Source organism: Melozone crissalis, unplaced genomic scaffold (genome assembly GCF_028551555.1).
Source record: "Melozone crissalis strain CALT ecotype California unplaced genomic scaffold, PUWL_Pcris_2 ptg000009l_1, whole genome shotgun sequence".
Classification (NCBI taxonomy): domain Eukaryota; kingdom Metazoa; phylum Chordata; class Aves; order Passeriformes; family Passerellidae; genus Melozone; species Melozone crissalis.
The window spans coordinates 16,492,610-16,771,905 of NW_026535787.1; the positions used below are offsets into that span (position 1 = coordinate 16,492,610).

The 279,296-nt window shown below is 49.7% G+C and overlaps 14 protein-coding genes and 2 long non-coding RNA genes across 24 annotated transcripts; 9 read left to right on the top strand and 7 right to left on the bottom strand.

Annotated features, from left to right (window-relative positions):
* Positions 1-3,413: 3,413 nt before the first annotated feature.
* On the top strand, positions 3,414-7,000 carry PHOX2A (paired like homeobox 2A). The gene is made up of 3 exons (XM_054270412.1): positions 3,414-3,621; positions 5,378-5,565; positions 6,572-7,000. Exons 1-3 carry the CDS (start codon positions 3,414-3,416, stop codon positions 6,998-7,000), a joined length of 825 nt encoding a protein of 274 aa, XP_054126387.1.
* A 2,749-nt stretch (positions 7,001-9,749) lies between these two features.
* INPPL1 (inositol polyphosphate phosphatase like 1) lies at positions 9,750-24,271 on the bottom strand. The gene is made up of 29 exons (XM_054270234.1): positions 24,109-24,271; positions 23,376-24,015; positions 19,289-19,352; positions 18,263-18,413; positions 18,059-18,179; positions 17,833-17,970; positions 17,660-17,750; positions 17,343-17,432; positions 16,905-17,003; positions 16,577-16,727; positions 16,266-16,372; positions 15,912-16,014; positions 15,636-15,832; positions 15,160-15,277; positions 14,571-14,667; positions 14,349-14,487; positions 14,159-14,258; positions 13,988-14,076; positions 13,828-13,909; positions 13,649-13,738; positions 13,424-13,537; positions 13,223-13,311; positions 13,038-13,125; positions 12,801-12,956; positions 12,646-12,730; positions 12,109-12,258; positions 11,205-12,036; positions 10,996-11,114; positions 9,750-10,549 (listed from the first exon to the last, which is right to left on the bottom strand). The coding sequence occupies exons 1-29, from the start codon at positions 24,269-24,271 to the stop codon at positions 10,459-10,461; spliced, it is 4,554 nt and encodes a 1,517-aa protein (XP_054126209.1). The 3' UTR covers positions 9,750-10,458.
* A 45-nt stretch (positions 24,272-24,316) lies between these two features.
* On the bottom strand, positions 24,317-26,482 carry LOC128933428 (folate receptor gamma-like). Its single transcript, XM_054270418.1, has 4 exons — positions 26,072-26,482; positions 25,667-25,855; positions 25,457-25,592; positions 24,317-25,095 (listed from the first exon to the last, which is right to left on the bottom strand). The coding sequence occupies exons 1-4, from the start codon at positions 26,315-26,317 to the stop codon at positions 24,821-24,823; spliced, it is 846 nt and encodes a 281-aa protein (XP_054126393.1). The 5' UTR covers positions 26,318-26,482; the 3' UTR covers positions 24,317-24,820.
* A 990-nt stretch (positions 26,483-27,472) lies between these two features.
* ANAPC15 (anaphase promoting complex subunit 15) lies at positions 27,473-29,326 on the top strand. The gene is made up of 4 exons (XM_054270409.1): positions 27,473-27,680; positions 28,646-28,705; positions 28,785-28,922; positions 29,073-29,326. The coding sequence occupies exons 1-4, from the start codon at positions 27,561-27,563 to the stop codon at positions 29,118-29,120; spliced, it is 366 nt and encodes a 121-aa protein (XP_054126384.1). The 5' UTR covers positions 27,473-27,560; the 3' UTR covers positions 29,121-29,326.
* A 263-nt stretch (positions 29,327-29,589) lies between these two features.
* Positions 29,590-30,976, bottom strand: LOC128933491 (transmembrane O-methyltransferase homolog). Its single transcript, XM_054270483.1, has 3 exons — positions 30,731-30,976; positions 30,168-30,380; positions 29,590-29,910 (listed from the first exon to the last, which is right to left on the bottom strand). Exons 1-3 carry the CDS (start codon positions 30,974-30,976, stop codon positions 29,590-29,592), a joined length of 780 nt encoding a protein of 259 aa, XP_054126458.1.
* Positions 30,977-32,463: 1,487 nt separating this feature from the next.
* LOC128933490 (transmembrane O-methyltransferase homolog) lies at positions 32,464-33,850 on the top strand. Its single transcript, XM_054270482.1, has 3 exons — positions 32,464-32,709; positions 33,060-33,272; positions 33,530-33,850. Exons 1-3 carry the CDS (start codon positions 32,464-32,466, stop codon positions 33,848-33,850), a joined length of 780 nt encoding a protein of 259 aa, XP_054126457.1.
* A 263-nt stretch (positions 33,851-34,113) lies between these two features.
* On the bottom strand, positions 34,114-35,623 carry LOC128933306 (anaphase-promoting complex subunit 15-like). The gene is made up of 5 exons (XM_054270235.1): positions 35,614-35,623; positions 35,035-35,042; positions 34,735-34,794; positions 34,518-34,655; positions 34,114-34,367 (listed from the first exon to the last, which is right to left on the bottom strand). Exons 1-5 carry the CDS (start codon positions 35,621-35,623, stop codon positions 34,320-34,322), a joined length of 264 nt encoding a protein of 87 aa, XP_054126210.1. The 3' UTR covers positions 34,114-34,319.
* Positions 35,624-38,059: 2,436 nt separating this feature from the next.
* Positions 38,060-42,267, top strand: LAMTOR1 (late endosomal/lysosomal adaptor, MAPK and MTOR activator 1). The gene is made up of 5 exons (XM_054270192.1): positions 38,060-38,223; positions 39,894-40,039; positions 41,093-41,170; positions 41,610-41,736; positions 42,009-42,267. The coding sequence occupies exons 1-5, from the start codon at positions 38,182-38,184 to the stop codon at positions 42,099-42,101; spliced, it is 486 nt and encodes a 161-aa protein (XP_054126167.1). The 5' UTR covers positions 38,060-38,181; the 3' UTR covers positions 42,102-42,267.
* A 2,125-nt stretch (positions 42,268-44,392) lies between these two features.
* On the top strand, positions 44,393-155,833 carry NUMA1 (nuclear mitotic apparatus protein 1). 5 transcript variants are annotated; one of them, XM_054270189.1, is made up of 25 exons: positions 44,393-44,428; positions 47,102-47,174; positions 48,101-48,189; positions 49,860-49,939; positions 50,686-50,768; positions 50,857-50,937; positions 51,213-51,297; positions 51,697-51,820; positions 52,361-52,515; positions 52,861-52,978; positions 54,416-54,533; positions 54,875-55,015; positions 55,290-55,412; positions 56,470-58,359; positions 60,047-60,115; positions 60,218-60,328; positions 60,409-60,627; positions 60,728-60,852; positions 60,948-61,191; positions 61,878-62,121; positions 62,218-62,354; positions 62,465-62,665; positions 63,038-63,148; positions 63,236-63,397; positions 63,598-64,124. In XM_054270189.1, exons 2-25 carry the CDS (start codon positions 47,133-47,135, stop codon positions 63,631-63,633), a joined length of 4,788 nt encoding a protein of 1,595 aa, XP_054126164.1. In that variant the 5' UTR covers positions 44,393-44,428; positions 47,102-47,132; the 3' UTR covers positions 63,634-64,124. The 5 variants fall into 5 exon arrangements, with proteins under 5 accessions (XP_054126164.1, XP_054126165.1, XP_054126162.1 ...); XM_054270190.1 differs by lacking the exon at positions 44,393-44,428 and adding an exon at positions 44,509-44,527; XM_054270187.1 differs by lacking the exon at positions 44,393-44,428 and adding an exon at positions 44,798-44,890.
* On the bottom strand, positions 65,781-68,878 carry LOC128933275 (uncharacterized). Its single transcript, XR_008482772.1, has 4 exons — positions 68,722-68,878; positions 67,685-68,470; positions 65,955-66,163; positions 65,781-65,862 (listed from the first exon to the last, which is right to left on the bottom strand). It is a non-coding gene; the product is annotated as an uncharacterized LOC128933275 (long non-coding RNA).
* A 5,129-nt stretch (positions 155,834-160,962) lies between the features above and the next one.
* On the bottom strand, positions 160,963-163,148 carry LOC128933413 (uncharacterized). The gene is made up of 3 exons (XR_008482780.1): positions 162,805-163,148; positions 161,833-162,041; positions 160,963-161,740 (listed from the first exon to the last, which is right to left on the bottom strand). It is a non-coding gene; the product is annotated as an uncharacterized LOC128933413 (long non-coding RNA).
* Positions 163,149-164,568: 1,420 nt separating this feature from the next.
* Positions 164,569-180,708, top strand: RNF121 (ring finger protein 121). Of its 3 annotated transcripts, none has more exons than XM_054270311.1 (9): positions 164,569-164,661; positions 170,428-170,465; positions 172,239-172,380; positions 174,099-174,253; positions 174,733-174,840; positions 175,259-175,379; positions 177,286-177,435; positions 178,976-179,102; positions 179,395-180,708. In XM_054270311.1, the coding sequence occupies exons 1-9, from the start codon at positions 164,605-164,607 to the stop codon at positions 179,466-179,468; spliced, it is 972 nt and encodes a 323-aa protein (XP_054126286.1). In that variant the 5' UTR covers positions 164,569-164,604; the 3' UTR covers positions 179,469-180,708. The 3 variants fall into 3 exon arrangements, with proteins under 3 accessions (XP_054126286.1, XP_054126285.1, XP_054126287.1); XM_054270310.1 differs by having other exon boundaries at positions 177,286-177,419; positions 179,001-179,102; XM_054270312.1 differs by having other exon boundaries at positions 177,286-177,419; positions 179,001-179,099; positions 179,381-180,708.
* A 1,226-nt stretch (positions 180,709-181,934) lies between these two features.
* Positions 181,935-183,259, top strand: IL18BP (interleukin 18 binding protein). Its single transcript, XM_054270422.1, has 5 exons — positions 181,935-182,010; positions 182,211-182,273; positions 182,457-182,522; positions 182,741-182,870; positions 182,978-183,259. Exons 1-5 carry the CDS (start codon positions 182,001-182,003, stop codon positions 183,162-183,164), a joined length of 456 nt encoding a protein of 151 aa, XP_054126397.1. The 5' UTR covers positions 181,935-182,000; the 3' UTR covers positions 183,165-183,259.
* Positions 183,260-197,640: 14,381 nt separating this feature from the next.
* Positions 197,641-199,355, top strand: CUNH21orf62 (chromosome unknown C21orf62 homolog). Its single transcript, XM_054270236.1, is given in 4 exon segments — positions 197,641-197,883; positions 197,886-197,930; positions 197,933-197,963; positions 198,985-199,355. Coding segments are annotated over 4 exon segments (690 nt in total).
* Positions 199,356-201,982: 2,627 nt separating this feature from the next.
* PAXBP1 (PAX3 and PAX7 binding protein 1) lies at positions 201,983-224,810 on the top strand. The gene is made up of 18 exons (XM_054270481.1): positions 201,983-202,457; positions 203,235-203,363; positions 204,811-204,987; positions 206,062-206,283; positions 206,832-206,935; positions 207,287-207,507; positions 208,436-208,625; positions 212,560-212,683; positions 214,683-214,782; positions 215,328-215,443; positions 217,790-217,989; positions 219,414-219,558; positions 219,768-219,889; positions 220,462-220,538; positions 220,800-220,866; positions 222,371-222,517; positions 222,914-223,068; positions 224,232-224,810. Exons 1-18 carry the CDS (start codon positions 201,998-202,000, stop codon positions 224,347-224,349), a joined length of 2,874 nt encoding a protein of 957 aa, XP_054126456.1. The 5' UTR covers positions 201,983-201,997; the 3' UTR covers positions 224,350-224,810.
* A 12,393-nt stretch (positions 224,811-237,203) lies between these two features.
* Positions 237,204-260,815, bottom strand: BACH1 (BTB domain and CNC homolog 1). 3 transcript variants are annotated; one of them, XM_054270478.1, is made up of 5 exons: positions 260,774-260,815; positions 248,879-249,176; positions 245,686-247,071; positions 243,808-244,014; positions 237,204-237,767 (listed from the first exon to the last, which is right to left on the bottom strand). In XM_054270478.1, exons 2-5 carry the CDS (start codon positions 249,116-249,118, stop codon positions 237,306-237,308), a joined length of 2,295 nt encoding a protein of 764 aa, XP_054126453.1. In that variant the 5' UTR covers positions 249,119-249,176; positions 260,774-260,815; the 3' UTR covers positions 237,204-237,305. The 3 variants fall into 3 exon arrangements, with proteins under 3 accessions (XP_054126453.1, XP_054126451.1, XP_054126452.1); XM_054270476.1 differs by having other exon boundaries at positions 260,728-260,794; XM_054270477.1 differs by lacking the exon at positions 260,774-260,815 and having other exon boundaries at positions 248,879-249,212.
* Between the last annotated feature and the right edge of the window lie 18,481 nt (positions 260,816-279,296).

The following is a 279,296-nucleotide window of genomic DNA, read 5'->3' on the forward strand; positions in this document are numbered from 1 at the left end:
TCCCCATGTCCCATGGGGGCTCCTTCAGGGAGCTGCTCGTGGTGGAACAGCAGACATGGTCACTGCTGTGGCCACCCCAGACAGGGTTTCAAAGAGTAGAATGTGAAATACATATGGAACTTGAACCCTCCCAAGGATTAATGAGCCCCAGGCCACTGTCCTTGGGATGCAGATAGGATCCCCATCCCACTGTTACCCCTACCCTGATGTCCCCTGGAGAGTTTGGTTCTAGAGCTGGTTCCTGTCTTCCAGGGATACAAGGAGTTGGTGGGGGATTCCTTGAGCCCCCTTCTTATCCCAGTGGCTTTTTTTCCTGGCTTAATGCCAGGGGCTGGAGCAGGATCCCGTCCCTGGAGGGTTTGGGAGTGTCACCAGGCTCTGCTGGATCCTCCTAAGGTCAGATCCAGTTCCAGAGGTGCACACAGGTGTGCAGTGAGCTCTGCATGTGTGTGCATGGCAGCACAGAGGTGTAACATGTACCTGTGCATGGTGTGCACCTCTGGGCACAGCTGTTCTCTGGCTGTGCCCTCAGGTCTGCCCTGCCCTGCTGTGCTGTGTCACATCCTGTCACACCGTGCTGTGCCATCAGTCACACTGTGCCATGTCATGCTGTGCCAGGTGACACTGTGCCATGCCAAGTCACATCACCCTATTCCAGGCTGTGCCAGTACACACTGTGCCACCCTCCACCATGCCAAGCTGTGCCAGCCCCATGGATCGCAGCCCCACAGGCAGGAGCCACATGGGCCCTCCACAGCCCTTGAGGTGCTTTTCTTGGTGCCAATACAGTAAATGGGCTTCCACTGCCAGCAAAAGTGCCTGGAAACACGGGATCTGGGAGAAGAATCCTCTTTGGCTGTGCCAGACCCATTCAGTTCCCTACATCTGAACATCATGCTGGCACCCAATCTAGGCAGGGCACAGGGTGGGGGCTCAGGACACCCTGGAGCACCCCAGCTTTGTCCCCAGAACAGAGTAGCAGAGGGCAGAGGCCTCCAGCACCGCTGGGGGCAGCTGTGGGGCTGGGGGAGCCACCAGGATCTCCCAACACATCATCTGGGGCACTCCATGGGGCAATGAAGGCTGGAGAGTGTGGGGGGCAGTGATGAGGTGGGTGCTGTCATCCCAACCGAGCTGGGGCTAGAGCTGGGGGAGTTAGGGGTGTGACCAGAGGGGATCTTGTAGGGGGGGTCCCTTCAGAGAGGGTCCCATCGGCACAGGATCCATTGGAGGGGGTCCACCCATCAGAGGGGTGCCATTGGAAGGAGTCCCCCATCAGACAGGGGTCCCTTCAGGACAGTCCCTTTGGAGCCGTTCTATCATAAAGGATCCCATTGGAGAGGGTCCCATCAGCCCCCCTGACCAGCTCTGGAGGGACCCCGACCCACCAGGCACACGGACACGTCTCCAGGCCCACAGGCAGCTCCCAGCACACGATGGGATGGAGGGATGGGGGTCCCTGTCCCCATCCCCGCCACTGTGCTCGGCCCTTCCCTCTGCCAGTGCTGCCCCTTCGGGAGCAGGGGGCGCCAGCCTTTACCCACCCGCGCTGGGCAGCACCGGGGACACTGCCAGCACCCGTGTCCCTGCGTCCCCCACAGCCCGCAGGGATCCGCAGGGATCACCCCCATCCCACGGGAGCCGCGGGCTCTACCCCCGGCTGCGCCCCATCCCCTCCGTGTTCCACCGCCTCTGCTCTCCCCCTGCATCTGCCTCCTCCTCCTCCTCCTCCTCCTCGCCCTCCCGGCTCTGCCCGTCTCTGGGTAGCACCAGCAGCTCCTTGCGTGGCAGATTGCTGCCTAATTAGTTTAGAGGGAAAACTTAATTGAATTAACTTTTCACAGCTCCAGCAGCCCGACAGTGGGGCCTCGCTCCGCGCCAGCCCCACGCCCTGATCGAATTAACTTGTTTAGCAAGCTGCCCGCTCCGGCCGCGCAGCTGGGCAGGGCGCGGGGGGGCCCCGCCGGCACCCACCGGGGCCGGGGGCTCGGCCGGGGGAGCGGAGACCGAGAGGGACCGCGGGGGAAGCGGGGCTGTTCCCGGGGAACGGAATCCAGCAGGGAGCGGGACCCTTTGTGGCCTGAGATGGGGGCAGAGCGCAGGACGGGCATGGGGCAGGGCACGGGCCAGGAGACAGAGCGGGAGATGGGGCAAAACGTGGGGCAGGACACAAGATCGGATATGGGGCAAAACACAGGGCAAGAGACAGGGCGGGATGCGCGGCAGGAAAGGGGGAAGGACACGGGTTAGGACAGGAGATGGGACAAGAATATCGGGGAGAAGGTGGGACAGGATGCGGGGCTGGATACTGGGCAGGACATGGGGCAGGACAGATTCGGAGCGATCCCACAGGACTCGGCCAGAGTCCGTTCTTCCCCCACCCCCCCGCTCCCCTGGGGGACCCAAAGCCCTTCATTGGGCACAATTAGACTTTTAAATCCTCTTTAGTGAAAGTGTTTGTCTTGAAAATGTCCCAAATCCCGCCAAATCCTCCCGCATCCCCCCTCCCCACCCGCCCCTCCGGTGCCGCTGAAAGGGGCGAGAGCCTTTGCCTCGGTCCCGGCAGGGGGCCGGGGGGATGGGGGGCTTTGAAATTCATCCGGCTGAAAACTGGGGAGGGGGGTTGCAAAGGCCAGAGCCCCCCGAGGAGAGAGGGGTGGGGCTGAGGGCCCCTCCAAAGCCGCCGGCTCCCCCTGCACCCAGGGACGGCGGAGGGCACCCGGGGACAGGGCGTGGTGCCGTTGTTTGCCCTCCTGCCCCTGGGATGCTCAGCCCCACAGGCATGGCATGGCATGGCATGGCATGGCATGGCATGGCATGGCGACAAGGAGGGAGATGGGGATCAGGATGGAGACGCACACAGGATGGGATAGGGATGGGCACAGGGACAAGACCAAGGACCGGGATGAGATGGTATGGTATGGTATGGGATGGTATGGGATGGGATGGGATGGGATGGGATGGGATGGGGATAGGATGGGGATAGGATGGCGATGGCGCTGGGGACAGGGATGACACAGGAGGATGGGACACGGGGGGAAGGTCCAAGCGCTGGTCCCAGGGCAGGCCCGCCGAGCGCTGCTCCGGGGGTGCCCAGGGGCCGCTGTGCCCCCGCCCGCCCCCAGCCCCAGCAGCGGCCGCCGGAGCCGCTCCGAGGCGGGGGGTGCTGCGCCCACGAAGGGTTAAGGGGGGCGGGGGGCTGAGGGGAGGGGGGTGTCGGCTCCGCCCGCTCCCGCCGTCCCCGGGAGATATTGTCATGCAAAAGCCCCCGGCGAGCGCAGCCTTTGTCCGCGCTCCCCCCGCCGGTATATTAACGGGCCGGGGCGGCGGCGGTGGCGGGGGCGGGCGGGGGCCCGGCGGGCAGGAGGCGGCGGGGACGGGCGGGCGGCAGCCGGGGCCGCACCGGGCTCGCCATGGACTACTCCTACCTCAACTCCTACGAGTCCTGCGTGGCCGCCATGGAGGCGAGCTACGAGTTCAGCCCCTGCAGCCAGGCGGGCTCCTTCCAGTACAGCCCCATGCGGGGGGGCTTCGGGCCTGCGCCCGCCTGCGCCCCCCTCGCCTCCGCCAGCTGCGCCCTGGGCGCCCTCCGCGACCACCAGCCCTCGCCCTACTCGGCAGGTAAGGGACGGGGACCCGCCGGGAGCCACCGGGGGCAGCCCCGGGACGGGCGTCAGGGAGCGGCCGCGCCGTCGGGGCTGGCCGGGATCGGACCTGGCGGGGACCGGGGCCACCGGGGCTCGGACCGGCGGCTGCCGGGGATGTCGGGGCTCGGTGCCATCGCTTGCCGGAGCCGTCGGTCTCCTGTACCGTCAGTGTTCGATGCCGTCGGCGCCGGTGCTGGGGGCTCCCGGAGCCGCCGCTGCCCTGCGCTGTCAGAACTCGATGCCGACGGTGCCTGTTACCGCCGGTTCCCGGTAGCGCCCGTGCCCGATCCCGCCGATTCCCGCTCCCGTTGTTGCCCAGTACCGGCAGCGCTCGGTGCTGTCGGCGCCGATACCATCCACCGTTTATACTATCGGTTCCCGGTGCCGGCAGTGCCAGTTCCCGCCCGTTCCCGGTGCCGCTGGTGCCCGGCACTGTCAGGATTCGTAAGCATCGGTACCCGGCACTGCTGGCGACCGATATCATCGGTTCCCGGTGATCCCAGTGCCCAACACCGTTAGTGCCCAATGCCGCCGGTCCCGGGAACTGTCTGTTCCCGGTGCCGCCGGTGTCCGTTCCTGCGAGTTCCCGGTGCTGTCGGTTCTCGGTACCGCCAGTGCACGCTGCCGCTGGTGCCCGGTGCTGCCTGTCCCCGTTGCCGCCGGTGCTCGGCATTTCATGCTCGGTGCCGTCTGTAGCGGCTGCTGTCAGTCCTCGGTGCCGTCAGCTCCCCATGACATCGATTCCCGGTGCTGTGCATTCCCGGCACTGTTGGCGCTCGGTCCCACCGGTTCCCGGTGCTGCCGGTGCTCGAAGCCCGGGCTGGCCCTGCCCGGCTCGGTCCCTCCCGCCGCCCGTCCCGGCTCTCCCCGCTCGCCTCCGCCGCTGGGGATGAGCCCTCCCAAGCACGGCCGCGGGTCCGCGGGGGTCCCCGGGGCTGTGGCGGCCCCAGAGCGGGGCTGGGGAGGGTCCTCGCCTCTGCAAACCCCCTCCCCGCTCCGCATTCGTTGCACCGCGGAGGCGCTGAGTGTGGTTCCGCCGATAACGAAGGAGCTGCCGGCTGGCACCGGCCCCGCACTGCCCCGCCAGCCCTGCTCCCGCCCCGGGGCCCCGCGTCCCCCCGAACGAATGAACGAACAAACGGGACCGGGGGTGCAGCGGGGGCAGCGATCCAGCCCTGCCCTCGCCCTTCCCGCCCTGCCCGCGGGTCCTGCCCGGTTCATCGTGCCCGGTTCATCGTGCCCTGTTCATCGTGCCCGGTTCATCGTGCCCAGTTCACCGTGCCCGGTCCATGCCCTGAGTCATCCTGCCCGCTCTGCCCCTTCTCGGTTCACCACAGCCCAGTTTGTCCTTCCTGGTTCATCCTTTGCCGATTTCTCTGCCCACTGCATCCCCCTGCCCGTTTATGTATTCCCCGTCTATTTCTTCCTATGCGATCCTTGCCCAATCCTTCCCTTCCCTGTTCATCCCTACCCAGCTCATCCTTCCCGGCTCATTTATCCCTGGCCAGTGTCCCCTACCGAGTCCATTCCTTCCCGTCCATTCCTTCCCGGTTCATCCTTGCCCGGTTCATCCCTGTCTGATCCATCCCTGCCCAGTGTCTCCTGCCTGGTCCATCCCTTCTCGCTCCATCCCTTCTCGCTCCATCCGTGCCTGATGCCCCCTGCCCAGGTGTCCCCCCAGTGCCCACCACAGCCCTCCCGCCTCTATTGACTCCCCGTTTCTTCCCCAGTTCCCTACAAATTCTTCTCGGACCCGTCGGGGATCAACGAGAAGCGGAAGCAGCGGCGGATCCGCACGACGTTCACCAGCTCGCAGCTGAAGGAGCTGGAGCGGGTCTTTGCCGAGACTCACTACCCCGACATCTACACCCGCGAGGAGCTGGCGCTCAAGATCGACCTCACCGAGGCGCGGGTGCAGGTCAGCCCCGGGGAGGGGAGGGGGCTGGGGCTGGGGCTGGGGATGGGGATGAGGATGAGGATGGGGATGGGCGTGAGAGACTCCAATCCCACTGGAGCAGGGACCCCGACCGTGGGATGGTGCTGCTCTGCTCCCTGCATTGGCAGGGCGGCAGGCAGGGACTCGGCCTCGGCACTGCCGCAGTCGGGGACACCCTGCTGGACACGCTGCTACCACCTTGCTCTGCTGGAGCTCGGGGGCACAGCCTGACCCCCAGCAGAGTGTGGGCATTGGTGCCACAGCGCCGTCACTGTCATCAATGGTTTAGGGCTGTCCCAAACACCTTGGGGTTGGTGAGAGTCCCGGAGGACAGAGAGTGGCCCTTGTGGGTGCAGTGTCCCCTGTGTCAGTGCAGATTTCTCCTGGGGGAGTCGGGACAGACACAGAGTCCCCCTGTAGGTGCAGATCCCCCTCTGTGAGTGCAGACACACTCTGCGCACACACGTGCCAATGCAGACCCATCTTTGTGGGGTCCTCTGCGTGGAATCCCCCCGTGTCAGTGAATGCCCCACTGTGTGGCTTCAGAGCCCCTCGGGGAGCACAGAACATCTGTCCCCATAGGAATGCAGGGACCCGTAGGAGTGGGGGTCCTGGCCCCTCCCTCCAGGGGGATGTGGGAAGTGTGGACCCCCCTGTTGGCACCAGGGGGGGTCACCAGCCGGGGCCGTGGGCTGTGGGCTCTGGCCGCACAGGGGCAGGTGTGGGTGCGGTGTGGTGATGTCCCCTCCCCATGTCCCTCCCCTGCCAACACCGGAGCGCACGCCAGCTGCGCCTGGCGCCAGCCTCACAAATCTACATTATTGCGGATATATGGATCCCTCTGGCGATGTGGAAGACATTTTCCCCGAGGGAATGCAGGGTTGTGAACCCCACCCCCGAGCATGGGAGGGCTGCCTGCACCCACAGGCTCCCCGAAGCCCCAGGGACCGCGGCAAGGGGTGCTCCCATCCCCTCCATCCCCCTCCAGGTGTGGTTCCAGAACCGTCGAGCCAAATTCCGCAAGCAGGAGCGCGCCGCCAACGCCAAGGGTGCCAGCGGCACCGGCAGCAGCGGGAAGAAGTCGGAGCCACGCTCCTCCTCCGAAGACGACGAATCCAAGGAGTCCAACTGCAGCCCGACCCCCGACAGCACGGCCTCGCTGCCCGCCGCCGCCCTGGGCAGCCCCGGCGGCAGCCTGAGCCCCAGCCCCGGCGCGGGGGCGCCCCTGGGACCCGGCCATGCCCCCCAGCCCCTCAAGGCGCCGCTCTGGGCGGGGGTGGGGGGCGGCAGCGGAGCCCCCAACACGGCCGAGCTGCTGAAGGCCTGGCAGCCCACCGAGGCTGTGCCGGGACCCTTCTCCGGCGTCCTCTCCTCCTTCCATCGGAAACCGAACGGCATCAAGACAAACCTCTTCTGATCGCCGAGCCGCCGGATCCGCCTGCCCCCCGAACCCCCTCGGCCCCCGCCCTGCCCCCTGCACCCACCGCCCCCAGCACGGAGCCACCGCGCCGCTCCAGCGAGCGGGGACAGGGAGCGGGACCGGCCCTGCCCCTCCCGGACCCTGCGTGAGTGGGGACAGCTCCCGGCGACACCCGTGGGTGCTGCGGGACCGCGGGGGCGCCGGGCGGGGACACCAGCCCCGTGCTCAGCCAGCGCGGCCCTGGCAGAGCCTGCGGGTGGGGGCAGATGTGGGGCTCCCACAGCGCTGCGGGTGCTCCAGCAGAGCCCCCTCGATGGTCGGTGCCGCCGGGCTGGGGGCAGGATGCACTTTATGGGGGGCTCTGGGCTCACCGGGGTGGGCAGCGCCGGGCACCCCGCTAGGGAAACGCCCCTTGGTGCGGGGAGGAGCTGATCCCACCCAGATCCCGCCTGCTGGCATGGATAACCCCGGCAGGGAAGCGGTCACCCACCCCAGCCCCGAAGGCTGTGGGCAGTAAATGCGGGGCTGGGAGGTTCAGCGCTCTCCTGCATCGCTGCAGGCGCTGCCAGGGGGGACAGGGAGCCAGAACTGCCGGGGTGAGGTGCTCCCCTCGGGAGGGTGATGTGGGATGGAGCCCTGGCACAGCCAGTGGGATGTCTGGGAGCAGCCAGGACCCCTTGTCAGCAGCAGAGTGGGTGCTCCCACTGAAGCTGGCAGTGGGACACCCCGCACACTCCCATGACCTCCTCAAGGTTCCCGAAGCAGGGGTGGTGCTGGTGGTGCCCACTCACCCACTACACCCTGCTGCTGTGCTGGTGGGTTTCAAGGCATGGTGAGGATGCTGGCAGCCCATCCATGGATCCCTGTCCCCCCTGTATCCCTCCCAGCTCCCCCGAGGTGGGTTCCCCACTTTTCTTTCGTTTTTTTGGTTTGTTTTTTTTTTTTTTAACCATTCTGTAATTTATTACCCATGTTTGCAAATGCCACTAATCCAAATTAAACTTAATTTATTGACAGTGCTGCTGGCCCTCAGCCCCTGTTGCACCCCACTCCCACCAGGGGTTGCAGGGGTAGGGGGGCTGCACAGTCCCCACCCCTGGACCCTCTGAAACCCACCAGAACCCCCCAGGTGATGCCACGGACCCCCAGCACCTCAGGGATTATTTTGGGTGCCCCCACTCCAAGACTCCCAGCAGCTGTAGGACGCTGAAGGGGCACCCCATGGGAAGCCCCCCCAAGTGGGGTGAGGAGAGGGGTGCCCCACACAGCCCCCCTGGCCTCTAGGGGCCCTTTGGGGGGTGATGATGAAGAAGCTCTTGGGGGCATTGGGAAGGTGACAAGGAGCATGCCAGGCTGTTGGGGGAGGTCTGAGGTGCCCAAATGGGCAAGAAGGGGACAAGGGAGCTGGTCCCCACCTTGCTGGGGCCAGTACAGCCAGCTTGGAGGGGTCACAGATTATGCTGGGACACAGCTCGTCCCTCTGGGTCCCCACCTTGCCCCCCTCCCCACACTGAGAGCTCCAGCACACCCATTGCATGAACATGATAAAAACCACTCCAGGTTTACAAACACCTCCAAACACAGGAGCTGGGGTTTAGTGGGGGGAGTTCACCCCCCCAGTAACAGAGGGGGGAGGTTGGGGTACGCCAGGGGCACCTGGCCCATCCTTCATCTCAGCCGGAGTGAGGGGTGGGGGGTCTGGGGTAGCATCACCCCCACCCCTCCGAGGACAGGGAGAGCCTGGAGGGAGCATCCCAGAGGGGAAAGCACAATGGGAGCAGCCCTGCCCTGGGGCTCCCACCCTGGGGACCCTCCTGGAAGGACACTTGGCGAGGCTGGGGCTGAGCACCCACAAGGAGAGCCGGCTGCCAGCCCTGCTGTCCCCAAGGGTGACACAGACCCCCGTGGGGACAGACCCAGCCAGTGCCAATGGGCAAACGGGCTGGGATGGGGGATCTGCCCCGCAGGCACTGCTGGTGTGGGATGGGCTCTGGGGGAAGGCACTGAGCTGGCTCTGCTCTGACAGGATTCCCAGGCTGGGGATGGACTCCCAGCACGGGGACAGGCACTCCCAGAGAGGGGACAGGGACTCCGGGGGCAGGGACGGAATCCCCACAATGGGAACAACAGGACCCCTGGGAATGGAACCTCTGGGTGGGGTGGACCCTCAGGGTGGGGTGGGACCCCTGGGAATGAGGACAGCACCCCCAGGGTGGGAACAGCACCCCCAAGGTGGGAACAGGGACCACCATAGCGGGGATGGGACCCCCAGGAATGGTAACAGGGACACCTGGGTTGGAGATGGAACCCCCGGAGATGGGGACAGGGACCCATGGGGTGAGGACAGGAACCCCCAGGGGTGGGGACAGCACATCCAGAGCAGGGATAGGGATCAGAGTGGGGGTAGAGCCCCTGGTGTGCAGATATGAGGTCCAGGGTGGGGACAGGATGCTCTGGAGCTGGGAGAGGGACCTACAGCAAGGGGAGGGGGCCCCCAGGGATGGTGACAGGCACCTCCTGGGTGGGGATGGGGATCTTCCAGGGTGGGAATGGGACATCCATCTTGGGGACAGGGACCCTGAGGGGGACAGGTGCCTTGGGGTGGGAACAGGGATGCCCAGGGTGGAGACAGGAACCTTCAGAGTGGGGATGGGACCTTCAGGGTGGGGACAGGATCCTTAGAGTTGGGGACAGGGACCCTGAGCTGGGCCTAGTGTTGTGTGTGGGGGCTGGCTGAGGTATCCCATCCCAGGCATCATGAAGGCACTTGGGTCGAGACATGACTTTGCTCAGAGCCTCCTCCTAGCTGTGAGGGCTCATGGGGGGAGCCAGGGTCCCGACCAGGGAGCCAGGTTACCCCCAAACACCTCTTCCCCCATCCCTTCTCCCAATAAATAAAAAAATAACTTAAATGTGAGGACACCCCGTGGGTATCCTCATGTGAAATTATCTGACCAGGACCCACCACCCCCCTGTCCCCCACTCCCCCTTCCTGCCCCATTACCCTGCACGCAGGGTGGGGTGGGCTGTGGAGCTCATGGGGTTCCCACTTGCTGCTGGTGATGGTGGGATGCATGGATACAGGGTGTGGGGCTGTGGGATGAAGGATCCTCAGCTGCAGGATGCACAGCTGCAGGATCTGGGATGCACATCCATGGGACCCAGGATATGGGGTCACAGGATGCCGGGCTGCGGACACACGGCCGCAGGATCTGAGGGATCTGGGATGTGTGGCCGCAGGATCTGGGATGCTCAGCTGCAGGATGCAGGGCCACAGGCTCCAGGACACGTGGCAGCAGGATACAGAATGCACAGCCATGGGGTCCAGGATGTCCATCTGTGGGATGCAGGATGCTGGGCCACAGGACACACTACTGCAAGGTGTGAGACGCGGGGCTGCAGGATCTGGGATGCCGGGCCACGGGAAGCACGGGACGCTGGATGTGCGGTGGCAGCTACTTGCGGAGCTGGAGGCTCTCCAGAAGGACGCGCTTGTGGCCGGGCTCCAGCACTCCAGCCTCCTCCAGGTCCTCCTCTGTGATGTCACTGGGAATGAAACACAAATATGGGGCTCTCTCACCCTGAGGGGCACCCCACCCCACGTGGGAGTGCAAGAGCCCCCACTCAGGCTGCTGGGTGCACACCCAGGCTCCATCCTGTCCCTACCGTGGGGTTTTGTTACCCTCAGGGGGCACTGGGGATCCCAAGAGGCAAAGGGCACAGGGGAGCAGTGGGGACCCCTAAGGGCAGCACAGAACCTTTGGGGGCCCTCCGGGGACAGTGGGGATTCCCAGGGGAAGTGGAGACCTGCAGAAGGCAGTGGGGAACACCCAGGGATAGCAGGGACCATCAAGGGCAGCACCCCAAGAGACCTCCCCAGAACCCAGGCATCACTGTGACCCCCTGGGGAAGTCATGCACTCACTGGGGCTGGCCAGGCTGGGGGTGGGAGTGGGTGGGGGTCCCTGCCCACCATCCTGGGGGGCTGCTCACCTGAGGAACTCCAGGTCGTCCCAGCCGTTGCGCACCAGCCCCTCCTCGTACCGCTCCAGCCCCAGCGCCCGCAGCCACTCGCCCACGCCGGGCACGGTGCCCACGCCGCGGCCCAGCGCCTGCGCCCCAACAGCCTCAGCACCATTGGGCACCCCAAAGGGAGCCCCAGCCGAGGCGCCGAGGACCCCCACCCACCCTGCATCACCCACCTCCTCAGCCAGGTCCTCCTGGATGCTCTCCTGGATGGAGTGGGGAGGGAAGGCAAGGGGGCGGCCATAGTCAGGGTGCAGGCAGCGGGGAGGCAAGGCCCCCTTGGCCAGCAGCGGTGGTGGGGGGACCACCCTCCCCTTCCCACCCCCGTAGTCCACCTCACTCAGTGTCTTGGCCATCTGCAGCACCGAGCAGGAGCGGTCATCCAGCAGCCCTCCCGACAGGCCCCCAGGAGCGGGCAGTGCCCCAGGAGCGGGCAGTGCCCCAGGAGCAGGCAGTGCCCCGGGAATGGGCAGCGCCCCAGGAGCGGGCAGTGCCCCAGGAGCGGGCAGTGCCCCGGGAATGGGCAGCGCCCCAGGAGCGGGCAGTGCCCCGGGAACGGGCATCCCGCCAGCCCCCTCCATCCCAAATCCAGCCCTGGCGGCTGGGGGTGGCCGGGGGTGCAGCTTGGGCAGGGGAGCCTCTCCGAAGGCAGCAGGGTGGGATTTGGGGTCCTCACACCCGCTGGATGCCAGCAGCTCCTTGGGGGTGCCCAAGAAGGTGTTTTGGGGGAGCTCCAGCTCCCGGGGCAGCGGCGGCGGGGGGAAATCCGGCGGGGGCAGGTTCAGGGTGCCCAGCTCCTCCTCCTCATCGCTCTCGCCACCGCAGCATGCCGAGGGGCACTGGCAGCGCTCCGGCACTGCCACCTGCACCTTGGCCTTGGGGGGCTTGCCGGGGTCCCCCGGCACCAGCAGCTGGTGGGGGACCCCCTCCAGCACGTAGTACGCTGGGTTGTTGAAGCTGTTCTTCAGGGGACCCCCTGAGAGCTCCGGCACTGCCTCCACCTTGGACCTGTGGGGACAGGGTTGAGCGTGGCACCTCCACAGGAACCCCGCCTCCCTAGCCCTGCCCACGCTCCCTCACCGGCTCGGGGTGGCCTCGTCCCTGGGGGCGCTGCGGTGCGGGGCGGGGGGACGCGGCGCTGCTGTGGTGCTGCTCTTGTCGGGCTCCTCCGGCAGCTTGGCCAGGAGGGTGGTGGGGGGCTCAGCACCCGTGGGCTTCCGCCCCACAGACCTGGCAACAGGAGGGGTTGGGTGGCCCACGGGGCTTGAATGTCCCCAGCGGGGTTCAGACCCCCAGGAGAGGGCTCAGATCACCCAGGACAAGGTTCAGACCCCATGGGATGGGTCTCAGCAGCCCAGATCAGGGCTCAGATCCCCAGCATGGGGCTCTGCCCTCTAGGATGAGGTTCAGCCACCAAAACACAGCCAGAGCCACATTTGGAGGCTCAGAGCCCCATCCCTGCCCTGTGTGGCACAAAACTGGCATCAGGACTGTCCCCGGTTGCATCCCACACACCAGCCTAGAGGGATACTCTAAGCAATAGCTGTGCTCAGGTAAATCCCTCAGACCTCCCGACCCCCAGGTGCCCCCCACTCTGCCAAGCCCTGTCCCTCATACTTGGCATTGTCCTGGGTGGCCCTGGCACCTAGCAGCACCTTCCCTTTGCTGGCTGTCGTCTCATCCTTATCGATGCTGATCCACTCTGCCAGGGAACAGGGGCTCAGTGGCGGAGTCCTCTCCCCAGGGTGCCCCCCTGGGTGAGGGGTGCTCACCATAGAGCCTCTCACGGGTGCCCAGGCGCTCCGTGGGCACCCAGACCTTCATGGAGCCACGGATATTGCCGGTCTCCTCACCGCGGTGGGACAGGTAGGTGAGGAACTGCTGGGCTGTGCTGCCAATCATGGACTTCAGGGCAATGACACACTCCCCTGGGGGTGACAGTGGGAGAGGTTGGGGATCTGCAACCCACAGACCCCCGGGGCTAGTGTGGTGCTGGAGTGGACACTCACCATAGGACTCGTAGCCATCAAGGGATTTGACAGTGAGCAAGAGGTGCTGGTCCTGCAGGTACTCAATCTCAGAGAGGATGGGCTTCAGCTGTGCCAGAGGGAAGAGGGTGCTGGCACTGAGCACGGGTCTCCCTGTCTGCAGCTTCCCCCAGCACCCACCCTGCCAGCCCCCAGCCCCTCCTCACCGTGGGCAGCTGCCGGGATGACCACTGCACCTTGAGGAAGTTGATGTTGTCACTGCTCTGGCTGTCATTCTCGAAGCTCTTCTTGAACTCTGTGGTGGTAGCAGGACATGGCATCAATCTTTTAGCCTCCCAGGATGCTATGAGCTTCCTGGGACCTGTCTCAAGCCCTCTGGGACCCCCCACTGCCATTCCAGTCCTCACCTTCCAGGCAGGTAGAATAGAACTCGATGAAAAACTTGGTGCGACTGGAGGTCTTCACGATGGCTTCTATGCTCTCAAACTCGATGTACGCCTGCTCTGAGGACTTGGAGAGCCCTCCATGGAGAGGCAAGACATTGGAATCTCCCTGGGGCCTCTCCATTTAGAGGGAGAGGTTGGACCATGGAGGGGCAGGGGACAGCAAGGGATCCCCTAGGGCATAGGCACCTTTTTTGGAAACGAACTGCGATGTCACTCCCACTTCAAAGGAGCCGAAGACGGGTGAGTGGTCACTGGTGACAATGTCATCTGTGCACCCTGCAGCCAGTGGGAATGGAGAAGAAGTTAGAGTGGAGGGGAGGGGACCGTCCCCAGAACAGAGTGCTGGGGGTGGTTACAGTGCTCACCATAAGCGTTGCAGTTGACATGAGTCTCGGGGTAGGACTTCCAGAGGATGCGGTCACACCAGGACGGCACGTTGGTACGCACCTGGCAGGGGTGGGGAGTGGGTGGGGGTTCAGATTGGGGTGTCCTCCACTCCCCCAACTCCCCCTACCCAGCACCTACCCCTGTGGGCTTCTGCTTGTGCCAGACATAGGTGTCCCGGGAGCCCCGCTCATAGCGGTAGGTTGGGGGGAAGGTGATCTCCTCCTCACCTGCAGGGACAGCAGTGGGTCACGACAGTCCCCACAGCAGGGGCTGCAGCACCAGACCCTCTTGGAGCCCCCCAGTTCTCACCAAAGCGCAGGAACACCTTGTGCTTCTCCTTCTCCAGATTGAGCTGATCCACCTTCAGCAGCGGCTCCAGCTCCTTGCGGCTGATGTAGTTGAGGATCTCCTGTGGGGAGCAAGGCGTTGGCACTGGGCTGGGAGGGGGACCCTGACACTCCCAGCTGCCTTGCCACCCCCAGCCACCCCTTCCCCTGACCTGGATGTCCATGTCTAGGCGGTAATTGAGGTCCCCAAACCAGAAGAGGTGAGTGAAGCGAAGCGAAATGTCAAAGGAGCTCAGCTGCTTATCCCCCAGTGAGAGCAGGCGCAGGATGTCCAGGTAGTTCTGGTTCCTCCTGAAGCAGGGGATACAGGGACAGGGTGTCACAGATACAAGGACAGGGCCTGTCCCAGCCCAGCCCAGGGTGGGGGTGCTCACCGTGCAGTCTTCTCATTGCCAGAGGTGAGGTGGCAGTTGACAAAGCCAAAGGAGGTGCCATTGAACATGAAGGAGACACCCACAGCGCCCTTGTTCCCTGTGAGGAATTGGGGACAAGGGATGGGATCAGGCAACCCCTGATTCTGTCTCGGGGATGGACACCCAGCCAGCCCCAGGTCACGGTGATGGGGCACAGTCCCCACCTGGCACAGTCCCCACGCTGAGAGGCCTCCTCATGAAACACCCCCCAGAGTCCCTCTCATGCAAAGCACACCTATCCAGGCCTCCACATGCAACACAAACATTCCCAGAACCTTCCCTGTGCACTGCACACAGATCCCTCCTCGTGAAACACCTGTGCTCTGGGATCCCTCCCCAAGCACCAACAAGACCCCTCCACGTGCAACCCTGGGACCCCTCCCCATGCAATGCCCACACACCAGGCTCCTCATCATGCAAGGTACACATGCTGAGACTCCTCCTCATGCCACACATGCAACAACAGGACTCCCCCCCCAATGCAGACAGCCCAGGAGCCCCCCTGTGCAGTGCACAGCCCGTGTCCCTCTGTGCCCTGCTGTGGCCCTACCCAGGGTGTTGGCGATCCCTGTCTTGACGCTGGAGGTGCTGACGTGGCTGATGCGGTTCTCGTGCTCTGGCTTCACCAGCACCACCACCTTGATGTTCCACAGGGACTGCATGGCCACCTGTGGGTGCCAGCACCCTCAGCCCCCTGCCAGCAGGCCCTGGGGCCCCCTGGGGCCACGGGGGCCCCTCTGGTGTGTCCACAGGGAATGCTCATTGCTGCTTCACCAAGGGCTGTTGCCCATGGAATCCCACCACCATCAATCAGCATCCACAGCTACCCAGCACCAGGAGACCACCCCAAAATACCTTATGTCACCAGACCCGGAGCACCCACAGCCACCCAGCACCACGAGAGCACCTCAGAACAGCCGGTGTCACAGAGCCAGAGCACAGCCACCCCCGGGACACTGAGCATCACACACCTCCACCACCCACCAGTGCCTGCACCCTACAGCCCCAAGGTCCCCTGGTGCTTACCGGGCGGTACTCAACCTCGGTGAAGTCCTTGAGGACGGAGCGCAGGAAGTCCACCCACTCCTTGTCTCCCAGGGAATTCTCCTGGGTGCCAAAGACGTAGATGTCGTGTGGTATGGCCATCGTCACCTCGTCCAGGGTCTTGCCCAAGCCCTTGGAGGTGATCCATGAAGTGATGTTCTTGGGGGGGGGAACGCTGCCTGCAGGGGGGACAGCACGGTTAGGGGGCGACCCCAGGGCCCTGACACCCCACCAAGGGCTGCCCCTGGCCTTGCTCACCCATGTTCCAGGTGCCGATGAAGACAGAGATCATGTCAGGCTCGTCCTGGTGAGAGTGCTTGTTCTTCATCAGCTGCAGAAGCTGACAGAAGGCCTCACGTTTCTGCAGAAGGGGGCAGTGAGTGGGGGTAGAGGGGCTCCCTACAACCCTCTCCCACCCCCCTGCTTTGGCTCAGCCACAGCTGGCACCTTCTGGGCATGGGGATCACCCCACGGACATCACACAGCCATCAGGCACCGGTACCCAGCGCCTGTCCCTGAGCCCTACCAGGGCCCAGGGGTTAAATCCTGCCCCACCCCATCCCTACAAGGGACCCCTTGTCTCACACCCGCCCCCAGGTGAGCGTTACCCACCCGAGCACTGACAAAAACAAAGTCTTTCCGTTGCGTTTTATCCTTTTCCTTCTCAAAAACGATGCCCAGCTTGTTCTGTACCCGCTGTGACTTGATCAGCTGCCGAACTGAGGAGGAGAGGGAAGAGCTGGGAGAGTGCTGGCTGCTAGCTGGGTGCTGGAACCCCCCCAGTGCATGCTTTGGGGGACCCCCCAAGATGGGAACACCCCCAACATGAGGAATCTCCCAGCTTCCAGCTCACCACTGAGCCTCACAGGGATGCTGCCCAGCACAAAGGGTGCTGGGGCCCTCCCAGACACCTCCCCACTCACTCTTGTCATGGGTGAAGGTGTTCCAGTCCTCCTGGGAGTCCTTCTGCTTCTTCAGCACCACTAGTTTACCCCCCTCCACATCCACACTCAGTGTGTACTTCTGTGACTTCCCAATCTTGGTCAGGTCCCCCAGGGTGATATCCAGCTTCACCTGCCAGGGGACACTGGGATGAGGGAGGACACAGGGGACACCCCAGCACCCCGTCTGGCATCTGGCCTCCCCCAGAGACACCTAGGGGTGTGTGCCCTCAGTGTCACACTGGAGGTACTCAGCTGATGCCGAAATCCCCCCAAAAGGGGGCAGGGCAGGGGGTAGGGTTGGGCTCACCTCGAAGGTCTGCACTGGGATGCTCTTGGCCTTGCGGGAGAGGGGTTGAGGAGGGGTGGCTGGGGTGGCTGAGCTCATCTCCTGCAGGGCCTTCAGTGCCTGCCAGAGCCCCAGCAGGGTCAGCTGAGAGCCCACCAGTCCCCCAGCTCCAACAACCCATCCAGTCCCACCAATCTTCCAGTCCCCACCAGCCCTCACAGTCCACAAGGTCCCATCAGCCCCCTTAGCCCTACCAGTGCCAGCTCCATTGGCCCTTCCCAGTCCCACTAGTGCCTCAATCCCACAAGCCCATCCCCAGTCCCCCAGCTCCACCAGCCCAGCAAGCTCTGCCAGTTGCCCCAGTCCCACCAGTGCCCTCAGCCCCACAGTCTCTCTGGTTCACCCAGACCCCTCAGAACACCCCCATCAGGCCATCCAGCCTTGCATCTCCAGCCTTACCTTCTTCTCGATGGATGACAGGAAATCTTTCAGCACAGAGAGTTTCAGCACCAGGTTCTCCAGCTCCTGCTCTCCACTCTGCCCTGCTGTCTGGAACCCCCAGCAGGACACTCCAGCACTGGGATGTGAACCCCAGACCCACCCAAGAGCCTCCCCCACCCCAAGTGGCAGCGCCCACTGGCAGTCTGGGATGGGGTAGGATGGTTAGGTGTTTCTCCACAGTTTTTCCCACCACCTATGGATGGTACCATGTTTGGGTCTGTGGGTGCAGTTCATGGTGGAGGGCTGCCACTGCTCTGTCCCCATATTCCCTTTACCTGTTGCAGGATCTTGGAGACCATGGGGGAGCTCTGCTGGTCAAACACCTTGGAGAGGATCTCCAGCCCTGCCAGCACCTTGTCCACCTCACTGGAGAGGCAAGAGGAGCCGGCTCACCGGGTGGCACATACGTCCTTCCGTCTGTTTGTCTGTCCCAGCGTCTGGCACTCACCTGTGCAGCCGTTTGCAGGACGTGACGAGAGTCTTGTTGAGGTGGGGGAGGCTGTTGGCCCCTCCCTTCACTGCCTCCAGGTCCAGGCTGTAGCTGCCCTTCAGGTACTCATGAGAGATGCTGCTGAGCCCATTGGTGCTACAGAGAGAGCACCCAGGGGGTGAGAGCCAGCAGGGAGGAGCAGGGCACAGACAGGGGACAGACAGGGGGACAAGCAGACCCTCACCTCTCCACTGGCCTCTCTGGCACAGATGGTCCCAGGCCAGTGGGGCTGAGCCCCGCTGAGGTGCCAGAGCAACTGGTGGAGCCGGAGCGTGGCGGCAACGGCGGCTTCTCATCCTCTCCATCTGCAGTGGGGCATGAGGGGGCCAGTTACCCCCACCCCAGAGTCCCAGGACCCCCTTCACCCACCCACGTCACCCTGCCATACCCGAATAGTCCCTGTCCTCCACGGTCTCCTTCTCCTTCTCCCTCTCGACAGGGAAGAGCAGGGTGCAGACCAGCCCCTGGTTGGGCTGCAGGTACAGGGCAATCAGCTCGCTGAGCGTCTTGAAGCGCCGCACCTGCACGCCCTGTGACGTCTGTGGGGACATCGGGACACCGGCACCATCAGCACCTGCAGCCACCATCACTGCACACCCCCCAGGTGGAGACAACACCAAACAGGGAATGCCACCATCCAGGGATGCCACCATGCAGAGACAGGAATCTCCCCAGGCAGGGATACCACCATGCAGGGACCCCAGGCAGGGATAACACCATACAATGATCCCCTCGTGCGGAGGTGCCACCACACAGGGATGTTCCCATGAAGGGACCCCCATGCAGGGACCTCCATGCAGGGACCCCCATGAAGGGATCCTCCCATGCTGAGATGCCAATGTGCAGGGATGTTCCCATGAAGGGACCCCCATGCAGGGACCCCCATGAAGGGATCCTCCCATGCTGAGATGCCAATGTGCAGGGATGTTCCCATGAAGGGACCCCCATGCAGGGACCCCCATGAAGGGATCCTTCCATGCAGAGATGTCACTGTGCAGGAACCCCCCCCCCCATGCAGGGACCCCCATGCAGGATGAGGGGCTGACCCCACAGCCCCACGGTGGGGACCAGGGCCCGTTGCAATGAGGCCTGCAGGGCGGGTAGCTGGGCACACAGGGTGCAGGCAGCAGCCGTCCCTCAGCCTCCTCCCTCCCAGAGGCAGCTTTTCCTGCCAGCCTGGCCAGCACAAAGAGGGTTCTGTTGCTCTAAAAATACCCAGTGCCACAGCCGGCCAAGACAGGCACAGCCAAGCCATCCGGCACAGCCGGGCAGGCGCGTGGCACGGCGCCAGGGCTGAGCCCAGCACAGCCACAGGGACAGGTAAAGCCAGACCACGAGGCCAGCACTGAGCACTGCTGAGCCAGAGAGCCCCAGTGCCCACGAGCCAGGGGTGTCCCATGCCCGCGCTGCCCACCTGCACGGCCAGGAAATCCTCCTCGTCCGGCAGGATGCGGTAGGTGTGCACGTGTTTCTGGAACCTGTGGCAGCAGGGAGGGCATCAGGGGGTGCTGGGGGGTGGCTGGTGTCCCCCCACCTACCTGCACAGCCCCTGCCAGCCCCAAAGGGATGCCCTGTACTCATCTAGTCAGACCCAACTTCACCAGCAGCGACAGCGAGGAGCTCCAATACCACCATTCCCCATGGAATGCAGTGAACTGACAGGGAACCCGTGGAAAAGCCACGGGAAAATGCCTGCAGGGTGGGTGCTGGGAGCCCGAGAGTGACTCCCCTGCGTGCTCCGACCCCACAATTGACAGCACTATGTCCTTGGCAGTGCTGCTGCCCTGCTGCACTGCCTGTCTGTGCCAGAGGCACTGTCCCCAGCCCACGGCACAGGCAGGAGCTGGCAGGAGCAGGCAGGAGCTGGCAGCCAGGACACCAGGAAACAATTTATTTTCCTGTGGAAGCTGACAGGAACCAAGGACACGATCCCAGGGCAGGGGGTGATGGGCAGTGCTAAGAGATGGGGTGAAAACATCAGTGAGTGCAAGGAGCAGGACTGGAAGCTCTCCCCATTTCAGGGACTCCAGGAGACAGGGAGCCTCAGCACTGCCAGACCTCCCCACTCCAGGGCTGTCCGCAGGGACCGGGACTCCTGGCTGGCCTCTGGCCACAGAGGTCACCGTGAGCACTGAGGCTGCTGTCACCACACTGGGGCCACTCAGCTGCTGTGTCCCCTGCCCCAGTGGCAGCTCAATGCAGGGCTGGAGGACTGGGACAAGGCAGCATCCATCCCCCCATGCTGTGCTGTGTCCCTGGACACCCTGGGGACACCCCGGACAGGGTGCCGTGCTCCCATGTCCTATCCCCCTCTGTCAGGTCCCGTGGTGTCACCCTACAGTTCTGCCGTGCCAGCACCCCACAGCACCAGGTTCCCTGGTGCCACCATGTCCCCTGCAGTGCCAGGTACCCCATTTCTCCTGCCTCCTCTGGAGGTACGACCTGCCCCAGCATCGTTGGGGTCCTGCCAAGTGTCCCAGTGCCCAGTCAGGGTCATTGTGATGGTGGGGCCATGGAGAACTCTCCAAGTGGTAGGGGGGGCTGAATGGGACTCCACTATGGGGGGGCTGTATGGAAAACCCTGCTAGGGTGGGGGAAGGGACCAGGGCTTTCCAGACTCCAATGAGTCTGTGGGAGAATCCCAGCTGGTAGGATGGGGGGGCACAAAAAGACACCCCCAAACGAGGGCAGCATAAGGGGTCTCTGTGGGAAGTCCTAACTCACAATTGGGGTCTCCACAGCAGGAACACCACTGGAGGTGTGATGTGAGTGCAAGAAGAGCCCCAGCACAGCACCAGTATGTGGAACTTCAGATTGGAGGGGCAAGGACCCTCAGGAGGAACCTCAGCTGTGGGGGACACCAAGGGGTTCTCTGTGGATAACTGGCAGGGGCTGGAGGGACACCCGGCACAGGGGGTGGTGCTGTGGAGAGGGCCTGCAGGGCCCCCTGGCTGCCCAGCCCCGCACTGCTGTCTGTCTGTCTGTCGCTGGTATTTTGGTGAGCAGCGACGGGGAGGGGGGGCCAGAGAGCACCGGGCTGGCTACAAAGAGCCTTTATGCGGGAGCTGCGGGACTCCCCTGTCGCTCTGACGCACAGCACCCTGCCAGCACAGCGGGCACCCCACATCCCCGCTGCTCTGTGGCACACAGAGGGGCACCTACCACCCTGCTTCACCAAGAGCAGGATGTGGGCACCCTGGCAAGGGGGATACCGTGCGCCCACTGGCACCACCCTGGCACTGGTGTCCCCCATGAACTGGCAGTGAGCCAGGATGGAAGCTCCAAGCCCCCACGCTCCTGTGGGACACCACACCAGGACTGTCCCCACTAGCACTGCTCACCAACCAGCGATGTCAGCACACCTTGGGGTGCCACTGCTGTGTGCTACCACTTCCCAATATGCAACAGCGAGGCCACAAGTGTGACACCCTGGTGTGCCACGGTGGGACACCCCAGTGTGCCATGGCGAGGGCACAGTGAGATGTCCTGGTGTGCCACATCCAGCCCGGTGAGTCCATGGCACACCAGTGGGAGGGTTAAAGGAAGCCGATGCTGCCGGGATCCCGCTGCAGTTCCCTTTCCTCCTCCTGATTCTGCAGCTATTTTTAGGCCAATGGCTCCACAGCCCTGTCCACCCACTCACAGGCAGTGGGGGTGCCTGATGAGATCACAGCACCAGGGACTCCCAGTAGCCCTTGTTGGAGTGCAGCCTCCCAAACTGGCATCCCCATGATGGGCTTTGCCATGCCAGTGCCACAGGCCAGCCACGTGGCACCCATGGCCCCCTCACCAAGCAGTGAGAGACACCCATGACAGACCACCTTACCCAGGCGCCCGTGCCACAATGCTGTCTGCAGCCCCCTGTCACCCACACCACACAATGCCCTCTCTCCAGCCACATGGCACCATTAGGTGCTGGAATTGCAGGCTCTCCCAGTACTGTGCCCAGTGCTACTTGCCAGCCCAGCTCTGTGGTGGGGAGCCAGTGCCCAGAGCCACACTGTGTTTCCCACATGCCTGGGAAACTGCATTTGCCACTGTCCACGGGGCAGGACAACCACACCACCATGGAGGCTGCATGCCTGGCAATGCACGTGGCACCAGCACCCAGCAACCCCAGGCCAGGGCAGGCCAGCTCACAGAGCACTCCCAACTCTCCCACAGGCTCTCAGGGCACAGAAAAGCTTTGAGTTCAAGTGCCCTCACCACCACCCCACAACCACATCAAGGTCCAGGTGCTGGCACAGGTAGCCAGCCTTGAGCAGAGCCAGTGGCATGCCCCAGGAGCATCCAGCACAACGAGGTGCCAGAGACCCCAGGTATGGTGGGGTGCTGGGGTGTACCACTGGGCAAAGGCACTTCAGGACCCCCAGGGGTGTCAGCCCTCACCTGTGACCTGGCACAAGCTGGGAGCCATGGAGTTCCATGGCACTATTCAAGCTGTCCCCCCTTCCCAGGCTGGGGACCCCCAGACATGAGGGCAGGAGCTGGGGGACCTCCAGTGGCATGGGTAGGCTCAGGGACCCCAAAAGTGTGCGGCAGGTGCTAGGCCCCCATCTCATAGACCCCCATGGTAATAGGGGTGGGTGACACAGCCCCCCTGGAGCCAGCCCAATATCCCCCCACTGCCTAGAGACTCCCAGGTCTCCTGGGACACCCAGGCCACAGCAGGTGCCATTCCCCTGGTGCCGTGCGTCCCAGAAGTGCCGGTGTCCCTCTGAAAACCCACGTCCCCCCGTGTCCGTGCCCCCCCAGCACCCACTGACCGGAGCTCTCTCAGCCTCCCTGTGCCCAAATTCCGAGTAACCCGCGCAGTACTGGTAACCCCCGTGTTCACTGTATCCCTCTCTGTCTGTTGCCCTCTTAGTGTTCCCCCATCCCCACCAACGCTCCCTGCGTGCTCCCCTGGATCCTTCCAGTGATCCCCCTGCCTGTTCTTCCTTGGCGCCCCCTCCCCCTGCCGGTGCCTCTCCCACTGTTCTTCCCGGTGCTGTGCCAGTGCTTCCTTGGACACCCGCCCTGCGTAGCACGGTGCTCCCCCGGATCCCTGCAGTGACCCCACCATGACGCCCCAGCGCTCTCCCCGATGCCTCTGGCGCTCCCCCAGATCCTCTCCTCTGCTGGCCCAGGAGCCACCCCCGGCTGCCCTCCCGACCCCCTGCTCTCCCCGGACCATCCCCGAGGCCCCTCTGGTGCCGCCCTAAACACTTCCACTCCTACGCCCGACTCTGCCCCGGTACCCCCGCCCCGTTTCTCCCGGGATCCCCCCAAAGCTCTCGCCGGTGCCCCCTCAAGCTCCCCGCTGCAGCTCTGCCATGGTCGCCCCCGGTCCTCCCCCCGACTCCCTGCCCGTGCCTCCGCAGCTCCCCCGGCCCCGCGCCGGTCCCCTCCCGGTGCACCCCCTCCAGGAACCCCCGATGGCCGCTCCCGGGTGTCCCCCCACGCCCCGCCGGCACCGCGGGGGTGTCGCCCCGGCAGCCCCCCGCCTGTACCCCACTCACAGCAGGCAGAGCGCGTAGGCCCCCGCCACGCTTTCGCTGTCCCGCACCAGGAAGCTGCCGTCCCGCCCGGCCCGCGCCAGCTGCTCCTCGGCCGCCGCCCGGCTCAGGTCCCGGTGGTACCAGGGGGGCACCGGCACCGGGGCCGCTCCTCCCGCGCCCCCCGCGCCCGCCATGCTCCGCCGCCGGGGCCGCGCTGCGGGGCCGCGCTCTGAGGGGGAGGGGGAGCCGAGGGGCGGGCAGCGGGGCGGGGAAAGGTGGGGGACGGGGACATCCCGGGGACAGGCAGGGGCTTCGGGGGCTGGGGGCGCCGAGGGCCCCAGGGGGGCACCGATGAGGTACCCGGGGGCCCACGGGAGAGATCCGGGGGTGGCCACCGTGAGAGGAGGTCGCGGGAGGGGACCCGCGGGGATCCTGGGGGAGCAGCAGGGGGAGCTCGGGGGAGCACCGGGGGGGCACTGGTGGGGTCCTGGGGGCGCACCCCAGAGGCACCGGGGCAGATCAGGGGCCGTGAGCAGGATGTTCAGGGGGGCATCTGGGGGTCTGACCGAGGGGCAGCGGCACCGAGGGGCGGAGAGCAGCGGGTAGCGGCAGCAGCAGTGGGGAGCACCGGGAGGATGAAGAGCACCGGGGCGGGGAGCACCTGGGAGGGGGAAGCACCAGGGGAGCACCCGGAGCATACCGTAGGGAAGAGCGAGGGTACGGTGGTGTGAAGGAACCACAAGTGTGAAGGTACCGGGGAGCCGGGCATTGGGGAAAGGGGGGCCGCGGTGGAGCAGGGCTGGGGACTGGGGCTGAAGAAGTGGGAGGCGAGACCCGGTTTGGCCACCAAAACCGGGGACTTCTTCATGAGCCAGGGATCGGGAAGGTGCCACCCTGCAGCTGGGAACACGGAGCATGTTGGGGGGAAAGGGACAACTAGGGTGGGCTCCAGGCCGGCGGAACTCCCTTGACAACCATGCTCCCACCTCAGGGTCCCCGGGATATCCTCCCCTTTTTGCCCATAATTTTCCCAGTCTCATCCTGTGCACCCCAGCGTGTCAGTGACGCCCGGGGCCCTGGATCCGTGTCAGGTGCTAGGACACATTCAGCGATCCCATCCTCCTGGGCCCCAGTGGCAGGCAGCCGTGTGCCTGTACAGTGGTTTGGGGGAGGCAGTGCTGGGTAGCCAAGTTGGTCGGTACAAGTGAATAGGAGTGATGTCTGCCTCATCTCCCCACCAGAAGCAGGATGGGATAAGCAGACACCCTCAGGTCTCTCAACCATCCTATTGACCCCCACAACCATCACACAACACCCAAGACCAAGCAGGGCAGCAGCATTTATTCATGGGCCACATGCCTCGGGGTGGGGGGACACAGCTTGGGGACACCCCATGGGGAGGCACAAGGCAGCCTGGGGACTCCCCTGACAATCTACTGCCCGCTCCTGCCTGCAGCTCCTCCTGCTCAGAGCAGGGCCAGCAGGGTGAGGGGCAGCAGGGACAGCAGGATAGAGGGCAGGGAGTTTGGGGGAGCATTGCCATGGGCGTAATATTGGGCGACAGCAACATTGGGGTTCCCCTGCGCGGGGTCAAACCACATCTGGATGCAGCGGCCGCTGCCACGGTGGTGGGACGTGTAGCGGTAGGAGCCAGACCAGACCTGCTCGCAGAGCGCAGCCGCCGTGGGGAACACAAACTTGAACTTCTGGCACATGGCGCCCTTGGGACACTGGTTGGTGCCTAGGGGTGGGCAGGGGGTGAAGTGGGCGAAGGGCTTTGGGAAATGGGTGTTGTTCCCCTGTGCATGGGGTGCACATGGACCCCACTGGCATTGCTGGGGAAGAGAGAGCTGACCTCAAGGCGGCACAGGGTCTCACATTGCATTACCCCATGAGGACCCTCACACCCCCTGACCCACTCACATGCACAGGGGATCCCACCTGGCTGCCACTCCCACCCCGTGGGGACCCTCACACCCCCAGACCCACTCACAGCCACCAAGGAGGGTGGACACAAGCTCCCCTGCAGCAAGATGGAGGGTGAGTGGAGACCCACAGCGGGGTCGAGGCATGATGCGGGGTGCCCTGCAACCCCCACTCACCTGTAGTCCAGTTCCAGCCCTTGTGCCAGTTGACCTTGCAGGTGACAGCATCCTGGCAATCCTCCCACCACTGCTCACAGTCCTCCTGACACAGTGGCACATCCCGGATCCGCTCCTTCCGCCAGCTGGTGTCTGCCTGCAGGGCCCCCAGTTTCCCCCAGTTCACCCCAGGGATCCTGGTGGGTGGGTGAGGGCAAGATCTGCACCTACCTGGTCGATCCATGGCCCCAGGTTAGGGGAACATTCATAGAGACACGTGTCCTGGATGAAGTGGCGCTTGCACTTCTCTGGCATGGCCCCACAGTGGTCCCAGTTGAAGTTGTACAGGTAGGACTGGTCCTGGTGAGCTTCCAGACTGGTGTTGGCAGTGCAGCAGGCATTGTCCTTCCAGAGGACACACTGCACCGGGGCAGCCGGGGCTCAGCTGGGACCCATCAGGAGCCACCAGGGCTCAGCTGGGACCTGCTGCAGGTCCAGGGAAAGCACCAGTGCCCGTGGGTGGGTGACACTGGGTGCTGGAATTCATGTTGGGGCACAGAGCCCCCCAGCCTCCATCCTGGTGACCCCACAGCAAGTGACACCAGTGGGTGCTGGTGCAGTGCATGAGGACCGTACCTGCCCATAGAGCTGCCCCTCAGGGCCAGGCTCTGTTTTGTGGTGCTTGGCATCCATGCAGACATTCAGCAGCGAGTCCCGTGTCACCGTCACTGCTGCAGTGGCAGCTGGCCAGGCCACCAGCAGAGCCAACACCGCTGCCATTGCTCTGCCAGGGCGGCAGCAGGTCAGGACAGCAGCACTGAGAGACACGGTGACAGCAGGGACAAAGTCCCCCACCGTGCTTGTGGAAAAGCGGCAGCACATGGTCACTGCCCACAACCACCGACAGTGGGGTCTGGGATCTTACCTGGGGGTGCCAGGGCTCTTACCTGGGGGGCAGCTGGGCTCCAGATGCCGTGGGACGAGCACAGCTCATCTCAAAGGTCGTGGTGCAGAACAACCCGTGGCCACTGATCACGGGATGTGGGAATGCAGCGGATTGGGCAGCACTGAGGAGACAGTGCACCCCGCCCTGGCTCCCCACTGTGCCCTGGACTGACACTCGTGCCCATCCTGGCCCCTCATCAGCCCCACATGCAGCTGGGATTCATCCTCCTGGCGCCGGGCTGGGGCCAGCACCAGCCAAAATCCACTTATGGCTGTTTTTCCTTCCCTCCTGTGGGAGGTGGCCTGACTCCCTGACACCAGCACAAGGGGAGGACCTGGGCCCCCAACACCACAGGGTCCCTCTGAGTGACTGGGGGGGAACAGCACAGTGGGTAAGAGATGTTGCTGGCAGGGACAGGTACCCTGGCAGGGTCACATTTGGCCGCAGGGTAGAGGTAAATACCCCTCATTGAATTCCAGGTACTCAGGGGATCACAGATGTCCCATGGAGGGGGAGCAGATACCCGGGGTAGACCAGTCACTGTGGCTCGGGAGGGACAGAAACGCTGCAGAGTGAGACATGCCGGCTGGGGGAGGACTAGGAGGGAAGATATCCTGTAAGGGACAGATACTTCCAAGGTCACACGTAATGTGGGGGCCAGACGTGCCCCGGGGATCACAGATGCCCTGAGGAGGGGGGAAGATACCCTCCTCAGAGATGAGAGATACCCCCCTCACAGGTGACAGATACCCCCAGCCATGGATGACAGCTGCCCCCACAGGAGCAGATACCCCACCAGCATCACAGATACCTCCTCACTGGGGTCACTGGTCCCTGTGGGGCTCATATACCCACCATTAGTCACAAATATCCCACGGAGGGTACAGATACTCCGTGGGGATCACAAATACGCCCTGACGGGGGTCACAAATAACTCGGGGCTGCTCACCTATGCCCGGGCCAGCACAACGGCCCCACACTCACAGGGGCCCAGACCACGGCCTGTCAATCAAGCTGCGCCCCGCCCCCAGACGGCGCCATAGGCCACGCCCCCTCACCCCCCCTTGTGTGCCTGCACGCCCTCTGCGCATGTTCCATGCGCTGTAACTGGTTCCGGGTCGGCCTCCGCTTCCGGCAGGGCGGCTGGCGCCGGCCTGGCGCTGCTCCCGGTGCCCCACCATGTCCACGCTGTTTCCCTCACTCCTGCCCCGCCTCACCGAGTCCCTCTGGTTCAACCTCGACCGGCCGTGCGTTGACGAGACCGAGCTGCAGCAGCAGGAACAGCAGCACCAGGCCTGGGTGGGCACCGGGGCGGGGGGAGCCGTGAGGCGGCGGGGCCGGGTGTCAGAACCGGGAACGGGTTCGGGGCCGCCCCGGCCCCTGCTCCTGCAGCGGGCACGGCCGCGGTGCTCGCTGCAGCCCGGGTGTCCCGTGACACGGGGCTCCTCCGCTGCGTGGCTCTCCCCGGCTGTGCCCGTGTTTCAGCGTCCTGTGCCGGTGCTGCCGGCTCGGGCACCGCTGCTCTCGTATCCGTCACCCGTATGTCACACCGGCTCCGTGCGGGCTCTTACCGGGGCTCCCCGGTTACCGTGTGGGAGTTAATGAATAAGGTGCTGCTGAACCGAGGTTCCTGCACTAGCTCCCAATTAATTAATTAACTAATTTCCCGAGGGAGGCGAGGAGCGATTTCTGATCCTGGTAACTGACAACTGTTTGTGCTGTGAGCGTGGTTTGGTGCTGCAGTGCCCCTGAGTATGGGGGGGAAGAACATCTGTTTGATTAAAGTTTTTAAAAAATATCAGTAATTAAGTTTTTATAATTAAACAATAAAGTTTAAATCAATTAAAACCCCAGCATGTAAAAGAGGTTCCAAGTCCCTCTGGGTGGGAGGTGCTGAAGTAATTTAATTGAGCTTTAATTATCTGCTGTGGTTGTGTTTGTCTGGCTGATCAGATGTCCCATATTTGGTTATTTTTTGATAAAGAAATACATAAGCTTTGTGTTTGGGCTTCTGAAGGCACACATGGGGACACCTCAACCCCTCTGAGCACCAGAGTGTCACTGAGATCCCCCTGCTTGGTGCCAGGGTGTTGAGGCAGGGTGTTAAAGCTGCTCTTCCCTGCTTGGCTGGGGGATGCCAGGGAGGCAGCAGGACTCTGGGCACGGTCAGTCAGCCACACAAGCCAGCAGCTGAGCCAGGAGGGCCTGTTTGCTGGGCTGTCATGGAGCTGTTGGAGTGCTCACCCCCTCTCTCCCTTCCCCAGCTCCAGAGCATTGCTGAGAAGGACAACAACTTGGTGCCCATAGGAAAGCCAGCGTCCGAGGTGGGTGTGTGCCCAGGGAAGGGGGGGTGCCATAGGGCTTGAGGGGCAGATGGGGTTGCTGGAGCTGTTGTGTCCACAGCACTATGATGAGGAGGAGGAGGAGGACGATGAAGATGATGAAGACAGCGAAGAGGACTCAGAAGATGATGAGGACATGCAGGATATGGATGAGATGAATGATTATAATGAGTCTCCTGATGATGGGGAGATCAATGAGGTAAATAGTGTGAGACCCCAGAGCAGGGGATGTGAAGTGTGTGGGACCCTGAGCATGAGCTCCAGGGGCTGTCTTGTCTCCTTCACACCCTCTATTTTTTCTAATTAAGTTCTTGCTCTGGGGGACATCTCAAACCTCTTTCTTTCCCAGGTGGACATGGAGGGGACAGAGCAGGATCAGGACCAGTGGATGATCTGATTCTGCCACAACCACACCAGACCAGAGGCTGGGGGAGAGCCTTTGCCCCCACGGCTCTGGGGGACAGTTCAGTCAAGCTCCTCCTGCCACGGCTGCTGTGTGGGGCGGGAGATTCGGAGCAAAGCTCTCCAGGGGAGGGGACACTGCCACCTGGCATATTGGAACTCACACATCTTTTCTAATAAACTCAGTTTTCAAGAAAACAACCCCAAATCTGGTGTCTGAGGCCACCAGGGCAGGCAGGGGGTAGGGCTGCTCCCCACCATGCACTGGTGTGCCTGGCACAGCTCCCTGTGCCACGCAGGCAGGAGCTCTACGGGGAATGAGCCCCTCCCTCGTTACCCACCGCCCCCAGCACAGACCACAGCAGCCAGCGCGTTTCCTGCAGAGCCCTTGTTGAAGCCCAGGCCGGGTTGGGGACCTGGCACTGCCACGGTGGCCGTGGCACCACGGGGCAGGAGGTGCCCGCTCAGTGGGTGCCGGTGTAGCGGAGCTCGGCGATCCCGTCGGGAATGGCGCGGAAGTACTCCAGGCTGGCGCGGTGCACCTTGCAGTGGTATTTGCCGCAGGTCTTGGCATACTGCAGGAAGTGGGGTGCCCCGGGGAAGAGGACGTTATCAGCCAGGATGGTGGCCCCCTCAGCCAGCAGCTGGTGGCTCTCCAGCAGCCGTAGATCCCGCAGGTAGCTGCGCTTCCAGTGATCCATGAAGACGAAGTTGGCGTTCACCAGGCCGTGCTTCTCCCGCAGGCGGGGTATCACCTCCTCCGAGGGGCCCACGATCAGCTCCACCTGTGCTGCACCCCCTCGGTCACTGGGGCAGGGTGGCACGGTGCCCACCCACGCCCCTGCTTCACAGGGTGGTGAGAGATGCACATGGAGCAGGATCAGGGTGCCCACCCACGCCCCTGCTTCACATGGAGCAGGATCTTTCTCTTCCCACGTGCACTACCCAGCAGGTGCCTCAGTCCCTGCAGCAAAGGATCCCACCCCATCTCCTCCCTGGTTTCCCATGCAAAGCTGGGCTTTGTCCCAGTGCCAGTGCTCACCGTCTCCTCGCTGAAGCCGGCCAGGCGGATCACCTTCTCGGCCACGGCCGCGTGTCGGGGGTCGCCCTCGATGGTGTAGAGGCGGGCGCCTGGGGGCAGCCCCTGTGCCAGCAGCACGGTGCCATAGCCACAGTACGTGCCCAGCTCCAGCACCCGCAGCGGGGCCCGCTCCAGCAGCACCCGCTCCACGATCCGCCCTGGCGTGGCACGTGCCTCTCAGCACCACTCCGTGCCACCCCAGCCCTGGGCAGGGCAAGGGTGCCAAGCAGTTCCCAAGGCCCAGAGGCATGGAGGAGAGCCATGCCAAAAGTGCCACAGCCAGGTCAGTGATGCCACAGCCATACCAACAGTGCCATGGCTCACTGGTGCCACAATCATGCCAACAATACTACGGCTATATCAACAGTGCCACTGCCATGCTAATAGTGCTGTGATCAGTCCAACACTATCACAGCCATGCCAGTGGTGTCACAGCCATGTCAGTGGTGCCATGGCCATGCCCAGTGCCATGCCCTGTGTGGTGTGGACAAGCAAGGGTGGCACTCACCTTTGTCGGGCCCCACGCAGCTGAGGTGCTCACAGTGGTAGCACCACTGATCAAAGGTCTGGAGGATGTGGTGGGGGTCCCCAGGGATGGCGTGGGCCAGCACGTACTGGAAGGCGCGCTGCTCCCGCGAGGTGCCGGTGAACCGGTCCCGCAGCCAGGCCACCAGCACTGCCCGGTACAGCAGCACCAGGTAGTGCCGGTACCGGATCAGCAGGGTCACAATGAAGGGGAGGAAAGCCAGGGCAATCGCTGGAGACACCATCACAAGCGAGCGAGGCTGTGCTTTTTGTTAGTTGACTTTGTTAGTTTCGTACCTTTCTTGGGAATTCTGCCAAATGGGAAGTTTTGCACCCTTTGTGTCCACTATCAGTGGCATAACCTTGGGCCCAGGCTTTGAAAGTCTCCCCTGTGCAGAGATCATTGAAGCATTGTGAGCCCTTAAGTCATAACAAGGCAAATCTATCCTGTCATGGGATGCTGTGGTAGGGTATCCTTCCAGGGAACCTCACAGCTCCCACTCATGCCAGGAGTTGGCTGTGCTGTGCTGTGCTGTGCACCCCCTGGAACTGCCCCTCTCCCTGGGCTCCAGTGCTGCTGGGCCTGTAGGGCTGGGGCACCCCAGGATGCTGTGGAGATCCCTGTGCCAGGGCTGGGGAGTGCTGGGGACCCACCTGCCAGGGTCCAGATATTGGGTTTGGCTGGGCTGGCATCCCAGGGGACGGTGCTGCTGTGAGGGGCCTTGTTCAGCACAACCCTTTGCACCCCCCTTGGTCCAGCTTTGCTGCTTCCATCCCCCATATTCTGTACCTCACCCCCTGCTCCCCACACCCTGCTCCCCACACCAGTAGTGGGACTCCAGCCATGATACTGGTGCCCCAGGCCCCAGTATCAGCACCCCAGCTCCAGTATCTGTACCCCAGCCCCAGGCCCCCCTTGTGCAGCCCAGGACCACCTCCCCGCCCCAGCCTGGCCCCGTCTCAGTTGCCAGCCCCACTCAGCTGGTAACCGGAGCTCTGATAGCAGCTGCAGCTGTGATGACACCATCAATAATTGAGTGGCAGCAGGGCTCCACACAGGACTGCCTGCCTCTGCCTGCCTGGAGTGTGGGGACAGGTAGGTGCCACCCCCATTGCGCTACCCTGTTCCTGTGGCTGGGCACCCCCAAAAGCTCAGGGTGTGGGGAGCAGGGTGTGGGGAGCAGGGGGTGAGGTACAGAATATGGGGGATGGAAGCAGCAAAGCTGGACCAAGGGGGGTGCAAAGGGTTGTGCTGAACAAGGCCCCTCACAGCAGCACCGTCCCCTGGGATGCCAGCCCAGCCAAACCCAATATCTGGACCCTGGCAGGTGGGTCCCCAGCACTCCCCAGCCCTGGCACAGGGATCTCCACAGCATCCTGGGGTGCCCCAGCCCTACAGGCCCAGCAGCACTGGAGCCCAGGGAGAGGGGCAGTTCCAGGGGGTGCACAGCACAGCACAGCCAACTCCTGGCATGAGTGGGAGCTGTGAGGTTCCCTGGAAGGATACCCTACCACAGCATCCCATGACAGGATAGATTTGCCTTGTTATGACTTAAGGGCTCACAATGCTTCAATGATCTCTGCACAGGGGAGACTTTCAAAGCCTGGGCCCAAGGTTATGCCACTGATAGTGGACACAAAGGGTGCAAAACTTCCCATTTGGCAGAATTCCCAAGAAAGGTACGAAACTAACAAAGTCAACTAACAAAAAGCACAGCCTCGCTCGCTTGTGATGGTGTCTCCAGCGATTGCCCTGGCTTTCCTCCCCTTCATTGTGACCCTGCTGATCCGGTACCGGCACTACCTGGTGCTGCTGTACCGGGCAGTGCTGGTGGCCTGGCTGCGGGACCGGTTCACCGGCACCTCGCGGGAGCAGCGCGCCTTCCAGTACGTGCTGGCCCACGCCATCCCTGGGGACCCCCACCACATCCTCCAGACCTTTGATCAGTGGTGCTACCACTGTGAGCACCTCAGCTGCGTGGGGCCCGACAAAGGTGAGTGCCACCCTTGCTTGTCCACACCACACAGGGCATGGCACTGGGCATGGCCATGGCACCACTGACATGGCTGTGACACCACTGGCATGGCTGTGATAGTGTTGGACTGATCACAGCACTATTAGCATGGCAGTGGCACTGTTGATATAGCCGTAGTATTGTTGGCATGATTGTGGCACCAGTGAGCCATGGCACTGTTGGTATGGCTGTGGCATCACTGACCTGGCTGTGGCACTTTTGGCATGGCTCTCCTCCATGCCTCTGGGCCTTGGGAACTGCTTGGCACCCTTGCCCTGCCCAGGGCTGGGGTGGCACGGAGTGGTGCTGAGAGGCACGTGCCACGCCAGGGCGGATCGTGGAGCGGGTGCTGCTGGAGCGGGCCCCGCTGCGGGTGCTGGAGCTGGGCACGTACTGTGGCTATGGCACCGTGCTGCTGGCACAGGGGCTGCCCCCAGGCGCCCGCCTCTACACCATCGAGGGCGACCCCCGACACGCGGCCGTGGCCGAGAAGGTGATCCGCCTGGCCGGCTTCAGCGAGGAGACGGTGAGCACTGGCACTGGGACAAAGCCCAGCTTTGCATGGGAAACCAGGGAGGAGATGGGGTGGGATCCTTTGCTGCAGGGACTGAGGCACCTGCTGGGTAGTGCACGTGGGAAGAGAAAGATCCTGCTCCATGTGAAGCAGGGGCGTGGGTGGGCACCCTGATCCTGCTCCATGTGCATCTCTCACCACCCTGTGAAGCAGGGGCGTGGGTGGGCACCGTGCCACCCTGCCCCAGTGACCGAGGGGGTGCAGCACAGGTGGAGCTGATCGTGGGCCCCTCGGAGGAGGTGATACCCCGCCTGCGGGAGAAGCACGGCCTGGTGAACGCCAACTTCGTCTTCATGGATCACTGGAAGCGCAGCTACCTGCGGGATCTACGGCTGCTGGAGAGCCACCAGCTGCTGGCTGAGGGGGCCACCATCCTGGCTGATAACGTCCTCTTCCCCGGGGCACCCCACTTCCTGCAGTACGCCAAGACCTGCGGCAAATACCACTGCAAGGTGCACCGCGCCAGCCTGGAGTACTTCCGCGCCATTCCCGACGGGATCGCCGAGCTCCGCTACACCGGCACCCACTGAGCGGGCACCTCCTGCCCCGTGGTGCCACGGCCACCGTGGCAGTGCCAGGTCCCCAACCCGGCCTGGGCTTCAACAAGGGCTCTGCAGGAAACGCGCTGGCTGCTGTGGTCTGTGCTGGGGGCGGTGGGTAACGAGGGAGGGGCTCATTCCCCGTAGAGCTCCTGCCTGCGTGGCACAGGGAGCTGTGCCAGGCACACCAGTGCATGGTGGGGAGCAGCCCTACCCCCTGCCTGCCCTGGTGGCCTCAGACACCAGATTTGGGGTTGTTTTCTTGAAAACTGAGTTTATTAGAAAAGATGTGTGAGTTCCAATATGCCAGGTGGCAGTGTCCCCTCCCCTGGAGAGCTTTGCTCCGAATCTCCTGCCCCACACAGCAGCCGTGGCAGGAGGAGCTTGACTGAACTGTCCCCCAGAGCCGTGGGGGCAAAGGCTCTCCCCCAGCCTCTGGTCTGGTGTGGTTGTGGCAGAATCAGATCATCCACTGGTCCTGATCCTGCTCTGTCCCCTCCATGTCCACCTGGGAAAGAAAGAGGTTTGAGATGTCCCCCAGAGCAAGAACTTAATTAGAAAAAATAGAGGGTGTGAAGGAGACAAGACAGCCCCTGGAGCTCATGCTCAGGGTCCCACACACTTCACATCCCCTGCTCTGGGGTCTCACACTATTTACCTCATTGATCTCCCCATCATCAGGAGACTCATTATAATCATTCATCTCATCCATATCCTGCATGTCCTCATCATCTTCTGAGTCCTCTTCGCTGTCTTCATCATCTTCATCGTCCTCCTCCTCCTCCTCATCATAGTGCTGTGGACACAACAGCTCCAGCAACCCCATCTGCCCCTCAAGCCCTATGGCACCCCCCCTTCCCTGGGCACACACCCACCTCGGACGCTGGCTTTCCTATGGGCACCAAGTTGTTGTCTTTCTCAGCAATGCTCTGGAGCTGGGGAAGGGAGAGAGGGGGTGAGCACTCCAACAGCTCCATGACAGCCCAGCAAACAGGCCCTCCTGGCTCAGCTGCTGGCTTGTGTGGCTGACTGACCGTGCCCAGAGTCCTGCTGCCTCCCTGGCATCCCCCAGCCAAGCAGGGAACAGCAGTACTACACTGGTGTGTAGTACTAGGAGCTGTGGTCGTGATACTGGAGCTGGACTCCTGTCACTGTGCACTGGGAATACTGGGTACTGGAAGCACTGGGAAACAGGAGAATGGGGAGCCAGAAGCACCTGGGAGCCCTAATCAGTGGACACTGGGGACACTGTGGGCCCAGGGAGCATGCGGGCATTGGGAGCACTGGGGGTCTGGAGGGCTGGGGCACTGGGATCTGTTGTGGTTTAGGAATGGTACTCCCCTGTTCAGTGCCCCCACTGAGACCCTCCAAACCATGCCCATTCTCTTGCTCCCGTGCTTTCCTTTCTCCCTTCCCACAGGGGCAGGATGGAGAGGAGGCACAAAAGGTAAAGGTTGAGATAAGAATAATTTACTGGCTATAAGAAAATCAACAGCAACAGCAACAATATTAATGACAAAGGGAACAAGAAAAGATTCACATGGAAGACCCCTTTCCAACCAACAGACAATACCAGAAGCTCCCTCTGCCAATTGACTTGACAGTAAGCTGGTTTATGACAATGGCTCTGTACAAACTTGTGCCACAAGGACTGTGTACACCAGACATATGGGCCTAAAGGGGACTTTGTTATTTGAATCCCTGTAGTAGACTCAACCTCCAGCACCCCTAATTCTCTCCAAGATACTGGGTACCTTGCTCCATGGTTCCACATGCCTCCATGCACTACTTGATCATCCTTGGGACAGTGCCTTTCCCTCACACTTGGCAGGAGTTGCCTGCAGAGCCTGAGAGTTTTTGTGCTCTTCCCGATGCCCTTGTCAATGTTCACATCTCAGGACAAGGATCCCAGCTGCTTGGCTTCACTACCATCCCCTTCCATATGGGCCAGGATATCCCAGCACTGCAGTAGCCAGGTCACCAGGGGCTCACCTAACTGGTGGCTGGGCCTTCTCACACATCTTACAGCTCACCTGGGGACATGGACCAGGTGATTTTCTCTGGCCCTGCCTCCTGCCCCTGTTCTGAGGGCCCTGCTCTGCCATCCCTCACTAACTGAGCTGGTTTTCTCTTGGGTTCCTTGTTCCCTGCAGGGGTGGCTGCTCCCAGCACGGGCTGTTCCCTGGCTCAGCTGCAGCTGCCGTGGCCATGGTGCTGTTGCTGTTTCCTCCTCCTCCTCCTCCTCCCCTGAGGGTGCTCTCCACTGACCACTGGTGTGCAATGAAGAGTAGCCAGGGCCCAGCACACTGCAGTAAGCTGCTCATCTCTGCAGCTGACACAGCATCTCCTTGCAAACATTCTGTCACTTTATCAGAGGCTGCAGTTGTTCAGGGGTGAACTCCCAACCCACCGGAGCAGAGAATGTCTCAAAAAATTGGCCAATTTTCTGGCACATTCCCTGCCACTCATGACTATTCCCCTTCAGGACAGGTCCCTGAATGGCCTTCTTGGAAATCTCTGTTCTGCCTTCGAAGGTGACTCTGAACACAGTGAGGACTGCACTGAGACCAACAGGAGCAGGCTTTCTTACCATCCAGAGGGAATTAAAAATGCTCAAAAGCTGTTGTAACAGGCCTGAAGGAGGAAAAGGCGGGGGGGAAATGGAGAAAATCATCCTTCCCCTGTTCCCCCCCCCCAGACGAGGTCTGGTTATTAATGGACTTCAAAGGGCAGGGGAGCAGCACTGAATACACATCCCAGAGTCCCCTCATTGCCCTTGGTGTCATAAACTCACCTCCCACAGTACAGCAACAAAGAAATGCTGATCCCTGTCCCTGCTCTGTGAAAGGTCACCCTGAGGAGCACACACAGGAACAGAGCCAGGGTCAGGTACCAACCCACATGGACACACCAAGCACCACTGTGACCAGTGGCCCTGGACCCAATACAGCAAATGCTGAGATCAAATTTGTTTCCAACCTACTCTGTTGTTACCCCAACCCTTAGTGCCCCATGCTGGGTGACAAACAAGGACAGTCGTGGTTCAGCCAGCAACCAAGCCCAACCCATCCACTTGCCCACTCCCACATCAGAAAGATCAGGGAGAGAATTGGAACGGTAAAAACTGGAGATCTCGTGGGCCGAGATCAATATAGATTAATAACGAAAGCAAAGACCACACACACAAGCGAAACAAACCAAGAAATTAAGTCACCTATGAAAAATGCCAATCACTTGTTTTTAAAATTTTAAAAGTTTAATAGTAATAAAATGGTTATAAAAATAGTAATACAATTAGAGTAATAATTTGACAAATTGAATGAGGACAATATGAGACAATAGAGACAAAGAGTTATGGACGTCCAGGTACCTTTTTCTGGGCAGCACGAGCCTGAAAAGGGACCCCCATTAACAAAGGATTAACCCTTAAAAACAACAGCCTGTTGCATATTCATACACTTCATACATGATGCATAAATTCCATTCTAACACAGGATTCTGTCTGGTAATCATCAATTTCTCCCTCTTAATCCTAACAGCGTCTTCGAGGTGGGAAAAAATTTGTTTCTTCTGATAAGAGAGCAATCAATTATTTTTCTCTGAAAGATTTAGGTGTCCTGTGGCTGCTATCTCACTGCGAGTCCTTTCTTTAAAAAAAGTATCCTACATAGCATAGTTTCTATTTTAACATTTTTTATAATCTAAAACTATATTTAACACGCTACTTAAGATAATTAATACAGCATTACTTTCTAACACAACACATATAATATTCATTTTAATATTTGCGAAAAGCCATTCATAAAACACATGCATTTTTCACATCCCCCCTTCGCGTGGGCAAGCAGGTGTTCAGCTATTCCAGGCGAGCAGGGCCCCATCACACGTTACAGTTATTTGGGACAACACACACCATCACTCCAGGCATCCCCCCTCTCCCTCATTGTTGCCCCACTGTATATTCTGAGCGCCGGAACACCGGGGAACCCGGGGGCACCGGGAATGCCGGGATCCCTGCGGGCAGGCCGCCTGAGCGCGGGAGCGCGGACACACCGGGAGCGCGCCCGGGGGGGGCGGTGCCTTGGCAGCAGCCACGTGACCCCGCCCGCAGGGCCGCGTGACGTAGCCCACGTGCGAGCAGCGTTCCGGCCCACGTGACGGCCCCGCGCGCGCCCCCGGCGGCGGGCGCGGCTGTGTGTCTGTCTGTGCGTGCGTGTGTCCGTGTGTCCGGGTGTTCCCCGCCGCTCACGTGACCGGCGTGACTCGGCGCTCACGTGACCGCGCGGCGGCGGGGCCGTGCCGGAGCCGGGGCCGCGCTCGCCATGGGCTGCTGCTACAGCAGCGAGGCCGAGGCCTCCGACCAGGTGGGCCTGGCGCCGGGGGAGCACGAGGCCCGCGGCGGGGGTGGCGCCGGGAGGGACGCTCGGCCCCGCTCCCGGGGCTTCCCGGTGGCGGGGGGCAGGCGGCGCGCGTCCGCGGCGGGGCCCGGCCCTTCCCCGCTCCCGGGCAGGGTCTGAGCGCTGCTCCCGCCTGTCGCCGCCTTCGTGTCGCTCGTTTCGCGCGCGTCCCCCCGGTGCCGCGTGGGGGCTGGAGGCGGCGGCTCGGGGGTCGCGCCGGACCCTCCCGCCGTCCCGCTGCAGGTGTAAGCCCAAGGCCTCACACGGCAGCGGCGGGAGCAGCGCCAGGCTTTCCTTCTTGGGACAGCGGGACTGCCACGCAACTCGGGGGCCGGGACAGAACTGGGGCTGTCACCTGTCCCGCGAAACTTAATCCGGGTGCGGCGGGAGCTGGGCTGTGACAGCCCGTCCCAGGGGGAGCCCAGCCCGCTTCCACTTGTGTGGTGAGAAAGGGAGGAGAAGGGCCTAGGCTAGAGTATGGCAGCAGCGTTTCCCAGCAGGAGGAAGGGGAGAACAAGCTTCTGGCAGGGAAGAGCTGGAGATGCCACTGACAGCATGTGTGGAGAGGTGGTTGCACTCCCAGTTCACCGTGGGTCATAGGCTGAGCACCCTTTCAGGGCAAGACAGACATGGAAAGGCTTGAGCATGTCCAGAGAAGGAAATGGAGCTGGAGCACAAGGAGTGGCTGAGGGAGCCAAGGGGGCTCAGGCTGCTAGGAGGCTCAGGGATTGCTTCTCACTCTCCACAACTCCCTGACAGGAGGGTGGAGCCAGGTGGAAGTCTGTCTCTGCTCCCAGGGAACAAGCAACAGGACAGGAGGAAAGGGCCTCTGGTTGTGCTATAGAAGGTTTAGGTTGGATATTCGGGAGAATTTCCCTAAAAGTGTTGTACAGTTGTGACACAGGCTGCCCAGAACAGTGTTGCAGTCCCCAACCCTGGTGGGATTTAAAAGCAATGTAGACTTGGCACTTGGGTAGTTTGGTGGTGGGCTCAGCAGTGCTGGGAGAACAGTTGGGCTCAAGAGGGCTTTTTCAATTTTGCTGATTCTGTGGTCTTGTTCTCATGGGTGTTTGTGCCCATGATCTCCCTGCTGGGCTCTTCTCACTACCCCTGCAGCACCATTCAGCCAAGCCAGAGGATCGAGGGCTGGGCTCCAGCTCTGCACCTCCTGGAGTGAGTGGAGGAACACACCCTGTGGCTCTGGGAAGCCCCCACCCCAGTGCCTGGGCTTTGGCAGGTGGGGTTCACCTGGCTCAGGTGAGACCCCTGCTATGCCAGGGTGGGCTCTCTGTGTTGCCCAGGCAGGGGTGGGGCACAGTGGGTCCACATTAGCTGTGGGGTTTAATGCAGGTTGATGCTGGCTGCAGACTCCTGCCTGCAGGATTGGCCACTCCCAATGTGCTGCCTGATTTCAGCAACACTTGCTGCCTTTGTGGCTGGAGGGGCTTCATCTGGGAAAAACTGAAATAATTGGGTAAAGAGGTGCTTGGCAGAGCTGAGGCTGTTCTGGGTTACACTGGGATACACAGGGAGCCCTCCTGGCTGGTGAGGGAGAGGTGAGACTTGCCTCATCCCGTGGAGTTAATGCTGCTGGTGTGGGGAAGCCAGGGCTGATTTTCCTCTTGCCTTTCCCTCAGGAGGAAGAGACAAAGCGGCTGCTGGAGCCGGCAGCCAGCCCGCCCAACAAGGTGCTGAACGGAGCAGAGCAGAGCTACCACAACCTGCCGTCAGCACGCACCGATGAGCAGGCCATGCTGTCCTCCATCCTCGCCAAAACAGCCATGTAAGCCTTGGGCTGTGCCCTGGGGCAGGCAGCACCCTCAGGCCGTGTCCCTGGGGCAGGCAGCACCCTCAGGCCGTGTCCCTGGGGCAGGCAGCACCCTCAGGCCGTGCCCTGGGGCAGGCAGCACCCTCAGGCCGTGCCCTGGGGCAAGCAGCATATGTTGGGGACAGTGGTGACCCTGGCTGTGGCACACAGCTGGGGCTGCCTGGCTGTGGGCCCTGGTGGTCAGCCATAGGTGCTGAGGGGAAGGGAGGAGCTGGCAGAGCCCCCCATGTCCCTCTGCCCTCAGACAGCCCCTCCCTCAGCTTTGAGCCCCATGGGGACACAGAGAGAAGACCTGAGGTGTGAGGTAGCCCCTTGGGTGCTGGGCTGGAAGTAGGGGCAGGGTTTGGGTGAGAAAGTGAGTTCAGGGGGATGTGGAGAGGGTGGCTGGAGGGGCAGCAGCACTGCATCCCCTTCGGAGGAGGCTTTTCCTCAAATGCACAGGGGCACTGTGGGGAGAGGGCTGTGTCCAGCCTGGCTGGGAGGGCTTTGGGATGCTCGTAGGCCCCTCTGCTCCCCTGCCTGACACTGCAGAGCTAGTGGCCACTGTGTGTGTCCAGCATGCAGGGCCACAGCAGCTCTGAGCACTGCTCTGCTCTGGGGTGCACACAATGGGGCTCAGCAGGGCCCTGGGTAAGGGCCTAGCTCCTCTGTGAGCCCAGGGCCTGGTACAGGGGCTTTCAGGAAATCTGCCAAGGACATTGTCCTCCCAGTGGTTCCTTTTATCTCCAGGTAGCTGCATGCCAAACTCCCCAGAGCCCAGACCAGCCCCCAGCTTCCTGCAGCCTCTGCCTGCCTCCCTCTGCCCCAGGGCAGCTGTGGGCAAACAGTCCCTGGCATTTCCTTCCTGGCAAGCAGCCCGTCCAGCCTGGCACACTTGTGGCTGGGCGAGTTTGGCCTTGAGATGTTTGTCTTGGGGTGCTGGACTTCGTCTGCCTGGTCAGAGGATGCTCTGAGATGGGGAGGGAACTCGGGGGGAGCAATGGGAGCCACTGTCTTGTGTCTCTGCAGCAACATCATCGACGTGTCGGCAGCGGATTCCCAGGGCATGGAGCAGCATGAGTACATGGACAGAGCCAGGCAGTACAGGTGGGAGCTGCACTTCTCCCCTGGGGTCCCTGCAGTCCTTCACAGCTGTGTGTGTCCCTGGGCAGGTCCCAGGGGTTTTGGCCTGAGGGAGTGAACTCGGCATGAAGAAGGGCTGCCTCATCTCAGAGAGCAGGGTGCAACCTGCTCAGGGAAGGCTGATGGCAGTGCAGGCAGCAGAGCCCATGACAAAGGGCTCCTGTGTTCACCCAGCCCTTGGGGCAGATGGTGGGGGGCTGGATGTGACTGCTTCTGTTTGACAGGTGCCTATGTGGGAGAGCTGGAAGCTCCCTCACCCTCCTGCTGCAGGGAGTGAAGAGGGCTGGATGCTGAGAGTGCAGCACCACTGCTCTCTCTTTCTCCCTCTGGGGGTGCAGCACCCATCTTCTGGATGTACCCATGTCCTGGCATGGCACTCATGTTGGCTGCTCTCCCCTCACAGCACACGCCTGGCCATGCTCAGCAACAACCTGACGCACTGGAAGAAGCTCCCACTGCTGCCATCCCTGACTAACCAGCCGCACCAAGTGCTCGCCAGCGACCCTGTCCCCTTTGCAGACCTGCAGCAGGTGAGCAGGGCTGGGCTCACCTGAGCCCTTGGGATGCTCCCCAGGGACACATCCTCATCCTGGAGGAGCAGTAATGCCCAGAGCCCTGACACAACTTGTTAGAGCTGAGGGCAAAGCCTAGGTCAGGCTTAAGGCCTTGTTAGAGGTGGGGGCAAAGCCCAGGACAGGCTTAGGGACTTGTTAGGGCTGGAGGCTAACCTGCAGCAGTTTCTTTGGGATAACTGGGGGTTTCAGTAGCCACCAGTGACACAGCCATGTCTTTGTGCCTGCAGGTGTCCCGGATAGCTGCCTATGCCTTCAGTGCGCTCTCACAGATCCGTGTTGACGCCAAAGAAGAACTGGTTGTACAGTTTGGCATCCCCTGAACCTGCCCCCACCACTGCTGCTTCAGCGCTTTGGGTTGTTTTCGGTTTTTTCCTGATTTTTTTCTCTTTGTATCCCTTCCCTCCCCATGCTGCTGCCACAGAACTTGGACAGATACCCTGTTTCCTACTAAATGCCAAGGCGCCCATCATTGGCACGTTGAGCCCACCTGCATTGCTTGAGGCTTTCTCCTCCTCGTGGGTGGGTGGGTGGGTGTGTGTGCGTGGGGAAGAGGCTGTGTCAGCTGGATGCTGCCTTGCACAGGGACAAGCACAAAGGGAACAGCCGGTGCAAGGAGGCCCTGGTGTGGGTCAGCACCATATGCCAGGTCACCAGGATGGGTGGGCTGGAGCCAGGCAGATGTGATGCTCTGCATGGGGCCTGGTGGCTCCAACACCATCCCTTCTCCTTTTTACATGTTTAGACCTTTATTTCGGTTGTTTTTTGGTGGTTTTGTTCTTTTTTTTTTTTTAATTATTATTTTTTGCCACAGTAGATAAAGCCACGTTCATCCAGTGCCTGTCTCCACTGTTCTCTGTCGGACACAGCATGGACATGATGGGGGAGCCATGCCCTGGTGGGGGGGGTACACACATCTGTCTGACCCCTGTCTCCTCTTTGATCATGTCCCATGGGGACAGGGAATGTATGATAACCCACCTTTAAGGGGAAGGAAGCACCTGAGATTACTAAATGCTCAAGATCGAAAGGAATGTCAAAAGTCAGGGTTTGCAAATAATCAGAAAGTTTCATTAGTAAATGACACACTTGGCATGGAAATTGCAGGGTACCTTTTTATGGATAAGTTTCCGCAGCCTGAAGAGGATTTCTCATTTTCTATGCAAATAAGTTTTCATGCACAGTCAGTTCTTTCAGGTCTTCCTGGAAATAGATCCGACAGGTTTGGGGGTCATTGGTCATCTTAATCCTACCCACCTCCTGCCACTCATTCTTGTGCTGTTTTGTCTTGTGCTTATCAGCAGGAACTACAATGAGGATGTTTTTCCAGGGCTGTCCTATCTCACCTTGCCTCCCTTCTTCAGCCATATCTTTTTCTTTGTCATGGGGTGTTAATATCAACAGTGTTTATTACCAACAGTCCTTGGTTGATTCCACAGCCGTCCAATTATCTTTGTTTGAGACATATGCATTAGCTCTCCTATGTTCTGGGAAGAGAATGCTCAGTGATACTTACTTTGGACTGTGGTTTATAGGGTCATCAGAGAGTGGGCTTCAGTATGCATTAGCCCTTTATAATTGAGAGCTCAAAGGTCTCACTTTGGATTGCTGTCTAGGTCCCAAGAGAGTGGGCTTCAGTCATAGTAATTTTCCATCCTGGCCACGATTTGAGTTGGTTGAAGGTTCAACAGCAAAAATACTGTTTCACTTGGGTTGTTACTCAAGCAAGAAAAATAAGTTTCCAAGTCTGTTCATTAAAAAACAGATGCTCAATAAACATCTGTTAGTTCCTTGGTACAGATTATATCAAATAAGCTCAAGAGGGGCTTAGTCTGGGTGGTCTTTGTGAAGGCCAAGCCTAACAAGCATTTCTCAGGTCTTGGTGGGGCCTGGGCAGTGGTGGGGACATGTGCCACCACAGTCCAGTCCATGACTACACTTACCTGGGCCTCTACAGGATGAAACAGGGCTGTGGCCACAGGGACAAGTGCAGGACCCCCCCAGGTGAGAGCAGGCCCCACTAGTAGGTCAGGACAGGTTTGGGGGCTGCTGAGGACCCCTGTCTAGCTGGCACTGCAGGGCAGTGGGGTGTCTGCATGTGACACCCTGCTAGAGTCCCCCACGTGCCCCCTTGACTCACTGTGGGCTTCCAGTACTCCGTGTGGCCTCACACAACCCCCTGTCATGTGTCCACCTCTGACTGGGGGCTTGAGACCCACACTCCCACACACCTCGGTGGTCCCATCTGTGTCACTCTACCTTCACGGGTGGCCCCTGCCTGTGTTCTCCTTGCCCCCAGGCAGCCCTATAAGGCCCCCGACATAAGAGCTTCCCTCGCTTGGACTGCTGCACGTGTTCCCCAGGTAGCCCACGGTCCCGGGGACCGGCCAAGCGCTGTCCCCTCCGGTGCAAGGCGAGAGCCGAACGCCGCGATTCGCGGCCTGCCCGCCCGCGTGACGCCCCCGGCCCGGCGGTGCCCAATGGGCAGCAGCGGGGGCGGGCGCTGCCGTTCGAATAAGAGCGGCCTCGGCCCGGACCCTGGCGGCTCCGGCTCGGGAGTGGATCGTCATTACTGCTGGAGCCCCGGCGACTGCGACACCGACACCGACGCCGACGCCGACGCCGAAGACGATCCCCAGCCACGGTCACGGTACGGGGAAAGCTGAGGTGACCTGCGGTGGGGGGCCCGGTTGTTCCCTCGGCGGGCGCTCAGGGCCGCTGAGCGAGGCTGGGCTCGACCTGTGCTGAGGTGGGCAAGGTGCGGAACCCTCGGGCGAGCGGGGCATGCGTGTGGCACAGCCTCCGTCTCGGGCCAAGCTCAGCGGCATCCCCGTCCCTGAGGGACGGGGCAGTCGCGGCTGGAGCGCTGTGGCTCGGGCGTGTGGTTCTTCGTTTCTCGGGGCTTGGCAAAATCGGAACCTTCGCCAGCGGCACTCGGCGGCCGCGCTCCTTGCGAGTTCCTCTGCTGCCCCCAGCGCCGGTTCGAAAGAACCTTCTCCTTGCCCTTCCTGTGCCGTGCTTGGGACGGCCCCATCCTGCGGCCCTGAGCCTCCTGAGGCAGCCCGGGCGCTGCGGAGATGACTTCCGATTGTCTCCGGAACAGCAGCGAGGGGTGAGCGTCCCTTCCTCGCCTGACTTCTCCCTGGTCTAGCTGGCGACCCGTAGGGTCCGGTTTCCTTTCAATCTGTGGCCGCGGGGTGTGTGCGTATCGGGGGTAGATATTCAGGGGTCAGCTGGATGTGACTCCAGTCAGGTTAGAGGGAAACGTAGCATCGGGGGCCATTCTCTGCCGAGCCCCGGCTTCCCTGAGCTGCGCTGGGGCCGGGAGCGGGTCTGTGCCGGTCCCACCGGCTCAGCTCTCCGTCCTTCGGCCCGGGCTGGGTGACGGCAGTGAGCGCGTCCAGGCTCGGACGATTCCCCTCCCCGCGGCGAGGCGCCGGAGGTTTCTGTGCCGTGCGCCTTTAATGAGCGCGGCCCCGCCGCGGTGACGTGGGGTGGCGCAGGGCCAGGAAGGGGAACCGCCGCCTGCCAGCCCCGCCGAAGAGAAGCTCAACAACTTTCTTTTGTGCGTGGCCGCTGGCTCCCCGGCCCTTCCCGGCTTGCCAGCGCTCATGGCGGATTAACCCCAGCGAGCCGACGACGGCCGCGCGGCCCCGGTAAGGCCCCAACAAAGACTTTCTGCCTCTTCCTTGTTTTGTTTTCCACGGGGCTGGGGGGGAGCGAGGCGGGGGCGGCGAAGCTCAGCTCGCCCAGCTCCGCCGCCTCGCCGCAGCGTACGGCTCCCGGCCCGGCCCCTCGCCAGCCCCCGAGGGGTGCGGGTCCCCGGGGCCGCGGGTGCCGCGCCGGGCTCGCCAACATCCGGGCGCTCGGGCCGGCGGCTGCTCTCCCCCTCTGCCCCGCGCCTGCTGCGGGCCCGTCCGTGCCGGGGGCTGCCGTGGCTCGCTCACCCCGCCTGGGTGCTTCCCGCAGCCGGACCCTGGCCCGGGACAGCCCGGGGCCCGCGGGCTTTGCGTCCCCCGGAGCGTTGGCACGGCGGGAGCTCCGGAGCGCGGGCTTGCGTAACGCCGTGTTGTGACCGGAGCGGCGCGGGGAAGGAGGGGAAGGACAATGCCGCCGCCACCTCCGGAGCTCGTTCCCCGGTCCCCGTTGCGCCCCTGCAGCTGCTCTCGGCGGGGATGCAGCTGGAAGGCGCTCACGGCCGCTGGCGGGCTCCCGACCGCTTCCCGCCTGCCATCACGAATGGCACGTCCTCACGGAGGGTCATGGCGCTGTCTCAGCCGCTCAGGGTGGCCCGTGTCGCCAGTGACAGGCCAGGCTGGGAGCGCGGCAGGAGCCCTGCCTGCCCGTCCAGATCTCACGCCAGGCACCAGTGTGTTCGCAGACTGGTTCTGGTAAAACCCAGCTCGACGCTGGTGGGACACGGTTTTCACCCAGGATCTCTGCATCCAGCGCTGCACGAGTGCTTTGCCCGGTGCCTTTGGGTGGATTTTTAGGGAGAGGTCTTGGCTGTGCCACCGGGGGGAGGGACAGGAGTTGCTGAGTGACCCAGCCGCGGGACAGGGAGCTGGGTTTTAGCCAAATTGGAGGGAGGACCTGTCCTGCTGAGGATCCCATGTGTCCCAGCTGGACTGACGGCAGCGGGAGCTCGTGTTGTGCGGAGCAGCTGCAGATGCCAGCCAGGCTCCTGGCCCGTCACGGTGTGGGTGTCCAGGTGCAATACAGGCTGAGGAGCCCCCTCCTCATCTGGGTCACTTTTTGGCTCCCAGCAGTCCCCTCCCCTGGAAGACTGCCAGGGTGGCACCGGGGGCAGCCAGCGTGGAGGCAAAGGTCGCTGTGAAGGGGACCTGGCAGTGATCCCAGATCCCGTCAGGGCAGCTCATCCCTGCTCCCTCCCAATGCAGCTGTGAGCTCCCTGTGCCCCCAGCAGGTGGTTCTTTCACTAGCAGCAGTGGAAGGGGAGCTGGCAGAGCTTCAATGGCTTGGCCACTGCCTTGCTGGGCCAGAAATGTTAGTGACATTTGGAGGCGAGGGAGGGAGGAAGGCACAGCAGGAGAATGAGGAGCCTGAGCAGCAGTTTTCCACTGACCCCTTGTCAGCATCCTAATATGTGGGAGTGGACCAGGCTGCTGCTCATCATTGTTCCCCACTCTGAACCTGTGGGGAGGCAGGAGGATGCTGGCTGCTCCTGCACAGCTGGCCAGATGCAGGGACACATCCTTCCTTGTGGGCACAAATGCCTGGTGCTGGGTGCCAGTAATTTAGTAACATAGTTACTATAGTTTACCTTTTTTATCCCCTCCTCCCCCTTTGTTGATGTTTTTAGGTCTGTGCAGGAACCTGATAGGCTGGCCACAATGTCACTCCATGGTGAAAGAGTTGCTGCTCTCCTGGCTTGGGTAAGTCCCCCTCCTGTGCTGGAGCTTGCTGCATGGGTGGGACATACTGCTGCCAGCTCTGGCAGCTTCCAGGCTCGATGCTGGGGCTTGTCACAGGAGGGATTGTGGCTGGGGCAGGTCCTAGGGTAGTCCAGTTCCTACTGTTCCTGGGCAGGTGGGTGTTTGCAGGAGAAGCCTTGCTCACCCTTCCTGTTGAGCAACCAGAAATGCTGGAATGGCTTGGTCTGGTCATGGAGACTGCCTGGGAGATGGAGCTGAGCCTGAAGCAGGCAGCAGCTGTACTGTAAAGGTGTTGTTGGATCTGTCTCACAAAGCACTCCTGTGTCCAAGTGAAAACTCCTAGAATGGTTTGGGTTAGAAGGGGCTTTTAAGCTCATTCAGCTGGAATGCCCTGCCATGGGCAGGGAGACCTCCCACTAGACCAGCTTGCTCCAAACCACATCCAGCCTAGCCTTGAAAACCTCCAGCCAAACCATGGCTTCTCTGGACAACCCTCACAGGGAAGAATTTCTTCCCAATATCCCATCTAACCCTGCTCTCTTATCAGTGGGAAGCCATTTCCTCTTGTCCTGTCACTCCAGGCCTTTGTCCAAAGTCCCTTTCCTGCTCTTTTGAACCCCCTTTAGGCACTGGCAGGGGCTCTAAGGTCTCCCTGGAGCCTTCTTTTCTCCAGGCTGAACATCCCCAGGTCTCTCAGCCTCTCCAGGGAAGAGGGCTCCAGCAGTGTGATGAATGGGACCTGTGCCAGACTCCCAGATGTGGAGCTGTGGGGATCATGTTCATCTGTTCCCTGGGAAGGGGTGGTTTAAAGGGATGGACCTAATTCCACCTCCAGACCAGTCTTGCTGTCCCCTGCCAGGACTGGAGGTGGTGAGTGGCATAGCACAGTGTTGTGTTGGTTTCTGACTGTCCCACACCATTTCTAGGTGAACAGCACCAAGGTTTGTCCTGATCCCATCAATGATCTGTCCCAGCTCCAGGACTGCAGTGTCTTCATCAGAATTATCCACAAAATGTGAGTATGGGGAGCTGTGTACACATTTCAGACCACACAGCTGGGTCTGTGCTGTGCCTGGAGCCATGGCCTCAGCCCCCAGGAGCTAAGGGCTCCTGTCTTGGGCAGGGTGGGAGTCTTGGGGTATTTATTCCTCCTCTGGCCTATGAGATGCTGGGATCTCCATCTCCTCTGTGGCACTGCACAGCTGGGGTCTGCCTGCAGAGCTGTTGGGTCCCACAGAGCTGCCCAGGGAATGTTTTGGCCAGAGTTCCTGTCCTTTGAGACCTGTTATCACATCTGGCACTTAACATCTGGGTTCACTCCTGGCATTGTAGAGAAGACCTGAGTGCTGCTGCCAGTGGCACAAGGGTTCCTGCAGCTGCACAGGAGATTATCCATTTCTGTTGGTGCTGCTCTGGTGAGGGAACACCCAGCAAGTTTTCCTGAGTGGCAGCCTTGGGATCCTGAGGAAGCCTTGTATCTGGAAAGCAGTGTAAAGCATGACAATTTCTGCCTCATGAGGTGCTTCTGTTGCCTTGTCAGGCTGCTGCTGTGTATGGTGTGGTCAGGATGGAGCCTGTGTGCTCTGCCCTGGGACCTGAGGTGGCTGGGCAGGGGTGGGAGGAATGCCTCCTTCAGGAATTGTATTTGTTCCCTGGGAGCAAGGGCCAACTAAAATTTACAGGCCATAATGGGCATCAGAGGTGGGACAAAGCCTGGTGGTTGAGGAGTTGACAAAACAAATGGAGAGGGTGTGAAGCTGCCGTGAATTGCTTTCAAACCCTTCCGGTGGGAGGCTCACTGGGAGCCTGTCTCCTATAATTACCTCCTGCACAGGGTAAGGAGAGCCTGCCTGGAGCAGGGATCTGCCTGCAGTGGGTGGGGAGGAAGGAGCTGCCTGCACCACAGATATATTTAGTCAGACCTGGTTAATCTCCTGGCTCTGTGCTCCAGCTGGGATTAGTAGGGATCCTGGTGGCGTGTGCTCTCTAAAGAGGCCTGGCCATTGCTTGATAAAGTGGGGTGGCAGCAGGGCAGCTGCCACAGCAGCTGGCTGATCTGAGAGCTCCTGGTGGCACAAGAGGAAGTCTGTGAGGAGGAGCAAATCCTCGTGGCAGCCCCTGTCCCAGGCCAGGTTCTTGTTTTTGGCACGTTGGGAGTAAGTGACAGTACTCAAGCAGTGCTGGTCAAGCATGATTGGTGTGGGTTTTGGGCATGCCATTTCTGAGCAGCCATTTGGTTTAATAACCTTTGTAGGTCTCCTCCAACTCAGGATATTCCATGAACTGGTGGCTGCTCCGGAAGAGTGTAGTTGCAAATAAGTGCAAGAGGAAGCTTCAGCTTCCCAAAATCCAGCAAGAAAAGCCCAAGGCTGCATGCACGGACTGGCCCCTGTGGTGCTTCCCGGCCAGTGGGGCCACCACAAGCTCCCTGTGCTGTGCTGGATGCTGGGGCTGGCAGGCAGAATGGGAAGCAGTGCCAGGGGGTGTTGGCTGCCTGGCTCCAGCAGGGGGATTACGGGGGATTCCCCTCCTGTGGTGGGTCCTGGCTCTGCTGGCCCTGGTGTGGGGGCAGAAGGCAGAGCAGCGCCCCAGAGCCAGCCCTGGCTCAGCAAACCCTGCTGCACAAACCTCAGGATTGGTCTAATCCCTCCAGAAGGAGTTAATGCAAGCCTTGCACTCTTCCAGCCACGGGAGCAAGGAGGGGGAGTCTGTGCTGGAGCAGCCGCTGCCAGAGAGGATCTCCTTCATCCATGGTTTCCTGCAGAGTAAGACCCTCCGCTGGTGCTGGGGAAAGGGACTGCCCGTGCTCGGTGCCCCTGGCCTCTGAGAGAGTCTGGGCTGCTGTCTGCAGCTTCCCTCTCCACAAAGTGACCCCCTCACCCCACATCAGCATCTTTGTGAGGTGCCAGCAGCTTTCCTGCAGCAGCCTGTGGAAGGGGAAACTTCCAGACGGAAATCCTTATCAGACCCCGGGTTCAGAGCAAAAGAGGTTCTGGATGTGAAGGGCAGAGTGCCAGTGGCTGCTCTGGTGATGCTGCCTGGAGTAGTTTTCCTAGTTGGGTACCTGCTCTTCAAATCCCAGTTGAAAACCTTTACCCAAGCAGAAATCCTGGGAGGGGAAATGGGAAATATCTCACACTCTTGTTCAGTGTGTTATCACATCTGGCACATAACATCTGGGTTCACTCCTGGTTCACTCTTGTTCAGTCTTTCCTTGAGGGAAGACTCCATATCCCACCCAGAGATGGAGCTCTCTGTGCTGATGTTGGGGGGGAGATGCCAAGGTGGGGAGGCTGGGATTTAGGATGGGGTTCCAGGGAGGGGAATGAAAGTTGGTCAGAGCTAATGGCCAAGGCTGACCACAGGGATCTCAGCTCTGGAGCCCATCCTGCCCCATGTCCCTTCTCCCTGGGGATGCATTCCAGTGCCCTCCTGGCCATGAGTGCCACCTCAGGGGAGGCAGTGTGCCCAGTGGCTCCTGTGTGACTGGGAATTCTGCTTCGTGTTGCAGAGCACTGCCGGCACAAAGTGGCTGCAGAAAACCTTGTCTCTGCACAGAAACTCCTGGATGGAGAGGAGCTGGCCCTGGCCAAGGTAACTGTGTGGTGTGTTTTAGTCCCAGATGGCACCAATGTGCTTGTGACTGGCCTGGGGTTACTCATGCTTTTCCTGCCTTGCTCAGGTTGCCGTGCTGCTCCTGTATCACACCTCCATGAGTTCCAAGGATTCTGGGGACTGGAATGAACTTGACTACAAGACCCAGGTAATCCCTTTGAGGTTCCTCCTCTGGATCTGGGGTGCAGGGGGAAGCAGCAGTTCCTTTGGGGGAAGGTGCTCTGGGACTTGCACTCCTGGGTCTCACTGAAAGATGGTGTGGAGTGGGCACTGTGGTGCTCACTGGTGGTTTTGGACTATCAAAAGCTTGTGGCAGGCAAGTGTGGGCAGCAGCACAGGCAGGCAGGGAGCTGCCCCACGCCTGCTGTGGTGCTGCCTGTGACCTGCAGCAGAGCCACTAACTCTGCAGCTCCTCCAACACAGGTTGAACTGGCATCAATTGTCAAATTTGTGCTGGATAACGAGGAGTGCCTGAATGAGAATTTGGAGCCATTTCTGCAGAGGAAAGGTAAGTGCTGCCCTGGCTTTTCCTCCTGTTTATGCTGCTGTAGCTGCCCAGCTGTAAAGGCAGCTGCACAACCCAGATGTGCTCAGCTACAAAACAGTCCCCTGTAAACTCCCAAGAGTAGGGCTACCTCAGACCTGCTGGCTCTTCCTACTCAGCAGTACCTCAGCCTTTCCCTGGAGGAGAGGAGCAGGTGGGATGCTGACAGCCTTGTGGGAGTAGAGTTGCTGGGGAAGGCCTGTGGAGCAGGAGGGATGAGGATGTAGGGCAGGTTTTTGGCTTCCTCAGTTGGCTATTCCATCCTTACTGGAATCTGTGGTTCCTGTCCCCCTGAGATTTTTGCTGCTCAGCCTCTTAGATATTAAAGATGGCAGCCTTCTTCTCCCTTTTTATTTCCAGCAGAGGCGCCCTTGTCCAGTGTGTCCAGCAGCAGCTCTGAGGAACATTCCCCACCGTTCTCTCTCCCTTACAAGAGAGAGGTGCATTTCCTGGAGCTGCAGAAGATCGCCTCCTTCCCCAGCACCAAGTACGTGCCCTGCCTCCTGGCTGCCAGGGGAAATGGAGGAAGGGAGGGGTGGGTGGGGCAGCTTTTGGGACCCACAGGTGTAGCCAGGCTGCACGCTGACTCCCCGGAATGCCCTGTTCTGCCTTGGTGCTCTCCTGCTGCACCTTGCTCTGGCATGATGTGGGGATGGATGATGGAGGTGAGCTTGGGCTCCAGCTCCTTTTGGAATCATGGAATCATTCAGGTTGGAAAAGCCCTCTGAGACCATCGAGTCCAACTGTGCCCTCGGCTCTGCCAAGGCCACCACTGAACCATGTCTCCAGTGGAGGCATTTTTCCATATTTGCCCCTGGAGACCTCCAATGGAAGACCAGCTTTTATATTACCTCCATTATGGAAATGGCTTTGTATGTGTGTTGTTTTGTTCCTAGATTTTGAAGGCAGCAGTTCCTTGGGGATGCAGGCAGGAGAGCCTGCCCCAGAGATGGGGGTGCAGAGTGGGTCTGGCTGCATGGGGCCTGGGCTGGCTCAGGGTAATCAGCTTGTGTGTGTCTCTCTGCAGCCTCCCCAGCACTCCATCTTCGCCTATGGGGGACATCATGCAGACCCCCCAGTTCCAGCTGCGGAGGCTCAAGGTGCAGCTGGCCTTTGAGAGAAAGAAACAGGAAGAGCTGGAGGGGGAGGTGGTGGAGAATCACAAGCTCATCATGGAGAAGGGTCAGTACCAGCACATCCTGGGGTGCAGGGAGGGCTCTGGGGCAGAGATCTCCCCATGTTTCTCTGATTTTTCTTTTGTGACCCCATCACAACTCTGCTCATGCATGGTCCATCCTGCCATGCCACAAGTGAGACTCCAGGTTCCTTCTTCCATCTTGTATTGCCTTATATATCCTGGGCAACAAAAGCCATGACTGAAGCAACACCTATGCTGAGCAGCAGCACTGGTGGTCGCCTGGTTCTTTGATCTCCTGCTGCAGAGGGTTCCTGTGCAGAAATGCTGTTGTGGGGGCTTCAGGTGACATGAAAAGTTGGTAATGGGCCCTTTCTTGCCCCCTTTCCCAGATGCTCAGATCACCAAGATGCAGCAGCAGATTGATCGCTTGGTAAAGCTCAATGAGAAACAAGCTGAAGACCTGCTGGAGCCCAAAGAAATGGAGGAGCTGAGGGAGAAGAATGAGAGGTAATCCTCCAGGAACATCCACTCCTTCCTCCTAGGTGGGACCTTGTCACTTCCACATCCCCAGACTCTGTATGTTGTCTGCGTCTTCCCTAGCAGTGCATGAAACAGGGGAGAAAACAAACCTTCTGGTTCCTCTGCTGCTGGGGAGAGGACAGCAGGCACAGAATCAAGAAAGTGGCTGGGTTGGAAGGGAACTTAAAGCTCATTTAGCTGAAATACCCTGCCATGGGCAGGGTCATCTTCCACTAGACCAGGCTGCTCCAAGCCCCCTCCTACCTGGCCTTGAATCCCTTCCAGGGATGGGGCAGCCACAGCTTCTCTAGACAACCTGTGCCAGGGCTTCATCACCCTCTCAAGGAAGAGTTTCTGCCCAATATCCAATCTAACCCTGTCCTCTGTCAGTGGGAGACCATTCCCTCTTGTCCTGTCACTCCAGACTGGTGTCCAAAGTCCCTCTCTGGCTGTCTTGGAGCCCCTTTAGGTGCTGGAAGGTGCTCTGTGGTGTCCTCAGAGCCTTCTCAACTCCAGGCTGAACACCCCCAGGTCTCTCCAAGTCTGTCTCCAGAGCAGAGGGGCTCCAGCAGCCCTTGGAGCATCTCCTCTGGACTTGCCCCAGCAGCTCCACATCCTTGTGATACTGAGGACCTCAGAGCCAGAGGCAGCTCTGCAGATGGGGTCCCACCAGAGAGGAGCAGAATCCCCTCCCTTGTTGCCCACGCTGTGGGATCAGCCCCTGACACAGCTGTGCCACCATCGCGCCGCCCGTGCCCTCAGGGCAGTTATGGCCTGCAGCCCATTTTTATTGCAGTGGGCATGGATCCAGTCCCAAACCATGCAGCCTGTTCTAACAGCCCACTCTTAACCCAAACCCTGCATGGGAGCAGCTATTCCTATTATGTGAAAAGGGTGTGCTGCCCTTGTGGGTCTCACCTGCCCTGGAAAAGGGGAAGCTTTCAGGGTGATCCTGGAACTCCTGACGCCAGCCCATTTCCCAGGCCTTTACTTTGATCCCATGTACTGGGCTTTGTCACACACTTGAAATCACCTGTCACACTGCATCCTGGTCTTTGCTCTGTCCCTGTGCCATTGTTTACTCGGGAAGGCTGCCCAACCTCCACTGGAAGTGCCATGTCTTTTTTTGTCCTTTCCTCACTTATTTCCCTTTGCAGGGGGGATGGCTGGAGTCCCACAGCTGCCTCTGCTCTCAGTTTGGAGCAGTTGGGCTTCTGCAAAGCACAAAGATTGCTTATCTGTCCTCTGCTTTGCCAGCTGTTGGGACCCAGTTTTAGAGCTGGGTTGATGGTAGAGTCACAGCAGGGCATGGAGATCCCTTGGAACCTTTAGTTTCTGTGGCAATATCCAGCAGCAGCGATCCCTGGTGATATCCTTGCCTGCTGCCAGCACGCACCGCCTCCTTAAGCACCTCCTTTCCCACAGCTTGGTGGGGCGCCTGCACGAGGCCTTCAGGCAGTGCCAGGACCTGAAGACTGAAAAAGCCCAGATGGACCGGAAAATCAACCAGCTCTCCGAGGAGAATGGGGATCTTTCCTTCAAGGTACGGGGTGCAGTGTCCTCTGCGTATCCCCACAGCCCAGCTGGTTGTGATGGAGCCCGGGGGGAGGATTTGATGGCAGTGCTGGATGCTGGGATGTTTATGGTTCTGCTAATGCAATCTTTGACCCAGTGAGCAAGCCTGCCTTGGGCTCTGGATCCTGATGCAAATAGGAACTCTGGTGGGAGAATGGCAGCTGGGTGGAGCTGCCTGCATCTGGTGAACACCCAGAACCCAGGATGCCCATGTGTGCTGCAGCTCTTGGGAAGGGGGAGTGGGCAGAGCCTTGAACAGCAAAGGCACACTCTGCCTCTCTTCTGGACTGGGTGGATTTTCATTGGCAGCTGCGGGAGATCGCCAGCAATATGGTCCAGCTGCAACGAGCCCTGAATGAGCTCTCAGAGGAGCACAACAGTGCCATGGCACAGTCGCAGGAAAAGCAGCGGCAGCTGGAGAAGGACCTGCATGCAGCTATGCAGGATAAGGTCAGGGGGCCTGGGGGGTGGTAGGTGCCCCCCTGTAGCTTCCCCATGGTCCCCCCCAGCTGGGGGACACGCCAACTGCAAGCAGGGTGCAGCAGCCAGGAGCCCTCCTGCCCATTTTTGCCAGCACACAGGGAGAAGCTGTGTACCTGTCAGCTCCTGTGGGAAGCCTCTCCCTGAAACTAAGGAAGGGTTCCCCAGGGTGGGACGGGCTGCTGCCCTTGGTTGGTTGGCTCTTCGGTCTTTCCCCCATGCTCAGTCCCATCTCTGTCACCAGAAATGCTCAGAAGAGAAAATCGAGATTCTACAGGGAAAGATTTCGATGCTGGAAGAGCAGTTGGCCAAGCTGGAGGAATGCAGCACCCAGGAGAAGGGAGAAGTCATGGGAGACATTTTGAAGGTACATTGGGGCTCCTGCAGCTTCAAGGGCTTGAATGGTAGATGACTCCAGTTGGAGAGAGCAGCAGGTGCCAGGAGATGCATGGTAAAGCCATGTGGGGCAGAGCCTACTGCTCTGTGCTGCTGGATAGGGGATGTGGGGCTGAGCACTCTGGGAGAGCTCCTTTTGGGCTGAATTTGCAAATCCTGCTGCCAGGGAGCTGGTGGCTTCCCCAGCTTGCCACAATATGAACTGGTTGTGAAGAGAGCATCTCCTGCACGGTGAAAAGAAGGTGTTTGGTCCAAGGGAGCAGAGTGGCACAAGACTGAGGGAAAAGCAAGAGGTGCCCTTGGGGTGTGATGAGAGGGAAGGCAGGCACTGGGCAGCTCCCAGTGGGATGCAGCACGTGGGGCTCTGGTGAGCATGTTGGCTACAACTTGAGTAACACCTAGGGAGTGCATGTTTTGTCCCTGTAGTCTGACCTTGGCTGGGCACCAGGCACCCACCAAGCTCTGCTTGTGGGTGCACTCCCTTATCTCAGCCTACTAGTTATTTTCCATCTTATTTTTCTCTCCCCTAGCAGGATAGGGGAGAGAAAAATAAGATGGAAAATAACTAGTAGGCTGAGATAAGGCAATTTACTAAAGCAAAAAGAGTGAAAGCTTGTGTGTGTTTAAGCAAAGAGAAAAGCAAATCTCTAGTTCCCATCAGCGAGTGATGTTTAGACACTTCCTGAGAAGCAGGGTTTCAGCTTGTGTAGTGTCTGCTCCAGAAGGCAAACACTAAAATAATGAGTGCCCTCCATTCCTCCCACATCCCTTATCTTTTATATCTGAGCTGACATCATATGGTGTGGAATATCCCTTTGGTTAATTTGTGTCACTTGGCCTCATTGTGCCCAGTCCCAGACCCTTGCTGGGGGTGGGGGTTAAGAGTTCATTTTCCCTTGGAAGCTTTCACAGTGCTGTGCTTTGCATGGGTAGCTGGAAGGTGTTGATATGACAGCAGTGTTTTGGGTACTGCTGAGCAGCACTATCTGAGTCAGACCCAACAGTCTCCCTGCTCTTCTGTTTGCCAGCTGGAGGAGCTGAAGCAGGAGGTGTCCAGCCTCACGGCCAAAGGACTGCAGCTGGAGGAGGCGAAGCAGCAGCTGGAGGAGGCGAAGCAGCAGCTGGAGAAGGAGAAGCAGCAGCTGGACAGCCTTGTCACCAGCCTCCAGAGCTCCCTCTCTGAGAGCCAGCGGGCCCAGGAGAGGCTGAAGCGGGACCTGCAGGCACGGGCTGCCGAGGAGCAGGCTGAGCGGCTGGCTGCCCTGAGCGCCCAGCATGAGCAGGCCCTGCGGGAAAGGGACTCTGCCCTGCAGCAGCTCCAGCAGGCCAACACATCCCTCAGCAGCCAGCTGCAGGCCAGGGATGAGGAGAAGGCTATACTGAGCCGCAAGGTGGGCGAACTGGAAGCCCAGATCCTGGAGCTGGGTGCCCAACGGCAGCAGGGAGTGGCAGCAGAGGCACTGAAAGCCCAGCTGCAGGAGCTGGAGGGCAGGCTGAAGGAGAGCCAGCAGAGGCTGGCTGAGAGGGACAGGCTGGCCCGGGAGAACAGCCGCCTGCAGGAGCAGCTGCTCTTCCTGGAGGAATCGCTGCGGAACACTGAGGGAATATTGGAGGACGAGAAGAGACGGGCAGCTGAGTGCCTGGAAGGCAACCTGGCCAGGATCGCTGAGCTGGAGGCAGAGAGACAGCAGCTGGTTCAGGGCCGGGAGCCAGCCCTGCCGGAGCAGGGTGAGGAGCTGGCCACACGCCAGGTGTCACAGGAGAGCCGGGAGCAGCCCGTGGGAGCCTCTCCTGCTGCCCGAGGGGAGGATGAAGAGTGCAGGCGGCTGAAGGAGGAAATGCAGGCGCTGAGCCGGGAGCACAGCCGGACCTGTCAGCAGCTGCAGGCTGAGCAGGAGAAGGTGGCTGTGCTGGAGGCCCAGGCAGAGCGGCTGGCTGGCCTCCAGGCTGACTTGTCCAGCGCTCAGTCATGGGCAAAGGAGAAGGAGAAAGAGGAGCAGAAGCTGAGGGCCGAGATGTCATCCCTTCAGGAGAAGATGGCTGTGGCAGAGCAAGCAGCAGCCCAGCGTGTGGCCAAGCTGGAGGCAGATGCCCAGAGAGCTGCTGAGGCACTGGAGGGAGTCTCCCAGCAGCTGTCCCAGGAGAAGCTCAAGTCCAAGGAGTTGGAAGGCACCATGGATCAGCTGCGGATTGCAGAGAAGGAGCTGGTGTCCCTCCGCTCTGCCGTGCAAGAGAAGGAGAGCTGGAAAGAACAAGTGTCCCAGTGTGTCCAGGAGATGGAGAGGAAGAACACCCTGATCAGCAGCCTGGAGCAGGAGGTCTCCATCCTCCATCACCAGGTGAAAGAGAAGGAAGGGGAGAGCAAGGAGCTGAAACGCCTGATCCTGGCTGAGTCGGAGAAGAGCAAGAAGCTGGAGGAGAGGCTGCGGGTGCTGCAGACAGAGATGGCCACCGCAGCCTCCCGTGCAGCCGAGAGGTGCTCACTGATGAAGGTGGAGGTGCAGCGGTGCCAGGACGAGATGGAGAAGCAGCGGATGACCATTGAGGCACTGAAGAGGGACCGCCACAGCCAGAGCGAGCGGGAGGATGAGCTGAGGCAGGAGGCAAAGGTCTGCCAGGACAAGTGCCTGCAGAAGGAGCAGCTCCTGGCCGCTCTGCAGCAGGAGCTCGACAGTGCTCGGGCCAGACATGCCTCCCTAGAAAGCCAGCAGCGCCAGGACCTGGAGCAGAGAGCAAAAGCCGTGTCCACGCTGCAAGGCGAGCTAGCGCAGACCAAGCTGGAGGCGGCCAAGGTGCCATCGCTGCGGGAGCAGCTGGCAGAAAAGGAGCGGGCCCTGCAGGAGTATGAGAGCAGCAAGGGGGCAGCCTTGGAAGAGAGGAAGAAGCTCCTGGAAGAGAGGCAGAGACTGACAAGTCAGGTAGGAATTTCACTCCCAGCAGGAGGGATGTGGATGGGGGTGCCCTCCTGGAAAAGGGATGTGTTCACCCTTCTGCACAGCCCTGAATCCATGTCCTGCTCAGCACAGGGACTAGGGGTGTGGGACACATTTCTAGGTGTGAAAGGGACTGTCACATTCAGGTGCTGGAGTGTTTCCAGAGAAGAGCAGCAATGCTGAGGAATGCTCTGGAGCAGCAGTGTGATGAGCAACAGCTAAGGGAGTTGGGAGGGGGGCTAAACCTGGAGAAAAGGAGGCTGGGGGGGACTGTCTCTGCCCTGAAAGGGTGAAACAGCTCCCTGACAAGAGGATGCAGCCAGATGGGGATCTCCCAGGTAACTTGTTCTGCCAGTTAACAAGTGGCATGACAATAGGAAATAGTTTCAAGTTGTGTCTGGGGAGGCTTTAGGTTGGCTATTAAGAAAAAATTCCTTCCCTGAAAGGGTTGTCCAGTCCTGGCACAGTCTGCCCACGGCAGTGGTAGAGTCCCTATCCCTTAAGGGATTTAACAGACATGTGGACATGGATTAGTGGTGGTCTTGGCAGTGCACTCAGTCTCAGAGGGCTTTTCCAACCTAAATGATTCCATGATTGTATGAAAAACCACCTATGTCTCAGCGGTGTACTCACCTCTACTTTTTGTGCTTGTGGGTGGAGCAGTTGGAGATAATCCAGAAGGACCAAACTAAGCAGGTAACACACACCAAGAGCTGGCTGCTCAGTGACAGTGCACAGCCCTCCTTGTTTGTCACTTCCTGCTGGAGCCACCCTCTCCTCTGTACTGTACTGTGAACTGTGGACTGTACAGTACTGTGAACTGTTCACAGCATGGACCCAGCCATGGGGCACTTGGCTCCAAGTCTCTGGGCACCTTCACCTCCAGGGGGCAGTAACTGGGCTCCCATCCTGCCACCTGCTCCCTCACATTAGTGCCTGCAACTTGGCCTGGCTTCTCACATGCCCCATGGCAGGACATGCAGTAAGTGGCTGCCAGGAGCATGCAGGGCTCCTCAGCATAGGACTGTCTCAGTGCTGGGATGGCTTCTCCCCCCACCTTTAACCAAGCCCAGCTCTTGGCACAACGGATAGGAACAGCTGTGCTCAGCCAGCGTGGCCCAGATGTGGCTAGAACAGCATTGATCTCAGGTGTGGTAGGAGTTAGCACTTGGGAAACAATGCTGGAAAAGCCACATTTCCCTGTCCAGTCCCGGCCAGAGCTGCCCAGGACTCTGCAGAGACCTTGTGGCTATGAGCAGGGGGCTGAGGGCTCCTCAAGCATCCCCTGGAGCAGAGAGAGCATGGCCAGGCCAGAACTTGCAGCAGCCAGCTACCTGTGTCAAAGTGCTGGACGACCTGTGGGACTCCAGGTTGCAAGTGCTTGGGCACTGGGAACTTAACATGGGCTTTGCTTCCAGCCCGTGACTGCTCCTTATGCTTGGGTAGTTGCAGCCAGCCTTGCTGTAAGGATTAACATGGGGTGGGTGACTGTCACCTTGCCATGTCCTGGGATCTTCCTTGGCAGTGGGTGGTGCTCAGGAGTCACCGTGTGGCAGGAAATTTCCTCATTGTGCCCTAGAGCTGGCTAGAGAGGAAGGGCTGTGCTCCTTCACAGGAAGATTGTAGTTTTGTGCCTGGAGCTGGTCTCAGCAAGCCATGTTCTTTCTTCCAGGTGGACGAGCTGAATAAAAAGCTGACTCAGCATGAGAAGGCCACCTGGACCCAGCAGCAGAGAGTTAAGGTAAAGAGGGACCAAAAGCCTGGGGGCTGAGCCCTGGAGCTGTTGGTGCTGCCAGGGGGCTCACCTAGGTTGTCTCTAAGCCAGTCTCTTCCCTGTCCACAGGCACTGGAAGGGGAGCTGCAGACAGCAGTCAGAAGCCATCAGGAGAAGATGGCAGAGCTGCAGGTGCAGCTCACCCAGAAGGAGCAGGCAGCTGAGCACTACAAAGGGCAGGTATGCTGGGGGCTAGTATGGCCTTGCTGTCCCTGACACTGCTGGGAAGCTTGACAGGATTCCTCTGCTTTATATCCTAGATGGAGAAGGCAAAAAGAGATTATGATGCCAAGAAGCAGCAGAACCAGGAGCTATCAGAGAAGCTGAAGGCCATGGAGAACCTGCAGAAAGAGAACACAGAGCTTCAGAGCAAATCAGAGAGGCTGGCCAAGGAGCTACAGCAGAGCATCCTGCAGGCCAAGGAGTCTGAGATGAGCTGCAAGAATCTTACCAGCCAGATCTGCAGCCTGGAAGCTCAGGTGGGTATGGCATAGTTGAGCTTCACCCTCCTTGTCCTCGCTTCCATCACCACCTCGCTTGGAGGACAGATCCATCCATTCCTCCCTGTTTCCCATTCAGGTGCAGGAACTCAGCAAGTTCCAGGGGAAGACTGCCACAGTAAAGGGACATGAGGCTTCCTTTGAGAGTGTGGCTGACCAGAGCACTGATAGCCTCGATGAGGCACAGCAGCTCAGCTCCTCCAGGTACCAGATCAATCTGTTTCCAGCACCCCAAAAATCCACCATTCCCGATGGCCTGGTCAGCCTGCTGGTGCTACCCTCATCCCCTGTCTCTGCAGGAAGGCTACCAGCTCTCAGCTGGAAGTCTCAATGGTGCCGTCAGACAGTGAAGAGTCATTGCTGTCTCAGCGGCTGCCCCAGACCAAGTCATCCCTGGAGAGTCTCTACTTTACTCCCATCCTCTCTGAGACGCGCTCACAGCTCCAGAGCAGCGCCAACTTCCCGGCAGACTTCTCGCTGGACTCCGGCTGCAAGACCCGCTCTGCCCGGCGCCGCACCACCATCAACATCACCATGACAGATGTGAGCAGGGGGCCCCTGCTGGGGAATGCAGGGATCAGGAGCAGCACTGCAGAGGGACGCAGCAGGCTGGGAACTGAAAAGCTGAACATGACCTGTTAATGTGCACTGGCAGCCTAAAGTCCAGCCATGTCCTCAGCTGATCCCCACCCCCAGCACAGTGGGTAGCAGTGCAATGTGGGGATTTTGCCCCTCTGATCCACTCTGCATGTGAAACCCCACCTGCAGAGCTGCTTCCAGCTCTGGGGCCCCAAGATCAGAATGACATGGAGCTGCTGGAGCAAGGACAGAGGAAGTCACAGAAGCTCTCCAAGGGCTGAAGTCCCTCTACTTTGGAGATAGGTTGAGAAAGTAGGGGGTGTTCAGCCTGGAGAAGGCTCCAGGAAGACCTTAGAGCCACTGCCAGTGTCTAGAGAGGCTCCAAGAGACCTGGAGAGGGACTTTGGACATAGGCTTGGAGTGACAGGACAAGGGAGTGTGGCTTCCCATTGACAGAAGGCAGGGTTTGATGGGATATTGGGAAGAAATTCTTCCCTGTGAGGCTGCCTAGAGAAGCTGTGCCTGCCCATGCAGCTTAGAGCAATATGGTCTAGTGGAAGGTGTCCCAGCCAAGGGAAGGAGGAGGTGGAAGGAGATGAGCTTTAAGGTCTGTTCAACCTAAACCCTATCTATGGATTTTTCTCTCCCAGAAACAGGGAGAGCCTGAGGAACTGGCGCAGTCCACAAAAACATCTTCCCCTGCTAAGGGCCGTCTGCGCTCAGGTGCCTCCACCCGCTCCCTCACCAGCTTCCCCTCCCAGGAAACCCTTGCAAAGCTGGAAGCCTCCTCCCCAGAGAAGAGCCCTGGCCATTCAGTACTGCTGGGCCTCCCTGGGTACCGACCGGTCACGCGTAGCTCCCTGCGCTTGCAGCGGACCAGCAGCTCCAGCCTCGGTGTGTATGGGCGGGGAAGGCACGGGGACTGCTGGCTGTGGGGTTCTGCCCTGTCTTACCTGGAAGCCCCCTGACCCTTCCTTGCTTTGGATTTAGGCCAGAGCACCATGCAGCTGGGCATGTGCCAGGATGAGCCGGAGCAGCTGGATGACTGGAACCGCATTGCAGAGCTGCAGCGGCGGAACCAGGCCCGCCCTCCCCACCTGAAAACCAGCTACCCCCTAGAGAGCATGGTAAGGGCCGGGAGGGGGAGGTCAGGCAGCCCTTTGTCCAGAACTGGGGTTTGGGAGGGAGTCTGGGAAAGGACAGTGCCCTCAGCAACATCCCCACATCCTCTCCCCAGCCCTCCACCTCCTTGGGAACCATCACGGATGAGGACGTGAAGATGGGAGACCCGGAAGAGACGCTGCAGCGTGGCAGAAGGCAGTCCTCCCAGCCCATGGCCGCCAGCAGCCAGTGCAGCAGCCAGGCCGGCAGCATCACCACCCGGCAGCGGAGGAAGCGCCTCTCGGAGGAGACCCACCAGGGCCCTGACACCCCCCCGGTGAGCTCAGCCCAGTCCCCCAGCACAGCACCCTACTGGGAACAAGGAGCTCATCACAGCTCCCACTGGGAACAAGATGGGTTCCAGGGTTTGAGGGAGCTGCTGTGGCCCCCATTCACCACATTTTCCCACTCATCCTGGATTCCAGTGCCCAGTATTCCCAGCATTCAGTGGTGTGTCTGGTACTCGTGATGCTCCCAGTGCTGGCAAGGAGGCCATTCCAGAGGCGAAGGGCTGAGCCTTCTGCCTTCCCTGGGCACAGCAACCCTCAATCACATCCCCTCCCTGTGTCCCCTCAGTTCCCTCATTGCTGCCAGCCCCACAGCAGGCTGACCCCCGGATGGCAGTACTAGCTGGTCCCCTGTTTTCCAGTCCAAGAAGCCAACCAGCTGCTTCCCACGGCCCCAGAGCTCCCAGGACCGCGGTGCACAGAGTGGCTCCCAGGCCAGTCAAGACAGCGAGCAGCGAGCCCCAGCCACACCAGTAAGTTTCAGAGGGAAAAAGAAGGATCAGGAGGGACCCCTGTATCCTGCCCCATGCTGAGCTAATGGTCCTGCCCCTCTTTTGCAGGCTCGGAGGCGCCAGTCGATGGCGTTCAGCATCCTCAACACCCCCAGGGAGCTGGGGAGGCGCCTGCTGCGCCGGGCCATCGCCCAGAGGGGCACTCCCACATCCTCCAGCGGCACCCGCCGCTCGTCCCGCATCGCCACCGCCAAGTCCCCAAAGGGCAAGGTAGGCACTGCCTGACCCCCTGGGCACGCTGCTGAGCTCAGGCTCAGTGCCCCCAGCTCCTGCCTTGGCTTCATACGGGCCATGGGGACAAGGGGCACAGTCCTGCTGGCCCTGGGGTGCTATGGCAGCAGCAGGTCCCAGCATGGGGCTCGGTCACATTCATGGTCCCTAACCTCCCATCTTCGCTCTGTCCTTTCCAGGCCAGTCGCCAGTCGCGCACGGACAAGCGATCCTGAAGTTTCCCCAGTCCCTGCGTGCTGGCTCTGCCCTGGCCTCCCACCTGCACCCTCTCTTCCTGCCCCTCCAGGGCCCAGGAGCACTGAGGATGAACAGGTGGGGCCACCCACACGACTGCCATGCATATCCCAGTGAAAACTGTGAGGTGCCCTGGGCACGGCAAGGCCCCCTTGCCCTTCCTGTAGCCATTGTCATCCTAAACCCTTCCGGGACCCAAGGCAGGGGGATGCACAGAGGTTGAGGGCTGGAAACACACAGGGGTGCAGGGGCTGGCACCAGGCTGCAGCTGGAGGGGCTGAGCTCTCCCCAGAGATATTCTGCAGCCTCAGGTACAGGGACAGAGGTGAAACTTAGCATCCCTCGGGCCACCACCTTTGCTCCCTGTGTGTGGGACCCTCCCAACCTGCCCGGTCCTCCTGCTCCTCCCAGGGAAGCTGAGGCAGCATTTTTAAATGTTTCTACTTGTAAATAAAGTGTATTTTTCACCTGCTCTGGGGGTCCTGGCTTCCTCCTCCTACAGTCCACATGCACTGGAACCCTTATCAGGGCTTGAGGGGAGGAAAAGCGTGAGCTTCTCCTTGCCCTATCACTGAACTACACAGGTAGTCCCAAGGCAGGATGCTCACCCACGGACCCTGCAGCACCACCAAGCAGTCATTGTGCAGATTTCTCTTTCTTATTTTTCTCTTTGAACTTACTCTTCGGCATAGCAACCCCTGCAATTACAGTGCTTCAACCCCCACCAAACCTGGCCATGGGGCTGGAAGCACCTTCTCCATCCTCACACCAGCCTTGCCACAGATGTTCAAGGGGCTGCAGTGTCTCTGCCCCTTGGGGTACTGCAGGTTCAGCCCTCAGGGGTGGTGACACAGGGTTTGTCCCCAGCTCTGTCCTACTGCAGGCACTGGGCTGAGGACAGGGCCCCTGGTGTCTCCCTGCAGTTGCGGGCATGCTGCTCCATCTCTGCCACGCCAAAGGGCAGCTGGCAAATGGGGCAGGGCACCCAGGCATCAGGGGACAAGCAAGGCCAGGCCACAGTAGGTTCTTCTCCACACTGGGAGGCGTGTGGGGAGCAGATTCAGCAGGAAGTGGCCTGTGGAAAAGGGAAGGTGCTATGGTTGTCACAGGCCCCCTAGTGTTGGGATGATGTGGGGTTTGGGCTGACACCCTCCCTGATGGTTCTCATGGCAGCCTGGGAATACACTGTGATGCCCCTCCAGTGCCAAGGCACCAGCAGGAGTGATGTGTCCCAGCTACAGAACTGCCACCACTATGCCCATTTACTGGCCACAGAGGACACCCCTGCCAAGCAGCCACCTGAGCAGATGGGGCAGACACCGTCTCCCCATCACTGCTGGCCTGTCCTCTATCATTTCTCCTGACTTGTCTCTCTTGGGAACCACAGGCTTGGGCTGTTCCTTTCCCCCTGGGTGTCCTTGAGGTGGCAGCTGGAGCCCTGCACAGGGGTAACATGCTGGAGGTACCCTATGCCACATCCTGCCAGCCCAAAAGAGTGAAGGGCAGTGCCCAGAACTGTCTGGGAAAGGCTGAGAGCAATAAACAGCCAGGTGAGGGCAGGAGAAGGCAGTGACCCATAGGATTACCTGCCAACAGGACTGTGAGCACAGTGCCTGTCCAACTGCCTGCAGGTACTCAAGGGAGCTGCAGGCACATCTCCAGTGCAGAGCCTGGGGAAAAGCAGGAATGACAGAGGCAGAGGGCAGTTTGGGTTGGAGGAGATTTTAAAGCTCATCTTCTCCTAAGCCCTCCCCATACCATAGGTAGGGACACCTTCCACTAGACCAGGTTGCTCCAAGCCCCATCCAACCCAGCCTTGGAACACTTCCAGGGATGGGACAGCCACAGCTGCTCTGGACAACCTGTGCTGGTGTCTTACCACCCTCACAGGGAAGAATTTCTTTGTAATATCCCATATAACCCTGTCTTCTGTCAATTTGAAGCCACTACCCCTTGTCTTGTCCTCCCAGGCCATTGTCCCTCTCCAGTTCTTTTGGAGCCCCTTTAGGCAGTGGAAGGGGCTCCAAGTTCTCAGAACCTTCTCATCTCCAGGCTAAACAGTCCTGGATGTCCCAGCCTCTCTCCACAGTAGAGGGGCTATAGCCCTCAAGAGGATCTCCACAGCTTCCTCTGGACTCATACCCGTTGCTCCACACTCTTCTGATGTTGGGGGTCCCAGAGCTGGAGCAGCTCTGCAGGTGGGCTCTCACCTGAGCAGAGCAGAGGGGCAGAATTCCCCCTTGCCCTGCTGCCCACAGTGGCTGGGAGCCAGCCCAGGACACAGCTGTGCAGATTCACTCACCTGGCACTGCAGGACCTCCCACATCCTTGGCCAGCAGCTCCAGGTGATGCCCCACGGTGCTCGTGCCAGCTCTGGGCCTCAGGGCCTGGTTCTGGTTCTGTGCTCTCAACAGCTCCATCCAGGCAGAGTGGCTGAGGTGGGCTGGGCTCCAGGCAGCCCCATCCAGCTTCCACAGGCGGCTCCTCACTTGGTTCTCCTCCCTGGATCTCCTGGGGATAGGGAGGGGCAGCCTTGCAGGAGGGTGTCACTATCGGACAGGAAAGAACACAAGCGCACACCGCTGTTCTCAACGTGGAGAAAAAAGGGAAGTTTATTTTCTGACTCCAACATTTATAGTTTTCCAAGAGTGACAGTGGATTGGAGGGTGACAGCGCCACCTCTCCAATGACACTGGACAGACAACAGTCTATCAACTCTCTCCTCCTCCATAAAGGAATGCAAAACAATGAGTTATTTACAGAAAGTGTATGAGAAAGTTTGCTACAAGAATGTCAACATCAGAAGGCTTAGAAAATCTTAAAAAACCAGTGTCACAGGAGGACAAGGCTGGTGGGAGCTGGGGCTCTGGGCTCCAAGGAAGCACCTCAAGGGGCTCCAGGCCACACTGTGCAGGGACAGGATGGGGTGGACAATGTCAGGCCATATAAAAGCATGATTCAGAAAAGAAAGACCTGTGAAAGGCAGGGCTGGAGCACCAGGGTCTGTCAGAGCTCAGCATCCTCCTGTGGTACAAGGAGAGGCCCCAGGCAATCGAGAGAGGTTCCTTGTGCCCACCACTCTGGGCACAGCCCCTAGCTCAGCACACCAAGCACCTCCTGGGCTTTCCATGGGGCACAAATGATGTCTGTGGAGAATCAGCCCCTTCATATTGCCTCCCCACAGAGAGGGACACATGGAAGTGTGAGAGACACCTACTGTGTCCAGGGGTGGCGGTGGGGGGTCAGGCTCCTGCCCCTGTGGTTTGTGCAGGCGGATGAAGCAGAGCTCAAAACAGCTTCATGGACTGAAGGGCTGGCTGCAGGTGAGCTGCAGTTCTGGAGACATGCACAGGACTGAACACACTGAGTTCCTGCAACAAGAGCCGAAGTTTATTGGTGGGCACCCCCTTTTATAGGGGCTTCAGAATTCCTGCACTTGAACATTTGATTGGCTGGGGTCTCAACCCCACCCAGCTCACTGGCCAGCTGGTGCCTGCATTCAGGATTGAATGGGACTGGCTGGGCTCCCCTGCTGGAGTTCAAACCCTACTTATCACTGTCTTACCCAGGGACTTGTTTACCTCTACTCTTTAATGTACCAGGCTGGTCAAGTTGGGGTCTGTTATGGCCAATTTTAACTGTGCAGCTCCAGACCAGCTGCAGCTGTCACAGCACATGGTCCCATGTCTGCCCCACCGTCAGCTCTGAGCTCTGCTGTGGGGAAGGGCACTGGCCACTGGCCCAACAGCACTCCTGCCTCTGCTTGTTGCTCTGCTGCTGTGCCACCCAGAACATCTGGGGGATTATGGGCACAAGAGAGGGCAGGGAAGCAGAGCTGGCACAGTTTTCCTGAGCCCATAAACAACCCTAACTCCTGGTCTACCTGTCCTCTTCCCTACCTGTCCTTCTACCCTCCTATCAGCCTCATCCTACTGCCAGCCCCATTCTATCACCATCCTCCCAAATCACCTCCATCCCACGACCAGGCCCACAGCTCTTCCCCATGCCTTTTTCCTTTGGGTCAATTCTTACCTTCCTAAAACATCTGAACCCTGCAGCGATTCTGGTCCAGCTTTGAGTCAGCTGGTGTCATCAGTGGGCACCAAGGTGTGACAGGGCTGGTCACAGGGCCACGAGGAGCATCCCACCTCAGCCTGCAGAAAGGCACAGCTGTAGTTCCCTGGGGAGCAGCGAGAAGGACAGGGGCAAGGGGCTCAGAGCTGCTGACCCCACTGTGGGGCATGGCCCTGGCTCCTGCACGGGAGTGGGGAACAGGGAGGTGTCAACATCAACACAGCCAATGGGACTGGCTCTCTCCAGTCACAGCCCCACTCTCAGCTGCCTGCTGTGACCCTTGGGGCAGCCAAGCCAGGGCTGTACGCTGTCCTCACTCAGCAGGTTCTCTGCCTTGGGGTACTTGGGGTCCTGCACACACACCAGGGACACAGCATCAGGTACCAACCAACCCCTCCCTAAACACCCTCCCCTCCAGCTCTAGCTTGTTCTGGACATGGGGAGAAGCATGGAATTCTCTGGTAACCTACAGGAACAACATTCCATTTTGAGAGAGCAAGAATGATGTGAATCCTTGCCCTTCTGCTTAACAAGGTGAGGTAGTACTGCACCCTGTCATGGCCTGACCCACCTCTTCCAAGACCCCAACAGCTCAGAGGGATCAGCCCCACACCCAGCCCCCCAGAGGGAGCCCCCAGGCACCTGGGAGAAGGACAGCACACAGCTGATTTTAACCGGAGCCATTCCGGAGCCTTTGGAGACAGCACTGGCAGAGCGCAACTTCCCTTCGGATGCCTCCGGTGCCTGGTGGGGAGAGAGGAGAGTCTGACGAGTTTGGACATCTCCTGGCTTTGGTACCATCCAGCAGCTCCCCAGTCCCATCCCACCGCCTCGGTGCCCCCCAGAGCTGCCCCAGCACCCCTCAGGTTCCCGTCCCAGCAGTAACCCCCAGATCTGAGTCACAATCCCCCAGCTCAGCCCACAACGCCCCATTCTGCCACCCGGGTACCACCCACACGCCCCAGCCCTGTTCCCCAGTGCCCTCAAGTGCTCACCCGCAGCTCCAGGGCCCGTGTTCCCAGACGCACGAACACCGCCTCAGCGCCATTCCGCTATCGCTGTAGCTCCCCAGTCGTTCTCCGCTTTCCCAGCCCTGTTAAAGCCCTGGCTGTGCCCCACAGCCTCTCCACGCCGTTACCCAACCCAGTTGGGGGGCCCACAGCTCCCGCCCAGCCCCATCGGCGCCGATCTCGGCCGCCCAAATGACGCGAGCCCCGATCCCCGCCGCTCCCGCCTCCCTTCAGCGCCGCTCCCGAGCGCGCTCCGGTTCGGGCCGCGGACGGGCCCGCCGCGGGGCCTGACGGGACACGCAGCCCGCGGGGTCCGGGAGAACGGGGTGGGGATGTGCCCTGAGGGGCTCGGAGGGTCCGTGGAATGGGACAGCGGCGACTTTGGGTCACTTTGATCTTGCAGAGCTTTGGGGCAATGGGTGTGGGGAGTGTTAGGGCGGGGGAGATCCTGGTGTGGGAGGACAGGGCAGGGTGGCACTGGCAGCTTCGGGGGGCCCATGGGGCAGGGACAGTGCGGGCTCTGGGGGCAGGAGGGCGGCCATGGGGGCACAGCTGTTTTTCCCATGCAGGCTTTTAATGTTTCTGGGGATGAAAAATTACAAAACTGGAAAAAAATCTGTCTGGAAAGGTGGAATTGTAAGCAGGGTGGGTGCGCTGTCACAGGTTCGTGCCACTTTCCGGCACTGCTGCCCGGGCTTTGCAGTGGCTTTCACCTTCCCCTGTGCTTCGTGCTTGGGAGGTTTTTTCCTAGTTGTAGAGAACCAGGAGAACTTGGTTCCATCCTGTCTGCACTGTGGGAGCAGCTGCACAGGGGTCATAAATTTGCTTAGCTTGTGCAGTCAGGTAAATTTTTGGTGCCTTTCCTCAAGAATTGGTGGTGTGGCTTAAAAATTGTCAGATGCTGGTGGTTGTTTTGGAGAAGATTGCTGGCAGGGCCCAGTTGTGGAGATGCCCTAGTGCATGGCTGAGCTGTGGGAGCTTGTACCTCTGCCCTGTGCCTTGTGTTGCTGCTGGAGAGCGGTGCAGTGGGGTGATGGGAGGATTGAATCCCAGATCAGTCACTCTTGAGTTGCTGCTGGTTATATTTTAAGATACTCCTTGGTGACTTTGTATGTAAAAATGTGGAAGATCCAAATCACTGATCCTCAGAAGTGAAATTCCCACTTTTCATTCCATTAGGGCCTGGCAGTGAGGGCATCACAAGGAGGGAGCGAATGAGGAGGTGCATATAGGACTGCTTATCCCTGTGATTCCACACATGGTTGGGGCAAAACCTATCTGCTTGTGCTGTCCTGAGGTCTTGGCAGCTCTTTGGGCAGAGCAGTTTGCTGACGAGCCACTCATGGTGGGGACCAGAATAAAGCCAAGTGTCCCATGGCCCTGGCTCTGCCAAGACCACCACTAAACCATGTCTCTAGGGGAGGCATTTTTCCATATTTGCCCCTGGAGGCCTCCAATGAAAGACCAGCTTTTATATTACCTCCTTTATGGAAATGGTTTTGCATGTGTGTTGTTTTGTTCCTAGATTTTGAAGGCAGCAGTTCCTTGGGGATGCAGGCAGGAGAGCCTGCCCCAGAGATGGGGGTAGCAGAGTGGGTCTGGCTGCATGGGGCCTGGGCTGGCTCAGGATAATCCAGCTTGTGTGTGTGTCACGATCCGTCCTTACGAACAGGGTTCATGATGGTTCGTGGATTGATCTCAGGGTGCAAAAGAACCGACACGGCACAGGGGATTTGCAGTAATATTCAAAACAAATGCACCTTTATTGAATGACCACAGCAAAATGCGATAGAGGGATTAAGGGAGAGAAAAAGACAGAGAAAGAGAGAAAAGAGAGAGAGAAAGAGGGGCGTGTAGCTACCAAACGTAGAGACGAAGTCCTTTGGTCCAGTCCCGTCGAGGATCCGCCTGCTACATTGGGGAGATCTCAAAATCTCTAGCTAACTCAGAGGTTTTTATTATGATAACTCTATTGAAAATTGTGAGAGGGGGGAGAAACAGGTACAATAAGGAATAGATGTACCAGGTAGTCCATGTTCTCAGCAGTAAATGAGAGCCATTGTTTTCATGGTCCAGTGGTTACATCCTGCAGGCAAACATCTCACTTTGGTCAGCTTGCCTTCCCCCACACACCTCCGCCAGGTTGGGGGTTTCAGTCCCAGTCCTTGGAAGGAGCAGAGGGGCCTTTTCACACAGAGGTTTCATGTCTCGGTCTTTGATGGAGAGGCTTCTTACATCCCAGTCTGTCTGTCACGGTGGTTGTAAAACAGGTGAGGGTCTTCTGTGGGAGACCACCTGAAATCAGGAGAAGTCAGCCAGGCCGAGAGGTGGGACAGCTTCCAAGGCAATTGTTGCAAACAGGGCACGGTGCCCCCTTCTCATTGGGCTCAGTGTATCATACAGCAAACAAGACCTGTGAAAACAATAACTTAGCACTGTGCTCTCAGGTCTCGGGGCCTTTGGCCTGTGTAACTTTCTCCTACAAAGCCAGGGATTTTCAGACGGGGGGGGTGGTCTTCTCTTTGGTGGTCGCCCCAATGAGGGTCATGAGGCAGATGAGGATATTTCGTACAGACTCATACATGATTCTGTGACTCACGATTGTCTTGAAGGGATCTTCATCAGCAGGGCTCTGAAATCTCGCTGATAGGATTCGCCGTACGTTGGTAGCATAACCCGGAAAAAATAGAGACAGTTTGACAGAGAGAGAGAGAGAGAGAGAGAAAGGAGGAAAAGAAAGGATAGGAAAAAGAAGGGGAAAAGGGAGACAATAAACACAATTAATATTGATTATCATAACAATTTTCACAAATGGTTGAATAATTAAAATAATATTATTTTTGTAACAATTTTCAAAATGATTGATTAATTAAAACAATATAATTTTTATAACAATTTTTAAATGGTTGAAACAAATCACAAATAATCAAAAGCAAAAAGCAATAAACAAATCATAATACAAGTAATAATTTAAAAATTATTTTCTAAAACAATTCACTAAAAATTGAAAGTAATTCTCACAAAATCATAAACAGGAATCAGGATTTACTCTAAAACACATATGCCTAATTCATAATTGCTTTGTGTCAAATGTCTTGGGGATGTTCACAGTGTAGGGGACATCAGCCAAGTTGTGTGCATTAACTATAGACGTCAATCTTGTCAGCTGTCTTTTCACCGTCTTCTAATTCATAACAACTAGGACTGCTGATAAAATAAAACCAAACAGAATTAAAATCAAAAGGATAACAATGGGATGACACACACTGTTCAAGGCATTAATGGCAGTAGGAGACCACCCAAAAAAGAGTATCCCACCACTTGTGCTCAGCATCTTCCTCCACTCTTTCCATGACACGGTGTATCTGTCTCACATTGTGATGAACAGTTACCAGAGTTTTCTGTCCAATTTTCTTAATCTTCTCAAGGATTTCAACTAAGTCTCCATAGAGCAGCAGTTGTCTTACCAAAGTGAGATTCATCTCAATAGGAGTAGGCATCAGTTTGTGAATCAGTGTGTAGTTAGATTGCAATAGGTAGTGAGAGGTAACTGGAGCTTCATAAGAGAAATCACATCCTGTAATCTTGGGAAAGTTACAAGCACAAAAATTTGAATGATTTTTAGTATCTACTACAACATTTTCTACAAATACAAAATCACAAAGGGTTCTAAAGCATGCACATCTATTGCCTATGTATATAAGAACTGTTTCAGAAGTCTCGTTAGGACGAATTTCAAAATTACAGATATTTTGCTCTGTGTCTAAACAAATGTCTTGAGCTATGATTGCATTGCTTTCACAGATGAGCCCTTGTTGTTCTCGGGCAATACTTAACAGTTTGCCATTTCTTACCAATTTGATGGGCCCATTCTCTATGTTCAGAAAGATAGAGAATAGCTCCGTCGTAATTCAGTTCTAATGCTCTACCAGGGAAAATCAAGTGCACTGAGGCATTGCATATGGTTAACACAAAAGTTGTGTCGGTGCTTCAAATGGGGTCATAGGTCAAAATTCACTAGGTTCTACCAGGATTGGAATTCTCTTTCAAAGTCAATGGCACTGTCCCAAATTAATTTCCAAATTTCAGAGGGAAAAGTGCCTTCTTCACCTTCTCTTATAGTTGAAGCAGAAACTGACTGCATCCACAATTGCGCCTGGATACAGCTGAGAGCCAAAGAAACCTTGTTTTGTGTAGCACTGAGTGCATCAATTACCAATTTGTGATCATTTACATTTACCTTCTCCCAATTTGGTAATATGTTTGATAGCAGCCACTGGTGTGTTCACAAAAGCCAATAAGAACGACTGCAGTGGTTGCTGTAATGTGATCAAATCTCTAATTGTGACAGCCAATTTATTCAAGTTCAATTAATTTACATGTCATGTGTAATATCATCCCCTGGTGTTACCATAAAGGGAAGGGAAAACATGATTTCTGTTGTCCATCACTAGTGTTATCATGGTTTTTCAGGTCTTCGTGTCCCTCGGAGTTCTTCTGTAAAAGTAAACACAACAGACTCTGCCACAAAGAGGCAGAAAAAGTTAGAACAATGGAATTGTCAGAGAGGTTTTGAACAGCAGTGGTACTTCCCCTCCTGCAGCGGGGGGTCGACCAAAAGCAGGTTGCCCAGGGTAATGTGCTGGGTTCTTGAAATCATCTGGTCTCTATAGTGAAGGAATGATGCTTGGAGCTGTCGGGTAAAAAGCAGTGATTTTGGAACACTCATTTAGCCCCCCCCATCTATAGTAAGAGGTGTGAGAAGTCTATTTAATCTTTTCACCTTCTGCCCAATCCTGCACATGTTTGACAGTAAAGTGAGAAATATTAGGAGATTAAATTTCCTGTGGTTTTAGGAAAATTCCAAAGCATCCTTGCATTGCTTTAACAGTATTATCTCCTGTAGCTCTTTTAAAAGCGTCAGCCAGGAGCAACCCATATATAAACATAGCATAGGACTTGGTGTAAATACAGACAAGAAAATAATTTTGTCCCTCACTTTGGAAAATACACCAAACAGTTAACTCCTGACGCCAGCCCATTTCCCAGACCTTTACTTTGATCCCATGTACTGGGCTTTGTCACACACTTGAAATCACCTGTCACTCTGCGTCCTGGTCTTTGCTCTGTCCCTGTGCCATTGTTTACTCGGGAAGGCTGCCCAACCTCCACTGGAAGTGCCATGTCTTTTTTTGTCCTTTCCTCACTTATTTCCCTTTGCAGGGGGGTGGCTGGAATCCCACATCTGCCTCTGCTCTCAGTTTGGAGCAGTTGGGCTTCTGCAAAGCACAAAGATTGCTTATCTGTCCTCTGCTTTGCCAGCTGTTGGGACCCAGTTTTAGAGCTGGGTTGATGGTAGAGTCACAGCAGGGCATGGAGATCCCTTGGAACCTTTAGTTTCTGTGGCAATATGTGGGAACTCAGCACATCCCTCCGGATGTCCAGAGTTACCGAGAACCCCGTTGGGGGGCTTGACGACCCTGGCATTCTGCCCAGAACACCTGGTGGCTTGATTTTGATCCTTCCAACAAATTGCCAGCTTGGCATGGGGATGTGAAAGACACACAGGTTTGAATGGTGCAGTAACAGGGTGGAAATATAGATTTTAGAATTTTTGGTATAGGGGTTATGGAGACAAGATGGAGGAATCAGGGCGTGTCTAGTTCTTCTTCTTTCTTCTTCCTGTTCTCCATTTTCTGCTGTGATGTTGGCACTTGGGGATTGGTTTAGAATAGAAGTGCACTGTCTAACATAGGTGATAGGTATTGGAAATTAAAAGTAAATATGATATACCTAGTTTGTAGTATAAAAGGACGACACCGCCTCGGGGGCGGTCAGAGTGCTTGTGGCTGCCTTGCTGTGCAGACCTCGGCTGGGCAAAAAGAAAATTTTGTAGATAAGAAATAATAAACAACCTGAAGACCAAAAAAGCGAAGAGTCCAGACTCATTCTTCAGAGCGTGGGCTGCTGCAGAACCATCCCACGCATCTCGGGGCAGAGAACAGACAGCTGACCCAAGATATTGGCATCCCTGGGTGGGCCCGAAGCGGGCAGCTCCCAGGCTGGACTCGCTCCCAGGAGGGCACTGATAAGCCTCCTTGGGAAGCAGCCAGAACAGCCCTGAATAATAGGCCAAAGAAGCAGTAGCCACTCTTGAGGTCATCGCACTCCACTTCTGCCGAATAGACTCATAGCAGAACAGTCTGGGGCAGAGCCAGAAGGCGCCCTGGATCCTCTCTCCTGAGAACTGCTGGCTGGTGACTAGAAATCTTCGGACTGCCCTGATGATTCAAATTTGGTAAGAAGGTCAAAATCAAGAACATGGGGGGCACATATTCCCAAGAACAGTTAAAGATTTTGTCCGCCTTACAGGGCGTGGCAGAGGCACATCCCATTGTTATTTCAAAGAAAGAACTTAAGGATCTTTTGTTATGGGTATGCTGTAATTATCTGTACTCAGAGACACGTGTGTTGTTTGAGGTGGGATTTTTGCAGGAAATTAATAGGCATCTTTATCACTCAGCTACTAGAAAGGATGAAATGGCCATGAAACTATTATCACCAGCAAGGGTGATGTTGGAGGCAACCTCAGCAAAAGCTAGGAGGGTTGCCAAACAGCAGCTTGTTAAAACTCCCACAGGGGCAGAGGGAGGGGAGCAAAGCCAGAGAAGGAGGTTGGCTCTAGTCCCAGTTGTCCCGGGGGAGACAGCTCCTGTAGAAGGGAAGCAGGAGGAAATTTCATCACCTCCAGTTCCACCACCCCAAAAGTCCACGGGACCTCCAAAACACCAAGAAACCCCAGATATTTCAGGGTTTTCAGGCTCCAACTCAGACACCATCTCACTCCTGGGAGAGCTCAGGGTAGAAACTTCCCCAAGCGAAATCGAGGAGTCGGACTGTGCCATTATCGGGGTGCATCCTCCCGATTCGCAGGAACCAAAGGGACACAGGAGAGGGAAAACAGTAGTTGGGAAGGGGGGTTGAAGTGGGACCAGAGGGGGAGGGGGAAAAGCTCTCTCGTGGCAGGCGTGGTTGTGCAGCGATAGGCAGCTGGCAGCGGCAGCGATTTTTCCCAACAACATACAAAAAAAGAAAGCTACATCGAAGAAGGCAACAACAACACAACAAATGGAGTATTCTTCAGCTTCAGAATTTTATGAAGCTCAAGACACTTCAGATGAAGCATAACCACAAGAAGACATAGTGCACGTCACTGCGTCAGGAATAATTCCAGCATGGATGTGTTCAGCAGCGGAAGCAGCAAAACATTTTCTGTGATCTTTTGATACAGCCAAGAAAGCGCGATCACAAGAATTTCAGATTCCGGATTTGGGCGCAAGACCAAAGACTTCATCATGGCAAAGGATGTGGACTTTGGAGACACCAATGACTTCTACAACTCCACTGTGCATGCAAATACCAATGGAGTTTCCAGAAGAAGAGGAAGAGAAGCCAGTGAAGACAATGGATTGGAAACACATCAGAAAAGAGTTATCAAAAGAAAAAGACCTATTGCAAGGTTCAGGAGATCTCACAATGCCAGTGGCATACGATGCACAGGGTCAGAATCCAAGGTGGGACAGAATGGATCACGATGTGATCAATGAATTAGCAAAGGCCATCAGAGAAAATGGGCTGAATTCACCATATTTTAAGCAGCTCTTGAAGGGGACTTTCAGTATATACGATTTTACACCTTATGACATCCGATGCCTGGTGTCAATGATTCTCACCGACACGCAAAATCTCATATGGGACAGAAGGTGGAGAAGGTATCTCACAGAGCTGAGGAATAGATACCAAGGCAGCCAAACGCAAACCTCACAGTGCCACAGTTATCAGGGGATCCTCCAGATGACAATCCAGCAGAGCAAGCAGTGAGATTGCCAAGGCGAGTGTTGAATGACATCAAAGAAGCAGCACGAAGAGCGATTCTGCAGATTGCTCCAGCAGGAGTTCCAGATGTTCCATTCTCAAGCATCAGACAAGGTCCCACAGAACCATATTCATCATTCATAGACTGGCTCACACAAGCTGTGGTTCGACAGGTGACTGATGAGGTGGTGAAGAGACCTCTCCTGGAAAGTCTAGCCTTTGGCAATGCCAACCTGGATTGTCAGCGGGTCATCAGCACAACCCTTGGATGGCCATCCTTGGCAGAGTTGGTGCAGGCATGCAGCAAAGTGGGAACACCTCAGCATGTTACATCCATCGTGAAGGGAAGAATTGCAAGGAGAATGGGAAGACAAAGTGAAAGGACAGTCGGAAGACAAAGTGCTGGAAAAAATGCTTCAACAGCAGAATGAGAAGATGGACAAAGTTCTTCCAAGCATTCAAAAGAAGAACAACTCATTAGGAGGACAATGCTACAAGTGTGGGGTATTTGGACACATGAAGAAGAACTGCCCACAAGCGCACGCACAAGTGCATGCGCAAACGCATATGCCAAAGACGGAAAGGCCACTCTGTCCATGATGCGGGAGAGGAAGAAATCGTGCGAAGGAATGTTATTCTCAGACGGATGTGGAAGGAAATCCTTTGCCGTGTCCGGGAAATGTCAGAAAGAGCGCGCAGCATCGTCAGCGTGCGTCGACATAAGTGATGGCAATGACACAAGAGCAGGCAGGACAGTCATTGGACAACGTCAAGCAGACGCCCTCCGCAAAGTCCTCAGCAGACTTCCCAGTGATCCAGAACTCCTCCCACCAGGAGCGCAGTGCACATTGGCAGCTTCCAAGTTAATGTGCTTCTTGAATGGAAGTCACGCAGTGATACCAACAGGTGTCAACGGGGCTTCACCCAAGAGACAAGTGTTCTTAATAATAGGTCAAGACAGAAATAGTATCCTTGGAGTTGTTGTTTATCCTTCAGTCATCTCAGTAGACAAGAATGAAGAGTTGACAGTTTTAGCCAGACCTCTTTGACCACCATTGACTGTGGCAGAAAATACTCTGGTAGCAAGAGCTTTCGCCTTGCCACCACACGCCATAGAACAGGTCATGCCGGTGTTTGACGAAGAAGAGTTTCCTTTGAAGGAACATGTTGCATGGGTGAAACATATAGGCCAAGATCGACCCACTCTCACTTGTCAGTTGATTTGTGGAGACAGAACAATAGCGGTCAGAGGAATGCTTGACACAGGGGCAAGTGTCACAGTAATATCTTACATTTTTTGGCTTCGTGATTGGAGCTTGATTGCGCCCTTGGGATCTCTCTCAGGCATAGAGGAAGTTTCTCAGTGTCAGCAGAGGGAGAATTCTATCGTTGTCACAAGATCAGGAAACAAGATGGCGATCATTCGTCCTTTTGTTGTGCAGAAGACCATCACAGTATGAGGATGAGATCTTTTGGCACAATGGGGAATGAAGCTTGAGGTGGATTTTTAGTGGGGGTCACTGTGGCACTTGCCACACTGAAGTTGACCTGGAAAACAGATGATCCAGTTTGGGTGGATCAGTGGCCCCTGGAGCGAAAAAAGTTGAGTGCACTGAAAAATCTTGTCCAAGAACAATTGCAGAAGGGACACATCAAGCCAACAGACAGTCCTTGGAACTCTCCAGTGTTCGTCATCAAGAAGAAACTATCAGGCACATGGAGACTGTTGCACGACCTCAGGAAGATCAACGAAGTCCTCGAAGACATGGGACCACTTCATCTGGGGCTTCCATCTGTCTTGATGATTCCCAGAGATTGGCTGCTTGTGATCATTGCCCTGTTTCTTCAATATTCCGCTTCATCCAGATGATGCTCCAAGATTTGCCTTCTCAGTTCCAAGTATCAACAAGGAAACACCTCTGCAGCGGTACCATTGGGTTGATTTGCCACAGGGATTGAAAAACTCTCCTACTATTTGCCAATGGTACGTGGCACGAGTGTTGTCACCAGCGTGGAAGAAATTCCCGAAGGTGAAAATCATTCATTGCATGGATGATTTGCTCATTGTGGCATCAACACAACAGGAGCTGCAAGAAACTCGTGACTGTGTGATTGAAGAAGTGCAGAAGGCAGGTTTGGAAATCAGTGTTCCAAAGACACAGGAGGTCGCACCATGGAAATATCTAGAGTGGAAAATCTCAGAAAAAACAATCAGGCCTCAGAAGATGGAGGTCAGCACGAAAGTCAGCAATTTACACAATCTACAACTATAGTAGGAGTCTTAGTAAAATATCTGTATTGTGTATTGAATATCTGTATATAGGCCTTGCCCTGATAAGCCCTGGTTGTTTTTGATAGGCTGCAGCTGCGATGTCCTTAATTGGGCTGCAGCTGTAGCTAGTGAAGATAACTAGGATAAAAGGGGCTGGGCTTGGCCAGTCGAGCTGAGCTGACAAGGCTGTGAAGAACTGCCCCCAAGAAATATCACCGAGAAGGTACGAGACTTTAGAAATATGATTGCGACAGTATGGGACTTTAGAAATGCAACAACAAGATTACAACATACAACAACTCCTAGGAGAAATCAACTGGATGAGACCAATTTTGGGAATCACAAACAGTGACATTCCAGCATTACTCGATCTTCTGAGAGGGGACACAGACACCAAATCTCCCAGGACACTCACGCCAGAAGCAAGGAAACAACTGGAGAAAGTTACAGATGCCATTCAGAAAAGACAGGCACACCGATTCGTAGAATCATTGCCCTTTGAGTTGGCAGTGCTGGGAGAAAAAGTGCAATTCCATGGTTTGATCTTTCAATGGGATTCCTCTCAAAGAGACGCTCTATTAATCATAGAGTGGATTTTTCTACCATACAGGCCTTCAAAGACGATTCTCACAGATCTGGAGGTGGCAGCACAGATCATCATAAAAGCAAGGACAAGGTTGCTAACAATGGCAGGAAGGGAATTCTCAACCATCCATTTACCACTGAAAAAAGATTATTTCGATTGGGCGATGCAGAAATCAAAAGACTTGTTAATTGCATTGTTAGACTTTCCAGGAATCTGCATGATCCATTTCCCGCAGCACAGAGTGTTGCAGTCACATCTATGCTACAGGAAAAAGCCAAGAATAAGTGAAGAACCACTGGACAGGATCACAGTGTTCACTGATGGTTCAGGAAAAACACACAAGTCAGTGATCACTTGGATGAACTCAACAACAGGGGAATGGGGCTCAAACGTGAAGACGGTTCAAGGCTCTCCACAAGTTGTGGAATTGGCAGCTGTTGTCTGAGCATTTCAGTTGTTCAAACAACCTCTCAATCTGGTCACAGATTCTGCATATGTCATGGGTGTGGTCAAACAATTGGAAGGTTCACTTTTGAAAGAGACCAGCAATGAAGTTTTATATTCATACCTGGCATGCATGAAAACATTGCTAGAAAGCAGAGAACATAAATACTTCATCACTCACATCAGAGCACACACATCGCTTCCAGGATTTCTAGCAGAAGGGAACGCTCAGGCAGACAGGTTGACAATGCCCATTCCACAAACCATTCCGGACATTTTTGAGCAGGCAAGATTAAGCCATGCATTTTTTCATTAGAATGCACAGGCACTGATGGAATCTTTTCATCTCACAAAGAGTCAGGCGAGGTGTTGTAGTGCACTAGATATTTAGTTGGTTGCACTGGGTGGAAAAAATGTTATTGGGTCACGTGGATGGTATATTCCCCCTCACATGGTTCCTCCCTCACACCCCTGGTCTCTGTATCCCTGGTGGTCTGTCCCACGGGTGGTCCCTCCCTTCACCCCTCCCCAGTGTTATCCCATTGACCATGGTCCTCTTTCCCCGCCCCCACCACCTGGGGCATAAAACCCCAGCACAGGTGAGGCTCCGCCTCTTTGCTGCCTGGGTGGTCACCACACCAGAGGTGATCTGTCCCACATGAATAAACTGGACACTTTGACCCACGTGGCAGGGAGCGCTTCTCATCTTTTATCTCGTTCATGCGGTTCTGTGTGGGCTTCGGTCCTGAGTGAGCCGGGTTTGGAATCATATAAGCCCAGAGACCACGGATACTGCAGGTGGTGCCCACGTGTTCGTCTCCCACAATGGCCACAAAGTAGCTGGTAATTTCATGCATGGATTACAGTAGCTATTGGACTTCCACCTTCCCCTGTCTTCTTCGTCGCGTTTTTGCAGGCAAAGAAGGCATGGGGGCAGAGTTGGGACCCCGCTGCACCCAACAGCGGGCCGATTCCAGGACAGGGACTTCGTTTCAGCTGTTCCAGCCAGTCACGTCACCATGCAGGATGAATATTACCTGCGCGGCTTAGTGGGACCCCGGGGGGGCCCTCACAGGGTGGGGGGTGCAGGGAAAAATCCGGCCCTGAAGGGATTGTGTTTCTCCGTGCGGCAGCCTGGGTGGGGCGGCTCCGGCCCTCTGCCGGTCCCTGTGCGCTGTTTGAGGGATAGTATGTTTCCGGCGGCGCGCTTCCATGCCGCGGGGCTCCCAGGAGCTGTGGTACCATTGCGGGTGGCAGCAGAGTGTCTGTGGCTGGCATTTTTATCCGGTAGCGGCAGACCCCGCCGAGCGGCGCGGACCCGCTCCAGCCCCCACGTGGCGGCCACGTGTTGGTGGGGGTGCAGCAGCTGTTCTTCGCCATTTTAAAACCCGCACGGTCTCTTACGCAAGCAGTTTCGTCTCTCCCCGGAACGGGGCGGGAGGAGGCTGCCCGGTTTTTCCCGGATTAGCTGTGGACTCAGTGCTTTCAGTTTTGTTTGTACTGGCTGTAATGGAAGGTAGATTTGAGTGCTGCAGAGAGCAGACATGGGTGCTAAGTTTTCTGCGGCACAGAGAAACATTTATAACCTAATTTTAGAAACCCTAAGTAGTGGAAACGTTACGGTCTCCAAAGCAGTCTTAAAATGGTTTGTTCACTGGATATCCATTCACTTCCCTCAGTTTACCCAGCAGAATGTTAACTCTGTCTCTGCCTGGAATAAAATAGGGCCCTTACTAACAGCTAAAGCTGAGCAGGAAGATAGGACAGTTTCTCAATTTTTCCCTGTGTTCCTGGTAATTCAGAAAGAAGTCATGAAAAGGGATTTGAAAGGACAGCCAGATGAATTCTCCCCTCCTGTAGCTTCCCCAACCTCTCCTCCCAAACCCTCTGCCCCTGAACCGAGAGAGACGAGCAAGATTTCTCGGCAATCCCAGGGTACCTGGAACTGCCAATGCTCTCCTGAGCCTCCGCCTCTCTCCCAGTACCCTGGCCCGGCAGCTGTGCACTGGCTGACAGAGCATCTTCCCTGCACCCCTCTAACCTAATCCCTGTTACTCCTTTTCCATGTTCTAACCCCCCTCCATGCCCAAAATGGCGGCAGCCACGTGTTTCAACCTTCCACTTACCCTTCTTCTCCCCACAATCCTTTTGGCACATCTGTCCCCTCCCCCAACCCCTTCCGGTCCCACAACTCCTTCCTTCCCTTGGACGCTCCTCCCCCTCCCTTCGTGTCCCTGCTCCCCATTGCATCATCCTGTGACCCCGCCCCTGGTTCCCACGGTTGCCTCGCCCCCCTGCCTGCTCTCCACGCCCCCTTGCCCAGGACCCACGAGGGTGGGGCCGAGGGTTGGGGGGATGGGGCCAAGGCCTGGGGGGGTGGGCCCATGCCCGGTTATGGGGGAGGGGCAGGAGGCGGGCACATCCCTCCTCCCAGGTACCAAGCCACTGGGTGGAAGGCGCAGAGGGAGGGGGTGGTCCCCTTCCCAGTTCCCAAGGCAGTGGGGCTGGGGGAGGGGGTGGTCCCCCTGCCGGGTCCCACGGGGGTGGGGCTGAAGGGAGAAAGCCTAGGGTCCAAATCAGGGAGGAAGAAATCATCCCCATGGTGGCTCCTGTTCAGTACACTGGGGGTAGAACTGGTCCTAGAACTTACCAGCCCTTCTCATATCATTCAAAGCATGAGTTATGTAAAAGTCAGTTGGAATTTGGGAGAAATAGTGAAATTTTTAGAAGCATGATGAAAGCTACATTAACATCCCTTGAATTTGTCCCTACTGACATCGTAGATCTTTTCCAGTGCCTGCTTACCCAGTCAGAGTTTGATCTATGGGAAAGCTCCTGGAAGAGATCTCTCAGTGATCTTGTGGATGAACTTAAACAAACCCCTCAAGGTGCCAAAGATTTAGAAAATAATAACATTACTTACGAACATCTGTGCGGCGAAGGGCAGTGGGCTAAGCCTGAGGACCAAGCTCGGGTGTTATCAAAATTCATTCTAGATAAGGTTTCAAACGCTGCAAATAAGGCTTTTAACCAGTTACCAACTGCTGAAGCTAGTGGTAGTTTCTTTGACATTAAACAGTCTCCTTCAGAAAGTTTCTTGCAGTTTGTTGACCGGCTCCGTGCACAGGTTGAGAGACAATTACGGGACCCCAAGACACAGATGGAGATAGTGAAAGAGATGGCCCAGAGGAACACCAATGAAGTCTGCAGCAGGGTGCTCCTGGGACTGCCTCTCAACCCCCCGCCTACACTGGCAGAGATGATGGAAGCCTGTGCTAGGAAGCCGGAACTTTTTGCTGCACGGGAGGTGTGGTCAAGGCCGACAGACCCAGAGACAGTGGCAGCTGTATCTCCAGGAGTAAGGAGGCCACAGATGTCACCAGAACAACTTCAACATGTCATTTGCTTCATATGCAAAAAACCAGGACACTTTGCACAGGACTGCCCCCAAAACCAGCAACTAAAGACACCCTTCACCAAGGGTCACCCGCCCGGCGCCACGACATAAATGCAGCAGGCTTCCCTGAAGGGGAAACCTCCCTCAAAACAGAAAAGGGGGAGGAAGGGAAGCAGGGTGCGGGAACACAAAATAACCATTTACAGGATAAAATCTGGTGGTCTCACAAGCGTTTCAAGCTTGTGACCGCCAAAGCTTTTGCTTTCAGGTCTACCCAGTGGACAGTCATTGGAGTGGATCTGCCAGAGGACTTGCAGAACTTGACAAAAGATCGCACAAGATTGGACAGTGAGTACTTTGTTATTGGGGACACTGCACACACACCCATGGAGACTGAGGTGGCTCCCATGACCATCAAAGGGGACATACCTAACCTCATTCTCCTGGCGCGCTGTCCACAGCCACCCTTCTATTTGGCCAAGGGGCAAATCATTGCCCAGGCCATTCCTGTTCCAGCAGAAATTTCCGTAGATGACAAGGCACCAGGTGTATACTGGGCAGAAGTGGTTGGCGAGGACAAACCCATTATGGGATGCAACCTAATGCCTGGAACAGAACACCTCCACGTGGAAGGGTTGCTTGACACAGGGGCAGATGTGACAATCATACCTGAAAGGTTGTGGTTGTCACATTGGGATTTGCAACCCGTGACTGGTCAAATCCAAGGTGTAGGAGGAGTCACATTGGCAAAGATATCAAAGAGCATTGTGCAAATTGAGGGACCAGATGGAAAATTGGCCAGTGTCTGTCCATTTGTTACTAATTACAAAGCTCCCTTGCGGGATAGAGACACCATGTCCCAGTAAGGGGGTCAAATTGGTCATCCCTAAAACACCCCAGGATTTTTAATAGTGGCCACTGTAGAGCGTCCCGCCCGCAAGTTAACATGGCTGAAAGATGACCCAGTCTGGGTTAAACAGTGACCCCTCAGTAATGAAAAGATTGCGGCGCTCAAGGAGCTTGTAGCAGAACAATTGGCTAAAGGACGCATTGAAGAGACATCTAGCTGCTGGAATTCCCTGGTCTTTGTACTAAAAAAGCCAGGGAAGGATAAGTGGCGGCTCCTTCATGATTTAAGAGAAATAAACAAAAGAATTGTGGCCATGGGGTCTCTCCAACCAGGGATGCCCTCCCCAACAATGCTCCCCCAAAATTGGCAATTGGCTGTCCTAGACATCAAGAACTGTTTCTTCCATATACCACTACACCCGGAGGATGCACCACGGTTTGCCTTCTCGGTTCACACCACCAACCGAAAAGCCCCAATGAAGCGCTACCACTGGAGAGTATTACCTCAGGGAATGAAATGCAGTCCATCCATCTGCCAGGGGTATGTGGCTTCATTGCTGTCCCCGGTGCGCGCCCAGAAAAAGGAGGCAATCATCCTACACTACATGGATGATGTGCTTGTGTGTGCCCCCGATGACATAATACTCCAAGACACACTTGACCTAGTGGTTAAAGTTTTAACCTCTGCTGGATTCCAGCTGCAGGAAGACAAAGTTCAGAGAATGCCACCTTGGAATTACCTGGGCTTGCAAATTGTGGGAACTCAGCACATCACTCCTGATGTCCAGAGTTGCCAAGATAACCCTTGAATGTTGCCAGAAGTGCTTGGTGGTTAGACTTTGACCCTGCACGGGATGTGACGCCTGTATGAGGATGAGAGGATCACTTGGGGATAAGTGGTGAAGGATTGATTAATTACAGGATGAAAACACAGGTTTTGGAATCTTGGTACAGGGGGGTTTTAGGAGACAAGATGGAGGAATTAGGGCGTGTCCTGTCTTTCTTATTCTCCTTCTTGTCACCCATCTTTGATGGTGATGGTGGCACTTTGGGATTGGTTCACACTAAATCTGCACTTGTCAATAAGAGTAAAAGGTATTGGAAGGTAAAGGTAAATATCTTATACGTAGTTCTTAGTATAAAAATAGACGACCACCCAGAGGGAGGTCAGTGTGCCCATGGCTGTCTTGCTGTGTGGACCTCTGTTGGGCCAGGAGACAACTTTGTAGATAAGAACTAATAAACAATGTTGAAGACCGAAAAATCTGAAGACTGCTTTCATCTTTTGGAGCGCGGGTTGCCTCAAGGCCATCCTAAGCCTAACCAGGCAGAGAGAACAGGCCGAGAATGGAGACTTGGCGTCTCTGTCTGGGCGACTCCCACCAAAGGGGGGGTATCCCTACAGCCCTGAAGAGCCTAGAGAGCAGCTCCCGACTTGGACGAATTCCCAGGAGAGCACTGATAACTCCTTGGGAGAGAAGCCAGAAAGCAGCCGAGAGAGTCTGAAAAAAGCAGCAGCCACTGAGAAGATCATCACTCAGCTTCTGCCAAAGAAGGTTCGCAGCAAAACAGCCCGGACCGGAACCAGAAAGGTGCCTCTGGATCCATCTCCTGTGACCTGCTGGACGGAGATCGGGAGCCTTCAGACTGCTCTGACGACAGAGATTCGGTGAGAAGGTCAAAATTAAGAACATGAGGGGCACACTCTTCCAAGAACAGTTGGGAATTTTGTCCACCTTACAAGGCGTGGCAGACACACATACAGTAGGGATCGCAAAGAAGGAGCTTAAAGACCTTCTGTTGTGGGTGAGACTCAATTACCCGTATTCGGAGACGTGTCTGCTGTTTGAAGTGGGTTTTTGGCAAGAAATTAATAGACATCTTTATCTTTTAGCCACGAAAAAAGATGAGACAGCCTTGAAATTGCTGTCTCCGGCAAGAATTATGTTAGAAGGTATCTCAGTGCAGTGAAAAAGGCTAGCTAGGCAACAACTTGTTGCGGGTCCCTCAGAGGCAGTGGGAGGAGAGCAAGGCTTGAGACAGAGATTGGCTCTGACCCCAGCTAGCCAGGGGGAAAAGGCTCTCGAGGAACGGGAGCAGGGAGCAATATCATTGCCTCCAGTCCCACCACCCAGAAAGCCCAAGAGATCCCTAAAACGCCCTGAAACCCCAGAGAGTACAGGGGCTTCAGGCTCCGACTCAGGCTTAGAAGATACCATCCTACTCCCAGAAGAGTCGAGGTTTTCTCCTCATGAGCCAGAGGGAGAAGGGATGGGAAAAGCGGCGGAGTCGGAAGGGGGGGGTCCGAGGAGGAGAGAAGGGGCTGGGGGAAGCGCGTCCTCGCGGCGAGCACGGCGGCGCAACAACGATGGTGCAGGCTGGCGGGGGAAGCGCGCGTGAGGAGGTGATGGGAGACATGGGTTCTGGTGCGGCTTTTGCGAGCGCAACGCCGGGAGCAGCGGCTGCCACGGCCGGCACGGTGCCAAAAACGCGCGCAAGGGGCAAGGCTCGCGGGACTCCGGGAGAGGGTTCTCAGACCGACGCGGCAGCGTCAGACATGGGCAGCGAATTGGGCGCGGCTACACAGCCCCAGTCGGCTACCGTAGGGAGACGCAGAGGACGCGCGGTTGTGTGGTCAAACCCGGAAGTCGGGATGCGGAGATCAGCTCAAATTGCGGAGTGGGCCCAGATGCCGGCGGGGGGCGGGCTGCATGCACCGGTGGGAGGCGTGGATACTGCGTCAGAGGAGGAGGAGAGAGAGTCAGGGACAGATCATAGGGAGGAGACTTCAGAGGCGGAACGGGAGGGAGACAGTGACGTCAGCTCGGGAGAGACAGGGGGCAGTTCTGAAAGCACGCATGCGCAGAAAGCAGAGCGCGGTTGTAGGCGGGTCCGGTCCCCTGTGACGTCTCGGACGAGGAGGTGCCGTGCTCGGGGTTCCACATCCCGGGGCTCCACCAGTGCCTTCAGTCCAAACCCTTGGGGCCCAAGCCTCTTCCCTCCAAGGGAGACATTCACGTATTCAAGCTCCATTGTTAGCTCAGTCAAAAGCCATGCAGACTCGGTCTCAAACATAATCGCGGACATGGCAGTCTGCCGAACGAGAAGCAGTCGAGTTCACGCCGTCATCAAGGCTGTCCAGTCCGATGACAGCGCCACCTCGTAGAGGGATGACTGAAGTGCCCGACTTGCCGGATCTGTTCGGGGAGCCACAGCGCCATCTCGTGGCGAGACTGCAACAATGCAGCGATTTTTTTCCAACGACATATAAAAAGAAAAGTACATCTAAGAAAACAATGACAACGCAGCAAATGGATTATCCTTCAACTTCGGGATTTCGCGAAGATGAAGAAATTTTAGATGAAGCACAGCAACAAGGAGAGGACATCATACAGATCACAACATCGGAAGGTGTTCCGGCGTGGATGCTGTCGGCAGCAGAAGCAGCAAAAAGCTTCTTGCATTCTTTTGACACAGCCAAAAAGATATATCAACAGGATCCTCAAGTTTCTTTTTCGGATTTGAGAGCGAGGCCAAAAACCTCAAAGCAAAGAATGTGGTACAAAGAATCACCGATGACCTCCATGACTCCACTGTTCATGCAGATACTGATGGAGTTTCCAGAGGAGGAATTTCAACAGCCGGTGAAGACGATGGACTGGAAGTGCATCCGAAAAGAGTTAGCAAAGGACAAGGATTTATTTCCGGGTTCAGAAGATTTGACAATGCCAATGACGTATGACACCCAGGGACAAAATCCAAAATGGGAAAGGATGGGTCATGAAACAATCAAAGATTTAGCGAAGGCTGCTCAAACTTTTGGGCTGAGTTCACAATATTTAAAGCAACTATTAAGGGGGACATTCACCATGTACGACCTTACACCATATGATATTCGGAGCCTTGTGTCAATGATTCTCACAGACACAAAGAATCTCGTCTGGGAAAAGAGATGGAGAAAGTATCTTTCAGAGTTGTGAAACAAATATCAAGGTGGGCCAAACGCAAATCTCACAGAAGCACAGTTAGCAGGAGATGCTCCAGGTGACAACCCAGGGGAACAAGCAGTGTGGCTTCCACAAAGAGTGTTAAATGACATCAAAGAGGCAGCGCGAATGGCAATCCTGCAGATTGTGCCAGCAGGAACTCAGGATGTTCCGTTCTCATGCATCAGACAAAGTCCCACAGAACTATACACGTCATTCACCGATCGACTCTCGCAAGCTGTGGATCAACAGGTGACAATCAAAGAAGCGAAGAAGCCTCTCTTGGAAAGTCTGGCCTTCGGCAATGCCAACCCGGATTGTCAACAGGTCATTAGTGCCATGCCAGGACGACCATCCTTGGCAGAGATGGTGGAGGCATGCCGCAAGGTGGGGACACCTCAGCATGTCGCATCGATTGTGAGGAACGAGTTGAGAGAGGAATGGGAAGAACAGATAAAGGGACACTCAGAGAGACAATCGGAAGACAAGGCATTGGAAAAGATGCTGGAAAAAATACATCAACAGAACGAGAACACAATCAAAGTTCTTGCAACAATGCAGAAGAAGTTCAATCCCCCAGGAGGACAGTGTTGCAAATGTGGGGTGTTTGGACACATGAAAAAAAATTGTCCACGGACACATACATCAGCGCCAGCGCAAAAATCGGAAAAGCCAATTTGTGCACAGTGCGGAAGAGGAAGACACGCTGTGAAAGAATGTTATTCTCAGACAGACATGAAAGGAAATCCTTTACAGTATCCGGGAAATGAGAAAAGGAGCGCGCCCTTAAATCACCAGCGCGCGCAGACACAAGTGATGGCGGTGACACAAGAGCAGACAGGACAATCATCAGTGAGCGACAAGCAGACACCCTCAGCAAAACCCTCAGCCGATTACATAGCGACCCAGACCTCCTCCCACCAGGGGCACAGTGCGCATTGGCAGCCTCTAAATTAGTATGCTTCCTAGATGAAAATCATGCAGAGATACCAACGGGTGTCCGTGGAGATTCATACAAAAAGCAGGATTTTTTGATAGTTGGACAAGACAAATGCAGCATCCTCGGACTCATTGTTTATCCTACAGTTGTTTCTGCAGACAAGAATACAGAATTGATGGTTCTATCAAGAGCGCTTCGTCCACCATTGATTGTGCCGGAGAACACTGTGGTTGCAAGAGCTTTTGCCTTGCCGCCATAAGCCATTGGAGAAGTCATGTCAATCTTCAATGAAGAAGGGCTTCCTATGAAGGAGCATGTTGAGATACATACTACATGGATGAAGCACATAGGTCGAGATCGACCCGCACTAACATGTCAGTTGACTTGTGGAGACAGAACAATAGCGGTCAGAGGAATGCTCGACAAAGGGGCGTATGTCATGGTAATATTGTACATCTTTTGGCCACGCAATTGGAGCTTGGTCGCGCCCTTGGGTTCTCTCTCAGGGATAGGGGGAGTTTCTCTGTGTCTGCAGAGCGAGAATTCCATCGTTGTCACGGGACCAGGAGACAAGACGGCGATCATTCGTCATTTTGTTGTCCATTCGTCATTTTGTTGTCCAAAAGCCAATCACAGTCTGGGGACAGGACCTTTTGGCACAATGGGGTGCGAAGATCGAGTTGGATTTTTAGTCGGGGTCACTGCGGCGCTCGCCACATTGAAGTTGACTTGGAGAACAAATGATCCAGTTTGGGTGGATCAGTGGCCCCTTGAGCGGAAAAAGTTGAGTGCTTTGAAAAACCTGGTCCAAGAACAATTGCAGAAGGGACACATCAAGCCAACAGACCGTCCTTGGAACTCTCCAGTGTTCGTCATCAAGAAAAAGCTGTAAGGCAAATGGAGGCTGTTGCATGATCTCAGGAGGATCAATGAAGTCATAGAAGACATGGGACCGCTTCAGCTGGGACTTCCATCTGTCTCGATGATTCCCAGAGATTGGCCGCTTGTGGTCATCGACCTCAAGGATTGTTTCTTCAGTATTCCGCTCCATCCAGATGATGCTCCGAGCTTTGCCTTCTCACTTCCAAGTATCAACAAGGAAATGCCTCTGCAACAGTACCATTGGGTGGTCCTTCCTCAAGGTCTGAAGAATTCTCCGACGATCTGTCATTGGTACATGGCACGAGCTTTGGCAGCAGTGTGGAAGAAATTTCCGAAGGTGAAGATCATTCATTACATGGATGATTTGCTCATTGCAGCATCAACACAACAGGAGCTGCAAGAAGCTCGTGACTGTGTGATCGCAGAAGTGCAAAAGGCAGGTCTGGAAATCAGCATTTCAAAAATTCAAGAGGTCACGCCTTGGAAATATCTAGGGTGGAAGATTTCAGAGAAAACAATAAAACCTCAGAAGATGGAGGTCAGCAAGAAGATCAGCAATTTACATGATTTACAACAGCTTTTGGGAGAGATCAACTGGATGAGGCCGATTTTGGGAATCACAAACAGCGACATTCCAGCGTTGCTTGATCTTTTGAGAGGAGACACAGACATTCGATCTCCCAGGACACTCACGCAAGAAGTGAAGAAAGAATTGGAGAAAGTCACAGATGCTATATAGAAAAGGCAGGCACATCGATTTGTTCCGACGTTGCCTTTTCAGTTGGCAGTGCTGGGGAAGAAAGTGCTGCGAGCCACGGTCCGGTGCAGTATTTCGGTGCCAGTTCCAACACAGCCCAGGAGGCACAAAATGCGAGCCCCTGCCTCAGGTGACCCTATATAGGAGACCTGGGGAAAGGCAAAAGGGCAGGCTTCGGTGCCCTGGCGACCTCATAGGAGAGTCCAGCTGACTGAACGTCGCCAACATCCTGGAAAGGCTGCAGCGTGCTGAATATCAGGTTAAAAGGTAATACAGAGACAAGCGGCATATAATCCTTTTAAATGCTTTTCAGAAAAGCGGGGACTATAGACTGTTGACTTGGGAAAAGAATTCCCGAGATTGCTGCATATAGACTTGCAAAAACGTGCATTGTGGTGCTGGCGCTGCAAGTACACGCACAATAAATCAGCGGCTGTGCTGTGATGGCGGCAGCAGTCACGGCTCGGGGCGCCTGCGGGGCTGTGCCACTCCAAATTCAACGTGGACGCTGCGCCATGGGGAGCAGCCGCGGCGAGCGTCTCGCCTGAGGCGGCAGCGGTGGGGGGAGCAGAGCCCCGCTGCGGGGGGAGCGACCTGCCCTGCTGCGGATGCTGCACTGGGTCCGGCACATGCAGTGATTCAACCTGCCGGTGCGTCTTATGAAACAAGAAACCCAGCGCGGGGGGGTCACCCCGCTCCGACACAAGCGGAGCGCGGACTGGAGCGCTTTTCCAGCGCGAGCGCTTCTCCCTCCACCCCGCGGCTAGCGGGGCCCTTACTTTCGACTTGGCAACCTAAATAGACTATACCCTAACAGACTGCAAGTATAGCTGCGTGGCTCAGCCAGCGCCGCCACGGACAGTGTCTCCGGCGCACAAAACTCGGTGCTGCCGGCTGGTGCTCAGCGGCGGGGACAACTCGAGAGTCCACGCGAGCCCAGCCTTTCCAGCGCATGAAGCAGTTAAGAGACCAGTGATGATAAATAAGCAACTGTGGGAACTCAGCACAGCAGTCCTGATGTGCAGAGTCACCAAGACCACCCTTGGGGGGCTCGGAGGTCCTGGAACGTTGCCAGAAGTGTTTGGTAGTTGGACTTTGATCCTGCACGCGAGACAACACCTGTATGAGGATGGGAGGATCACACGGAGATAAATGGTGAAGAGGTAGATTAATTATAGTGTGAAACACAGGTTTTAGAATCTCGGTACCGGGGGGCTCTAGAGAGACAAGATGGAGGAATTAGGGCGTGTCCTGTCCTTCTTCTTCTTCTTCTTGTCCTCCATCTTCGGTGGTGGTGGTGGCATTTTGAGATTGGTTCTTACTGAATGTGCACTTGTCAATAAGGGTGAAAGGTATTGGGGAGAAAAGGTAAATATCTTATACGTAGTTTTCGGTATAAAGATAAGTGACCGCCCCAAGGGCAGTCAGTGTGCTCATGGCTGACTTGCTGTGCAAACCTCTGTCGGGCCGAGAGAAAATATTGTAGATAAGAATTAATAAACAACACTGAAGACCGAAAAACTTGAAGACTCCTTTCGTCCTTTGGAGCACAGGCTGCCCAAGGCCATCCCGAGCCTTTCCAGGCCATTAAAACAGCCGAGAACGGGACAAGCAACACCAAGGAGCATTACTATCAAGATGCTCCTCACCTAACTTAAAAAGACTTTTTGTTCTTCCTGGCAGAGACTGTGAAGAAGAAATCAGCGAGGTGAATGTGTTGGGTCAAATCTCGGCCGATATTGCTTAGCATCCATTATGCTGCCTTAAAACCACCTGTATTAACATAGACTTTAAACATCAGAAGCCCAGATAACTCAATCGGTGGAACATCAAATTCTGAAATTGTATTTTGAAAACTTTAAAAATGTTAAAGATGTGTTAAAGCGATTGTATAAGTAAGATGTAATAAGTGTGCTTTTTGTATTCTTTGGCCTTGCCTAGATGTAGTAGATGTAAAAAGCAAGCACTGAATTCAAAAGAATTTTTCCACAGGTATACCTTGAGCAAACTCCTTATGTTTAGGTGCATTCAAGTGTAAAAATGCTGTAGCAAACACACAAAGAAAGTTGTTTTAGCTTAGTATTTTAGAGTTAGGCCTGTAAGTAAGTTATAGTAAATTCTATATTCTATTCTATTTCTATAGTAAGTTCTATCTGTTGCTACGTAGTTTAGGTTAAATTGTTTATTAAATGTCATTAAATGTTAAATACTGTTAAAGTTAAGTGTTTTTAAGTTTCATTTCTTTTAAGTTTAAGTGTTATTAAGTTTAAGTGAAGTTAGATTCTGTTACATTTAAATTATATTAGGTTTAAGTTATGTAGAATTTAAAGTCGGTTGAGTTATGTTAAGTTCTGGTAAATTTAAGTGATTTTACATATAAGTTCTGTTGATTTGAAAATCTGTGAAGTTTAAGTTCTGTTAAGGGTAAGTTTTGTTAAGGTTAAAGTCTGTTAAACTTCAGTTCTGCTAAGTTAAAGTTGAGTTTAATTTCTGTTAAGTTTAAGTAAAGATAAGTTTAAGTGATGTTAAGTTCTGTTAAGTTTAAATATTTTAAGTTTAGGTGTTTTAAGTTTAAGTGCTCTTAGGTTTAAGTGATGTCAGATTTATGCTAGACATTTATTTTATGACTTGTGTGCAAAGTGTTGTCGTGAACATCAGAGAAACTCTAGTTAGAAGAGACAATCAGAGGCATTTGTGAGTAGAGCCATTCCTGTTTGAAGTATATCTGCTGTTTGAGAATGGAAAGCAAACTTACCAGACAATCGACGCAGATGAAACCTGCGCACATGTTGGTCCTTTAGCTTATTTTTGTAGGTTGTATTAGCACACCTGAGTTTTGTTTGAGCCTTGTAGCAGCATAGAAACCTTTTGGTATCTGTTGTATGGCATATCCTATAAATAGTGATAGCCTTTTCGGTTTGTCTCCCTGGCTTAGATCCCTTGTAAGAGAGAAACCTTGCTAGTTGAGAATACTGCTTGTAATGTAATACTTGTTGGAATTGCCTATTCTTGTATTGCAAAGAGTGCGACGCAGTTAGCCCATAGAACTTTGCTTGTTCCAAAAGAAAACGGGGGAAATGTTGGGATTTTAGCTGACTAGAGACTGGAAAAGTACTGGACTCAGCCTAATTTGAGCTATTGCACCTGCAAGATAGCGTGTCCCTGGGCCTAGCTGGGTGTGATAACAAGTAGACAGAGAGACATGGGAAAAGGGAATGTAGGCCCAAAAGAATGAGGAAGAGTTGATGGTGTAGTTTAACCAATAGACTGCTTGGCTTGCAGAATATTCATGAGCTTATTACTTGCTGTATAAGTGTCTGATGCTTTCTTCAATAAACGGAACTTGTTGATGACTCATATTGAGCCCCGAGGTTTCCCTGCACCAGACAAATGGCTGGAAAACCGCAACAAGGTAAAATTAACAATAGAAATGATCCCGCATTGAATTAGAACATTTAGTCCAAAAAACTTCCCAGGGCAACATCTGAACCCCAAGAATTAGAAATCCTTGGTTCTTTAGCAATGGATTTTTGCTTTACTGTGGGAACTCAGCACATCACTCCAGATGCCCAGAGTTGCCGAGACAACCCTTGGGGGGCTCGGAAATCCTGGAATGTTGCCAGAAGCCCCTGGTGGTTTGACTTTGACCCTTCTAGGGATGTGCCACCTGTTTGAGATCATGAAAGTCACTTGGGAATGAATGGTGTAAGAATGAAGTATTTACAGGGTGAAATATACATTTTAGGATTTTGGTACAGGGGGATTATGGAGACAAGATGGAGGGATCAGGGTGTGTCTTGTCCTTCTTTCTTCTTCTTGTCATCCATTTTCTGTGGTGATGTTGGCACTTTGGGATTGGTCTTTGGTGAAGGTGCACTTGCTAAGATGGGTGACAGGTATTGGGAAATAAAGGTAAATATGATGTACGCAGTTTTTAGTATAAAAATAGATGATCACCCAGTGGGAGGTCAGAGTGCCCTTGGCTGCCTTGCTGGTCAGACCTCTGTCGGGCTGGAAGAAAATTTTATAGATTAGAAATAATAAACAATTTGAAGACTGAAAATCTGAAGAGTCCAGACTTGTCCTTTGAAGCGCAGGCTGTCCCAGGGCCATCCTACGCCTGTCTGTGCAGAGACAAACAGCCGGAATGGGCACCTGGCGTCTCTGGGTGGGCTTCTCCCACCAAGGGGGGCAACCCTGAAGCCCTGAAGCGCTGAGCGGGCAGGTCCCGAGCTGGATGTGTTCCCAGGAGAGCACTGGCAACTCCTTGGGAAAGCAGCCAGAAAGCAGCCAGAAGAGTCCGAAGAAGCAGAAGCCAGAGAACATCATACTCCGCTTCTGCCGAAGAAGGTTCGTAGCAGAACAGCCCGGATTGGATTCAGAAAGATGCCTCTGAATCCATCTCCTGTGACCTGCTGGATGGCAATCGGGAGCCTTCGGACTGCTCTGACGACACAAATTCGGTGAGAAGGTCAAAATTAGGAACATGAGGGGCACACTCTCCTAGGAACAATTAGGGATTTTATCTGCCTTACAAGGCGTTGCAGACACACATACGGTAGGGATCTCAAAGAAAGAGCTTGAAGATCTTTTGTTGTGGGTGAGTGTCACCCTGGTTTTTAAAGATTTTCTAAGCCTTCTGATGTTGACATTCTTGTAGTGAACTTTCTCACACACTCTCCTTTCTCACACACTCTCTGTAAATAACTCATTGTTTTGCATTCCTTTATGGAGGAGGAGAGAGTTGATGGACTGTTGGTTTGACCAGTGTCATTGCAGAGGTGTCACTGTCACCTTCCAATCTGCTGTCACTTTTGTAAAACTATAAATATTGGAGTCAGAGAATAAAACTTCCCTTTTTTCCTTCACCTTGAGAGCGGTGGTGTGCTTGTGTTCTTTTGTGTCCTTCAGCGACATCTGGTGACCGCCGAAGTGTATTGCAGCCTAGGCTGAGACACGGACAGCGGATTGCGGTGAGGTTTTCTCCCCCTCTTTTTGGTGGTGCTTTGCCTGCTGTTCTTGGGGCAATGGAAACCTCTGTGGTTTTCCAGGATGATTCCCTAATTTTGGATCTCTGGAGGGGGGGGTCCTGGAGTGGAAACAGGTGTCTGTTTCCTGGGATGATTTGGAGAGATTGATTCTGTGGGCCCAAGAGCGAGGTTTTTTTTTCGGACCCTGCGAAGGTGTTCTCTAAGGAGGAGTGGTCTCTCCTGGGGGTCCACCTCATGGACGCCCTCTTTGATGATTGCACTGTAGACATGGGGCCCCTGCTGGTGCAGTGGAAGAAATGTGAGGAGCTTTGGCAGGGGTCTGGTTCTTGTACCCCTCAGAGTTCCCAGGGAAGCCCTTCTATCTCGGATGTGGATGAGGAGGAGATTGAGCTCCTCTGCGATGAGGAGTTCCCTTCCCTGTCCCAGAACGGTGTGCTGGGGAGTGGCCATTGTTCGCCCGGGGTGGATTGGGCTCACAGCCAGCTGGTCCTGGATCCGGGGGGCTCTCTGGATTCGGCGGGCCGTCCTTGCCCTGCGGGTGGCGGGGCAAGGGACGGGTTGCCCTCTCTTTGTGCCTTCCTGGCCTTTGAGGGTCAACCTCCGCCTCGACTTGAGGCTGCTTCGGTGACAACCTTTTGTCCGAATTGCGGTGTGTCCACCACGTTCGCCCTGAGCACGGTGGGGGTGGGCTCTCCCATGGTTTGGGGTCTGCTGAGGTTATGCACATTCTTCGGAGGCTTGATCAGGATGTGCTGACACCTCACGATGTCCGTTGTGTGGCACATTCTCTTTTTGACCCTGTGCAATTTGGTGTTTTTGAGACCAAGTGGGCTCGTCTGGCGGCCCAAGTGGTGAGGCGGAATGCTGCGCTGGCGCCGCAGGACCCCAGGCGTGGAGTTGTTGTTGACATGCTGATGGGGACAGGGCGTTATGAGAATGTTCAGGGGCAGGTTGGATACTATCCCCTTGTGCTTCAGCAATGCAACACGCTGGGCATGGGAGCAATTGTGCAGACCCTGGAAATGGCTGCTCCGAAGCAGCCATTTTCAACCGTTGTCCAGGGGGATGACGAGCCTTTTATAGTTTTTTTTTTTCGGGTTTTTTTTGTTTTTTGTTTTTTGTTTTTTTTAAGATGGCGGAATTAAGAAGCCTTATGTGACGGACAAGACCGTGTCCCTGCACTGAGCTGTGCCGCGGAGCTGTGCCGCGGAGCTGGGCCGCGGAGCTGTGCCGCGGAGCTGGGCCTCGGAGCTAGGCCATGGAGCTGTGCCACGGAGCTGTGCCTCGGAGCTGTGCCGCGGAACTGTGCTGTGGAGCTGTGCCGCCGAGCTGTGCTTTGCTCCTCCCTACCCCGCATTCTGCATCCCTCGCAGAGCCTCTGCTACCTCCTTAGTAGCCCTGCGGCACTGACCTGCTGCTGGAGAATTCCTGGAACTCTGAAACCCTGGATTTCCAAATCCCGGAATTTCCAAATCTCCGCATTCTTGAACCCCTGGATTCCTGTAACCCCAGATTTTGGAATCCTTGGATTTCTAAACCCTCGGATTTCTTGAATCCCCAGATTCCTGAACCTCTGGATTTTGAATCCCCTGCTCTCTGGTTGTTTCTGAGGTGTTTGTTAATAATGGTTTCTACACGGTCAAAAGCTGTGGCTGGTACAAGTGACCAAGTTGGGCCCTCCAAAAAGGACGTGAGTGTACAGACCCACCCATGCCCAGAGTGTTTGAGCTTATTGGTGGCATCAGGGAGTGTTGTGGAGGAAACCTGCCTGCGCTGTGAACAAGTGAATGACCTCCTTTCACTGGTGGCTGAGCTTAGGGAGGAAGTTGAAAGGTTAAGGAGTATTAGGGAAAGTGAAAGGGAAATAGACTGGTGGAGTTCAGCCCTACCATCTTTAAGGGAGGTTACTAATCAAGAGACTGAGGACTTATATGCCTCCCACTCTCAGGCAACAGAAGGGCAATTGGTGGATGAAGAGGAGTGGAAACAGGTCCCTGTGCGGGGTGGTAAAAATGAAAAGACCTCCCCCCCCCCCATTATCCAGCCAAGTACCACTTCAGAATAGGTATGACATTCTGGATCTAGAGATACAATTAGATGATTTAGGAGTGAATTGTCTGCCTAGTGAACGCCCCAATTATGATTCATCTGCAACACGAATCACTACCTCTAGCACCAAGAAGAAAAGAAGGGTAATCGTAGTAGGTGATTCCCTCTTGAAGGGAACTGAAGACCCTATATGTCGACCAGACCCATCCCACAGGGAAGTCTGTTGCCTCCCTGGGGCCCGGGTACAAAATATCACTGAGAGACTTGCTGGACTGATACAGCCCTCTGGTTATTACCCACTGCTGATACTCCAGGCTGGTAGTGATGAGATTGAGAAGAGGAGTGTCAAGGCAATTAGAAAGGACTTTAAGGTACTGGGTCAGGTAATTGACAGGGCAGGAGCACAGGTGGTGTTCTGTTCAGTCCCATTGGTGGCGGAGGAAAATGATGAAAGAAACAGAAGAATCCGTATCATCAACAAGTGGCTTAAGGGCTGGTGCCACGGGCAAAATTTTGGATTCTTTGATCATGGCGAAACTTTTACAGCATCTTCTCTGTTGGAACCAGATGGGGTACACCTCTCTGTTAAGGGCAAAAGGATTTTAGCTCACGAACTGGCGGACCTCATTGAGAGAGCTTTAAACTAAGTTTGAAGCGGGAAGGGGAACCAGCTGAGCTATCTGGAAACAGGCCCAAGAATTGCAAGGCTAAGATAGGGGTGAACTCAGTTGCCCAGATGAGGTGCATGTATACCAATGCACGCAGTTTGGGCAATAAACAAGAAGAGCTGGAGGCCATGGTGCAACTGCAAAGCTATGATGTAGTTGCCATCACGGAAACGAGGTGGGATGACTCACATAACTGGAGTACTACACTGGATGGATGCAAACTTTTCAGAAGAGATAGGAAAGGAAGAAGAGGAGGTGGGGTAGCCCTTTATATTAAGCAAACTTTTGACGTCATCGAAATTGAAACAAAGGAAGAAGGAGTTGAATGTTTATGGATAAGAATTAAGGGGAAGGCCAACAAGGCCGACACCATATTGGGAGTCTGTTATCGTCGACCCGATCAGGAAGAAGAAGTAGATGAATTATTTTATAAGCAGTTAGGCAATGTTTCAAGATCATCAACCCTTGTTCTTGTGGGTGACTTCAACCTACCAGATATCTGCTGGGAACTTAATACAGCAGTAAAGAGGCAGTCCAGGAAATTCTTAGAATGTATGGAGGACAATTTTTTGTTGCAGCTGGTGGATGAACCCACCAGGGGAGGGACTATGTTAGATCTGCTATTTACAAATAGAGATGGGCTGGTGGGAGATGTGGTGGTTGGAGGTCGTTTGGGGCAGAGTGATCATGAAATAATAGAGTTCTCAATACTTGGTGAAGTCAGGAAGAGCACCAGTAAAACTCTTGCACTGGACTTCCGGAGGGCGGACTTTGGCCTGTTCAGGAGACTCATTCAGAGCGTCCCTTGGGAAGCAGCCCTTAAAAACAAAGGAGTTCAGGAAGGGTGGGCTTACTTTAAAACAGAGATCTTGAGGGCGCAGGAACAGACCATCCCTGTATCCCGAAAGATCAGTCAACGGGGTAAACGTCCAGTCTGGTTGGGAAAGGAGGTCTTGGAAGAACTCAAGAATAAAAAGAGGATGTATCAGCATTGGAAGAAGGGTCAGGTCTCTAAGGAGGTATTCAAGAGGGCTGCTAGAGTATGCAGAAAAAAAATTAGGGAGGCCAAAGCTCAGTTTGAACTCAGAATGGCGACTACTGTTAAGGATAATAAAAAATGTTTTTATAAATATATTAATGGTAGGAAGAAAGGTAAGACCAGCCTCTGTTCTTTATTGGACAAAGGTGGGAAGTTAGTATTTGCAGATGAGGAGAAGGCAGAAGTGTTTAATGCCTATTTTGCTTTAGTTTTTAATGGGAAGATGACTTGCCCTCAAGACACCCGCCCGCCTGGGCTGGTTGATGGTTTTAGGGAGCAGAATGTTCCCCACATTATCCAAGAGGAGGCTGTCATAGAACTATTGAAATGCTTGGATATTCACAAATCTATGGGACCAGACAGGATCCACCCCAGGGTAATGAGAGAGCTGGCAAATGAATTTGCAAAGCCACTCTCCATCATTTACCAACAGTCATGGCTTACTGGTGAGGTTCCAGATGACTGGAAGCTGGCCAATGTGATACCCATTCACAAAAAAGGTGTAAAGGAAGATCCTGGCAATTATAGACCAGTCAGCCTGACCTCTATACCTGGCAAAATAATGGAACAGTTTATATTATGCACCATCATGCAAAATTTGCAGGATGGCCAGGGTATCAGACCCAGCCAGCATGGATTTAGGAGGGGTAGATCATGTCTGACTAACCTGGTCACCCTTTATGACCAGGTAACCCGGCTGGTGGATGCAGGGAAGGCTGTAGATGTTGTTTACTTGGATTTCAGCAAGGCCTTTGACACTGTCTCCCACTGCATACTCCTAGACAAACTCCCAGGCCGTGGTCTGGATAGGAATACCCTTTGCTGGATTCAGAACTGGCTGGATGGCTGGGCCCAGAGAGTGGTGGTGAATGGTGTTGCATCCAGCTGGCGACCAGTCACCAGTGGTGTCCCTCAGGGGTCTGTGTTGGGGCCAGTTCTGTTCAATATTTTTATTGACGATATGGATGAGGGCTTAGAGTCTTTTATTAGTAAATTTGCTGATGATACTAAGTTGAGAACGTGTGTAGATCTGCTAGAGGGACGTAGGGCTCTGCAGAAAGATTTGGAACGGTTGGATGCATGGGCAGAATCAAACGAGATGAACTTCAATAAGTCCAAGTGCCGAGTACTGCACTTCGGCCACAATAATCCCCTGCACCGATATAAGCTGGGGACGGTGTGGCTGGACAGTGCTCAGATGGAAAGGGACCTGGGGGTGCTGGTTGACAGTTGATTGAATATGAGCCAGCAGTGTGCCCAGGTGGCCAAGAGGGCCAATGGCATCCTGGCCAGTATCAGGAATGGTGTGGCTAGCAGGAGCAGGGAGGTCATTCTTCCCCTGTACTCGGCACTGGTGAGGCCTCACTTGGAGTATTGCATCCAGTTCTGGGCCCCTCACTTTAGGAGGGATGTTGAGTTGCTTGAGCGTGTCCAGAGGAGAGCAACGAGACTGGTAAGGGGCTTGGAGCACAAGCCATATGAAGAACGACTGAGGGAGCTGGGGTTGTTTAGCCTGGAGAAAAGGAGACTAAGGGGCGACCTCATCACTCTCTACAACTTCCTGAAGGGTGGCTGTGGTGAGTTGGGGGTCGGTCTCTTTCTCCGGGCAACAACAGATAGAACAAGAGGACACAGTCTCAAGCTGCGTCAAGGGAGATGCAAGTTAGAATTAGGAAGGAAGTATTTTACAGAAAGAGTGGTCAAATACTGGAATCATCTACCCAGTAAGGTGGTGGAGTCATCATCCCTCGAGGAGTTCAAAAAAAGACTGGATGTGGCACTTGCTGCCATGATCTAGTTGAATAGTTAGAACATGGGTTGGACTTGATGATCTTATAGGTCTCTTCCAACCTTGAATTTTTGTGATTCTGTGATAAGGGAGATCAGGAGCTGATAAGTGTGGCTAGTGAGCTGGCTTGTCCGGTTATCTTCACTCCTCCAGACGGGGGGGGCATACAAGCGACAATCACTGCTCTTGACTGGAAAATATTATCTCAATTGCGAGCTACTGTTAGTCAGTTTGGAATTAAAAGCGAACCAGCCAAACAAATGCTCGACTATATTTTTGACACTAGCATTCTTCTCGTTAATGATTGTCGTGGCTTAGTCAAATTAATTTTTACCCAACATCAGCAATTGCTGTTAAATGCTCATTGGCAAGCGCTTGTTAGCGAGTGTGTGGCAGTTCAAAGGCAGCCGGGTGACCCCCTCCATGGCGTCACTGTTAATGAGCTTATGGGTCTGGGACCTTTCCTTCGTACTGAGGCACAAGCCTTAATAGGCCAGGAGAAGTGCCGGGAGGTTATGAGGTTAGTAAGACTCGCAATAGAAAGGGCAAAGGAACCAGGAGGGATACCGGTATATATGGGAATCAAGCAAGACAGAGAGGAATCATTTGGCGCTTTTATTGATAAAGCTGCTGCTGCAATTGAGTGAGCTGGGGGACCTGAATATATGCGCGGAGCCCTACTTAAGCAGTGCGATCTTCAAAAGTGTAACTCTGTTACTAGGAGCGTACTTAATACCTTAGGTGCGAATTGGACTATAGAGGAGGCATTAGAGAGGATGGCTCTCGTACCTACCGGACAGCAGGCTTTTGTGGTAGATGCGATCAAACAGATAGGAATAGGTTTGCAAGAACAGGCAAAGTCCTCTCAGAGTCAGGTGTTAGCCGCTCTTGCACCTCTCCAAGCGTCAGCTGCATTTGCAACATCAAATAAAGGGGGCCACATGAAATGCTACCGATGCGGAGGCATGGGCTACTTGCGTCGGGAATGCCAGGCTGTCGGAATCTGGTGCCAGAAATGCCGTATGGACACTCATAATACGGGCGCTTGTAGACGGAAGTCGGGAAACTTCCCCAGGAGCGCGCATCGCAGCGGCTGCGCCCAGACACAGTCGCTGCTGCAGCAACAACAGCACCCCCTTCCTGCCTCCAACCCTCCGCAGCGGGGAGCCTCCAACCCGCCACAGCAGGGAGCCTCGGCATGGACCTGGCAGCCACAGTAGACGTGACACTGATGACTCCGCACCCGCAGAAAATCCCAACACGGGTCCGAGGACCTATTATTATACAGGACAAAGCGTGGGTGCTCTGCTCTTCGGAAGATCTTCTGCATCTATGTTGGGACTGTTTGTTTTGCCTGGTGTTATTGACGCGGATTACACGGGAGAGATTATGGTGATGGCATACACCCCTTTTCCTCCTCTTCAAATTAATAAGGGACAAAGGATTGCTCAGTTGGTACCACTTCAGCAAATTACTAAAGGAATGCAACCTATAAAAGGTCAAGAGAGGGGAGAAAGTGCTTTTGGCTCTACAGGAGGCCTTACTTTGTTGACTTTAAATCTTGCTGAGAGACCCAAGAAAAAGGTAGAAGTAGAGTTCAAAGGACAAAAAAGGTCATTTTCAGGTCTGCTGGATACTGGAGCAGATTCCAGCATTATTAGTCCTAACTGCTGGCCTCAACACTGGCCTTTGCAGCCAGCAGCCACTGCAGTATCTGGGGTCGGAGGATTTACCCTGGCTAGCCGTTCACCTCCCCTCCGAGTTTACATCGACGAGAAACAGCTTACAGCAATTTTTTCAGTGGTTCAGCTACCACCTACTGTTCAATGCATTATAGGTCGGGACATTATGGCTCAGCTAGGGGTGGTCTTGACAAACGAACACCCTTTGGAGTAAAAGCCATTGCTTGGACTTTCCCAATTCCCATTACCTGGATTGTTGACACCGCGGTATGGGTTAAGCAATGGCCTTTGAAAGGCGAAAGTCTTCAACACGCACATCAGCTTGTCTCAGAACAATTTCAACAGGGACACTTGCGTTTATCTACCAGCCCCTGGAATACTCCAATTTTTGTAATTAAAAAGAAGTCAGGAAAATACAGGCTGCTCCACGATTTGCGTGCTGTTAATGGGCAGATGGAACCTATGGGCTCATTACAACCTGGATTACCTAACCCGGCCATGATTCCAATGGATTGGCCTTTGCTGATTATTGATCTAAAGGATTGCTTTTTTACTATCGCCCTCCACCCACAGGATATGCGACGGTTTGCTTTCACATTACCTGCAATTAACAAAGAAGCACCTGATCAGAGGTTTGAATGGACCGTTCTTCCGCAGGGCATGCGCAACAGCCCCACCTTGTGTCAGCTTTATGTCAGTGCAGCTTTGCAATCACACAGGAAACAATGGCCTAGTACAGTGATATATCATTATACGGATGATGTATTATTTGCTCAGCCTATGCCTTTCACACAACAACAAGTCCAGGAAATAAGAACCACACTGGCACAAAACTCTCTAGTAGTAGCTCCTGAGAAGATCCAAACAACTGCTCCCTGGAAATACCTGGGATGGTCTATGACAGAACAAACTGTCAAACCTCAAAAGCTGCAATTAAAAACAAAAATAACCACTTTAAATGATGCTCAAAAATTCCTGGGTGATTTACAGTGGTTAAAACCAATGGTGGGAATACCCAATGAACTGCTCGATGAGTTGCGTCCACTGTTAAAAGGAACTGACCCAACTCATCCGGTGTGTATTACTGACAAGCAACAGCGGGTCATTTAGCAAATTATGGACTGTGTTACGCATGGGCATGTTTATTGAAGGGATCCAGACTTACCCATAGATTTAACCATTTGGAATGGCCCACAATATCTTTTGGGAGCACTTATGCAATGCAAACAAGAAACGGGGGAAACACGGATATTAGAATGGATCTCCCCCCCACTGCAGCAAACTAAGACTCTTTTTCAAAAAATTGAAATGTTAGCGGATCTGATAAAGAAGGGCAGAGAAAGGATGTTGCAGGTGGCTGGGGCAGAACCAGCTGCCATCAAGATACCAATGAAAAAGGATACCTTGGACTGGTATTTGACTAATTCAGAGGAACTGCAGGAAGCTCTCTTAGGTGCATGTTGCCCCATTGAAACACATCAGCTTCGACCAGCTTTGATTCAATGGATAGGGGACTGGGACTGGATAACTCGTCCAAAGCGAGAGAATTCCCCTATCTCAGGTGCCATTACTGCATTTACAGACGCTGGCAGGAAATCAAGAACTGCTGCAATAACCTGGCAAGAAAAGGGAGTATGGAAGCATCACATTCTGCAAGCGGAAGCAGTGGACAGCCTACAAATCATGGAACTGTTAGCAGTGGTATGGGCAATAGCACAGCTTAAGGAACCTTTGAATGTTGTTACAGACTCTCTGTATGTAGCAGGAGTTGTAGCAAGAATTGAAGACGCTTCCATAAAAGAGGTGCAAAATCAAAGACTATATGAACTATTATTGCAGTTAAAGAGAGCTACAAGATCCAGGGAACATGCTTATGCTGTAATTCATATTAGAAGTCACAAATGGGATGTTGGTTTAGGAGAAGGGAATGATAGGGCAGATAGATTTGTCACCATTACCCAAAGCACACCTCTGTCAAGTCACCAATTGGCTCGAGAAGCCCACTCAGTGTTTCACCAAAATGCAAAAGGCTTAAGCAGAGAATTTAAGATAACACTCTCAGAAGCAAAAGCTATTGTGAGGGCTTGCCTGACTTGTAGTCACCATAATGGGGGAAGTGGTTTAGGCCTAGGAGTAAACCCACGAGGCCTGCAAACAAACGAATTATGGCAAATGGACGTTACACACGTCCCTAGTTTTGGCAGGCTAAAGTATGTACATGTGTCTATCGATACTTATAGCAAATATATATGGGCAACAGCTCAGACAGGAGAAAGAGCTATACACATGGAAAGGCATCTGTACAGTTGCTTTGCAGTGATGGGTACACCAAAAAGAATTAAAACGGATAATGGTTCTGCCTATATCAGTCAAAGGATAGGGAAATTCTTAAGAAGTTGGGGAATTGAACATATTACAGGTATCCCAAATTCCCCAACAGGGCAGGCTATTATCGAAAGGGCACATGGTACCTTGAAGAAGTATTTAGCCAAGCATGAGAAAGTAACTGACCCCCAGGCAAGATTATTAAAAAGTCTATTTGTGATTAATCATTTGTGTGTATTTGGAGATGTAGGGCAACCCCTAGCAGAGCTGCACTATAAGCCACAAGAGATTGGTGAACAGAAAAAAGAAGTATGGGTAAAATACCGAGATCCCAAGACAGGGTTATGGAAGGATCCTGCTAAGGTCCTGTTCTGGGGAAGGGGATATCTTTGTATTTCTACCCCTGCAGGAGCATTGTGGGTACCTGCCAAGTGGACTAAACCTGTTCTTGATGCAGCGATTGGTGGGCCAACTCACGGAAGAGGACAAGGACCGTCTGGAGAAGAAGCTGCTCCTGATCCTGCGACTGATCCTGCGACCACTACTGCTACAGCTGAAGGGACACTCGAAAGCGATCGACAGGGCCATAACACGCCGTTGCCGGACGGCCAGGGAACTGATTGACATTATTGAATCATTATCATCTTTCCACATTAAAGGACCGGCAAAAGAGAACTGCCTTGAATGCCACAGCCCGAATTGTGCTGCTTGGGTTGCACTGTGTTGTGGGGGTTGTGATAGGACCTTTTGGGTGGATCAGTTGTCACTTCTACATTTATGGTGTAACACCTGTAATTATAGACATACCTGGGAACATAATTGGGAGTGGGCACTACGGAATCAGACAGGGCTTAACACTGCCTCAGCTTTAGACCTTTATGAATCTCATGAGCAGAAAATCTTGGCCTATTATCGGTGGGAGGTACAGTGTATTTTGAAAAGGGTTAAAGCCCAAAGTGCATCATATATAGCCTCTGTAAGGTGTAGAAAACTGGTACCCTTAACACAACATTCCGTTGTAGGGCCTATAAAAGGAGATCTGTGGTAGACAGGGAAAGGCACTGCGGAAGATCTCGCGATGTCACGGAAAGCCAGGACCCTCTGGTCCCCTTAGATAAGACCATCTGCTTCCCGTAGATAAGAAACTAACATAGGAAGGTAGCCTCCCTTAACCAAATTCCAGTAACTTTCCATCCCCTGCCCAGTAACAGTCCACCTCTTACTAACCATAGATGGTAAAGACAGACCCATGCTGACGTAGAGACCCCTTAGACTATAAAAACCTAAGAGATGAGATAATAAACGCCTTTTGACCGTCCATCACACTGATGTCTGCGTGTGTCATTGGCCCGAGTGGCCCTGGTGAGTGGGCCGCCGTGCTGTTCGTCTGAACCAGGTCGCCTGCCTTGCTCCAGAAGGCAACAAACTGGTGCCGAAACCCGGGACTGCTGCAGCGCCCGAGGTTCGGGAATTCTCCTGGCCAGAGATCAGCGGCTGCTGGCAGCAGGTCTGACCACAGCGAGAGGGACGCCTCCGGACCAGCGTGGACCATGGAAGCCATTGCAAAGGTTGTAACAGAGATGCATGCACAATGGGGTATAGAATGTAAACTTAGGGATTTATCTCTCGCATTGCTGAGACTGATTAAGCTTGGGGCTATTGAAAGCCCCGTGGACGTCCTACATTCGGACGTGTGGGATAATTGTACAAAAGCCCTGGCGGAGGACACCATGTCCTCGGGCTCAGGGAAAGCCCTAAAATCGTGGGGCAGGGTTGTCCAGGCTCTGCAAAAGGCTCGACAAGAGCAAGAAACCTGGATAGCCACGCGAACTTGTTTATTAGCCGTGCCGCAATTGGGGGTGGGCGCGGCGACACAAACCGCGGAGGGGCCTGACCCAGGCGGGCGCGCGGAGGCGCGAACGCCAGACCCCCCTCAGCGAGCGGATTCACCATCGGAGGGGGGGAACACCCGCGGACGTTCTGGCGGGGGCTCGCAGAGGAGGTGTGGAACGCGGCCGAATCGGCGGACCCCGTAGGGACCGATAAAAACGCCCCCCCACCATATGCGTTTGAAAATGGCGCCGAACCGCATGGTCAGGGCGGAAAGGAGGAGGCGGGGGGCGGAAGCGCGGTCAGCCCGCTTAACAACGCATGCGCGGGCGAGCGGGGGGACGGGGCGGCCCCCGCCGAGACGCGTAAGACCAATCAGAGCCCTCAGTTCAAATTAGGTCCTTATAGGGCAAGGACCTCCACCAGCAGGAGGCGGGGGGACCCCAGGGGGAAGGAACGGCCCGACCCCCGCAGGAGGGGGCGGGGTCGGAGTCCGGGGAAAAGGCAGAGCAGCCCGGAAGCGTCTCCTTATTCAACTTCCGGCTCGGACTCGGGCTCGAGCTCCGAGCCCGAGATAATATCGGAGGATTCCGATCTGGATTACGGCTTTAACAGAGAGAGAGAAGCGGCATGTAAGGTTACTAGCCACAGCGCTCCCGCTTGGGTGAAGGGGTTACCAGAAAAAAACCAAACCCCACTTACAAACTGGCGGAAAATAAAAATGGCTTGCGCGGAATGGGCTCCGTCTGCCACTTTAGTGTTCCCGGTCTGTGGGGGGGGGCAGGCGTAAACCAAAGGACTTATTCACCAGTCAATCCGAAAGATGTGCAGGCAATTGTTAAAGCGATTGCGGATAAGGGAATTAATTCTGCCATGGTTTGCACACTTATTGACGGCCTTTTTGGTGGGGACGATATGCTTCCCTTTGATATTAAGCAGACGTGTAGAATGATATTCGATGGTGCAGGGATGATCGTTTTCAAACAAGAATGGGAGGATAATTGCATGAAACAGCTAGCCTTGGTAACAGGGGCAGACCATCCACTGCACGGCTCCAGCATACAGAGGCTAATGGGCACAGACCCCACTATGATCAACCCCCAGCTACAGGCTGAGGGCTTGTGAGCCCATGAGGTCATGACAACGACCCGAGCTGCCCGAGAAGCCATCCGTGACGCTTCTAAAGTGGTAGCCAAACCCTCTCCATGGTCTTCCATAAAACAGGGTGAGAGTGAGAGTTTCACTCAATTTGTGGACAAGCTCCAGGCCGCATTAGATTCCTCTACGTTACCCTCAGAGGCGAAGGGTCCCGTGCTGGCAGAGTGCTTACGCCAGCAATGCAACTCAGCCACTAAGGACATTTTAAGATCACTGCCACAGAGGTCTATTATAGCTGCCATGATCAGACACGTTGCAAAGGAGGAACACCTAGCTCCCATCCAAGCAGCAGTTCAAACTGCAATAACCAGCGTGATGGCGTGCCTTAAGTGTGGCCAGGCAGGCCACTTGGCAGTAAACTGCCCCCAGCCAAGGCGCCTATCAGCAGCTGCTCCACCACGCCAAGCGGGAGGCAGGGGACCGTGCTGGGGGTGTGGAAGGAAGGGGCACTTAGCTAAGGAATGCAGATCCAGGCCCCAGGGAAACGGGAGAGGGAGGGGGTGGCCAGGCCGTGTTCAGCCCCCTCCCACCTGGAATATGCAGCGGCCCAGCTACAGCAACCCCCAGTGGGGCAGGGGACCCTCATACCCTATGCCCCCACAGGGAGCAGTCAACTTTGCATCCCCCCCAGCAATTCAATGGCAGTTGTGCAGCACCCTCAATACCTTCGCACCCCCCACCGCCACAACCCGTGCTGGAGTCACAGGAACAGCAGGGGACGCCCCAGAGCGGGATCCCTGGGTGGCCTTGGTCATGAAAATAGGGAAGGAGCCCTCGATGGTGTGGGGGACATGCCGCCTTTACGGCAGCCAGGATCCTCACGTCATAGGGCTTCAGTTCTGGGCGGACACGGGATCAGACTGCACAATTATTCCCCAAACACATTGGCCCGGACATTGGCAATTCAAAGAAGTCCCCCCAGTGAACGGAGTGGGGGGGCAGTCCCGGGCATGGAAAAGCACCCAGCCGGTGGCTATAACACTTCACACGAAAAAGGGACCAGAACAGACAGTAGCAATCTACCCCTACATTTTGCAGAATTCTCCACCCCTGTTAGGAAGGGATGTTCTCTCCTTGCTAGGATTTCGGATCACAAATTTATCCTAAGGGCCACTGCCGTACACCCTCCGCTGCCAATCAAATTGACTTGGAAATCATCAGACCCTGTATGGGTTGAGCAGTGGCCCCTGACAGAGCCTCGAATGGCAGCCTTGCTGGAACTGGTCGATCGAGAACTGCAAAAGGGTCACATAGAACCCTCCACCAGCCCATGGAACACCCCGGTATTCGTGGTCCCCAAAAGGTCCGGACAAGGCTATCGTCTCGTCCATGACCTGAGAGAAGTGAACAAGACTATCAGACCCATGGGTCCAGTCCAGACACTGCTTCCCGCGAACTCAGCCATCCCCACAGGACAGCCATGTGCAGTACTGGACATCAAGGACTGCTTCTTTTCAATACCTCTGCACCCTGAGGACAGAGAGCGATTCGCCTTTTCCGTGGCATTTCGGAACAGCGAGCGGCCCAACCTTCGCTTCCAATGGAGAGTACTTCCGCAAGGCCTGGTCGACAGCCCGACCATATGCCAAATCACCGTGGACAAAGCACTGACGCCAGTCCGACACTCCTACCCCACCGCAACCATCATCCAGTACATGGACGACATCCTGGTCGCAGCACCATTGACAAGCCAAGTGGATCACCTGGTGACCACAGTCACAGAAACCCTTCAAGCCAACGGCTTCGAGATCGCGAGCGCAAAGATCAAGAGAGGACCCTGCGTGACCTTCCTGGGAGTAGGCATCACAAGCTCCCACGTGACACCCCCCGAGATGAAGATCAACCGAGACATCGAGACGCTCCACGACGTGCAACGCCTGGTGGGATCGCTGCAGTGGCTTCGCAACATCGTCCTGATTCCTCCCGAGGTCATGGACCCTCTGTACGACCTCCTGAAAGGAAAGAACCCCTGGGATCCCAAGGAGCTGACACCGCAAGCAACGAGCTCCCTCGACTTCATCGAAAACCAAATGGCCACTGGCACGCTTGCCAGGTGGAACCCAGCCATGCCACTGGACCTGTACGTCCACTTTACACCGAAGGGGGGAGTGGGAGCACTGGCCCAAGGACTTGCAGAAAAGGCCCGACCGATCCAATGGGTGGTCCTCGGAAGACCCGCTCGTGCATTTTCCCCAGGAATCGAGTGCATCGCCAACCTCATCATGAAAGGCAGGAGACTCGCCTTGAAACACCTAGGGACAGAGCCGACAAGCATCCACCTTCCGTTTCGCAAGCAACCAACCACAGAGTCAGCCGCAATATCGGAGTACCTGGCCCTTGCTCTCTCCGGCTTCAGAGGAGAAATCTCCTACTCCTCCAAGCCACCCTGGATTAAGCTGCTGACCATAGTCGACATGGACATGCCACTGAAGGTCAAGGACAGACGGCAGCCGGGACCAACGGTCTTCACAGACGCTTCCTCCACGACTTCAACTGCAGCAGCAGCGTGGCAGGCAGGAGAGCAATGGCACTGCGTCAAAGCGAGGGACCCCACACTGTCAGTGCAACAACTGGAAGCAGCAGCAGTGGTTTTGGCGTGCGGACTCTTCCAAGACGAACACCTCAACATCGTAACGGACTCCATATTCGTGGCAAGGCTCAGCCTAGCCATGGCAGGACCAGGAGTGTCAACATCAGCAGCAGCCCTAATGCTGGAAGAAGCACTCTCCTCGCGACAGGGCACTGTGTCAGTCATCCACATCAACAGCCATGACCCAGTCAAAGGTTACTTCCAGATCGGCAACGACAAAGCGGACGCCGCAGCGAAAAGCGTTTGGACCTTGCAAAGAGCCCGTCAACTGCACGAGTCGCTCCACATCGGAGTCAAAGCACTGGCGAAGAGATGCGGAATCTCGACGGCGGACGCCAAACATGTGGTAGCCACCTGCCCTCATTGCCAGAAGTCACCCCTTTGGTCCTACGGAGTCAACCCGAGAGGTCTCAAGCCCTCAGAAATCTGGCAGTCGGACTTCACCTGGTGTGAAATACTGAAGCCCCGAGCATGGCTTGCAGTGACAGTAGACACTTATAGCGGAACGATCGTAGCCACACAGCACCCCAAAACCAACTCCAAAACCACAATTCAGCACTGGCTGACAGCCATGGCTTGGCTAGGTATCCCCAAGCAGATCAAAACGGACAACGGCTCCAACTTCAAATCCAAACAAGTACAGGAATTCGCCTCAAAATGGGGTATCACGCTAGTGCATGGCATCCCACATAACAGTACCAGACAGGCCATAGTAGAGAGAGCAAACCAGACCCTGAAAACCAAGATAGAAGTGTTGGCAAAGCAGAGGGCTTTGCCAATGCCATTCCCCCAGGAGATCAGGCACATATGCTGGCAACCGCCTTGCTGGCACTGAATCAATTCCCTAGGGGAGATGAAACAAACAGTCCCGTTCAAAAACACTGGGTCACTCGAATGCTAGAAGAAGGCCCACAGGTGGTAATCAGAAACAAGCTAGGCGAGTGGGAACGGGGTTGGAGGCTGATGCTCACGGGGCGAGGGTACGCAGCGGTCAAAAAGGACGGCAAAATCAGGTGGTGTCCACTTAAGTCGATTAAACCGGACCTTCAGGGCGAGCAGAATGAGACTGATGAGAATTGCAAGTATTTGTTTACAGGACCTGCTCGTGGGACGCCCTCGTGATGCGTACTTCCCGGTTCCGGACGAAAGCGACAGACCACCAAGCCGCCAAGCAGCACCCGAGAGACCCGCACGGGTGAGACCCAAGCACCAAGGGTGTTTCTGTGTGATTTTGCTGTTGGGGCTTGTTGCCAGGGGGCAAGCCGGGGGGCTTGTTGCCAGGGGGCAAGCCAGCCCAGACCACTACCCCCATCAGCCCTTCAGGTGGGTCATGCGACACCTTAGTAGTGGCAAAGCGCTCAGACAAATCACCACACCGAACACCCCATCCTTCGTGCTCCACATCACCGACCTGTTTCCAGGACAGCCAAAGGTACACCCCTATTCCCTACACGTCACACACTCGTACCTATCCTACTGGTGCCCAGCTTCAAACCCTGGGAAAAGCTACTGCAATCACCCAGGGTGGGGATACTGTGGGCACTGGGGCTGCGAAACCATAGTTACAGATGCCAGACCATCGGGGCCTGGGTGGGATCCACAAGAGCCAGACAAATTCTTACAGTTCACCTGGGCACCCATCGGTTGCAAAATACCCCTCTTCTTTCACGGAAACTTCCATCGGAACCAACATAAAGTCCCTAGATTTCGGGCATGCACTGAGTACAACATGATGGTCTTGCAGCCAGATCACCCTAGCTGGGCCACAGGCAGAACGTGGACAGTGGTCCTTCAAGGGTCAAAAGAGAGGGCGAACGTGCAAATTATCAGGCTCCAACCGTCAGCACCCCGAGCAGTCGGACCCAACAAAGCGATTAAAAGCATGCCGAAAGGGAGAAACGTAACCTACCCCAAAACCTTACCCACAGGGGTCAGCAAAGTCCTGACCGGTCAAGCGGAAACCTTTCAGATGAGCCGCTTAACCGAGTCAGACTCAGACCCAATCCCTCGCATGTTAGAAGCTACCTTTGTATCCCTGAACGAATCCAACCCTAACCTAACTGAATCCTGCTGGCTTTGTTACGATGTCAAACCCCCCTTTTTCAAAGGAGTCGCCTTAAACACTCCCTTCAGTTATTCCACAGCTGACGCCCCTCACCAGTGCAGATGGATCACCCCTCGCAAGGGAATCACCCTGAGTCAAGTCACAGGCCGAGGCAGATGCTTTGGCAATGCAACCCTAGCTAAGCGGGGAGGCAACATCTGCACCAAAATCGTCAAGCCTAACAGGAAAAACAATAAGTGGGCAGTCCCATCCGCGTCGGGGATGTGGGTTTGCCAGCGATCCAGAGTAAGTCCTTGTGTGTTCCTTCCCAAATTCAATGACTCTAACGACTTCTGTGTCCAAGTTCTGATTGTTCCTAGGGTCCTGTACCACTCAGACGAAGAAATGTACCATCTTCTTCAGGGACACAGCCGGATCCACAAAAGAGAAATATTGACAGGTAAAACTATCGCAATGCTGCTCGGCCTGGGAGCAGCCGGAACGGCCACAGGAGTCTCAGCCCTAGCGACCCAGCACCAAGGACTGTCCCAGCTGCAAGCAACGATTGACGAGGACCTGCAAAGGATCGAGAAATCCATCTCCTTTCTAGAGAAGTCGGTCTCCTCACTCTCGGAAGTGGTCTTGCAGAACAGGCGAGGCCTGGACCTCCTGTTCATGCAGCAAGGGGGCCTGTGTGCCGCCTTGAAGGAGGAGTGCTGTTTCTACGCAGACCACACGGGAGTCGTGAGAGACTCCATGGCAGAACTCCGGAACTGACTGGCTCAGAGACAGAAAGACAGGGAGGCCCAACAGGGCTGGTACGAGTCCTGGTTCAATCAATCACCTTGGCTAACCACTCTGATTTCTGTCCTGATAGGTCCTTTAGCGATGCTGTTTCTAACAGTCACCTTTGGACCATGCCTGCTGAACAAGCTAGTCTCGTTCGTTCAGACCCGCCTGGAACAGACCAACATCCTGTTCTTAGGCCGACGACAATTGCTGTGAATTCAACCGGAGAATTCAACCAGAGAATTCAACCAGGGAACACTGTCAGTCACAAGATCCTCCGAGCTTGTCTGGCAAAAGCTTACTCAGGACTCCCAAGACCCTTTTCCCTTGTCAAGTTACAACCTTATACCTCATTTAAGTACCTATGTGCATGACTACCTCATTCATTTGTGAAAAAGGGGGGGGAGATGTGGTAGACAGGGAAAGGCGCTGCGGAAGATCTCGCGATGTCACAGAAAGCCAGGACCCTCTGATCCCCTTAGATAAGACCATCTGCTTCCTGTAGATAAGAAACTAACATAGGAAGGTAGCCTCCCTTAACCAAATTCCAGTAACTTTCCATCCCCTGCCCAGTAACAGTCCACCTCTTACTAACCATAGATGGTAAAGACAGACCCATGCTGACGTAGAGACCCCTTAGACTATAAAAACCCAAGAGATGAGATAATAAACGCCTTTTGACTGTCCATCACATTGATGTCTGCGTGTGTCATTGGCCCGAGTGGCCCTGGTGAGTGGGCCGCCGTGCTATTCGTCTGAAGCAGGTCACCTGCCTTGCTCCAGAAGGCAACAGAGATCCCAATCAGGCATTAGATCACTACATTAGAAGGTTACAAAGGTGTGGTCTTCAGGTATCAGGAACAGTAAGGTTAAAAACTGATAAGAAAAAGAAGGTAAAAGTAAAAACAGAAAAATGAGGTTTGCTTTTGTTATATTGCTTGGGGTAGTGGTGGCTGAAGAACTAAGGGTAACACACTTTAGTCAACCTAGAGATAATGTATGGATAACACTTGCTAGACAGATTAACCAGTCATCGCTTTGTCTCAGCCTTGGAGGAGTTACTAACCCATTTCGAACGTGTTTGGTAGGACTTCCAGTATGGTCTCCTCAAGAAATTTGCAGTTTTATTAATAACCGTGCCTTTGCATATTGCATGGGCAATATGATAAATATTAAATTGCCCGCACAAAAAGGGTATACTGCCAGTCAGAGTGACAGCTACCGCCAATGCCTGCTAATTCAATCACTTAAGACTCCTTTGCATTCCCCACCTGAGGAGTTAGATCTTTTCGGAAGTGCAAATGCTAGTATGACCAGCACTTCCAACGGTGGGTGGTTCAGCTTTGATTACTCTAATTTTCAAAAGGTGAATCAGCATAAGCGGACATGGGCTACTCTGGATTCATCTCTAAGCCTGAACATAGTGTCCAAGCAGCTTTATAACCAATGTAAAGGCTCTAGTATCATGACGCCTAAGAAATTACCCACAGGGATATTTCTAATTTGCGGAAATAGAGCCTGGAATGGCATACCAGCCCAGCCGCAGGGTGGACCTTGTTACTTAGGCAAGTTATCATTATTCCACCCCAATATATCTGTGTTAATGCAACTAAGTCATAATACAAGCAGGCAGAGGCGCAGCTTACATAACTTAGACTGTAGTCAAATAGGAAACCCATGGTTCTTGAGTACACCGAAACAAGTGGTGGTTTCAACTATCCTACCAGGAGGTGCTGCAAACAAAGCGATGAACTTAGCAAAACAAATAGGGTGCTGGGCTAAGGGTGAATTAAATAAGACATCACAGATATTAGATATGTTAACTGCAGATGTACAAAGTGTTAATCACGCTGTTTTACAAAATAGAGCTGCCATAGATTTTTTACTTCTAGCACAAGGCCATGTGTCGCAGACATTTTTACACAGAAATCCTTTCTTTCAGATTTCTGTATCTTCCGGGAAGCAAAGGGCCCCAGAAGATGAATGTAAACAATTGTTATCAGCTGCTGTGGAATGTAACAGGGACACCTTGATTGGCTCATGTTTGTATGTTTATAATTGAGGGCCAATCACAAGAGCAAGCCAGGGGACCGAGCCCCTGGGCACAACTTTGTTTTAGATTCTTTCTTTTCTATTCTTAGCTTAGCAGCATCTGCAAACTTCTCTCTTTATTCTATTTAGTATAGTCATAATGTATTTTATATCTTATATCAATAAATCCAGCCTTCTGATCAAGAAACAAGATTCATCGTCTCTCTCACCAGCAGTGACCCCACACAGGGCGCTGTAACATCTGGTGACCCCTCGTGTCAGAGCAAAAATTAATTTGATAAGACCAGAGGAGCAAAATTGCTGCGCTGGGTAAAAATCCTGTATGTGTAGCATGTGATGGTTGCTTTGAAGCGACCACAGAAGTGGATTCAAGCCAGGAGCTGAAGAACTGAAGATCCTGATTTGGACAGAGTTCACAGCCAAGGCTGACCACAACAGAACCTTCTTCTGGAAAACCATCAGGAAAGATGATGGAAAAGAGCAGCAGACCTGTGGAGCTGGCCAGAGCAAGCTGGACTCTTTCAAAAGGTACTGTGGGCTTTTCTATCCCTGATGAACCAGCCCTTCGTAGTCTGTGGCTGTTTGTATGGCAGACACATGCCTTGCCAGAAGAGATTCAATTCTCCCCTTCAGAGGAGAAACTTATAGCCCTCTGGAACCATTGGTCTAGAGAAGATGGTTGTTTTTGTCAGAAACAGATCTCTATAAATTCTTTAGATGGGCAAAGCTTTTTGGGTTCTTTACCAATATCCTGTATGCTTTAGATGCTTTTGTCTGGGAGTGCATGGACTCCATTTTCCAGTTCGTCTGGAGCCAGGGACGTGTCCTGCCTTCTATCTACCCAGCATTTATACAGCTTTTCCCACTTCTGAAACGCAGAGCAGCTTGTTTTCAATGGATTTCTAACTGTTATGGCCAGGCACCGTTTCCCCCCCCCTTGGCAGAAGATCCGGTGGGTGATGACTTTGGGCTTTTCCCCCCGCCCTGCTTCGTGGCGGGGGGGGCTGAAACTTCGCTGGGCGAAGAAGTTTTTTTTACTCTTGCTCCGGAGCATGCTCAGATGGAGTTTTCTCCTTCCCCCCCTTCTCTCTCTCCGGGGGGATGGGAGTGGCCGCTCAAGCCAGCGCCGGCCTCTCAGACTCCGCCTTCAGACATGGGGGCGGCACCGGTCACTGAGGTTTCTCCAGTCCTGCCAGAGCCGTCACTCCAGGAGATCCCGTCTCCGCCTCTCCAGGCTGTCCCGCCCGCGGTTTCACCGGCCTCCCCGCCCCCTGAGCTGTTGCTAGGCAACGACGAGGATGCGTCTCCAGCTTCCGGCTCAGCGTCGGAGAAGGCAGAAGAGACAGCACTTCCTGTGCTTGAGCTGTTGCTAAGCAACAGCGATGCTCCGCCGCTTCTCCCGGCTCCGCTGCTGCCTGTGCCGTGCCTGCCGCCGCTTTCAGAGCCAAGGGACGCAGCAACAGCGTGTTCCCGCGCATCCCCCCCGCCTCAAGGCGAGACAGTTCCTGTTCAGGATGGGGCTGAAAACGGCGCTGAACCTGCAGGACCCTCGGAGCAGCCCGCGGCTGATCCCACTCTCAGCGCGGTTCCCTCCCCAGTTCCGGCCCCCCCCTCGCCGCTCGGACTGGCCGCTCCAGTGGCTCTGGCGTTGTCGGAGGCTCTGTCCTCCGTGTCGGCATCAGAGACTGCCATGGCACCGGCGGCTGGTTCGAGCCCGGACTGTCCCGGACCGGCTGCCCCAGCAGCCGCCCCGGCGGGGGTCTCTCCTTCAGTGGAGCGGGGGCTGCCCGCCAGCTGACTCTTGCGGCAGCCCGGCTGCCGGCTTTCAAGCTCGGCGGTTTGGGGGGTGGTGTTTCGGTTGCTGTCCCATGGAGGCTGCCGCCTCTCCTGCGTCCTAGTGGCATGGGGGGGCAGGTGCATCCCGAGAGCCTTGCCTCTGATCCCCAGCCCGAAGGGGATGGGGATGGTGATGCCACGGGGCAGATGAGAGACAAACCCGATGCAGTGCAGGGGAAGATGGCACAGCTGGAGGAGACCATAGCTGGTTTGCTGTGGGAAACAAACATCTCCAGACCCCAGATGGGATTGCTGGGGAAGGCTTCTATTTCCTCACTGCTGGCATGCCTCAGTGGTTTTGGGGAAAGGAAGCGTCTCACTACCCGTGCTGCCCTTGTACTGGCAGCAGGGTTCAGGCCTGCGGGAATGCAGAGCCTCTGTCATGGGTTTGGCCTGGGCCATTGGGCTGAGAAAGTTTCTGGGCCAGGGCCAGCATTTGGCCTCTTGATGTTTCTGGGGATTGAGGTTCCTCCTACTGGACCTGGTCCCCCTTTGTGAGCCAGTTTTGGGGTTCCTGGTCCAGCATGGGCCAGGGCCCCCAGGGCCTTTCCTTCTCTGGCACTGCTCTGCTCGGCTTCTGCTCTTTTGCTCTTTGATCAAAAAAAAAAAAAAAAAAAAAAAAAAAAAAAAAAAATTTAATTTAAATAAAAAAGATTGAAAATAGCGGGCAGCAGCTCTGAAGCATTGAAGGGCCAGAAAGGACATTCCACAAAGTGTTTAAAATTGTGTTATGACTGTCAATGGTTTTTTGGTAACTATTGATGGGATTCCTTTTGCAGCAAGTTGTTTTCAGGACCAAAAAGGACTCTCAGATATTCCAAGGGAAACAACTTCGGCTCTTGGACTGTTCCTGAAACTCAGCTGCATGGACTCAAATTCTCTTTGCATTGTATTTTGCATTTTTCTTATATTGTAGCATTGTTTTAGTGATTTGTTAGTTATTGTATATTCTACAGGTGAAGAAATTTCCTGTTCATTCCACATCAGCATTTTTTTTTATTTTATACAATTTAGAAAGGTGAGATGTCGCAGACATTTTTACACAGAAATCCTTTCTTTCAGATTTCTGTATCTTCCGGGAAGCAAAGGGCCCCAGAAGATGAATGTAAACAATTGTTATCAGCTGCTGTGGAATGTAACAGGGACACCTTGATTGGCTCATGTTTGTATGTTTATAATTGAGGGCCAATCACAAGAGCAAGCCAGGGGACCGAGCCCCTGGGCACAACTTTGTTTTAGATTCTTTCTTTTCTATTCTTAGCTTAGCAGCATCTGCAAACTTCTCTCTTTATTCTATTTAGTATAGTCATAATGTATTTTATATCATATATCAATAAATCCAGCCTTCTGATCAAGAAACAAGATTCATCGTCTCTCTCACCAGCAGTGACCCCACACAGGGCGCTGTAACAGCCATGGGTGTGAAGAGTTTGAAGGGATGTGTTGCATGAATTTATCTGATCATTATGTATCTATTCATGCTAAGATAAAAGAGCTACAGCAAGGGCTTAACAACCTTAAGGAAGAAGAAGGATTGGGAATTGATGAGTGGCTCAAAAGTTTAGGATTGGGACCATGGTTAAGAAACCTTGTGATATATGCTATAGTGATATTAGGTGTACTTTTAGTGCTTTTAATTATTGTACCTTGTTTCTGTAGTTGTATCCAAAATATGGTTGGTAGGATGATAGAGAAAACCTGGCAAACTAACCTCCTTTTGTTGGAAAAGAAATGAAATTTAGCAAAATGTGTAATTATAGTTTAGTTATGAGTTGTGTGTGAATTGGTTTGTTAAAAGCAGTTTTGCAGTTTTGCAGCCGTTGATAGTGTGTGTGTTTGGTTTGTGTGTAACTTAGCAGGTAGTCTTAGGAATTTAGTAAATAATTAAACTAGTGCAGGAGAGTAAGAATGCTAACCTGTCTGAAGGCAGCATACAATGCTCTTAGAATAAGATAAGCAGAAGATTTATGATCTTGCCTGTGAACTAAGGAATGTATCACAAGGGAACTGTTTCTTGGAGACTTTGTTGTGAATCGCATGTATAAGAGGGAAGCACCCATATGTGAAATGGGGGGGCTTGGGTTTTTGGGACGTGAGTCCCCCAGTTCCCCCGGGCCCGTAATAAAGCACCCACAAAACTTATCTGAGTTTTGAGTCATTTATCAATCGGGCAACAGTTTTTCTGGCGACCGCGGCAGGACTCCAAAGGCAGCTGGGGCATTTCCGCGTCCCGATCCACTCCAAGCCGGCACCGAGCACTTCTCGGGGAGACATCGGGCGTGCCCGACCCCGCGCCTGTTGGACAACTGCCAGGGTAAGCCCGAAGGTGCTTTATATTGGAAAAAGGTGATAATTGGATTTGGATTTGGTGGTTGGTAAAAAGCCTAGGCTCCGGCCATAGGACGTCTAAGGACGCAGGACCGGAACTCGCCTCCTGTTTTTGTTTGGGAAGGACGGCGAGAAGGTGTATTGGTTTAAGGTGTATTGGTTTACTGGAACTAAAGGTGGAATTAAAGGCTGTAATATGATGTCTTTTAAAACTTTTAAAACCTTAGTGCAAGTCAATGGTAAAATACCTGGAAATACGCCATTAGGTTGTATATTGAAACGGTGGAAAAGTGAGGGGTATTATCAAGAATTGGATAAAAGTAAAATGATAGATTATTGTAATCATTGTTGGCCTGAATATGAGATTGGGCAAGCGGGATGGCCGGTGAATGGTACACTGGAATTGGAGATAATGGAATCTTTGATGCAATTTTTAAGGAGAAATGAGAAATGGGATGAAATACCATATTTGGATTTGTTTTTCGTTTTGTACCGGAAAGATGAATGGCAAAAGGAGTGTGGTATTTTGGTTTTAGAAGTGAATGATGAAAGGGAGTGTGTGGGATGTAAAGAAAGAAAGGAGCGTAATTTGTATCCTTCAGTCGAGGAAGATTTGTCTTATTGTATAGCACGCCCGAGTGCTCCGGTTGCTCCTAATGTGCCCCCTGCTCCCCCTGCGGATATAGCTATAAAAACGGGATCTAGTGAGAGTGATAGTGATGGTGGTGATGGTGAAAGGAATGAGAGTGTTAAAAGAACTCCGTTAGCAGGGCGGACTCGCAAGGGGAGGAAGGGGCAGAAGGGGCCACAGTTAATTGCGCCGTTAAGGGAAGCTGTAGGACCACAGGGAGAAAGGATACTTATAAAGGTGCCTTTCTCCCCCGGGGATTTGGTAATATGGAAGCAATCAGCGGGGAGTTATCGGGAGGATCCTGAAAGGGTGGCAAGGGTGGTTAAAATGGTAATAAAGACTCAGAATCCAGACTGGAATGATTTACAGGTATTATTAGATACTATAATGGATTCCACAGAAAAGGAAATGGTTATTAAAGCCACTAGAGAAAAGGCTCGTGAGGAGATACGGTTGAGACAACTAAATGAGACAGTTGATGAATTGGTACCTAGTGAGGAACCAAGGTGGGACCCAAACTCTACGGGAGGAATAAGGGCTGTAAAACGATATCAGGAATTGTTGGTGGAAGGAATTAGGACAGGAATACCTAAGACTATGAACTGGTCTAAGCTGTATTCGGTCAAGCAGGACAAGAATGAGTCACCGTCTGCCTTTTTAGAACGATTAAAAGACATGGCTCGGAAGTTTACTAATTTAGATGTAGAGGATCAATCAGGAAAACTTCAATTGGCATTGTTGTTTATGGGGCAATCACAAGAGGATATTAGGAAAAAGTTACAAAAGTTGGAAGGAGAGGACACTCGAAGTTTGGATAAAATGTTGGAGGTAGCGTGGAAGGTATACAACAACAGGGAAAAAGAAACTGCAAAAAGACAACAAGCTAGTATTCTGGCTGTAATGCAACAGACAGGGGTAGGAGGAAGACCCATTAGGGGTCGAGGTCGGGGAGGAGCTAATCACGGACAAAGGGGGCTGGCAAGAGGTCGGGGAGGATTTGGGTTTGCACCTAACATGGGGAGGTTGGATCCAAACCAGTGTGCATTTTGCCGACAATTGGGACACTGGAAAAATGAATGCCCGGTTAGAGGAGGTATGGGCATGGGAAACATAGGATTAAGGACAGGTCCAATGGGGAATGCTCCTGTGGGAGGATTCACGGGAGGACCAGCAGAAGTCGCTCAAGCACTAGTCTTGGGAAACTATCAGAATCAAAGCTGACTAGAAAAGGATCTTAGGGTAGTTTTAGAGATAGATGGAAAGGATCAAGAATTTATGGTAGACACTGGAGCAACCTATTCTGTACTTAATAGACTATTGGGACCTTTGAGTGACACAACAGTACAGGTGGTGGGGGCAACAGGGAAGCTAGAGGAACAACCATTTTTACAACCTTTAAATCTTAGGTTTGGGGGGAAGGAATTAGATCACCAATTCTTGTATATGCCAAACTGCCCCACACCCCTTCTTAGCAGAGACCTGTTGTCCCGACTTAATGTGAAAATAATATTTGAAAGGGGAAGGGTGAAATTGGAAATACCTGAGGAACAAATAGCAGGCATTTTTGTGATCAAGCAAGTGGATGCCTCTCCTATTCCAGAAGAAATTGAGCAGGCTGTAGTACCCTGGGTATGGGAGTCAGGGGTTCCCGGAAAATCTAAAGCTGCACAGCCAGTAAAGGTGGAACTAAAGGAAGGGGCCCAACCAGTGAGGGTAAAGCAATACCCCTTGAAGCTTGAGGCAAGGAGGGGAGTAGCCCCATTAATTAAACAATTTTTGGCTCAAAGAATATTACAGGAATGTGAATCGGAGTATAATACTCCAATTTTTCCAGTAAAGAAACCTAATGGTAAGTACCGTTTGGTACAGGACTTAAGGGCTATTAATGAAATAGTGAAAGACATACATCCAGTTGTTGCTAATCCTTATACCTTGTTAAAATCTGTATCGGAGGAGTTTAAATGGTTCTCAGTGATTGACCTTAAAGATGCCTTCTTCTGCATCCCACTGGCAGTAGAGAGTAGGAAATATTTTGCCTTCGAGTGGGAGAGTCCTGATTCTGGGAGAAAGAAGCAGCTTACATGGACCAGAATCCCACAAGGATTTAAATGGTCCCCCACTATTTTTGGAAATCAACTGGCCAAGGAGCTGGAAGAATAGAAGATAACCCAGGTAACAATATCCCCATCCTTGTATGTAGTCCTGCAGTACGTGGACGACATCTTTCTGGCTACTAAGGAAAGGGAAATGTGTGTAGAATTAACAATTAAATTACTCAACATGCTGAGCCAAGCAGGGTATTGAGTTTCTAAGGAAAAAGCTCAACTGGCCAAAAATAGCGTTATTTATCTCGGTTGTGAGATCACACAAGGGCAGAGACGTTTGGGAGTAAACCGAATAGAGGCAATATGTGCTATTCCTTTGCCTCGTAACCATCAGGAATTGAGATCTTTTCTAGGAATGGTGGGATGGTGTTGACTGTGGATCATGAATTTCGGTCTCCTAGCCAAGCCACTGTATGAGGCCTTGAAGCAGCATCGGCTGGAGTGGACAACACAGCAAAAGAAGGCCTTCCAGGAATTGAAGCAGGCACTAAAGGAGGCCCCAGCCCTAGGACTCCCTGACCTGACCAAGGAATTCCAGTTGTACGTGAATGAGAGGCAAAAACTGGCATTGGGGGTCCTCACCCAGAAGGTGGGATCCTGGAAGAGGCCAGTGGGATACTTCTCTAAACAACTGGATTCGGTAAGTTCCGGGTGGCCCTCGTATTTATGAGCTGTGGCGGCAACAATAATTCTTATTCAAGAGGCCCGGAAATTGACTTTGGGGGCAAAAATGAAAGTGTTTGTTCCCCATATGGTCATGGCTGTTTTGGAGCAAAAGGGGGGTCACTGGTTATCATCCAGTCGAATGTTGCAATACCAGGCTACCCTGAGAGAACAGGATGATATTGAAATAAAGACTACTAATCATGTTAATCCAGCAGAATTTTTACGCAGTGACCAGGAGGCTGGGGGACTGGTGCACGATTGCGTAGAGGTAATTGAACAAGTATATGCCAGCAGACCCGACTTAAAGGATGAACCATTGGAAGACCCTGAATGGGAACTATACACTGATGGATCCAGTTTTGTCGAGAATGGGACTCGCTATGCCGGGTATGCAGTGGTAACATTAGATCAGGTAATAGAGGCAAAGGCTTTGTTACCTGGAACTTCGGCCCAGAAGGCAGAGGTGATTGGACTCACCAGAGCCCTGTATTTGAGCAAGGACAAAAGGGTTAATATCTGGACAGATTCTAAATATGCCTTTGGTGTGGTTCATGTACATGGGGCGTTATGGAAGGAAAGGGGGCTTTTGAATTCACAGGGAACCGACATCAAGCACTGGGAAGAAGTGCTACAGCTACTGGATGCGGTACATAGTCCCAAAGCAGTTGTAGTTATGCATGTTAGAGGACATCAGACTGTGGAAGGAGACGTTTACAGAGGAAACCGATTTGCTGATGTTACAGCACGGCAAGTGGCACGGGAAATATGGACTCAAATGGCATTGGTAACGGTAAGAACGAATCCGGCTACCCCTTACCTGAATCAGGAGCCCAAATATTCAATAGAAGATGGAAAACTAATAAACTTGCTAGGGGCACAGAGGAATCAACTTGGGTGGTATGTTACACCAATGGGACAAATAGTGGTACCTACTCGCATAATGAAATTTATTTTGGAATCAGAACATAACAAATGTCACTGGGGGGCAGAAGTATTGGTAAAATTTTTGAAAAATGAGATAATCTCTAATCAGATGTTAACAATGGCAAAAAGAGTTAATGCAATGTGCCCGGTATGTTTGAAAAATAATCCAGTAGTTAGGAGACAAATACAAATGGGAAAGCTGCAAGTCGGGCCACAACCGGGAGATTACTGGCAAGTTGATTTTTCCGAATTGCCTAGGGCACAGGGATACAGATACTTGTTAGTGTATGTATGTACGTTTTCAGGGTGGCCAGAAGCTTTTCCATGTAGAACTAATCAGGCTAAGGAGGTGGTAAAAACCTTGTTAAAAGAAATAATACCAAGATTTGGAGTACCTTTAGGATTGTCATCAGGTAGGGGTCCGCATTTTATAGCCGGGGTAGTACAGGAATTAGCACGACTGTTAGATATAACATGGAATTTGCATACCCCCTGGAGACCTCAGTCTAGTGGGCAGGTGGAAAGGATGAATCAAACCCTGAAAGTACAAATTAAAAAGATTTGCCAGGAAGCTAAACTGCACTGGCCTCAAGCTTTGCCTTTGGCCCTACTCAAGATTCGAATTAAGCCAAGAGAAAAGGTAGGCGTAAGTCCATATGAGATACTATATGGCAAACCATATCATGCAACTGTATTAAAAGGAGAGGTACATGTGAGTGGAGACCAGGCAATTGCAGAGTATGTTATGTCACTTAATAAGATCTTGAATTCTTTAAGAAATACTTTACAGTGGAATAGACCGCTCACGCTAGAGAATTCGGTCCACGACATTCAGCCTGGGGACCAGGTGTACGTCAAGAAGTGGATCATGGATCCGCTACGGGAATCATGGAGTGGACCCCACCAGGTGATGATGATGACCTACACGGTGGTGAAGGTCCAGGGGATGGATGCTTGGATCCATTACACCAGGGTAAAGAAGGCACCGTTCCAATGGAAAACCCAGATAGTGTCTCCAACCCGGATGATCTTCCGCGCAAAGCCGCCTTCTTAATTATATTACTGCTAGTGATCATGAGACTATTACCCGTTCAAGGGTCTACTCTAGTACAGGTTGAAGAAACAAAGGTTACAGTCATGGAAGGGATGGATGTTCAATTAACTTGTGTTATATTTGACAGCCAGAGAGTTGAGGCCGGTGAAGTTATTGCAATATGGCAATGGGGGGCTGAAAGAAGCCGAGGCAAGATCGGAGTCGGTTGGGATCAGGATAAACAACAAGGAAACACGGTACTGAATCTTACTAAGGTAACCACAAACGATACGGGAGAATATACATGTTTGGTCAAGATACGGGATAGTTTTGATTACAAAAGAGTGAGTATGAGGGTTTTGCCATGGACAGGGGATCGTGCTGAAAACATAAAGGTTGATCCAGTATCAATGGCAGCGGACATGTGGGATGGGTCACCCCTTAGAATAAATTGTTCCTTCCTAGTAAGATCAAGATATCAAAGGAACCTATGGGTCAAAAGGTGGAGGCAAAATAGGGAACTGACCTGGGACAGAATAGAGGACAGGACCAGTTGGTGGGAGAAGGAAGGCAAAGGTTGTGGGTGGTTGAATGTCACTAATCGTAGAATAGGAAATGCATAGTGGAGGCATGACAGAATGATGTTATCCTTACAGAGACACGGTAGAAGGGGTAGACGGGAGGCTAATGATACAATAGAACGGAATACTGAGCAGGAAAACTTAGTGGTAGGATTAATTAGAGATTTTGGGATCATGCAGAACGTGACTAAAATAACAGCTTGCCTACCATTACCACAGGCTGCAGGTGAACCAATTCCCTGGGGAATAATACCGGTAACCAAAATGCCTGAAACATTTAAGAATGTTTCATGGTCCTGCCAGTCAGTTCCCAAACCAGTGGATGTATGGAGGGATTTGTGTATGACCATTCGGGCTATGACTAGAGAGGAATGTGAAAAGAAACCAAATCATTATGGTTGGATTCAAAATACCAGGAGGTGTTTAATTGCAACCCCAATAGATGAGCCATGCAATACAGTACGAATAAGAACGAAATCCCACCGACATGAGATGAGTTGTCAGAATGTCACACAGAATTTTGACACCTGGAATAGTTGGAAGACATTATGGGGACCTAGTGTTTTGGAACACTATAATTACCTTGGGGAAGTACAATGGTGCATCCAATGGTCAGGAGTAAAGAATCAGTCACATTATAGGGCCCTCATCACATCTACATCTTCCCGAGAGTTCAGACCGCAGAAAGAGGATTGGAATTGTACTGAGGTTTTTACATGTGATACACCGGAAGACCGAATTGGATTGGTACCGGTGAAAATGGCATTAAAGTGGGGATGCGAGTGTAGGGGATATGATCATACGGTTAGCAAAGAGTCCATGGAGGGACCTATAGATTGCAGATATACTACTGTGCATAGCCCTGGAAATCTAGTCTGGGTGTTGGGACATGGACAGTGGACCACACATTTACCTCTAGATGGATCAGTAACACAAACCACCCTAGGGGTTCCCACATTGTGTCCATACTGGAAACAGAATAGATTGATCCAAAGGAAAGGACTCAGAAAGAGGGAAGAATCCCTAGAGGAGCAGTGGCATGAACCTGGCTCAGGAGTACACTTTGGATGGATATTAGAATCATTATTCCCTCCGGTAGCGACATATCGAAATAGGGAAATGCTGAACAACTTGTTAGGACAGACAGAAAGGTTGGCAGCAGCTACTAAGAAGGGATTTAAAGATCTAAATTTGCAATTGCAAGCTACATCAAGAATGACCCTACAAAACAGAATGGCATTGGATTTGCTACTGTTAAAAGAACATGGAGTTTGTGGTTACCTGAGTAGGAGAATAGATTATTGCTGTGTACACATTCCAAATGTTACACTTGAAGTTGAGAAAGATATTTCTCAACTGGCAGAAGTGGAAACAAAAACCAAGGAAATTGAAAAGGAAGCACAGCATAACTGGATAGGAGCAGTATTTGATTCTTTGGGGCTTCACCTGTCTGGCTGGATTACATCTGCTATACAGTATGCACTAATGTTTTTAGTATTTTTAGTGACTATATGGATTGTATATAGATGCCTCTTAGGAGTGATCGAAAAGGAAAAGAAGCGATCTCTCCGGTTGCTGAAGGCGATGACCCGCGGGCGGCAGAATGAAGAACACTCCCCACCTCGTTATGAAGATGTTACTGTCAATACTGTTGATTGAGCATCCTTGCAGTAGGACTGAAGGATGCTCAAAAGGGGGGAAATGTTGGAAAAGAAATGAAATTTAGCAAAATGTGTAATTATAGTTTAGTTATGAGTTGTGTGTGAATTGGTTTGTTAAAAGCAGTTTTGCAGTTTTGCAGCCGTTGATAGTGTGTGTGTTTGGTTTGTGTGTAACTTAGCAGGTAGTCTTAGGAATTTAGTAAATAATTAAACTAGTGCAGGAGAGTAAGAATGCTAACCTGTCTGAAGGCAGCATACAATGCTCTTAGAATAAGATAAGCAGAAGATTTATGATCTTGCCTGTGAACTAAGGAATGTATCACAAGGGAACTGTTTCTTGGAGACTTTGTTGTGAATCGCATGTATAAGAGGGAAGCACCCATATGTGAAATGGGGGGGCTTGGGTTTTTGGGACGTGAGTCCCCCAGTTCCCCCGGGCCCATAATAAAGCACCCACAAAACTTATCCGAGTTTTGTGTCATTTATCAATCGGGCAACACTTTCTCAAAAAGAAAAAGACGGGGGAAGTGTGGAGAGTTTGGTTCAAGCATGGCTTAAAGAAAAAGGCCATGAAGGCATACAGTTGAGAGAAAAGTAAAAAGTAGTCGTAAACCAGTTCCCAGGCTTGATTCTATAAACAATTAGGCTCTCTCAAGCATCACTTTATAAACAATAAGGTTCTCAGACAGTCTTCCCATAACAAGCAAAAACTCTGTCCCTGGGCTCTCTGGGAAAAGATAGCTCCCTGGGAACAGATATGGAGGTTTTGGGAACTTTTCATATCACAGTGGGAACGCTGATTCTGTTTTCAATAAACAAATCATAGGTATTGTAAAACAAAAGGAGTGGTTAGAGCTTTCTCTGTTAACCTATCGTGAGCTTGGATTTTGCAATATGCATGAAGTTAATTAACACTGTTATATAAAGTGGCTGATTGATCAATAAATCGGAGTTCAATGCATCAATCGGATGGTCGTCTCCCTTCACTTCAATAGACAAGAGAACCATTTTTACAGTTTGCAGAAAAACTTGCTGCGGCTAATGAGAAACAGGTAGATGATGAAACTTTGCGAGACAAATTTTGCGTACAATTGGCTAGAGAAAATGCAAACCCAGACTGCAGAAAGATTATTGACACTTTACCTGGGGAACCCACCTTGTCCGAAATGGTTACTGCTTGCTCAAAAGTTGGTTCAGTTGAGCATAAAATGGCAGCTCTTGCTGCAGTGCTAAGACCTTCAGCGAAGTGTTATAATTGTAGAAAACAGAGGCATGTAAAGTCACAGTGTACTGTCCGGAAAACAACATTTAGGCCAAGTGCAAGCAGCGATGTTGTATGCAATCATTGTGCTAAATCTGGGCACTATGCTAAACAATGCAGGAGTAAATATCATGCAAATGGTCAGCCATTGCTGGGAAACCCAAAGAGGAACGCGAGGGGGCGCATGGGGAAACAAATACCCCAACAACAACAACCACCACAACAGCAAATGCGGGCCTTCCCAGCCCTGCAAAGCTACCCATTTGCAAACAATACTCAGGGGTAACAAGCGGGTCCGCAGGCATCACTTCCTCTACTGATGAGAGGCAATTGACCTAAGCAGCAAAAAAGACCCTAGAAGAAGTTGAATTAGCCCTAGCACACAAATTTGTTAACAGGATAGATCCCTCTGTTGGTGTTCAATTGTTTATTTTGAAAGACCATGAAATACCATGTGGAATACTATGTCAATGGAATGATAATTGGGAAGATCAACTATATATTCTGGAATAGATATTTTTATCTTTCAGATCTCAGAAAACAGCTCCAGGACTTTATAAGCTTTTTGCAGATATTATCATCAAGGGCCACAGGCTTTGTCATGAGATTTTGGGACAGGACCCTGTGACTATTGTGATACTTGTACAACAGTGGTATTTTGAATGGTGCTTTCAAAATAATCATGACTTGCAATCTGCCTTATCTTGTTTTACAGGCCAAATCTCATATCATTTGCCTTCTCATCCTGTTCTAACACTGACTAAAGAGATTCCTTTTGAAGGCAAGCAAATTTATTCTCCTGTTCCAGTGGAAGGTATAACGGTTTTTACAGATGGGTCTGGGAAAACCAGAAAAGCAGCTGTGGCTTAGAGAAAGAATAATCACTGGGAATATCAGACAGTGATTCAGGAGGGATCTCCTCAACTGGTTGAACTTTCTGCTGTTCTTTTGGCTTTTACTTTGTTTCCTGGTTCTGTAAATATAGTTACTGATTCAGTTTATGTTGCCAATTTGGTTAAGCATTTAGATCAAGCAGTGTTGTATAATATTCAAGAGAAACCATTGTTTACCATGTTAGTGAAATTATGGACAGTTATTGGTGCTCGAAAACATCCTTACTTCATCATGCACATTCGCAGCCATACATCATTACCAAGATTTTTTGCTGAAGGCAATGCCTATGTAGATTCTTTAGTAGCTGCTGCTGCAATCAAAACTGTACCCAATGTGTTGCAGCAGGCAATTTTATCCCATCAATTTTTCATCAGAGTGCTCAAGCTTTACAGCAGCAATTCAGCTTGTCTACTGCCAAAGCAAAATCTATTCTTTCCTCTTGTCCTGACTGTCATATGACTCATGTCACTCAGTATTATGGTACCAACCCTAGAGGTATTTCTGCGTTAGAAGAATGGCAAACTGATGTTACAAAAATGCCAGAATTTGGTCGCTTTAAGTATGTTCATGTTACAGTTGATACTTTTTCTCATGCAATGGTTGCTTCAGCCTTCACAGGAAAAAAAACTCGAGATGCTATTCATCACTTTTATCATGCCTTTTCTATTCTAGGTGCTCCGTGTCACGTAAAAACAGATAATGGCCCAGCATATGCTTCGCAGAAAATGCAAGCATTCTTTTGTGCTTGGGGCATTGAGCATTCAACAGGTATTCCACATGTCCCCACAGGCCAAGCAATTATTGAAAGAGCTCATGGACTTCTTAAACGTCAGATTCAAAAACAAAAAGGGGGAATGCAACAGGAGTCACCTCAAGTGAGATTAGATAAAGCTGTTTATGTGTTAAACTTCTTGCGCCCCCTACCTGACTCACAGTTACCTCCAATCTTTTGCCATTTTTCTTCTTTGAATTCTAAGCAACCAAATTTCCATAGAAATGTCAAGATATGGGTCTAGGATTTGATTACTGGTATATGGTCCAGTCCAGTGGAACTAATAACCTGGGGGAGGGGTTATGCTTGAGTTTTGACAGATAATGGTCCTCGATGGGTTCCTGCTCGCTGTGTCAAACCTTACCTAGAGCGTGCGGGAAAGGACAGGATCGATGGTTCTGCAGCTGAAGTAGAACATGCGGATGACACTGGCTAAAACCATATATCAGTACTTAAAGATGGATGAAGGACAGGAACGATTGTATTAAGAATGGGAATTTTGTTGATGGTTGTGATTGTGGTTTTGTGTGTCCCTTCTCTGCTTGGGTTTTTGCAAAGGGCCCTGCAAAAATCCAGAGCAGCTGTATTTACAGTTCAGAAACAAAAAGGGGGAATTGTGGAAGAGGCTAACAGCGGGCCTGTTAGCTAAAGGAGCAAGAAGAAGCCGAGAAGTAAGAAGAAGCTGATAAGGAGCTTTCTCCAAGGCTGTAACCAAGGAGATTGAGAGAAGAAAGATAAGAGCACTTTGCAGCTGGACGAAGCATTTTTAGAAAGTTAGGTGAAGCCACTATAACTTTTCACCAGTAGCATGGTATTGACTTATTGTGGCCAAGAGTTAAGGTAGAAGGGTAAACAATTGGAAAGTGTATAAAAGATCAGCCATGTTCACTAATAAAGTGTTGCCAACTGGCACTGCTTGTGGTCTCTGCTTTGTGTCGTGACCGCCTCGACTGTGACACAAATGGGATTCATTTCAAAGAGATTCTCTAATAATCATAGAGTGGATTTTCTTACCGTACAGGCCTCCAAAGACGATTCTCACAGATTTAGAAATGGCAGCACAGATCATCATAAAGGCAAGAACAAGGTTGCTGACGATGGCAGGACGGGAATTCTCAGTCATCCAATTGCCTTTGAAAAAAGATAATTTCGACTGGGCGATGCAGAAATCGAAAGACTTGTTAATTGCATTGTTAGCTTTTCCAGGAATTTGCACGATCAATTTTCCACAGCACAGGGTGTTGCAATCACAAATATGCTATAGAGCAAAGCCAAGAATAAGCAAAGAACCTCTGGACGGGATCACAGTGTTCACTGATGGTTCAGGGAAGACACACAAGTCAGTGATCACGTGGATGAACTCAACAACAGGGGAATGGGACTCAGATGTGAAGACGGTTCAAGGCTCTCCACAAATTGTGGAATTGGCAGCTGCTGTCTGAGCATTTCAGTTTTTCGAACAACCTCTCAATTTGGTCACAGATTCTGCATATGTTGCGGGTGTGGTCAAACGATTGGAAGGTTCACTCTTGAAAGAATTCAGCAACGAAGTTTTATATTCATATCTGGCTGTGGAGAGCTTTGTGCAGACGTGGCTTGAGGGGAAAGGCCATGATCATATACAGCTGGTTAAGCAGTAAAAATGCAGCTGTAAGCAGTAAGTTCTCAACCTTCTGATTACAAGGCAAGGACACTGTGCCCTTGATCAAGTAACTGTAAGACAACAACAACAGAATGGAAAAACAAGAACTAGTCTCAACAGAAAACCACAAGCATCCTGAGAATGTAGCCACCAAGGAGGAGCTGACATTTAATCTGTAGCCAATGATGAGCCTAGCTTTTGCAATATATATGAGCTTGATTAACGCTATTATAAAAGCATGTAAGCCGGATCAATAAATTGGAGACTTGTTGATCATCATTGGATGTGCTTGTCTCCCTTCGCTCTGTCAAATGGTGACCCCGACGTGATATGGCAATAGACCACGGACAGGTGAAGACCGGGTCTGGTCCCGAAGCAGCCGGGACGGCAGATAAGTGGGGAGTAAAAGGGAGCTGAGGCACGCCGTACCCTAGGTGTCCGTATAGACAAGCCTGGCTGATACGTGCTGCCGAGACCTTAATGAGCTGCAACAGCGATGATGATTTAGGTATGGAAAGGCAAGCAGCATATGATTTATTTACTGCCTTTTTACAAAAATGGCAGGTTAAGGGAATAGATTTACAAAAGGAGTTATCAGGGCTCTTAGCCTACGGGTATGCTAAGGGAGTTTTTATTAACCCCCATACTGTTAATGAACTAACAGAGAGGCGTAAGCTTTGAGATTTGTTGTGGGAGGCTACTTTAGAGGATGATAAAACCGCGAAGAAGTTAGGCAAGTTATGGAGGGTGGTTCATAATGAGCTTTTGCAACATCAAGCCGAAAGAAAAGCTGCCGAACAGGCAACAGCTGCACATGGCCGTAATAAGAGTTACAATCAGGACGTGGGTACTCCCCTAGTCCCTGCGGTTAGGACGGTGTTTTTGCCTGCCTCACCGTCCTCCTCTGCTTCGGCAGGACTGGGTATAGAGCATGCTTGTGAGCCTTCTGCACCCCCTGAAGAACAGGAATCGTGGCCAACACCACCCGATGCGGAGCTCCCGCAAAGTAATCAGCCAATCCCTGGGGCAGAAAGCCACCTAGTGGAGGCTATTGCGAGGGAGCGAAGGGAAGCTTGGGCTGCATTGGCAAAAGACAGCCTGGAGAAGGGGGATGACGGGGTTATTAGCACTGCTACCCAGCTGGCTTGTCCTGTTGTATTCAATCCGCAGCAGGGAGGGGGCATGCAGGCTACCATTACAGCCCTCGATTGGAAATTGCTATCTCAGCTGAGGTCTACTGTTAGTCAATTTGGAGTGAAGAGTGAGCCAGCCAAACAAATGTTAGACTACATTTTTGATACCAACCTTCTCTTAGTAAATGATTGTCGGGGATTAGTTAAATTGATATTTACTCAACATCAGAAACTGTTATTTAATGCTCATTGCCAAGGGCTTGTAAATGAATGCGTAGCGGTTCAGCGACAGCAGGGAGATCCTCTCCATGGGATAATGGTGAATGAGCTTATGGGCTTGGGACCTTTTCTTCGCACAGAAGCACAAGCTTTGCTGGGGCAAGAGAAGTGCCAGGAAGCTATGAGGTTGGTCAGGCTTGCTATAGAGAGGGTAAAAGAGCCGGGAGGGGTACCTGTGTAAATGGGAATTAAGCAAGGACGAGAAGAGTCATTCGGGTCATTTATTGATAAAGCTGCTGCCGCAATCGAAAGGGCTGGAGTACCAGAATATATGAGGGGAGCATTACTCAAGCAGTGTGCCCTCCAAAATTGTAATTCCACTACTAGGAGCGTGCTTAATACTTTGGGTGCCAATTGGACTATAGAGGAGGCATTAGAGAGAATGGCTTTGATGCCAACAGGACCACAAGCCTTTTTGGTAGATGCAATCAAACAATTAGGGCTAGGCTTACAAGAACAAGCAAAGACCTCTCAAAATCAGGTGTTAGCTGCTCTTGCACCACTTCAAGCGTCAGCTGCACTGGCTCCAACAGCTAGAGGGAACCGTATGAAATGTTATCGATGTGGAGGCATGGGTCATATGTGCCGGGAATGCTAAGCCACAGGAGTTTGGTGCCAGAAATGCCGCTCGGACACCCACAATACAGGCGCCTGCAGACGGAGGTCGGGAAACTTTAACAGGAGCGCGAGCCGCAGTGACCGCGCGCCGACACAAGTCATCGCTGCAGCATCAGTACCCCCTCCTGTCTCCAACCTGCCACAACAAGGAGCCTCAGCTTGGACCTGGCAGCTGCAGTAGAAGTTATGCTGATGACCCCGCACCTACAAAAAATCCCGACAGGGATTCAGGGACCTATTGTTTTACAGGATAAAGCGGTGGGTGGTCTGCTTTTGGGAAGATCCTCTGCACCTATGTTGAGACTATTTGTTTTACCTGGCGTCATTGATGCAGATTATACAGGAGAAATTATGGTCATGGTACATACCCCTTTCCCACCACTCCAAATTAATAAAGGACAGAGAATTGCTCAGCTGGTGCCACTTGAGCAAATGACTAAGGGATTACACGCTATAAGAGGACAAGAGATGCGAGAAAAGGTTTTGGATTCACTGGAGGGCTTACCTTTCTGAATTTGAACCTTTCGGAGAGACCCAAGAAAAGGGTGGAAGTGGAATTTCAAGGACAGAAAAGATCATTTTCAGGCTTGCTGGACACTGGAGCAGATTCCAGCATTATTAGCCCTAGCTGTTGGCCTCAACACTGGCCTTTGCAGCCAGCAGCCACCACAGTGACTGGGGTTGGAGGCTTAACCCTGGCTAGCCGTTCTCCTCCTCTCCGGGTTCGCATAGATGGACAACAGCTAACAGCTATTTTTTCAATAGTCCAATTACCACCTACTGTGCAATGCCTTATAGGGCAGGACATTATGGCTCAGTTGGGGGTGGTTTTAACCAATGAACACCCTTTGGGGTAAAAGCCATTGCTTGGACTTTCCCAATCCCCATTACCTGGACTGTTAACACCCCGGTATGGGTTAAGCAATGGCCCTTAAAAGAGGAAAGTCTTCAACATGCACATCAACTGGTATCAGAACAATTTGAACAGGGACACCTGCGGTTATCTGCCAGTCCCTGGAATACTCCAATCTTTGTGATAAAGAAAAAATCTGGGAAGTACAGGTTGCTCCACGATTTACGTGCTGTTAATGATCAAATGGAGCCAATTGATCATTGGGGGAACTCCAACCAGGATTACCTAATCCTGCAATGATTCCAAAGGATTGGCCATTACTAGCCATTGACTTAAAAGATTGTTTGTTCACTATTGCACTTCATCCACAGGATATGAAAAGCTTTGCCTTTACGCTGCCCGCGATTAATAGAGAAGGGCCAGATCAAAGGTTCGAGTGGACTGTACTCCCGCAAGGCATGCGCAACAGCCCCACCTTGTGTCAACTTTACGTTAATGCAGCATTGCAACCATTAAGAAAACAACGGCCGAGCACTGTGATCTATCACTACATGGATGATGTCTTGTTTGCTCAGCCCGCACCTTTTACAGCGCAACAAATCCAGAAAATAAGGACCACGCTGGCACAGTATTCTTTGGTGATAGCTCCTGAGAAAATTCAAACAACAGCCCCCTGGAAATATTTGGGATGGTCCATGTCAGACCAAACAGTAAAACCTCAAAAATTTGAGTTAAAACCAAAGATGGCAACTTTAAATGATGCTCAAAAACATTTGGGTGATTTGCAGTGGCTAAAGCCAATAGTGGGAATACCCAACGAATTACTGGATGAGTTGCGTCCCCTACTAAAAGGAACTGACCCAACCTGCCTGGTGCGAATGACTGACAAACAACAGCGGATGGTTCAGCAAATTGTGGACTGTGTTACACATGGGCAGGTTTACCGAAGGGATCCAGAATTACCCATAGACTTGACCATTTGGAATGGTCCAAAATATCTTCTTGGAGCGCTAAGGCAATTCAAAAAGAAAACGGGGGAGACATGGATACTAGAATGGCTTTCCCCTCCATTACAACAAACTAAAACTCTTTTTCAAAAAATTGAAATGTTAGCAGATTTAATAAAGAAAGGCAGAGAGAGGATGTTACAGGTGGCAGGGGCGGAACCAGCTATCATCAGGATGCCAATGAAAAAGGACGCTTTGGATTGGTACCTGAATAATTCAGAAGAACTGCAGGAAGCTCTTCTAGGTGCATATTGTCCTATTGAAACGGACAGGCTTCGACCAGCTCTGGTTCAGTGGATAGGGGACGGGGACTGGATAACTCGCCCGAAGCGAGAAAACTCCCCTATAACAGATGCTATTACTGCATTCACAGATGCTGGTAGGAAGTCAAGAACTGCTGCAATAACTTGGCAAGAAAAGGGATTATGGAGACATCAGATTTTGCAATCAGAGGCAGTGGCCAGCTTACAAACCATGGAACTGTTAGCAGTGGTATGGGCAATGTCACAGCTTAAGGGACCATTGAACATTGTTACAGACTCTTTGTATGTTGCAGGAGTTGTAGCGAGAATTGAAGATGCCTCCATAAAGGAGGTACAGAATCAGAGACTGCACGAACTGTTAATGCAGCTGAAGAAGGCTACAAGAGCAAGGGAACACGCTTATGCTGTAATTCATGTCAGGAGCCACAAATGGAATGTTAGTTTAGGAGAAGGGAATGATAGGGCGGATAAATTGGTTACTATAACCCAGAACACACCCCTGTCAAATCACCAATTGGCACGAGAAACCCACTCAATGTTTCACCAAAATGCAAAAGGCTTAAGTAGAGAATTTAAGGTAACACTCGCAGAAGCAAAAGCCATCGTGAGGGCCTGTCCAACTTGTAGTCACCATAATGGGGGCAGCGGTTTAGGCTTAGGAGTAAACCCGCGAGGCCTGCAATCAAATGAGTTATGGCAAATGGATGTCACACGTCCCTAGTTTTGGCAGGCTGAAATACGTACATGTGTCTATTGATACCTATAGCAAATATATTTGGGCAACAGCTCAGACAGGAGAAAAAGCAATACATGTGGAAAGGCATTTGTAGAGTTTCTTTGCAGTAATGGGTACATCAAAAAGAATTAAAACAGATAATGGTTCTGCCTATATCAGTCAGAGGATAGGGAAATTTTTAAGGAATTGGGGAATTGAACATGTTACAGGCATTCCAAACTCCCCGACAGGGCAAGCCATCATTGAAAGGGCAAATGGTACTTTGAAAAGGTATTTAGCCAAACACGAGGGAGTAACTGACCCCCAGGCAAGGTTGTTAAAAAGTTTGTTTGTGATCAATCACTTGTGTGTATTTGGGGATGCAGGGCAACCCCCGGCAGAACTGCATTATAAGCCAAAAGAGGTTACTGAGCAGAAAAAGGAAATGTGGGTAAGATACAGGGACCCCAAGACAGGGTTGTGGAAGGATCCTGCTAAGGTCCTTTTCTGGGGAATGGGATATCTCTGTGTTTCCACCCCTACAGGAGCGCTGTGGGTACCTGCCAAGAGGACTAAACCTGTTCTTAATGCAGCGATTGGTGGACAACCTTGCGGAAGGGGACAAGGAACGCCTGGAGGAGAAACTGCCCCTGATCCTGCGACCACTACTGCTACAGCTGAAGGGACACTTGAAAGCGGTCGACAGGGCCGTGAAACGCTGCCACCAGACGGCCAAGGAACTGATTAACACCATTGAATCATTATCGTCTTTCCACATAAGGGGACGGGCAAGGGAGAACTGCCTTGAGTGCCGCAGCCTGGGTTGTGCCACTTGGGTAGCACTATATTGGTGGGGGTTGTGGTAGGACCTTTTGGGTAGAACAGTCGTTGCTTTGGCGCTTGTGGTGCAACACCTGTGATCATGAACACACATGGGGCGATGACTGGCAAAGGGAACTAAGGAGACAGACAGGGCGAGATACAGCTTCGGCTTTAGATCTTTACGAGTCTCCTGAACAGAAAATTTTGGCTTACTATCAGTGGGAGGTGCAGTATATTCTAAGAAGGGTTAATGCTCAAAGTAGGTCGTACATAGCCTCGGTAAGGTGTAGAAAATTGGTGCCCTTAACACAGCATTCTGTTGTAGGACCCGTTAAAGGAGATCCTGATAAAGCATTAGACCAATGCATTAAGGAACTACAGGAGTGGAGACTACAAGGGCCAGGAGGGGTAAAGTTAAAGGTTGATAAGAAAAAGAAAGCGAGAAAGAAAACAGAAAAATGAGGCTTATTTTTGTTATACTGCTTAGTGCTGTGATGGCTGGAGCAGTAGGAGTGACGCGCTTTAATCAACCAAGAGATAATATATGGATAACACTTGCTAATCAAACTGACCAATCATCGCTTTGTCTTAGCCTTGGAGGGATTACTAACCCATTTTGAACATGCTTGGTGGGACTCCCAGTGTGGTCTCCTCGGGAATTTTGCAGTCTGATTGATAACCAAACTCTATGCATGCACAATATGACAAACATTAGGTTACCCGCGCAACAAGGGTACACTGCAAGTCAAAGTGACGGTTACTGCCAATGCTTAATAATCTTATCACTTAATACTAGCTTGTACTCTCCTCCAGAGGAGTTGGATCTCTTCGGAAGTGCGAACGCATGTATGACTAACACCTCAAATGGTGGTTGGTTCAGTTTCGATCTCTTAGATCCCCAGAATTTAAATCAGCATAGAGGAACATGGGCTACCCTAGATTCATCCCGGGATTCGGGTACAGTGTCTCAGCAGCTTTACAGCCAATGTAACGGCACTGACATCACGGCACCGATGAAATTACCCACAGGGATATTTTTAATTTGTGGAGACAGAGCTTGGAATGGTATACCAGCCAGGCCACAGGGCGGACCTTGTTATTTGGGAAACATTGTTTCACCCCAATGTGTCTTTATTAATGCAATTGAGTCAAAATTCAAGCAGGGAGAGACGCAGCCTGCATGACTTAGACTGCAGCCAGATAGGAAACCCACAGTTTTGGAGTGAGTTAAAACAAGTGATAGTTTCAACTATCTTGCCAGGAGGAGCTGCAAATAAAGCTATGAACTTAGCAAAGCAATTGGGATGCTGGGCCAAGGATGAGTTAAACAAGACGTCACAAATTTTAGATATGCTAACCGCAGATGTGCAAAGTGTTAATCATGCTGTGTTGCAAAATAGAGCCGCTATAGATTTTTTGCTTTTAGCACAAGGGCATGGGTGTGAAGAATTTGAGGGAATGTGCTGCATGAATTTGTCCGATCATTCTGTATCTATTCATGCTAAGATAAAAGAATTGCTGCAGGGACTTCACAATCTCAAAGAAGAGGAAGGACTGGGAATTGATGAATGGCTTAAAAGTTTGGGACTTAGACCGTGGCTGAGGAACCTTGTGACATATGCTATAGGGATACTGGGTGTGATTTTGATGCTTTTGCTTATTTTGCCTTGTATTTTTAATTGTATTCAAAACATGGTCAGCCGAATGATAGAAAAAACCTGGCAGACTAACTTTCTTGCACAAAAAGAAAACGGGAGAAGTGTGGAGAGCTTTGTGCAGACGTGGCTTGAGGGGAAAGGCCATGATCATATACGGCTGGTTAAGCAGTAAAAATGCAGCTGTAAGCAGTAAATTCTCAGCCTTCTGATTACAAGTCAAGGACACTGTGCCCTTGAGCGAGTAAATGTAAGACAACAACAACAGAATGGAAAAACAAGAACTAGTCTCAACAGAAAACCACAAGCATCCTAAGAATGTAAATGTAGCCACAAAGGAAGAGCTGACATTTAATCTGCAGCCAATGATGAGCTTAGGTTTTGCAATATGTATGAGCTTGATTAACGCTATTATAAAAGCATGTAAGCCGGATCAGTAAATTGGAGACTTGTTGATCATCATTGGATGTGCTTGTCTCCCTTCGCTCCGTCAAGAAAACACCGAGAGAAGGTGTGGGACCCCCGACATGATAGAAGATAGGACAGCTGAGAGCTGTGGCAGCCTGACAGCTGGGACAGATATGTAGAAGAAAGAAGCAGGAGCTTTGAATCAAGGAGCTGTGACAGCAGAGAGCTGTGAGTAGCATGGCCTTTGAGGAAAGGAGCCTGAGAACATCTAGGGATATGTATGTATTCAATGTATTCAAGACAGCCGAGAGCTGTGGCAGCCTGACAGCTGGGACAGATGTGTGTATTGTAACTATTGTAATTGAAAAATGTGTTAAAAGAAAAGGGGGAAATATAGGGGCCTGAGTAAATATATGTATTGCAGTAAAAGATCTCTGTATTGTATAAGTGACCCTGCCCCGATTCTAGTTATTGTAAATGGGCTGCAGCTGTGATGTCCTTGATTGGGCAGCAGCTGTAGCCTGTGGAGATAGCCGGGATAAAAGGAGGTAGGGCATTCAGGGAGAGCCTTGGAGTGGAGACCTGGCTTAGAAACAATAACAACACTGCTGTGAAGAGCTGCTGTGAGAAAACCACCCAGAAGGTATGAGCCTCTAGAAATAACAACATCTGGTGACCCTGGCGTTATAGAAGATCTGCAGCCATAAGAAAACACTGAGAGAAGCTATGGGACCCCCCGATGTGATAGACGATAAGACAGCCGAGAGCTGTGGCAGCCTGAGAGCTGGGACTCTAGAAATATAATATGGCCTTTGAATCAAGGAGCTGTAACAGCAGAGAGCTGTGAGAAGTATGGCCTTTGAGGAAAGGAGCCTGAGAACATCTAAGGAAATGTATGTATTCAAGACAGCTGAGAGCTGTGGCAGCCTGAGAGCTGGGACAGATATGTAGAAGAAGCAGGAGCTTTGAATCAAGGAGCTGTGAGAAGCATGGCCTTTGAGGAAAGGAGCCTGAGAACATCTAGGGAAATGTATGTATTCAAGACAGCCGAGAGCTGTGGCAGCCTGACAGCTGGGACAGATATGTGTATTTTAACTGTGTAATTGAAAATGTGTTAAAAGAAAAGGGGGAAATATAGGAGCCTGAGTAAATATATGTATTGCAGTAAAAGATCTCTGTATTGTATAAGTGACCCTGCCCCAATTCTAGTTATTGTAAATGGGCTGCAGCTGTGATGTCCTTAATTGGGCAGCAGCTGTAGCCCCTGGAGGTAGCTGGGATAAAAGGGGGTAGGGCATTCAGGGAGAGCCGGAGAGGAGTCCTGACTGAGAAGACAACAACACTGCTGTGAAGAGCAGCTGTGAGAAAACCACCTATAGAAGGTATGGACCCTAGAAATATGATATACAAAAATATGAATAACAACAATCCATGACTGTGAGACGTGTGCTGCGATCAAGCAGGCCAAGCGAGGGAAGCCCCTCTGGTATGGTGGGCGGTGGTCCAAGTACAAGTATGGGGAGGCCTGGCAGATTGACTACATCACACTGCCCCAGACATGCCAGGGCAAGCGCTACGTGCTACGACCATGGTGGAAGCCACCACTGGATGGTTGGAAACCTACCCTGTGTCTCATGCTACAGCCCGGAACACCATCCTGGGCCTTGAAAAACAAGTTCTGTGGAGACATGGTACCCCTGAGAGGATTGAGTCAGACAACGGGACTCATTTCAAGAACAGCCTTATCAACACCTGGGCTAGGGAACTTGGCATTGTGTGGGTGTACCATATTCCCTACCATGCACCAGCTGCAGGAAAAGTAGAGAGGTACAATGGACTGCTAAAAGCCCAGTTGAAAGCTTTGGGTGGGGGATCTTTCAAAAATTGGGAGCAGCATTTAGCAAAGGCCACCTGGTTAGTTAACACCTGAGGTTCCACCAACTGAGCAGGTCCTGCCCAGTCTGAGTCCCTGAATATAATAGATGGAGATAAAGTCCCAGTGGTACATGTCAGAGGTTTGTTAAGGAAGACTGTGTGGATCAATTCTGCCTCGAGTACAGACAAACCCATTCGTGGGGTTGTCTTTGCTCAGGGACCAGGTTGCACATGGTGGATCATGCAAAGAGATGGAACAACAGGATGTGTACCTCAGGGAGATCTGATTGTGTGGTGAGAATGGTATGCAATATCACTGTTCGTTGGATGTTACTGCCATTGTCTGTACATTAAACCATAGACATGAGACAGAAGAAAATGTGTAAGTGTTGAAGGTCTGGGCAAGTGGAAGATGGAGAAGGAAATGTGCAAGCGTCGGAAGTCTGAGCAAGTGATAAATGGAGTGTGGTGGTTTGACATTGACAGGAAACAGGTTTTCTGGGAGGTTGTAGTCAAACCAATGGGTGCTCAGATTTTGGTATTGGCACTTGGATTGACCACTGATATTTGGATACGCTTCTGAGAACACACAGGGGTTAGAAGCAGAGCTGCTCCTCTGGGAGGCTCTTTTTGGATTTCTGGTGGGAGAGAGTTTGATCTCTCCCCCAGCCCAGCTCCTGGCTGGGTGGGGGGAGGGGAAAGCCATGCAGCCTGGGAGAGGTGGGCCTGACCCTGAGGGGCCGGAGGGTGGAAACATCAAAGAACTACTGAGAGGTATTCCCCCTTCTGGGAGACAGAGACAGAGACAGAGCCATGCCTGGGAGTTACCCTGAAACTTGATAAACATGTATGGCAGCAGGCAGCATGGCTGAGAAGGAGGAAAAGAGGGGGAAGGAGGCAGCGATGTGTCCAGCCACTTGTGGGAGCTTTTAACCCCTTTGTGGATAATGAAAACTTTACAGAACGTTAACCCTTCCTAGAAGAGAGGTAAGAGTAGAGGATGAAGAAGGAAATGGGCAAGTGATGGAGGTCTGGGCCGGAGAGAAAGAGATGTTGGAGGAATGGAGAAGACGGAGTGGCATTTTTTGCTGGACTCTTTTTTGTATAGCCATGGACAGAGCCATGTTTCCTTGTGATACAGAGACTGCGTCCAGGGTGGGTAATGCCCCAGAGCCAGGAGTGTTCAGTGTGGGTACCCCTCGGCCCCAGGGGGTGCAAAAATATGGGTGGGACAGATGTCCCAAAGTTGAGACTGTGCCTTTTTTGGAGTGGGACAAGGCATCCTTAAAAGAGGAAACCCTGGAAGCAGCCCTGGTCCATGTGCAGTGGTGAGAGCACTGGGGCATGGAAGGAAGATGTCACGATGGCAAATGATCTCCGGGCGGTGCCACGTGTGACAGGAAGCCCATGGTACAAAGAAGGACTCCTTCTCCTCTTGATGAACTAAGGATTGAGTATTCTAAAAGGTGATGACGGACCAAGAGTTGGTGATTTGAGAGATGTATTGTATTGGAATTTGGTGAGGGGGAGGAGGAAAATGCTTTTGTAAGGTTTTCATTTTCCTTGTGTGTTTTTTTTTTCTTTCCTTGTAGTTTAAGTATTTTCTTGTAGTTTAGTTAATAAAGTTTTCTTTATTTCTAAGTAGGAGCCTGCTTTGCTTATTCCTGGTCACATCTCACAGCCGACACCAGGGAGAGGGCATTCTCATGGGGGCACTGGCATTGTGCCAGTGTCAAACCATGACATGGAGCTACAAGTGAGTAAAGTGAAAGGGGGGAATCCTGCAGCTCTGTAGTATAGGGCTTGGATTCAGTGGTCCAGTGTGGGGATGTGATGAGGGAATGATGGGTATTGCTTGTAAATTTTGGGGGAACAGATGGAAATTTTGTATGAATAAATGCATGATGTGTGGGAGTTGATGTGATGTTGATAATATGGCGATAAGAGGTGGAATGTCCTAGGGTGATGTTATGATGCTTGTATCCCCATTCATATGTTCTGTGCCTTTAAGCCTGGCTCTGAAGAGTGAAAGTTTTGTTTGGGTTTTTCTTATCAGGGACAAAGAGACGGGCAGTACATAGGGCTGCTCTTGCTTTTTTGCTTTTGCTTTTTGCTTTGCTCTTTCTCTCACTCTGGCTCTTCTGCTTGCTTTTGCTTCTGTTCATTAGCTAGTTTAGCTAAACAGTCCAAATTTCTTCCTGGACTATTTCTCCTCTCCTTTTTTTCGACCATCTCGAACCTGCTTCACTGGGACCTGGGAACACCGAGAGTTTATACCTTGTGGCCTGCAGCAGCTGCTCCAGCGTCGGAGGGACTGATAACAGAGCGACCACCCCCGAGAGAGACTTTCTGAATTTGTCATCTTTTTTTAGAGTGGTGCCATCTGGTATTGTTGATTTTGTGTGCTAGGGGGTGCTGTGCCTGTTAAATAAACAGGTTCTTTCCACTTCTCTCTGAGGAATTCTTCCTGAACTGGTTGAGGGGAGGGGCTGTGTGGGTTTGCTTTCTGGAGGGGCCCTCCTTTGGAATTTCTCTACCAAATTTGCCCTAAACCCGGACACTCCTGCAAGAGAGGGAGAGCTGGAAGGAACAAGTGTCCCAGTGTGTCCAGGAGATGGAGAGGAAGAACACTCTGATCAGCAGCCTGGAGCAGGAGGTCTCCATCCTCCATCACCAGGTGAAAGAGAAGGGAGAGCAAGGAGCTGAAACGCCTGATCCTGGCTGAGTCGGAGAAGAGCAAGAAGCTGGAGGAGAGGCTGCGGGTGCTGCAGACAGAGATGGCCACCGCAGCCTCCCGTGCAGCCAAGAGGTGCTCACTGATGAAGGTGGAGGTGCAGCGGTGCCAGGACGAGATGGAGAAGCAGCGGATGACCATTGAGGCACTGAAGAGGGACCGCCACAGCCAGAGTGAGCGGGAGGATGAGCTGAGGCAGGAGGCAAAGGTCTGCCAGGACAAGTGCCTGCAGAAGGAGCAGCTCCTGGCCGCTCTGCAGCAGGAGCTCGACAGTGCTCGGGCCAGACATGCCTCCCTAGAAAGCCAGCAGCGCCAGGACCTGGAGCAGAGAGCAAAAGCCGTGTCCACGCTGCAAGATGAGCTAGCGCAGGCCAAGCTGGAGGCGGCCAAGGTGCCATCGCTGCGGGAGCAGCTGGCAGAAAAGGAGCGGGCCCTGCAGGAGTATGAGAGCAGCAAGGGGGCAGCCTTGGAAGAGAGGAAGAAGCTCCTGGAAGAGATGAAGAGACTGACAAGTCAGGTAGGAATTCCACTCCCAGCAGGAGGGATGTGGATGGGGGTGCCCTCCTGGAAAAGGGATGTGTTCACCCTTCTGCACAGCCCTGAATCCATGTCCTGCTCAGCACAGGGACTAGGGGTGTGGGACACATTTCTAGGTGTGAAAGGGACTGTCACATTCAGGTGCTGGAGTGTTTCCAGAGAAGGGCAGCAATGCTGAGGAATGATCTGGAGCAGCAGTCTGATGAGCAGCAGCTAAGGGAATTGGGAGGGGGGCTAAGTCTGGAGAAAAGGAGGCTGGGGAGGACTGTCTCTGCCCTGAAAGGGTGAAACAGCTCCCTGAGAAGAGAATGCAGCCAGATGGGGGTCTCCCAGGTAACTTGTTCTGCCAGTTAACAAGTGGCATGACAATAGGAAATAGTTTCAAGTTGTGCCTGCAAGGCTTAGGTTGGCTGTTAGGAAAAAATTCCTTCCCTGAAAGGGTTGTCCAGTCCTGGCACAGTCTGCCCATTGCAGTGGTAGAGTCTCTATCCCTGGAGGGATTTAAGAGGCATGTGGATGTGGATTAGTGGTGGTCTTGGCAGTGCACTCAGTCTCAGAGGGCTTTTCCAACCTAAATGATTCCATGATTGTATGAAAAACAGCCTGTGTCTCAGCTGTGTACTCACCTCTGCTTTTTGTGCTTGTGGGTGGAGCAGTTGGAGATAATCCAGAAGGACCAAACTAAGCGGGTAACACACACCAAGAGCTGGCTGCTCAGTGACAGTGCACAGCCCTCCTTGTTTGTCACTTCCTGCTGGAGCCACCCTCTCCTCTGTACTGTACTGTGAAATGCCATGTCCTCAGCTGATCCCTCCCAGCACAGTGGAAAGTGCTGCAATATAGGGATTTTGCCCCTCTGATCCACTCTGCAGGTGAGACCCCACCTGCAGAGCTGCTTCCAGCTCTGGGACCCCAAGGTCAGAATGACATGGAGTTGCTGGAGCAAGGACAGAGGAGGTCACAGAAGCTCTCCAAGGGCTGAAGTCCCTCTGCTTTGGAGATAGGTTGAGAAAGTGGGGAGAAGAAGGCTCCGGGAAGACCTTATAGCCCCTGCCAGGGTCTAAAGAGGCTCCAAGAGACCTGGATAGGGACTTTGGACATAGGCCTGGAGTGACAGGACAAGGGGCAATGGCTTCCCATTGAAAGAGGGCAGGGTTTGATGGGATATTGGGAAGAAATTCTTCTCTGTGAGGGTGGCAAGGCCCTGGCACAGGTTGCCCAGAGAAGCTGTGACTGCCCTGTGCTTGGAAGTGTTCAAGGCCAGATTGGATGCAGCTTAGAGCTACCTGGTCTAGTGGAAGGTGTCCCAGCCAAGGGAAGGAGGAGGTGGAAGGAGATGAGCTTTAAGCTCTGTTCAACCTAAACCCTATCTATGGATTTTTCTCTCCCAGAAACAGGGAGAGCCTGAGGAACTGGTCTGCATCAAGAACATCCCATTGGCTCAGTCCACAAAAACATCTTCCCCTGCTAAGGGCCGTCTGCGCTCAGGTGCCTCCACCCGCTCCCTCACCAGCTTCCCCTCCCAGGAAACCCTTGCAAAGCTGGAAGCCTCCTCCCCAGAGAAGAGCCCTGGCCATTCAGTACTGCTGGGCCTCCCTGGGTACCGACCGGTCACGCGTAGCTCCCTGCGCTTGCAGCGGACCAGCAGCTCCAGCCTCGGTGTGTATGGGCGGGGAAGGCACTGGGACTGCTGGCTGTGGGGTTCTGCCCTGTCTTACCTGGAAGCCCCCTGACCCTTCCTTGCTTTGGATTTAGGCCAGAGCACCATGCAGCTGGGCATGTGCCAGGATGAGCCGGAGCAGCTGGATGACTGGAAGCGCATTGCAGAGCTGCAGCGGTGGAACCAGGCCTGCTCCCCCCACCTGAAAACCAGCTACCCCCTAGAGAGCATGGTAAGGGCCGGGAGGGGGAGGTCAGGCAGCCCTTTGTCCAGAACTGGGGTTTGGGAGGGGGTCTGGGAACGGACAGTGCCCCTCAGCAACATCCCCACATCCTCTCCCCAGCCCTCCACCTCCTTGGGAACCATCACAGATGAGGATGTGAAGATGGGGGACCCAGAAGAGACGCTGCAGCGTGGCAGAAGGCAGTCCTCCCAGCCCATGGCCGCCAGCAGGCAGTGCAGCAGCCAGGCCGGCAGCATCACCACCCGGCAGCGGAGGAAGCGCCTCTCGGAGGAGACCCACCAGGGCCCTGACACCCCCCCAGTGAGCTCAGCCCAGTCCCCCAGCACAGCACCCTACTGGGAACAAGGAGCTCATCACAGTTCCCACTGGGAACAAGATGGGTTCCAGGGTTTGAGGGAGCTGCTGTGGCCCCCATTCACCACATGTTCCCACTGATCCTGGATTCCAGTGCCCAGTATTCCCAGCATCCAGTGGTGTGTCTGGTACTCGTGATGCTCCCAGTGCTGGCAAGGAGGCCATTCCAGAGGCGAAGGGCTGAGCCTTCTGCCTTCCCTGGGCACAGCAACCCTCAATCACATCCCCTCCCTGTGTCCCCTCAGTTCCCTCATTGCTGCCAGCCCCACAGCAGGCTGACCCCTGGATGGCAGTACTAGCTGGTCCCCTGTTTTCCAGTCCAAGAAGCCAACCAGCTGCTTCCCACGGCCCCAGAGCTCCCAGGACCGCGGTGCACAGAGTGGCTCCCAGGCCAGTCAAGACAGCGAGCAGCGAGCCCCAGCCACACCAGTAAGTTTCAGAGGGAAAAAGAAGGATCAGGAGGGACCCCTGTATCCTGCCCCATGCTGAGGTAATGGTCCTGCCTCTCTTTTGCAGGCTCGGAGGCGCCAGTCGATGGCGTTCAGCATCCTCAACACCCCCAGGGAGTTGGGGAGGTGCCTGCTGCGCCGGGCCATCGCCCAGAGGAGCACTCCCACATCCTCCAGTGGCACCCAGAAGCATATGCAGGCATGAAAAATCCTGAGTGGTGTGGACAATGGGAAAATATAGGCCAAACCCTGAAGGGATTTTCTGATCCTGTAGACTGGGATTTTCCACAGGAACAAATTCAGAACCCAACTGAAGTGGGGAAACACCTAAAAGAGAAGTGCCATGACGATTGTAAGGAGAAAGGTTCCGGATGACTGGAAGCTGGCCAATGTGACACCTATTTACAAAAAAGGTGCAAAGGAGGATCCTGGTAATTATAGACCAGTTAGCCTGACCTCAGTACCTGGCAGAATAATGGAACAGTTTATACTATGCGCCATCACGCAAAATTTACAGAATGGCCAGGGTATCAGACCCAGCCAGCATGGATTTAGGAGGGGTAGATCATGTTTGACCAACCTGGTCACCTTTTATGACCAGGTAACCCGCCTAGTGGATGCAGGGAAAGCTGTAGATGTTGTTTATTTGGATTTCAGCAAGGCCTTTGACACTGTCTCCCACTGCATACTCCTAGACAAACTCGCAGGCCGTGGCTTGGACAGGAATACTCTTTGCTGGATTCAGAACTGGCTGGATGGCCGGGCCCAGAGAGTGATGGTGAATGGTGCTGCAACCAGCTGGCGACCAGTCACCAGTGGTGACCCTCAGGGGTCTGTGCTGGGGCCAGTTCTGTTTAATATTTTTATTGATGACATGGATGAGGGTTTAGAGTCCTTTATCAGCAAATTTGCGGACGACACTAAGCTGGGAATGTGTGTTGATACGTTAGAGGGACGTAGGGCTTTGCAGAGGGACTTGGAACAGTTGGATGGATGGGCAGAATCTAATGGGATGAATTTCAATAAGTCCAAGTGCCGAGTCCTGCACTTTGGCCACAATAACCTCCTGTAATGATACAAGCTAGGGACGGTGTGGCTGGACAGTGTTCAGGTGGAAAGGGACCGGGGGGTGCTGGTTGACAGTCAGCTGAACATGAGCCAGCAGTGTGCCCAGGTGGCCAAGAAGGCCAATGGCATCCTGGCCAGTATCAGGAACAGTGTGGCCAGCAGGAGCAGGGAGGTCATTCTTCCCCTGTACTCAGCACTGGTGAGGCCTCACCTGGAGTATTGTGTCCAGTTCTGGGCCCCTCACTTTAGGAGGGACATTGAGATGCTTGAGCGTGTCCAAAGGAGAGCAACGAGGCTGGTAAGGGGCTTGGAGCACAAGCCATATGAAGAATGACTGAGGGAGCTGGGGTTGTTCAGCCTGGAGAAAAGGAGACTCAGGGGTGACCTTATCACTCCAACTTCCTGAAGGGTGGCTGTGATGAGCTGGGGGTCGGTCTCTTTCTCCGGGCAACAACAGATAGAACAAGAGGACACAGTCTCAAGCTGCGCCAAGGGAGATGCAAGCTAGAATTAAGGAGGAAGTATTTTACAGAAAGAGTGGTCAAATACTGGAATCATCTACCCAGGGAGGTGGTGGAGTCACCATCCCTCGAAGAGTTTAAAAAAAAGACTGGATGTGGCACTTGGTACCATGATCCAGTTGAGGTGTTAGAACATGGGTTGGACTCGATGATCTTACAGGTCTCTTCCAGCCTAGAATTTTTGTGATTCTATGATCCTGTAAAAAGGCTAATTGCAATAAGCTGGGCCTTGGCCTATGCTTATTGCCCTTTGTTAGATAGTGTAGGGCAGCAGACAGAGGCAGGGGGGCAGAGAGATAAATCAGCTATCCCAGACACTCAAGCTGTAGCCAACAGCCCAGGCTCGAAGCCAGCAGCCAAACCAGATAGTGAGCCTAAGCCAGCATCTAAACCCATGGCTGTTGCTACCAGTACTAGAAGTGGGAAATGCACGGAAAAAACTAATCGAACAGTGGATGATGATGATGATGGTGATGCAGGAGAAGGAACCTCAATGCACCCTGACCTAAAATCAGGAGTCAAAGCAGCTGGTGCAAGATCAGATGCAAATATTGAGTCCTTTTCCCTAAAGGACCTTCGTGGCTTACGGAAGGATTACACCCGACGACCTCATGAATCCATAATTAGTTGGTTAGTTTGGCTCTGGGATGCTGCAGGCGAGGCTACAATTCTGGACGGCACTGAAGCGAGGCATTTGGGATCCCTGTCACAGGATCCTGTCATCGACCAAGAAATGATGAGGGGGGCTAATTCACACAGCCTCTGGGCACGGGTCTTGGACAGTGTTGCACAAAGACACCTGTGTGCAGATATCTTTATATGAAACAAACTCAGTGGAAGACCACAGAGCAAGGGATCCAACGCCTGAGAGAAATGGCAGTGGCAGAGATTATCTTCTCAGATAATGTGACAACTAAGAACCTAGACTTAGTACCATGCACACCTGTGATGTGGCGAAAACTTGTGTGACTTGGGCCACATGAATATGCTTCTGCCTTAGCCTTAATGAAGAGGGATGACAGGGATGAGACTCTACTTGACATGGCAAGGAAGTTCCGAGCATATGCAGATGCTGTGCACAGCCCAACACATGCCAGAATTGCAGCAGTAGAAACACATCTGCAGAATTTAGCGGATAAGATAGAGGAGAATCATAAGAAGCTCAGAGAGGAGATTAAAGAAGACCTTCTCCAAATCTCGGCAGTACAGATCAGAGGTTCTGGTATCCAAGGCAGACGACTCCCAGATGGTGAGAGAAGGTACACCCCACAAAATGAGCTATGGTTCTACCTGCGTGATTGTGGAGAAAACATGAGGAGGTGGCATGGAAAACCTACTGCTGTTCTGGCACGACGGGTGTGTGAATTGAAGGAAGCCACCAGAAGGAAAGCAGCTCCAGTTGCCCCTAGCTGAGCTGCCAGGTATGATGATGATGACATGTCCGATCCCCTTGAAGGAATATCCAAGACATATGCCCAGGGAAAGAAGGATAACCAGGCTTAGAGCGGCCCTGCCTCTAGCCAGGTAGAGGCCAAGGAAAATCGTGTTTTCTGGTCTTTGTGGATTCGTTGGCCTGGCACATCAGAACCACAAGAATACAAAGCTTTGCTTGACACTGGTGCGCAATGTACATTAATCCCATCAAGACATGTGGGGACAGAGTCTGTTTCTATTGCTGGTGTGACAGGGGGATCCCAGGATTTTACTTTGGTGGAAGCTGATGTGAGCCTGACTGGGAATGAGTGGAAGAAGCATCCTATCGTGACTGGCCCAGAGGCCCCATTTATTTTGGGCATAGACTACCTTCGAAGTGGTTACTTCAAAGACCTAAAAGGACTCAAGTGGGCATTTGGGATAGCAGCTGTAGTGGCAGAGGACATCCAGCAATTGAACACCTTGCCTGGGTTGTCTGAGAATCCATCTGCAGTAGGATGCCTGACAGGAGAAGAGCAACAGGTGCCAATTGCCACTTCCATAGTGCATCGACGACAGTATAGAACCACTCGAGGGGCTGTGATCCCCATCTATAAGATGATCTGAGAGCTGGAGAGCCAAGGGGTGGTCAGCAAGACCCACTTACCCTTCAACAGCCCCTTTTGGCCTGTGTGAAAATCTGAAGGAGAATAGAGATTGACTGTGGACCACCGTGCACTGAATGAAGTGACTTCACCACTGAGTGCTGCTGTGCCAGACATATTAGAGCTCCAGTACGAGCTTGAGTCCAAGGCAGCGAGGTGGTACGCCACTATAGACATTGCCAATGCATTTTTCTCCATTCCTCTGGCAGCAGAATGCAGGCCTCAGTTTGCTTTCACTTGGAGGGGAGTGCAGTACACCTGGAACCGACTGCCCCAGGGGTGGAAGACAGCCCCACCATCTGCCATGGACTGATCCAGGCTGCACTGGAAAAGGGTGAGGCTCCAGAACATCTGCAATATATTGATGACATCATTGTGTGGGGGAAGACAGCAGCAGAGGTGTTCGAGAAAGGGGAGAAAATCATCCAGATACTCCTAAAAGCTGGCTTCGCCATCAAGAAGAGCAAAGTCAAGGGACCTGCTCAAGAGATCCAGTTTCTGGGAGTGAAGTGACAAGACGGACAGCATCAGATTCCCACCAATGTCATCAACAAGATCACAGCAATGTCTCCACCATCCAGCAAGAAAGAAACACAAGCTTTCCTAGGCGCCATAGGTTTTTGGAGAATGCATAGTCCCAAATACAGTCAGATCGTGAGCCCTCTCTACCTGGTCACCCGTAAGAAGAACACTTTCCACTGGGGCCCTGAGCAGCAACAAGTCTTTGCACAGATCAAGCAGGAGATTGCTCATGCAGTAGCTCTTGGTCTGGTCAGGACAGGACCAGAGGTGAAGAACGTGCTCTACTCTGCAGCCGGGAACCATGGCTTGTCCTGGAGCCTTTGGCAGAAGGTGCCTGGGGAGACTCAAGGCCAACCACTAGGATTTTGGAGTCGTAGCTACAGAGGGTCTGAAGCCAACTATACTCCAACAGAGAAGGAAATCTTGGCTGCCTATGAAGGAGTCCAAGCTGTCTCAGAGGTAATAGGCACTGAAGCACAACTCCTCCTGGCACCCTGACTACCAGTATTGGGGTGGATGTTCAAAGCAAAAGTTCCCTCTACCCACCATGCCACCAATGCCACATGGAGCAAATGGATTGCTGTTATGACACAGCATGCCCATATTGGAAAACTGAATCTCCCTGGGATTCTGGAAACAATTACAAACTGGCCGGAAGGTGAAAACTTTGGTCTCGCTGATGAAAGGGAACAAGAAGTGACACGGGCTGAAGAAGCTCCACCATACCATGCCAGCAGAAGATAACACGATACGCTCTCTTTACTGATGGTTCTTGCCGCATTGTGGGAATGAGCCAGAAGTGGAAAGCAGCCGTATGGAGCCCCACACGACAGGTCACAGAGGCCACTGAAGGAGAAGGTGGATCAAGCCAACTTGCTGAAATCAAAGCTGTTCAACTGGCCCTGGACATTGCTGAGAGAGAGAAGTGGCCAAAGCTCTACCTTTATACTGATTCATGGATGGTAGCCAATGCTCTGTGGGGATGGCTGGAGAGGTGGAGAGAGGCTAACTGGCTGTTGCAGTGTGTTATAATAGCCTGTTTTAAACTTCCGGGTCCCTTCCCAGGTGTGCCTATACCTCTCTCCCTTTCCCCTCGCCCCCTTGCTGAGTGAGTCCTGTCAATCAGGCTTAACATTCCAGGAAGGTTGTCGTGTGGTTGGTCAAGTTCAAAAGATGCCCCTATGCCCAGAGGTCATTGGCCTATCTCGGTGTCATCCTCCCCTGAGACCCTGCCCCTCCCACCTGGTTGGTAGCTCACCTGCCCCTTTCCTCCCCCTCCCCCAGGAGCTTAAAAGGTGAATCAAGCCATGCGGCCTGCATTCTGTTGGAGCTGTTACCATGATTCAGACTTCTGTGACCATGGAATAAAGCTCTGGATATGACCCCCCGGCAGAATCCGTCTCCTTCTTCCTCACCATTAGCCTAAAGCCTTCCCTCCTGAGGTAAACGGAGTTCCTAACAAGCCTAGACTTGTTCAGCTGCCCAGCTGCAACCACCAGCAAGCTAAAGGTGTCTCTGGGGTGATACACCACAGTTGCCGCCTTTGGCCTAGCAGCAAGGGTCAGACTGGCCCAGGCACAATCTACCTGGTAATATTGGGATTCATATTCCAATAACTGACAGCATAGAGGAAAACCAATTTGGGCTGCTGATGAGTGGAAAGACATTGCTACCAGGGTAGGGAAGCTGCCTGTGAAGGTCCACCATGTGGATGCTCATGTTCCCAAGAGCAGAGCTAATGAGGAGCACCAAAACAATGAGCAAGTAGGCCAGGCTGCAAAGATAGAGGTGTCAAAGATGGACTTGAGTTGTAACACAAGGGAGAGTTATTCCTAGCTCGATGGGCCCATGATGCCTCAGGCCATCAGGGCGGGGATGCCACCTATAAGTGGGCACGAGACTGAGGGGTGGATTTAACCACGGACAGTATTTCTCAGCTTATCCATGACTGTGAGACATGTGCTGCCATCAAGCAGGCCAAGCAAATGAAGCCCCTCTGGTATGGTGGGTGGTGGTCCAAGTACAAGTATGGGGAGGCCTGGCAGATTGACTACATCACACTGCCCCAGACATGCCAGGGCGAGCGCTACGTGCTACGACCATGGTGGAAGCCACCACTGGATGGTTGGAAACCTACCCTGTGTCTCATGCTACAGCCCGGAACACCATCCTGGGCCTTGAAAAACAAGTTCTGTGGAGACATGGTATCCCTGAGAGGATTGAGTCAGACAATGGGACTCATTTCAAGAACCTTATCAAGCCTTATCAAGAACCTTCAAGCCTTATCAACACCTGGGCCAGGGAACATGGCATTGTGTGGGTGTATCATATTCCCTACCATGCACCAGCTGCAGGAAAAGTAGAGAGGTACAAAGGGCTGTTAAAAACCACATTGAAAGCTTTGGGTGGGGGATCTTTCAAAAATTGGGAGCAGCATTTAGCAAAAGCCACCTGGTTATTTAACACCCGAGGCTCTACTAACCTAGTGGGCCCTGCCCAATCTGAGCCTTTGCAGAGAATAGATGGAGACAAAGTCCCAGTGATACATGTCAGAGGTTTATTAGGGAAGACAGTTTGGATTAATCCTGCCTCGAATACAGACAAACCCATTCGTGGGGTTGTTTTTGCTCAGGCACCAGGTTGCACATGGTGCAAAAAAGATGGAACAACAGGATGTGTACCTCAGGGAGATCTAATTGTTGGATAAAACCTGTGTAAATATCACTGTTTGCTGAATGTTATTACCATTGTCTGTGTATAGCTGTATAATGGATGTATCATATATGTACTTGTAGAGTTAGAATTTATATTAGTTTTAGTAGTAAGCAGACAATATGGGGATAAGGGGTGGAATGTCCTGGGTTGACTATATGATGCTTTTATCCCCAATTGTCTCATTCTGTTTATGTTGAATAATAAGTTTTGTACCTTTAAGAGTGTTCCAGAGAGTGAAGGGGGAGAGAAGAAGGGCGCAGTTTGTTTTCAGACACTGCACTCACTCCTCCACATTCCTTCTCCTGACTGTGTTGTCTGTGGACAGACAGCGGGACAGAGCTCTTCTTTTGCTTTTTAGTTAGTGTTAGCCAGCTGAGGCAAAGAAGTTCCCTGGACTGTTTTTTTTCCCTTTTCTTTGGACCGCTTGAAACTGCTCTGGACTGAACACCCAGGAGAGCACCGGCAGATGCAGCTGCGGCCCACCGGGCCAGGCCTGGCCTGCGACAATTCCAGCACCGGAGGGACGGATCAAAGACTGAGTGAGCTGCAACCCAAGGATGGGATTTTCTCAGTTTGTCATCTCGTTTAGAGTGGCAAGGGGTCTCATTGTTTGATATTGTTTTGGTTTTATTGTTTAATAAACAGCTTTTTTCCACCTTTCTCCAAGGGGGTATTTTTTCCTCCCAGACCAGTTGGGGGGAGGGGCCGATTGGATCTGCTTTTCCCACCGGAACTCCTTTGGGGGACTCTTCCCCAAATTTGCTCTAAACCTGGACACCCAGAACCAGGGAGAGTCTGAGGAACTGGTCTGCATCAAGAACATCCCATTGGCTCAGTCCACAAAAACATCTTCCCCTGCTAACGGCCGTCTGCGCTCAGGTGCCTCCACCCGCTCCCTCACCAGCTTCCCCTCCCAGGAAACCCTTGCAAAGCTGGAAGCCTCCTCCCCAGAGAAGAGCCCTGGCCATTCAGTACTGCTGGGCCTCCCTGGGTACCGACCGGTCACGCGTAGCTCCCTGCGTTTGCAGCGGACCAGCAGCTCCAGCCTCGGTGTGTATGGGCGGGGAAGGCACTGGGACTGCTGGCTGTGGGGTTCTGCCCTGTCTTACCTGGAAGCCCCGTGACCCTTCCTTGCTTTGGATTTAGGCCAGAGCACCATGAAGCTGGGCATGTGCCAGGATGAGCCAGAGCAGCTGGATGACTAGAACCGCATTGCAGAGCTGCAGCGGCAGAACCAGGCCCGCCCTCCCCACCTGAAAATCAGCTACCCCCTGTAATGGGTTAAAACTTTAAGTTTGTTCATCAAAGCATACGAAGTTGGACCACCTCAATTTGTTTGCTTAAGTAAATTTCCAGACTTAAAAGGATAAGGAAGGTGAAACCAAAGACAATGGGTTTCACAAACATTTGCTTATCTGTTTAGTAAACTGTTAATATGGGTGGGGGATTTGCTATGATTGATAGCACAGTATCAGCTTATCTGCTCAGTAAACCTAAGATTCCAGGAACTCAGCAGATTGAGCCTAAAATTCCAGGAATCAGACAAAGGAAAATACCAATCTTCATCTTCAGACCTCCGGGGGGGTGGACTATGACCACCTAGACACAAAAGAAGAATACGCAGAGTACTACACATCAAGCCGGAAGCAGGACTGTATAAGAACTCCATGAAATATCAGAAGAGTGCGGCAGTGGTAGAGAGGGGACTCTCCTGTCACCCAGCATGCCGGGGGCACTGACTTTGCCTATTATCGCTTGCTGTATCAATTAATAAATTTCATTTTATTTGGACTTATTAGTCGGTGATTAATTCCCCACCACAACTAACCTATAACACCCCCTAGAGAGCATGGTAAGGGCCGGGAGGGGGAGGTCAGGCAGCCCTTTGTCCAGAACTGGGGTTTGGGAGGGAGTCTGGGAACGGACAGTGCCCCTCAGCAACATCCCCACATCCTCTCCCCAGCCCTCCACCTCCTTGGGAACCATCACGGATGAGGATGTGAAGATGGGGGACCCAGAAGAGACGCTGCAGCGTGGCAGAAGGCAGTCCTCCCAGCCCGTGGCCGCCAGCAGCCAGTGCAGCAGCCAGGCCGGCAGCATCACCACCCGGCAGCGGAGGAAGCGCCTCTCGGAGGAGACCCACCAGGGCCCTGACACCCCCCCGGTGAGCTCAGCCCAGTCCCCCAGCACAGCACCCTACTGGGAACAAGGAGCTCATCACAGCTCCCACTGGGAACAAGATGGGTTCCAGGGTTTGAGGGAGCTGCTGTGGCCCCCATTCACCACATGTTCCCACTGATCCTGGATTCCAGTGCCCAGTATTCCCAGCATCCAGTGGTGTGTCTGGTACTCGTGATGCTCCCAGTGCTGGCAAGGAGGCCATTCCAGAGGCGAAGGGCTGAGCCTTCTGCCTTCCCTGGGCACAGCAACCCTCAATCACATCCCCTCCCTGTGTCCCCTCAGTTCCCTCATTGCTGCCAGCCCCACAGCAGGCTGACCCCTGGATGGCAGTACTGCCTGGTGTCTCCCTGCAGTTGCCGGCATGCTGCTCTGTGGAAGGGGCTAACAGCAGGCCTGTTAGCTAAAGGAGTGAGAAGAAGCCAAGAAGTACGACGAAGCTGATAAGGAGCTCTCTCCAAGGCTGTAACCAAGTAGACCAAGAGAAGAAAGACAAGAGAACCTTGCAGCTAGATGAAGTATTTTTAGAAAGTTAGTTGAAGTCACTATAACTTCTCACTAATAGTATTATGTTGACTTATTGTGGCCAATAGTTAGGGTAGAAGCAGCATAAACAACTGGAAAGTGTATAAATTCAGCCATGTTCAATAATAAAGAGTTGCCAACTGAGACTGCTTGTGGTCTCTGCTTTTTGTCGTGACCGCCTCGACAGCGACACTGCTCCATCCCTGCCACGCCAAAGGGCAATGCCAATGGCAAATGGGGCAGGGCACCCAAGCATCAGGGGACAAGCAAGGCCAGGCCACAGTAGGTTCTTCTCCACACTGGGAGGCGTGTGGGGAGCAGATTCAGCAGGAAGTGGCCTGTGGAAAGGGAAGGTGCTATGGTTGTCACAAGCTCACTAGTGTTGTGATGATGTGGGGTTTGGGCTGACACCCTCCCTGATGGTTCTCATGGCAGCCTGGGAATACACTGTGATGCCCCTCCAGTGCCAAGGCACCAGCAGGAGTGATGTGTCCCAGCTACAGAACTGCCACCACTATGCCCATTTACTGGCCACAGAGGACACCCCTGCCAAGCAGCCACCTGAGCAGATGGGGCAGACACCGTCTCCCCATCACTGCTGGCCTGTCCTCTGTCATTTCTCCTGACTTGTCTCTCTTGGGAACCACAGGCTTGGGCTGTTCCTTTCCCCCTGGGTGTCCTTGAGGTGGCAGCTGGAGCCCTGCACAGGGGTAACATGCTGGAGGCACCCTATGCCACATCCTGCCAGCCCAAAAGAGTGAAGGGCAGTGCCCAGAACTGTCTGGGAAAGGCTGAGAGCAGTAAACAGCCAGGTGAGGGCAGGAGAAGGCAGTGACCCATGGGATTACCTGCCAACAGGACTGTGAGCACAGTGCCTGTCCAACTGCCTGCAGGTACTCAAGGGAGCTGCAGGCACATCCAGTGCAGAGCCTGGGGAAAAGCAGGAATGACAGAGGCAGAGGGCAGTTTGGGTTGGAGGAGATTTTAAAGCTCATCTTCTCCTAAGCCCTCCCCATACCATAGCTAGGGACACCTTCCACTAGACCAGGTAGCTCCAAGCCCCATCCAACCCAGCCTTGGAACACTTCCAGGGATGGGACAGCCACAGATGCTCTGGACAACCTGTGCTGGTGTCTTACCACCCTCACAGGGAAGAATTTCTTTGTAATATCCCATATAACCCTGTCTTCTGTCAATTTGAAGCCACTACCCCTTGTCTTGTCCTCCCAGGCTACTGTCCCTCTCCAGTTCTTTTGGAGTCCCTTTAGGCAGTGGAAGGGGCTTCCAGTTCTCTGAACCTTCTCATCTCCAGGCTGAACAGCCCTGGATGTCCCAGCCTGTCTCCACAGTAGAGGGGCTCCAGCAGTGAAGAGCATCTTCAAAGCTTCCTCTGTGTCAGAACTCAGTACATCCCTCTGGGTGTCCAGAGTTACAGAGGACCCCGCCGGGGGGCTTGGAGACCTTGGCATGCTGCCCAGAACAGCCGGGGATTTGATTTTGACCCTGTGCTTCGTATGTCACTGGCATTGTGATGTCTCCCCAACCTTGTAATAAGTCTCTTTCTTTTCCTAGTTCTTTTCTAATATCTGTCCAATCCATTGTTCAACTTCGTCTTCTTCTGGAACCCGCATCTCCATGGGTATCTGCATGTACAGTGGAGTTGTAGAAGTCATTGGTGTCTCTGGAATCCTCGTTTTGTTGAGGTCTTTGGCCTTGCTCCTAAATCCGGAACAGGAATCTGAAATTCTCGTGCTTGTGTTCCCATGGCCGTGCTTAAATATTGTAGAAGGTATTTGGCTTCCTGCCTGAAGAACTGGCTGCTGTTGCTGCTGAAAACATCCCTGCTGGAACACCCTCTGAGGCAGCAATGCCTATTGTATCATCCTGTTGTTGTGCCTCATCAGAAATGTCTTGAGCTTCATGAGATTCAGAAGCTGATGAATACTCTACTTGCTGTGTTGTACTTGTCTTTGATTTAGATTTCCTTTTCTACGTAGTTGGAAAAAAGTGTTGCAATGCTGCAGTCCCGCCACCAGACGGCGCTGTGGCTCGGTCGGGCAGGTCTGGCATGTCCTGCAATGTGGTGACCCCACCACAAGGGGGCGCTGTCGCCCGCCTGGCTGACCGCGATGGCGGCGCGACCGCGATCGGCTCCGGTTAGGCTGACTGCAGCGTTCGCGATTTTGAGTGAGACCGAGACTGTGCGATTTTTGACTGAGCCAGCAGTTGAGATTGGACACGTGTGTGTCTCCCTGGGACTGGAGAGGTCGGGATCGAAGGGACTGGGACTGCAGGGACGGGAAACGGAGAGGGGGCGGAGCCCCGGGATGTGACCGAGCCCCGAGCACGCCCCTTCCCTGCCCGTGCCGTCACAGGGGAGCGGACCCGCCTCCAACTGCGCTCCGCCCGCGGCTTCTACGCACGCGCGATCTCGGGCACGCCTCCTGCCTCCCTAGACTGACGTCACTCTCTCCTTCCCGTTCCGCCTCCGATGTTTCTCCCCCGGTTTGATCCGTTCCTGAATCCCCTCCTCTTCCCCCTGCACTGTATCCGCACCCCCGCCGGCGCGCGCAATTCCCGCTCGGCTCCTGCCCGCGCTGCGATTCGGGCAGATCTCCGCGTCCCGAATCCGGGTACGGCGTCATCACCGCGCGCCTGCCTACGGGTGCCGGCTGGGACTGTGCAGCTGCCCCGCCGGGCTCGTCCCCGGACGCTGTCCCCGGGTGGCTGCGCCACATTTGCCTCGCGATTTCTGCCCCTCGCTCGCGTTTTTTGCACCGCGCCGGTCGAAGCTGCCGCCGGCACCGCCCCCGCGCAAACCGCGTCAGCTCCCGAGTCTCCCACCGGGTCCTTCCGCCCTCGCCACTGCCCCAGCCGCCGCCTGAGGCCGCCGCCCGCGGGACCGCGCCCGCCGCTAGAGAGCTTTGCTCCCTCTGGTCCCACTTCGGCCCTCCGTCCCGACTCTGCTGTTTTCCCTCTCCTGTGTCCCTTTGGCTCCTGCGAATCGGGAGGACGTGCCCCGATAATGGCACAGTCCCGATTCCTCGATTTCACTTGGGGAAATTTCAGCCCTGAGCTGTCCCGGGAATGAGAGGGTGTCTGAGTCTGAGCCCGAAAACCCTGAAGTATCTGGGGATTCTGGGCGTTTTGGAGGTCCCGTGGGCTTTCGGGGTGATGAGGGAATCGGAGGTGAAGAAGTTCCCTCCTGCTCCCCTTCTATGGGAGCTATTTCTGTTTCCCTGGGACAATTGGAACAAGAGCCGCCCCCCGCTTCTGCCTCTGCTCCCCTCCCTCTGCCCCGTGGGAGTTTCAGCAACCTGCTGTTTGGCAACCTGCCCACATCTTGCTGAGGTTGCTTCCAGCATCACCCGTGCAGGTGGTACAGATAATTACAGCATACCCATAGCAAAAGATCTCTGAGTTCTTTCTTTGAAATTTCCATCGGGTGTGCCTCTGCCATGCCTTGTAAGGCTGACAAAATCCTTAACTGTTCCTGGGAGCATGTCCCCCCATGTTCTTTAATTTTGATCTTCTTACCAAATCCAAGTCATCAGGTCAGTCTGAAGGTCCAGCTGGAAACGCCAGCAGTTCACAGGAGAGAGGATCCAGGGCACCTTCTGGCTCCGCTCCGGACTGTTCTGCTATGAGTCCCTTCGTCAGCAGCTCTCTGGATGGCCTTGAGAGTGGCTGCTGCTTCCCAGGCTGTTCTGGCTGCTTCCCAAGAGGTTTATCAGTGCCCCCTTGGAACGTGCCCAGCCAGGGATGCCAAATCTTGGGTTGCTGTTGGTAATTGCTGCCCCAAGATGCGTAGGATGTCTCTGCACAACTGAAGAATGAGTCTGGACTCTTCACTTTTTGGTCTTGAGGTTGTTTATTAATTCTTATCTATAAAATTTTCTTTCTGCCCAGTGGAGATCCGCTCTGCAGGGCAGCCATGAGCACTCTGACCGCCCCCAAGGCGGTGCTGTCCTTTTATACTACAAACTACGTATTTCCTATTTACACTTAATTCCCAATACCTATCACCTATGTTGGACAGTGCACTTCTTCTCTAAACCAATCCCAAAGTACCAACATCACAGCAGAAAATGGAGAACAAGAAGAAGAAGAAGGAAGGCTAGACACGCCCTGATTCCTCCATCTTGTCCCCATAACCCCTATACCAAAAATCCTAAAATCTACATTTTCACCCTAGGATCATTTTGTTATTACACTGTTCAAACCTGTGTGACCTTCATGTCCTCATACAAAGTTGGCAACTTGCTCCAAGGGTCAAAATCAAATCCCCAGGTGTTCTGGGCAGCAAGCCAAGGTCTCCGAGCCCCCCAGTGGGGTCCTCGGCAACTCTGGACACCCGGAGGGATGTACTGAGTTCTGACACCTCTGGACTCATACCCGTTGCTCCACACTCTTCTGATGTTGGAGGTCCCAGAGCTGGAGCAGCTCTGCAGGTGCGCTCTCACCTGAGCAGAGCAGAGGGGCAGAATTCCCCCTTGCCCTGCTGCCCACAGTGGCTGGGGGCCAGCCCAGGACACAGCTGTGCAGATTCACTCACCTGGCACTGCAGGACCTCCCACATCCTTGGCCAGCAGCTCCAGGTGATGCCCCACGGTGCTCGTGCCAGCTCTGGGCCTCAGGGCCTGGTTCTGGTTCTGTGCTCTCAACAGCTCCATCCAGGCAGAGTGGCTGAGGTGGGCTGGGCTCCAGGCAGCCCCATCCAGCTTCCACAGGCGGCTCCTCACTTGGTTCTCCTCCCTGGATCTCCTGGGGATAGGGAGGGGCAGCCTTGCAGGAGGGTGTCACTATCGGATACCAAAGAACACAAGCAAACGCCGAACACACTGAGTTCCTGCCAAAGTTTAAGTTCCTGCCAAAGAGCCAAAGTTAATTGGTGGGCACCCCCTTTTATAGGGGCTTCAGAACTCCTGCACTTGAACACCTGATTGGCTGGGGTCTCAACCCCACCCAGCTCACTGGCCAGCTGGTGCCTGCATTCAGGATTGAATGGGACTGGCTGGGCTCCCCTGCTGGAGTTCAAACCCTACTTATCACTGTCTTACCCAGGGACTTGTTTACCTCTACTCTTTAATGTACCAGGCTGGTCAAGTTGGGGTCTGTTATGGCCAGTTTTAACTGTGCAGCTCCAGACCAGCTGCAGCTGTCACAGCACATGGTCCCATGTCTGCCCCACCGTCAGCTCTGAGCTCTGCTGTGGGGAAGGGCACTGGCCACTGGCCCAACAGCACTCCTGCCTCTGCTTGTTGCTCTGCTGCTGTGCCACCCAGAACATCTGGGGGATTATGGGCACAAGAAAGGGCAGGGAAGCAGAGCTGGCACAGCTTTCCTGAGCCCATAAACAACCCTAACTCCTGGTCTATCTGTCCTCTTCCCTACCTGTCCTTCTACCTTCCTATCAGCCTCATCCTACTGCCAGCCCCATTCCATCACTATCCCCCCAAATCAGCTCCATCCCACGACCAGGCCCACAGCTCTTCCCCATGCCTTTTTCCTTTGGGTCAGTCCTTACCTTCCTAAAACATCTGAACTCTGCAGCGATTCTGGTCCAGCTTTGAGTCAGCTGGTGTCATCAGTGGGCACCAAGGTGTGACAGGGCTGGTCACAGGGCCACGAGGAGCATCCCACCTCAACCTGCAGAAAGGCACAGCTGTAGTTCCCTGGGGAGCAGCGAGAAGGACAGGGGCAAGGGGCTCAGAGCTGCTGACCCCACTGTGGGGCATGGCCCTGGCTCCTGCACGGGAGTGGGGAACAGGGAGGTGTCAACATCAACACAGCCAATGGGACTGGCTCTCTCCAGTCACAGCCCCACACTCAGCTGCCTGCTGTGACCCTTGGGGCAGCCAAGCCAGGGCTGTACGCTCAGCAGGTTCTCTGCCTTGGGGTACTTGGGGTCCTGCACACACACCAGGGACACAGCATCAGGTACCAACCAACCCCTCCCTAAACACCCTCCCCTCCAGCTCTAGCTTGTTCTGGACATGGGGAGAAGCATGAAATTCTCTGGTAACCTACAGGAAGGAACAACATTCCATTTTGAGAGAGCAAGAATGATGTGAATCCTTGCCCTTCTGCTTAACAAGGTGAGGTAGTACTGCACCCTGTCATGGCCTGACCCACCTCTTCCAAGACCCCAACAGCTCAGAGGGATCAGCCCCACACCCAGCCCCCCAGAGGGAGCCCCCAGGCACCTGGGAGAAGGACAGCACACAGCTGATTTTAACCGGAGCCATTCCAGAGCCTTTGGAGACAGCACTGGCAGAGCGCAACTTCCCTTCGGATGCCTCCGGTGCCTGGTGGGGAGAGAGGAGAGTCTGACGAGTTTGGACATCTCCTGGCTTTGGTACCATCCAGCAGCTCCCCAGTCCCATCCCACCGCCTCGGTGCCCCCCAGAGCTGCCCCAGCACCCCTCAGGTTCCCGTCCCAGCAGTAACCCCCAGATCTGAGTCACAATCCCCCAGCTCAGCCCACAACGCCCCATTCTGCCACCCGGGTACCACCCACACGCCCCAGCCCTGTTCCCCAGTGCCCTCAAGTGCTCACCCGCAGCTCCAGGGCCCGTGTTCCCAGACGCACGAACACCGCCTCAGCGCCATTCCGCTATCGCTGTAGCTCCCCAGTCGTTCTCCGCTTTCCCAGCCCTGTTAAAGCCCTGGCTGTGCCCCACAGCCTCTCCACGCCGTTACCCAACCCAGTTGGGGGGCCCACAGCTCCCGCCCAGCCCCATCGGCGCCGATCTCGGCCGCCCAAATGACGCGAGCCCCGATCCCCGCCGCTCCCGCCTCCCTTCAGCGCCTCTCCCCGCCGCGGGACCTAACGGGACACGCAGCCCGCGGGGACATTACACGCACTCAGCCTGCGGGGACGGGACACGCGCACAGCCCGCGGGGGACGTTACACAGACGCAGCCCGCGGGGACACACAGGCGGCGAGACACGACACGCAGCCCGCGGGCGGAGCTCAGGAGCTATCTGCGCCCTGTGCGGAACAGCGTGCGGCGGTGGCGGAGAGTGGCGGGCGTGGGCAGGGCAGCAGCGGCACCGCCGGCACGGCGGTGCGAGGCGCTTTGTGCTGCCCACGGGAGCCACGCGTCCCGCTGCGGGCCCACACCCCGGAGCCAGCGGCCGGCGGTGACAGCTCACCGCTATGATGCGCCCGGAGGGGCGTGCCCGGCAGCCGTTCCACTCCTCCCCTCGCCTCATTGGTGGCCGGAGCAGCGCCGCGCCCAGAGATTGGCTCAAGGTGCGGCAGCGTGCCCGGTGATTGGCGGACGGCGGCGGAACAGGCTGGCTACTAGGGGGGCGGGGCAAGATGGCGGCTGTGCTGGAGGTGGAGGTTGGCGGCCCCGTTGAGCGTGAGGCGGAGGAGGTGCGGGGACGGGGCCGGCGGGGCGCGGTTTGCGCCGAACCGGGTCGGGCAGGGGAGGCGAGGCGCGGACGGACTGCTTCAGCGCCGTGGGGTGCTCTGTGAAGGGCATACACAGCGGACGTGGGGCCTGGGGGACGCGGGGTCCGGGAGAACGGGTAGGGATGTGCTCTGAGGGGCTCGGAGGGTCCGTGGAATGGGACAGCGGCGACTTTGGGTCACTTTGATCTTGTAGAACTTTGGGGAAATGGGTGTGGGGAGTGTTAGGGCGGGGGAGATCCTGGTGTGGGAGGACAGGGCAGGGTGGCACTGGCAGCTTCGGGGGGCCCATGGGGCAGGGACAGTGCGGGCTCTGGGGGCAGGAGGGCGGCCATGGGGCCACAGCTGTTTTTCCCATGCAGGCTTTTAATGTTTCTGGGGATGAAAAATTACAGAACTGGAAAAAAATCTGTCTGGAAAGATGGAATTGTAAGCAGGGTGGGTGCGCTGTCACAGGTTCGTGCCACTTTCAGGCACTGCTGCCCGGGCTTTGCAGTGGCTTTTCACCTTCCCCTGTGCTTCGTGCTTGGGAGGTTTTTTCCCAGTTGTAGAGAACCAGGAGAACTTGGTTCCATCCTGTCTGCACTGTGGGAGCAGCTGCACAGGGGTCATAAGTTCACTTAGCTTGTGCAGTCAGGTAATCTTTTGGTGCCTTTTCTCAAGAATTGGTGGTATGGCTTAACAATTGTCAGATGCTGGTGGTTGTTTTGGAGAAGATTGCTGGCAGGGCCCAGTTGTGGAGATGCCCTAGTGCATGGCTGAGCTGTGGGAGCTTGTACCTCTGCCCTGTGCCTTGTGTTGCTGCTGGAGAGCGGTGCAGTGGGGTGATGGGAGGATTGAATCCCAGATCAGTCACTCTTGAGTTGCTGCTGGTTATATTTTAAGATACTCCTTGGTGACTTTGTATGTAAAAATGTGGAAGATCCAAATCACTGATCCTCAGAAGTGAAATTCCCACTTTTCATTTCATCATCAGGACCTGGCAGAGAGGGCATCAGAAGGAGGCAGCAAATGAGGAGGTGCATATAGGACTGCTTATCCCTGTGATTCAACAAATTGTTATGGCAAAACCTATCTGCTTGTGCTGTCCTGAGGTCTTGGCAGCTCTTTGGGCAGAGCAGTTTGCTGATGAGCCACTCATGGTGGGGACCAGAATAAAGCCAAGTGTCCCATGGCCCTGGCTCTGCCTGTGCAGAGGCAAAGGTTTAATTTCCAGTTATCCAAATGTTTGATCAGTTGGGAGATTTCTGCTCCCTGCTTCTTATTCCTGCGTCTTATAAGCAGAAAAATTGCAGAATTGAGATTCCAGAATCTCTTCAGACTTTCACTAAAGAGTATGCCTCATCCACACCTGCCTTGGTTGCACTTACAGCACTGTGGAGATTTGTATTCCTCTTATTTCAGGCTGTTCCTGGTAGGTGCTGGGAGACAGAGACTGAAGTTGGGGCAGTGGGAAAGTGAGATCAGGGCTGTTGATTGCTCTGGAGCTTTGAGCTGAAATCAGCAGCTGTTTATTCTCCATCCTCAAGGCATTCTTCTTGCCTCCTTTGGAGATTTAGAGCATAAGTGGATTACAGTCAGCTCACAGCAGCGTGTGTTTGCCCAGAGATCCTCCCAGCTCCCTGGGCTGTGGGGAATGTGTGCTCCAGCTTTGCTATTATCCATATCAACAGTCCTTGTGGTTTTCTCGAGGAGGTTATTCTATGACTGTCCCAGTGGTGGGGATCACAGGTTTGTGGAGGCTTTGGGGCAACAGCTCCTGCAGGAAACCAGGGAGTGGCACAAGGTTCTTCCAAAGGCCATGATGCCACGTCCAAGGAGAGGATTAGACTTTAGTCCTAGATATCCAGTTTCTCCTAGTCATCACCTGGAGGAGGCTGAGGTTTTTGAGAGGATCATGAATTACAGAGGAGACAGAGAGCAGAAGAATTGTTCTTAAATCCTTTTCTTAAAAACAAAAAGTTTGTCTGAGAGCTGTAGTTGGTATGCTGGGTCCAGTGTTGATGTGGCAGCTGAAGGATGCTGAAACAGGAGTAGGCTGGTGTTGAACACTTGGTAGAGCTGATCTTCAGCTGCTTCAGGCACCCTAAATGTTCTTGCCAAACTCCTCTGTGGGGGTGTTCAGAGGGGTCCCTGCATGAGACCACCAGAGGGGTCAGCATGAGGGAAGAGACAAGAATCTTGACTCCATGTTTCAGAAGGCTGATTTATTATTTTATGAGACATATTATATTAAAAGAAAATGATATATTAAAACTATACTAAAAGAATAGAAGAAAGGATTTAATCAGAAGGCTTGAAGGAAAGAAAGTGGAATGATAAGAAAAGCTTGGGACTCCCAGAGAGTCCGAGACATCTGGACTGTGATTGGCCATTAATTAAAAACAACCACATGAGACCAATCAAAGATGCACCTGTTGCATTCCACAGCAGCAGGTAATTATTGTTTTTCATTTCCTCTGAGGCTTCTTAGCTTCTCAGGAAAAAAATCCTGGCAAAGGGATTTTTCAGAAAATATCATGGCTACACCCCTCTTGGTAAAGGGAAATTTAGGAGTAGAGGTTCTTCTACCTAGCTGTTGGGGTTAGAAAGAGACCCAAAAGACTCAAAACCTGCATGTTAAAATCAGACAACCCCAAACTAGGAGTGGAATGAATGCTTGCTGGCAAGAGCAGGTGTTTCCTTCACCATTCCTGTGCATTTTTAGCTCTAATCCAAAACTTTTGTGCTAAGAGAGTGTGCAGATCAAGGAGGGGTTAACTGGAAGGTCTGGCTCAGGGTGGCTGCTCTGCCAAGTCCTGTCTGACAGTCATCAGATCCCTCTCACATCCCCTCTGTCATGTCCTGGCCCCCCCTTAATAAAGTTATTTCAGGAGCTTTGAGCTCTGGGGAATCTGGTGAAACTCACTCCTTGTACTTGAGAGAAAATTGTGTCCAGGGCCTTGGATCCCTGATTGGCTTGGGAGCACAGCTCAGGAGAAGCCTGCTCTGAGCAATGCCAGCAGTGTTTCTGCAGGATTTGGAGCTGAGGCATCTTGAATGCATTTGCTGGGAGAATTTGGAGATTCAGGGAAGATGCCAAAGGAAAGAGGCTGGTAAATATCCCAGTCTCTAAGATGGCACCAACACTGTGGAGTGGCTGCTGGTGTGGTACAAAGGAGCAAGCTGAGCCACTGTATAGAAATGTAAATTATTGCTGTGGTTGGAAGGTGCTTGTCAAACATCTTCATCCAGCAAGGGTGGGGCAGAGCCTGGGAGGAGGGGGGGTCTCGTGGGGGGAGGCAGTGAGAGCACCCAGGTCTCTCTCAGAGCTTGCAGAGGGATTGACCTGTGCTGGAGCCAGCAAGCACTAGGGGATTCTGAGTCTCCTGTGTGCAGTCACCAGCAAACATTTCAAAATCTTTTTTCCTGTTTGTTTGGATCAGTTGTTGCTCCAAATTACCTTGCAACTACTGATGGATCTGGATGTGGCTGCTTTAGGAGCAGAGGTGCTGGGGAATTTGGTTGACACAAACACCCTTCTTGGTGTCAGGTCGTCACCACCTTCCCTTGGCTTCTGACACAGTTCAGCGAGCTCCAACAAGGATTTTCATAGCTTTAGATTTTGCATCTAAGTCCTGGAGTGTTTCTTCAGGCCTTGGTTCTCAAGGGCTGAATTTCTCACAGGTGTTGCTCTGGGGTGAAGCTCAGCAGATGTTCCACATCAGGCAGATGGATTGCTGCGCTGTGTTTTTCCCTGCCTCCTCACCCTGGGGTAAATTAGGTGCCACAGAGGAAACGAGGCAGCTGTGCACCCTCAGCTGAGCCTGGCTGTGATCAGAGCTGCTGCCTGCAGACCCCTGTGTGCTGGTGATGGTGAGCAGGCAGGTGAGGTGACTGCTGTGCCAGCCTATGGAGAGCCCCAGCATAAAGGTTGGATCCAAGCCTGTGACCCTGTACCCAGTGGGGTGAGGTGGAGCTCGTTCCTGTGTACACATCTCTGGTATGTGCAGGGAAGAGTGATAACAGTCTGTGTTTGTGGAAACAAGTCCATGGCTTGTTTCCAGCCTTCATCTCCAGTGCCTCAGCAATACTGGAGTATCTCCAGTAAACCCCACATGTATGTTCCCAGCCCAGATGAGCTGCTCTTGATTTAATCTGAGTTTGTGTCTCACCAAGAAAAGGTGATGGGAAGAGCTGTGGGATTCCCTCCCCAGTGCCATGGTCAGGGTGTGCTGCCTGCTCAGTGACCCTGGTGGGGACATGAGGGATGCTGGAGGCTCCTCAGCAGTCAGGTGAAGATATTGTGAAAAACGCCAATCACTTGTTTTTAAAATTTTAAAAGTTTAATAATAATAAAATGGTTATAAAAATAGTAATGCAGTTAGAGTAATAATAATTTGACAAATTGAATTAGGACAATATGAGAGAATAGAGACAAAGTGTTATGGATGTCAGGGTACCTTTTTCTGGGCAGCACAAGCCCGAAAAAGGACACCCGTTAACAGAGGATTAACCCTTAAAAACAACAGCCTGTTGCATATTCATACACCTCATACATGATGTATAAATTCCATTCAAATACAGGATTCTGGTCTGGTCAGTGTCAACTTCTTCCTCTGAATCCTAACAGCGCCTTAGAGGCAGGAAGAAGTTTGTTTCTTTTGATAAGAGAACCATGAAATTTTTTTCTCTGAAAGATTCAGGTCCTGTGGCTGCTATCTGGTGTGAGTGCCTCATTATTTTCTTAAAAAAATATCCCACTTACATAGTTCTTATTTTAACTACAAAAGTTAACCTTTTAACTACAAGACTACATTTATCATATTATTAAAATGTTAATACAGCACTAGTAATCAATACATCAAAATACATATAATAAATATCTGCATAGAGCCAGATAATATGCACTTTTCACAATATCAAAGGAAGGTTTTGCCCAGGGAAGCTGTGAACTCCCCATCCCTGGAGGTGTTCAAGAGCAGGTTGGATGGTGCTTGGAGCAACCTGGTCTAGAGGAGGTGTCCCCATGGGAGGAGGGTTGGAGTAAAATGAGCTTTAAGGTCTCTCCAACTCAAAGCATTCTGTGGTTGTATGATTCTATATAAAGCTCCAGGTGAAAGCAGAAATGTGGTGTTGAAACTCCCCTTGCTCCTCCCCTGTCCAAAAGTGAGAATATTCACACTTTTTGTGAATCTTACTGGAGAAGATGGGATACAAGTATCCATTGTCAATCATCACTAATAACAGCAGCTCCCCTTGCTCTCTGTAGCTCCTGCATGTGAACTTTGGGAGGAATTTCCAATTATCTCAGCAAAGCAAGGCCTAAATACTTATTTTACTGTGATTTTGAAATCTCTTTGGCATTGATTTGTTGCTGGTGTGTGACATGCTGTCCCCTGTCCTGCAGCCTAGTGGGATTTTGGACTCCTACCACTGGTGGGAGCACTGGCTTCACTGGGATCACCACTCTGTGCCCTGAGACACCTGGCTGGGTTGTGAATGTGGGATTTAAGCCAGTCCTTTTGTTCTGGTCACATGGGATGTTGGTCAGAGCTTTGGCTCCAATAAAATATGGGAGTGTAAGTAAGGTGGAGGAGCAGGGAGAGTGGCTCCTCTTCCTGGGAAGGTGAAGGACAGCTCTGGGCTGTGCTGGCACTGTGGGCATTTGGAGGTTTCTTATTTAAAGCATCTGAATCCAGAGTTTCCCAGCAGCTGATTTCATGGCCTTTTTTTTTTTTTTCTCCCTAGATTGATCTTTCACACTTGTCCCCAGAGGAGAGATGGAGGTGAGTTTTGGGAGCTGATTTGGAGCACACAGCTCAACTGATGAGTAGAGCAAGCAGCAGCACAGCCTGTGATCACAGTGGGGCAGAAAAGAATCACCATTTTTTGATGGGGGGAAGTATGGACTGTCTTAGAAGGCAATAGTTTGTTTTTTTTTAAACTGCTGCTTAATATAGAATCACAAAATAGTTAAGGTTGCAAAAACCCTCTGAGATCATAGAATCCAACCATTCAGCACTGCTGAGGTCACCACTAAACCATGTCCCCAGGTGCCACATCTACATGTCTGTAAATCCCTCCAGGGATGGGGCCTCCACCACTGCCCTGAGCAGCCTGTGCTTGGGCTGGACAACCCTTTCTGTGCACAAATTTTCCCAATATCCGTCCTAAACCTCCCCTGGCACAACCTGAGGCCATTTTCTCTTGTCCCCTCACTTGTTAGCTGGAAGAAGAGCCCAGCCCCCACCTAGGCCCACCCGCCTGTCAGGGCCTTGTAGAGAGCAAGAAGATCCTCCCAAGCCTCCTTTGGTCCAGGCTGAGCCTTCCCAGCTCCCTCAGCCATTCCTCACCAGACTTGTGCTCTTGGCCCTTCTCAAGCTCTTTTACCCTTCTCTGGACACCCTCCAGCCCTTCAATATCTGCCTTAATAAGAGGCTTGAAAAATTCCTCTTTTTTCCTTAGCAAAACCAATTTAATCCAGATGCTTATTGAAAATGACAGTCAGACTGGACTCTCAGTATTGCACCAGCACAGGCTGACTTGCTGGAGCAGCTGTGTGGAGAAGGGCCTTGGGGTCTTGGTGGAGAACAAACTGTCCCTGAGCCAGCAGTGCCCTGTGTGCCAAGGAGGCCAGTGGGATTCTGGGGTGCATTGGGAATAACATGGCAGGCAAGTCAAAGGAGGTGATCCTGCCCCTCTACTCAGCCCTGCTGAGGCACCTCTGGGAGTGCTGTGTCCAGTTCTGAGCTCCTCAGGACAAGAGAGACAGGGAGCTCCTGGAGTGGGTCCTGTGGAGGCTGCAGAGATGGTGAGGGGACTGGAGTGTCTCCCTTAAGGGGAAAGGCTGAGGGATCTGGGGCTGTTCAGCCTCAAGAGGAGATGACTGACAGGGGACCTCATCAATGTCTGTCAGCTCTTAATTCCACCTTGGTTTTTGGTCAAAAGCACAAGCTGGGCAAAGAAACTCCAGGTGTCTGGCAAGTATCAGGCTGGAAATCACTTGTTCCAGAATGCTCAGGGCAGAGAGAAGCAATTTGCTGGGGTTTTGCCAGATGTCAGTTGTTCCCCCCACTCTCTCCCCTGACCCTTCCAGCCTTTCCCTTGTTGGACAAGAGGGAGAACAGTGTTAGTGGTTCCAAAACTGGGCTGAGGGTTTGGAATTGAGAATTAGCATACACTCTGGGTCAAACAGTTGCAGCGTGCTCCAGGAAGGCACTGCTTGATCAGGAAGGTTGAGAGACATGACCCCACTGGTGGTCCCTTCCAACCTTGCCCATTCTGGGATTGCAAGTTATGCCAACTGTGCACTCCATGTTCATTAGGTCAGGTCACCTCCTTCACACTCAGATGGGCAAGGTGGCGTTCTTGGCTTTCACAGCGTAGAAGTGAGCTGGTCTCAGAGCAGCCTTTTGTCCCTTCCCCTCTGGATTGTTCACAAACACAATTCTTCATAGTGCTGCTTATCCATCTGACCTTCTGGCTCTCCTGAGGTGTTTGCAGCCCAGCATGCAGCCGGCACCAGCGTGCTCTTCAGCTCCTTCTCCTGGTTGTTGCAGGGTGGAGCACGTGCGGATGCACGCCAAGCACCGCGGGCACGAGGCCATGCACGCCGAGATGGTGCTCATCCTCATCGCCACCCTCGTGGTGGCACAGCTCCTCCTGGTGCAGTGGAAGCAGCGGCACCCTCGCTCCTACAATGTGAGTTACCCCCCAGCCAGTCTGCCTGGCATGCTGCATGGGAGTGCTGAGCAGTGCCCTCCTTTTGCTGATGAGGAAAGTGTTCCTGGTTTTCCTGTTGTTTCTCCCAGCACGTGTGGGATTCCAGCGGGGGATGAGGGGGATGAGGATGGATGACTCGGAAGGCCTCAGGTTTCTGTTGGAAGTGACGCAGATAACTCAGTGTGACGTAGTGCTTTCAGTCAGGGATGGACAAGCAGATCTTGGGGGTTGTCCTGAGGGAAGCTGCATTTTGTGGGTGCTCCCTTGGAAGCAATGGGGGCTTCTTGCTGCTGGCAGCCTGGGCTTGATGGTTCCTGTGATGTTTATAGAGCATGACACAGCACAAAGCACCAAGACTCCATCAGAAGGTGCATAAGAGCAATTTATTATAGCAACATGTTGCCTTTATAGTTTTTCAAGGTGTTTGCATTTACTTAACAGACACATTCACTGCCCATTGGTCATAAGAAAGAAACAAAACTCTAAATAGGTGAAAAGGAGCCACACAATTCTGTGAGCCAGCTCAAGTCCATATCTCTTTCTCTTCTTCATCACGTCACCATGGTGACAGCCTTGGTGTCTTCCTGGAGAGAGATACAGGGCTTTCCTTATCTTCAGGAAGCCTTCCCTGGCTCACAAGAACAGCACAAAATGCCTTTCCTACACTGCAGCACTCTGCTGAGCAGACCTGCCACTTGCTGATGCCACCAGCTTGTCTGGGTCTGTTAGTTGCCTGAAGCAGCTTCATGGTCACAGTAATAATATTGATTAATGTTTCCAGGTAGTACCTGTAGTCCTCTGTGAACTTTAAACCAAACTTTTTTGCCTGTGTTCCTCCAGCAGCACTGTGGGAGCTCAGCTGCACAGCTGTAGATCCTTTTAGGAATAGGCTGTAGTGCAGAGGCAAGCCAAAATCTTCTTGCCTTGTGTAATTCCTGTCTGAGATGTCTGTGGTTGCAGCGTTGGGATCCTGGGAAGGTGAAGGTTTATGTAGCTGCCTTACAACAACTAGTTGTGTGTATCATCTCCCATACATTCCTCTGGAGATGATTCCTCTGTATTCTCCTGCCAGCTGTACCCTTTGCTCCCAAAAGCCATGTGGCTGCTGCCTCTGACTCCCTCACAAAACCACGGAACTGTGTGAGTTGGAAAAGCCCTCTGAGATCATTGAGTCCAGCTGTTATTCCTGCACCGCCAAGCCCTGCACTAAACCTTGTCCTCCAGTGCCACATCCACACGGCTTTTAAATCCCTCCAGGGATGGTGACTCCATCACTGTCATAGGCAGCCTGTGCCAGGGTTTCACCACCCTTTCTGGGAAGAAATTTTCCCAATATGCAACCTTAACCTTCTCTAGCAAAACTTGAGGCCTTTTCCTAGTGTCCTGTCACTTGTTTCCTGGGAGGACAGACCGAGCCCCACTTGGCTATAACCTTTTTCCAGGTAGATGCAGAGAGCAGGATGGTCCTCTCTGAGCTTTCTTTTCTTCAGGCTGAGACTCCCAGCTCCCTCAGATGCTCCCTGTCTGACTCATGTTCTGAGCTTTGAGCTCTTCTCTAGGTGCCACAGGTCAAACCTCCCCAGGTTCTTGGTGCAATCCAGGGCCATTTGATGCAGGCAGGAGAATGGCTGACAGTGTGTTTCTGGTGTCTGAGGAGCAGAGAACGAGTTCCAAATGCCTTTCCTCTATTCCTGCAGATGGTGACCCTCTTCCAGATGTGGGTAGTACCTCTGTATTTCACTATCAAGCTGAACTGGTGGCGGTTCCTGGTGATCTGGGTGCTCTTCTCAGCAGTCACAGCTTTTGTCACCTTCCGGGCAACTCGAAAGCCTCTGGTACAGACAACACCCAGGTTTGTCTGCTGTTCCTGGGAAACTCCTCAGCCCCAGGGTAACCATTACAAGGATCTCTTTCCAGTTTCCCTGAACAGATGTGAATTAAGCTTTGCATCCTGGCAGTGTGAGAGCCCTGCACATGTGAAAGGGTGTGAAGCCCTTAGCTGGCAGCCAGCCCAATATACCTGGTACCTGGGTGGGGGGTGGAAAGGTGGGGAGTCCATGTGGGGTGGTGTCCTCACCCAAGGCATTCCCAGCATGCAGCACGCTTCATTATGGCCTTTGGGGAGCATGAGGTTTCTAGTTTGGAAGTCAAGACTCTGAGCAGCCCATGACAGGTTGATTTAGGAATGTAAAGCTCTTATCCGTGTGCAGGGGTAGGTGAAGTGTCTGCAAAAACACAACAGGTGTGAAAAATAAAACTCTTCAGATGATTGGCATGCTTTCATTCAGGGAAAAATGAAGTAATGAAATTCTTTGTTTTAATGCTTTACAGACTGGTTTATAAATGGTTTCTACTAATATACAAGATCAGCTATGCCACTGGGATCGTGGGGTACATGGCTGTCATGTTCACACTTTTTGGACTTAACCTATTATTCAGGTGAGTGCATCCTTCAGCTCCCACTCCTGGGGCGATGGGGTGGAACACACTTTTGGCTATTACTCTGGAAAATCAGTTTACTTGGCAATCTAATTAATGGGACCAAAGAGACTATTGGGGTGTTCTTTCAATCCTGGGAGGATGACAGAATGCTGGTACCTGAACTGGTCTGGGTTGCTGGAGAGCCCTTCTTCCAGCTCACTTGTTGGAAGCTCTCCCAGCTCTGGGGGCAGCAGTGGCATTTTATTTTTTTTGCTACGCTGCAAGAAGCAGCCAGTCCATAGGTGGTGGCAGAGGACTCTAGCCCAAACTAGCTTCATCGTTAGAGAGTTTGCTTCCCTGGAGTAATACATTCTCTAGAATATGGTTTCAGTAGCTTTGCCCTCAAAAAACCCTGTTGCTGGTTTTCCTGCTGTAGAATCAAACCAGAAGATGCGATGGACTTTGGCATCTCCCTCCTGTTCTATGGTCTTTACTATGGAGTGCTGGAGCGGGACTTTGCAGAGATGTGTGCGGATTACATGGCCTCAACCATCGGGGTGAGTTCATGGTGGATTGTACCCCAGGCCAGAGCTGTGCCCCATATCAGGAGGCCTGAAACATGTTGGGCTCTGCAGCAGCTTTGGCTTCCCTCAAAAGGGAATTCCCCCCCTCGAGGAAGGGTCCCTGGATCTAATATAATAAGAGTTTCTCTGAGATCCTTCCTGAAGAGCGCAGTCTCTGCAGGGTTTCATCTCCGGGACAAGAAGGTCTTTCCTCTGAGGGTGGTGAGACACTGGCAGAGATTCCCCAGAGAAACTGTGGCTGCCCCATCCCCTGGAAGTGTACCAGGCCTGATTGGATGAAGTTTGTAACAACCTGGCTTAGTGGAAGGTGTCCCTGCCCATGGAGGAGATTGAACTGGGTGACCTTCAAGGCCCCTTCCAACCCAAGCCATTTTCTGATTCTATGGAGAAGTGGAATGATCTGTTTAGCCCTGCTGAACTGACAAATATTTCTTTTCCTGGGCATTTAAAATCTCCAATGAACACTCCCATTTCTGACACCGCTGTGCTTGCATTAACTTGTGACCTGCAGCCACCAGGGAAGGATTCACACTGTGGGCTTCCTTCCTTGTACCTGCTGCAACTTTTGCTGTCCCTGTGGACAGAGGATGCACTGGCCTAAAATCTGACCTAGGACACCTGTGGAGTAGGTCATGTTTCTTCTTTTCAGCAGCTGTTTAGGGTCTTGGACTTTGTGTTTCCATCTTTCTGAGCTTTCTGCTGCTGCTCCTTGAGGTTCTGCTCCAGCCCCTGGCCTGCCACACTAGGACACCTTGGCACAAGGTGTCTCTTAGATTCTCAGGGCTCTGTTGGATGTTCAGAGCAAAGCTGTGCCAGGGCTCTGCCAGAGGCATGTTTTGCTGAGGGTACTAAACCAGGAGGAGCTGAGACCTCCTTGGAGAGATAGCTGGGCAAGCTCCAGCTGTGTGAAATTTAACAGGGGCCAGATTCCCTGCCTGGGGTGGTGTAATCCTGGTTATAGGTTCAAATTTGGGAACAAGAGTCCAGAGAGAGTTCTTTGGAAAGGATTAGGGTTGACACCAAGTTGAATATGAGCCAGTAGTGTGTCCTGACAGCTAAAAGGGGCCAGCTGTGTCCTGAAGTGCATCAGGCACAGCATCAATGTGTGGCCAGGGGAGGTGATTGTCCAGCCATGAGGAAAGGGAGTGAAGCTGAATTGGGAGGGTGCAGATTGGACATGGGGTAAAAGGTATTTATCCAGAGAGAACACGCTCCCCAGAGACATGATCATGTCATCAAGTCTGCCAGAGTTCAGAAAGTCCCTTAGTCATATGGTTTAGTTTTAGGTAGTGCAGTGGAACAGGGAGTTTGACTTAATGATCCTGGGGGGTCCCTTGCAGCTGGAGTGTGTGGGACCTGGTTTTGTGACTGCACTCTCTGTGGTATGTCAGCCCTGTACTGAGCCGTGAGGCTGGGAAATGGAGAGGGGTGGTTGCTCTCTCTGTGCTTTGCTGAATGAGAGTCAGGGACCTGCAGGGCTGGAGGTGGGGGCTGTATCTGACTGGCAGCCCAAGGTTGTTATTTTGGGTCAAAGCTGTGACCTCCAGCTTCTCCTGCCAGTCTCTGCCCTGGGTGCATGGCCCTGGCAAGCAGCTGAAAACCCCCCTGGCTGTTGGGGAGCAAAGAGGGCTGGCCCCTTGACACAGGGAGGGAGTGCATGGGGCTGGGGTGTGACAGGCCACTGCATCACTGAGCAGCTGTCCTGTTGTAGTTGTTTCCCACAGCCGGACCTGTAACAAGGTTTTTAAGCCCCAAAGGCCAAGGCTGGACTCCTGGGGTGCTGAGCCCAGCCCTCCTTAGAGCTTAGCTGTGCCAGCGCGGGTGTGGGACACGTGGCGTGCCACTGTCACTGCTCTCCCTCTGCTCTGCCCTCGCTCAGTTCTACAGCGCCTCAGGGATGCCCACCAAGCACCTCTCTGACAGCGTCTGCGCCGTCTGCGGCCAGCAGATCTTCGTGGATGTCAACGAGGAAGGGATCATTGAGAACACCTACCGCCTCTCCTGCAACCACGTGTATCCTTCTCTGCAGGTGCCAGCCCCCTGCCTCACTGGCCCCACGCTGGGGTGGGCAGCAGGGAGCTCCTGCCCCGTGGCTTCTCCTGTGCTGAGTGGAGAAATGCCTGTTCTGGGAAGCGGGGCTGTCCGGCTGACTTTGCATGTGATCTGTGCCTGTGTCATCACTGACTTGGCATGGGAAGAAGGGTCCCTGAAATTACTTCGTTGCCACTCCCAAGTGGTTGTTTTCTCTTCCTTCACATCCCAGCTCCCTCTGCTGAGTCATGGAGCTGCACCTCAGTTTTTACCTGCTTTTGACAAATCTGCTGTGACTCATCCGCCTGGCAGTGCCCTCAGCAGATATTCTGGTGGAGCTGATGGTGTGAGGTCAGGACATGAGGCATCCCTGCTCCATGCCACCCTGGCCCCTCAGAGATGCATTGCAGTGGGTCCCGAGTGTCTATAAGGAAGAACTGTGGGGAAACACTGCTGGCCCCCTCTGAAAACAGCCCCCTGGTCCAGCACTGCTGATTGCTACCTGCTCTGGCCACAGCCCAGCAGCTTCCTCCTTCTCCAGAACTCCTCCAGGGTTTCCAGCACGCTGGACTCACTCAGCCCTTCCTGTCAGCTGATTGATGAGAAGTGGGTTTTGGAACTGGAAGTCCTAGTTGGTGCTCAGTCCCAGCTGAGGTGGCACGCTGGGGTTTTTTCCGTGTGGTGACTCAGTGTACACATGGGATGTCCTCTGGCACTGTGTGTGTTGCTGCCTGCGAGGTGGTTTCCAAACTGGGCTTGAGCAAAGGTCATGCTGGCAGAACAGGAGCTTAAATTTAACTCTTGGGAGCTGTTAAGATTTATGGCTGACACTGTGCAAGGGCCTGGGACTGCAGCAGCTTGGGGTGGCGTGGCTGCCAGAGGAGCTGGTTGGTGCTCCTGGTGGTCCTCAAGGGTGACGGCTCGCTGGGCACTCCTGCATCTATGGCTCCAGGGCTGACAAGGAAGTGACTCCTGTTGCTGCTGCCTGGCATTCTTCCATGTTTTGAGCAGCAGAGATATTCTGGGAAAAGTCTGTTTGCTCTGTGACACCCCTGTACGTGGCAGAATCATCTGCAGCCACCTCATGTTTTCCTGTAACTTCTTCAGGCTGTGCTCAGGTTGTGCAAATCCTTTTGACAGAGCATAGCAAGCACTTGTAAGTCACACCCGTACTGACAGAGAAATTCCTTAAATGTTAATTCCAGGAAGCCTTTGAAGAAGGCTTCCAAAATGCATGCAGTTCACAGAGCTCTCCCAGGCTGTCCAAACCTTCTCAGTGCTTGGGCACCATCACCGAAGAGTTTCAGTCTCCCTGGTGCCCATGCATGGGTCAGGGCCTTCATGCTGCCACCCTGGCTCTGTTCTGCTGCCCCATGAGCTCCTGCCGCTGTCCTGGAGCTGCTGCACCTTCTAGGAAAGGGCTGTGGTTGTGCAATGCACCATCCTCACATGGGGGGATGTTTCCATGGCTCTGGGGGGACTTCCTTGGCCTTGGTGGTTTCCTCCACACTGAGCCATGTATCCCCCTCTTCTTCCAGTTCCCCTTAACGTGCCACTCCCCAGGTTCCATGAGTTCTGCATCCGGGGCTGGTGCATTGTCGGGAAGAAGCAGACGTGTCCATACTGCAAAGAGAAGGTGGATCTCAAGAGGATGTTCAGTAATCCGTATCCTTTCTCCTGCTGGGAGCCAGCACTTTGGGAAGGGAAGCAGTGGGTAGAGCACACAAGGGGTGAGAGGCTTGCCTGGCACCCTCAGTAGGTCTCTGCAGCACGTGGCTCTGGCAGAGACCCTGCAAAGCCCAGGGCAAGCCTCATGTCTGTCCTTCCTGGGTGCTTGTCCATCCCTTTGGGCACCTGTGTTCTCTGTCCCTGCTTTGGGGCACCTTTGGGTGACTTCTGGGTGGGTTATGCTTCTCTCATCCATTTCCCCACGACTCTTTAACTCCTTCCTGCCCAGCTGGGAGAGGCCTCACGTCATGTACGGGCAGCTGCTGGACTGGCTGCGCTACTTGGTGGCCTGGCAGCCGGTGATCATCGGACTGGTCCAGGGAATCAACTACATCCTGGGGCTGGAGTAAGGGCAGGCGGTGGGGAGCCGCGGAACCACGAGAGGACATTGCCACCAGGGATGCTGGCTTTGCTCCGTCACCTCTCAGGACCTTGGCCACCACCAAGGACAGCAACATCAGGGCCCCTCCTGCTGGGGCTAGGGGAGGATTTTTTTAAAAAGCAATTATTTTAATGAGCATATTTAAAACTTTCTATTGCAGCCAAAAAGAGACGCTTGTCCCCTTTCCCTGTCCCTGTCCAGCCCTTTGCAGTGCCCTGCTGGGCTGAGCTTTGGGCTGGGGGCTGTTCTCCAGCTCCTTCCTGCCACTCTGTCAGGGGAGGCCACGACAGAGAAGGGCCAAGGCTTTGTCAGCCCCCAATGCCAGCACCCTGGAGCAGCCTTGCTGGCAGCGAGGATGGGATATGGGGGCTGCAGAGGACAGGCTGGAGCCCAGTGCCCTGAAAGAGGGGATGAAGGTCACCTGGCTATCCCTGGCTGCCAGGTCCGCTCTGGGCACCCCGGGTATGCCAGCAGGAACCAGGCTGCTCTCTAGCATGGTGATGGTGGGCTCTGCCTCGGGAAACCCTTTTATATGCTCCCAAATTTTCTGTGTTCCTCCCTGGAGTCCAGCAGTGTCCCCTGACTGCTCAGGGGGTGTCAGCCAAGGCATGGGGTGGGGCCAGTGCTGCTCCTCTCTGTGCCCTTGTGGGTGATGGTGACAGTACTTCAGGAGCAGCCAAGAGCAGGTGCCCCTGGCCCGGGCGCAGGTCCGCCCTCACTGCGTATTGCTCTTGGCACTGGAATAAAAGGGATGGAGTGAAGATTGGGCTGGTGCTGGCGTTTCCCTGCCCCAGCATTACTCCATGACATCCTCCTGGCCTTGCTGGTAGGAGCCATGCCAAAGTTCTGCTGGGGCAAGTGGGCTTGGGCTCAGTTTCTGGTAGTGGGTAGGGTAAAGTCCCCAATCCCAGGGCCAGCAGTGGTATTTTGGCATGTGGAAACTTGAGTCATATTCCCTGAGGGCCCTGGGGTCTGGTGGAGAGCTACAAGGCAGCTCCTGGCTCAGGGGATTTAGGAAGTGGCCACAGTGCTGTCATGTCTGTGTGGGCTGTGTTCCCCCTGGGGAACCCCAGCATCGTTCTGAATCCTCTGAGTTTTCTTTTAAGTGAAACCACATTGCAGTGTTGTGCCAAACACCAAAATAAGAGCCCTGGAAACGGAGACGTGGTCCTGGGTTTTTCTTGTTTGTCTTCCTTGCTGCAGGGCATGGAAGGTTTCTCCTTTCATCTCTCCTAGGGGACGGATATTGGGTGGATGATGACCAAGCACCCATCTGCATTCTGTGCTCACCTCTTTCACCCTGTAGCATCCAGAGCTAAGCTGCTTGGTATTGGTGGGAGCAGGAAGGTGGCAGAGGAGCTGGGTGCTGCCCTGGGAGCTGCCTCTGATCCATCACTGCCCATTTGACACCCGTGGTTGCTGTGAGGAGGATGCAGCCACTGGCTGTATCCCAGCAGGAGGCTGGGAATGTATTGCACTTGCCAGGTCTCCAAGATAACCCTCCTGTTCCTGTCACCCTCCTCCTCTGCTGGGAATGGATAACAAAACTCACTGGGAGTTCAGGGACTATTTTCCAGGACTTGCCAGGGCCTGTGACTCAGGTGGCTGCTTCTGCCCTGTTGCTGTACCTGCACTGGCTCCCAGCCTTGATGCTGCTGGGGTGTGGGGTGTGGGGCCTGGGCCCTGGTTTTGTAACCAGTGGGTTGTCAAAACCACATCTGCTGTCAAGGGGCTGGCTCTGGGGTAGGGGACTGCTGTGGGACACAGGAGATGACTTCTAGCAGCCAAGAACTAAAGCCCTGGGGGTTTCTATCTGCTAAGCAATTGTCCTACCCCAGCTGGGACACCCAGAGGCCAACACCCAGGCTCTGCCAGCCACTGTTGTACTCATCTCCTGGGGGCTTCACCACCTTCCTCCTGTGCAGACCCTGCCTTGTCCTTGATCCCAAAGCATCGGGGAGCAAACCAGCCTGTTCAGAATCCTGTGATACTCAGCCAGCGCCCCGTGTGCTGGACACTGGGGGGCCCAGCTGGGGCCCACATCCCTGTCGAGCCCATGGATGCTCCTCCAGGGGTATGGGGGAGGTAATGGGATGCGATCACGGGAGTGCCCGCGGGATGTGGGATGTGTATCCCCAGGTGCAGGCGACACAGAGCACGGGGCGCATGGAGTGCTGGGGGCACAAGGCATGTTCGGGGGGCTCGGGGACATGGACATCGACACACAGCAGCGTCCAGGTGCGGGTCCCCGTGCGGCGCCGGGGCCGGGGCCGAGGGCGGCTCCCGGTGAGTCACGGCTGCCTCTCGCCCCTCCCCGCTCCGCCTCATAAAGCGCCGCCGTGCCGAGCCGAGCCGAGCGCCGTGCCCGACCGCGGACTGTCCGTATGTACCGGAGCGCTGGGCCGACAGCCTTGGGGGGCACCGGCCGCCACCTGAGTGACCGCGGGAGGAGGATGCTGGGGGGTACGGGATATCCCACACTCGGGGGGTGCTGGACGGATGCGAGGGTACGGGATCGTCGCCTTGCGGAGTCCTGGGGGGTTACCATGGCCAGCTGGGAGGATGCTGAGAGTACGGACCGTCCCAGGCTCAGGGAGTGCTAGGGGAACCATCCCAAGCTCATGAGGATCATGCCCAGCACTGAGGTCCGTTTTTGTCTGCAGAGCCCCTGGGAAGCCCTGCCTGGGTCCTCCTGCTCTGCTGGAGCCTGGCTGCTTGCTGCACAGGTAAGTGGGGGATACTGGGGAGCCTAAGGTCAGCCCTGGGCTCTGTGCCCCTTAAGAGACCTGTTCAGGGGTCTGGGGATGAGCAGCGCCTCCGTCCCTTTGTGGGACCCTGCCTCCTCACCCACTACAAAAGTGTCTCGGGGTCACTCTCAACCTCCCAGCTCACCCCTTTGTGCTCCCCAGGTGCCATGGCCTTGCAGCCACCCAGCATCACCGCCCTGCAGATGCCAGCAGAGCTTCCTCGCCCAGGTGAGAGACCCTCGGGGCCGTGGCAGGGCCTGAGGGTGAGGAGGCTGCAGTGGGGTTCAGCTCCTGTGCCGGCCTCCAGCAGACACAAGGTGAATCCTCCAGCCACAGCCAAGATTTCGGGGTGCTGATGAGGTGGGGGAACGTTCCCCTTAATTAGGGAGGGGGGCTGTGGCTGTGCCCGGGAGCCCCCCTGACCTTCACACCCCCTCTGGCTGCAGGTGAGAGTGTGACTGTGTCATGTGAAGCACTGAGTGAGCTTCCAGAGATGACGCTGCTCTACTGGCTGGAGAATGGCTCCTTCGTGGAGAGCCTGCACCCGGACGGGGCTGTGCGTGAGGGGACAGTGCAGTGAGTATGAGGACAGGGCAGTGACAGAAGGGCAGCCCAGGCTGGGACAAGGCCCCTGGGTCTGCCCATCCAGAGTGGGCACTGACTGCTGCCCGCTGGCTTCACAGAGAGGAGCTGCAGGGCTCGGGGTGGGCCCTGCGCCGTGACCTGCACTTCAGCTCCTTCAACAAGCAGCACCTGCACACCAACTTCACCTGCGTGGTGCTCAGTCCCCTCGGTGCCGACACCAGGGAGGTGCAATGGCTGTCCCAAGCACCGGCCCCTGTCACTGGGAACAGCGGGGGCCTGGGCTGAGCCAGGGAGCAGCTCCCATGCTGGGTGAGCACCCTGCAGTGCAGCTCCCTGCTCTGACAGCCCCACACTACTGCATGCACCTGTGATACCCCCAGGCAGGCCCGTCTCTGTGACCTCCTTTGGGGACTGCAGGACCCCCCACATGTGCTGGCCCACTGTGAGTGGGGCTCCTGGTGCCCCAAGCTGAGTCAGGAGCGCTGCCTGGGCTGGAACCAGCTCTGCCCATAGCTGGCCTGGGACCCCAGAGTTTATTAAAGTACATCAAGGCTGCCCAGTGTCACCTGCATCCTGGGGATGGTGCTGCCCAAGGGTGTAGAGGGCACCCATGGGATGAGGAGGGAGGGAGAGGAGGTAGCCCTGGTGCCTGTGAAGGGCAGGATCCATTCCTCACCCCCTTCCTGCCTGGCAAAGGGCTAGAGAGCCACAGGGAATTCCTGGCACGATGGTTGTGCCCTGCCCTGGAGGAGAGGGTGGGTGGAGAAGCCCTGGGTTGCAGGCACTGTGGAAGATGAAGCCATCACATCTCTCTCTGCACTTGGTGGGGTTGGGGCTGTTCCTCAGCATGGCATTGCCAAGTTCCATCTGCTGCTCCATGGGGCATTCCCCATAACCATCCTGTGCTGGCAGGGCCCCTGCTCTTGTGTCCCAGTCCCCTTCTTGCTCCCCCAAGTGCTTGTGGGGGCTGCAACCCCTCTGGGCTGTGGGACAGGCTGGGGAACAGATCCCAGACCCCTTGAGCAACCCCTGGGCTCTGGGCATCACACTTCAGATGCTCAGAATGTGGGAAGGATAGAGATAGGGGGGATGGAGAAGCCTCCAGATGCAGCCCCCATGAGCTGCCCTGAGCCCAGGGAGCCACAGGAGTCCCCTGGGGACACCCCAGTCCCACAGTGACTCTTGGGAGCCAGGAGAAGGCAAGCACTGGAGCAGCCACTGGGCAGGGACCTGCCCAAGGCAGCCCTGCTGCACCCCCTAGCCTGGTTAATTCCAGCCTCCATCCCCTCTCACAGACCCCCCACACAGCTGCCACTCAGCAGAGGCCCCTGCCAAGCTCAGCCAATGTCCTGGGGACAGTGGCACTGTGGCCAGGCTGAGCTGGGCACAGATACCTGCCATGCAGGACCCTATGTGGGTGTCTCTGTGTCCCCCATTCTGTCCTACCGTCCCAGGGATGCTGGTGGCTCCATCTCTGACCCCTTCTCCTTGCCTGGTGTGATGGCAGTAGCACACTCCTCACTGCACAGCATGGCACCCAGCCCTGCCATGCTGTGCCATCTTGTGCCATGCTGTGTCACACTGTGTCATGCTGTGTCACTCTTGCCATGCTGTGTCACACTGTGTCATGCTATGTCACACTGCCATGCTGTGTCACACTGTGCCATGCTGTGTCACACTGTGTCACACTGTGTCACACTGTGCCATGCTGTGTCACACTGTGTCACACTGTGCTGCCCAGTCACAGCAGCTCGGAGATGTGCAAAGCCCTGTGCCCATGGCACACCCCCCACCATGACCAAGATCGAGACCTCCCTGTCCGGGCAGAGCTGGTGGGACAGGACCATTCCCTGGCACATGTCCCCATGGCCCAGTGGCAGGAGAGACTGTCCTGCAGGGACATCAACTCTCACAAAATCGCAGTTGTAGGTGCTGAGCACAGTTGGAAACAGAGCTGGATGAGGGTGATGTCAGCTACCTCAAACATCTGGAAAAGTGGGATGAGGACCTCCTTGTCCTCATGGAGCAAGTCCTTGGTAGGGACTTGTAGCAGGTTTCCATCATGAAGATGACATCCTAGTTGAAGGGCAACTGCCGTTTTCCTGAGGGAGGTGGAGCAGCTAACATGGATAGGTTGGTGGCACTGGAATTCTCCCATAGACACAGTAGTAGCTAAGAAGGTGGGAGCCATGTCCAGCACCATCTCCTTGATGAAGTCTTGCTGATGTGGGGGTCTACCAATGGCCAGAGTCTTGGACAGCAGATGCTCCATGCTGGGCAGAGCCACCCTGAGGGAAGCCCCCAGATGCTGCTGTAGACAGGGAAGCTGTTTGCTCCACAAGTGGCTGGGGAGGTGTGGCAGCAGGAGCAAGGTCAGGTCAGGGAGGGTGGTGGGACCTGGGAGGGGCTGCTGAGAGATGCAGGCAGGCTGGGGAAAGCACTCCAGCTACATCAGAGGGCAAAGCCCCTCCTCTACACACGTTCTGCCACTGACCCAGACACTGATGCCAGCACCAGCTGAGACCTGCCCTGCTGTGTCACCCACCAGGAACAACCCCACAGCAGCATGTCCTTGGGGAGACATGCTGGTGCATGGGTGCAGGGTGCTCCTGACCCAGGAGGATGTGGTGCTTGCCCCAGTCCCCTCATGCTGCTGAGGAGAGCGTAGGCTGTGGCTCAGGTCAGCAGCAATACCTCTCCCTGGGTGCCCAGGTCTGCACAGCAGGGCACAGCACACTTGGATGGTCAGAGACAAAGCAGGGGGACCATGGGGACAATGTTCATGACACTGGGATGGCAGCCTACAGCTAGGCCCCCAGGCTCACTTCCAAGCCAAAGTGAACCCCCAAGGCTTTATCACTCGTGCTCAGCCACCTCTGACTCCTCCTTTGCTGGCAGCAGTGACTTGGCCATGCTCAGCCATCACCCCCACATACCAGCAGGGTTCATGTCCATCAAAGCAGGGTCCTCCCCAGATGAGGGGCACCATCAGCCAGCAGGGAGATGGACAACAGCCAGATACAGGGGGATATCCATGGCTGATGGGGGGGCAGGGGCTTGAGAGTTGGAGGTGCTGGGGACACCAAGGAGGAGGGGTCCTGGGGATTGCTGGGATGGCACACAAAGGATTTGCTATAGTGGGGGAAGTGCAAGCAGCACTATCCCTGGCTGAGGGCAGGAACCCAGCTGGGGGAGGAGGAGACACTGTCCCCTTGGGGCACCTGGGATGAGGACTAAGATCTGCTGTGAGGAGAGCCTGGCCAGGCAGCCCTGGAGGCCAGGGAGAAAGGGAAAGTAAAACGACAGGACTCTTGTGCTCAATTACTGTAAATTAGTCTGGTTATTGTTAGTGGCTGCTGCTGCCTACTGTGACCTGTGGATGTGTCCATGTGGAAGCAGGATACCCCAAAGCATTGGTGACTGTGGGTATGTCCACAGTGCAGCAGGAGCACCTCTGAAGGGAATGTGGTCCAAGGATAAGAAGACCATGCCAGAGAAAGTACACCTTGAAGCATCTGTGGCTGTGCTGGAGGTCATGCTGGAACGCCTCAAAGTGTGTGGCCATGCATAACAGAGCAGGTACACTCCTGGAGGCACTGCAGCCATCCAGAAGGCCAAACTAGAGCAAGTATATGCTCCATCCCCAGAAATGTTCAGTGGTGGATGGGGCCTGCAGAGCAACCTGGTCCAGTGGAAGGTGTCCCTGCTTATGGCAGGGGATTGTAACAAGATGAGCTTTAAGGTCCCTCCCAACCCAAACCATTTTGCAATTCTGTGACTTTGTGAACGTTTGTGGACATTTTATGGGCATTTAATGGACACTTCATAGGAATGGTCTATAGACTAAGGGAATTATATCTGTGCATGATAGCTTAGAGTGGGAAGGGGCTGGTGGGTATTGGATACCACAAGACCTGAGCAGGATGTACATAATTTAGAATGAGGGATTGAGAACATACTGTTTTGGGCAGAGAATAGGTTCCATTTCTTCCCTGGGGCTGTGGGTTGGGTTTTTGCTGGAGGGAGGATTGATAAACCAGGGATGTTCAGTCAATGCTGAGTGTCAAGGCCTCTGCTGCTCCTCATGCAGCCTCACCAGCAAGTAAGGTGGGGGTGTAAAAGGAATTGGAAAGGGACATGGCCAGGACATTGGACCCCAGCTGACATATTCCCAACCACAGGTTGTCATGGTCAGCAGTAGAACTGGGGGAGGTTGGTCTGGGGGGGGTCCACTGTTCAGGGGAGAAACAGGAAAGTTGTACAGACAAATCCCTGGCTTTAAGCCAACAGAATTTTGAGGTTTTTGATCATAGAATGGTTTAGATGACAAGTCTACTGGTGACAAGCCTACTGGGTACACCTGTCTCAGAGGGAAAAGAATCTTTGTGCAAGAGTTAGCAGGGCATGTTGAGTGAGCCTTAAATTGGATTTGGAGGGGGAAGGGGATAAAAACCAGGTCACTTGAGATAAGCCTGGGAGTGGCTTGACACTGTTTGAAGGATGGTGTGTTAGTGAGGTCGTTCGGGCTACCATCTCAGTAGACATAGGAAATGTCTACTTCATTGCCATGGAGCAGCAAGAGTGCAAGTGTTGTTGATGTGCTAGAAACCATGGAAGCTCCTAAGAATGGTCACTCAGGAACTCTCCCCAAAAAGGCATTGGGATTGATAACCCAACTGAAGTGCATCTGCCCCAGTGCCTGCAACGTGGGCAGCAAACAGGAGATCCTGGAAGACATGTTGCAGGAGGAAAACCATGGCATAGTGCCATCACAAAGACATGGTGGGATGACTGACACCACTGAAATGGTGCAATGGTTGGTGGTGAACTCTTCAGAAGGGACAGGCAAGGAATGAAAGGTGATGGGGTAGTCCTGTATGTGAGGGAGTGTTTTGACTGTCTAGAGCTTGACAGTGATGATGCAAGTGTTGAAGGTTGGTGGGTAAGAATTGTGGGGAATGCCAACAGGGCAGATATCCAGGCGGGAGCTGGGTACAGATCACTCAACCAAGGACCAAGAGGCAGACAAGAAGTCTCATGATGGCCAGCCCTTGTCTTCATGGGGGCTTCAACATACTAGACGTCTGCTGAAAATACAACCAGCACAGAGGAGAGAGTTCAGGAGGTTCCTGGATGTTACTGTACAAGCTGATTTGTACTGGGCAATTAATTCAGCTATAAATAAGATACCCAGCTGGCTCCATAAAACCAGCCCTTGAGTTGAGTGATAGGAACCTCAGCCAATTACGTTCTGTCCTAAGCCGCAGACATCTCACTGGTCCAGGAGCTGGGCAGTGTAAAAGATCAGACCAATGAGTTATCCAGATCGCCTTTATAAAGAGGAGTTTGAAGAATGAACTTGCTCTTTTGCCACATGGACATTGGGGTGTGTTTTGTCCCTGTCTCTGGATGTGGCCACCTCTCTCACAGTAACCATAAGTACCTCAAAGGTACATAAGGTCCCTCTCAAGGCTCAGGTGCCTATCAGGAAAGGATTGAGTGCATTGTTAATTGGAAGGTCCAGTACCACAATGCAAGGTATCATTGTGCACCCTGATGTTGTTGATGCAGATTTTACTGGACAAATACATGCAATGGTTTCCACCTCTACTCCACCCATGACTATACCTGAAAAAACCCAGAACTGCTCAGCTTATCCTTTTTTAATCTTCTGTCCCCAAAACAGATTCTAGGGAGTGCGGAGACCAAGGCTTCGGATCAACAGGACAGCCTCAGGTGAGCTGGACACGTGTCATAGGAGATCAAAGACCTAACATGGTTTGTGCTGTTACGATGCCTAAGGCAAAGCCTTTGCAGATAAAGGTCAGTGTTTGCAACTGAATGCCAGAGATCCTTCACAATTTATTATTCCTACAACACAAGAGCAGTTTGAATGGTGTTTTGCTAACTGTACAGCCTTGCAAAGTGCTTTGCAAAATTTTTCTGACACCTCGGGAGGCTGTCCTGAAGGGCAAAGGAGCCCAGGAAGGCTGGATGTGCTGTAAGAAGGAATCTTCAGGGCACAGAAGCAGGCTACACTGAAAGAAGAGCCAGAGGGAGGGGAACTTTGTCTGGAACTCAGAGTAAAAAGGAGAGTTTATAATATTTGAAAGAAGGGGCAGCAAATCAGGAAATCAACAAGGATGTGATGAGGCAGAGAGAAAACAAGAAGAATGGAAGCTCATGTGGCCACTGCTGTAAAAGACAATAAAACAAATGTGTCTATAAATACAATAACCATAAAATGAGGGCTAAGGAGAATCTCCTTTACTGGATGGCTGGGGAAATCTAGAGACAAATAATGAAGAAAAGTCTCAGGTACCTTGAAAGGTGGTGGAGCAGACCATGTAATGTTTAACTTGAACTTTTCTCCAGGTCACGTTAGAAAGGGTACTGAGTGCCATAATTTGGCACGTGCAGAACAACCAGGAATCAGGCCCAGCCAACATGGGTCTGTGAAAGACAAGTCCTGCTTGACCAACCTGGCTTCTGTGACAAGATGACCTGCTTGGTGGATGAGTGAAAGGCTGTGGATGTTGCCTACCTGGAGTTTAGTAAAGCTGTTGACACCATTTCCCACAGCATTCTTGAGGAAAACCTTTCAGCTCATGGCTTGGACAGGTGTGCTGTTTGCTTGGAAAAAGAAAATGCCTGGGTGTCCAGGCCCCAAATGGCACCCTAATTCCTCCTGACTTTGGCCAAACTTTCTTACCATGTGTCTCGGTTTGGAAAGACAGGAGTCTGCTAGGGAAGGCAGGAGCTTCTTCTGAAATGGAGAATATAAACTCTCCCCACCCTTGTGAATTGCTATAAATTTTAAATTAAGGGGCTCTCAGGCAAAAATATGGGAGTAGGAAATAACAGGTCTTTAATAGGCAAGAAAATAAAAGGATAAAATAAAACAATGCAGTACACTAGAACAACACTGACAGAGTCAGAACTCAACCTGACACCCTGTTGGTCAGGGTGTTGGTAGCAGTCCAATTGGAAATGTGGTTGCAGTGCTCCTGGAGTGTCAGGTGTGGTTCTGCTGGAGCAGAGATCTTGTAGAAAAGGGTGTAGTCCTCCTCCAAAGATCTAGTGGAAGAAGAGGCAGCTGCTGTTCCTCTGGGAAATCCAGTGGAGAAGCCGTGCTGGTGTTCCAGTACCTCCAGATTATATCTGGGTAGGAATGCTTGGCTCCTCCCTCTGGGCAGAGCACCTCACAATGGGATATTATAGTTCTTATCAGTGATGCAGTGACATTCATTAGCTTATCAGCAGATGTCCCCTCCTGAGGGAGGAGCGGTTGTGATCATTCAGAGAGAGATAAGGAAAACTGCCCACTTCACAAAAGACAACTGCCACACAGATGGCAATAGAGTACGTCTTGCCTTGCACTGTGGAGCACCAGTATTCGCTGTTCCCAGAGGGACCTGGAGCATGTAAAGGCCAGGCATTATTTTTGGAAAAGCAGCAAATATCTTTTCATTTGAATCACAGCAAATCTTAGTCTTTGTTCCTTACATGTGCCCTACTAGATTGCATTTGTTCCACAGCACTTTGCCTTATGATTTTTTTACTGTAGTCCTACTGCATTTCTTTATGAAACTGCTTATAAATTTTTGCAAATAATCTCACTGCTTATTCAGGACAGTTAGTCCCAGGCTAGCAGCAGAAATTCTAGCATTCAGTAGGTACTCTGCTGTGAAAACAGGAATGTAAAACATGCCACAAAGATGATGTTTTCCATGTGGATTGGGGAGAAGCCTACACAGTGTTTGAACAGCTGAGAGCCAGTTGTGCCTCTGCTAAGCTGTGACTGAAAATTTCATAGAGTCACAGAATATCCTGAGTTGGAAGGGACCCACAAGGATCATTGTTTCCAGTTCCTGGTCCTTCACAGAACACTCCAACAATCCTACCCTGTGCCTGAGAGCATTGTCCAAACGCTTGTTAAGCTCTGGCAGCCTTGAGGCCATGACCACTGCCCTGGGGAGCCTGCTCACTGCCCAACCACCCTCTGGGGGAAAAACCTTTTCCTAATATCCAGCCTAAACCTCCCCTGATACATCTTCAGGCCATTCCCTCAGGTCCCGTCCCTGATCACAGAGAGCAGAGAGCAGTGCCTGCTGCTCTGCTCCCTCTTGTGAGGAAGCTGCAGACTGCTATGAAATTTTCCTTCACAGTCTCCTCCAGGCTGAACAAGCCAGGTGACCTCAGCCATTCCTCTTACGGCTTTCCAGTTACTCCCTCCAGTTGGATGGATAAACCCATCTGCTGACATCCAGAGAAAGAGTAACTCACTGTTTTGGCTCTAAAGGAGGGGGGTAAATAAGAGAGAAACATTTAATAGCTTGTGTTTTTTTTATGAATGAGGCTGTCTCTCTCCCTTTCCAGTCACTCTTCCTAGCAGGTATTTGTGTTTCAAATTTGTTGCTTTGTAATGGAGGTGAAGTAACAGATACTGCAAAGTTTGCCTTTCATGTGTTGCCATTGTTTATACACTGTATCTGTATGTCTAAGGTAATAATTAATAGTTCTATGTATTATAACCACAAGGAATGGTGGAGTGATTTTGCTCCATTTTGCAAAGACTCCATTAGGTAAAAATCGTAAAAGGGGACAGGAATTTTCATGGGAATTATTCCAGCTGACAGGATTTGAGACATTTTATTTAGTTAAAACTACCTTGAGAAGAGCATTGGAAAAGAAGGCTCAAGGAAAGAGCATCTAGGACTAAACAAAGTCAGTGATACAGTAAGGACAAACTAAAGTAAATATACTATTCCTATATAGCTCTGGAGTCTCAATGGCAATGACAACATTCACTATCTGAGTGAACAGAGCTGAGATTTTCTGCCCCAAGGTGCCCTGCTCCAGAGTTTTATTCTCCATCTGCTTAGTGACCACTAATATTTCATACCAGTTTTTTGATCATGCAACTTTCTGATCTTTTTTTTCTTAATTTAGGATCTGAACAATAGAAAATTAAGTGCTGCTATAGACTGTAATTTTCAGCATTATGTTTTGGGATTAGGTAATATTTAGTTTCATGTAATGTTTAACTTGAACTTTTCTCCAGGTCACATTAGAAAGGGTACTGGGAAATAACCAAAATTGCTGTCAAACTTTATTTCCTAACATTCACTCAGTGTAAGTGCCCTTGTTCCAGGGAGTAGTTGGTTTGACATACAAAAAAGAACATTTAAAAAGGTCTTTAAAAAATAAATGTAAGTACTTTAGTGTTGAAGTACTCAGCTTGATCCACCAAAGGTAGCTCTGGTTTTTGGACAGTGCTGATCACCCATCTGTGGGACACCTGGCTTCCCAGAAGTTTGTCCCTTTCTCAGGACACATGAATAAACAGGGCTTTGACTGTGCATACCTTACAATTACAAAAGCACTTCTTGTATGAAAATACAATTGTGTATTTGTGAGCCTGCACCTTCATGCTTTATGCATGGATATAGACTTGAGGGTTTTTTCTGAATACTTGGACTTTAAATCCCAGGGAGCACAACTCCACCAATCATTCTACCTTACATCTGTGCAAAACAGTTCTCTCCTCACATGCTGGTAAAGTTTTACAACACTTCCTTCTCACTTTTCATTTATGTAAATGCTTATCCTGATGCAATTCAAGTGTGAATACCCAGGTCAGTGTGTGTCTGCCTTCCCAGACAGCATGCACTGCACACGTCCAAGCTGGAATAGCTCCAGGTGTGTTCTGGCAAAGCAAATCCTGCCACTCATCCTGGCCCCCTACTCTTTATTAGGAAAAGCGCAAGCTGCATGTATGAAACACAGCATGAAAACGAAATTCTTGCACATGTCTCCTTTTTGCTCTCTCAGGGTTGGGAATAACCAGGCTGTGACCTTCATCTGGCGGAAGAAGGGAGATATCACCACTCCCAGTTCTTTGGGAGGAGAAGGTTTCCTCCTTTCCCTTGAGTTTTCTCCTGCTATTCAGCCTCCCTGCAGTTCCATGTCACAGCCTTTCCTGCTGTAACATTTGCCTCTGCTGTGGACAGAGGCTCTACAGAGGATAGACAGGCTTGAGGATTTTACAGAGGTGTTTATACATGAATTGCCTCTCCTGGAGTCTGTGTACACCTGAAAATCAAAATACCCATATAGTAAACATTTCAAGGGTCAGAGTGTTGTTCAAGTTCAGTGCTACAGTATTGCCTATTTTATCTTGCATTTTTATCTTGCTGGGAAGGAATTTGTTCCACTACCCTTGAGCACTCCACCTCTACAACCTAATGCCAGTAGCCCAGGCTTCAGCTGCACAAGCAGACACAAATATCATTTTCAAGCTATTGACAACAAGAATGAACCATGCTGCAGCCTGAAAGGCTGTAGAACTTCAGCTTTGATCACAAACTTATTTGCCTCAATTTATTTATGGACGAACTAAATAAGTAGAGTATTTGTTTAAGCAAAGAGACTGAAAACAAAATTCCTCTCAGACATCAGCCCACTTAGGGAATTCCTAAAATTCCCGTGGAGTAAAACCAGCAAATCCAGCATTTTGTTTTCCTTAAGACCATGGTATCCCTAGGGCTTTCTGATCAGATTATGTAGTTAGTCAGATTAGGTTTATTCAGGGACTGACTCATTGCATTTTCCTGTAATCCTGTATTTTAACACCTGCTCAGTTTAAAATGCCATTTTAATCTAAATTAGATGGGTTTTCTATTCATCCTGTGTACATTACTCAAAATTTAAACTCCTCTTTGCTTAATACACCACTTTCAGATAGACATATGTTAGCACAAGTGATGAATAAGGGGTTTAATTATTTTTTTTCTGAATTTTCTATCAAGTTTATAGGCTTGGAACTTCCACTGATTAGGATAAACTTTCCTTGTGACAGTAGCATTCTCACACACAATAGTCAAAGGCTTTTTATTGCTTTTTTGCAGTTTTCTTAATACACAGACCTGCAATTAGAGGGGGGAAAGAAGTGGAATTATCAAAGCAGATTAAAAAACCCTGAAATGATGCTACTGCTAAATAAACACTGAAAATCTCCTTTAGCAGTCAAAACCCGTGAAGCAAAAGGAGCAGGGATGGAATCTTGTGCTAGAAAACTTTTGGGATAACACGTAATAAACCATGGGTTTCCATGCTGGATGGAGGACACACATCTAAAACTGTGCATGGCTGAAACAATCAAACAAATAATTTTCTGCTGCTCTTTATATCTAGTCTGATTTTGCTTGAGAGGCCCCCCACTCAGGACAAAAAATGAAAAAATCATTTACTACATTTAGATCACTCAAAATAGTTTTTTTCAGAAGCAGGTTTTTGCTACCAGAAGTAAGTATTTCCCTAAAATAATTGGTATTTTTGCTTGTTGCTAAGCAGAGGATGCAGCTTCCCTTCTCCCCTCTCTATTGCAGAGATTCCAGCTGCAAAGCAGCAGTGGCCTTACCGCTCCCAGGCCAGCACTGCAGGCTGCAGGCAGCTTCTGGGATCCAGTTTTCAATCACTTTTGGTGTGCAAATGTGCCACCAATTTTATTACTCCAGCCACTTTCAAGCATTGATGAACACTGGGTATAAGGTTGGACAAAATAATGGTCTAAACCAGCTGTCTTGGACAATTATATAGAAATAAAATAAAAACCAGCTCCCTCTTAGCTTGAGCTTCTGTAGACAAAGGAGTTATTATTTTCATCAGAATAGATGCATAAAAGCAGGTAGGTTTTGGTTATCTATCAGTGAGTGAAGAGCATCCAGATAATTTGCCAAGTTCAGATTTGAAATCCTATTCTTGTTTCCTGAGTTCCTGAGTTCAAAAGTCTTCTAAGATAAACTAGAAAGCTGAAAAAGGCTTCTATGATTTTTACAGAACTTCTATACCTGCTGCATTACATAAAGACATGTCAAATAGCTTATGGAAGCCAGTTGTAAAATCCATTGTTTCAGGTGGATGGGACTTTGAATGGTTGTACTGATCATACTGGAAGTCTAGCTAAATTTTACTGAAAAATTAAGGAAGAGAAGAAAGTATACCCACCAGTTTTCTGAGAAAACTGCATAGAAAATCTTGACATTTAGCATAATCTGCTGCATTCTTTGCATTTCTATAGGTAATGCCTAAAACTATTTTGGTGAGTTGAAGAGATAAATTATCTCTGTTAAGGGAAGTGGGTAATGCTCAGAGAACGACCATGGTGGAAAGATGCACCATACACACCATATTCTCCAGTTTTCTGAAATACTTCATTTTTAAATTTTGGAGATGATGGAGAACAGAACTACAACAGGCAAGAAAATCATTCCATATTTTATTTCATCTTAATGGTAATATTACAAAAAAGGGCTCTGTGTATCTCCAAGAGCCTTGCTGAAGGCAGTTCTCCCATTCCTAAAAATTAAAGCAATAATTTTCAAGTCTTAAGCAATGGAAACAGCAATGTGGTTTGATTAAGACCCATATAATGCATATTTTTCTGCAGATAGTTGTTAGCTTAAGAAAAGATGCATTGCAGGTGACTTTGACACTTCACAGATGTACAACTCTGAATATATATTTAACTTCTTGCATATCCCTCACCAAAGCCACACAGAAACTAAATCCTGAGAACTGGATAGAAATGTTTCTGATTTGCAGGGAACAGAGAAGAACAGATGTATTTCTGGAGTTTAAATTTCCTGGAATGCCAGAATTTAGACTTTTGTTTGGATTCAGATTGATGGAGCCCAAATGTTATCAGCTAAGCTAAACTTGATTGGTTGGCTGCAAACCAGTAGAGAACTTTAAAGGTTCTCCACTCTTCAGGTACTGAGAAAAAAGAGTTAAAACTAATGAGGATGTATCAAAGCATTTTAGTCTAATGTTTGATGAATATTAATCCCTCAAATGTTAAGTGGAAAAAGCAGTATCACTCCTTTTGACACAGGTGGGAGTTTGAATCTCTTTTACCTAGTCCAAAGTCATGTTGTCAACATTGTCTAGGATTTTTTGCAAATAGTGCCTCCAACACAGAAAAATCCAAAGAATTTAATTTAGCTGTGAAACTGTTGACATTACAGATTTCTGGTCTATCACAACTGTTAGCCACTGTTAAGGATTGAGAAAATGAACAGTGTGGAGGTCTAGAAATAGGATTTCCAGATTTTCATTGTGATTAAATGCTTAGTGGAAACATTTCTAGCAATAATAATACTGCTACAGCTTGTGTGAGTCTGACCTTTGAAGTTAAACATCAGCCAGCAGCTGGACTGGAATTTCTGGTATGTTCCACAACATAGATTAAATATTTGATTTTAAAACTTAAATATCTGCATCCTTTTGTCATGGTTTGGGAATGGTATTCTCCACTTCAGTACTCCCACTGAAAAAGCCTCCCATGCTCCCTTTCCCCCACCTCCAACTGGAGGCACAAAAAGCAAAGCTCATGGATTGAGATAAGAACAGTTTACTGTTTACTTATCTTTACTGGAATAGGACAAACAGGAACAAGAATATTAATAACAGAAGTCTAAAAAACTAGGTGTATTGCCATGTTTTCTGAAGTGCTGCAAACAAACATTATGGATGTGAATCAATCTTTTTACATTATAAGGACCAAATTCTATATCCATCATGTGCTCTACTGCTGCTTTCACTAGAACCTGTCATCTTTGATCAAAATTTGTCTCTAATGCTTCTTGGTGCTTCAAATCAGTTACATCAAATTAGACAAACTTTCCAACATTTTTATAATTTCTGTTAAGAAACTGCACTGTACTTCATTGGCTGTACCATCATATAATAATATGTCAGGAAAACACAGATGCTCCTGGTAAAATTCAACTCCAGTCTGAGAACCAAAGGGCTGGCAACTGAGAATCCAAGAATCCCACCAAACATGCTCCCAGCTATTTGAGGTGGCCCATACCTGGGATGGGAACTTGCTCCATTGTCATAGGTATGTGTGGAGCTGCTATTTTGCTTTGCAAGAGTAAATTAAGTGGAGGCAGAGCAACTGACAGAGCCTGGATCTATCCTATTGTAGTTGTTGTGCAAGACAGAATGAGAGGTGGTCCCTGGTCCTCAAAACTTACAGACTAAGGCTGGAGCAGATGTAGCTTGACATGGATCAAAATCAGGTTTTATCAGCATTTCTCATAGCTCAGAAGGATATTTGCTGTGCCCAACAACACTTCTGCCCTTAACTGCCCTCCCTCCCTCCCTCCCTCCCTCCCTTCTCCCAGTATATCCCACACCAGTTTAAGGGAAAGGTTATCACAATGTTACTTAGCAATTCAGGTGTAAAACAAAACTATCACTTCCAGGTCTTCTCAGACTGCCTCACTCAGGGAAGTGGAGAACAGGGTCCTTTGTCACCCCTGTCTGGTTGGAAGCAAAGAAAGCAGAAAGGAGAAACAAGCAGGAATTGTCCTGCACAACTCCTGGTCCTGTCCTTACCTCTGCACAGGCCAGGCCAAAAAGCTGCCATGGAAAAGAATGTGTCCAAGCTATCTTATAAGCAGATGAAACAACAGATGAAACAGCAGATGAAAATTTAGAACAAAAGAAGAATGAAAAAAGAATCCCAAACTTTAGTCATAATCTGTTTTCTAAATCAGTGTAGTTGTGCTTTCTCCTTACTGCAGAACTGAGAAATGGCTCTAAATAGATGTGACAGATAATGAGTGGAAAAGCAAAGTAATATTAACCATTGAGAGATCTTTAGTATTATAAAGAAATTGCTTTTCCTCACTAGGTAAAGCTAAGTGGTCTAAATCAGTAAAAGGAGGAGACAATTGGCAGCTTGGCACCAATGCTAAGGAAGCCAATAGCCTACCCTGCTTTCTCCATTTGTCTGGCTCTCATTTTGGCTGGATTCCTTGGCATACACATCAGTTTTGTGAGAAGTCAGAAGAACCACACGCTAATTTTCACTAAGGAAAACACAAATCACAACTGCAGCTGTTCCGTGCCTACCCGTGACTGCAATTACTGCCTGGCAAACTTGGTGTGCAACTGCAAAACAGTGCTGCTTTCTACCATGGAAAAAAATACCATGGAAAAAAATACAACAGCCACCTGACCATCTGGTTCACACACACCTCTCTGTGCTGGAGATGGTCCTCAACTTCACAAGCTGAGGTGTGGGATTGTCACGATCCGTCCTTACAAACAGGTTTCATAATGGTTAGTTAATTGATCTCAGAGTGCAAATACTGACATGGTAAGGGGATTTGCAGTAATAATCAAAAACAAATGCACCTTTATTGAATGGCTACAGCAAAATGTGTTGGGGAGGAATTGGGGAAAAAGGAAAAAATAGGGAAAAGAGAGGGAGGGAGAGAAAGGAAGCTACATAACTCCCAAATGTAGAATGATGAAGTCCTTCGAAGTCCAGCTAACAGAGTTCATCTGGTCATGTCGGGGGAGATCTTGGAGATACTGGTCAACTCAAGCTTCTGTTATAGTCCTGTTTTGATGGGGTAAGGGGACAAGTATTGAAATCTAATCAAATGTAATAAAGAATAGTCTATTGTAATTGCTGATGGAAAAAAAAAAGAAGGCATTGAAGAAGGATACAAACAGTCCATATTCTCAGCAGTAGGCGAGAACCATTGTCTTCTTGGTCCAATGGTCACAACTGCAGGCATCCATCTGACTTTGGTCAGCTCGCCTTCCCCACACACCTCCCCCGGGTTAGGGGTTTCAGTCTCAGTCCTTGGGAGGAGGGGGAGCTTTTCCATATAGTGGTTTCATGTCTCAGTCCTTGAGGGAGAGGCTTCTCCCATCTCAGTCCATCCGTCACGGTGGTTGTAAAACAGATGAAGGGTCTTCTGTGGGCACCACCAAAGGCTACCTCAGAAAAGTCCAGCCAAGCTGACAGCTGGGGAAATTCCAGGGCTATTGTTGTGAAGAGCGGGCGCAGGTGAAGAAAGGGCAGAATGCCCCTTCTCCTTTCACTGGGCTCAGTGTTGCGTATAGCAAACACACCTGAAAACAATAGCTTGGCAGGCCAGAAGCTCCGCTCAGGCCTCAGGATCTTGGCAAGCAACCATCTCCAACAAGACCAGGATTCCAAACAGGGTCTTTCTCAGTGGTCCCAGTTTCTGTCCTTTTTCACAATGATCGTGAGGCAGATGAGAGAAACTTTGGACAGAGACTTACAGGGATTTGAAGCTGTCCTTCTGTAGCACCACTCCTCTCCCAGTGGAATATTTGGGCGTTTGGGGACTTCGAAAGCTCCATGTAAACAAGGTCAAGGGACAGTTTCCAGAGCAGAGCGTACCTATCTCCAGTAGCAGCATCAATGACAAAGAAGACTTACTTGAGGTGCCCAACAAAGACAGGCAAGTGCTTGCACATATTTTTTTTTCTGGATATCTCTCACTTTTCAATGGATATTCATTGCTGAAGTCATGCAGTGTGGAAAATGTCTCTAGTATTATTAAGCACTTTCCCAGCCTGCTGTACTCTGATGTTTTCTCAACTTCAGACAATGAAAGCTATGTTGTAACATTCATTTACTGAGTTACTTAACACAGTCAGTAGTGAGAGGCATGGGAAGCTGCTAAGAGTGATGGGATGCCTTTAAGTTCGTCTGGTTTGTCCAGGAGGATGTAGTGTTAGGGGACTGTGAGAGAATTCCACAAGGAGGTGTTTGAAGTAAGAGACTCATCAGATTAATTCAGCAAAGTTTTTCTTAAAGAACAAAATAAATGTGAAACAGCTGTTTTCCAAAGCATTGTTATTTTTATTTTTTTGTTCATATATTCTAGGTTGACAATTAAAATCTGCAGATAAATTTTGTTTTCAGGTTTTGCCTTGACGAAAAAGGCATATCCATGTAGCTCCCATTGCAGAAGATTCCAAGCCAATGAGAAAAAATATATGAAAACTTCTGTCCAGAGAAGCTGTGGCTGCCCCATCCCTGTGAGTGCCCAAGGCCAGGCTGGATGGAGTTTGGAGCAACCTGCTCTAATGGAAGGTGTCCTTGCCCATGGCAGGGGGATTGAACTGGGTGGTCTTTAAGGGCCCTTGCAACCCAAACCAATCAGGAATTCCATGATTCTCTGTGCACTTAGGGGAATGGCTATCAAGATTCTGAGGAACCAGTGAAGATTTCTATTTTAAATAGTCATATTGATGTAACTGTAATCAATGATGGAGCAGTTTTGCTAGGAAGCAAAATTTAATTTTTCAGAAGACTTAAATACATGTCCAACATCCATTACTGTGAGCTTTCCCACTGAAATCAGCAATGTGATAACAGTGGAAGTAATGGAGTCTATTTGCAATTGCAAATAGATTTAAGCACACTGGTGTTTGCAAGCTGGGTACCAAACTCCATTTAACTCAGCCAGAGAACAATTGAATCAGTTGTTGTAAAGACATCGTTTCCTTTGTCAGCACCTTGGCAACAAACCATAAGCCTTTTTCTCCAAATTACAAATATTTCCAGTGATACCTCTCATGAGTGTCTGTAACAGACACAGGCAAATAATTCATGTCATCTGCCTTTATCCAGCTGTCTCTGCAAGAGAGCTAACCTTGCTTTTACAAACTAGCAACTCACCAATCCTACATAGGAGAGTGCTGTGTTTAAAAAAAAAAAGCCAATAAACACAAGTATGTTGGTTCCTATATGTTAGCAAGGCTTTCTCCAAAATCTGGAAAAATTAACCTAAATGATCTTCAGCAAAGATCTGCTGCCCTCTGGTAAAAAAATGTGCTGAAATCACAGTAATTCCCCATTATCATGACAGTGGTGTCCAAAAATTCACACATGCAGCAGTAGCTGAGGATGTATGTATTCTGGCCTTGTTGGGAAGAAATGAGGTTAATAAATCCATGGGCTTTCTTACAGAGCAAATTAAATTTCTAGTTACTTTTGCCACTCTAGTGTTCTGAATAAGGCTCAGGCCAAAGAGATTTTATTCCAGTGCCCAAGTAAGCACAGAAGGATTTTTTTCTGGAAAGAGCAAAAAATCCCCAACTACAGAAATCCACAGCTCTGATATTGTGGTGAGCTTCCCAACCACCCTATTCTGCCCCAGCAGATATCACGAACCTGTTACCAATTCTATTTTATACGGCTTTAGAAGTACTGCATTAGAAGCTTGCAGAATTTTTCCAGAGCAATGTCTCCAAAACGCACTCTGTCTGGTATAATAAAACAAATTTTATACAACAAACTCATCTCACATGATGAACCTTTTCTTTAATGCGAAAAATGCCAATCACTTGTTTTTAAAAAGTTTAATGATGATAAAATGGTTATAAAAATATACATATAATTAGAGTAATAATTTGGAAAATTTGGATTAGGACAATATGAGACAATACAAACAAAGAGTTACGGACAGTCTGGGTACCTTTTTCTGGGCAAAATAAGCCCGAAAAAGGACACCCGTTAACAGAGGATTAACCCTTAAAAACAACAGCCTGTTGCATATTCATACACCTCATACATGATGCATAAATTCCATTCAAACACAGGATTCTGTCTGGTCATGTCAACTTCTTCCTCTGAATCTTGACGGCGTCGTCCTGACTGAGTGAGGCGGGAAGAAGTTCGTTTCTTCTGATAAGAGAGCAATAAATTCTTTTTCTCTGAAAGATTTAGGTGTCCTATGGCTGCTATCTCGGTGCGAGTCCTTTCGTTAGAAAAAAAGTATCTTACGTAGCATAGTTTCTATTTTAACATTTTGTTATAACCTAAAACTATATTTAACACGCTACTTAAGAGAATTAATACAGCATAACTTTCTAACACAACCATACAATATTCATTTTAATATTTGCAAAAAACCAATAAAAAAATACGCCTTTTTCACATTTAGTATAAGTCACTTTATACTTCTGTCACCCTCCTCTCCCCTTTCCCGTCCCCCCCCCATTCCCGCCCGGGTCGCGCCGCTCTCCAGGCACAAGATGGCGCCGGACGTGAGGGCGCAGCGGGGGCGGGGCGGGCCGCTCGAGCCGCCGCTCCGCGCGCTGCCCGCCGCGCAGGCGCAGTGCCGCTCTCCCCGCCCGCCGCTGGTGGAGCCGGCGGCAGGGGGCGCTGCGGGCGGCGGTGCCATGCTCGCGGGGCCGGGCCTGGGCCGCAGCGCGGGGCGGCCGGAGCGGGCGGCACCGGGGCCTGGCGGGGCGGCCGGCGGGGGCCTGGCGGGATGTTCCGCAAGGCGCGGAGGGTGAATGTGCGGAAGCGGAACGACTCGGAAGAGGAGGATGAGGAGCGCGACGAGGAGCCGCCTCAGGAACCGGCGCCGGCGGCCGGGACGGCGGGGGAAGGGCCCAGCGACGCCTCCGTGCCGCTGGCGTCGGGCGCTGGGCTCCTGCCGCTGCCCGCCGGCTGCGTGCCCCTCGCCCTGCCCGGCAGCCCCGCGGCCTTCGCCTGCGCCGCGAGCTACGGAGCGGCTCTCGGCCTGGGGCTGGGCTTGATGGGAGGCGACCGAGCGGGCCTGGGGGCTCTGCCGGCGCCCGCTGTGCTGCGGCCCCCGGCGCCGCCGCCGCAGCCCCAGCAGGGCAATGGGCTGCCGGTGGCCGGGCGCCCCAAGGAAAAGAAGAAGTCGCGGGAGAACAAAGAGGTGCCGAGGGCCAGTCTGCTCAGCTTCCAGGACGAGGAGGAGGGTGAGGCGCCTCGTTGCCCGGCTTTTGGGTCGCTTCTTGCGGGAAAGGAACCCGGAGCTGCTCAGCCTGCATTGGGCCTCCCCCGTCCCTCCAAGCGAGCCGGGATCCGTATTTATTTTTTAGGGCAGACCCCCGTGTGGCCTGGGGTGATGCGGGATCACATAAGGGAGGGCGGGCCCTGAGGGCACCGTGCGGGGGGCCAGGGATGCCCGGCTCAGTGCAGCCGCGCCTTCCCCGGCCCGGCCCGGCTCGGCTCGGCTCCTGCGGGGCCTGCAGGCTCCCCGAGGGCTCGGTGCGGTATAGGGCTTCACATTGCTTCTGTGCTGCTGGTGCATCGCTTGTGCTGCGTTCACTGCACCTGCGTGGCCCGCAGGTTTGTGGGGGAGTAAGTGCAGCAGTAGCCTCCCCCTGGAGCCAGCAGTGTTAGCTGAGGAGCATCTGTCCCGTGGCTTGTGTCGAGGTTGTTTTAATATGATGTGGCTGGTGCTCATGGGTCACCTCGAACTCTCTGCCTGTTGTCCAACAGTTCCTATAGTTTTGAGTCGTCTTAGAAGGAATTCTCTTGAAATCACTGAAACTTGGTTTCTGAAACTCATGATTTGAAATCTTGATGGAAGTACCGAAGGCATAGAATTAGACTATCACTATAGACTGTGAAAGAACCCTACAATGTTTGTTAGTGGCATTTGTGAAGTTCCAGGTACAAAATTTAGAGATTTGATAAATAACATCTGCTTGACAGATCTGATGTAACGTTATCCAATTTCTCTTTTAAAGAAACAGAAGAAGTTTTCAAAGTGAAGAAATCAAGTTACAGCAAAAAGATTGTAAAACAGTTGAAGAAAGAATACAAAGAAGATCTTGAAAAATCAAAAGTTAGAACAGAGGCTAATTCTCCAACAGATGGTAATTGCAAAACTAATAATAATAGTAACTTATGTAGTGGAAAAGATAAAGTACTGTAATTTAATGTATTGTTTTCAGAATGAATTGTTAGTCTTCTAGAGAACTTCACATTTAGAGCTGAAGTAAAGCACAGATGAAATGTGTTACTTGAGCCTTAGTAATGCTCTTCTGTGTTGGTAGAGAGTGCTTTGGTTCTGATGTAGAAATTAACATAGAAGGATGGAACTTCCCAGCTCTGTTAGATGGTTGTCAGTAGACATCTTTATTCTGAATTGCCGCTGTGTTTATGACAGATGAATTGGTTATTGAATTAGGAAGGAATTCCACTTGTTTGAAAACATACCTGGTGCTTGTCTGACAAGATGTGTCCTTGTAATGCATTTTCTTCAAAAAGGAAGATTTTAGGGGTGAGCAGAGTGGTGGTCTTTGTTATTAGGTTAATTGTTAAACAGCTGCCTGTTTCAGGACTTGGACCTTCCAGTAGACTTGATTAGGATGATAGACTCAAAGTGTTGGAGCAGAAGGATCTGTTAACAATGTACAGTGCTTGAGAGCTTGAAATAGAGCCTGGGACTTCAATTTCATTGTATTGTTGGTTTTTGGGAAGGTCATTGGTAAAGAGTAGTGCTTCCTTCTCCACTTAAGTTTTTACATGGATTATGTAATACTACAAGCACAAACTGGGAAGCTTATGATCTAGAGAAGCACATGGAGGTTGAACATGGTCCCATGCAGGAAATACCCTTTTTAAATTTAATTAAATTATGTTAAAGGTTTTGTCTGCATTTGGAAAACCCACATATTCTTTCTTATTAGAATCCTTAAATTGCCTATGCAGTGGTGTGGGGCATGAGCAAAACCAGAAATTATAATTTCTGTGGCTAGTGTTCAGGTTATCTGTTGGATGGGACAGGACTGAGAGAGTAGGCTGGATTCTCTGAACAAGAGCTTGAGTCTGAAACCTCAGATATGTGCAGCTTGGTTTGAGTAGCTGGGTTTAGCATGCATCTTTTTACACATTATTTATACTTGCTGCCTGTGTCTGTATGTTACCCACCTAATGTAGGATGTAGCCCAAGAGGGAAATGAAGGGATCTTTTAAAATCAATCACTTCTTGTGGAAAGACTTGGTGTAACACAGGCAGTGCTTTCTCATTGAAAGAGACTTTGACAAGGTTGCACAAGGTTGAGTTCCCCCACTTTCTTAATACTTGACAATGTGGAGAATGTTTAGTGGTTGGTGGGGCCTGCCTTGTCACATTTTATTTTGAGAGAATGTCAGTGATTTAATCACAATTAAGAAAGTGTGTTTTCCTAGATCTCAAGCAATAAAATTATTATTTAACATTTTCATTTGATTTTCACTTTTGGTTGTTATATCTTAAAAAAAATACTTGTGAGTGATCTTTATGAATGGAGTAAAATATGGACTTTGCTCTCTTATCAGCTGAAGCACCACCAGAAAAGGTAGGACAGAATAAGGATGTAGGCCAAGAAGATGGCACTGCAAACAGTGAGCATGGTGAAGAAGAAATGGAAGTTGAAAGTGAGAAGGAAGAAGAAAAGCCAAAAGCTGGTGGTGCTTTTTCAAGTGCTCTGTCATCACTGAATGTTCTCCGCCCAGGTTGGTTTTTGTAATATGTCTGATAAGTTACCAAGTGATTTAGCCAATGTTGTAGCAAACTAATGTGTGTGAGAGATTAGGAAATAGTTTCCAACAATTTAGCATCTGAGAGTTCAAGCAACTGCTATTTTCTAAAGGTGTTCAGTTTTACATGTCTTATGGGAGAAAATGTTTTGCTACGGAATGCTTCATCCTGATGTCAGAAGCAGGAATTCATCTTTCAGGTAGATGACAAGCTGCAAGAAAATCTAGATTTGGAATAGGTGACTTCACATGAGATTTAACTGCTTTCACTTAAAATTTCTTCTTTAATGAAAATCTTTCAATGATGGGTGTGCAAGGTATCTGAAATATTTCCCTATCCTGTTTTGTATACTGAGGTTCTAGTCAGGCCCTGAGAAAATATTTTTGAAACTAGTTTGCTGATTATGGCAGTTTGCTCCCCAAATACCAGCTGGTGTCCTGGGCCCACACATTGATTTATATGCCGTATGTAAGTTGTGTTAAGTTTTGTGCAGTAGATTTTAGAGTTTTCTGATTAGGTCTGATGCTTTTCATGTTTCCCCTTGATTGTACAATTTTCTGTTAATTACTTGTGTCTGATTTGGTCTCCTCTTAATCTCTGACTGATGTCTGTTGAAACAGTTGATGCTTCTTATTCCCCCAAAATAAGAAGAGCTGGGAGCAGTACTGGGATAGGAAATTACCCAGTCATGCACCTCATTTTCTTCCTCCCTTTGCAATAGTCAGCTCCTCTTCTGGGGAGGAAGGGCTCCCTCTTCTTTGGGAGTATTTCACATACGAGCATTAGGCTTCTGTCTTATGTCATGAGCTGCTGGAAGCAGAGCCAGACTTTCTGTGATGATCCTGACTTTGAGGGTTTCTGCTCAGAAAGTTGACATGTTTAGCATCTAAGATGCTTTCAGATGTTTTCTGTGAGTATGGATTTACTTCCACTCATGCTTTTTTCTGTGTGCAGAGATGATTTGATACAGTGACAGAGATGAGCAGTAAGAAATTGTAGCACCTGTTGTGTTACAGAGGTTGTTTAACCGTGCCCGCATCTGTCTCTAGGAGAAATTCCAGATGCTGCTTTTATTCACGCCGCTAGGAAAAAGCGCCAAATGGCTCGTGAGCTTGGAGACTTTACCCCCGTTGACAGTGAACCAGGTAAAGGCCGCCTTGTTCGAGAAGATGAAAATGATGCCAGTGATGATGAAGATGATGACGAGAAGAGGAGGATAGTTTTTACAGTGAAGGAAAAATCCCAAAGGCAAAAGATTGCTGAGGAAATAGGTAAACCCTTTTTTGGAAGGTCAGCTGATAAATGTTCACACTGTTTTCACTGCGAGTGCTCCCATTCAGCATTTTTAAACAACATGTTTTTCAAACAATCTGGAGTTGCATAACATTTCTGAGGGAAGGTACTACATAATGGAATATGCTTGTAAAATTTTGAGCACGAAACTCTGTTCCTGTGCACACTGCTGATTGTGATAGAAACTTACACTAAGGATCGATTCTTGTTTTTCCTGTACTCTGTTTTTAGGAAGTATATAATTGTGAAAAGAAAAACATTTGATATAGAATTCTTCTTGCTGGCTAGCAGGTAAAATAACCTTTTGGAAAAGGAGTTAGACATTAGAGGATTACCAGCAGTGAATTATAAATTTTCCCACTGGATCTTTCCAGTGGAACCCCTGTGCTAATAATTCACAGGCCAGTGTCCTTAATTCCTCATGAAGAGGAAAGGAAGGTGGTCACTGAGGCATGGTTTCAGGTTTTTGAATTTGTGGCCCTTGCAATTATGAATGCATTATCTTCTTTTTCTTACTTGTGTGAAGGTATTGAGGGAAGTGATGATGAAGCACTAGTGGCAGGGGAGCAAGATGAAGAACTCAGTAGATGGGAGCAAGAGCAGATACGAAAAGGAATCAACATACCCCAGGCATGTATATAATTGTGCACTCTTTTTTGATTTGTTTCTGCAAGTATTGGTAAATCCTTTACAAACTTGAGTAGTTTCATTTGGGAAATTAAGTCTGTAAATTCTGATGCTCTTTAAAGAGAAATAGTATAAGTATTTAGAATGGTAATGATACTAAGAAATTGTCCATTTACCTTCTTGAGGGCATTTGTTTCTTCTATCTTGTGTATTGGATGCTTAAATCTCCTTGATAATTACATTTTGTAACTGTATCTCCTTACATTTTCCACTTTGATTTGGAATGTGTAAAAAAGTAAGTTTCCCCTTTCTTTAAAGTCTAATATTGTACAATTACATTTCCTCTGCCACTAGGTTCAGCCAAGTCAGCCTGCAGAAGTGAATAATGTGTACTACCAGAACACTTACCAGACACTGTCTTATGGTTCATCATATGGCATTCCATACACCTATGCTGCATATGGATCATCGGAAACCAAGTCTCAAAAAACAGATAATACAGTTCCTTTCAAAACTCCCAGTAATGAGATGACTCCTGTTACTATTGATTTGGTAAAGAAACAGCTTAAAGACAGGTAGGACAGACCATCTTTTTAGACTTAAAGACCTGTCCCCTAGGTTTCTGTTCCTCAGGTGTCTTTTAGTCCTGGGGAGCAAACACAGAGTTTCATCGCTGGAAACTGACTGGTACATCCATTTAAAAAAAAAAAAAAGGCAAACAAAAAAGCTCAAAGTGAAGATGACATTGACACTTTGTTCGAAAATCTCCTTGGATTGCTTCTCTGGAAGTGAAACTTTAAATATGAGGCCATTGATCTTGTTGAAGAGAGGTCTGAGTTCCATCTTCTGGACACTGCACAGTCTTATAGTGAAGAAATAAAAGGCCAGTGAGGTGTTTAGCTTATCAAGCTGCATTCCTTTAAACTGTGAATCAGAGGTTTCCCCTTCAGTAGATAAGGAATTTAATTTTTAGTGTATACAGGGATTTTTTGGCTTAAACACTGTAATCTGCTTGTCAGGTACGCAGAAGGCATGGAATGAGCAACACAATTGCAATGAGAAATCATATGTAAGGAACAGCTTGCACTTTACATGTCTTCAAAATTGGTTTGTATGCCCCTTGTAGTGTTTGACAGGGAATCAAGTTAGTAGAGGAAGAAGAATGCTTTGTATAAGCTGTAGTCCCCATTCACCCCCAACCTGTTCTGCCAGCTTTTCATTAGGGACAGCCTTGCACTGCTCTGTGTGCTATCAGCTCCTGTAGAAGTTTGTAGGAGTGGCCAGTGCTGTGCACTGCAGCAGTTTAGCAAATGAGTGTGGATCATTAGCCTGACTGTTCATGAAGAGAGGGGAGAAGGTGACAGATAAAAGTTCAAGAATTTCTTTGCAAAATTTCCCTTATATAGGCTCAGTACTTGCACTGTACTGTCTGTTTGATGTCTCAATGGTCTGAAATAGACAGACTTTTGGATGTAAATTTACTATTTATCCATTGCCCTTCAGGTTGGACTCTATGAAAGAAATGCACAAAGCTAATCGGCAGCAATATGAGAAACATCAGCAAAGCCAAGAGGACTCTACCAAGGCAATTGAAAGATTAGAAGGGTCTTCTGGGGGTATTGGTGAACGGTATAAGTTTTTGCAAGAAATGCGAGGGTATGTCCAAGACTTGCTTGAGTGTTTCAGTGAAAAGGTAAGGATGCAAAAACATTCATCTCTTTACAAAAAAAAAAAAAAAAGGTCTCTTATTACATGCCAAACAGTACATCTCCCTGTGTTTTTGAAAAAAGTCCTTTGAGAGCATATTCTTCAAAAGGTTTGGTTCTTTGAGGATTGGAAAGAACTTTCTATCATGCTAAGCTCGTTACCAGAAATCTCTCCTCCCAGCTCCCTGACTTTAGGTTGCCTAAAAACTTGCAGATTTTATGTCTTCAGGATTTTTGTAGATACTCTGGCGTTTCAACTTTACTCAGATAATCCTTTTTACTTGTGTTGGACATGAGTTTAGCAAAAATAAGGGCTGAATTTACATTACTACTTTCTGGAGTGCTTGATGTACACAATAACAGGCTTGTATTTTCTGTATTATAAACTTCCTCCTGCCAGATGTTTGTTGGTATTGCTCTGCAGTCTGAAGGAGAGAAGTTTTAAAACTAGCATAGCTGTTCAAAGACACCTCACTTTAAAATATATTTCTTTCATGTAGTGTGACACTTTAATGCATCCCTAAGTCAAAAACTTAGTCTTTTTTTCTTATGTTATGCACCGTGCTTTGATTACTTACTTTGTTGTAAATATAATAGAAACTCTTGAATATATATATATATTGATATATACACACACATATTAGGCACACACAGAAGCTGTAAAGTTCAGCTAGCAGTATATTGGCTATTTCTTCATTGTCTTCTGACTTGAATACAGTAGTAGTATATTAATTTCTTAATATCTTGTCAGAATAATTGAGTAGTTCTAAGCTACTGCTTGCCCAGCCTGTTAGGTGTGGGAGAGGAATGGAGAAGCATTTTGGGTGCTGATGGGTTAGATATTAATTGTCCTCTCTTAGTGGAACTGGGACAGTCTGGTCTTTGTCCTGTAAAAGTGAAGAGTAAGTGTGTCATGAGGAAACCCAGGAAGCGTGGGACAGTTAATTCACCTAGCTGATTGATTAGTATAACTAATCAGTATAATTAGTATAATTAGTTGCAGTTGATTGTTCACTTAAGAAGCCATATTCCTGAGTCTGTGTTAGCATTAGGTGTTGAAGATCAATAAAGGTACTTTCTTAGGCAGTGCTGGTTACCCAGATGGCTGATTTCCTATTAAAGATAAGTTTTTACATTTTTACTCTGAGGTAAATTTGTATTTCAGAAGTCAAGTTAAATATCTGTTCTATTCAGTGTTTTCTTTCTAAAGACCTTTTGTTCAATTACTTTTGTGATGACTGTAAACCATGTCTGGAGGTTCTCCTTGCTAGCATAAGCTGTCTTGTTCAATTATTTTTAAATGTGACTTTTATCATCTCAGGCTTCTTAGAGGCATTCACAGAGTTTTGCTGCTTTCAGGTGGAGGCTGCTGCTGTACTTGTATGTAAAGTGAGTTGCAAAAGTAGCAGGCTATGTGGTCAGTCTAACAGGAGCATTTCATTTTGTTATTTTGATATTGTTTGGCTAGATAATGTAGTTTGGAATGCAGAGCTTTCAGCATGACTAAAGTACCAGCAAATTCAGAACCAGTAGCCCACAGGACACTGAAAAGTTTTCTATAAAGGAGGTGTTGGAAGGGAACAAAGTCAAGTAATAACATCAGTATCAAGTTTTTACTTAAATGAAATGTAGTAGGATGGTAAATATTTCTAAACTTTTGAGTGTAGAGATAAATTACCTTCAGCTTTTTTGTAGAACCTGTGGCCCTGACTGCTTCTATTTAAGGTGTTGTTATTATTATTTACAATAATGTATGTAGTTATTATAATATACATGAGAATATATGTCTAATAATAATACTGTATGTGTATATACATATATATGTACATACATATACAAAAACATAAATATGGTATTTTGAAGAGATTCTGAATGTTAGGATCACTTTGCCCAGTCTTAAGGCTCAGCAGAGTATGAGAAGACAGCTGTTACACAGATTTTAGAAACAAGCACTAGAAAGGTCAAATCCTGTGTACCTTTTTTCCCCCCCATAAATAAGAAAAACAGTAGAGTGGAAGATGGTTGCATGACTTCCTTCAGAAGTAATTACTGTAAAATTATGTTTTCTGAGAAGGCTGGCGAGTCACACTGGCATTTTTACATTTTGAATGTAGGAATGTACAGTGGATACAGAAAGATTGAATTGTTCTGGGCAGACCTTTGACAGCACAAGTAGATGAACTGCTACTTTGCCTGCAAAAATGAATTACCAAAACACACTCTGTGTATCTGAATTATCCTTGTGATCTGAATGTTTAGAGATCTTTCTGCTTTTCCTCTTCCACTGTTTATAAGGAAAGTGTATAAAAAATCCCCTTGAAAACACTGAATTTAAGGTACTCACTAAACAAAACAGAAAATGAAGGCTATAACTTTATAGTAGTCAGTGAAATTGTCAGCCACTCATTAACCACAGATTTGATTAGAGAAAAATAAGGGCTTCTAAGTCTCTTGTATTCTGGATGGGAAATATTTTGAGTGGATTCATATATTTGAATACATCAATTGATTTCTTTTTTAATCCTGAGAAAATTACAGAAAGAACTACTAAGGATGCATTGAAAATTCTTCATTTAACTTTTCAGTCTTAGAATTTCCTCTGCCTGCTTAAGAGAAGAAGCTATACTTCCTATGGTAAATTGCAGTAAAGCTAGTAGTTTTTAACTATTATTTCTGTTTTCAAAACTGTCTTAAATTCCAAATATGAACTTCCATCTCTTGGAAGATTTTTCTCTCCCTGTCTTTCTCTCTACTCTTTTCTCCAAAAGAAAGGTGTGTGTATTTTGAGTTGGTGCAGAGCTGCTTTCATTTTAATCCCTGGAGCCACATTTATCCCACAGAGCTAAAACCTTTTTCTTCTCTGATGTATATGTCAGTCTCAGTGAGCTGAAATGACCCTGTAGCTATCAACTCAGAATTTTACATTTTACTGAAGGAGGTTCTTTAATAGTTGCTGAGTCACATTCTAAAATACTTCAGGAAAAAATATCTGATTTTATCTTCTGTTTTGAAAAAAACATAATCCTGGGTGGTAGGCAGCAATGAAATATAAAAGGCTGGAAGACTGTGGAATAAGCATACATCTCAGAGGTAAGGAGGACATGGCTTAAGTGTGCATACCAAAAGGACTTTTTTTCAAAAGAAATGAGAACAAAAAAAGAGCAATGAACCTTCTATTTAATGTCAGGAAATTCCTGGCTGTCATAATATCATCTATTTTTATTAGAGATGCCACCAAAATAGTTCATTAAAGAAAAAAAAACTGACAGGTCTGACATGACCTACCTGATTAATTCAAGGTTATACTTAATGCATAACTTGCACAAATTGTACTACTTTTATTTTAGCGATAAGCTAGAGGAGTATTTGACTGATTTGAATTACCTGTTGGTATAACACCCTTATGCAGGATTTTATTTCATTGCAGTAATAATATTTCAGCGTATGCTGTTAAGAGTGAGAGGACACAAAACAATAGCTGCTGGCTTCAGTAGGTTGGATTGATAGGTGTTTTTTTCACTTTGTACAGTCAGATTATTTTCTCACTGAAGTGTAAAATTCTTGTTTAGAGATAGAGAGGAAACAACTGACATCTGAGAATTGCAGACCTTGACATAACACGGAACACACTTGTAGGGAAAGCAAGAACACTGGAGAGAATATTTCACACTCTAAATAGGATGTCTGGCTGTGTAGACTCATTGCTTTCAGGATGCTTTTGTTCTGATTGAAAGCTGCCAGTGTTAAATGTGTGCACTTTCCACACTTGAATATTTCCTGGTGCAGATGGTACAGAGGAGTGAAGGCAGGACTTGGTGCCGCTGGGAGCGCGGTGGCAGCGTTTGCTCCGCCATAGACTGGGACCCCAGAAGCTGAGCAGCCCAGGATCCGGGTGTTACGTGGTGTGTTGTATTTTTACAGGTGCCTCTGATTAACGAGCTTGAGTCTGCAATGCACCAGCTGTACAAACAGCGAGCTTCCCGCCTTGTCCAAAGACGACAAGATGATATTAAAGATGAATCTTCGGAGTTTTCAAGCCATTCAAGTCAGTCCATCTTGAAGGTTTTTATTATTCATTAAACAACCTTGTTTACTTAGTATGACTTAATTGAAATGTGAATGTTTAATGTATCACTGTCTTATTGAAGTTTATTCTTGCTCTTGAGATGAGTAGAAGCAAGTTTAGATGAAAGTTCTCTAATCTGTTTTGTTTTAAACTCGAAACCACTGTAACTCTGACTTTATCTCTCCTTTCTGTTTCTCTTAACTATATTTTCTCCTTCCTAGCACTAAAAATGTGTGCATGGTGGCTGTGAGAGTAGTGGTAGTATGTGACTCCTCATTTTCTTATATCAGGACTTTTAAAAAAATTATTTTAACCTTCCTGAATCTATAAATATCATTTAGCATGTACAGTTAAATGAATAAAGCCACAAAGCACTGGGCTTTAGACTTCTGTCCAATGTTCTGTTTTATAGGCAGTATAAGTATTTGATTTCAGACATTTAACTGGTAAATTAAAGAACTGGAAGACTAATCAGACTAATACAGTGCCCCTGTATGAAATACAGCTTAAGAATAGCCAGTTAAAATGCCTGCTTCCTGTGAGTTGGTGGATGGGGGATTCTCACTAAGGAGGTTTCTTGTGGTGATTACTCTTCAGTATGTAAAACTCTACAAAAGCATAAATGTTAATTTGGATGGAAATACATCTTTCTTGGGGGAGGTTTTAATCAGTGTATTAAAATCAGTGGATGAAATATCCTATTAACAGGAGTCCTCTTTATGCTTCAGAAAGCTTCCCATTTTTAAAAATGGCATTCTGTCCTGTTGCTGATGTAAAATTCTGTGATCAATGCCATTCCCCTGTTCTGCCACAGTTGTCAGAGATGAGATCTTGTTAATACCATTAGCTAGAACTCACTGAAGATGGTGAAATGTTAGGGTGTCAGAGTTGGCCATTCCTTTATAGAGTGGTTAGCATACATATTCTTTTTAGGACTATTATCTGGAGTTCCAGGCATCACATGGCCTTGCAGTTTTATCATGAAAATGCTATTTTGAGAACTAGAAACGGATTTCCTAAAAGAAGCTTAGAAAGGATTTTTGTATACTGATGTTTAATAATAGGATGGGAATAGTTCTCATTGCTGAGATTGGGTTTTGCAGAGAGATCTTATTTAGTATGTGGAAGTTTAGACAAGGCTCTTAGTAGTTCAGGTGTTGAATTGGAATATTGACATAGATTGGCATTAATACTTTAAATTATGGATTTTTAAATAGATTTTGTCAGAACATGTAAATTTATTCCTGAAGTTTGGATAGGCTGTTGTTCAAATGTTTATACTTTAATGGGTGGACTTGAGCAGTGGCTAGCATTTGGTCTACTGTTTAAAGTTTACCTGGAAAGGAGGAACTGGAAACACTCCTGCCTGCTATCTGCTGTTCTAGCTGTGTTGTTTTCTATAGCCAGGAACATAGATAAGCAGAGCTTGAAAAAAGGAAGGAAGATGTTTTATCTTTCTATAGATTTTGAGGTGTTTTAAACTTTAGGGATATCTGAAGCATATGAATGTAGAAACGACTTGACTATAACTCTGAAATAACATATATTCTTGCCCCAGTCACTCTCGTCTGGTTTTTTTTTTTTGCTACTTTTCTTCTTAAAAATTATGTGGTGAATGTATTTATGTAAAGGAGCACTTTTTTTCTTGGACATTTCATTTAAGCTATTTCTGTTAAAACTCTTGACTTCTGTGTAGTTCAGCACTGTTGTGAGAGAGATAAGAGTGAAGTACAGTGAAAACTATTTGGCATTTAAGGAGAAATTTTTCCAAAGTCCACTGCTTTCTGTTTTAACCTCTACACATCGTGAATTCAGGCTTCTGGGGGGGCATTGTGTTTTTTTTTTCTTTTGATACTTGACTTTCTATTTCAATTTACACTTAGTCTAAAAGTAGGTAAAAGGCTCTTATGAAACTGCCTACAGCACATTTATAGAATCATAAATAAGAATTTTAATTTTCATTGATGTAATTTTACAGATAAGGCACTGATGGCTCCAAATCTTGATTCTTTTGGGCGAGACAGAGTGATCTATCAAGAGCAAGTCAAGCGTCGGACTGCAGAAAGAGAGGCTAGAAGGTAGGGAATGAGATTTCTTTCCTCCTTTAGGAGTCTTTGTCTGCTTGCAAGATAAAACTGTCCTGTATGACTTACTAACATGGGTGATAATGTTTGCTTCTTCCCTGAAAAGGGAAGAAAACACTTTAGCTGGTATGCTGGGCAGGGGTATTCTTATATACCCCATCTTACTGTGCAAGTGTACAAAACATTCCCTGATACTGATTTAAAATCCCTAAAAGAAAGCACAGTAAATGCATTCCATATCTATATGGAATATAGATACAGACATATCCATATCTATCTGGAATATAGATACAGATATATCCATGTCTATATGGACTACAGATATAGCTATGTCCATATCTATATGGTCTCTGCCGGTTTAGTTTCTTTTCACGGTTTGAGGCAGCAATGTAGGGGAATGCTTGAGGTCACGGCATAGTAGAAATGCTTTTCAGCTTGACTCTAGAACTAAAAGGACAAGCCTGAGTGGGCTTAGGTGGGGAAAACAGCTGCTTTCTCTTGCTTTATTGGAGCTGGTTTGTACTGCTGCTCCTTTGCAGGGCTCGCCGCAGACAAGCGAGAGAGCAGACTGGGAAGATGGCAGATCACCTGGAAGGCCTTTCCAGCGATGACGAGGAGACTTCAACAGATATCACAAACTTCAACCTAGAGCGAGGTTAGAAAAGCTACCCAAGCTTTATCACAGAATCACTGCATGGTCTGGGTTGGAAGGGACCTTAAATCCCACCCAGTTCCACTGCCCTGCCATGGGCAGGGACACCTTTCACTAGACCAGGCAGCTCCAAGCCCCATCCAAGCTGGCCTTGAACGCTTCCAGACATGGGGCAGTCGTAGCTGCTCTGGGCAACCTGTGCTAGGGCCTCACCACCCAGACAGGGGAGGAATTTCTCCCCAGTATCCTGTCTAACACTGCCCTCTGTCAGTGGAAAGCCATTCCCCCTTGTCCTGTCACTCCAGGCCCTTGTAACCAGTCCCTCTCCATCCTGCAGACTCCCTTCAGTACTCTAAGGACACAATTAAGTTACTCTGAAGCCTCTTCTCCAGGTTGAACAATCCCAATTCTCTTACATAACAACATAGCAAATACTTGACAGGATCCACACACAGCCCTGTTTATATACTTCGCCATAGTTTGGAGGGAGTTTAGGAATTTTTGATTCCTGGATCATCAATGTGACCAGAATAGTCTCTGTCACCAAGTTGTTGTGTCTTGCAGTTGACTGAATAACCCATCCTTAGTGAGGTTCTGTTTATTTAATTCTAACATGCTTTTGCTGGCAGGCAGTAAGCTTTTGGACTATCAGTAAGTCTTCCCATTTGTAAGATAGTTTATCATTCTTGAAATACGTGTTTCTCTTACTTGGGGAAATTTTGAAAACCTCAGTGCTTTAGAAGTCTTTTTTTGGTTCCTGGCAAGTATTTAGTGGAGTTGTGAATAAGCTTCTAGAAATGCAATGACAAAAGTTTTGTACAGTCTTGTTGCAGCCTGGCAAAGTTTGCAAATGATAGAAAACAATGTTGAATGCAAACAGGGCAGAAAGATCTTGTGGTACAGTTAGCATTTGCTCTGATTAAAAAAAGAATCAGGTTAGAAGAAGTGAGGAGGAGGAGGAGGCCAGCAAGGATTGCGTACATAGAATTGCTTGTTTTGGATTTGAGGAGAGATTGAATGGTTTTGGTCTCTCCAAGTAGAACAAAATCAACTTTTCACAGTATGATAGCTAGGGACCCTGAAATTAAGTGGTTGGAGAGGTTTAAAATAAAGAGGTCATTTCCCACAGAGAAGGTCATAAATGGCAAAGTCATTTATGTAGGTGGTTGTGGAGACCTGAAGTATGAACATACTAGAAAAGCAATTAGATGATCTGCCTAGCTGTTAGGTCTTTTGGAGGTGCAGACAGTTTCCACACCTAATTTACTGCAATTTTATGATTGCACTGATTTTCTTCCTGCAGGGAGGGGTCTTGGATAAACAGAACAACTGTTCAGGGTTGTTAGGTGCTGTAATTAACTTTGTTAATTAAATTATCTAGATTCAGTGGGGCAGAATTGCACTTGGTAACTTGGCAATTTATGCAAAAGCATTTTGTAGAAATTTCTTCAGTTTCTGAATAGGCATAGTGTTTGTAAAGCTTTTTTACTGTTGTTTGTAGTTCTCATGTTAGTCCAGAAACAGCAGTGGAATAGAGGAGTGCACTTTGGACCCAATAACTTTATATGTAGTGTATTTTCTTAATCCCAGTTTGAACTGTGTGGTTATATGACAGAATCTCCTGTTCCCTCAGCCCTGCCTCTGCCTGCTGTGTGTACTACTTGTGTTCATTGTGTAAGGGTTACTACTGTGACCAAACATTTACAACTGTGGCTGCAGTTAAATACGACTGATTAAAATGAAATCAAACCTGAGAAGTAGGAAAAATAAAGGGAAAATGATATGTAGAGGGAAAAAAAAAAACAACAGAAAGAAGGTGCTAGAGGATTGTAATCACTGCCCAGTGCCAACAGGCGTGTCCTGGGCAGCATTTTAGCATGGTGTCTGCCAGGACTCACCCTGTCTGAACTGCCAGTTTAGTTGGCTTATCTGAGATGCCCTCCCATATTTGCACTTGGATTATCAAAGATGTAGAAGAATCTGGGTTGGAAGGGGCCTGGAGATCAGCTGTTTGAAAGCCCCATGCAAAGCAAGGCCAGCTTTGAAGTTAGATCCACTCTGAATACAGCCCAGTATGTCACCAATCCTAATTCCATCTGGTAACTTAAAATCCTGCCATGAAATGTGAAAAGTGAGACCTGTGATAAACGAGTCTATGGGAGAGTATTTGTGCTCCTGTTTTTATAGCTTTGTGTGTTTGAGGCAGGAGTAACAGAGCTTCTAAAGGTGAGGGGTTTTTTTGTTTTGTTTATGGGAGTTACCTTATGCCAGTGAGCATCAAAGAGTGTCTTGAAAGAGGCATTACAGGGAGTAGGTGATTAACTTCTTGTTCCTTTTCTCCCCTGCTAGATCGTATATTGAAAGAATCCAGCAAAGTTTTCGAGGATGTTTTGGAAAGTTTTTACTCCATTGATTGCATCAAGTCACAGTTTGAAGCTTGGCGCTCCAAGTACTTTGCTTCTTATAAGGATGCTTACATTGGCCTCTGTTTACCAAAGCTGTTTAACCCTTTAATCAGACTTCAGCTGCTCACCTGGACTCCTTTGGAGGTAAGCTTGTCTGCAAGCAGCTTCTGTGTTAACTGCTACCTGGTGGTTCTTTCACACTGGAGCAAAGTCAATTGCACCTTTGATGTGTGCTTCTCCTGAAGGTGTGTTCTAGGGATGAAGTTTCAAATGGGTACCCCTCTTGGGGCAAAGTTTTTCTAGGGAGTGCCTGGACTAGTTGATTCACTATGTTCCCAGCAAACCAGAGTTAAATTTGGCACTTTGTCAGATCCTTCTCAGGAAGTGGTGTACACCAAAAAATCTGCAGCTTCCCATGGTAATGGGTTGGAGCTAGGTGATCTTTAAGGTCCCTTCCAACCCAAACCATTGTTGGTTCTGTGAAAATACATTATTCTTTAAAATATTTCAGAGAAAATTGTGACTCTAGGTAATACTGTTTCATCAGAAGTGAAACTAAGAAGCTTGTTCTTGCATGGAATTACAACTTGTGTCTCTAGATTATGTATGTGTCTCACCTACACCTCCATACCCTGTAGAATTCTGACTGGCAATTTCCAAGTCTTTCTCATAGTACTCACTGCCCAGTTATTGTGTAGGGAACATGGGAAAGGCAGGACAGCACTGTGGCAGCCCAGTATCCCTGGCACACATTTGTTGTCCAGCCTGGATATCAATGCTTTCATGAGATGCCACCAGGATAAATAGTTGAGGTAGCTTTTGACTCCCTCTCTGTTCCTCCTTTTTTCAGAAGTGCTTTTTTTTTCCCTTAACCTACCAAGAGAATATCTGCAGAAGGGGTTTTTCTGTTTTCACCTCTTCTTCAAGTGCAGAGGAGGAGGAGGCATGACTTCTCTTCAGAGAAAGTTCAGAGTATTAAAATAATTTTATTAATTTGATGTTTGACTTCCTTCAAATAAGGAAAAATCTGAGAAAGATGCCATCATTAAATTGAAAACATTTTTTGTGCATTCTCATTTCCCCCATGCTATTTCTCTGAGTTTTCAGGTTGACAAAACAAAGCTCATGTTAGTTGGAGACATGGTACAGCATTCTAAATTCTAACTGTATTCACTACTCTCTGTTATTATCCTGGTAAGCATTTTGTTGAGGTAGAAAAATTACAAGGTGCTCATAGAAAGACCTTTTAAATCCAGAAGGCATAATTTTAAAATGCAGCACAATTGAGCTGTACTTCTAACTTAGACCCTAATCTTTAGGCTTTTGTTTGGTTTAGGTGTAAGTAGAAATTAAAATCTGTGGTGCAAAAACTGTTAAAAGATCAGTCTTGCTTCAGCCATTTTCTCTTTTCATTACATCTAGTGGCTATGCTGGTAGGATGGTTGGTTCATTTGGCAGAGTGTTTTAAAGCTGTTTTTGTGAGTGTATAGTACTTGCATGCATGATACTTCTATGTGTTAACTTCAAACCTTTGTGTAGGAATCTAACCTCAATTCTTTTTTTATTAGGGCAAGTGTCGAGATTTTGAAACAATGTTGTGGTTTGAGTCATTGCTGTTTTATGGCTGTGAAGAGCAGGAGCAGGTGAAAGATGATGCTGATATTTCACTGTTGCCTACCATTGTAGAGAGAGTTGTCCTTCCTAAATTAACAGGTAATTATAGGCTTAAAAAGTGGGAGGGAGGGAGTTGTGGAGTGTGATGCTGGTTTGTGCTTTCAGATTTTACTGTTTTGTAAATAATTGCATGAATTTGAGTATATCATACTCAAATAATTATTTGTATAATACTCTAATTATTATTTGTATAATAATTACTGTATTTGAATATTTGCAAAGTGGAGTAATTCTTTAATCTCTTCCAGTAATTTCTGAAAATATCTGGGATCCCTTTTCTACCACACAGACATCTAGAATGGTAGCAATTGTACAGAAACTAATAGATGGCTATCCCTCAGTGGTGAATGCAGAAAACAAAAATACACAAGTAAGTTGTTGGATTTTTTTTCTTAAATGTGTTGCATTAGTTAAGGAAGTTGAATACATTTTTAATACCTTATGTTGGGAAGTGCAGCAAGAAAAAGAATTTTAAAATTATTTGGTGCTCTGCAGCCTGATTGTGGGGAGTAAAGAATGGTGATAAATTAAAAGAAGAAACTCAGTGAAGCCTTCCCAAAATGCATACTAGAGATAAAAAGATACACCAGATGTAGTAAGACTTAGTCTCCAGTTTGGCTGTAAGGGATGGCTACAAGTACTTGGGCTTTTCTTTTTTAGATCTTTACAGCCTTTTCAAACATATTGCCTGGAAATTGGGTTGTTTAGCTTGCCTTCTGTGAATGAAGGAAGTGGTAATAAGAGTTCAAGTTTTAATTGAAAGTGTCAAATTTCTGCTCTGGTAATTTTTACAGACTTCTTTAAGACTATTTATTTGTGTGCTCAACTATGTATGTATACTGTTATGGTCACAAGTGTTCTTTGTTGCTTTAAAAATCAGTTTCTGAGTGTTTAACTACTAAGCAGTGCACTGGACATTTAAAAGAACATTACTTGTTTCAGATGCTTTTAAAGGCCTTGTTGCTGAGAATGAGGAGAACACTAGATGATGATGTATTCATGCCCTTGTATCCAAAAAAGTAAGTTTACTTTCAGCTATGGTGTTAGACGTTTCTTAGACAGTCACTGTGTTTGTCCATAGTTAAGAGGGGTTTTTCTCAATGTGGTTCAATGCCTTGGTACAGGAGATCTTTTATTATTCTTCTGGGAGCATTTAGCAGAGACAAGGAGGATGAAAGGGAATATTTGTGGAAATGAACTGTGTCTTGGAAGGAAAAGGCCAGCAAATTCAAGACAGGTGTGGTTTTGGTTTCTCATTAAAGAAATGTCTTACTTTCCAGCATCTTAGAAAACAAGAACTCTGGTCCATATTTGTTTTTCCAACGTCAGTTTTGGTCCTCTGTTAAGGTAAGTCAGTAAATATGTCTGGTAAATCTTTGGTCTAAGACAGTGTGGCAATAAAATCCTCCTCAAATTTATGGAAAACATAGATGGAAACTGCTTCAACTTCACTTGCAAAACCTCCAACTCTGGATTCTTAGTCTTTGTTAACGCACTGTGCCCTGTTCATGGTGTGTCCAGTCACTAGAGGTGTCTCCAGGGCTCACTTTTGGGCCCAGTCCTGTTTTATATCCTTATTGATGATCTGCACCCTCAGTGAATTTGTGGATGGCACCAAGTTGGGCAGGAGTGTTGATCTGCTGGAGGGCAGGGAGGCTCTGCAGAGGGACCTGGATTGGTGAGGCCAGTGGGATGAGGGTCAGCAGGGCAAACTGCTGGGTCCCTACACTTTGTCCACAGTAACCCCAGAACTGGGGGCTGAGTGCCTGGAAAGCCACTGGGCAGGAAAGGCCCTGGGGGTGCAGGTCAGCAGCAGCTGAAGGTGAGCCAGCTGTGCCCAGGTGAGCAAGAAGGCCAGGGCCACCTGGGGCCAGTGTAACCTGCCAGCAGTGGTGTGTCCTGAAGGACCATGGCAGGGATTGTCCCTCTGTGCTGGGCACTGCTGAGGACACACCTTGAATGCTGTGTCCAGCTCTGGGCCTCTCACTTCAGGGAGGACATTGAGGGGCTGAGCATGTCCAGAGATGGGAACAGAGCTGGGAGGGGTCTAGAGGAGAAGTCCTGGGAAGGAGCAGCTGAGCTGGAGTTGTGGGGAAGGGTGGAGACAGGACAGGGGCACCTTCTCACTGCCTGACAGTGGAGTGTGCTCAGGGGGTCTGGCTCTGCTCCCAGGCAGCCAGCACCAGGATGAGAGGAAAAGTCCTTAAGCTCTGCCAGGAGAGCCTTAAGATGGACATGGGAAGAATTTTTTCACAGAAAGGATAATTAACCATGGGGATGGACTGCCTGGCAAGGTGGTGGAGTCACATCCCTGGAGGGGTTTTTGAAGATGGACATGGCACTCCATATTCTGGTCAAGTTGACAAGGTGGTGTTTGGTCTAAGAGCGGACTTAATTTCAGAGATCTTTTCCAACTTCATTGGTTTTGTAGTTGAAGAGGTTGTCAAGTGGAAGCACCATCATTTCAGCTTGAATGTTATGGGGTCACTTAGCTTACCCCAGGTTTTTTATGTCCTTGTGCTTGTCAGAATAAAAGACACTGCTTTTGGGGAATGTGGGAGCTCAAAGCTGTGGCTGTCATAGCTTATTTCCAATAAAAGACTGTGAAGAAAATTAACTCCCAGCTAAACAGAAAAGTAGAGGCTGATGTTGATTGAACAACTGCTCTCCATGATTACACAAACAGAATTCTTCTCTGGAATTTTCTGTTCAAATGGCAGCAGCAAGGGAGACTGTATTCTGAATAGGTTTGCAAAACATTTAAAATATTTTAAAATGTTTGATATGTTTGATCAGCTCCCTGGTTTCAGTGCATTTTGGAATAATTATTTTCCCTGTGTTGTATTTTTAGTTATTGGGAAACTTTCTCCAGTGGTATGGAATCCTCTCAAACAAAACTCTACAGGAGCTGTCCATAGATGGGTTGCTAAATAGATATATTCTTATGGCTTTTCAAAACTCAGAGTATGGAGAGGACAGCATTAAGAAAGCTCAAAGTGTAAGTAAAATCAAGCAATGTTTAAAGTAATGGATTTAAACTGAAAGGAAAATATAGTTAAAACTTGACATTGCCTATGAAATCTTGGCTTTGATACCTCAAAGGCTGTAGTCAGTGAAAAATAGGTTGGTTTTGTTTTTTTGGTGTAGTGTACAGAGTAAAGAAAGAACCTTCTCTGGCTCATGCCTGTAGATGGATTGGGTATACTGTGGGTTTCAGTGCTTTGCTGCTTGGATTATGGTGTGGGTTTTTTTGGTAGTTTTCTCACTTTTTCACTCAGCTGGGCCTTATCCCTGCAATCTTACTAGGCAAACTTCACAAGTTATACATACATGTTACATAGCTTTAAAGTTTTTGTTACATTGTGTTTAACTTCCTTTTTCCCATTTTTCCTAGGTAATTGCCTGCTTCCCTAAGCAGTGGTTCACTAATCTAACAGGAGACAAGACTATTTCTCAGCTAGAAAACTTCTGTAGATACCTTGTTCACCTGGCTGATACAATTTACAGAAACAGCATTGGTTGCTCTGATGTAGAGAAGAGAAATGCCAGGTAACTTATTTTGAGTTCTTGTGATTTGATTTATTTTGCCAATGGATACAAACATGGATAACTCTCCATCCTGCTGTGTGTCTTTGGAAACTGCTTTGAATTCACACGTCAGAAATGGGTATTTTTAAGGTGTCTGAATATAGCAACTGCTGGAAATACTAGAACACTGATAATATATTTTGCACTACTGCTTAGTGTCCTGGATTCTTAAGGGGGTTTATAAAAAGCAGGGAGAAGCAGTTTTTATATGAGCAGATACTGTCAGGACAGGGGGGAGTGGCTTTAAACCTGCAGGAAGAGATATTTGTGTTAGATCTTGGGAAGGAATTCTTGGCTGTGAAGGTGGTGAGGCCCTGGCACAGGCTGCCCAGAGAAGCTGTGGTTGTCCCTAGAAATGTTCTGTGCCAGCTTGGATGGAGCTCTGAGCAACCTGGTGTGCTGGAAGTGTCCCTGTCCATGGCAGGGAGCTGGACTGAGATAAGCTTTAAGGTACCTTCCAACCCAAAGCATTCCATGATTCTGCCAAATTTTGTAGCTACCATGTTTGGGCTGTTCCACCTTGTGAGCCTGTTGCTGATTCCTGAGTAGTGGCTTCTAAATTCCAAACTCTCCTGTGTGAACAGTTCAAAAGTTCTGACTGTTTACACAGCCAGCTAGAGGAACCTGTTTTGCCTGAGATCCAAGAGTAACTTTACTTGAATCCAATGATCAGCTTAATTAAAAGTTTGCATTAGACACGTTACTGCTGGCCAATGGGAGCAGCAACAGCGCAGGAATGAACAGTCTTGGCACACTCCTGTGTTTCAGTGTAATAGTTTGGGATTTTATTTGAGTTTTTGAACTCTCTTGTTTTGCTGGTGTGTTTCTAAATTTGAAAGAACTTTCTTCACCAGGTGAAATGATAACTTGGTAAAAATTTTTATTGGAAGAGAAACATCCAATTGTTCTATTTTCATAGCAGGTTCTAATTTGATTTCTATCTTCTGTCTTGCTTTTTCACAGCATTAACAAATCTGTTGCCTTTACCTCATTAAGCAAATATAATAAATCTGCAACAGGAATATGAAATATATGACTCCACATAATGTAGTCTTCTGTTGGAAAATTAATCAATGCCATTGATTGTTCTGTTTCTGTACTGACTTCTCCTGCCTCTTTTTTAGGGAGCACATCAAGCAGATCATAAAGCTTCTAGCAAGTGTCCGAGCTCTGGATCATGCCATTACTGTTGCAAATGATCACAACGTAAAAGAGTTCAAGATTCTAATAGAAGGAAAATAGACTTTTCCCACCACTCATTTTGAGCTTTAAAACCATTCCTGATATGTAATTTATGTACATATGTAAAGTTTCTTAAACTGTAAAGTATTGATCTTTGTTTTAATACAAAGTGCATTCTTATATACAGCATCCTTAAAAATAAAAATCATTGACTTCATTGAAAACAAAAATGGAATCCCAAGATTGTCATCTTTCCAGAAACAGGATTTTTCCTCAAGTTTCTCAAAATCTTGTTCACAAAAATACTTTGTGCCCATAATCAGTGGTCATCTACTCCTGTTGGTTGTTCCATGGTTAACTGGAATGTGTATAATAGATTCTGTGTAATACAATGATGCATATATTTATACCACCATGTTGCTTTCACACTGGATATAGAGATGTTGTACTGTTGCAATAAGCTTTTCATTTGCTAAAAAATACTTATTTTGAAAATAAAATGATCGTATTATTGGTCAAAAGGGCTGGTAAAACATTCAAATACGTGAAAAGTCATGAGTTGAAGAATAGGGGCACATTGAAGTGGATCCTGACCTTTAAAAAGCAGCTGTGCACTCCAAGTGGAGTAGCTAAAAAGTGGTTTGCATTCAGAATATTGAACTTGTACCACTGTTCTTCAAAAGGAAGATTTGGATAAATGGTGAAGTATATTTTTTTTTTAATACAGGCAAACACTGAGAATTTGTGATTATTGTGCATGTGTAGATGGTGGCACTTCCTAAGCTCAAAACACCTTTCATTTTGTAGAACTAGTGGTTTACCTCTGAATTCTGGACTCTCCTTGTTTAAGTTGTCATGATTGGATGGGGAGGTGGTTGGGTTTGGTTTTTTGTTTGTTTGCTTTGTTTATTTCATTTTGTTTTGTAATGTCATTCATGAAACCTATTTCTTCAGGTTAGAGTGGCTGAAGATATGGAGCAAAATGAAGGTATTTTGAAACCTTTGAAGTATTAATGTTGTAAATATTAAAATGTTACACTTCCCACTGTTAGGAAAATTAATCCACAAAACACCAGAGTTTTATGTCCAAAAAGGAGACAGAGGAGTCCTTTCTGGCTTTATTCAAATAAAGGGAGAGGCCATGGGGCATTCCCCTGGGGTCTCAGATTTTTGGAGGATGCAGCCTCCTTTTTATCCTGATTTCCTGGGCACATTTCCCTTCTCTCTTTCCCCATTGGCTGAGGTACTTGAGAGTTACAGACTTCCTGATACACCTGATAGCGAAGATTTCCCTCTAATGTATAACCCTCCCTTTTAATTTTTAATTCTTACAGACTTTGGGGGTTTTTCTTCCCCATTGTTTCTTTCATATTTCAATGTCTAATTTCATTTATCAGCAAACCTAAAGTTTATTTGTAAAAGCAAATACCTTTTTCCATTCATCAATCAGTGGAATCCTTCCCATTATTTCTTTTATCTACCAGCAGACCCACAGCTTGTTTGGAAGACAAATCAGTCATTCCTGTCACCACTAAATATTATCAAAGTGTAGTCCTAAAAACCTCAAGGTGTTTAATTTGAATGTAAGTGAAAACCACTTCAAAAATCTGTTGCTATACACTAGTGCCTTGATCTTGGGGTCCAAGGCAGGTGGAGAGCTGTAATAGCCCTGGGTTAAGAGCCATTCTCCATGTGTGCCCACCTTTTTTCAGGGAACTGTAGCAAATAATCTGCATACTTAGAATATTTATGCTTATGGCATGTGATATAAATGAGTATATTAAACACATACCATTGGTGACATGGACACTTCCTTGGGACACTGGATAGTTGTTTTTTGAAAAGTTGCGATTGATGGGGCACACTCAGAAATACCTGCTTTTAAAAATTGCTTTAATTAACTCATCTCTCAAGGAGTTGTTGCAGTACAACTTGGTAAGCTTTGTTGCTTTAGGAAGGGAGTGAAAGAAATGATGTGGGTACTGGTTCTGGTTGACTATTTCAATATGTCAGAAAAAAAAAATCTTTCAAAGCTGGATTTCTCAAGTGAACACAATAGGATTAACACTGGAATTCACATACCTACATAAATCATAGTTTAGCTATTTGAAATAGTATTGCAGTTGTAGTTGCATGATTTAATAGTGACATATTTGATCTTCCGCTGTTTAAAATGTTACTGATTTCAGTATCCTGAAGAGGAGCTGAAGGGAGCCTGCAAGAGAGCTGGAGAGGGTTGTTGGATTCAGGCTGGGAGTGAGAGGTAAGTGCCAGTTGGAGCTGAGGGAGCCATCACAGTTTTGTTCATTATTGATACTGTTGCTGTTACTGGTTTTTCTCTCCTCACTTTTTTTCTAGGAAATTGTTCCTATCTCAGCCCATGATCTTCACCTTTTGTACCCTCAAATCTCCTGCCTTGGGGAGGGGGAGAAGTGAGCAAGTGGCTCATAGATTAGAGTGGTTTCAGTGGGAGCAGTAAATCTGGAAGCACCATTCCTACACCAAGACAAGCTCACTTGGGTCCCAGTGTGAGGCACAATGAAGACACAACCACAACAGAGTGGGTTGGAAACAAATCTGATCTCAGCATTTGCTGTATTGGGTCCAGGGCCACTGGTCACAGTGGTGCTTGGTGTGTCCATGTGGGTTGGTACCTGACCCTGGCTCTGTTCCTGTGTGTGCTCCTCAGGGTGACCTTTCACAGAGCAGGGACAGGGATCAGCATTTCTTTGTTGCTGTACTGTGGGAGGTGAGTTTATGACACCAAGGGCAATGAGGGGACTCTGGGATGTGTATTCAGTGCTGCTCCCCTGCCCTTTGAAGTCCATTAATAACCATACCTCGTCTGGGGGGGGAACAGGGGAAGGATGATTTTCTCCATTTCACCCCCCCCCCTTTTCCTCCTTCAGGCCTGTTACAACAGCTTTTGAGCATTTTTAATTCCCTCTGGATGGTAAGAAAGCCTGTTCCTGTTGGTCTCAGTGCAGTCCTCACTGTGTTCAGAGTCACCTTCGGAGGCAGAACAGAGATTTCCAAGAAGGCCATTCAGGGACCTGTCCTGAGGGGGAATAGTCATGAGTGGCAGGGAATGTGCCAGAAAATTGGCCAATTTTTTTAGAAATTCTCTGCTCCGGTGGGTTGGGAGTTCACCCCTGAACAACTGCAGCCTCTGATAAAGTGACAGAATGTTTGCAAGGAGATGCTGTGTCAGCTGCAGAGATGAGCAGCTTACTGCAGTGTGCTGGGCCCTGGCTACTCTTCATTGCACACCAGTGGTCAGTGGAGAGCACCCTCAGGGGAGGAGGAGGAGGAGGAGGAGGAAACAGCAACAGCACCATGGCCACGGCAGCTGCAGCTGAGCCAGGGAACAGCCCGTGCTGGGAGCAGCCACCCCTGCAGGGAACAAGGAACCCAAGAGAAAACCAGCTCAGTTAGTGAGGGATGGCAGAGCAGGGCCCTCAGAACGGGACAGGAGGCAGGGCCAGAGAAAATCACCTGGTCCATGTCCCCAGGTGAGCTGTAAGATGTGTGAGAAGGCCCAGCCACCAGTTAGGTGAGCCCCTGGTGACCTGGCTACTGCAGTGCTGGGATATCCTGGCCCATATGGAAGGGGATGGTAGTGAAGCCAAGCAGCTGGGATCCTTGTCCTGAGATGTGAACATTGACAAGGGCATCGGGAAGAGCACAAAAACTCTCAGGCTCTGCAGGCAACTCCTGCCAAGTGTGAGGGAAAGGCACTGTCCCAGGGATGATCAATAGTGCATTGAGATGTGTGGAACACCATGGAGCAAGGTACCCAGTATCTTGGAGAGAATTAGGGGTGCTGGAGGCAATCTATAAGGGTTCAAATGATGAGCAATCCCCTGTAAATCCAGATGAAGTCCAGTGTACAAAAACTCTGGCAGAAGTTCTGACAGAGCATGCCAGTGTCATATGACAGGTCATTGGCAGTGCTGTCATGGAAAGAGGAACAAAGAGTAGTTACCAAACTTCTTTATCAAACTCCAGCTATATATGAAGTAATTTTTTTGCCCCCCACTCCCCAGTCCTGTGTCCTGTCCATGGAAAGACTTTCCAAGGACCTGCAGCAATTTAAAGAGGACTACCAGTGATTAAAAGAAGTGTCCCAGACTCCAGCCCTAAAGCCTGGAGTCTCTGCTATTGGAAGCAGGAACCTTCTGCTTGAGAGAGAGGGTAGGTGGACACCACAAGTTACCTTTGCTTTTACCTGCATGACCATGGAGAGCACATGAAGAAGAGGGATGGAAAACCTGGCAGCACAGGTATAAATGCCTTTCCCCTTTCCTGTGGGCAAGTGCTCAGACACAACAGGAAGGCTGATGTGACTTCCCATCCTCTTGAAGGATTCCAGTTCACATTTACAAGAAGTGAGCAGTGAGCACCATGATGAGAACTAGAGGGACCCTGTCTCCTGCCAGGTGGAGGAAAGGGACAATCTGATCTATTGGACTGTGTGGATCCAGTGGCCTGGCATGGGATATAAAGGCTTTAATTGACACTGGTGCACAAAGTACCCTGATGCCATCAAGATATGTAGGGGCAGAATCCTTCTGTATTTCTGGGGTGACAGCACAGTGACTGTGCTGGAAGCTGAGTGAGCCTGACTGCCAACAAATGGCAGTCACCCCATTGTGACTGGCCCAGAGGCCCAGAACATCCTGGGCATAGATTGTCTCAGGAGAAGGTATTTCAAGGAGCCAAAAGGACATAATTGGGCTTTTGAGATAGCTGCTGTGGACACAGGAAATTAAACAGCTACAGCTCACACAGAAAAATGTGCCAGTAAAAAAGGATTTGCTGGACTGCCCCTTCTCCTCAGTGCCTATCAGTGCACCAGAAACACTGGGGCTGTGCACTCTTCGTGCCAGCTGTATGTAGGGTCCCATACTCCTACAGTCTGGTGAGTCCATGTGCCAATTTGAAATCTCCAATAACCCCCAGAGAAAGGTCCTAGAACAAAAAGAAAGTGCTGGGCATCACCTTCTGCTTGCAGCCTGTGCACACCCTGGTGCTGTTCGGTTTCCTTCTCTATGTACCTTCCCATTCCTTCCCTCTTACAGACCCAAGATCCCAAACAGTTCACTGACTGCTCCCACACTAACAGCGTCCCAACAAAAAGCCTGTGGTGAGTTTTACCTTCCCCGTTGCAGTTGCTCAGCTCCACACGATGGCGGCAGTGTAGCTGCAAAAGAGGTAAATGTCCTGATTCTGCAGAAGCGATGAGTTCTGCACATCCCAAGCTGAAATTGTCAGTACTGGCAAAAAGCAATATGCCAGGGCAGAAAAGTTCGTCTGGCCTTCAGATTCCTTTTGCAGCCCTTAATTCACATCACACTCTAGCAGCATTCACTCCCTCTTACCTCTGGTAAACTGCTGTTCCATGGGAAGGAGAACCTGGAGATCCAGTGGTTGTGAGTGCTGATCACAGGCTGCCCACTGGAGGTGAAGGCCAGCAACAGCTCTCCAGCCTGGCACCTGTTGTGTTGGAGGAATCCTTGGACTTATTCAAGTTTTGAGCTGAGCCTGAAATTTCCAAAGTGGGGTCCAGGATCTGAGTGACAGTACCATTCCTTAGGAAATACAGAACATAATGCCAGTGTTGCTGCTGCAGATCACAAGCTTCCAAAGGAAGGTAAAGGCCAGCAAGAACTTTGTCCTAAAATGATTTTTGTGCAAACAACCCCTGAATGTGTTCAAAATTGCTGGAGGTATCCTGAAAGAGAGCAACAATTCTTTTACATGGGAAGGAAAGCACCTAGACCATGTGTTCCAGTAGGAGAAAATAACTTACCCAGGGGAGGTAAAGCCCAGCAACACTTCTTCCCTTTGGATCCATTTGTCAGAGCTAGTGTCCTGAGTGCGAATCACATCACCTTTCTTTCCTTGGAAATATAAACAAGCTCATCCTGCAGATGAGAGGCTGCCTCACAGAGGTGAAGGCCAGCAGCTGCTTTCTGTTCTGGAACCTCCTGTGTGGGATCATTCCCTGGATGCATTCAGTTAAGCAGTGATATCCAAATTTGTAGGAGGGAGAGAGAAAGGGGGTGAAACAGCCTTCCTGGGCAAGGAGAGCACCTTGCCCCAGTGGTTTTTGTATAGATGGTAGGCTGCCCAGGCAAGGTAAAGAGCAACAAAACCTTTCTTCTTGAGACATTTTTTTGGTGAGAGTAATCCTGTGCCCTATTTAGTTTTGAAGATTGAACTTAAATTTTGCATACGCCCTCCAAAAAGTGAATGGCATCTTTCCTTGTGAAGGAAAGCATGTAGCCCAGTGATGGTTGAAGTCACCAGGCTGCTCAGGAGACCTAAAGCCAGTAACAGTTTGTTCTCCTGGGGCTCCTGTATAGCCTTGATTTTGGAACCCATTAAGATTTGAAGGCTGTATTTCAGTTTTGGATGTGGGCTCCAGAAAGTGGATGAGACTGCATTTCCTTTGGCCGAAAAGCACTAAGCTCAATATTGTTGGAGCAGATGACAGTCACCCAAGGAGGGAGAAGGACAAATATCAGCTTTGTGTTCTGGCATCTTTTGTCTGGGAGCAATCCCTGGATGTCTTTAATGATGGTGCTCAGATTCAAATTTTGGAGGAGGTATTGTGAAATTTATGGCAGCACCATTCAACATTGCAAGGAAAGCACTTAGACCATGGTGGCTGTGCCAATGAGAAGCTGCCCAGGAGAGGTAAAGAGCAGCACAAGCTTTCTGTCCTGGCACCTTTTCTTTGGGCTCAAAGCCCAGACTGATTCTGTTTTGGAGGTGGTAACCAAATAGGGGATGTTGTCATCTGAAGACTATGAGAATAAATAATTTATTTTGCTGTATCTGGTTTGTTATCTTGCAGGACAAAGACAAATTCCCACCAACACTGAGACTATTGTGCATTCCTTCCCAAAGAAAAGTAATGACATCCTATTTCAGAATCCCACCTCTGGAATTTGCAGCTGAGCTCCAAAATTGAATATGTTCAAGATTTGCTCTCACACAGAAGGTTCCAAGACAGAAAGATGTTCCTGGCCTTTACCTCCATCAAGCAGACCATCATCTAGAGCACCCTAAGTGTCAATACATGCTTTCCTTCCCCAGGAAAGGTACCTCCTTCAGGAGCCCACTTACCCAATTCTGCATCTTACCTGCAGAATTATGGAGTACATTGCTCTCACACAAAATGTGCCAGGACAGAAAACCCTTCCTAGCCTTTCTATCCCACAGACAGCCTCTCACCTGCATTGCCAGCACTGGGAGTATGTGCCTTCCTTCCCAAGGAAAGGTGCTGTCACCCTCCTTCATGAGCCCAACACTGAAATACAAAGCTGAGCTCCAAAACTGAACGTGTCCAAGGAGTGCTCCCATACAAAGGTTTCCATGAAAATAAAATATTCCTGGCTGTTAACTCCCCATGGCATCTTATTATCTGCACCATCAATAATGGGGCTAGGTGCTTTCCTTCCCAAGGAAAGGTAATCTGATCTCTTGGGAGGCCACTCCAGAATCTTGAGATCACCTCCAAAATATGTCTGGGGATGGCTCCTGCACAAAAAGTGCCAAGAGGGAAAGTTGTTCCTGGCCAAGAACTCTACAAATCTGCACTACCAACACTGGAGCTGGGTGCTTTCCTTCCCAAGGAGAGCTAATGTAATCCTCCTTCATGAGTCAACCTCTGAAATTTGGATACCACCCCAAAACTGAACAGCCCTGGGGATTGCTCCCACAGACACAATGCCAAGAGAGGAAGATGCTGCTGGTCTTAACCTCCCTTGGGCAACCAATCATCTCCACACCAATACTGTGGCAAGGTGCTTCCCTTCCCAAGGAAAGGCACCACCATCATGGAATTTTCTCCTCACTTGCAACGACAGCATCCACAAGAAAGTTTAATGCAAGAGATCAATTTGCCTTCTACAAACCTAGAAACTCAGAGCTGCATGGTACTGCATGAAAATGTGGAGAGTTCACAAAGGGAGTCACACACATTCACAAAATCTTCCTTTTTGAGGTCAACACAGATGCTCTGCCTTTTAGGGGAGAGACAGCTCCCAGCTCTGCCCTTAATGCACTGCTAGAGATGGATGGTGAGAGCTGGTTTGAACAGGCACACCCCCTCTGATGACAAATCTAAGGGCATACAAGCCTCAATACTTATTTTACTTAAAATCTATTGCTCTGAACTGGCAGGTCTGCACTACACAATTCCTGTCAGCCTGGGATGCAGCAGAAGGGAAATATCAAAGGACAAAGCCTGCAAAAGAACCTCCCCTCACACAGTTCTGTTGTTGCCCATTACTCTGAAATTTCCAAACAGTTCAATGTAAAGAACTGGTTGGAAATTTCTCTGTAAGAATTTGAAGTCTTGTTAGTCCACCACAAAGCTGACATAGTAGATTTTTATAACTGAGAAGACCACGACAAATTCTGGTATTCTGTATAACACAAAGCACAGAATCTCATTCAGTCCTTCATCCACTGTTTTGATTTGCATGTAAAAAGGTTTACTCTAATTCTTGTAGAGGGAGGAAAAAGGAAAGACATAAAAGCACAGAAATTGTCAGTGTTTTTTAAGTCCTTAAAAAAGCCTGTGAAACAATTCACAGGACAGATTTTCAACAATAACAATAATAGATCCATAGGATTTTTGGGATAACATCTGGATAGATGCAGGTTAGCAAATTTTCATGGTTTTATGGGTAAGCAGGACTGATTAACTTCAGAGATCAGAATAAGAGTCTGAAAATTCTATGTACCCTTTAAGATTCCTACATTCACACACCACATGTGAAAAATGGACCAGCCCAACAGACAGCTGTCAGTGACACTCCCCAGACTCCCATGGCCTGCTATTAATCCACTCTGGGGATTCTGTGACTTCTGTTGTCTTTTATCCCTGCACCTGTCCCCTGCTTTTTAACCTTCTACTTTGTTAAGAATAATAATTTCACACAGTTGGTAGCTGATTATTCTGCATTCAAGTAAATGTTGTAAATACGGGTAGTTACAATTACAACAAGCAATTATGTAACAATACCAACCAACGGTGTTATTAATTTAAATTATTTAAATTAAATTTTCACTGCCACCTAAAAGTACCTGACAGACCTGTGTAAGTGCAACCTCATGGGGCTCCATCTGAAGGACTTCAGTGGATCCTGTATTAAAGCAAATCAAGTGTATTTTTAACAAGAGTCAGAGTAACAGCAATGAAAACTCGGGACCAATAGAGGCTGTTCACTGAAAATCCTTCTTATTTCCTAGGTCATTGCCTAAAAAAGTCCCAAATGTTGCCAGGCTGACATGAAATGTATAGTCTGATTTATCACCACTGGGATGAGAAATAAAATTGCAATATGACTTAGAAATGTTGAGTCTCTCTCATCACCAAATACTTCTAAACAAAATCATGCCAGTTTACCTGAAAGCTTGAGGCTTATGGCCTTCAACAAGTTATTTAAGTTGAATATATACACATTCTGGGGTGCTATTTTGATTACTGAGTCTTGTTTCTTCCCAAATCTCTCACTTCCATCTCCTCCTCTTCCACAGTAAACATGAAATAGTAGACTATAAAAAAATTGGAAACCTTGTTAAAGTATCATACTGAATTTTTACTAGACTATTAACATATACCAAGAAAGCCTCAAATGTTATTTCTCAAGTTAACAAGATATATTCAACTTACTTGTATTGCTATATTATTCTCAGTAATTACTTATTTGTTAACCATTTTTAGGGCTTTTATTTTAAATTCTGCCTACCTTGGCTCTGTCATTCATATGAAACAGCAGGTCGTCCACATGGCAAATTTAATCTTCAGTAGGTTGAGAAGAATAATCACGTATTTAAGAATATGCAATTAAAAAAGAAAATCAATAGAACAAAATACACACTACTGAGGAAATATCATGAGCAATTTAGTAGATACCCAACTGTGGTAAAATTACCTCTCTCTGTAGATTTCAGCTTTGTCTGAAGAATCCTAAGCTAAGCCTATTAAATTTATAAACTATATAGAGACTAATTTGCTACCATTTTCACAATTGTTTGATAAGCACTACATAAATGAATAATGCACCAGTAGAGACTTTCACAGCAGAAAACTTACACAAAATAGAAAAGCCTTTGTAGAAAGGATAGTGGTTTTTATTGCAGATTTAGAAAATACTGAATTATGAAAAATACAAAATCAACTGTTGTAATTATCTGTTTATTTTACAATCTGTACGCCATCATACCCATATGGCTTTAAGATAGTCTGTTCAAAGTACTTTAAAACATGCTTTAACAAAGTATTTTACAATTTCAAAAACGAGTATTTCTTTACCGGAAGAGAAAAAAATAAAACCAAACTCCAAAAACATTTTCCTGAGAATTCTGTATCATAAAATTGTCATTCATTCGTAACATTTGCAAGTTGATGATATAGGCTTAGAGAAGTCAACATGCAACTTGTAGGTCTATGGTATTAAATAAATATTTTTAAAATTACTTAGATGCAGCTGGTCAGGCAAAATCCTACCCTCAAACTTCATCAAGTTCCTATCAGGTTTAAAAACATGATGTCACTTTTATCATAGGTCAATGACTGCCATGATTCCTGCCCTGGAATCCCTCCACCATCAGCTCTATGGAATTCAGGCTGTGGCTGATGCCCAGACTCCAGAGTGGAGCACAACTCTTCAGGGATATTCCAGCCTCACACTTGCTCATCACTGACCTTGTTTGCCAACATCTGCAGCCAAGTGTGTCAGGGCTTTGGGCCACTGGAGAAGCTCCCAGACAGCCATTCCCTACAAAGATGCTCCACCTCGTCAGAATAAGGACTGACCCCAAGGAATTCCATGGCCAACTATGTGCACTATTAGGACAATGTTTCAATGCCATTGTCCACGTCATTTCAGAATATCACCAGCTTTAAAAGTGATAGTAGTTATCAACAGTAGAGGTTTGGGCTTTGAATTTTGTTTTTTATTGTTTCTTGTTGCTTTGCTTTTTAAACAAAATGGAGCGATAAGAGCAAAATGCTTCCCAGGGTGGCAGCATGGGAGGGAGACAGGATTAAATTAACCAGGAATCTACAGAAACTGAAGAAAAAGCCCAGAGAGCTTCATAAAGTAATACATATCCAGAATCATCATATCTCAATTATGTCATTTTAAAAGAATTTCAATCCAATTATCATGATGTCTGCCATGTAGTATTTATTTCTGAATTTCAATTACTGCAAGCACTGTGATTTATACAAGCTAGGAGGCATCAGCATATTTTTTCCCTTAAAAAAGTAATGGTATATGATGAAAATCCAAGGATTCACCAGAGATTTGAATCAACTTTCAGTCCCATAGGTGAGGTAGTGTAGTCATTTGTGTTGCGTGCTGGTTATGAGAAGTCCTGTTGAAATCTGGTAATTTTAAATTTTTGCTTTAAATAAGTGGCTTACTGTATTTATTAATGCTATGTTACCTATGGATGGTGGGGAGAGGAAAAAGAAGAGCCTTGCCAAGAGCAAGTTGTGCCTTGCTGCAAGGTAAAACTGAAAAGCAGTATTTACAAGGGCCATTGCTTAGTTGCTGCCTACTGTACATGCACACAAAGACACAAAAAGCTAAAACACATTCTGAGGTAGGAAATGAAGAATTCCACTGGCTTGTACAAGATTCTTCATGTTTTGTAAACCAGCAAACCCAAAGTTTTCTGTGGTGAGGTTCAATACTTAGTTCTGGTGTGAGAATAGCATCTAAATAACAAAGCATCATTGGTATACAATATGCATCCACTGCTAGGTAAAAATCTAGAAAATGGGGATTATTTTCAGCAGCTGAATTTCTCCTTCACAAAGTAATAAAGGAAATATCTCCAGCTCATTTCTTCAATAAACTTTTTATATATCTATGCTAATAGCACAAGCCATTGAAAATATACTACAGGTTTAGCCATAAAGTATCCTGAAGATTGATTCTGAAATAGAACTTTACTGGTCCCAGTGATCAGAGAACAAATATTTGTAACTTTAGGCAGTTAGGCACTGAAAGAAAAAAATAATGTGGCCTGAATACCTTAAAAAAAAAGAGTCTGTTCTTAGACTTTCACAATACTTAGATTCCAACTTGCCACAAAGAAGCAGCAAGCCTGAAGGTGCTAGGACAGGAAGTCCCAATACAGCTGTGAGTTTTAACAAGCCTATGGGATTCAGATGCCAGAGGACCCAATGCACACTCATCCAAGAATGCACCAGTTTCAGATCTCTGCCTTCCACAGCGTGTTGTTATTCCTCCCACTAAATTTATAGAATAGAGCAGAATGTGGCAGCATCTCTGCTGCTCCAGTTCTTTTAATTCTGGACTAGAGTGACAAGACAAAACCACTTATCCAATAAAAGCCTACTACTAACCAATTCTACTACCAGTAGTAGCAGCTTACTACTTTAATTTAGCCTTCTCTGGGACGGGGAGAGGAACAGCAGGAAGGAAGGAGCTATACCAGAGTGCACTTCTCAAAATCTCTTCATCCTGCCATGTAACTCAGCCCCTCTACAAAATGAACATTTACAGAGCTATGTATGCTTCTTAAGGTTTGTCTACCAGGAAAAAAGAAATCTTAAAAGAATTCCAGGTACAGAAGTCATTGTGCATAAACAGCTGTCAGGAGGCTTCCCTTAAAATGCAGAGTGGCATTAAGTACTGTGGCATAAATCAGAGTAGGCTGCTCTATACATGAACAAAACTTCCTCACAAATAAGCACCTGTGCATGGAATTTGTACTTTCCAACAGCTTTCCCGAACCCTCCTTGGCATCACCACACAGAAAAAGCTCCAAGGCTGACACATACAAATTACCTTCTGGAACTACACAGAACAAACCCAAAGCTTGCCAATGGTGACCATGTAATTGTCAATACAGTTTCAAAAGATTAAACTTCTATCTTCTCTCTCACTCAGTAAGTTACATTCCAATAATGCTCAACTTCCAGTTGCAAAGTTGAGAGGCTGGCAATGGGAAGGAGAGATTCATTCATCTGTAGTGCATTTGTCAGTCATTTGCTGGCAGAAGTCTGTGATGCCGCTGCTCTGCCCACAGGGCTCCAGGAGTGATGTTTGCTCCAATGTTCTGGCAGGAACCGGGTGCAGTTCTTGGCCTTGGTCGTACGTGGCCTCACACACGCTTTTGACACACTGGTAACAGGAACTCTGCTCAGCTGTGGGGGTGACACCTGAAAGACCATTTGCTGATTCTACAGATGCTGGTACCACAAGCTCACTATCAGATGGAGCTGTTTGTTCTCTTTTTGGGAACAAAAATGAGAGTGGACAATCTGAGGAAGAATATTTTGCAAGTATTTGTATTTGCTCTTGACTCAAGGCTGCTTCCTTACACACCTGCTGGCAAAGTCCAGTCAGATTCTGCTTTGTCTCACCCAGAGTTGATAAAATGTGGTTTCTTTCCTTCAGCAAATTCTCCTTCTCATTTTGCTGCAAAAAGAAAAACAGTAATTTAGTCTACATTTCAACATAAGAACTATGGTTTATGCTCCTAGCAAAGCTAAAACAAGACTTTAAATACTCTGGTCTGCTGAAACAGAAGTAATTTGGCATTAAGAAAGAAAGCAACAACACAATCAAACACATATCAAAAGCCCAATCTTAACCTCTCTGGAAGCACCATCAGGTATGGTATTTGATGTGGTTTTTCAGATATGCAGCTTTTTCCAAGCTCATACTGGCAGACAAAGGAGTAATTTGTAGTTATTGAGCAAATGAAACATAGCTGCACTTACTGTAAATATTCCTGAAACACTAGTTCTACAGGAAAACACAAACCATTACCAATGAGCCAACAAAACATTAAGCAATCTTCATAGAGATCCATATTTTAAAAAATTGAAATGCTGAAAAATCAAGCATCACATTTTAACTATTGATACTATTCCACTAGGTGAAAGTAACTTCTATTCTCAAGAAGTGCCAAACCCACTACAAACAATGGAGCTAAGTATAGTTCCTAAAATGGATAGAAAATTTAGGAAGGGTAAAGGAAAAAAGATGTGGTGAACAACTAACAACCTTGAGATAACGTAGCAGGATTGTTCATGCACATGGCAACAAACAGAATGGCAACTCAATAATAAATATCAAGTAGAAAAATGTAGCCTGTATTAAATCAAGCTTTTATTTGGCTTCAATGTTGTGAATTTTTCTGAGGCTTCTGATAGAACTGGCTAAAGATGAAAAGACACTGATAACTAAGAAGTCTAATCATGGTAACAAACAACTTTTTGAATAAAGACAAATGATGAAATGACAAAGGACAGGAAACAACCAAGACCGTCATGAAGAAGTTGAATGAAAAGGACAAAGAACCTGAATCCAAACACGTCACAACACATACATTTTAAATTCTGTAATTAATTAATTAAAAGAAGATAGAGTTTTTAAGATATATAAGGCTTTAAATAGTTTTCAAGTTTTAATCATAGGGACTATGTGTTACATAGCTACTGTTATGTCAATTCACTCTTGGAAATTTTTATATTTTCACTCCTCCTCATATCCCCTTTTGCAGAGAAACCTCATACTGCAACCTCTACAACTTCTTTTTGAAAGAACTGATTAAGTTTAGGCAACATTTGGCAAGAGGAACAGTTGTTACCAGTTCTTTTTGTCTAAAATTAGAAGAAAGAGGACTTGGCTAATAAATTTCTATTTGTCAGCATACTGGGAGCAGCTGTTAACCATAAAATCTGCCACACTGGAAAGGAGCCATCAGGGTCACTGAGTCCAACTCCTGGGCTGCACAAGACACCTCAGGAGTCACACCCTGTGCTGAGAACTTTGTCCAAATGCTTCTTGAACTCTGTCAGGCTTGGTGCTGTGACCACTGCCCTGGGGAGCCTGTTCCAGTGTCCAACCACCCTATGGGGAGCCTAAACCTTCCATGACTGGGCTTTATGCTGCTTCCTTGAGCCCTTGTCACTGGTCACAAAGATCTTGGCACCTGCCCCTGCAGAGGATGCTGAAGACCTCAATGAGGTCTCCCCTCAGCCTCCTTTTCTCCAGACTGAACAGACCAAATGCCCACAGTCACCTATCATAAGATTTCCTCCCTCCAGACCCTTCCTCATCCTCGTGACCCTTCTCTGGATGCTCTCCAATGGCTCAATGCCATTTTTAAGCCATGGTGCCCAAGCCTGCCCCAGCACTCGAGGTGAGGCTGCCCCAGAGCAGAGCAGAGAGGACAATGTCCCCTCCTGCCTGGCTGGCCATGCTGTCCCTGATGCCCCCAGGACATGGATGTCCCTCCTGGCTGCCAGGGCACTGCTGACTCCTGTTCAGCTGGCCATGGACCAGAGCCCCAGGTCCCTTTCTGCAGCTGCTCTCCTGTTCCCCAGCCCATGCTCACAGCCAGGGCTGCCCTGCCCCAGAGCAGAATGTGGCTCTTGCCCTCGTTAAACCTCACATGGCTGGTGACTGCCCAAGTCTCCAGGCGGTCCAGGTCTCTCTGCAGGGCCTCTCTGCCCTTGAGGGAGCTGACAGCTCCTCCCAGTTTAGTGCCAATGGCAAACTCAGGGTGTGCTCCACTGAGTGCTGTGTGCAGGCTGTTCATGAAGGGGGTGAGGAGCACAGGGCTCAGGGTGCAGCCCTGCAGAACCCCACTGATGTCACCCAGGCACTGTCACCATTTGTTCCTGACCCAGGACCCAGCTGCTCTCCCCCACATGATGTGTTCACCCAGCTGTGGGCTGGACATTTTGTTCAGAGGGATCCTGGGAGAGCCTGTCCAAAGCTCTGGTGAAGTCCAAGAGGATCACACCTACTGGCTTCCCTAGATCACCCTGTCATACAAGGAAATCAGTTTTGACAAGCAGGACTTTCCCCTCATGGAGCTGTGCTGGTTGTGACTGATCCCTGCATTGTGCTCCAGGTGTTTTTCAATACTGATCAGAATAATCTTTCCCATTCTGTTAGGCAGATCATCTAATACCTTTTGGGTATTAGAGGCACTCAGTTGTGTATTATGGACTGATGAAATTATCTGGACTGCTATTTAAAACAAACATGAACATTCAGAAATAGTTATTCCAGCATCAATTCCTCACCCCCTTCTGAAGCTGTTGACAGGTTAATACATTTAAATATTATTGTTTTATTTTATCAGCATTATACTAATACTACAAAAAATGTCAGTTAGTTTTGAGGTCATAATAAACTGAGAACTCTTTTGAATCTCCTGGTAAAGAATGTACTTAGTTCACCCATCTCACCCTGCTATAATATATATAACAAGATCTCAAGTACATTTTTCTTGGAGCACTGCACATCCTCCCCAGCTACAGAATCTTCTTCTGGAGACCAGTTGTCCTCTACTCTGCTCCCCCTCACAACTGCCCTCATTTTAAAAGTTTCCAAGTGAAAAATCCAAGGATGGGTCAGGTTGGAAGGGACCACAGTGGGTGATCTGGTCTGACCTCCCTGCTCAGGCAGGGTCATCCCATTGTCCAGGAGAAAGTACAAGGAATGTGAACATACACAGGGCTCTGAAAGAGCTGTTTCTAACAAGTCAACATATCCTAGAGTAACCCTTGCATGCTCTCAAATACAGAACATTAGTGACCAACAAGAACACCCAGATTCTTGGAAGGTCAATAAGCAAAGGCTATATGGGGAGGTAAAAAAATGACTTTATCAGTATAGAAGATCAAAAGACATGATCAAAAGTAACTTTGCCAGATAACAGATTCAGCACTGAACAATATTTTTCTTTAATATAAGTAGAACTTAACATAAGATTTCCAGTTTTACAGAATCACTTGGGACCTGCTGCTCAGAACAAAGTCAGAGATCAGGTAAGATCAGGCTGCTCAGGGCTTGGCTCAGTCATGCCATAAAACCCTCAAAGACAGCACATGCACAGCCTTCCAGGGTGAACTGCTCCACTGCCTGCCTGTGGAGGAAGAAACTTTCCTTACACTCAGATGAAATCCCCTTTGCAATTTAAGACCATGTCTCTTGTTCTCTTGCTGCCAGGTGCTCTCCCAGGAAGCTGAAGATCTCCCCCTACCAAAGGCTGTATAAGCTCAAGGACTGCCCCACAGATATGAGCAGGCAGCCATGAGGTCTCCCCACCCCTTTTCCAGGTAGAAGCCCCATTTCTTCAGCCTCTCACCCCAGAAGTACCTCAGGCCTGGCCATCCCAATGGCCTTCACCCAACCCTCCTTCTGCCTGTCAATGTGCTCCTGGAACTGGGAGGGGTGAAGACCCAGCAAACAATTCAGTGTTACAGGTGCCAAGACAGGAAACAACCACTGCCCTCCAACAAGGGGCTGCACTGCTGCTAACACAGCCCAGGACACTGAGGGCCTTTTTTCCAGTCTGGACATGCTGCTGATCCATGCCCAGCCTGCTGTCTGCCCAGGCCCCAAGGTGCCTGTCAGCAAAGCTACTTGCCAGCTGTCAGTCTCCAGCCTCTAGTCAGGCAGGGGTCACTCTGTTCCAAATATAGGACTTTTCCAAGAAACACACCACAAGCTTCTTCTGAGAGAGAAAAAGCTGAAGCAGCACCAAATAGAAACTAATACAAGACAACATGTTGCACATACTGAAAACCAGGATGAGGAATTCCACGAAAAAGTATTTCCTAACTGGTAGCACAGAGTATTATCTGCTTGTCAAGAGCTGTCAAACTATAGCTACACCATTCTATTCCCTCTCAAAGCTGCATTACAGATGATACCATGAGAAGATCAAAGTCTAAAAGGTCTGAGACATGACTGACACAGAGAACAGGAACAAGGAGGAGCCATCATGCCTGAAGCAACCTGGATGTACCACACATAGCCCCTCCATGGCATCTCTTTTCTTCCATCCACCTGGAAGTCATGCCTGGACAGATCTTGGTGTTTCTGTATTTGTGTACACCTGATACAAATTTGATGATCTGTCAGGCATGGTCAACACCTCCAAACAGAGTCTTTCCAGGAATTTCTGAAGAAACTTTCAGCACAGTTGAAAAGAACATATGCAACTGGAACATGTTTGTGCCTAGAGGATGATTCATATAACTCAGACCCAACCTCACAGTTCTCAAGACTCAACACTTACTATCTAGGCCTTGCACAGTGTTACCTGTCAAACAGCAGACATTCAGTCTGTTCCAGCACAGGGCCACAGAAAGAAGGATATTATGTTATAATTATTAGTCTCAAACAGCCACATGCCTAATCTTGCAGATCAACCTTTAATTCCCTGCCCAAGTATTGCAAAATATTGACAGAGTTACATAACAGAAATGACAACATGATGACAAAACCAGGCAAAAAGTTCTGAAATGTCAGAAATGCAACTTCTCTCATCAGTAAAGATATTATTAGTACAATCACCTGATTACCCTCCCTCAGAGAGCACCTTCTTCATTGAGCACAACCTGCTCTGTCAGCTTATCAGAGCTCTATGGCACTGCAAGCCTTCCTTCAAAGCCCATCTCCTCACTGCAGAAGTAGGAGTAGATGCAGTGAAAGATGCTGATCACAAGAAAATAAGTTCCCAGTACGTGGCACCTGGCTCTAATTTTACTTTCCTTTTCAATCTGAAGTCAAAAAAGATGCAACATAACTGCTATGCTCCAGCTGATGCAGATACCAAATTCAGGTAACCAAGACTAAAATGCTCCATGGACAAGAGTGAGAGTACAGTAATCCTAAACAACTGAACTGTTTTGTGCACACCGTTATGACCAACTATGAAACTGAGATGAGAATCAAACAAAGACTTGTTTTTCTGAAAAGCCACTCAATTATCTTCTTGCCATTGTTATTTTTACATAATCTTAACCTCAGATTACCTACATTTCTCTTAAGTTACTTATTTATCCTTTTATTGCCTTCTTAAGGAGGAAAAAATATATTAACAGATGGCTGCTGAGAAATCTGGCTGCATCAATTCCTCAGTTACAATCTTGATGCAACTGCTAAAAAGGCAAGCAACTTCCCAAGTTCTTCTGTATCTTCTGCCTTTCTGCAAGGGTCTCATTTTTAACATCCAAGACTCAGGAAACAGTTTGCCAGCCCATGTTGGTGTGTTCCAAGAACAGAACTTACACAACTGACAATTGCGTAACCACACACTTGATCATGAGCAATACCAGGAGCTGAGGAACAAAATCTTGCAGCAAGAAAGGGGAAGAGGCAAAAAGCAGTGTAGGATAAGAGTCTGGGAATCATTCTGTACAATTCAATTCAAAGCTTATGGGTTTCAGAAACACCATTCACCAAAAATTATGCTGTGATGCAGATTTTATTTGAATGGAAACAAGTCCAGAGAAGGAAAGATGTGTGTACTTTAGAGCAAGGCTCAGAAAAATCTAGAACTGCAATCAAGTAGTTTTATATAAGACTGATAAAAGTTTAAGCTTGAGTGGAAAAAGCAGTAAATCACCCCATTCTCAAGCTACTGCCAGATAGGCAGTCAAGATGTTTAGAGAAAGACATGACAAGAGCAATGAGTATTTATACATACCAGTTTTTCAATTTCAGATTCAAGATTTTGTATACAGTCCAGTTTTCTCTTGCGACATCGCTGCGCTGCAATTCTGTTTTTGCTTCGTCTTCGGATGTCGTGAATACAGTCCAATTGTTCAGGAGTTAATTTATGCATTTTCAGAAACGACTGGAAGTCATTTCTGGAAAGTGAGATAATCCTTTGTGCATTAAACGGCAGTTTTACCTAGAATGTGAGACACAGCTGTAAGTCCAAGGTGCAACTGATATACACAAACACCAACAACTCAAATTTCCATTTTAAGCATTCTTTACCACACAACTCATCTTTATTCCTACACCTCAGAGACAAGAGCAAACTAACACAACCACCAGATGATGGGATAAATCCAGAGGATCCCACTACAGGAGCTCAAGCACAGGTGCCACAGAGTATTTGCACATTTACACGAGATCCTTACAAGCAAATTCAGAGTAGGCTGAAAGCTACTTGTGTGTGCATCAAATGTGCAGGTGATCCACTCTAAGATGAGTTACAGTTTGGTGAGATACAAAACAGGTGTCACCACTCACTAATATAGTCTAAAGTTTTCCCAAAGCTGCTATTAAGACTGCATCCTGCATACATTTTTATACCTATGCTTTTTTTTTTTTTTTTTTTTTTTGCAGGAAAAGTTCATCTGAAACAGGCATTTCCTTAAAATACAGAAATGATAATATTTGTCTTTTATTTCTTTAGTGTTGGAGAAGACCGAGGACCAGGCTCTGGCTGCTGTTATACACCCAAGCTACAAAAGCATTTGAGATCACAAAGTGTTGACTAACACTGCAAAACATATTTACCTTTACAAAATAATCACTATGGTCTTGAGTATCCAACTAAGGACATTTTGTTTTAATCCTTACATTTGAGTATAGTAAGTAGCAGAATATGTCACCTTGCTGTGGCCAAAGATCTGAATTTAGTTTAAAAAGAACACAGGGAAATCTTTTCTCTGATTGGCTACTACTGGTGACAAACAGGCAAAAAAATAATAAAAAATCCCAGAGTACTGTCCTCAACAATGATACCACCTTCTCTGTCACATAAAGGTGAGGAATGTATTTAACTAATTCTGGCCTTTTGTTTAGCATTCCAGATTTTTTGCATTGATTTTGTATTGATGGCATGTTCCACTTATGTTCAGTCTCAGTAAGGCCCTGCATTTTGAAAGACAAAAACTTTAGTGCTTTAAGAACAACCGAATTTCTGTAACATTGAATGATCCATCATGCAGAGTTACACTGCAATTCCATGGTTCTAAGAACTGAGATGGAAATTGTTCCAGGTATATCACTTAGTGCTAGAGAAGGAGATATAATAATATCTCCTTCTTATTACAGCTACTGAAGCCAGCTTAAAAGCTTAATTGTCACTTCACATTAAATCTGAAGTATCATTTCTCTCTCACCTCCACCCCCCAGCTCAGAAAACAGGTAAATTTCTATAAAACAAAGGTTCCAAGTTTCTATTAAACAAAGGTTCCAACAAGTTTAGAGTTTTCTTAAACTCTAAACTGAAGCAGATAAAAGAAAAAAAAAAATCTAAGAATGAACCTTCATGCCTTGCAACCTTTTCTGACAGTTGTTCCAGAAAAACATTAAAAGACCTAATATGTAGGCATCTAACACTTCAGTATCTGACCAAAAATACTTTCATACTTTTATTCAGTTTCCCTGAATTAACAGTCACCTTCCATATAAACCTCTGAATGGTTATTTAAAGTTTCAGTTCCAGACTTTTTAAAACAAGCAGCCACAGAAAAAAACCCCAAAACAACAAAACACAGAAGAACTCAGATTTTTTAATATGGCCTTAAAAGACTGGGAAGCAAAGGATACATCAGGATATTCTTACCTCACATTCTTGTTCTCTTGCTGAACAGGATTCACTGTCCCCCTCAGTGTCAGTCTCTGAATCCTCTCCCAAACTTATCACATAGTTATAGGGACACTGTTCTTGTTGCTGTCCCTGAACATAATCTCCACTGTTTACTTCAGAGCTGTTGGAGCATCCTTCAGTGCTCAGGTTGCTTATGAAGGGGCAATTGACAGAATTCAGTGTTGTAAAAGTTCGCTGAGGGCAAGGTTCAGGGCTTTCACTGATCCTGATCCCCAGCCACGGGCACTCTGACTTTTTCCCCGAGCAGGAGGGCTCTGAGTACTCTTTAGAAGGTGGTAAATGTACTTGACAGGCATCTGTGCTGGGAACATCACTCCAGAAGCCCTGGGCCAGCTGCTCTGCTATCTCTCTCTCCACGCTGCTTCGATCTCCAGCTGAGGTGATGTTGGTGGCTTCCCTAATGCAGAAATCCACCTTTGAAGACGGGTTACCTTGACTTTCAGTTTTGTCATTTCCAGCTCCAGTACTTGACACAGTTTTTTCAGCTAAGACTGTGCTGTTTTGCATACTACTGAAATTCAAGTTACCATATTGCTCACAACTATGTAAAACAGACACAGAACTGAGTCCATGAGGTGCAGCAGAGTTTTGGGGGAAAGCAGCAAGATCCATTTGCTCCACAGGACATGACACATTCCGAGTTACAGAATCTCTCTTGGACTCTTCTTTTTTCTGAATGCCTTCTTCCCCTTCCTCCATTTCTACCTGAGTCTCTTCACAGTTTGAGATCAGCTGCATAGGCACACACTCCTGAGCTTTTTGTATGCCATCATTATCAGGTATTTCCTTCTCAAGAGAAGTTGCAAATGGGGATACCTGAACGTCTTTAATACTGGAACTGGACTCTGAAGTATTAACTTTGTCATTTCCAAAAGCTTTCTGGAATTTTCTATACTTTGGGCATTGGGAAGATAAGCTGGAAGCACTACCCCTTTCTAAATGTACAGGATCACAATTTTGATTGGCATTATTTTGGAGAACAGGCGATGATTTAGCATTTTCTTCATCTTTACAGGGCTTTGTGTCAGGAATTTGACTATATTCCTTTTCTAGAAGAGCTTCTACTTCATCATTTATTTCTAGGTCTCCATCATCCACATTGCCAGTTTTAGGGTTTGCTTTCTGACAATGCTGTGTGCAACACTTCTTCCTAGGACATTCCTGCTGATCCAATTTGAAGTCCAAAAATCTGAATTTGAGAAACTGAAAGCAGGACTCTTCAATGTTGCGTACACCCAAAAATTCTGCACATTTGCAAACTTCAGACACATTGTCTTTATTTAAAACAAGTTTTGCTGTATATGCAAACTGAAGCAAAGGACTAAATCCTTTAAGTGTTACCTATTACAAAAACAAATGAAAAAAAAAGATTAGTATGGTCAATTTGGGTTTAAGCAGAGAAATACACAAATTTACCTGGCTTGCCAGCAGGACAGAGTACAGGACAAAAGCAGCAGACTTGTTCTATTGTGAAAACCTGGTCAAACTCATTCTGAAACAATTACTCTGATACAATTTTATCATGCGCATTTTGTGACAGTTTTCCTTACTGTGATCTGTCTCTTAATAAAATGTTCTCACAACGCAGTGCTTAAAGCAGAAAATATTGCTGTATACTGAAAATCAGTAACGAGGTTCCAACCTCACAAAGATATATTTCAAAGCAAGTTGTATACTAATTACTCTACAGTATGATGCTGGTATTTAATTGTAGTTTTTGAAGAGCAATTACTGTTAATCACTTAGTCTTATGTACCATTTGTGCAAAAATTTTGAAGAAATGGAGTTTGACCACTACAGCCACCTACTCCTTTCTTCTTCCCATAGATTTGAAGAAAGGCACTCAAAAATGGTACACCAAACAGAATTCTCAGTTTAAAGCCCCTTTAGAGCAAGTGATTTTAATTGAACATTTATGTCTTCACAACAGTTGCCTATCAAGGAACCCAGAGATAAACAAAAACTGGATCATTAGAAACTGTGCAAGATTTTCTACACATGAAACAATGTCTAAGGAATCAAGTAGAAGGCCACAAACAGATCCCACAAACAGATTACCAACTACAGGACACTTCCTTTAGCCTCTTCTCTGCAAATGAACAATAAAGCAGTATGTCCACTATTAATACTCAAACTCAAGTCCACACTCTGCTCCCTGCCTTTACTGAAATGACCAGTATTTTATGTTAAATAAAGCACTATATCAATGCATTAACTACACTGAATCCTTCTGCCAGCAAAATAATGAATTATTCATGCAATTCAAGAATCAGTTGAGGGTTTGTTTACTTTGGTTTTTTTTAGTAGCTGTTTGGTATGTTATTTTTAAAGAACACAACACAAAGTGAAGTTGATGCGAGCTGCACAGAGAGCAGTCCTTTAAAACTCTCTGTAAACCCTTAAGACCTTCCTAAAGAATTCTTAAAATAGCATTTGAAATATGCTTTGGAGGTTACACCACCACATTAATTCATCCTTCATAATGTGGGGAAGTAGAATGTAAAAGACAGTTTATCCATATGCTGTCAACATGTCTTCAGACTTAGTGTAGTTAACAAAACAAAAACATTACAAACAATCAACAAACATTAACATACATAACAAACAAAAACATTAACAAAACATCAACAAAACCAAAGTGGCTTTACAAATAAGTGGCATTCATAAATGAAACTGAAAGAAAAAATACAATGTATTTTAAAACTGTACCTTCTTTCTGATTTAAGGGAGAAATACTGCATAAACTGCAGTGATCAAGAGGGGAAAAACCCTCTACTCCTTTCACTTTCTCTTACACATTTCTGGCTACCTATGCTCAAGCAAGAAAAAAATCGTAGAAAGACTTAGTGTGACTGACCTAGAAAAGCAACTCCTACAGTAGTCATTTATCTAATTTTTATTTGAGATGAAATCAAAGAATAAAAACACTGGCAAAAAACCAACAGACCCCAGACCAAGATGACAGCAGTTAGTCTTTACAATATAATATATATTAAATACTTGATTTAAAAAATATTTCTGGTACCCCAGATTGTGGGCTGGTGTCTTTCAGCTCTTAAATCGTTAAAAGCAGCCTCCCATAAGAGAGAACTGAACTAAGCAGATTAGAAGCACGGGCAGGTAGAATGCAGGAGGGAGTGACACTCACCTCTTCCGGCAAAGTGATGATAAGATCAGCGTCCACCTGGCCCACAATTCTGGAGAGGAAGTAACTGCTGCAAGCTGCAAGCACGGCTCTGTGAGCCCGGAATCGCTGATCTTCCACTAGCACGGTAACATCACAAAGGATGTCTTGCTTTCGCTGATCGTCCAGGCTGAGGAGTACATTGGTGCTGTGCACTGAGGATTCATAGGCAAACACCACGCTGTTGTTCTCACTCAGAGACATTCTGTATCACAGCTGGGGGTGTGAGGCTCAGGGGAAAGCATGCTTCTGTGCTTCACACCTGGGGAGCAAAGAAAATGTACCCCTGAAAGTCATGTCCGACAGGAACCCATTGGTACTGAAACGTGGGCATGTTAAACGTGCGCTGTTCTGCTCTAATTCTTCTTCAAGTTAGTACTTCAAATAAACACATGCTTGTGACATTCACAGTACCCAAACCTTGACATGTACATTTTAACACAGCTTTTTAATCTCACAGACCAAAAAATGCACTTCAGCAATGAAGAACTGCTCTTTCTTAGCCCAGTGATTCAGAGACATAAATTTACTGTAACACCTAGAAATTATCTTTCGCTCTTAGTAATTGGTGTATTCTAATTCCAGCACTATGAAAATGTAAAGAGAAATAAAACAAATGCATTAAACTAAAGTTCACCAAAATACTATGTGAGCTACTTCTGTTTACTGATTCACTTAATGCAGACTAAAACATATGTGTTCTGTCTTGTTTCAAAAATATTTTGTCTGCTAAACCAATCAGGCATTGGTAAAATACCCTGATTTTCTAGTAGGTTGGTGTTTTCTTTTAAAATTTGAATTCTCTAACTGCCTTAATGCAAACTTTTTTCTCCCTTTTCTTTCATGACTACTTGATTTGTCATACTTGTTGCAAGTTTGCTTTCCCAATGGATCATTATGATTCAGATCACCTGGCAACAGAATAGTCTCTTTTCTGACAAAGTTCTAAAATAATAGTACTCACTGGATAATAAACAACAGTTAAAGTTAGACAATATTTAAAACCTTGAATGGTTCTGAAGATTCTTAAATTTGCAGAAAAATAGAAGGGGTAGGGAGAAGGCAGTTCTGCTAGAGAGTGCAAAGTTTGAAAGTATTTCCAAATCTGATCTTTACACCGTGTTTCACTTTCAATTGAGCCCTTCTTCCAATTAAAAGGAACAAAAAAGATTATGAAGAAGTGTCCTTGCTCAATCAAGAAACCACTTAAGTCAGATTTGGAATTATCCTGCAAAGAAAATCTGGTGTTCCTAGGACACGTTATACCTTAACAAAGCAAGCACTGAGATCCCACTTGAGCCCAGAGTTCCCGTAACTGAGCGCAGCTGTGCAGACTCGCAGCTGACACGGAGCTGCCTCATCCCTCTATTGCCCAACAGGGGTTGTTGCCGTCTGCCAGCTCCCAGCAATAGTGAAACTGTAGCCAGTGCAAATCCTCGGCTTCCAGGTGTGGGGGAACTTTCACAACGCGGGGAGTGCACAGGGCACGGACATACTTAAACACACTGCAGAAAGCAACCACGCTGTGCTCCTGGTTACTCACTGCCCCAGCTATTCCCATGGCACACAGGCATTCTGAGGGAACTTGGGAACAGGAAGAGGAAGAAAAAGATCCCCATTTCCAGTGGCAATAGCAGCACAGCACTAGTCTGAACCCCAGAGGAGTGCAGAGCACATCAGCACTCCCTGCCTTTCCCACTCCCTTATGGAACACTGTCTGCTTAACTTCACCAACAAAATGCACAAATGTATGCTGAAAACAGAAGTTTTGAGGGGAAAAATCCCTAAAGTTACACAAACCTGAGTTTTTCCCTCTAAGAAGTGGCAGAGAAAAGTGCAATATACCATGCACTGTTAATCCTAAAGGGCTTATTTTTGCAAGGAAACAGTTTAAATGCTTTCATATACCTAATAACAAAACTACAGATTCATAAACTTAAGAAATATTTAATTTCCAGTCAATTTACATGGGAACTAAATTCCTCATGGAACTGCAATTCATGAAATTCTACTTTTATAAGAGCTTATGAGAAGTAACCAGTGCAATATAAATTATATATTCCTAACTGGATTACTCTATAGCCTAACTTATCATATTGCTCACATCTTACAGCACAGAGTTTAATGAAGTATAACTCTGTATTTGTTACAAGTTGAAAAAACCCAAAACCCCAAAAGGGAACAGAGGATAAACCAGAAAAATTGAAAAAAACTAGATTCACAGTGGTGAGGAGCACAGGGAAGTACTACAGACAAGGACATATTCTGGGTGAACACTTAGGCAAACCCATGAGGCAGACCATAGTCAGACAAGCCTTAAAGTGTTCTTATTTTCTTCTTCTATGAAGAAAGAGCCCTCAGACAGACAACACATATCATAAATGCTGCTTTTGGGTTTTTCCTGATAAAATAATCAATTCCAATATCCAGTTCAGTTCATTACACTTCCATAGCACAGAAGGCTAAAAGGCACACTAGTTTATTTCTTTTTATATAGATACAGACAAATTAATGCAAAGAAGAGTTAACCCTCCTTCTCCCTTATCTCTGTGAGACGCACACCATCCTTTCAAAACAGCTTGGAGACAACTTGGAACACTGAGGGAAAGCTTCCAATCTTTCAGCTGCCAAAAAACCCCAAAAACCCACCAAAAGTCAACACTGAAACACTACCTTCTGTGTCTTGAGAAGTGAATGAAATACTTAGTTTGAGCATAACTCCATTTGACACTTCACTCTGACAGAATGTTGTACTTCCTAACTGGACTTCACCAGCCAAGTTATGTCCCCTCGGTATTTAAACAGGATGACAAGTTTGAGGTATCCATAATACAGCATGGAGCATTTAACAGGCATTTCAAACTTCAGGAGAGCCTTTAAAAACCTTCAGAAAACCAAAAAAATACCACTCCTACACTACACTCAAACACTAAATTCCTCTCAGTCTTAGTAAAATTTAGGTACTCAAATACAGTAAAAAGAAATCCAAAGGTAAAGCATCAGAAAACTGAAAATGCTGGTGAAAACAAAAGCATGAAATGGGAAAGAGAAAATGCAACCACTGTAAAAAGCTGTTAGACTTAAGAATTAACAGAGGTCAAACTTGTGAATTCTGTTTTCCAGTTGTGTAATAAGGGCAGGGTTACACATTTATGATCGTATCTGTCACAACAGCCAACCAGATTTTCCACAGCAGTGTGAGAACAAAATAACCTCTCTATAACCAGATTTGTTCTGCACACATCCACAACAAGAACACTTCCTGTCACAGCAAAGCGAAAAAGTACATCTCTTCTGTAAATGGTTTGATTTCTCTTCTACTGTAACTGTTCTTCTAGAGCACTCAGAATTCTTAAAATCAGTTTTATTTATGATTGGGTGGACAAAGAGGGGAATAGGTATGAAGCAGAGAAAACAATTCATTTAAACTTACAAGTTTATGCTGCAACTGTCATGAGGACAGGCCTTCTAGGCTTTTCTGTCCATTTTATGTAATTTAATTTTCTACAAATATTACTTATCAGGCTCTTTTTACCACTCTCAGAAATATTATTAATATCAGCAACCAGGTATTAAAAAGGAAAACTGATACTAAAAACAACAATAACAAACCATATCCTTGGAAAGCAGCTTAAAACTCCTATAATGCTATTTGTATTTTAAAAGTAACTTTCAATCAAGGAAAACTAAAAGTAAGCACAGATAAATTAGAAAAGTATTCCACAAGCAGCTGACTGTATGTGGAAATCACTGCTCACAAAGGAGGTGCCAACAACCACGTGACTGAATGCAAAAGATGCTAAGATAAAAAACCATGCAAGAATATTATTTAAGATATTTGTAGCAGACATTGCCATAAAAAATATGGAGAGTCCAAAAAGATCTTCCAAAACTTAAAATAGTTCTTATAGCACAGGTTGGAAGGATTACAGAAGTAACACCATGAAAGCTCACTTACAAATGCCCAGTTTGTGGAAGAAAACTAATAGTGTGAGCATTCCTGAAATTCCTCTCACCTGAAACCCTGCACACCTAATTTTCAGCCTCTCATACTCTTGAGACTGAAAATTAAAAAAGCTTGTGAAATAAGCAGAGACACATGCCAGTATAAAACCTACATGAACACTGAAAACACAATCAGTCAAGTTCTGCTTTGAGAAAACAACCAAGCCTGCTACTACAAAGCTTTCCTTCTTTATCACTGATCTTGAGATAAATAATGTTTTGCATAAGGACAAAAATATTTCCTCCTAAGTACCAGCTGGAAAACTTTATTCTGCTTTTTCAAAGGGAACTAACCAAGAGAAGTAAGTCCATTTTTTCTCCCTACTAGAATACAATTATGAAAATGATGCCCAACAGTTACCTGCAAAATTACCATATCTTCAGTAAATTTAGACATCTCTCCATCCAAATGACTATATATATTTATTTATTTCCAAAGAACATATAAATACTTATCTTAATGGAAATCAGCACTGCAGCCACATTTAAAAAAGGAATACACATTTAAGCACACAGTAGAGAGACCAAAGCAAGATGCTTACCAGGACTCATTGTAAAATACATCTCATCCAAGGCTCATTTTTCTCAGGCATTCAAAGTCATTCATGACCTTATTACAGGAAGGTAATAGTGAGGTACAGGGAGTGTAAGGTACTTTAAAATTAGGCTGCAGCTTTGCTCATCTGAGTGCTTACACCTGGTAACAATTACTGCCCTTTACTGGCTGACTGGAGAATAAAGATAGATATAAAAGAGTCACTTGGTGCAGATCCTCAGCTAAACCATAAAGTCTCCCCATTGATAGTTAAAAATATTACAAATATGAGAATCATGATGGTTGAAATCAGGTAAAGCTAAAGCTATAAGGAACTATTGCTGCTAAGTTACAGAAGAAAAACAGTAGTAAGAGAGGTAACAATGTTGAGGAATGTATCCAGTGCAGACAGAGTACAAGAGCAGGAACAGAGTGCCAGAGTAGAACTCAAAATAGTGTGATGCATTCCTCATCCACACAAAAATCTCACACAAGGCAGACAAACTTTTATCCAAGCTCAGCAGCATCACATGTAAGAGGGCACTCAACATCTTGTGGACAAATAAGTGTCCTGGAAGAGTAGAAGGAAGCTAAAAGGCATCAAATTGTCATTGAAGGTGACAAAAGCACACACATTTGCATATATGTTTACCAAAATGCTTTTTGAACACTCTGAATGTTTCAAGTGTCATTAAAAATACTAAATCAGAGCACAGAAACCCATGAAAAATCAATGACAGTCATATCTTTACTACTTTGAAGACTTAGACTTTCAGGAAAAACAGCTAATTACATTTTACAATCTTCACTCTTCGTGCTAAATCCAAGGTCCTGAAAAAGTAAATTCCAGTATCTAATGGTCACCAAGATGCTCTGGGAACACCAAATCCAGAGGCAGCATCCATCTCCACATATCAAAGTTTGTCTTCCAAATTCTTTTTTCCCCTCCAAACTACAGGTTTTTCAAATTCAAGACAAAACAGACTGAAGAGCAGAGTAAACCAGAGGAGGTTTTGATACAGAAATCCTTTGACACTGTCCCTCTTCTCCTGTTCAGCTGAGGACCTGGCACTGCAGTAAGCCTTGCAGAGCAGCTACTCCTATCCAGCAGGACCTCCTCTGTGACCAGGAATTTCCAGCTGCACATGGAAGAAGAGAGGACTCATCCAAAGGCATCCAATTAACCCAATCTAGGATCCAAACCCAACAATTGTCTCAAAAACTCACTGCCAAATCAAACACAGGAATCTACCTTGTTACCATCACTTGTAACATACCTAAGAGCAACTGGGCAATAAACTAGCAAGAATGGAGCTGTGGTCCTTCTGTTTTAAGCCACAGTTCTAGCAAGAGCCAAGCAAAAACACTTGAGCTACAAGAGTTACATCCCATGAGCTCAGTGTTCTTTCAAAGAGCAAAAGCCTCTTATTTTCTATTGGTGAATAAATCCAATTCAGATATTCCTATAAAGAAGAGCTAGCCTGTTATTCCTAGACTCAGATATCAATTATGCAGCCCTACCATCCAAATCAACTCAGCCTACATGTGTCTGGCTTTTTTCTGACCTGCATCTACCATATAATTTCCATACATGATCCAGCTTGAGGTTATAAAAATGTAAACAAAACCCTGTTCCTCAGTCCTTCCTTAGTGAACAAGCACCCAGCAATAGCACACTGGGTATCAATCCTCTCTAGCAATCACAGAAAATGTCACTTTTACACTGGTGAGGCTCTGAAATAAGAGCGCAGAGAGCAAAGCTCCCATTGGTGGCTGTAGGACCCAGGCAGGACACACCTTGGCTGTCACTGCTCTCTAAGCTGCTGAACTTGGGCACCCAGATGAAAATTCAGTTGTGATCACAAAAATGGTAAAACTAGCAAGATTAATTTATCATCCAGCAGACAGTAAGGGTCTGTGCAGTTAGCACCATGCTTCTGAAATACCTGTGTTCTTGGAACACTACAAACTCCTCAGTTGGCAAAAATACAATTGCAGACCCCCAAAAATACAGCCTGGAGAAAACAAAACTCCTGGTGCTACCCCTATTATGCTGATCTACTGAATAAGTTCTAGCAGGTCAGTCATTCCATCAGTTCTCTTAGGGTTGACATTTAGATTTACTTTAGCCTATAAAAAAAGCTCTGTCATCCACACACGTGAAGTCCAAAGCAACAACTATAATTTACTACTGCTAAAACAAGACAGTTTAGATAAGACACAGCTCATTCAAAACACACTGCAAAGGCTTTTTTCCTACAGCTTTATCTCTCTGTCCTTGCCCCCAGCTATCTCTCCTTTTAAGGAAATAGTTATATTACAGATGAATGCCTACAGTGGTTAATAGCTGCTGATTCACATTGTGCTGACAAAGAATGAACAAGCACTTTAGTGTGCATGCTCATTGCTTCATCTTCAAAAAGACTGCAAAAGGAAAAAGAGATAAAAGCACAAAAAGCAAGCTTTGCTGCCCAAGAACAATGCTTTCTCCTTTAGGAAGAAAGTATATTTAATCTTCAGTTATTAGCAGAGTCACAATTCTAAATGGTTTTCTTTATTAGTCCAACACATGGAAGATATTATTCACAGCTTAATTACCTATATGAGAGTTTAAAAAATTACAGTTTGTATTTTTGTAGCATAATTTCAAACACTGCATTTGCACTCCTGTCAAGTCACAAGCGAGTATTAAAAACAATCACAGAAGTCTCACAAGCCTTAAGTCTGTGCTAAGAGTCTTAATTTGTTTTCCAGGTTTCAATACTGAATACACACTTTTTTCTTCAGTATTTGCAAAATATGAGAAACTGGGACATGGGAAGGAGAGCATGGGGGATCCTCAGAATGCCAGTAGTAACAAGCCTCCAGAAGCCATGATTTTAAAAGGAAACAAGAGTGATACCATGTAACCATGGACATTTTCCAAAGAACAGAAGTTTGAAAAGCTTCCCCCAGAGGATGACACAAAATCCGTATCAAAGCCAAACAAATCCCAAACTACTCTGCACTTGCCCATTATTTTGGATGACGCTAATTGTTTAATTTTTGGATCAGGGATGAAAATCATGATGTGGGATTTGGTTTGTTTCACTGCTAAAAAATGAAATAGGTCTGAAGGGATTTCAGAGACTCCTCTGAAAATTCCATCACTTACAGCCCTTCAGTTGTGCTGGCATTCACAGAGAATTGCTCTGGAAAGATAACAATGCACAGACTGTCTAACGAACTTTAAAAAACCCCCAAAGCACCTTTCAACAACAAAAATAACCACAAACACAACACCCCAAAAATACAAGTAAAAAATGCTTTTATTTTTTCTTAAATAAGAACTAGGTTAGATAATATAATATTCACTTAGGATAAGTGAAGCATGCACAATTAAACTCTACTGTCAACTCCTGCCTTTGCTTAAAGGACAAACACCTTTGTATTCAGAGCTACATATTCCACTCATTGCTACAGTTACACAAACCACATCATTAACTTCATCTGAATGACTACCACAATCCATTTACATGTATGTATGTCAAAATATGTATGATGAACACTAAATTAACCATTTAATATACTTAGAAGTACACAAGAAACAAGATGAAAGGACTGTGAAACAGCTCTTTCCAAGTCAAAGAAAATACTGGTTGGAAATGGTATTTAGAATCTCATTTCTGGCATTATCTGTTTAACTTGGATTTGTTTCCACAACTGTTCTTCACAGTATGTGAAACTGAAAGAAACCTGCAAATGTTTTAGACATATATCAGAAAGAACTTCAGAAGCATTTCTATGAAAACAGAACAGCACAGGTTTATCAGAACTAACAATATAAAATAATAAAACTTAAAAAAAAAATATATATGCACTAGACCAGACTTTAGATAATAAAGGTCTAGCAAATTTCTCCAACAAATTACATCAAACTGTCTCAGTCTTCCCAGCCTGAAACTGTAGACTATTTCCTATCTGACATATGATGTCAAAAGACACAATCTTACTAGCTGACCTGTAAATAAGCATTTTTGGGATGCTCCCACATGAAATACTGATCTCCAGCTCTGGGGACCCTGACATCAGAGTGACATGGATCTTCTGGAATGAGTCTAGAGAAGAGCACAGACATGCTCTGAGGGCTGGAATCCCTCTGTTCTGGGGACAGGCTGGGAGAGCTGGGGGTGTCCAGCCTGGAGAAGGCTGCAGGGAGACCTCAGAGCCCCTGCCAGAGCCTAAAGTGGCTCCAGGAGAGCTGGAGAGGGACTCTGGATAAGGGCCTGGACTGGCAGGACAAGGAGGAACAGCCTCAAATCAAAGAAAGCAGGCTTAGCTATTAAAACAATTCTGCCCTGTGAGGGTGGGCAGGCCCGGGCACAGCCGCCCAGAGGAGCTGTGGCTGCCCCATCCCTGAAGTGTCCAAGGCCAGGCTGGACAGGGCTTGGATCAGCCTGGGCTAGTGGGAGGTGTCCCTGCTCATGGCAGGGGGTGGAAATGGATGATCTTTAGGGTCCCTTCCAATGCAAAGCACTCCAGGATTCTGAGATTTGATGACCTTAAAAGTAGCATGAACAGGGCAAGCAAGTGCCATATATTTACTTATCACAGTGTTTGTCAGTGGGCCAGCACTGGAATCCAAACACCTACAAACATTATGTTAACAGTTCAAATAAAGTCATTCACAAACAAAGGATCTCAACACAATTTTAAAAATTAATTGAATATTCTTTAAGACACAGGCTCTCATTTATAGACATTTAGTTACTGACACCCTAGGCTACACCTCTCTCACTCTCCAAAGTATGTTTAATGATTAAACTCAATTTATTTGTATTTCACCAATGCTTCTAAAGTCAATTTACCCTTCACAGCACACTTTCCCCTTTTTAAAACTTCAGTAGCTGATCGGTCACTTGAGCCTTCCTCTGACCTTCTAACTCACTTTTACACCAAATACTACATTTTCCCTTCATACTTTACAACAACAAAACTTTCTTCCACCCTTAAGAGTGCCTTAACCAAAAAACATTGCATACTGCTGGAAACAGAGTGACTTGTGGTGCAGCCTTTGATTGTTACAGCAAAGTAAGCCTTGCCATCACTTTTAGTCCCCTCTCCAGACTGCTTAGCTCTGAATTAGAGGAGGGGGCAGGGAAACCTGCAGGGGGATCCTCACACATCATCCCCACTGAATCAATCCCCACAACTCAGCGATTGGTTCAGCAGTTAATTTTGGCTCACTCAATGTTTTGTTCCTACCCACACTTGCATCAACTAACACACTACCTCTGCTTTGACTGAGGACTGCATACAAACAGGACTCACATTATGAATGCCACAGGGTTTTCTCCTGCTCCCCAAAACCTCCCCATGAACCTTTCAGTGGTCAAATTCTACAGGACAATTAAAATGCCAGCATTCAGACACATGAAACATGAACTCTCTGACTGATCTACCACTCTTCTCTGTCCCCACACCAGCCTGCCCAGGGCAGGGAGAAAGACAGGACTGTGGTTAAAGGAAAATCCATGAAGTGTTTATAGAAACAGGCTGGTTATCAAACGTGGAAGGTGGGGATGACAATCACAAGGAGACTTGTTGAGCTATGTTCCCCTGAACCACAGAGCAGAGTTATTTGGGACTTACAGAACTCATGTGCAAAGACCTGTCTATTCTACACCTATCAAGAGTGCCCACCTGACCCAAAGGATCAGGTGAAGGCTATGGGTTTTAATACTAGACCATTTCTTCAGGTGAAGGGTATGGGTTTTAATATTAGACCATTTCTATCACAAGAAATTTCTTAGCATTCAAAATATCCTTTGTATAAGAATATTAGAACCTATTAAAAGCAATTAAACATTTAGCACATTAAGATCTTACACATTTTTACACATAAACTCAAGGATACAGTTGATGGAAGCTAAAGCTGTACTTCAGCATTTTAGTTAAAACCAGGAGTGTGCTAGTAAAACAAACTTCCCAAACATCCCATTTATTATGGTTGTGTTCACATCACAAGATGAGCCCAGACAACAAGAGTAGGCTCTTTTTTGAAGTAAATCAGAAAACACACTCTAGAAGTTCTCCAGAATTTCAAATACTAAGGGATTTAACTCTTTTTTTTCAGATTTACTAAGCCAGGTCAAAGGGAACACTTCTGAAAAACAGTGGGTACTCAGTTTTCAGTGACAACTTTCTCTCTGCAGATTTGCCTGTTTTGGGCCTCACTGCTTGCTAAGACACATACAGGCTTATTCACTTGAGTTAGGGCATCCAAAAGTAATTATGCTATTTAAGTAATCTTGAAAGTTAAACTTATATTACAAACAGTATTTTGTGATCTACCTCAGATGGTTTAATTCAGACTCATCATGTTGAGAGGAATATAGTCCTTTCTTTTCTTACTGTATGGTGTAATACCTGAGGTTAAAGAACTGACTCCATATGCTAGAGCATTCTGAGTGCCGCATCACCTTCACTTACAGTAAATTGAAATGACTCCATTACTGCAGCCAGATGTTTTTCACACAAACTGCCTTCCTCAAGTGCCTCAAAATCACTGTCGTCAAAATTTACTCCACGTACAGTTATCTTTGCTGCTACAACACTTTCTCCCTCCTTTTCTAGTTCAATAAGGATTTGGAAGAGCGAGTTGTGGATGATTTTAGGATTACTGTCAGGCTAAAAGGGGTAACTGTTGTTTTGCGATTACTACATTTCCACCAAGCCCCAAAGCACGCCGAGGATCTCAGCGCACAGAACAGGACGGACAGGATTTGTATTTCGTTGTTTACAATCTAACGCAGACCTTCCCCGGCTCCCCCCAAAGGGAAACACCAGCTCTAGGGCAGAGCGGGGATCCCGCCGATCTCCCAGCGGGGCTGAGCCGCTCCTTTCGCACAGCACCGAAAGGACAGCGCGGCGTGGGGCACTCGGTCAGCGGGGCACAAGGGCACCCTGCGAGCCGGGGGAGGCATCGAGCAAGGAGCGGGCAAGGGGGCCAACACCCTCAGCAAGGCACCGAGCAAGGAGCGGGCTGGGGGGAAAGGGGAAATACCTTCAGCAAGGCACTACCAAGGGAAAGCCGCCGCCGGTGCCCGGCGCTGACGAAGCGCCTCCGCCACCGCCCCGGCGCCCCCGCGGGCGGGACCCCCTGAACGGCCGGCCCGCACCGGGAAAAGGCCGCGCCACCGGCACCACCCCTGTGAACGCGCCGCGACCCCCGCCTCGCCGCGCCCTCCGCCCGAAGGGTGCAGCCTTAGCACCCCCGCCGCCAACCCTTCACCGCGCACGCTCCAGCCGGCGGCCCGTGCGTTGCGGTTCGGCTTTACCTCGGTGCTCGGTGCCCGCCGCCGCCTCACACCGTCCGCTCTCGCCCCCCGCGCGCCGCCCGGGCCCCGCCGCTCCCGGCTCCGGCTGCGGCCCGACTGCGGCGCGCGCCGTCAGGTGACTGCCCGCAGCACCGCCCGCCCCCCCGCGCGCACGCCCCGCGCCCCCATTGGACGCGGCGCTCGCTGCCGACGCGCAGCCGCCCACACCGCCGCGCATGCGCAGCTCCGCCGGCGTACGGCGAGGCTGCAGAGCGCCGGGACATGGCGCCCGCCGGGCCCTGGCCTGCCTGCCTTGCCTTGCCCTGCCCTGCCCTGCCCTGCCCTGCCCTGCCCTGCCCTGCCTTGCCCTGCCCTGCCCTGCCTTGCCCTGCCTTGCCCTGCCTTGCCCTGCCTCCTTCCTTCATTACCTCCTTGCCCTGCCCTGCCTCGCCCTGCCTCGCCTTGCCTCGCCTTGCCTCGCCTTGCCTCGCCTTGCCTCCTTGCCCTGCCTCCTTCCCTCCCTTGCCCTGCCCTGCCCTGCCTACTTCATTCCCTCCCTGCCCTGCCTTGCCTTACCTCCCGTCCCTCCCTGCCCTGCCCTGCCCCCTGCCCTCCCTGCCTCCATTCCCCCCTTCCCTGCCTCCTTCCCTCCCTCTCTTCCTCCTGCCTTGCTTCCCTTCCCTTCCCTTCCCTTCCCTTCCCAATTCCCCGTACCTGTTTATCCAAGCGCACCAGGGAAGGCAGCCTCCTCCAGGAGCTCCTGAATAAAACGTTCATGATAGCACTGCTAATGGGAATTTCATTGTTAGGATATTTTAACCCAGTTTAACAACTCAGTGTGCCTTTGAATGAATCTTCTTTAATGTCTCATAGAGTGACACGCTGTATTTAAGTGTCACATCAGCTGTTTTTACAGTAGGCTTTCAGTTTTGATAGAGGCTAATATAGATTTTCCTTCAATGTCTGTTTGCTAATGGCCTTTCACCTTGTTAAGAAGGCAGAATTTAATTACTTGTATTTATTAGTCGGTCAATGTATTCACCAGTACAACGAGCTGCATTACAAAATAACTCAAGCAATTAGTTGGAATTTATATTTAAGAGCAGCTATTAGGTAATGATATCCAAAAATTAGGTAATGATATCCAAAAAGTAGCATTTGTCTTGAGGTTTGGGTACTAACAATACCCGGGGTACTCTGAATCAAAGTTTCTATGCCTGCTTTCTATGTTTTCTATGACTTGTCATGCTCTTACACCTGTTGGGAATTCCTAATCCCCTGGTACTCACACGTGAAGAGGGGAATAAAGACAACTGTTTAGATGGTAAAAACTGAGTTCCAGAAGTATGAGATGTTCACAGTGTTTAAGCATAAAATTTAAAATACCTATTACTAGACTGAAAGTTGGGGTTTTTCAGGTTTTTTGGGTCTTCCACAAGGATTTTTTTGGGGAAGAGAGGGAAACAGAAGAGGGAAGAAATTAATAAAAACAAAAGGAGCTCTTACTTTGGTTGAAAGATTGACTACAAAATCATGGACCGCACCCACCAAGAAGGGATCTTCATCTCCTGTTCTGGATCTTAGGGATGATGCAATTCCTACTTCCCACACAATAGGGAGAGAGGTTACAGTGTAATAGCTTGGTTCTCGCTCACAGTCAGACTGAAGATCTGCATAAGTTTTCTGCATTGAAATCAGACACAACTAGAAGAGGAAAAATAAAAAAAAAAAAAACCCAGTCCATTTTTTTTTTCCTAAAATGAAGAAGTAACACCAATAAAAAGGAGATCTGGGAATCTAAGCTAAAAATCAAGGACATACATCCTCCTGCAGATGAATGACAAATGCTCTAAGCATTTAAAACAATATAAAAACTCAGGTGACAAATGCTCACAAAGTTAGCGTGCATGACAACCAATAATAACAATATCACCAGAAGAAAGAAAGGGAAAATGTCCCTTTTTTTGGAAATAGATTTATTTTTCTGATACATTGGTGGCTTTAAGGGGACTTTAAGTCCTGTTCTGTCAAAAGTTGTTAGTTCCTTATGAAGCCTGGCTGCAGCTGTCTTTGTGCTGTTTTCTGGCGCTCTGAAAGCTCCAGCCTCAGCTCCCACCAGTTTGTAACTCGATTTATTGAGCTCTGGCTGCCCTGTGGATTGACACTGGTCCAGAGAGATGAAAGTTCTCTAATCTGCAGGTCAGCTGTGTGGACTGCAGGGCACAGGTTATACTGTGGAATACTTAGTCTTTAATACATCTTTAATATTCAGGATGTGTTCTCTTCTGCCTGTGTCCCCTCTCTTCATCCTTTCTATGCTGAAGCTGGTTTCCTGCCTCAGAAACTTGACCAATAAATTCTCCAGAGGTAAATTGTACAAATCCCAAGTGTTGGGAAGGACGAAAGTTTGACAAGAAAGTCTCACAGATATGTATGCTTGGCAGAAAGATTTTTGAATGTAGAAACTGAGAATGAAATGGAGATGGAAGCAAGTTTTGATATAGAAGAAAAGAATTGCTGAGCCAGTCTTACTGGATAACCAAGGAGGCAAAGGGTATGTTAGTTAGAAGGGGTTTTTATGACTTACAGCAAAGGATAAACCCACCTCAAACAAGAAGATGCTTTTACCAAGCAGGAAGATAGCACAGGAAAACAAGTCAGCCAAGGCTGCAAGTAGAAAAAAGGTCTCAGAATTTTCCACTGCAAGAAAACTGAAACAGAACTTCTAGCTTAAACTGTAATGTACTAACTTTTAGTGACTGGAGAATAGTAACATGAATATGGTAATTATAGTAGTTATGATAGGCTATAGGTAAAAGTTAAGGTATAGATTGGTTCTTCTGTATTAAGATGCTCAGCAAAGAAAAGTATATAATGCATTGTAACCAAAACCAAAGGGTCTCCAGGCCTGCCTGCAGCTGGAGCTGACAGCTGTAGGCACAGGCTCTGTCACCCACGACCCTGGACTGCTGTAATGTATTGGATACAATAAACTGCATTTTGGAGAGTGGCCTGAAGTCCTGCATCCCTCATTCAGGCTCTTACACCAAGCCTAAAGGTGAGATTTCATCTCACCTATCTTTAGTCATCTAAAATTTAGCTGTCTGGTCTAAGCAACTCATCTAGGGTCCTGTGCAGTTGAGGGAACGTGATAGGCATCTCCATGGGGTAATTGTTCCCTTTCTGTGGCTGGTGTCTGACATGGGGGTGATGAAACTCCTTCTGGAGATGCCTGTCCCATGCTTTTGTGGTGGGAATGTGAATAACTGGGTTAGGCTAGAGACAGAACTCGTGGATTAAACCCATGGCCACGGAGTTCTGCAGGATGCTGCCATTAGAATCCTTCACAGCAAAAGTGCTGGGGAGTCATCAGGAACAATTCATGTTGAAGGCTCATCCTGTAGGTTCACAAGGCAGAGGCTGATGACCCTGCTGTGCACATGGCCACATCAAATATGACTTCTGTAGGCATCATATAAAGGATTTGTCAATTTTACATTCCAGTAAATGAAAGCCAAACCACTCCTTCCTGTGAACTTGCAAACACAAAAGCTGTTTTCTAATCTACATTTAGATAACATTTTCTAACTGTAAATTGAGCTATCAAGGGGCTACTGTGGCATGTATCTAAAGACCTCAGGGCTGTGTCAATATGTATGAGCTGAAAAACTGACTCTTATTTTAAAATGGTTTTTGAAGCCTTTGAACACATTATTTTAGAATTTATTTCCATACCGCCTTCTGCTGTATGTGTGTAATGCTCTTCTAATCCTTGGGAACACACATGCTTATTTTTTTGTGGTTTCTGGCTTACAAAAGTCCTTTGTTTGTCCTGGGAAAGCATGGTGTTAATCATAGGAAAATATTTTTACATTCCCTCTTTACAAAAAATGAGAAAGAAATGCTTTCTATCTAGAAGTAAATCCTATTCTAGTAAACCATCTTTAAAAATGTAATTGTAAGTGTAATTCTCTTTATCCTACACCTAATATGGTTCAGATTCACATCAAAACTTCTTAAAATGAAAACTGGTGTCTTGGTTAAGTCTGGTTTGTTTCCTTTTCTTTTTATTTTTTTTTCCCAGACATAATTTTTTAAACCACCATCCTTAAATTAAGCAGTAACATTTCAATGGGAAAAAAGGGACTTCTTTAATAGATTGAGAATTATTTTTGATTCTGTGAGAAGGGATATAAACCATGTGTAAAGAATGGCAAAAAGGTGGGACACAAGCTGGCTAGCTGCAGAAAAGAAGAGGTCTGCTTAGACAGGCTGGGGGAGCTGTATGAAAAGACCAAAGAATGAGAATTACAGCAGGACAGCTAAAAAAGCTGCGATAACAGAGCCCACCGTTTCCAGGTGAAGGGGTCGTGCTGGGGAGAAGAGTCATCTCTTCACAAAAAAACCTGCTAGGGTGGTCTGAAAAAGGCCAATCACTTGTTTTTAAAATTTTAAAAACTTTAATGATAATAAAATGTTTATAAAAATAGTAATATAATTAGAATAATAATAATTTGGACAATTTGGATTAGGGCAGTATGAGACAACAGAAACAAAGAGTTATGGACAGTCCAGGTACCTTTTCTGGGCAAAATAAGCCCAAAAAAGGACACCCGTTAACAGAGGATTAACCCTTAAAAACAACAGCCTGTTGCATATTCATACACCTCATACATGATGCATAAATTCCATTCAAACACAGGATTCTGTCTGGTCAGTGTCAACTTTTTCCTCTTAATCCTGATGGTGTCTTCAATCCTGAGCAAAGCAGGAAGAAGTTCGTTTCTTCTGATAACAGGGCAATAAATTCTCTTTCTCTGAAAGATTTAGGTGTCCTGTGGCTGCTACCTGGTGCAGGTCCTTTCTTTAAAAAATGTATCCTACATAGCATAGCTTATATTTTAACATTTTGTATAACCTAAAACTATATTTAACACACTACTTAAGAAAATGAATACAGCATATCTTTCTAACATAACACATATAATATTCATTTTAATATTTGCTAAAAGCCAATCATAAAATATGCATTTTTCACAGGTGAGAAGAATTCATCTCTTTAATTTATAATACAGTCTATTGAGAGTCTCCTGAAGTATGAAGTAGCAATTTGGGATGACACTTCTGCATATGCTTAGTTTAGGAAAATTAATTGCTGGTAGTGCAATATTCCCATACATATCTGGTTATTGCTTTCACTCCTTAGTGCTTCATTATTAGGGCTATCTGGAGTACTGGTTTGTTGCTCCTCTAGAAAAATGCTAACCCTCCCCACCCCAGATTATAACTCAGAGGATGTTCAGTATATTTGCAAAAATAGGTACCCTGAGATTTCTTAAATGACAAAAGTATCTGTGGGTGAGACACTTGAAATGTTGAAACTTTGGATCTATTCCCTGTGAACTGTAGTCATACCCCTGAGAGGAGAAGGATGTTGAGTCATAGTGAAGAAAGGAAAGAAAGAAAAACTGAATGTTTTTTCTATTGCAATCATCCCAGAGGTCAGACACAACCAAGACAGACAGATGAACAACAAAAACACTGGTTAAATGACTCAAAAGGTTGAGTTTTCAGGCATTGGACTGAAACAGAGTTCAAGTATTCTGAAAGAAAATGTAGAAATAAAGCATATTTTCCTTTTGAGTCTAATGCCTGAAGAAAGATTAATTTTAACATTTATTGGTAGAAAGCTTCTGAAGGACTTACACTTAGGCTGTCTGAAGGCTACTGTGGATATATGAGGACCAGAATAGAGAACAATGAAATTGCATTTGCTTTTGGAGGTGTCTGATAGTGGCATAAAGTAATGTATCTTTTATGGTACACAGATGATGGGCATGGGCTCTTCTCAGTGGCATCCAGTGACAGGCAACTGGCACAAACTGGAACATGATATAATTTTTAAGTACCTTATGAAGCTACTCTTTTGCTTAAATAAATTCTTCTTTATGATCACTCACCTTGCTTTTGCTACACAGAATGATTGCAAAAGTGAATGCTGTATTTGAAGACCTGGCTAAGGCTGAAAGGATACCAAAAGTAGGAAAGAGTACCATGCATTCAAACACTTGGCTAAGTTTTAATTTCACAGCATAAGCATATTGTAGTCTGCTACTCATGTATTGATCATTCAATGACTTGCCAGGAAATTAGTTTGACTGTTTGACACAGTCACTCTCCTGCTACAGCTTTCAGAAAAGATGATTTATTTTCCTGAGGTTGTGCATTTCCCCATTTGTCATAACAGAGGAAAAATTGATTCGGCATCTACTTCTGTCTAGAGCTGCACATTGAAATGCCCCACAGTTTCTCTGCTGTTCAGTTTCTAGGGCTCATTACCAAGCTGGAACCTCAGCAGAGAAACCAGGGTGATTGTGGGCTTGTTTGTGACCCAAGGAGCCAACCTTCACCCCTCTGCTGTGTCTATCTGGATTGCCTTCTGCTCTCAGGACTGGCCAGTCAGCTCATCGCGGGCCTGGGCGTGACTGCAAGTCATCATGAGTCATGGTTTGAGTGCACAGCTCTCCTGAAGGGAAAATGAGGCCAATTTTAACTCTACTTTTGATTTTATCTCCAGGTTAGTTCTGTCACCAAAACTGCTACACATAGCAAAAAGTAACCTAGTGCAAATCAGACACCGAGGAGATATTGCTGTCAATATGAAAATTAAAAGAAAGAAAGAAAGAAAGAAAGAAAGAAAGAAAGAAAGAAAGAAAGAAAGAAAGAAAGAAAGAAAGAAAGAAAGAAAAAGAAAGAAAGAAAGAAAGAAAGAAAAGAGAGACATTAACGTGCAATTTTCTGTACTGGCTCTGACAGCTTCTCAAAACCAGATCATTGGATGATGCACAAACTAGTGGTTGGTGTTTGTCAGAGAATGAAAGTTACTGAAAACATCAAGCTGACAATTGGAAAGTGCACTTGCAAATCTGGAACATGTTATAGAACCGATGGAACTGATTATACAGTGTCATTTCCTGATAACTTGGTTCTTACCAATTTTTTTTTTGTCTTATGAGGCATAGTTTAGCACACAATAATCAGCAAATTTCCTACTGTTTGTACTTTTCCTCTCCCCTCTTTGCACAGCTCAGGATCCATATCTTAGGAGCCTGGTTATACCAGGACCAGAGGAGACTCACAACCTTTTTTTAGAAACCTTTTGGAGCTGAGTTTCTCACAGTGCAAGTAGGAGCTTCTTGAAACCAGTGTCATAGCTTATCTCTTGAGCAGTTTCTCTTCCCCTTTCCCTTCACAGAATCACAGCATGGCTGAGGTTTTATGGTACCTCTGCTCCAAACCCCCTGCTCAAGCAGGGCTACACAGGGCTCAGGACCATGCCTAGACACTTTTTGATACCTGGGATGGAGACTCCAGAGCCTCTCTGAGCAACCTGTGCCATCCTTACAGTGAAAAGGGATTCCCTGATGCTCAGATGGAGCCTCCTGTGTTCCAGTTTGTGCCAATTGCCTGTCACTGGGTGCCATTGAGAAAAACCCATGTCCATCATCTTTATACCACCCCTTCTGGTATTTTACCTGCTGAGATCTTCCCTCAGCTTTTGCTAAGCAGGGAGGAAGTACTAAAGGAAGGCTGAAATAGGCCAAAATGCCTTGTGAATGACATATTTACTCAGCAAAAATCTCTGGTGCTCTTCTTGCACGATTCCAACAATTTTGAGGCTTGTTTTTTTACAGACAAACCTGTAAATATTACTCTTTATGGCAGAGCAGGTCTTGAGTGTTTTTGGAGCCGGGGTGCTGCTCCAGCCAGAGCTTACACAGCCTGGGCCTTTTCAAAACTGTCTGCAAAAAAAACACCTGAAAAAATCAATGAAGGCTTTTAAAACTCATCCTGGATGGTGCAGCAACCTACTGTCACCTGCCTTGGAGTTGGTTTGATTTCCAAAATGGTCAAACGTATGCTAGGCTTGAGTGCAGTGGTGAAAAGCAGTCTGTGAGTATACTGGTGATGGTTTCTTTGCAAATTCTCTCTTTCCTGAAACTGGCCCCTATCTCTTGTTTGCAGAGCTCACATGGGGTTTTCAGTCCCCAGGAGAGACCAGCTTAGTTAGGTGTTGGCCGCTTTATCTCTCAGCAAGTATTTGGAAGGTTGGGAAAAAGAAGGGAAAGCAGAGGAAGTGAGGGGTTACCACACTACCAAAAGGCTGGGAGAGAATCTAATTTTTGTGGGTCCTTCTTTGCCCACTTACTTCTTGATAAAGAGACCTGCAAACTTGAATTTCCTGTAAGGTGGTTCCTCACTGTTGTTTTGATTAGGAGATTAATTTTTTCTTAGTATTTCTTGTGCCACTGTGATTCTTTTCTCCAGTACAAAATCCTCCTCTTTTATCTGTCTAGCAAATTCCAGCTGTATTGACTCAAGGACTGTCCCAATGCATAATTGGTTGTAGTAAGGTTTTGTGTAAGACTGTTATCTGTGGGTGGGTGAATTCCCCAGGAGGGCAAGACCCTTACAGCCTTTTTAAGAGGATTTATTTTGTGACCATTTATGGGACCTGCAGAACAGTGTCCTCTACCTGCTTATGCCAAGCACCCTGCTGCTCTTGGGGCATCCAGAGAAGTGCTTGGCAGAGCAGTCTGCTGCTGACTAACCCCTCAAAATGCCCTGGGGCAGTGATGTTCCCCATGTCTGTCCTACCTGTGCATATTACCTGCTTCTCCTCATGTCTCTCCACCACAGAATGACTTGGAAAATTTGGGATTCTGGAGTTCAGGTGGAGTTTTGCAAGTCAGGGTCAGCTTGTTTACGTCTCTGCTTGCAGCTACAGCAAAGCAAAATAAGGTTTGGACCTGATAAGCCTTCAGCTCTGACTGCTCCCTCACATGCCTTAGATGAATCAAAACTGGATGTTTTTCTCTGAGCATGAATTTAATAAATACATACAGAAATTGCATGTAAATACACAGCAGTGGCTCCAGTGTTATTAATAGATCATGAGATGTGGGTGAGGGTGAACAATACAGGGGCATTTTTAACAGCATTTCTGAAACAAAATAACAAATGTAACAGAAGAAAATCAACTGCCCCTGCAGCTGGGAATGTAGGCTTTGGGACTGGCACTTATAGCCTATGTAAGGAATGTTTATGCAAAATTATACAACTCTAGGGCTGTGAGTTGCAAATACTCCAAAGAGAGAGTAAAATGGAATATAGTATGGGCTGAGTCCCTCTTCTGCTAAGACTAAGATATTTAACAGAGCATATGTACATAAGTAGAAGAGTAGTCCCACTAAGATCTGAGTGAACAAGCCTTTAAAATCTATTCAAAACATACCCTGTTCTGTTGCATATCAGGAAATGTCAGAGAAGTATTTCTCCATCATTCTGATCTGTGCTATTTTAACACCACTTGGCAGTTTCACTGGTGGCACAATGTGATTTAACAAACTGAAACGATACAGCAGAATGAGAAAGAAACTTCCCAACACTAATCTCAAAAAACAAGGGGTAACAGATATTTTGTGTAAAACCAGTTTTGGGTAAATGTCCTTGTGTAATAATAATTAATGACAAATTTCACCATCTTTGGAAAATTACTTTTTTTCACAACTGTTTCATATATGAGACTTCTAAACCTGTCTGTCAATACATGTTGAAATATATATACTGAAAATACATTGAAATATATACTGAAATGTGAAGTGATCTACAGATAAAACACAGTTTGAGGTTCTACCCATTCTGTCTCTCATTGCCCAAATCTTGCCTGTTTGACTGAGACAGGTCATGTGCCATCACAGGCATGTTGATTGGGATTAGTAGCTGTCCTTCTTCCAGCAAGAAACTTTTAATTGTTTTAATGTTGCCAGCAGTTGTGTTTTAAGGACATGATGACTAAGCTTCACATGTTTCTATTAATACAAAGTTGGCAGTCATTGATATCAATACTTGCTGTTGCATAAAGTGACAAATACTTTTGATAACCACTTAAAAATTTCTAGAAACTTCTCAAATATGCATTGCAGTGTAGATTTGGGTTTAAAGGTTCTCAGTTGCACAGGGCAAAGGAAAACTTTTTTCTGTCAGGACATGAACAGCCTGCTTGGGTTTTTTTTGTTATTTGCCAACTGCAGTGGAAATGATACAGCAGAAAAAAACTGCTGAAGAGTCAGCAGTTGTATTTTCTAGGTACTTTCTGGTTTTGAAATAACACCATCGATTATCACAAATGGTACAGTTTGAATTCAACTGCTGACAAGTTTTTACACTGCTGATGCTGGTGACAATAGAGAAATCAACATTAGAAGCAACTTCTTAACTCATATCTTGTCATTTTCAATATGAAATATAAAATTTTATTTAAATTAAATGTCACATATTGTTTTCATGACATTTCTTAAATTACGATGTGTCTTTAGAGTAGTGTAAAGAATGATGTGTATTGGAGAGAAGTCTGCTGCTGCTGCTGCAGAAAGCTGTGATTTACCAGAACAGGTGGAGAACCAGAAGGTTGTGACTTAATGCGCAAGGTGACACAATGCCACTGGTACTATAAATCCCCTGATGAATGATAATAAAAAAATATATTTATGTCAATCAAGAAGGACAGCATTTTCACCAGATAAAGCCTGTGATGGAGGTCTCTGACAAAGAAAATCATGATCATAGAATCACAGAGTTACAGAATCACAGAATATCCTAAGCTACAAGGGACCCAAAAGGGTCTTTGAAGTCCAGCTCCTGACTCTGCACAGGGCAGCCCCAAGGATCCCCCCCTGTGCCTGAGAGTGCTGCCCAAACACTCCTTGAGCTCTGGCAGGCTTGGGGATATGAGCACTGCCCTGGGGAGCCTTCCAGGAGTTCTTCAAGGCTCTTTGTCTTAATCTGACAGCAAGTGTCCCCCGGGGGAGCAGAGCACTCCCCCAGCCCAGGAACCTCCCAGGGGTTTGCACAGCTCAGCCCTGGGGAGATCTGCTGCTCTCAGTGTTGTTCCTTGCAAAGGTCACTGCACTAGCTGTGGACCCACCTCCAATTCTACCCTAAGGTGAGACAGGGCCTCTGGCTAAATAATTAGCAAAGACATTAGCAAAAACTTCTTGTTGTGTTGCAAAATGAAAGAGAGTATGTTTTATTTGCAAGTATTGCTCTTCAGTGATTCTTCCGGGGAGCTGGAAGCAGTAAAATATTAACTGGGCTGAAAGGGGAGGGAGGCAACTTCATAATAGCTGGTGTGTTTCAAGCACTGCATTTGATAAAGCAGTTCAAACAGCACCCCTGAGCTGCTGACAGAGTAGCACAACTGCAAACACCGCTCTGTGGGAAGAGTTTGGAAACATGCCTGGGTATATCTAGGTATACAAATACACCTGGTTTGCTAAAACTGACCTCCACTTACATCCAAAATGCAAAACTGAGCAGCGTGCTCCTTGTTTCTCCTCCTGCACAGAGCTCGATTTGCTCCATCCTTTCCTGTTTGACCTGAGCATCTTCTCTGTGCCCCCAGCTGTGCACACACAGCCCAGGACAGATATTGCCTGTCCCAGATTAAGTGCAGGGCTGGAGTTTTGAGGAGCAGGAGTGGCATTTGCAATGTCTTGTGTTGCAAAAGCTGCTGGGAAAGGACCCTTTTGCTACATGACAGGATCAGGGTTCATCCTCTGCCTGTGTCCTCTGACTTCCTCAGCCTATTTACTGGTGTTGGGGACACAGTCTTTGAAGCTGACAAAACTTTCCATTACATCCCTCTGAGCATTTTTTCAATTATTTTGGTAGAAATTACTAAAAAGCCACAAAAAACCAAAACTGCCATCACAAGTTTTCCTTAGTTCTTCTCATCTCCTTCTGATCATTAGTTTTCCAGACATTAGTCTGTTTATGTTGATCGAACACTGCTCTTCTGAACACATCACCTGGATTTTATTTTAATCCACGTGCATTATTTTAAGCTTGGAATTAATGAGTTATAAGAAACAGGGAGCAGGCCATAAAAATGTGATAGTTAGATAGGATTAAACTGAGCTTTTTCAGATGCTGTTAGAGTTTCATACAGCAAAGTACAACATATTATCAACTGCCAGCTGCCTTCCAGGTGCAAGATATCCTTGATTCATTGCCTACATGGCCATTATAGTTAAGCAAGTATTATGGTGTGTAATAAATAAATAAATAAATGATGAAGCTTCATCCAAAGGGAAAAAAAGGTATTTAAGTAGATAAGGCCCTGGAATATTCATACAGTAAAAACATAAAGTTTAACCACTGATGCAATGAATTAGAATTAGTTAACTAAAAACTTCTCTGGAAAACAAATGAGAAGTGCTGGGAAAAGTTGTGCTGTTTTGGGTAGAATTTAAAGTCATCATGTTCATAGAAGCTGTTGAAGTACAAAATATGTTTGCATTATCGGATAAAAGCAGAAAACACAATTCTGTGAAAATGAGTTCCAGAAAGGAAAGGTGCCTCCATATCAATGTCAGAGCAGACATACCAGAGATAGAGTCCTCTCCCTACCCTACAGGCTGTGAGAGAGAAATAAGCTTTTTCTAGGGAGAAAACCTGTTGCTGTTAGTTAAAAAAAGAAAAAAAAAAAGGAGTTCAAAAGAGCATAAATCAATGAGTCTTTAAGAGATGGGAAAGCAGAGTAATTATAAAACAAGTAACTAATTGCAACAGACTCTTACAATCAGGGAAAAGCTGTCCATTAAGAAAGTTAATTGGCTGTTAAAAATTAAGACAGTTGTGTTGCTACTAATAAATCCTTTTTTTCTTTTAATTAAGCATTGGTGTGGGTATTAAGTTAATTTTTCTACAGAAAGAGCCATCTGACAGAAGGTTAGAACAGTTCTAAAGCAAAACACAATGAAATGGTTCAATTAAAAAAAAGGAAATGAGAAACAAAATGAGACCAAAACCTGTTCTAGCAGAGAACAGGTAACAGAAAAGTTCAGCCCCGACAGTGTTAGTAAACAGCATTAAAATTAAACAATTCTGCTTAATCAAAAAGGACTGTTGGCTCAGACCAATAATGGATAATTGGTTAAACTGTGCAGAGTGTTTCCAGAAATAATTAGGTAGAAGGAAGGATGAAACTGGAGCTGACTTCACAGAGTGCATGGCCCAACTTCAAAGAAAATTGGTAACAAGAACAAGGAAGGAACCACCTGGAGCAGCAACTGAAAAAAAAAAGGAATCCATATCAGTTGTCCAGAGTGAATGGGCAAAGTGGGAAAAGTGGGCACAGCAAAGGGTGGCAGACAGCCCAAACACTATGCTTGCCTGCCTCTCTCCTTCCCTTGCTTCCTCCTTCCCTTCCTTGGGGGTCTGTTCCTATCTGGAGTTTCTAGGAATTCCTCCAGTACCAGAGATGAATCAGCAGATGTGTCCCGGGATTTTTGGTCCTACAGATTGGCTCTGGAGAGGAGGATTGATAGGACTTCACTACATGCTTCTCCTGTTCGCTGCACATGAATGAAATGGTCCCAAACAGTTTTCCAAGGAAGTTCCAAAAGACCCATGTAGAGTGTCACCAACTTTATAGTGCACATTTCCCCAGATCTTTACTACTCTGCTAAGTCTGTTCGTAACCTGAGACATTATCAAAACCTCCTGGAGGTCAAAGAGTGCAGATGAGCAAACTTATTTTTAGGGTACTTTTCCTGCATTTCTTAGTTCAGATCACCTAGCAGTAACATTCTTTCAGCATGTTAGGAACACAGTGTCCTGCCCCTGGTCAGCTGTCTTTCCCCAGGGTTTCAACTTATTGGAAGAAGCTGCAAGCTGAACCCTGAAATAGCTCAAGTTCTTATTGAATATAATTGTCCATCTGGTACAGACAACTGTCAGTTTGTGTCTCATATTTCTTCATTGCAGCAACATAATAATATTTTTAAAATCGTTGCTTTGGGTTTTTGTTGCTGCTGGTTTTTATTTTTTTTTAACAGGGGAATATTTCCATTGTACTTTAAATCTCATTTTCCATTCGGATCTCCTTTTATTGTTGAGTGCACTAGAGCCCTCTGGAGCTGCATGTTTGAAATCTTTTTGGCTTCTTTGCTACTTGACAGCGCCTCTGGAGCTCTGGTGACAAAGGGCCACATTTTCTGTTCTCTACAAACTTTGATGCCTTTTACCAGTTCCATGAAGAGCAACAGGCAGAATCAGGAGATCAGGTTGTGGAGCAGCCCCTCTGCTCTGCTTTGCCCTGCAGAAGTCAGAGGTGACTCCATAAGGAACAGAGGTCACACAAACCTGCTGTGCTGTGTGTGAGCCACAGTGGGGCTTTGCATGAGACTCCCAACTTCAAGAGAACAATGTCTGCAGCTTCACAGACTTACCATGAGGATTTGAAATTCCTTGTCATGTGTAATGTTTGTGCCTGTGCCATATCCACCTTTGTGGGGTTGGCAGAATAGTTTGTTGATAAGTAGTTGGTTTCTGGGGTGGTTTTATCAAGCAAAGCCAGAATAGCATGATGCTGATGCTACTCAAACCTGAGTTTTAGGTACTTTTTATATCCGCACAACATGACTAAGAATACCAGGAGTATCAGTCTTAACAGTGGCCCAAGAAGGCACTTGAGTGCAGAGAGCCAAGTTCTACGTAAAGCACAAAACTGTGAAAAAAGCATATTTTATGATTGGCTTTTTGCAAATATTAAAATGAATATTGTATGTGTTGTATTAGAAAGTTGTACTGTATTAATTCTCTTAAGTAGTGTGTTAAATATAGTTTTAGGTTATAACAAAATGTTAATGTTAAAATAGAAACTATGCTACGTAGGATACTTTTTTCTAAAGAGAGGACTTACACTGAGATAGCAGCCACAGGACACCTAAATCTTTCAGAGAGAGAATTTATTGCTCCATTATCAGGAGAAACGAACTTCTTCCCACCTCACTTGGTGATGATGCCGTCAGGATTCAGAGGAAGAAGCTGACACTGTCCACACAGAATCCTGTATTTGAATGGAATTTATGCATCATGTATGAGGTGTATGAATATGCAACAGGCTGTTGCTTTTAAGGGTTAATCCTCTGTTAACATGAGTCCTTTTCCGGGCTTAATTTGCCCAGAAAAAGGTACCTGGATGTCCATAACTCTTTGTTTCTATTGTCTCGTACTGCCCTAATCCAAATTGTCCAAATTATTATTAGTCCAATCATATTGCTATTTTTATAACCATTTTATTATCATTAAACTTTTAAAATTTAAAAAAACCCAAGTGATTGGCAATTTTCACAGAACCATAGAATGGTTTGGTTTAGAAGGGACCTTAATGATCATCTTGTTCCTATGCCCTTTCCATGGGCAGGGACACCTTCCACTAGACCAGGTCTCTCCAAGCCCTGTCCAGCCTGGCCTTGAACACTTCCAGGGATGGAGCAGCCACAGCTTCTCTGGGCAGGCTGTGCCAGGGCCTCACCACCCCTCACAGCAAAGGAAGAGGGGCATGGAGACTCAGCTGGTGGGTGACTGTTGCAGTTCAAATTGATTTTGTTGATTCCTTGTTAAGTGGTTTGTTCTGTTGTACCCCCATGTTCTCCCCGAGTTGGGTTACCCCTGGGTTTTACCCTTCCCCAAAGCTGTCCCTCCTGCCATTCCCTGCCCCTTGTCCCAGCTCTTTCCCTGCCTGTCAAGGCAACCCAGCCTTTGATTCCCAAACGTTCTCTGCCACTTAAACCTCGGGCCAATCCCTGTCTGGAATACCCCTTTGGAATTCCCCTCCTCCTGGAATCCCCATAGGCCCATGTGACCCATCCTCACCCTCCTGCCCCAACTGGTCCCAGACATTTGATGTAATCCCCTCCCTCCTCCCCTGAGGATTCCCTTTTGGTTAGCTGTTTGTACCCTGACTTGTATCTGAACAAAACCCCTTGTACAATAGAGCCGGAGGCCTTCTGTCCTGCTCCCTTCACCTGGAATAAACCCTTCTGTTTGGGAAGGATGAAAGTTTGACAAGAAAGTCTCACAGACATGTATGCATGGCAGAAAGATTTTTAAATGTAGAGTCTGATGAAGGCATAGAGATAGAAGCAAGTTTTGATATAGAAGAAAAGAATTGCTGAGCCAGTTTTGCTGATAAACTAAGGCAAAGGGTATGTTAGTTAGAAGGGGTTTTTATGACTTATAGCAAAGGATAAACCCACCTCAAACAAGAAGATGTTTTTACCAAGCAGAAAGATAGCACAGGCAAACAAGTCTGCCCATGTTGCAAGTCGAAAAAAGGTCTCAGAATTTTCCACTGCAAGAAAACTGAAAAACAACTTCTATCTTAACTTTACGTGACTGGAGAATAGTAACATAAATATGGTAATTATAGTAATTATGATAGGTATAGATAAAAGTTAAGGTATAGATTGGTTCTTCTGTGTTAAGATGCTCAGCAAAGAAAAGTATATAATGCATTGTAACCAAAACCAAAGGGTCTCCAGGCCTGCCTGCAGCTGGAGCTGGCAGCTGTAGGCACAGGCTCTGTCACTCATGACCCTGCACTGCTGTAATGTATTGGATACAATAAACTGCATTTTGGAGAGCGGTCTGGAGTCCTGCATCTCTCATTTCGGCTCTTACACCCTTCCTTGTGGAACCTCAAGATAGAGAGCCTCATCCTTTCTCTTCTGTCTGGTCCCTGTCCTGGCTTGTTGTACCCCTGGCACCTTGGAGCAAGTGGCTCTGAAGGTTCTGCCTCTGGTAAATCCCCATATGGAGGCAGGTCCCCACTCCTGGTGTGGCCCCAGAGCTCTATGAGCTAGCCTGGGTTCCGGCAGCCACTTCAGGTGATGAGACCCCTGCATCCCTAAACAGTCAGTGCAGAAGGAAAATACCTCTATACCAGGCACTTAAAGTTGGAACAAACATTTCCTGCCTGCTCTTGATCCCATTCCCAGGGCAGCATCAGCCCCACATAACATGTGATCTGAGTTGGGAACATCTCACTGTGGCATTTTCTGTGTTGTCCAAGTTCTTGTCAGATGTCAGAGGAGATCTTTATGCAGTCTTAATTTTCAAAGGTGAAGTCTGGCATGATGTACCGTCAATTTTTGTTTATTTCAGAAAAATAAGATACTCAGAAAGGCCCATTACCCAGTGCCTGAGAATGAGGTCCCAAGAGACTCAGCCTGCTGCTTTTGCAAATATTACTTAGTTTTGAAAACTCAAACTTCACAGTGATCAAAGCTCAGTATAGACTCCTCTTCTAATTCCATCCTATAGCTGGCACTGATTTTTAACTAAAATGGAATTTAAAATGTGTTTAATATTTAAATGAGGCTGGAGATATGTATTTATTTATTTGTTTTGAAATAAAAGCCTTCAATTGCACATCAATAAGGCTGAGACTAGCTGAAGGTGATGTGCTTCATAAATCTTCTGCTTGCAGCAGAGAGATGTTAAGTAAATACTTCTCCTGAAACAGGAAAGCATAATCTGACAAAAACCTCCAAATACTGAAATAGCAATTTTGTTTGTTCAATTGTACATGTCATGATAGGTCTGAGCTCACTGCTATATGACATCTTATAAAGGCACTCAAAGTTCCTTGTCTTTTGTAGGCATATCTTTTGATACTCCTGAATAGGTAAAAAGAAAAAGTAAAAAAAAAGGAAATAAAGGGGGAAGGAAAGGGGAGGGAAGGGGAGGGAAGGGAAAGAGAAGGCAAAGCTTTTGTTTTTGTGAGACAGAACTGCTCACTTTGAAAATTTAAAAAGGTCTATTAAACCTTAACAAAAATACAACAAAGGACTACCGAAGGAAAAAGCTGCAGCACTGGGAACTGCCCCTCATGGATGCCACGTGGCCAGTTCATCTTCAAGATGGATGCTCAGTCTTTTACACCCGTGGGGGCTGCATCAGCCAGCCCAGCCCTCCCAAAGTCTGTCACTCAGCTCTTCTTTGCCATTTATCAGTGGAGATTGCTGCCTTGTGACTCGATTGGAGGTCAGGTGTTGCCATGCTGCACCCCCTGAGCAGCCCCTGAGCTTTTCCATTCCCCCCTGCCCCATGCCAGGGACACCTGTGCAGCTTCTCTGTACCTGTCCCGGACAGCCCCGGCTGTGTGATGGCAGCAATACAGGGGGAAAGGGACCTGTGGGGAGAGCAGAGGGCATCTCAACTACAGTAACATAACTGTACATTACTAAAGCTTTTCTTAATATTCACACAGTAGTTATCTCTTAATTGCGAGAGCCAATCATCTCATTATCCATCTATAACATTTTGATTAGTACTGATTGATGATTCTGATTAGCAAATCAGAAAATTAGGAACAGGTTCAAGCCAAATTTAAAGGCAGTCTTCTTCCTTCCTAGGTCCAGATACTGGATTATTTTGGGTTTGAATTGATATATTCTTTTTTCACAATTTACAAAGACCAAAGGAATGACATTGACAGCAGGGGAGAATCAAGTTTTAAGATGAAATCACAAGCAAATTGTCTGTGGCCACATGTGCCTGTGTGAAGTGTAAATTTGTGAGCAGGGAGATCTGTGTGCTGAATTGTTGCCAGTGCATCAAAGTCCGTAGGAAGAGATGGGATGGAGTTGAGCTGTGGGGTGTGGGACACACCTGCAGAAGCACCTGGCAGGAC

What these genes read in the sequence shown, in the direction of transcription:
- PHOX2A (XM_054270412.1), top strand. Translation starts at nt 3,414, where the DNA reads ATGGACTACTCCTACCTCAACTCCTACGAGTCCTGCGTGGCCGCCATG. An exon ending in GCCCTCGCCCTACTCGGCAG is followed by an intron (nt 3,622 to 5,377) that starts GTAAGGGACGGG and finishes TTTCTTCCCCAG; the next exon opens with TTCCCTACAAATTCTTCTCG. An exon ending in TCACCGAGGCGCGGGTGCAG is followed by an intron (nt 5,566 to 6,571) that starts GTCAGCCCCGGG and finishes ATCCCCCTCCAG; the next exon opens with GTGTGGTTCCAGAACCGTCG.
- INPPL1 (XM_054270234.1), bottom strand. Translation starts at nt 24,271, where the DNA reads ATGCTCCGTGTTCCCAGCTGCAGGGTGGCACCTTCCCGATCCCTGGCT. An exon ending in AGGATTTCCTGGCCGTGCAG is followed by an intron (nt 18,414 to 19,288) that starts GTGGGCAGCGCG and finishes ATGTCCCCACAG; the next exon opens with ACGTCACAGGGCGTGCAGGT. An exon ending in TGTCAACTGCAACGCTTATG is followed by an intron (nt 13,739 to 13,827) that starts GTGAGCACTGTA and finishes CACTGGCTGCAG; the next exon opens with GGTGCACAGATGACATTGTC.
- LOC128933428 (XM_054270418.1), bottom strand. Translation starts at nt 26,317, where the DNA reads ATGTGCTGCCGCTTTTCCACAAGCACGGTGGGGGACTTTGTCCCTGCT. An exon ending in AGGGGCAGCTCTATGGGCAG is followed by an intron (nt 25,856 to 26,071) that starts GTACGGTCCTCA and finishes GCCCCGGTGCAG; the next exon opens with TGTGTCCTCTGGAAGGACAA. An exon ending in GGGCTGGAACTGGACTACAG is followed by an intron (nt 25,096 to 25,456) that starts GTGAGTGGGGGT and finishes GCCCACCCCTAG; the next exon opens with GCACCAACCAGTGTCCCAAG.
- ANAPC15 (XM_054270409.1), top strand. Translation starts at nt 27,561, where the DNA reads ATGTCCACGCTGTTTCCCTCACTCCTGCCCCGCCTCACCGAGTCCCTC. An exon ending in TAGGAAAGCCAGCGTCCGAG is followed by an intron (nt 28,706 to 28,784) that starts GTGGGTGTGTGC and finishes TTGTGTCCACAG; the next exon opens with CACTATGATGAGGAGGAGGA. An exon ending in ATGATGGGGAGATCAATGAG is followed by an intron (nt 28,923 to 29,072) that starts GTAAATAGTGTG and finishes TTTCTTTCCCAG; the next exon opens with GTGGACATGGAGGGGACAGA.
- LOC128933491 (XM_054270483.1), bottom strand. Translation starts at nt 30,976, where the DNA reads ATGGTGTCTCCAGCGATTGCCCTGGCTTTCCTCCCCTTCATTGTGACC. An exon ending in ACTGTGAGCACCTCAGCTGC is followed by an intron (nt 30,381 to 30,730) that starts GTGGGGCCCGAC and finishes TGGTGCTGAGAG; the next exon opens with GCACGTGCCACGCCAGGGCG. An exon ending in CCGGCTTCAGCGAGGAGACG is followed by an intron (nt 29,911 to 30,167) that starts GTGAGCACTGGC and finishes GGTGCAGCACAG; the next exon opens with GTGGAGCTGATCGTGGGCCC.
- LOC128933490 (XM_054270482.1), top strand. Translation starts at nt 32,464, where the DNA reads ATGGTGTCTCCAGCGATTGCCCTGGCTTTCCTCCCCTTCATTGTGACC. An exon ending in ACTGTGAGCACCTCAGCTGC is followed by an intron (nt 32,710 to 33,059) that starts GTGGGGCCCGAC and finishes TGGTGCTGAGAG; the next exon opens with GCACGTGCCACGCCAGGGCG. An exon ending in CCGGCTTCAGCGAGGAGACG is followed by an intron (nt 33,273 to 33,529) that starts GTGAGCACTGGC and finishes GGTGCAGCACAG; the next exon opens with GTGGAGCTGATCGTGGGCCC.
- LOC128933306 (XM_054270235.1), bottom strand. An exon ending in TAGGAAAGCCAGCGTCCGAG is followed by an intron (nt 34,656 to 34,734) that starts GTGGGTGTGTGC and finishes TTGTGTCCACAG; the next exon opens with CACTATGATGAGGAGGAGGA. An exon ending in ATGATGGGGAGATCAATGAG is followed by an intron (nt 34,368 to 34,517) that starts GTAAATAGTGTG and finishes TTTCTTTCCCAG; the next exon opens with GTGGACATGGAGGGGACAGA.
- LAMTOR1 (XM_054270192.1), top strand. Translation starts at nt 38,182, where the DNA reads ATGGGCTGCTGCTACAGCAGCGAGGCCGAGGCCTCCGACCAG. An exon ending in AGGCCGAGGCCTCCGACCAG is followed by an intron (nt 38,224 to 39,893) that starts GTGGGCCTGGCG and finishes CCTTTCCCTCAG; the next exon opens with GAGGAAGAGACAAAGCGGCT. An exon ending in CCTTTGCAGACCTGCAGCAG is followed by an intron (nt 41,737 to 42,008) that starts GTGAGCAGGGCT and finishes TTGTGCCTGCAG; the next exon opens with GTGTCCCGGATAGCTGCCTA.
- NUMA1 (XM_054270187.1), top strand. Translation starts at nt 44,856, where the DNA reads ATGACTTCCGATTGTCTCCGGAACAGCAGCGAGGG. An exon ending in ATGCAGCTATGCAGGATAAG is followed by an intron (nt 55,016 to 55,289) that starts GTCAGGGGGCCT and finishes CTCTGTCACCAG; the next exon opens with AAATGCTCAGAAGAGAAAAT. An exon ending in CCAAGTCCCCAAAGGGCAAG is followed by an intron (nt 63,398 to 63,597) that starts GTAGGCACTGCC and finishes TGTCCTTTCCAG; the next exon opens with GCCAGTCGCCAGTCGCGCAC.
- RNF121 (XM_054270310.1), top strand. Translation starts at nt 164,605, where the DNA reads ATGGCGGCTGTGCTGGAGGTGGAGGTTGGCGGCCCCGTTGAGCGTGAG. An exon ending in ACATGGCCTCAACCATCGGG is followed by an intron (nt 175,380 to 177,285) that starts GTGAGTTCATGG and finishes GCCCTCGCTCAG; the next exon opens with TTCTACAGCGCCTCAGGGAT. An exon ending in AAGAGGATGTTCAGTAATCC is followed by an intron (nt 179,103 to 179,394) that starts GTATCCTTTCTC and finishes CTTCCTGCCCAG; the next exon opens with CTGGGAGAGGCCTCACGTCA.
- IL18BP (XM_054270422.1), top strand. An exon ending in CCTGGCTGCTTGCTGCACAG is followed by an intron (nt 182,274 to 182,456) that starts GTAAGTGGGGGA and finishes TGTGCTCCCCAG; the next exon opens with GTGCCATGGCCTTGCAGCCA. An exon ending in AGCAGAGCTTCCTCGCCCAG is followed by an intron (nt 182,523 to 182,740) that starts GTGAGAGACCCT and finishes CTCTGGCTGCAG; the next exon opens with GTGAGAGTGTGACTGTGTCA.
- PAXBP1 (XM_054270481.1), top strand. Translation starts at nt 201,998, where the DNA reads ATGTTCCGCAAGGCGCGGAGGGTGAATGTGCGGAAGCGGAACGACTCG. An exon ending in GGCTAATTCTCCAACAGATG is followed by an intron (nt 203,364 to 204,810) that starts GTAATTGCAAAA and finishes CTCTCTTATCAG; the next exon opens with CTGAAGCACCACCAGAAAAG. An exon ending in ACTGAATGTTCTCCGCCCAG is followed by an intron (nt 204,988 to 206,061) that starts GTTGGTTTTTGT and finishes ATCTGTCTCTAG; the next exon opens with GAGAAATTCCAGATGCTGCT.
- BACH1 (XM_054270478.1), bottom strand. Translation starts at nt 249,118, where the DNA reads ATGTCTCTGAGTGAGAACAACAGCGTGGTGTTTGCCTATGAATCCTCA. An exon ending in CAAGAGAACAAGAATGTGAG is followed by an intron (nt 244,015 to 245,685) that starts GTAAGAATATCC and finishes CTCACATTCTAG; the next exon opens with GTAAAACTGCCGTTTAATGC. An exon ending in AATCTGAAATTGAAAAACTG is followed by an intron (nt 237,768 to 243,807) that starts GTATGTATAAAT and finishes TTCTTTTTGCAG; the next exon opens with CAAAATGAGAAGGAGAATTT.